At 41.7% G+C, this 288,358-nt stretch overlaps 3 protein-coding genes and 1 long non-coding RNA gene across 8 annotated transcripts; 2 read left to right on the forward strand and 2 right to left on the reverse strand.

Moving 5' to 3' along the window:
* The first annotated feature begins 19,110 nt into the window (after positions 1-19,110).
* Positions 19,111-132,807, forward strand: KIZ (kizuna centrosomal protein). 4 transcript variants are annotated; one of them, XM_030872477.2, is made up of 14 exons: positions 19,111-19,298; positions 24,856-24,918; positions 28,355-28,517; positions 37,145-37,237; positions 61,942-62,587; positions 62,964-63,279; positions 88,880-88,993; positions 96,242-96,392; positions 104,291-104,456; positions 105,317-105,382; positions 116,470-116,571; positions 119,948-120,044; positions 130,924-130,967; positions 132,659-132,807. In XM_030872477.2, the coding sequence occupies exons 1-14, from the start codon at positions 19,210-19,212 to the stop codon at positions 132,763-132,765; spliced, it is 2,217 nt and encodes a 738-aa protein (XP_030728337.1). In that variant the 5' UTR covers positions 19,111-19,209; the 3' UTR covers positions 132,766-132,807. The 4 variants fall into 4 exon arrangements, 3 of the variants coding, with proteins under 3 accessions (XP_030728337.1, XP_030728339.1, XP_060140945.1); XR_009559056.2 differs by lacking the exons at positions 119,948-120,044; positions 130,924-130,967; positions 132,659-132,807 and adding exons at positions 111,387-111,561; positions 112,455-112,860 and having other exon boundaries at positions 114,218-116,478; XM_030872479.2 differs by lacking the exon at positions 88,880-88,993.
* Positions 132,808-140,649: 7,842 nt separating this feature from the next.
* LOC115861548 (uncharacterized) lies at positions 140,650-160,561 on the reverse strand. The gene is made up of 4 exons (XR_009559058.1): positions 160,074-160,561; positions 150,804-150,906; positions 148,082-148,451; positions 140,650-143,607 (listed from the first exon to the last, which is right to left on the reverse strand). It is a non-coding gene; the product is annotated as an uncharacterized lncRNA (long non-coding RNA).
* On the forward strand, positions 160,424-240,440 carry XRN2 (5'-3' exoribonuclease 2). Of its 2 annotated transcripts, XM_030872480.2 has the most exons (30): positions 160,424-160,597; positions 178,270-178,397; positions 178,480-178,591; positions 180,482-180,593; positions 182,082-182,140; positions 182,217-182,306; positions 183,280-183,352; positions 183,492-183,542; positions 184,026-184,183; positions 185,539-185,613; positions 185,700-185,833; positions 185,933-185,990; positions 186,074-186,181; positions 190,437-190,481; positions 192,160-192,291; positions 197,838-197,956; positions 201,102-201,237; positions 202,489-202,596; positions 202,695-202,784; positions 203,935-204,007; positions 208,058-208,141; positions 209,192-209,289; positions 209,942-210,021; positions 211,274-211,330; positions 219,211-219,279; positions 219,373-219,504; positions 221,346-221,473; positions 232,287-232,350; positions 237,412-237,550; positions 239,898-240,440. In XM_030872480.2, the coding sequence occupies exons 1-30, from the start codon at positions 160,523-160,525 to the stop codon at positions 239,961-239,963; spliced, it is 2,853 nt and encodes a 950-aa protein (XP_030728340.1). In that variant the 5' UTR covers positions 160,424-160,522; the 3' UTR covers positions 239,964-240,440. The 2 variants fall into 2 exon arrangements, with proteins under 2 accessions (XP_030728340.1, XP_030728341.1); XM_030872481.2 differs by lacking the exon at positions 186,074-186,181.
* Positions 240,441-246,805: 6,365 nt separating this feature from the next.
* Positions 246,806-248,186, reverse strand: NKX2-4 (NK2 homeobox 4). Its single transcript, XM_030872645.2, has 2 exons — positions 247,736-248,186; positions 246,806-247,419 (listed from the first exon to the last, which is right to left on the reverse strand). Exons 1-2 carry the CDS (start codon positions 248,184-248,186, stop codon positions 246,806-246,808), a joined length of 1,065 nt encoding a protein of 354 aa, XP_030728505.1.
* Between the last annotated feature and the right edge of the window lie 40,172 nt (positions 248,187-288,358).

Here is a 288,358-nt window from a genome sequence, read left to right on the forward strand (position 1 = left end):
TCGGGCTGGCTTTGTAGTTATTTTTGCGAGTTCTGCCCGGTGCCCATCACATTGCCCTGAAAAGCAAAAGAGGCCGCTGCAATTTATTCCGATGGGCGTTTTTTAAGAAGCTGGCAATTTGAACCGGCTGGGTGTTATTTAGTGCAATATGAAATCAAATGATCCTATTTCTCAAATAACAGTGTCTGTGAGGAGAAGTGAATCCTCTGAAAGGGTAATTGTCTGCTGATAGTGTTTCCCATTACACCCGATCTTGGCCTAAATGGTGTTCGACAGCGGGGCTGAGAGCGAGGGGTGAAATGAACGCGCGAGCTCGCCCTCGGGAGGCAGCGAATCTGCCGCTCGGCTCCTGTCCTGGCACGTTGGGCTGGCAATGCCACCCGATGCGCCACCGACTTCGACGTCATTTTGCAGGTGGCCGACATCATTAGACACGAGTGATCTTGTGGATGAAAGAATAAAAGGAATTCTTCCTTCTCTCGCAACTTTGGGAGTCGTTAGAAATTGGAGACTGCACTCTTCTTCACAGCGTCCTGGCGTCATTTAGTCAGACAACAGATTAATGATAATCTGCGAAATAAAACCTAGCTTAGCCCCCCTCATCCTCCCGTGTTAATATTGAGAACGCGGAGTCTTTCCTTCCAAGGACACATTTGTGCCTAGGATCTTCCCAGTCCTGTTTTCAGAACTCAAACTTAATTCCCAGGGAAAATACTGGGTCCAGGAGTTGCCTGTTATTCCCACGGCATGTGGCACATTTGGGAGGAAAAAGTTGGCCCCGAGCTTTTAAATTGTCCTCCGTAGGCCCAGCCGCTGTTTTTAGTGACAGCCAGATATAGGGGTTCAGCTTATGTCTGAGAGAAGCACGGACGAGAAGCAAATTTAAGGAATGATTTTATGAACAGCGTAAAATCTTATGAAAGCGGCAGTCCGCAGCCTCCGCGTCTGGCCTCGGGGTGTGTGGGTGCCCGGGGTGGAGCGCCAGGGCGCACACTGATGATACCTGGGGCCACCTCTCTGCGGAATCACTCCCGGTGGCAGAGGCGCGCAAGCAGCAGCCTTGCCCATAAATCCTTTTTACTTATTATGCAGGCCCCACGAGGGGAGCGGCCTCCTCTGTAGAGCCTGTGAGCCTGGACACAGAGGCTTCGTCCGGACCAATCTCACCCGGGAGAAAGGCAGCCCCAGAGCCACACTCGGGCCAAGGACGAGATAAGGCTTCTGGTCGATTCCTCCGCACACACACCCCTTCAAATTTTTTTCTTACGCAGGATTTTTTGTGTTCCGAATATCCTGGAGTTGTAGGTACAGCATACACCGTACTAATTGAGGCATTTCAGGCTGAGCCTACTAGAACCAATTCGTGGCTTGTTGTTGCTCTAGCTAGGCAGTTTTATTTTAGTTTTTAATATTCTCTTGGAGTGTTTTGAGACAAAATATTTCTTTTCTTTTTTTCCCCATCCTATGACCTCTGTTTACAAGTCCATTTGGTCGTTCGTGATTTCCCCTCTTTCTTGGCGCTGCTTCCACGTAATCTAGAGAAGCCGAGGAAGGATGGTAATTCCCGCAAGTCGGAAGGAACCACGCCGAGGACGCTTCTATCCCTTTCACGGAGGCACGTTCTGCCACCGCACCTGGAGTCCAAGGCACAGGACACTAGGCGGCCGCTCCTGGAGCAATCTGGGGCCTCTCTGGCTGAAGGAAAGCGGGATAGCCTGGGTTCAGCCCGCGGCGTCCGCTCCAGGATTCGTCGCCTGCCTGAAAATCCAGCCGGCATCGGTCCTCCTGCCAGGCCCGGGGCACGGCCTGGACGCCCGGCCCTCCAGAGCCCGGTGGTGGTGCTTATTCCTCGCACGCTCCTGCTCGGCGTCCGTACCGCCCGGGATGCCGTTCCCGAGGGGCTTCTGGGGACATCTCGCCTCTCGAGGCCCTCCTCTGGCTAAACTTTAAGCCCCGCGATGCAATCAGGAAGTGAGAGACCACGCTTCCTCTGCCCTCGAGTGGCCTCTCGGGGTCTCCGCGCAGCCCCGCCGCTCTGCCCTGCAGCACAAGCAGCCGCCGGACTGGCTCGGGGCAGCCGGGGCGGCGGCAACAACGCGAGGACAGCGGACCCCTTCCCCCCGCGCAGGCCAACGCGGGGCGATCGCCTCCAAACCTGCGCTCCCACTTCTCCCGGAGGAAGGGGGCCACGCCCGAGCCTGTCCACGGGCTTTTAAGGAGAAGGAAGTGACAGTGAGGAGTCCTCCAGTAACCACGAAAGGGCCTAGATCACATTCCCTCACCTCCTCCCCAGTAAATGAAGCTGGGAACCCCGGAGATGGGCCACGCGTTTTTGTCAACCTCGCTGCGCTCTCCCGGGGCTGCAGGCTCCTGCGCGGCTTGAGAGTCCCTCTCCCCTCCTGGACTTGCCTGGACCCAGGGGGCACGGACCCCGCCCCACACGGGACGGGGCTGGGGGCCTCGGCTGGGGGAGAGAGGGGACTTGGATGGCTCAAACCTGCCGCCACCTCCCCGCCTTCAGGGAAACCCTCTCAAAGTCCAGGCCCGGGGGAGGGGGCGGGAGGAAACCCCGGATGCCAGGCCTCACTCCCCTTTTTCCCAGGGGTCCCGGGGTCCCAGGGACTTCCTAGGTCCCTGTGGCCGAGAGGCGGGGAGTTAAGATATCTCCTCTTGCCGGGGACCATCTCCCGGCCCCTCCGCGCCTTTGCCGGGGAAGAGCCGGCCGCTTGCCCGGTTCTGCGGCTCAGACCCGAGCGGTCCGGAGCGCACACTCCCTCCCCTCCGTGAGCGAGCCAACCTTCCCCCAACCCCGCCCCGCCCCGCCCCGCCCCGCCCCGCCGCTCTCCGCTCCTAGACCCACTAACCTTGCGAAGGCGCGGAGCCGCCGCTCGCCCGACCTCGCTGGGCTCTGTGCGGAGGATGAGCGCGGCTTTGCGCGTGCTGGCTCCGCGGCGTAGGCCCATACTCCCCTCCCCCACGCCTTATAATTTAATCACACGCGATATTAAATTATCAAGCCGCTCATTAATCATCGTGCGAGTTACTGGGACTCAACACGCCTCCGCGAGTTTTGACAGCCCAGACCAGTTCGCGGGGTCGGAGTGTGTCTGGGTTTGGGGGACGAGGGGGGGTGTCGAACCACTCGAGAAATACTACGAGCCCCACGCGGGCTGTCGGGGCCTCTTGCCTGGAAAAAGGTTTGAAAAAGAGCGGGCTGGGCTTCTGAGTTTGGTCTAGGCTAGGGTTTGTTAAAAGCCCAGACGCATCCCTCCTGGGCCCCTTTCCCGAAGATCTGGATTTTGATCACGACGATTAAGACAGCCAGCGGCGTATCAATCAACAGCATCTTAATTTGCAGTTTTTCCGGAGGGTGAATTTGACCTGAATTAGTGTATCTTCATTACCTACTTTGGACATGAAATTAATGCGTTTGAAATACAGATGAAATCGTATCACTGAAGTCATTTCAAAGAACAACTTTTTCCCAACTCAAAGGGAGCTCTCTTGCCTTTTGCATACTACAGATGCGAAGACAAGAAAATAAAGGATTTTTTAAATTAAATCCTTAATGTGAGGTTTTCTTTTTAAAAATAATCCATGTTTTTCACTCTAAAGTTTTTACAAACTGGTTTTATTTTCTAGTTTTCCTCCCCTTTCCCTATTTCTAGTAGATGGATGTTTTAAAAGAATAAACCAATTAAAGAGAGTTCACATGATTTGATTCCATACAATGAAGAAAAAAAGTGCTCATTAAAAGTTGTCCCAGTGGGGCTTCCCTGGTGGCGCAGTGGTTGCGAGTCCGCCTGCCGATGCAGGAGACACGGGTTCGTGCCCCGGTCCGGGAAGATCCCACATGCCGCGGAGCGGCTGGGCCCGTGAGCCATGGCCGCTGAGCCTGCGCATCCGGAGCCTGTGCTCCGCAACGGGAGAAGCCACAACAGTGAGAGGCCCGCGTACCGCAAAAAAAAAAAAAAAAAAGTTGTCCTAGTGGCACAAAAGAGGGTAATTAGTTCTTAGCGTTCAGGATCTCACACATCAGGAGAACAATAACCAAAAGAGCAATAAAACAATAAGCAAAAAAATAAACACCCCCCTCTAGAGGGGGTGATGTAGGTAAGAATCTGTCAACCAACATTCTTTAAATATCCAGTTTGAAATTAGTCTTGAAAGAAATGTAATTCCCAAATGAAGTCCTTCCCCACGTTAGCATAAGCTAAGGCAAGTGTGTATCAAGAGAAGGCCAGCTCCTGTAGGAAATGGCTGTGAATTTAGATAAGTTGGCAAAGTTTTCTAAACAAATCTTAGAGAAATGAAATTACTTCCCTTTTAAAAATATAAAAACAAATGTCAAACCCAGGGCACGGTCAAAATCCTTAGCAGGTAAATTGCGTTTCACCTTTTCCACCAGAAAGTGTAATCAATTTAATAAGCAAATAAGTATATACATCTTGACCCTGTGGTCAAGATGCTTTACCACAGAATATTATCGATATTATTAAATGTGTCCAAGACCTTTCTTGAGATACTTTCTCTCCTATTAATATGTTGTCTGCATTTTTCTACCCTACCAACACAAAGATATAGGTATCAAAAACTCAACACACACACACACACACACACACACACACACACACACACACAGCTAGGTGAAATACATAAATCCTAAAGAAGCTAGAAAGGGGAAAAAATACCATAATATGGTGTGATTTCTTTAAAATAAACCAACAGAGGAAAAAACTGTCTTGACTATCTTTATCCAGGCAGTTCATGCCTACCTATGTTCTGCAATAATAGGGACAATTGTTGTACAGACTGAGACATGGCTTTCTGTCCCAGGTGCTCTGTCTAGTTAGAGTGGGCCATTGGCAACTGCCTGCTGAAAATCAAATCTGAAGGTTTGATTTTAAAACTGGAGACTTCAGCATAACCTGAAATGATCCCAACAGCGTGGACTGGTGGACTAGCCAATTGACTACTTCCGAAATGCAGAAGGAGGATCAAGAGTACGTGGGAGGGGCTTCCCTGGTGGCTTAGTGGTTGAGAGTCCGCTTGCCGATGCAGGGGACACGGATTCGTGCCCTGGTCTGGGAGGATCCCACATGCCGCGGAGCGGCTGGGCCCATGAGCCATGGCCGCTGGGCCTGCGCGTCCGGAGCCTGTGCTCCGCGACGGGAGAGGCCGCGACAGTGAGAGGGCCGCGTACCGCAAAAAAAAAAAAAAAAAAAAGAGTACGTGGGAGCTTGCAAAAAAAAAAAATTAAAACACGAACGTTTTCTTGAATGGACCCACCAGAAATTAGAAAAATGAATTCCTTCCATTCATTTGACTATTTTTCTTCATGAAACTGCTTTTGCAGACATCATCCCATTTGACTCTTTCAGGAATGCTGGAGGTGTGATTGCCTGGATGAGACCGGTTCATGCCCAATCCCACCCATTGTCCAGCTTCTGTGCATCCCCCAATTTCTTCAATCCGAATCATGCAGGGCAGTTGAACAGTTTCCTGCTGAGCAGAGTAGTGGATTATTATAGCCTTGTAATAAGTCTTGAAATCAGACTTACTTCTCCAACTTTCTTTTTTAGAGTTATTTGGGCTATTCTAGGTCCTTTGCATTACCATATGAATTTTAGAATCAGCTTATCAATTTCTACAAAAAAAGCCTACTGGGATTGTGATTGAGATTCCACTGAATCTATAGATCAATTTGGGGAGAATTGACATCTTAACAACATTGAACCTCCTGATCCATATTTCTCTTCATTAATTTAGATCTTCTTTAATGTCTCTCAGCAATATACACAGTCTTCAGTGCATAGAACTTTCACATCTTTTGTCAGATTTTCCCTAAGTATTTCATATTTTTATTATAAAAGGTATTTTTTTAAATTTTGATTTCCTATTGTTTGTTGCTGGCATATAAAAATACAGTTGTTTTTGTATATTGATCTTTTATCCTACAACCTTAATAAAGCTCACTTATTAGTTCTCCACAAGGCAGTAGAAACCAGAGGTCAGACACAGCTTTAGCCAGATGAGAGGACATTTGTCATGTAGATAGCCATGGGTGGATCTCTATTTCTCTGTTGGCTGTAGGACCTTGAACAGGAGAGTCAACCTCTCTGAGCCTCAGGATAATAATGCTTAACTTGCCACACTATCTTAAGATTGATGGTCTCATGTGTGTTAAAGGGCACACATTCAGTGCCTGCCTCATGTTCTAGGCTCTCTATGAAAACTTCTTTCATGCCCCCAAATGCTAAGCACCCTTTAGGCCCAGAGTAAGTGCTCGGAAAGTCCTTACTTATTCACCTATCAGGAAGTACTTTCCATTAAGGAGCCAAAGGCTAGGTTCTTAGCTAATGTATATGCTGTTTCTAAACATAGCAGAGTCTGTCAGAGTCCATTTCCCCTTGATCCAGCCTGGATGATACCTTCATGGTTTCTCTCCAGCCAAAGACATCCTGCCTCTCTCTGCCTGAGGGTGTTCTCTGGTCCATGGAAGATTGGAAACACTAGGCAGCTAACATCCCAGGGGCAACTCTCCATCCCGCCATCAGGATGATTTCGTTCTATTCTATACAGTCCCTTACAGGCTCCGTTGAATTGAGCCACACTTGCCCACAGTGATAACATGCTAATTAAAGTACCTATATCTGCCTCCTTCCCTCCCCTGTGTCACATCCTCTCTTTCTCAACCACTTCCTGGGGTCAACTCCTAAATAAACTACTTGTGCCCCAAAACCTTGTCTTGAGATCTGCTTTTGGGAATGGAACCAAGACAGGTCATTTGACAAATGATGAAGCTAAGTAGAAGCAGAACTAGAGTTAGAACCCAGGTCTTCTGGCTCTAGAGTACATCCTCTAGTCCTACTGGATATGGAGTAATACACTTGAAACAATGATGACCTGATATCAAGCAGTGTATACCTGGACACCAACAAGGCAGCACTGACTCCGCCATGCCTGTCTCCTAAGGCTGGTATTACCAAGTATGGGTCTGATTGTATGTGGTTACAACAGCTAACGATTGAAGTAGGGGTTCAGGTCATATCACTGAAGCCGAGGAGGGAAATTTTCTCTAAGATAATGGAATAGTAGTGGTATGGGGTGTTAAAAAATCTAGTGAAAACTGGGGAGAGGGGGCTTAAAGAGGGGAGCACATCTGGACGTATGACTTAATGATACAAGTTTTTAAAAGCGCAGAGGTAGGTGTCAGCAGCCTCTCCTGAAGCATATGTTTCCATATGCATGGCACACGCATGCATTTTGACCCATTAGCAGTTCTATAGTGGGGTGGCGCTCTGTTGTACCAGAAAGATGCCTATCCCAATGACATTATTAAGTCAATTTTTAGAAAGTAAATAGAAGTTACTGCATTAAATGACACCACTGTCAATATCATAGTGTACAAAATAAAAACAAGTCCATCAAGAGAGGACTGATTAAACTGCTTCATGTGATATCCATAAAATGAAACACTATATTGCTGCATATAGAATGAGGCAGAGTTATAGTCCTACATATACTGATACAGAAAGATCTCTAAGATAGGTTAAGCATTACACAAGGTGTGGAAATGTGTAAGGAATATTACCATGTATATTTTAAGTGATACAATAGTTATAGATATAGAAATGTAGATGTAGAATAGTATGGAGTTTCCTTAAAAAGTAAAAGTAGAGCTACCATGACTTCCCTGGTGGCACAGTGGTTAAGAATCCACCTGCCAATGCAGGGGACACGGGTTTGAGCCCTGGTCGAGGAAGATCCCACATGCCGTGGAGCAACTAAGCCCGTGTGCCACCACTACTGAGCCCACAAGCCACAACTACTGAAGCCCACGTGCCTAGAGCCTGTGCTCCACAACAAGAGAAGCCACTGCAATGAGAAGCCCACGCACCACAACAAAGAGTAGCCAGCCCCCGCTTGCCACAACTAGAGAAAGCCCACGTGCAGCGACGAAGACCCAATGCAGCCCAAAATTAATTAATTAAGTTTAAAAAGTTAAAAAAAAAAAGTAGAGCTACCATATGATCCAGCAATCCCACTCCTGGGCATATATCTGAAAAAGACAAAAACTTTAATTCAAAAAGATACATGCATTCCAGTGTTCATAGAAGCACTATTTACAGTAGCCAAGACATGGAAGCACCCTAAATGTCCATCAACATATGAATGCATAAAGAAGATGTGATACATATACACAATGGAATATTACTTAGCCATAAAAAAGAATGAAAGAATGCCATTTACAACAGCATGGATGGACCTAGAGATTATCATACTAAGTGAAGTAAGTCTGACAGAGAAAGACAAATGTCATATGATATCACTTATATGTGGAATATGAAAAAATGATACAGATGAGTTTATTTACAAAGCAAAATAGACTCACAGACACAGAAAACACTCTTATGGTTATCAAAGGTTAATGGGGGGGAAGGGAGGGATCAATTATGAGTTTGGGATCAACAGATACACACTAATATATATAAAATAGATAAACAACAAGGACCTACTGTATAGCACAAGGAACTATATTCAATATCTTGCAATAACCTATAATAGAAAAGAATCTGATAAAGAATAGATATACATTTATATGTATAACTGAATCACTTTGCTGTACATCTGAAACTGATACAGCATTATAAATCAACTATACTTCAGTAAAAAAGAAATGTAGAGATATTCATATACATATGGACATAGACTTATATATGTGCTCAGAATCACTCAGAAAAGTTACATAAGAAAATGGTAACTGGTTGCACACCAGAAAAAGAAGCTGGAAGCTGGTGGCAGTGATTAGAGGGATATTTTTACTGTATATCTTTTCCACAGAATTTTGCATGATGTATTGCTTTATAAGTAAATAATGAAATATATGAGAGCTTTCTCAGCAGCCAGCTACTGTAGAAAGAAGCCAGACCATTGAATGATGCAGGACCATGTGGACAGAGGTCCAGCCAATTGCTTTACCAAGGCCCAGGTATAAGGGTGAAGCCCCCATGGACATTTTTCCAGCCTCAGCTGAGCTCCTGGTTGAATGCAGGCTAATATGTAATCCAGGTCACCTGGCTGAGCCCATCCAGCCCATAGGTTCATGAGAAACAGTAAATCATTTTTGTTTGAAGACACTGAAATACAAGCACAGGCACACATAGATACACACACACAGGAAAATAGAAAGGAAAGAAATATATGAGGGAAAAAAAGAGAAAGAAATATTAAATGCAGAAGGATGATTTTTCCCAAGTAGAATCCCAAGGTAAGTAGGAGACACATTTTGGGTCAGTCCTGTTGCTGCTAACTGCTAGCAAGTAGTTCACTGTGGACCCAATCCAGTCCCGGGTGAGGCTATCCTACAGTAGGGATCCAGGGATGTAGTAGAAAGCACATAGATTTAAATCCTCAGTAAGTTCCTTAACCACAAGCCTCAATGAAACTGTGATAATAATATACACTTTACAGAGCTCTTGTGAGGCTTGAAGATGACTCCCACAAATGATCCTACGGCTGAAAGACAGTGGGTATATAATAATCACTGACTTCTTTAACAAGTACCATTCTGCCTCAGCTGTATCAGTTATCTAATGCTGCATAACAAATCAGCCCAAAACTTAGTGACTTAAAATTAAAAGGACCATTTATTATCTCATGGTTCTGTGGGTCAGAATTCAAGAGTAGCTTGGCCAGCCCATTCTCTCTGGAGGTCTCTCACGAGGTTGCAGTCAGATGTTGGCTAGAGCTGCAGTCATCAGGAGTGGGGACAGGGCTGGAGGACCCATTTCCACTCCCTCACATGGTGGTAAGGTGACACTGGCAGTTCGAGGGGGGGCCCAGTTACCCTCCAGTGGCCCTTCTTCAGGACAGCTTGGGCTTCCTCACAATATAGTGGCTGGTTTACTTCACAGTGAGCCATCTTTGGATGTCACACACCATCACACACGTTAGCCCTGATTCAGTGGGAAGGGACTGCACATGAGCATGAATTCCTGATGGAAAGGAACACGGAGGGCTGTCATGGGCTGAGTTGTGTCCCCCAAAACTCATATGTTGAAGCCTTAATCCCCGGTACCTCAGAATGTGACTATATTTGGAGACAGGCCCCTTAAAGAGGTGACTGAGGTAAAATGAGGTCACTATGATGGGTGGGGCTAATCCAAAATGACGGGTGTCCTTATAAAAAGGGAGATTGGAACACAGACGTGCACAGAGGGAAAACCATGCAAAGACACAGGGAGACCATGGCGTCTCTGCAAGCCAAGGAGACAGGTTTCAGAAGAAACCAGCCCTGCCTAAACCTTGATCTCTTCTAGGCTCCAGAACTGTGAGAAAAGAAATTTCTGTTCTTTAAGCCACTGAGTCTGTGGAACTTTGTTATGAGAGCTGGAGCAGCTAATACAGGGGCCACTGTAGAAGTCAGCTTCCACACTGACCATCCTAACATACAGAGAAAATAATGTCTTCTTCAGACACAATGCTACATATCATGTAATTGTATTCATATAAGATTTCCACAGGCAAATCCACAGAGACAGAAAGTAGATTGGTGGTAGCCAGGGACCAGGGGTGCCCATAGGAAGGGAGAGTGACTGCTAACGGGTAGAGAGTTTCTTTGGAGGGTGATAAAATGTTCTAGAATTAGATAGTTGTGATGGTTGCACAACTTTGTGGATATACTAAAAAACACCAAACTGTACCATTTAAAAGGGTGAATTTTATGAACTGTGAAATATACCTCAAGTTTTTTGGTTGCTTTGGGTTTCTTTTTCTTTTTTATTACTATTTTTTTATTGAAGTATAGTTGATTTACAATGTGCCAGTCTCTGTTGTACAGCAAAGTGACTCAGTTATACACCTATATACATTCTTTTCTTATATTCTTTTTCATTATGGTTTATCACAGGATATTGAATATAGTTCCTTGTGCTAATATACCTTAATTTTTTTTAATGGCTACATTGTCCTATCAGCCAGTATCTTGGAGTGGTCCTCTGGGCTGGGTTCTAGTCCCAGAGCTGAGCTGAAGAACGCCAAAGGAATAGATGCGTCTTTCTCTCTGCGGAAGACTTACAGTTGAGTTGTGGTAACGAACCATGGCTTTAAAATACTCACGGTGCATTATTTAAAGAGCTGAAAAGATTCCAATTGAGTCCAACCCAAAAAAGTCCACCCTGGGGAGAAGTGGTGTCTGTCAGACCTCCACAGACCCATTCCAGCTTCCGCTCCAGCTGCAGTGGCCCACCCTGGACAGGACGTGGCCTCTCGTCCCTAAGTTTCCCTGCGCCAACAAACACTTGTCATGGTGAGAAGCTGGAGAAGATGGAGGGTTTGGGCTCTGTGTTGTCTGGTGGGGGTTATAACACCATGCCCACTCTTGTGAGCTGTGTGGTCTTGGCTGGATTGTTTAACCTTGATGTGCCCCAAACTCCTCATCTGGAAAATGGGGATAGTACATGTAAAGAGCTAGGAAGAGCCTCCATTAATATGAACTATTTGATGCTATTTATTGATGCATGTGCACACGCACACCCCCAATAACAAAATGAACTTGTTGCCATTCCCCTTTGGTTACACTGAAAAGTCCTAGGAAATTAGGAGCGTTCCTTGTCCTCAGGGAGGTGTGGGAACCACTTGCTCAATGAATGTTTTCTACGGCCAGGCTTGTGCTAAGAGCTTCTCAAATGTTACCTCCTTCATACCTCACAATAACTCCATAAATAAAAATTTGTTACTCTGAGTTTAGAAATGAGAAAAATGAAGCATTTAAGATGTTAAGAAATGTGCTCAGAGCCACACAGCTGGTATAAGGCAGAGTTGGGATTTGAATTCAGGTCTTCTGATTCCCAAGCATGTGGTCTTCGGACAACGTGGTGCTGGGCACTCCCTTCCGTGGCCTGGATTTCTACTCCTGAGGGGTGATGGGCTGGGATCCCTCCTATATCCAGGTTAGACACAAAAGAATGAAACTGAATTTCGGGTTGAGGTTCCCAGCTGAATGTCACCTGCTGTGTCATCAGCCATGAGTTCAGGTGACTGGACCCCTCTGAGTTGGCGTGTGAGTGCAGAGCCAGCAGGGTTGATAAAGATGGAGAGGAAGCTTGGGAAATGGCTTTGAGAGCTAGAGAGATAGAGACAAATAGTCCGAAGCAGAACGTGGGCCTTTACCTCTGATGACTCTCCCCATCTCCCAAAGGGATATTGTTCTTGCCTTCTAAGAAGTGACACCAGCTTATATTTATTGAGGGCTAACTCTACCAGACATGATTCTACGTGCATCACACAGACTACCACATTTAATCCTCTCAACAAGCCTAAGAGGAAGGTACTATTACCATCACCATTTTGCAGATGAGGCATTTGAGGCACAGCAAGGTTAAGTAATCTGCTCAAGGTCACACAGCTTGCAAGAGGAAGTGGTAGTATACCACGCAGAGGGGGACCCGAGCCTGAATCCTCAGCCTCTGTATTCTACCTCTTCTCTAGGACACATGGCAAGTGTTTATTGACTCCGGGAGGGTGTTCTGTGTGGCAGTCACCATCCAGGTACCCCAGGGATGACTGAAGCCAACATTTCTACAAAGACACATGCCGTGGATAATTGTAGACGATGTGAAAAGTAGAAGTTCTACGTCCGGTGCCCTGTCACCTGGTAAACACAAACACAGCCACCAAATTCAATGGTATTTATTATGCAAAACCCTTTGGTTTCAACGCGCCTGTGCGTTTTAAGAGCAGGTCTAGAGCATCCCTTTGTTTCCAATCCTTGTAGTTAGGAGTACTTGTTGAACCCTGATGAGAAGTGCATGCAAGTGGCAAACAATTATGAAATCCACCAAATGATTTTTGAGGAGAATCTCAGCATTCAGATTGTTCACACGTGACGTCAACACCTACAAGGATGCAGGGCTGCTGCTCCTGCACCCAGGGATCTGGGACATACCTGGCCAGGTGGAACCAAGCCACCACCCAGTCCTGCAGGGAGAAGAGTGTAGGATTTGGTGCTCTAAGTCTAATGCCTCTGAGGATTCCATTCAATAATGGGAGAATCCTGGAGACCTCACGGAAGCACAAATTCAAGGGCTACAGGAAAATCATGGGCACATGGAAGCTGTGGGGCAGAGCGAGCCCATCTCCTTTAAGAACCAAATCTCTAGCAGAGCCATTCAATGACTCTGTTATTCTATTTTTCAGCTGTTATTTAGCTTTCATATATCTCGCATATTTTAGAGATCTACACGTTAATTGTTGGTTTACATGATATGAAGTCATATGAGGAAATCTCTGTTTTCACTTTATTTATTGGAATTTGCACCCTATTCTTATTGTTTTAAATTAGCTATTACAAATGCCTTAGAGCAAAATGCTCTTAGTAACCTCTTGCCTTCCTGTATTAATTAGTCAGGCTTCTCCAGAGAAACAGAAACAGTATGATAGATAGATAGATAGATAGATAGATAGATAGATAGATAGATAGATAGATATACAGACATACCTCATTGTTCTGTGCTTCACTTTATTGCACTTCACAGATACTGAGTTTTTTGCAAATTGAAGGTTTGTGGCAACCCTGCCCTGAGCAAGTCCATCGGTGCCATTTTTCCAATAGTACTTGCTCACTTCATGTCTCTGTGTCACATTTTGGTAATTCTCTCAATATTTCAAACTTTTAAATTATTATATTTGTTATGGTGATCTGTGATCAGTGTTCTTACATGTTGCTATTTCAAAAAATTATGACTCACTGAAGGCTCAGATGAGGGTTAGCACTCTTTTTGGCAATAAGATATTTTTAATTAAGGTATGTATTTTTTTTAGACATAAGGCTATTGCACACTTAATAGACTGCAGTACAGTGTAAACATAACTTTTATATTCACTGGGAAACCAGAAAATTTGTGTGACTCATCTTACTGCAATATTTGCTTTATTGAGGTTGTCTGGAACGGAACCCATGATATCTCCAAGGTACACCTAAATCTGTATCTGGACAGAGAGAGAGAGATTGATTTATTATAAGGAATTGGCCTATGCCATTGTGGGGATCAGCAAGAGTCAAGTCCATTGGGCAGGTCTGCAGGCTGGACATTTCAGTGAGAGATGATGCTGCTGTCTGGAGTCTGAACACTGGCAGTTTGGAGGCAGAATTCCTTTTTCTTCTGGGGACTTCAGTCTTTTCTCTGAAGGCCTTCAACTGATTTGATGAGGCCCACCCACATTATGCAGAGCAATCTGCTTTACTCAAACTCTAGTGATTGAAATCTAAAAAATACCTTCACAGCAACTTCTAGACTGGTATGTGACCAAACAACTGGGCACCATGGCCTAAGCAAGTTTACACGTAAAATTAACAATCACACCTGTCCTCCTGATCACTATAACCTCCCACCAATGATGGTATCTCACCTTCTAGCTCCTGCTTTCCACTTCCTGGTGACTCATGACCTCCTTCTCTCCCTCACCATGCTTAACCATCTTTCTACTTTATCTCTAGAGCTTCACTGTTCAACACAGGAGTCAGTAGATACATGTCCTCTACAATTGTAATTTTAACAAGTTAAAATAAAATGAAATTTAAAATTCAATTCCAGGGTTGCGGTAGCTACATTAAAGTGCTCAACAGTCACATGTGGCTTGTGGCTACCATACTGGACAGCACAGAGTAGAACATTTCTATCATTGCTGAAGGTTCCAGTGGACAGAGGTGCTCTAGACGTTTCTTCACTATAGCTTTGCCTTTGCTATCTAGGCCTCTCTCCTCAGACTTTGACTCTGAATCTCAGAGCTCCAGGTTTGCAGTCTCCTTGACCATCTGGATAGTCATATATATCCTCATTGAGAATGTTGCAAAAAGATAGTTTGATGCATTTGTGTAATTCTTGCATGGAATGCTTGTGTATTGCTCAGGATAAGTAATGTTAGCTGCTGAAACGAACAACTCCAAAAGATCAGTGACTCAACACAATAAAGGTTTATTTCTTGCCCAAGTTACAGTCCCGTACTCTTTACAGCCATTCACTCTTCTTCCAGGGCCTCAGAGTTCTCCACTGGGTCCTCTGCATCCAGCTGGCCACCTAATGAAAAGTGGGGAAGACAGTACAGGATGTTCAGGGGCCAGGTCTGGAAGTGGCTGCATCACTTCTGTTCACATTTCATTGCCCAGCCTGGGTCAAACAGACCCATCTCACTGCTAAAAATGTAGTCTTTCCAAGGGCCAAGGAGGAAAATTAACAGAATGGTGAACACAAAATGTTGTATCACAGCATGTAGAAAAAAAGCATTCCTAGGTCAAGGGATACTATTTCCCCCAACAATGAACTATGTATATGTAAAAACCCTTCTGGGTCACACAGTATATATGTTTACACATCTCATACAAGGAAAATAAAAAATATCAGTAACTATCAAATGATGAGTTTCAAGGCCATATAGAATGGAGGCTAAGAAAGGATGGACTTGGGAATTGGAAAAAGTCTGTTTGAATTCCAACACTACCACTAACTGGCCAAGAACACACTGGCAGTGTGATCTTAGGCCAGTTGCTTAAACTTGCAGGGCCCTCAGAGGACTCATGGGGTTTAAATGCGGCAGTAAATGCTTACCTTAGTGTAGACGCTCAGTGGCGGGTGGGGCTACATACACACATCCATGTGATGTCACGGCCTTTCCCCCACCTTCTCCTTTTGAGTCAGATCTACCTACAAACTGTGTAGTAATTGCAAAATGAAATACTTTCCCGTGTTCATGTCTGTTATAGGTTGAATTGTGTAGCCCCCACAAACTCCCCCAATTCATATGTTGAAGTCCTAACTCCCAGTACCTCAGAATGTGACCTTCGTTGGAAGCAGGGTCATTGCAGATCTAATTAGTTAAGATGAGGTCATACTGGAGGAAGGTGGACCCCTAATCCAATATGACTGGTATCCTTATAAAAGGGGAAATCTGGAGACATACATGCACACAGGAGGAATGCCATGTGAAGATAAAGGCTGGGATTGAGTGAGGCATCTACTAAGCCTAGGAATGCAAAAGATGGCCAGCAAGCCACCAGAAGCTAGAGGAGAGGCATGCAGTAGAGTCTCCCTCACTGCTCTCAGAAGGAACCAATCCTGCCAACACATTGATCTCAGACTTTTGACCTCCAGAGCTATGAGACAATAAATTTCTGTTGTTTAAGCCACCCGGTTTGTGGTACTCTATCATGGCAGCCCTAGGAAACTAATATAATATCCAAGCAGTTATTGACTCATATACACAGAATTTAATCTTTAAATTGCAGGTGTTCACATTTTTGTAAAATGCTAATTTCAACATGTTTCCAAAATCAATTTTCCATCCATTAATTCAACTGTTCTAGAGCTACAAAAACAGCAACTTCATAGGGGTCACCCTAAGATCCATATGAGTACCGGGATGAAACATTGGCTTTTCTTGCTGTTTGCTTAGTGGGGCTGTTAGGGACCTATCTTTGGAACTAGGCTCATTAATATTACACAAATGATCGGTTGTATGACCTTAGCCAAGTCCCTTGTCTGCCCTGAACTCTTTTCCTCCTCTAAAAAATACGAGAGTGAGGCTACATTCCTTAACTAACTTCCAGCTAAGACATTCTTTGGCTTAAAAGAAACCTGGCCCATCTAGGAAGACTTGATAGCCTGTGGTCCAGGTGAGCTGAAAGCAGAACTGCTTACAGAAATCAGCTCTGCTAATATAAGGCGATTTAAGAACAATGTTAAAGGAGAGTGCACCAGCAAATTAAATATTCAAAGTGAAGAACTCTGAATTTATTAAAAGTCTGTCACCATTGAGAACGCATAATTTTAGCATAAATACTCTAGAAATATTCATTTAATTTGCTAGGTGTTACTGTTAATAAATGGATCCTGCATCTAGATTGTCATATGTCATTAATCAATCAACCAAAGAATGCAAATTATAATTATTTTGAATTATCTATTTACTGCTTAATTATATTTAATTTTAGACTCTCCTAAAATGGCCGAATAAAAATTTTGGATGCTGAATGACTGTCTTATCTGCTTACTCTGTGTATTTGCTGAATATAATTAGTTATATTAAGTGGAGATTTTTTTCCTTAAAAAACTAATATGGGTAGGGATGGTCCTAAATAAAATATCACCATACATGCATTTTTTTGGCCAGGGTTGTAGTAAAATATTGTTTGCACTAAGATCAGTAAGCAAACCTTTGCTCACTACCATGGGATCAACTTGGTATAATGTGACATAACAACTAAATAAAAGTAACATCAGTACTACCCTTAGATTCAGGCAAGAGGCCCTACCTGGGCTTCTATACATTACAGAGCCTGTTCTGGACTTTGTCTGGCCATGTCACTCCATACAAGGTGAGGAGGCCCCAGCGCCAGGGGACATGCCTGCCTGGAGGTCTCACACACACACACACACACACACACACACACACACACACACACACACACACATGTTCTTCTAGGACACACTCCAGGTGTCCATCACCCGGACATCCCCTGGTCAAAGGGGCCTAAGCTCCTTTCCAAGGCCTTTAAAGACCTCTTTCCTGGGTCCTTCTTGCTAGGATGACCGTCACTGGTGTGCTTACCCTTCAGCCTGAGAAGTGGCCAAGAGGAGGCTGAGGTGGGGATGAGGACAGAGCTAGGACTTGTGGACTGGTATGGGGAGGGGGATACTGGGGTGGGGGCTGGTAAGGCTGGGTAAGGAGTCAGAAAACTAAATTCCCCTGTATGAATTCTCCCCTTTTATGAAGGCACATTGGTCAAGGTAGGAGGGACCATATTTTATCTACAATTTGTCATCTTGATTTTTAATTGTTTAATATTTTGACAGATGGCATGAGGGTCTCCATTCATCCTCTTGCCCTGGACCTAGCAAATGTGAAGAGAAGGCTGAGTAACATCATCATTTTACACTGCAGACCTTTGAATGGCCCATCTCTCTTGCTGATGATCTATTTCCTAGTTTGTCACACCTAGCACACAAGTAAGTGAAATTAATGACAAAGAAAAAACAAAAGAAGGGAAGAATAAGAGACTAAAGAAATTCTATAGTTTCTTTTTTCCTGCCCTGTGGGTTTCAGAATACAGTTATGGTTCTTCAGAAAGCTTTTCCCCCAAGTTGGTGATGATGATGATGATAAAAACTGATGCTTCTTCCTATGTGCTGGGACCCCTTATAAACACTTACACACATTAATGAATCTCATCATTATAGAAACGACATAGGTGGGTCCTGTAGTAACAGCCTCCCAGTTTTACATACGAGGAACCCTGGGGGTAAAGAGGGTGATTTGTATGTGGTCACACAGCTGGGCAGTGGAAGAACGGATTGGAGCTCAGGCAGCGGGCTCCAGAGTCCCTGATGAAGTATTGTACAGGGCGTTTGTCCACTGAGCTCTGTCTGCACAAATGTCAGCTTTGCAAGCAACTTGCTGGCAACTTCCCCCTCTTCACCAGCCAGCAATGTGATCTGCAGCCTTAGCCACAGCCTCAGGGTCAGCACGGGCTTTCAGCTAACGGGGTCTACTGTCAGGGTTGAGCATAGCTGCTTAGGACTGAGGATTTTGTCTTTTTCGTGTTTTGTTTTGCTTTTAAGCGCTGGTAGGAAAACAAACAGCACTGTGCCCAGCACTCAGCAAATACTGGTAAGAAGGGAAGGAAGGAGAGAATTCACCTGGTAAAGTTAAAGCAGTTTGATGCCAAAGACAAAAATGATCAGGTGATTACTCCCGCCCAGCCTCCATCCTCTACCTAGGGGATGGGGATCACGGGGTCGGCTTCAGACCTGGCCTTCAGAGAAGTAACCCGCCCGAAGGAGGGCCAGGGTCTCTCCCACGAGAACTCCGAACGGTTGGGGTAGAAGAAGACACCAGCCTCGAAGCAAAGAGGCCCGGGCACTGAGTCGCAACGCCGCCTCTTCTTCGCCGGCGGGCACCCCGCCCTCTCCCACGGCGCCCCGCCCCTCCTAGCCGTCTGCCCCGCCTCCTCCCCGCTCCTCCATGGCGCCACGACCCCAGGAAGTTGCCCCACCCCTCACGGCGCCGTGCCCCCGCCCCTCCACGGCGCCCCGCCCCACCCGTGCGGCGTCGGGGGCGCAGCGTCTACCCGCGGTGCATGGTGGGGCCGTTGCTTCGGACAACTCGGGCCTCGCCCGCCCGGAGGCTGTGAGGAGTGGTTGCGGCGGCGGAATGCACCGGGCCTCCGCGCCGTCCGCGCCCCTGGCGGGCCCCGACTACTACGAAAGGCTGGGCCGCCTCCAGCACGGGCTGCGGGACAGGTACGGCCTACCCGGGGCGGGGGCGGGGAGTCGGCCGGCCCAAGGGTCCGCCGGAGCCCTGTCCCCTGTTCCTTTCTGCTGCCCCCACCCGCGGTTCCCCTGGGCCCGGGTCCAGTCCTGCGACGCCCCCCGCCCCCCCCGCCTCGAGCTCCCGGAGGGGCCTGGAGGACGGAGTTTACCAGAGACACCTCCTTATGGGCAGTATCCCGCGGGAGCGTGCGGCCGTGTCACTGAATGTGCCCAGAAGTGAGAGCGGGAGTCTCCTGCCTGTCACTCTCAATCCAGCCCGTGAATTTCTCTGGTCCCCTTCCACACGCCCCCTCCCCGGCTCTTCATATTCTCATGCCACCCTGACAGCTGCGCTGCATCAGTGATGACAGGTCCAGGAACGCAGGCGGGAGAGTGTGTGTGTTTGTCAAACGTGTGCCCTGTTTAAATGAAGGAGGCTTTTTTGTGGGGCCAGATCTCCAGCGAAGGGATGACATTTCCAGCGGGAGAAGCCCAGCTTTCAGAGGGTTCATGATACCTTGATTAAGACATGAAAGATGAGAACCACTGAAGAACAGCTTGATCACATAAAGAGAGAAAATTATAAAGCAATTTACTATAAATAACTACATAAAAGATAGGCTGTTGAAATTATTATTCAGTTGCTAAATTAATTGGAGTTGGAAATCTCATTAGTTGACAAGAAAGGAAATAGATTTTTGGATCTCTTGATAAACAAAACGTTTAATGAGTGTTAAAAGTTACAAAATCATTTTAGTGAAGAGAGCTGTGTGTGTGATGGTTCTAAAATGACAATAATTACATGGAAGGTAAAGGCAGAAGTTACTGGTTTTGAAAAGGAATTATGTTCAACCTATGCTAGAGTTAATTCTTGTTTAATATTTATAGAGCATCTACAAGAGGCCTCCTTAATCATTCTCACTGTATTTACCCCTGAATCCTTTTCTACATCCTGTTTTCTTTCTGACATACCACTACTCACGCACCCACTCACCTCACCTCCAACTTAAAAAAAAAATCACTTCCTGCAGTGCCTTCATTAAGAGACAAGATAGTGCTCTGTGCTTTGGTACACTTACAGTGCTCTGTGTTCTGTTAAAAAAGTGGCTTAGTTACCCCAGGCCTTTAGTTATTTGCATTTCTTAACCCAAGTTCTAATTTTAAAATGTTACTGGTTCAAATGGCATTTTTTAAAAAAAACTAATTGTGAGTTATCATTTTTGCTTCCTGTGCTAGGAACATCTGGCTGTTTATAGTCCTTATGGTATAATTTCTGTGTAATGATTATTACTCACTTTATGTCTAACACGTAATGCTTTCACTGTTAAGCGAGGTGAGGCTGTTGAAATTATATAAGGAATTTGAGTCAAATTTTACAGCCTATTCATGGTTCTGCCTTTGGAGGTTTGTTTCATTTTTAAGTCAGTACAAATTTGTTACTGTGTGTATTCATTTTTCATTTTAAAAGTCCATAACTAGGGCTTCCCTGGTGACGCAGTGGTTGAGAGTCCACCTGCCGATCCAGGGGACTAGGGTTCGTGCCGTGGTCTGGGAAGATCCTACGTGCCGCGGAGTGGCTGGGCCCGCAAGCCATGGCCACTGAGCCTGCGCGTCCGGAGCCTGTGCTCCGCGACGGGAGAGGCCACAACGGTGAGAGGCCCGCGTACTGCAAAAAAAAAAAAAAGTCCATAACTAACTCTAATGCATAGTTAATAAGTACAGAGGCAAATCACTTCGGATACAAAGAAAACTGCAGGACAGCTGTGGAAACCTAGGTTCTAGTCCACCAACAGTTGTGTGACCTTGAGCTGGTCATTCAGCTCCCCTGACCTGCCTTTGTCACCAGAAATGAGGGGCCTTGAATACTATGTAAAGTAAGGCCACAGCTTTTTTTTCTCTAGTAGAGCAATGAGCCTTAAAGTAAAAAAAAGTCTAAAGCTGTTAGTTTTGCAAAGCAGCAAGCAATGAATATTATCGTCTGTATCCCATCTGAGTATTTGTATGTACCTGTTTGTTTGTTTGACCAATCCCCGTGACCATAAGGACCTTTATCTCCTTAAAACTCTAGAGTCATTTCAAAGGCTGCAACCCCGGGTAGTCACAGCTGATTTGTCAGTCTGAAAATGTCCTGGGAATGGTAGAGAAAAACAACTTGCCCTTTCTTAGTCCTCTTAGAGGTGGGTTATTGCAGTGTTAGCTGGTCTAATAACTGGGCCCTCCCCTTGTAAGTGGTGTATTTCTAACCCAAATTGTCTTAGCTGTACTCACACATAGATGTAATTTTATATTCTGAATTTTTTCCTTTTTGTATACAGTGTTTTCTCTGCATCATGGCAAAAGCCAGTCACTGAATCTAAAACAGCCTGATGGAGTGACTTGTTACAGTATGTTCAGTGCCACAAGCATGGTAGCAACATGAAAGTGGAATCGACTCTTACAATTATATAAAAACATCCCTTGAAAAGGCCCATTAACCAGCCCCAGTTTTTTCAATGCCAATATTGATTCAGAGTGAGATATCATAATAGTCCAGAAATTGATGCTGAGATATTAGTTGAGTAAAGCTGAAGATGGTATTGAGACAAAAATAGAATAATAAGCAGCTTACAAGGAGAAAACTAAACCCCGTGGCTATACTTTAAGGAGCACCCAGCTGTGTAAAACTTTGAAAGGTCCAGGTCAGAGATGCAGGTGATTGAAACCGGGGCCTATGGATACACATCTCAGGGCTGGGTGTTTAAAGATTCTGAAATAGAGATTTAAGATGCAGCAGTTCGGGCTTCCCTGGTGGCGCAGTGGTTGAGAGTCCACCTGCCGATGCAGGGGACACGGGTTTGTGCCCCGGTCCAGGAAGATCCCACATGCCACGGAGTGGCTGGGCCCGTGAGCCATGGCCGCTGAGCCTGCACGTCCAGAACCTGTGTGGAGAGGCCACAACAGTGAGAGGCCCACGTACCAAAAAAAAAAAAAAAAAGATGCAGCAGTTCTAAGATGATCTTCCCAACAAGCCTTTCTCTGGCTTTTTATTGGGGTAAATATCTTATTTTAAGTCTTGAATTTAAAATAGATATGAAAGTCAGTGTCGGGGGCACTGCAGCTTGGATGTGTTTAGAAAATGGGCCTGTGAAGAAGAGTTAATGAGATCAGCATCATTTTGCCTGGAATTAGAAGGCCAAGAGGTGTTTGTGATTTTTCAGTGTTTGAAGGGTCGCAGTAGAGAAGTAAGACCAGTGGATGTCTGTATGTACTGAAGACAGAGCAGGAACACGGAAGTTTTACATTCATTATTGAAAAGAACTTTCTGCTTGGGAGGTGATGGATTCCCATAAAGCTGGTGGTCCTTTTTCGTTCGAGGTCACGGGCAAATTTTTAAAATTATTTTGAAAAAAGTTCAAGCTTACAGAAAAGTTGCAAGAATAGGACAAAGACCTCTAATATTCCCCTCACCAGATTCCTCAACTCCTTAACATTTCATTTCTTTTTACCTTTCTGTTTGTCTCTCTGCCTGTCTATGTGAAAGCATGAGACTTCTTTGAACCATTTGAGAATTGCAGATATGATGTCCCTTACATGATCACTGTATAACCCTTCTAATCAGGAAACTAACTTTGATATACCAATCCACAGGCCCCAGTCACAGTTCACCAACTGTCCTAACACTTTTTTCTTTTCTGGTCCAGGACCCACCTGTGAACCAGTGTTGCCATGTCTCTCCATTCTATCCCAGTCTGGAACCATTCCTCCATCCTACCCTGTCTTTCGTGTTCCTGACAGTTTCATAGAATAAAGCTCTCATCCCAGAGGGTGATCCTCAAGCTGGGTCCGTCTGATGGTTCCTCATGACCAGACGGTGATCATGTTTTCTTGGCAGGAATACCACAGAAGTGAATCATGACATCAGGGGCAAGGTCACAACTGCATTTAAGGGTCTTTCTGTCCCCATAATTTAATGGCAAATTGCTTACACTGTCCAGTCAATCACTCTTCATTATCATATTGATCATGAAACCTTAGAAGGGGAATAAATATTTCTAACAGGGAAGCAGTTATACCACGTTTCCTTCACTTCTCTTCCAAGTCCAGTCTTCTTAATGAGAAAGTAAAGATCTGTGTGAAGCTACTAATTTAAAAATTTGTGATTCTGTAATCTTTTTCTTGTTTAAACATAGGCACACCCCAACCAAGGAATGGATTGTGTTCCCCAAGCAAAGACTAGGTGTTTGGATTTTGGACACCATTGTCCCTTTAAAAGAATTTTGGTTAAATAGTGGTTTCCATTCTAGATTACAATAAGCAGAAAAATTTACTAAACCTGTAATATAGCTAACAGTGTAACTTTGGGGTTTTTTTTTATAGGAGAAAATCGACTGAAGAAGCTAATAATTAAGGGCTCCCAAGTGGACGTGGGCTCGACCCTTTCCCTCAGGAGGCCAGCCTGAGCGCCCATCCTCCTCTGGACTCCTTTGATTCACAGTCTTTTGTTTTGTTTTGTTTTGTTTTTTAGCATTTTTCTCTTAGACATTATGTGATTTCTCATTCAGCCTTGGTTAATTAATGTCAACTTAGATTACCAGTTTGACTTCAGTTGAAGCTTGTACTTTGGTGGTCTTTGAGCAGAGCCATCTGTGGTTAAACCTCCAAGGGCTCTTTTTGAGACTGGGATGGCTTGCTGTTCAGCAGTTTTACCCTCTAGCCCCTTGGTTTTGGCTGCTGCCACCTCTTCTGCTGTCCAGGTTCGCCTGCTTCTTGCCCAGGCTGGGTGTGCAGGTGGGCATGTCAGCTCTGTCCTCTAGCTTCCTGCCAGCACTTACCTGAACATCACAAGCTGTCTCTACTGGCGGTACCTCTGGGGACTAGCAGTCAGTGACAAATCATGGCGATGTTATCAAGTTATAAAAGAAAATGCCTTCAGTTTCAAGTAGTGGTGTCAGGGGACCTGGTCTCCCCCAAATGTGAGTAAGGCCAAGTCTGCTTCTCAGAGATCTCTTCCTAACTCAGCCACGTGGCCCTGCCCAGGCCTGTCTGGTTGAGAGCAGAGCGAGCCCCCAGCCTTCAGTCCAGGATGGATTTATGGAAGCCTTGTGTGTGGAACCCCCATTGTTCTCAGAGATGCTGGCCATGTTGTATTTTGCATATTTATCTTGTTTATTGTCTGCCCTTCCCCCTTGAATGTCACTGCCTGAGGGCAGGGACCTTGGTTGGCTCATTTACCAGGTCAGTCTTCACCTAGAGCAGAGCCTGGCTCACCACTGCACTCAATAAATAACTCTTGCTGAATGAATGAACCTGCTTCCCAGCCTTTTCTCACTACATTTCCCCATTTACTTTGAGAATCTTGTTCTTTTTGCTTCATATTGGTGTCCTTTTTGCCTTTTAGACTTCCCTAGTGACTGCTAAGTACTTTTGTGTCTTGAGTTTCAAATGCAGCTGGCGTTTTCTGCTTCTTAGAGAGACCAGAGAAGCATTCTCACAGATCGTGTTCTAAATCTGCCTGCCTGTTACCGATCAGTGTAATTTATTCATAAAATACATTCTTTCTGTATTATAGTGAAAAGAAGAGATTGGACCTGGAAGGGAAACTCTATGAATATAATCAATCTGATACATGCAGGTAAGATATGACAAAGTTTTAAAACCAATTTGCCTAAATTAATCAAAATTTAACCCTAATATCAATATATGTTACAAATACCATAGTTGTAGTCCTGTTGCCGTTCCTTATTTCTAACGTGTAATCGTTTCAAGTAAACACTGCAATTTAATACAATCACTATTAAGTGTAAGAATAAATTTGATGGAAGTATAAGATAAAAATTATTGTATTTTCATTATTTGATATTGGTGTTATTTCAGGAACCTTTTGCTTAAAAAGCTTAAGAATAAGACACATTATAGTCTTACTTATCTTTTTGGTCACAATTTAAACACATTGAATCTGTGAATGATTGAGTCATAATTATTACAGCTGACCTTTCAACAAACTGTTGTAGGCAGGGTTACGTGGTGTCTCATTTGTTCATGGGTGTATGACAATGACCGTTAAAATTATTCTGAGCAGTGGATAATATACATATTATCCTTTTTAGGTTACTTACTCTAACATTAAGAGCAAACTCTTAATATTTTAATTATATTTTAAGGAAACTGAACTTTATCCTTAAGCCAAATATATGGTGTAACCTCCAATATTATTCATAGGAAAGTTCTCTGGCTGTGATAGAGTTAAGTTTGTGACGTATCCACTTCACAGTACGAGTGAGAAATGAAGACATCTCATCCAGAAGAGAGAGAAACCAAGAATACTTTAAAACCAAAGCACCCATCAGGTGCATTTTTCCTCATCTCCAAAATTATTCTTGCACTTTGGTTAGTGTCCATACTTCCAAAGCTACCAGAGTAGACAGCCATGTGTTTCTAGCGGCTCCAAAAGAGACAGGGAGAGTCAGCAAGACAGTGGAAGGAATAGCAGTGTTGTGGGTGCTGTGGCCTGAGAAGTAGGCCCTAAGTCTGAGAGGATCGTGGCAGTTGCCATTTTTCTAGCCCCTGACTACAGGGACAGAAGACAGGGCATAGACTCTTCCTACAGCCTGTTCCCAGGTGGCTTCCCAGCATAATGGTGGTAGGCCGGGTGAGATGAGAGACCAGTGGGAATCTTCACCAAGCTTCGGCTGGCTGAATTTGTTCCCCTCTCTCAGCCTCTTGTTTCCTGGAAGACAGAGGGTATGGTTTGCTAAAAATATGCTTTCTTTGCCCATAGGATAAAATCCAAACCATCTAACATGGCTGCCTCAACCTGATTCCCCCAGAAGGCAGAGTCTGAGACAAGTGTTAGTGTGTAGGTGGTCGTTTATTTTAGGAAGTGGTCACATAAAGGGCTGGGAAGAATGGAGTAGGAGCTGGTAACTGCTGTGGGCACCTGCAGCTCCATCTCTCTGCTCCTCCCAAGTGTCCATTCAAGGGAAGGAAGAGGGGGGCTCTTTACCTTTCGGTTCCTGACCCCCGTTGGTCAGGGCCATCTCAGGAGGTGTTAACTCCTCCGCACCTCCAGGCTTTCCCTGCTGCAAATTCAGAAAAGCAGCCCCGGGAAAGCAAGATACCATGGGCGGCGGATGCAGGTGCTGCCAGGTTGCTGCAGCCGTGGCTGCAGGAAGAAAAGCTAGGCCAGGAGGAGGTGAGGTGGTGCGGTGGTATACCAGAGCTTCTATTGTCTGCCCCTGTTTAGTTTTCATCATTACTATCTCTTGCCAGCCTCTCCCTAAAATTCTTCATGGACTGAATCCTCGGTTTCTGGAACGTGACAAGGTCTTGTATAGTGAAGCAGGTAGACTTTCTTGCCAGGTGCCTCTGTTTAGTCTCAGCCTTGCCAGCACTTAGCCAGGCAACCATGGGACAGTAACTTCAGTATTCTGTGCCTCTGTTTCTTCATCTGTCAAATGGGGATGGAGATAGTTATGAGAACTTAATAGAGCCTTAAAGCAGGGTCTGACCCAGAGTAAGCGTCAATAATTTATCGTTTATGACCATTTTTTGTCAGTTTCACTGTTACTCTTATTTATTGCCTCTGAGCTTTCCAACATGCTGTTTCCTCTGCCGGAATGTTTTCCCCTCATCTCACTCTTGCTTTCCCCAGTTTTGGGTTAACTGTTAATTCATCCTTCATGTCTCAGCTGAAAATTAATTTCCACTGGGAAGGCCTCCTGGGCCCCTTTAGCTAGGTCACATTGCCCAGTCTTTAAGAGTCCCTTGCAGTTGTGCTCATAGCAGCCATCACACTATATTGTGTGTATCTAAGTTTTGTTTCCCTGTTGTCCCAAGCTGCATGGCTTTTGTATGCAGAGTGCTGACTGTATGAATGACTGCATGGAGGGCTGGATGACTTGATGTGGTCAGCTTCGAGGGTTAACGTGAGGGCGGGAGTGAAGCTAGACTTTGGGTGGAGAAGGCGTGGTTCCTATTGAACCTACTCCAGGTGGACTCTGGTCGCAGCCAGCAGCCTCCCCAAGTGCCTATGTGGGAAATTATGTCGGGTTCCACCTCTGTTACCGTCACTTGTGTTAAAAACGGCAGGCATGGACAGCAGTACACCCAGTCCTGAGTTTTTTGTTCGGAAGGAAAAATGGGGACAGCCAACCAAGATCAAAGCACAGAATTATTAGCACGATAAAGAGTTTCTTGAAAATTATTGGCTTAGAGGTGGGAGTTTAAGGTCTGTTGTTGTTTAATTTTTAACATCTCCAGCGTCCCTGCAAATCTGTTTTTGAGGGTGAACATTTTTATAGTTGGCAACTTATTTTCGCTTGATGAGAGAATGTTGAATAAGTAATTGAGCCAGCAGTGGAAAGGCTACATACCAGGTGCTCTTATGACTTAAATACTTGTGAAGAAGAAAGAGCTGAGAGGAGCAGTGTTGGTAATGAGGGGAGAGGGGCTGCACAGTTCTAGCCGCCCGCTGTGTCTTTTGATACTGCATTTTGGATGAGAGTCTCCAAAGGTTTCTTCACAATTTGAGTAGCGTGACAATCCATATATTGTTATAAAATACTTTCATAATACAGTATGTTATTGCAGTTTCTAAAAAAATTTTTAAGTACCTAAATGAGAACTTTTGGGGCATTTTAAATTTCAAAATTTCTTAATGTTTGTGGATTGTGGTGCATAGTTTGATTCTATTTCTGTATGAGCAGGTAGTTTTGAAATTGTCACATAAAAGAATGCCATTGGGCTGTTCATCTGAAAAGGGCCACCTAGGCACGGCTCTTGACACCACACTTAATTTTGAGAAAGAAATCCATATAAATCTGTATGTGTGAGTGGTGTAATGTGGTCTGGTATCCATTTCTCAGGAGAGTTATGCCTAGAGGTGATACCTCAGTGATGCTGCATTAATTTCCTCTCTAAAAATGCACATGCATCCTATCCTTTAGGCTGCAGCGTTTGGGTAAAATATCTTAGAATACATTGTCTCATTAACAATTTTGTTAAATTCTCCTCCTTAGAGTTGTTCAAGTCTAACTCCATCGTTTAAAAATCTGCTTTTATTCTTCTAGAGTTAAGCTGAAGTATTTAAAACTAAAGAAATACCTGAAGGAAATATGTGAATCAGAAAAGAAGGCTCGTACTCGAAACCAAGAATATTTAAAGCGGTTTGAGCGGGTCCAGGCTCACGTTGGACACTTTACCACAAATTCAGAGAAACTGCAAGAACTGAAGGTGACATCTCATTTTGTACTGTTTTCTTTTGTCCTTTTTAGCTAAGATTGGGACTAGTGAGTAGTAAGTTTCTGGTCCGTGGCAGTCACTGATGTTCAGTTGTTCACCCGTAGGTTAACTGTCGGTTTTCTCTGGGAATTAATTACCATGTGACCAGATTTTGATCAGAAAACTGGAGATTGCATTTTCTCAGATTTCTGCTTTAGTTGAGGAATTACTGGAACATCTATACTTTGTTACTCTACACAGGTAGTTAAACGGGCACGGCCTCTGGCCACACCTGACCTGGCGCCTGGCACATGGGATCTCTTGGCCTCAGGACTGAATTTGAGCAACATCAGGTTCCCTGTGGAGCCTGCTTCCTTCTTCAGAGGTTCTTTTTCTGTGGCCTGAGCCCCACTGTTCTGGGCAGGCCGGGTGTCAGGGGGAGACTGGGGGGAAGAACTGGCCCAAGGACTTCACCCTCACGCCCATCGACTCTGCGAGCCAGAACAGCCACGCCTTCCCTGCCCTCTCCGACCCTGGCTCCCACTCCCTTAGGCTGCCTGGCAACCTTCTGCTTTACAAACTGTGTCAAGCATGGAGGGCTAGGCCTTGTTTCTCACCATTTGTGCTGCTCAGGGCTTTTGCCCAACTTAACCCACCTGCATACTGGTTACCAGAGAAGTTGGCTTCAGCACTTCCCTTTCTTTTTTTTCCTCTCACAGTTTTCCCCTAGTACACAGGAAAAGAATTATTTAGGTACACAGGAAAAGAATTATTATAATGAACATTCATGCTGTGGTCTGAATGTTTGTGTCTCCCTGCCCAAATTCATATGTTGAAATCCTAACCTCCAAAAGTGATGTTATTAGTGGATGGGGCCTTTGAGAGGTGCTTAAATCACGAGGGTGGGGCTCTCATGAGCAGGATTAGTGCCTTGTAACAGAGGCTCCAGGGCACTCCTGGCCCCTTCCACCAGGTGAGGACACAGTGAGAAGGTGGTAGCTCTGAACCAGGAGGGGTCTGTCACCAGAAGGCAGCCGTGCTGACATCTTGTGGAGGACTTCCAGCCTCCACAACTGTGAGCAATATGTATCAGTTGTTTATAAGGCACCCAGCCAGTGCAGTTTTATTACAGCAGCCTAAATGGACTAAGACAGCTCATGATCTAACTAGATGCAACAGTTGTAAATATTTTGCTGTATTTGCTTTGCCTGTGTCTGTGTATGTATGTTTTTTCCTGAGCCATTGAAAGTATGCAGCAGAACCCATGACATTTCTCCCCTAAATACTTGCGTGTGGATCCCTTAAGAACAAGAACAGTCTCCTCCATAATCATACCATTATCACACCTAAGAAAATCACTAATGATTCCATAATATTATTTAATATTCAGCCAATACTTCAGTTTCCACAGTTCCCTTCAAAAGTCTGTTTTTCCAGACCAGGAGCCAACTAGGGTACACATTACATTTGTTATTGTGTCTTTTTTAGTCTTTTAATCTAATTTGGTTTCCTACCAGTCTTCTTTGTTTTGTTTTTTTTTTAAATGATACTGGCTTTTTGAAGAAGCCAGGCCAGTTGCTTGTAGAATGACTTACATTCTGAATTTGACTGGTTATTTTAACTTGTGTAGCATCCGCTGTGTTTCCTGTAAACTGGAAATTTGGTCTAGACTAGCACTGCCCAGTAGAACTTTGTGGTGATGGGAACCTTCTGTCTCGGTACTGATGCTGTCTAATACAGTAGCCACTAGCCGTACATGGCTACTGAGCACTTAACATGTAGCTTGTGACACTGAGGACTGAGTTTTTGTGTTAAATTTAGTTAATTAAATTTAAATAGTCACAGCTGAGGTTATACAGTCTACTGCATCCCGTCAGGAGGCTCATGAGCCATGATGTCAGGTGGTCTTGTTTGAGCCAGGCTGAGTTTGATGGCTTTGTTAACATGGTGACCTCTAGGTCTCTCTATTGTAAGGTACCTTTTTTCCCTTTGTAAATTAGTAAATAATCTGTGGAGTGGTGGCTTGACATCTTGGGAATACCTTGTTCCTCAACAGCCTTTTGCCTAGCGGTTTTAGAATCCATTAATGATGCCTGAATCAGTTATAGTGGAGGTTGTGAAATGGTGATTTTCTAATTTGATCTCATCTTTTACATTTGTTAGCTGGCATTCTTCTATGAAGAAGAGCTTTCTTTCCTTCTTTTTCTCCCTCTCTCTGTCTAAATGTCACTCTGGGCTTGTGAATCTTTATTTAGTCATTATATTATCAATTACTGTAATTATTCTTTTGTTGCTTACATTCTCCCAAATTTTGCCAGTGAGAGTCTCTTCGAGTTGGCTCCTGTGTCCTTTTGACAAGATGTTCCAGGTTTACCTTATACTTCCCTGCCTCAGACTTGGAATTAGCCTCTTATCTGAGGAGCTGTGGTTCCTTTGGGTGGGTAGGGGTATTTAGAAACCAAGATCTGGAGGCTAGATGTGCTCAAGCAATAGTGAGTCTTAGCTACAGCACTCCAGGTTTTTCCTCCTAGTGTTCAAGTAGAATGCTTAAGGCTCAAAAAGCAATTGTTATCAACATTGTAAACCTCTTTTCTTTTCAGAGAGTTCAAAGAGAAAATAAAAGTGGTGGACAAAGCAGGGAGTTTCTTCTTCCCAGTGGAATAAAGGAAATAATAGAAGTTTTCCTCTTATTTTCATATTGATGCTTTACTTAATTATTGATTTCTCATTATAACCAAATGTGAGAGGGAGGAATTTGAAAGGAAGTATCATCCTTTGTAAATATTTTAATATTGAGAGCATTTGTTGTGTATAGTATGATGTGTTAAAAAAAAAAACTTGTCTCACGAGCTACTAAAGAATATCAGCATAGGGGACCATTTTCAAGAAAAGAATGATAAACTGTATTTCTAGGACTCTGTAAAGCTTTATTCATAAATATCATTTAAAAATGACACAGATATTCCTTTTTGAATTTTGGAGAAGGAATGCCTTTTTAAAAATCTGCTGATGGCATAAAAGGGCAGGTCATGTAGCTGCAGTTGGGAAACATACGTGTTCTGTGGAAAACTGTACATTGGCTGTGAACCAGCCAGTGATGCCCGTGACACCACCAGCTCAGCAAGCTGTGCAGTGAGTGGAGTGTCCAAGCAGTGGGGGTCGTCGTGTTTCTTCCTGCCTCTTCCTTTGTGCCACGGCCAGTTGTGGCCTTAGGAATACCAGAGCCACTTGTCTCCCTTAATCCCGCCCCACTCCCGTGTCACATCTTCACCTCACGGCAGTCTTAGGAGAGAGGTATTCTGGTCAGCACCTACGTGCTGTATTTGCCACACACCCCAGAATGCCCGGGGCGTTTTCCCTTGACTAGAGTATAGTTAGTGCGAATGAACTTCTAACTGGTGGAAGTCCAGAAAGTGAAACAAGGTGAAGCATTGTGAGAGAAGTGGGGATTTTGCCCAAATTATATTAAGTGAATTTCTCCCTCTTTGTAAGACGAGGCCCACTTAATTGTAGAATGTTAAAATCTTTTAAAATGGGCTGAAAAACTTCTTGAAAAGCCATTTCAACTGATTTTATGAATTATACTACTTTATTTGGGGTCCTATAATAATTTTCAGGGCTTTATAAGGATAGTGATATATCATGTAGTTTTGTAAATACAGTTTTGTGGCCATATTGCTACTTGTCAGATGGATAAAGAGGGTGAATAAATTCAGTTCACAAATATAAATAGGAGAATCACCGGTGCTGTGAAGAGGGTGCCCCTCTCTCCCTCTTCTTGCCCCCTCACCGCCTCTCCCCACCCCGCCCACTTCACCTCTGTTTCCCCTCCCTCCTCGCACTCCCCACCTTGGCAGCTTTAGTGGAAGGGCCCAGCTGGTCCTTAGAGCAGTTTTCCTCAGGTGCCCTTTGCTCTTGTCTCAGGTTGGCTTTTCTCTGAAGCTGACCCTGAGACAAGGGTTCGGATGTAAGTGGCTTATTTGGGAAGTGCAAGGATGCCGGGAGGCAAGTGGGGAGCTGAGACAGGGAAGGACAAGTGGCCGGAATGGGGGTATTAAGTCAACTACCACAGTGGGCACCTGGAGCTTAATTCCGCAGGGGAACTCCACCAAATGGTTCAGAGCATTTGGGAGATGCATAGCCGGGCTCCTGAGCATCACTGATGAGGACTGCTGGGGGACGGGCCCAGGTGTGGGGAGCTCATTAACCGTGTGCTCCTGTAGGCAGAGCAGCCTCCCCAGGCTCTGAGGGGCCTTAAGCACAGAGACGGGTACTGGAACTTAGGAGCACTGAGAAAGGTCCCATGGCCACGTGTGGAGCATTGCCAGCATCTGCTTTGGCCTCCTGCATTCAAGTGCTGGGCTTGGGGCTGGCATGTCAGGGCTCAGGGAGGGTCCCTGGCCGGGAGCGGGTCATCATCTGGTCATGTCTCCCCTCTGCCTGAAATCCTTGAGTGCACAGCCTTCTCGGGACAAAGCCCAGGCGCTGATCTCTGCCTGCCAACTACCCACAGCTTCAGCCTTCTGACCACACACAAGTTCTGTTCTCTGTCCCTCTCACACAGCTACGGATGTGTACATTTTCTCTCCCCACCCTGTCCCCTTCCACCCTCTCCCTCCATCCCCACCCCTCGCTCCTGTCTCCCCTGCTCCCCTATCCCAGTCTTCCTCCTGCCATCTCCCCTCCCCTCCTCCACACCTCCATCTCTTCCCCTCTCTCTCCCACCGCATGTCTTCGCACCATGCCTCCACACCTTTATCTCCCACACATGCGCGTCTGCACTCTGCTACACACGTGCTGAATGGTTTGTAATTCCTTGAATGCGCCACATTCTGTCCTATGTCCTTCGACTCGGAGGACATAGAGGAGACCTCGCTCCCTCTATGCTGCCGTAGGTCTATGTCATATGATCTACATAAGCACCTCCTTCACGGTACTGTCATTGTTGCGTGTCTGTTTCCCCACCTCACCGTGAGCTCCTTTTCTTACTATTTCCGTGCTCTCAGTGGCACATAGTAAGTGCTCAGTAAGCACTGACTGAAAAGTAATTCTTCCATATTCTTGTTTTCTCTTATGGACCGTAAACAACTATGTGAGGATGAACGTGTGTGATTGGACCCATGGCAAACCACCCAGGAGCATTTGTGTTTGATAGCAGAGGCATTTTGAAGACATAATGTCATTATTTAAAGATGTGATCTTGTTGAAAATTCAGTCATCAGGTTACATGTGCCTATAGGGCATAAAATTTGAAGAGAACAAATCTTTTGAGCTCTCATACAATTCCTGCTAAGCACTGTGACAGCCACTGTGGGCAGAGCATGACCTTCTGGCTCCTGAAGACAAAGTCTGTAGCAAACCCCATTTTTTTGCCTGTTAATATGTCCTAGTTGAATAAATAAATATTCCTCCATATCTTTTGGTAAAAGTTCCACATTTAAGAGGAAGCCCATATACTGGAAAAAAAATAGGAGAGGGAAAAACAAAAAGACTATGAATCTCTCATATTTATCTGAGAGTCACATTAGTTTATTTAACTCTCTGTAGCCATCCTTCAACTGTAATGTGCAGAGGCCAGGCCAGCTGATCTTCAATGTCAATTCAGCTCTGTAACAGAATTACTGTACAATTTCAAAGACCAGTGAAAAAAGGAAGCTTATGAAAAAGGTAATAGTGGCACTTTCAGGCAAGTGGTGATGTGACGAGGGAAAACTGAAGGAATGTAAGTGAGAATACAGGAGAAAAGAAGGAAACAATGAAAACTGGGGCACATTGTGAGTATGGAGAGATCCCAGACATGCCAGGACCTCCAACTCCTCTTCCCACGACCCCAGATTACCGTCAGCAGATTTCATTAGTTGAGCTGAAATGAATCACCTGTGCAGAGTAAGGAAGTGAGTAGGAAAGGCCTCCTAAATTTAGGTGGACAGCAGCAAATCCAGTGCTGTGAAGCAGTACAGGACAGAGCAAGTTCCTGATTGGGAGATGAGAGGATTGTCCTTAGAGAGGCTCTAGGCCAGCAGATGCTACTGAGGCGTGAGTCGTTGGGCCTCTGAAGCAGCAGCTCTGACTGTGAGGAATCTAGGCCATGTGGGAAGAAGGGAACAGGGACCTGAGTCTGCACCCAAGAGAAAGGATGCAGTGCAAGCCCTCCTGTATTGTGGAGATAGAAGAGGCCCATGGGACCTGATTCAGAGAAGAAATAGGGAATAAGACGTGAAAGACTGATGGTCAGAGAAATAGATGTACATGAGGACACATGTTCTACTGCTTCATCAGGCATTTTTAGCTGGAAAGTCTTGGAGAGATTCATCTGTGCAATGTTTCCCAAACTTTAAAAAAAAAAAAAAACACCTTTTAAACATAGTATAACCCTTTGTTTAAATGCAGATAAAGGAGGAAGTAGAACTGGGGAGCCCTCTGGGTTGAGAGTCCCTGCTCTCCAGTGTTCAGGAGGTGGATTGGATGTATAATAACCGAGTACTGTATATATAAATAAAAGGCAAAGAAGGAGAGCAAAGACAGTTGTAGGTGCAAACCCACGGTCCTAGGTCATGCAGAGTTACAGTTTGTGTCGATTATCAATTTATCATAGTAACTTGTAAAATTTCAAATACATTGTATAGTGTTTATTTGCATCATTAATTTGGAAGAGTAGCTACAGTTCAGTTGTTTCATATGCATTGAGAACAATCTGCATTGGACTTCTTTTTTTTAATTTTTTTTTTGCAGCACACGGCTCTTCATTGCGGTGAGTGGGCTTCTCTCTAGCTGTGGCATGCGGGCTTCAGAGTGCGAGGGCTCAGTAGTTGTGGTGCTCAGGCTTAGTTGCCCTGCGGCATATGGGATCATAGTAGCCCACCAGGGATCAAACCAGCATCCCCTGTATTGCAAGACAGATTCTCAACCACTGGATCACCAGGGAGGTCACCCTGCATTGGACTCTTGAAGATACTTTCCCTGATGTTCTATATGAAGTTCTGAAGCAGTTAGCACTTTTTTGCTTCAGTAAAATGAATTGAATAATACTCTTATATTTCCTTGAGAAAGTGCTCTGTCTTTTGGAGTTGTGGCTCTGAAATGATCCCATAGTGAGGAAATCAGGTACAATGCCTGTTGCATGTTTATAACTGATCTCAAAGAGCATAAGAAAACATTTGTAGCCACAGGAACAAAGAATTTTTGCTTAAGGTTTATTATTTAATAAATCTCTGTTTACTTTGTCTATTTTGTAAATCACCCCTCATCTCTTTCTAAAGGTATTTTCTCTTGGAATTTGTAGAGTGTGCCTGTTTAAATCTCTTGGGGTTAAAAATTAAATATCTGTTAAGTTCAAAGGAGTAGATATAGAACAGAGAGATGTAAATTGTATTTTCTTAATTGCCTTCTTTATCTTTTCTTGGCTTGTTTTGTCATTTTTACTGGCCTTATGAAACTTTGATTTAATTAGGTCTCTATTTATGTCATTACTGCCAATCTACTGTGTTAATAGCATTCTGATAGAGAAAAAAGAAATCCCTGCTTAACATATTAAAAATGGGGCAGCATATAATACCTTTTAAGATAGTTTGAGGGAGACAAGTCAAGTTTGGTTATTATTGTCTGTTCACTTTTTGTGTGTCAAAACAAAAGTTCGGGCCTATTTTATCTTCAGACTGAGAACTAAGAAAACAGTTTTCTAATTTGGTTATCTTATAGGTGTGTTTCCAATTGCAGTACATCACTGCCTCATTTAGAAAATGTTCTGATACTTATCTGTGATGGACCACAAGCAGAGACTTTTTAAGGCTTTACTTACTAACATATGAATCAAAGTGCTTTTTATGTGTTGCTTTTAAGAAAAAGTCATTTTATGATGCAATCACTTTCATCAATTATAGTGTGGTAATGACACAGACATCTTTATGAGTTATTAGCATGAGAGCAAACTTGATGCCTGTGGTGCTGATCATTGACATCTACAGTGTATTTGTATCCGTAAAAAATGGAGTTTGCAGGGGACACGGGTTCGTGCCCCGGTCCGGGAAGATCCCACATGCCGCGGAGCAGCTAGGCCCGTGAGCCATGGCCCCTGAGCCTGCGCGTCCGGAGCCTGAGCTCCACAACGGGAGAGGCCACAACACTGAGAGGCCCGCGTACCAGGAAAAAAAAAAAAAAAAAAATGGAGTTTGTTTCCAGTTGATGATCTAGCAAGTAATATACTCAGTTGCTATGACAAGTAGGACCATGATATTATGTGGATACCATACAGATAAGAAATCAGTAGGATTGCTTTCTCTTCCTTTTTTTAGGGCAGAACTTTTCAGAAGAAGCACCGTCAAATGTGTAACTTTCATGATAAAGTAACTGGATTTTTCATGATAGCTTAATATATCAAGGTTTTATTTCCTAGATTGATGAAGGACTAAGTGAAAATCCATCAAATGTTATTTTATTTAAAACGTGTAACATTTTATAGAATCCAGCTTTTGATGTGTTATTTGTGAAATTGTCTGTTTTCTAAGATAAATTGAATTTCTCAGCAGTATCAGTTTTTACTTTCTCTTTACTGTTCCTTTTATGCTGTAAAGTCTGAAAAATATAAATAGGTGCTAGTTGTAATAATATCCTCCACAAAATCAAACTTTGTTTATATTTAGATTGAATATGAGACCCAAATTAAGAAGATACAGCTACTCTCAAAAGATAGCCTGGGAAAAAAAGGTGAACTGAAAGATGAAGACAGAGAAAAGGTAATAAATTAAAATGATAAACTTTCTGTTAACGGAGGGTTTTTGGTGTGTTCATCTTTTAGGATACTGTTGTAAATAAAATCGTCTTATTACAAAGATCTTTTTGATTAAACTTTAAGTGATTATTTAAAGACATTTGCTTATAGAGTATTGCTTTAATGTATAATTCAATTAAATTTGCTGAAAGGCAGTCACTGTGGCTGTAAGAGATAGATTCCAAAGAAAACCTCAGTGTTGTTAGTAGGTGAAATTTTGTTTTTCTAAATAATGCTTTGTAGCTGCCTTTTTCTTAGTTCCAGAAATGTTTTAAATGAGAAGTAAATGAAATGTGGCATTTTGCTTCTTTTTTTTGTATACGTAATTTTGTACATTTTAACCTTTTCATAGATAAAGTGGAAAGAAAGAATTGCATATCTCAGCAACAGACAAAATGAATGGCAAGGAATACTTAAATAAATTCTGCTATGTATCTGCCGTAATGCAGGCTTCTAATCCTCCCGTCTATCTCCATATAAATGATTCTGCTCAAGACCATAGATGTTTTCTTCACTAAAAGCAGTAAAGCTCTTTTAGATGAAATGTCTAAAAACATCTTGTAATAACTTGGAGCATGCTGGCAAGAGTAGTCACTTGTGACTATGTGTGAAACCCCCTCAGCCAGTCGATATTGTAATAAGCAAAAATGGGAGCATCACTCCATTATTCAGAGAAGCCAACAGCGTGCTTCCTCCTTAGGCTGCAGCATTCATTAAGAAAAGCTTACTGGGCTGAAAGCTGGGAACAGATGATAACGGGATATGATTTTCATATTTAATGCTTCCCTTGGAAGAGTATGTGTGCTACAGATTGATAGAAGAATCAACTGCTACTTTACTAAAAGACTTTCAGGTTTGCCCTATAGCTACCGATGGAATCATTCAGCCAAGAAATTAACTTTTTCTCCTTTTACCTGTTTTATATATCTGCTAAGCAGGCTGCCGGGCTGCCAGTAAATGTTATTATGCAGTTAACTGTTTGGTATTTAAGACTCTTATCAGAAAAGAAACAGAGGCCACACTATTTTGTTTTTATAGTAGGAGCAAGGTTTTCGTTTTTCTTTTTTCCGTGCATTAACAGGCATTAATCTGAGTTTATAGGAAGTTTTAGTTTTCCTTCCCAGAGATTAAAAAGTTAAAAAACCTAGAACTTTAGAGCATTCTTTAAACTGTAAGATACAAAACACCAAGCCCCAGCAACCCTGACCTATATAAAAAGGCCTTTAATGATAAATGATTTCTCTGCCATTAGATGTATACCAAATGTGGTATGATGTGATAGACTTCTGAGACATTCAGGCAGTTTTTCTGTTTGACATTTGGTCATGAAATAATTGACATGTTTTTTAATCTATAATCTAGTTTGTTCTTTCTGTGCTGTTCCTGATAGACACCTTGTTAGTATGACAGTGTCAATGGTACTTAAATAAAATGGGAGACTTTTTTTTATATTTGCACTACTGATTCCTTACCTTACATATAGTTATATAGTTTCCTTTTAAGTCATATTTAAAATTAGGGCAAGAGACATATAGCTGACAACTCCTTAAAATGTTACATAGAATAATTAGAAGTGTTTCCTTTTTACTGGAATGTGTCATCTCCTTAAAAACTTTGACTTTTGACTGTATGTAAGACTCAATTAGGTAACATTTTGAGACGTAGCTTGCCTTTTTCAATTTCCCATTGATGTTCTATCAATTAAAAGGTAAAAATATTTCAGCAGAACCCTGAATTAGTTAACACTTACTATACACTAAACCAGAACAATTCCTTACCGTATGGGGTATGTTTTATCTTTCAGCAGTCACGTGAGCTAGTCTCTGTGCCCAGAGCGCTGGTCTCCAGGGACTGGCCTGAGCACGGTGGTTGAATTCAGTAGATCGTTGCTGAGTGAGTGCTCTGTTTGAGAAGCTGCAGCAGGTCCCTCTAGGAATGCCACGATGTTCTTTCTGAGGCCTAGGATAGTGTGTGCTGAGTCCCAGCTACACGGAGAAAGAAAGTTTGCTTCCTCTGCAATGAGTCCTCCACGGCCTAGGGGAGAAGGTGGTGTGTGAGCTGGCGTGAAGGGTGGGGAGGGTGCCAGTCACTGGGTATTTGATAGACATTCTTGGGTCTGAAGATGTTGTGAGTGAAGGAGTGGAAGCAGGAAGCCCGGCGAGAAGCCATCAGTCTGGCTAAAGGTGAACATTCTTGCAGGGAAGTGGGAGAAAATGAGCTTGGAAAGGGGCATCGTGGAACTCAGTCCAAGGCTCGAGGATTGAAAATTTCCCCCTGGAATCAGTGTGTGTGCACGTGCATGATGGGACAGGTGAAGCAAGGACTGGGGCTCAGAGCAGTTACATCATAGGCGCAGGAAGGCAGGGCTGGCAGTGCTGTGCAGGATGCCCTGGAGGAAGGAGCTCATGGGGCGAGAAAACCAGGATTTATTCAGACGCAAGGAACGAACTGAGGGCCTGAGTTGGGGTGGCCATTGAGATGGAGAATGCCAATGAAGGGGAGAGGAGCTGTCAAATTAATGATAATTCTGAGTTATGAAAAGATAGCTTTAAGAAGTGGTTGTGCAACTTTCAACCAGAAGCAGCAGCTTGAATGCACCACTAAGAAGAATGATCAGGTAGTAGTTGTCTATTTTTTCAGTGTAGAACTTTAGCTCGGTTTTATAATAGGAGTCCAGTGTTTTCATGCATCCAGTTGCTGCTCTTCAGTCATGTGTTCTCTGAAGAGAAGTAATCATTGATCTGTTCATCCCCCAAGATTGTTTCTAATATTAGTCTACTTAGTAAACTCTTATGTTGTTGTTGTTAATAGACAGAAAAGACAAAGTTCCGGTCCCCATTTGACTCCTCACAAATTTTACTATAATATAGTAATCCTTCTCTATTATACGTTGCCATTTTTTATTTTGGGGTGAACCCTCATTCCATTGGTCTCTAGGCATGTTCTTCTTGTTGCCCAGCTTTTTTGTATCAGCAGTGACTAGAGCATACACATAAAGACACATCAAAACATATACACCCAGGAGAGGTGGATATGGCATTAGTGAATGAGAGCATAAACCTTGAGGTGGGATTTGTGAAGTTTCTTTGAACTGTTACACTGTGAAATATGTTCTACTAAAGGCAGAAGTGAGCTGGATACTTCACAGAAAGATTATACTCTGCCAGGGCTGGAGAATGTGGAGGACCAGAGAATTCCATCACAGGACTAAAGGCTGGTTGGGGAGTTCCACTTCCTCTGTTGTCAACCTCCCTGCAAGGGTCACGTGGAGAATGACTCCACGTGCAGCTTGTTACTTCCGCTTCTAATCCTAATATTAACAATGGGGAATAGTGACTGCACGCGTATTTTGTCAGGGGCAGCATTAAGCACTTCATATTCATCAACTCATTTAATCCTGTCAGCAATCCTGGAAGTAGATACTATCGTATCCTCATTTTAGAGGAAGGCTCAAAGAAGTTGGTTAACTTGCCCAAGACTACACTGCTAGGCAGATCCCAAACTCAAACCCAGACCATGTGGCTTTAGCGTCCATGTTATTAGCCATGTTGCTACACTGCCTTCCAAGGTAGTATGGGTGAAATGCTCCTCGAAAGTCGGGAGAAATTCCTGGTCAAATAAAAACAGCCTAGCCATATCATGTGAAGTATTTCAGTTATTCATTTAGATGCTGCATTTTCACCTAACCTTGGGAGAGAGTGAAATGGTCTCCCTTGGTGGTATAATAGTCCAGCTGAATCAAGTGAGATCTGATTTTGCCCTGGTTGAATTGAGTAAGAAATTAGGCATACACTTCAGATTCATTATTGGGGATTTTTTTTTTTTTGAAAAAAAGCTGTGGTTTAGTAACACAATTTGAGTTTAACTCATTCAGTTTTGAGTATTGTGGCATAAGAGATGGGCACTGGAATCCACGTATTTGGGTTTGGATCCTGTGACCGAGAGCAAATTGTCCAACCTTGTAAGTCTTGCTGGAGTGAGTATAATAACAGTGGTTGATTTGAGGGTTTAAAAAGGTAATGAATAGAAGTCTGCTTGACACCTGGTAAGTGCTTGGCACGTGTTCAGTGATCCTCTTGCCCCTGTCCCCACTGTCACTGTCGTCAGCCATCTTCCTTCTCCACTGGGGTGGCCGTATGAGGGTGTCCCTGGCTTTCTACCACTTACCTATGGGAGTGGGGACAGAGAGGCTACCTACCAATTAGGAAACGAGAAGTAAAGCCCTTGGTGGTAGCAACTCATAATAGATGATTTTAGCATGATTACAATACAGAATAACTTACAGGACATACCTTTGAAGCCTGAATTTAATGGACCCATTTAAAAATTTAGGTAGTTCTAACCTCTATTGGATTTAGTGGCCAGTAACATCTCCTCTTGGCCTCAGTTGTGAAAATTTGGTTGAGTCTCGAATCTACCCCATTGGCAAAATGAAGAGTTAAAAATCACATTGTCATGGTGTCTTAGTCGGCCTGGGCTGCCATAACAAAATAGCACATTCTGGGTAGCTTAAACAACAAATTTATCTTCTCACGCTTCGGGGGGCTGGATGTCTTAAGATCTAGGTGCCAGCTGGGGTGGTTTCTGGTGAGAGCTCTCTTTGGTTTGCAGACGACTGTCCTCTCTCTGGGTCCTCGTGTGTCCTTTTCTCTGTGCACGTGTGTGGAGAGAGGCAGATCTCGGGTCTTTTCCTCTTCTAAGAACATCAGTCTGTTGGATTAATAGACCTCACTGAACCTTAGTTACCTCCTTCCAAGCCCCATTTCCAAATATAGTCACGTTGGGGGAGGGCTTCAACATAAGAATTTGGGGGGGGGCACAATTCAATTTATAACACGCAATAAAGTAAAATAATTCCTTCAGGATTGTTATATGTAAATTTTTATTAAGGGATTTTTGGAAGTCTTCTCAATGTGACTTAAGGGCTTGTAGAAACTAAGAGCAGTAATTGTACTGTGTGAAAAGCTGGAAATTGGGTTTGACAGCTCCATTTTAACATTCTGCATTTATCTTGTTACTTACCAATTCCCTCGTCTGTGGGGGAAAAATAATAAGAAAAGATAAAATTACTGCAGTATTCTGCAAAACATGAAGTATAACATAAATATATTTTTCAAAGTACAATAATATTCAAGATCTACCTGCTTTGAAAACTGTAAGCAGTTATTATTAACTGAGACACCATTACAGTAGTTCTTAACTTGCTGCTGGATGCATCAGCATGTCCTCTCCCCTTTCTGCCAGGAAAGATGAACTCCTGATTTTAAAAATATTTTCAACTGTATTCATTTGCTTTGCTATCACTTTCCCCAGCTCCCAATATGTTTTCAATTTATTTAAACTAAAAAAAGTTTTACCCATTTCTTTCATCTCCCACCCCCAGCCTCTGGCAATCATCAGTCTGTTCTCTGTATCTATGAACCTGGTTTGTGTTTATTTGTTTTAGATTCCAAATGTAAGAGAGATCATATGGTATTTGTGTGACTTATTTCACTTAGCATAATGTCTCAAAGTCCATCCATGGTGTTGCAGATGGCAGGATTTTCTTTTTCATAGCTGAATAATATGCCATTGTATATTTTTACAACTTCTTTATCCATTCAGCCATCATTGGACACTTAGTTTGCTTCCATATCTTGGCTGTTGTAAATAGTGCTGTAGTGTACATCGGGGTGCAGATATCTTTTCAAGATAGTGTTTTCATTTTATTCAGTTAAATACCCAGAAGTGGAATTGCTGGCTCATATGGTAGTTCTATTTTTAATTTTTTGAGGAGTCTCTATACTGTTTTCATAGTGGCTTCACCTGTTTACATTCCCACCAACAGTGCACACGGGTTCCCTTTTCTCCACCTCCTCATCAACACTTGTTATTTCTTGTTTTTTGATAATAGTCATTCTAACGTGTGAGGTGATATCTAATTGTGGTTTTGAGTTGCATTTCCTTGATGATTAGTGAAGTTGAGCATGTTTTCATGTACTTTTTGGCCATCTCTGTCTTCTTTGGAAAAATGTCTATTCAGATTTTTCTGCCCATTTTGTAATCAGATAATTTTTTGCTCTTGAGTTGTATGAGTTCTTTATATATTTTGGATATTGGCCCCTTATCAGATATATCATTTGCAAATCTTTCCTGCCATTCAGTAGGTTACCTTTTTGTTGATGGTTTCCTTTTCTGTGCAGAAGCTTTTTAGTTTGATCTGGTCTCACTTGTTTATTTTTGCTTTTGTTGCTTTTGCTTCTGGTATCAGATTCAAAAATCATAGCCAAGGACTTATGTCAAGGAGTTTACCACCTATGTTTTCTTCTAGGAGTTTTATGATTTTTTAAAACATTCAAGTCTTTAATTCATTTTGAGTTAATTTTTGTATATGGTGTTAGATGGTGATCTAGTTTCATTCTTTTGCATGTGGCTGTCTAGTTTTCCCAGCGCCATTTATTGAAGAGGCTTTTTTTTTTACTGTATATTCTTGGCTCCTTTATTGTAAATTAATTGACCATATGTGTGGGTTTATTTCTGTGGTCTCTATTCTGTTCCACTGATCTATGTGTTTGTTTTTATGCCAATACCATACTGTTGTAATTACTGTAGCTTTGTAATATATTTCAGAATAAAAGAGCATGATGCCTCCAGCTTTGCTCTTCTTTCTCAAGATTGCTTTGGTTATTTGGGCCTTTTGCATTTCTATACAAATTTTAAGATTGTTTTGTTTCTGTGAAAAATTTCATTTGAATTTTAATAGGGATTACATTGAATCTGTAGATTGCTTTGAGTAGTATGGACATTTTAACAATTTAATTCTTCTAATCCATGAGCACAGAATATCTTTCCATTTATTTGTATCTTCTTCAGTTTTTTTCATTAATGTCCTATAGTTTTTAGTATATAGTCTTTCACTTCCTTGGTTATATTTATTCGTAGGTATTTCTTATGCAGTTATGAATGGGATTGTTAATTTCCCTTTCTGATATTTCATTATTCATGTATAGAAACTCAACATTTTTGCATATTGATTTTGTTTTCTGTAACTTTACTGAATTGGTTTATTAGTTCTAACAGTTTTTTGATTGAGTCTTGAAGGGTTTTCTATATATAATACATATCATATGCAAATAGTAACAATTTTACTTGTTCCTTTCCAGTGTGGATGCCTTTTATTCCTTTTTCTTGCCTAATTGCACTGGCTAAGACTTCTAATACTATATTGAATAAAAATGGAAAGAGTGGGAATCCTTGTCTTGTTCCTATCTTAGAGGAAACGCTTTCATTTTCACCGTTGAGTATGATGTTAGCTATGGGCTTGCCCTATATGGCTTTTATTATGTCGAGGTATGTTCTTTCTATACCTGCTTTATTGATACTTTTATCATGAATGGATGTTGAATTTTGTCAAATATTTTTTCCACATCTATTGAGATGATCATATATTTATCCTTCATTTTCTTAATGTGGTATATCACATTTACAGATTTGCAGATATTGAACCATCCTGTACCCCTGGAATAAATTCCACTTGACTGTGGTATATGATCCTTTTAATATATTGTCAGAAATTCCCTGTCCAGTGGTTAGGACTTGGTGCTTTCACTGCTGTGGCCTGGGTTTAAGCCCTAGGCAGGGAACTAAGATTCCACAAGCCGTGTGGCACAGCCAAAAAAAAAAAAATATTGTTGAATTCAGTTTGCTAATATTTTTTAGGAGTTTTGCATCTATGTTGATCAAGAATATTGGCCTGTAATTTTCTTTTCTTGTGGCATCTTTGTCTGGTTTTAGCATCAGGGTAATACTGGCCTCATAAAATCAGTTTGGAAGAGTTACCTCCTTTTCTGTTTTTTTGGAAAAGTTTGAGAAGGATTGGTATGTATGCTTCTTTGAATGTTTGGTAGAATTCACTAATGAAGCCTTCTGGTCCTGGACTTTTGTTTATTGAGAAGTTTTTGATTACTGATTCTACCTCATTACTAGTAACTTATCTGTTCATATTTTTTTGAATTTATCCATTTCTTGTTGGTTGTCCAGTTTGTTGGCATATAGTTGTTTATGGTAGTCTTATGATCCTTTATATTTCTGTGGTATCAGTGGTAACATCTCCTCTCCAATATATTTTAAGAGGTACAGATGGATAACTGTGGCAGGAAAAGGAAGAAATGAACTAAAACCTTGGATTACAGATTTACCTCAAACACTTAACTACAGAAAGTAATAGGAAAGTATAGAAAAGTTGATCATTATGTCAGTTCCTTAAACAGTGACACATACTCCTTCCTTTGGCAATAACAGCTGTCTCTCAAAAACTTTTCAATTCCTAATATTATACCACTGTCAGTAATAATGTGAAACACAGCATTTTTCTCTTCAGCTTCCCTGGCTCAGAAACTGCTTTGAGAAGACACATAATAATATTCAGAATTTTAAGGTTAAAGACCACCCTATTTCCTGTTGCTAAGCAAACAAAATGACAGACTATTTTTTAAAAAAAGAGACAGCTGTCTGAGCCATTTCAAACGTAGCATTGCCTTATAGCGAGCAGCAATTAGTTTTTGCAGGTTTCTTGTAGTTTTGCAGGTTTCTTTTTTGTTATGCAAGTTTAAATAATTGCTGGTGGGAATGTAAAATGGTGTAGCCACTTTGGAAAACAGTTCACAGTTCCTCACAATGTTACCATTGTGTACCAATGTACTCACAACATAGTTACCATATGACCCAAAAACTCCACACTCAAGAGAGGTGAAGACATATGCCCACACAAAATCTTGTACACAGATGTTCATGGCAGCAGTGTTCTTAACAGCTGAAAAGTGGAAACATCTCAGATGTCCATCATCTGACAAATGGATAAACAAAATATGGTATATCCATGCAATGGAATATTATTCAGCCATTAAAGAGAATGAAATACTTATATTTGATACAACATGGAGACACCCTGAAAATGTTATGCCAAGTAAAAGAAGCCACAAAAAATACTGGAAAACAAACTAATGGTTATCAGTGGGGAGAGGGAAGGGGGAGGGGCAGTATGCATTACTGTGCCAATTAAATGTGGACTGTGGAATGGAAAATACATCAATGTTAAATTTCCTGATTTGGGTCATTGAACTCTGCTCGTGAAAGAGAATGTCCCTGTGCTTAGGAAGTACACACTGAAGTGTTCAGGGGGAGGGGGCAACGTGTCTCCAAGTTAGCCTCAGATGGTTCAGGAGAAAATGGTGTGTATGTATATACACATACACATATGCATGTGTGTAGGTGGGGAGAGAATGATAAAACAAATCAGGCAAACCATAAACAATTTACTTATTGGTTTATTATAGACACTAATATGTAATGTTCTCATTAATTAGTGTATTACTAGAGCTTGTTGAGGACCAGAGTTCCGTATTCTAAAAAGTCTGGCAAAATTGCATTTAACTATTTCCCATCACAGAGAGCTGTCTGTAGCTTCTGTTTTCAGGAAGTACTCTTTGTTAACAGTGCCATCTTGAAGTGGTCACTGTTTTTGCTTTCTGCAGTTCTGTAAGCATTTAAATCGTGGGTACATGCTATTTTTGTTGATTGTGCAGGTTACCATTTAGATTTTGTTGTTTCTCTCCAGTTCTTGGCCCTGGGAATGGGCCTGGAGTCTTTTGCTTCTCTTAGTGGGTCAGAGGAGTTAGAGAGGAACTGATTGAAAGGAATAACTCAGGGGTACTTCCTTTGTCCTTCCCCAGGGGGCTTTCTCATCTCTAAGGCCTGCCTACCCTTTGACTTCATATCTTGGCCTTAAGCAGACCAACAAAGAGACAGGTACTTAGGGCTGCAGTGTACTCCCTGTTCTGAGTTAGTTCATTAATACTCCCTAAATCAGTCTTGAAAGTGAAAAATCAAAGGCCTCAAACTCATAAGTCTGATCACTGATTGGCCTCAAGTCTTCACTAAATGACCACTATTGTGTATATACTCTGAGTCCCCTTCAGCATACGGCCAGCTGAAGCTCTCCACTGTAACCCATCACTTGGAGCCATCTATTTAAATAACTTTTTGTTTGAGTACAGGAAAAATGAAAGTAGTTGTTAGATTAGGGTAGTGGTAATTGGTGATTTTTGCCTGTTTTAAGACTTCTTTGTTACTGATAATAGGTCACATATTATGTCACAAATACTGTTTATACTGATGAATCAGAATGTTGATTAATATAATTTTGCTGTTTAAACCATGTGGTATAATGAAAAATTCTTAATAATGACATAATGGCCTCTTTGGACAGTAGTATCCTATAAGTCAGTCTTGACGGAGCAACTTCTGTTCTAGGAGGCTGTCCTACTCACATGTATGCAGAGAGCCATACACTCAGGGATAATTATTGCACATGGTTTGGAAGGGTAGGTGGTGGGAAGCAAACCAAGGTCCATGAAAATAAGACTCGTTAAATAATTTATGGAACATCTATAGGAAAGGTTAATACACAGCTCTTAAAATTACAATGTAGTCAGTTTCCAGTCCAACGGGTAAGAAACTTGGAAGTCACCACTCCATCCTAACAAGTAAAAAGCTGAACAAGCCGAAAATCAACATCTCTTCTTAGATCTGACAGAGAAGTGAGGTCACAGAGCAATATGCTGTCCCTGAGGTCCCAGGGCAATATGCTATCTCTCTCTGGAGAGACCAAGAGATGACTAGAGAGAGCGACAGCTTCCCAGAGCAGAGCTGACGCCTCTGCAGGACTCAGTGCCGGACAGAGAAACAGGAACTGTGACTGACAAGGCTCAGTGTGGGCAGATCCACGAGAGAAACTCCGGGGGACCCAGCCACAGGGGCCCCCCACACTTTTGTGAGTTTTACCCCTAGTTCTACCAGGTCCTCACAGTGACTGTCAGGGAGGGGAAGGGGGAGAGGAGCCAGAACGCTCTGCTATTAACAAGGTCTGCCCTCAGGAGAAGCTGTTTAGCCAGAGCTTGACTGACCTGAGGGAAGGAAAAACCCAGCTCCAGAAGGTGCTAGCCTCCTGCGTGGAGGAACAGAAATAACAATTCCAGCCCCTTCTAGCCTTGAACCTAAAACTGCTCTAAAACTAATGTCTTTTAAAAAGTCCATTGAGTGTAGATATATGGATTTATTTCTGGACTCAGTTCTGTTCCATTGATCTGTATGTCTATTTTTATGCTAGTGCAGTCTAAATTACCCCTGGTTTTGTAGTAAGTTTTGAAATTGGGAAGTGTGCATCTTCCAGCTTTCCTCTTCTTTAGAAAATTGTTCTGGCTATTCTGGGTTCCTTTATTTCCATAAATTTTAGTATTAGCTTGCCAATTTCTGCAAAAAAGCCTGCTGGGATTTTGCTGGAGTTTGTATTAACTGTGTAAGTCAATTTGGGAGTATTGCCATCTCAACAATTTTAAGTCTCATGTTGCTTGAACACAGAATGCTGATCTTGTTTGCCTTTCATTTCTTTTTCTTGCCTTACTGCCCTGGCTAGAATCTGTAGTATGGCGTTAAATAGAAGTGTTAAGAGCAGACATTCTTGTGTTAACTCTGATCTGAGGGAAGGAAAGCTTCCAGTCTTTTACCATTGACTGTGATGTTAGCTATGGGTTTTTCATAGATGCACTTTATCAGGTTAGGGAGTTTCCTTCTAGTCCTAGTTTGCTGAGTTTTTAAAAATCATAAACACATGTTGTATTTTGTCTAATGCTTTTTCTGTGTTTGTGGAGATAATAATTTGGGTTTTTTATTTGTTCTTTATTCTATTAACATGATGTATTATATCACTTAACTTTCATATGTTAAACTAACTTTGCATTCCTGGGAAAAATCCTACTTGGTCATGGGATATAATCCCTTGTATATTATGCTGAATTTGGTTTGCTAACATTTTGTTGAGAATTTTTACAACTATATTCATAAGAAGTGTTGGTCTATAGTTTTCTTTCTTGTGATGTCTTTGTCTGGTTTTGGTATTATGGCTGGCCTCATAGAATAAGTTGTGAAATGGTTTTTCCTCGCCTGTTTTTGGAAGAATTTCTAAAGGATTGGTATTAATTGTGAAGGATTGGTATTAATCCTTCTTTAAATGTCTGGTAGAGTTCACCAGTAAAGCCTTCTTTCTAGTCCTGGGCTTTTCTTTGTGGGAAATTTTTTGATTACTAATTCAATTGCTTAACTTGTTTTAGGCCTATTCAGATTTTCTGTTTCTTCTTGGGTGAGTTTTGGTAGTTGTGTCTTTCTAAGAATTTGTCCAATTTATCTAGGTTGGCTAATTTGTTGGCAAACAGTTATTCATAATATTCCCTTAGTTTTTTATATCTGTAAGGTTGGTAACAAAGTACCAATTTCATTTCTGATTTTAGTAATTTGTCTTGTTTTTTCCTTGGTCAGTCTAGCTAAAGGTATGTCAATCTGTGAATCTTTTCAATGAATCAACATTTGGTTTTGTCGATTGTCTCCAGCTTTTCTATTTTCTAATTCATTTATTTCTGCTCTAATCTTATTATTACCTTCCTTTTGCTTGCTTTGGATTTAATTTGCTCTTCTTTTTCTACTTTCTTAGCATGGAAGTTTAGGTTATTGATTTGAGTTCTTCCTTCTTTCTAATAAGCTTTTCCAGCTCTGAATTTCCTTCTAAATATTTCTTCCCATAGGCTTTAGGATCTTGTGTTTTCCTTTTCATTTATCTCAAACTGTTTTCTAATTTCCCTGGTCTTTTTTTCTTTGATCCATTAATTATTTAGGAGTTTCTTATTTAATTTCTACATATTTGTGAATTTGCCAAATTTCCTTCTTTTATTGATTTCTAATTTCATTCCATTGTCATCAGAGAACTTTATTTTAATCCATTTAAATTTATTGAGACTTGATTTATTGCCTAACATATGGGTCTATCTTGTAGAATGTTCCATGTACATTTAAGAAGAATATATATTCTGTGTATTCTACTGTTGGTAGGTGGAGTCTTCTTTATATGTCTGTTAGGTCTAGTTGGTTTATAGTTGGTTCAAGTCCTCTGTTTCCTTATTGATCTTCTATTTAGTTATTTTAACCATTATTGAATGTAGAGTATTTAAGTCTCCAACTATTATTGTTGGGTTTTGCTTCAGATAGGACTTTGTTGTTAGATATACTTACATGTTTCTAATTGTTATATCTTTTTCACAGATTGACCCTTTTATCATTGTAAAATGTCCTGTGTCTAGTTACAGTTTTGAGTCTTAAAATCTATTGTGTCTGATTAACATAGCCACTTCGGCTTTCTTTCGGTACTGTTTGCATAGTATATTTTTTTTCCATGAGGCTCTCTTGATATATCTTTTCCCTTCCCTATGCTTTCAACCTGTTTGTGTCTTTGAATCTAAAATGAGTCTCATTAGACAGCATATAGTTGGATCATATTTTAAATCCATTCTGCCAGTTCTCTGGCTTCAATTATAGTATTTAATCCATTTAAAATTAATGTAATTACTAAAAAGGTAGGATTTGCGTCTGCCATTTTGCTCTTTGTTTTCTATATACTGTAAGTTCCATACATACGAACCTTCAAGTTTTGAACTTTCAAAGATGCAAACGTGTGTTCCATCAGCGTCAGGCATGAGTGAAATTGCAGCTTGCCCTCCGTCTCCTATTGCTGGCGATCCTTCAGCTCTACTGTCTCCCACCTCCTCTCCCTCTTCCAGTCAGTAACTCTTCTTGCCTGTTCACTCGATGCCAGCCCCTGTATGCCAGCTGTTGTACTGTACTACTGTACTTTTCAAGGTACTGCACTGTAAGATTAAAAATGTTTTCTTGTTTTCTCCTGTATGATTTAAAAGACAAGACTAGAGTTACATGAAAAATATATTTATGCTTTTATATGTACCAACATAGTTAAATACATATTTACCAGTGTAGTTACCCTAACTAGTGCTATTTATTTCTTAATGCAGACTTGAGTTACTGTGTAGTGTCCTTTCATTTCAGCCTGAAGGACTCCTTGTAGTATTCCATATAGGGAAAAGTATGGTTGTGACAAATTCTGTTTTTGTTTAGTGAGGAACGCCTTAATTTCGCCTTATTTTTTTTATTTTTTATTTTTGGCAGTGCTGCACTGCCTGTGGGATCTTAGTTGCCCAACCAGTGCCCCCTGCAGTGGAAGTGCAGAGTCTTAACCACTGGACCACCAGGGGAGTTCCTCTCGTTCATTTTTGAAATAACATTTTGGTGGCTATAGAATTCTTGACTGATAGTCTTTTTCTTTCAGTGCTTTGACTGTGTTATCTTACTGCCTACTGGCCTCCACAGTTTCTGATGATAAGTCACCTGTTACTCTTATTGAGGATCCTTTTTATGTAAGGAGTCACTTCCCTGTTTTTGCTTTCAAGATTCTCTCTTTTTGGCTTTCAGTAGTTTGATTATTATATGTCTAGGTGAGGATCTGTTTGAATTTATTACACTTGGACTTCGTTGAGCTTCTTGGATGTGTAAATGTTTTTCATTATATTTGGAGAGATTTCACTGTTATTTCTTCAAAATTATAGTGTCTTTCTTTTTCTTCTCCTTCTGAGACTTTCATTATGCATATGTTGGTATGCTTAGTGGTATCCCACAGGTCTCTGAGGTTCTGTTCATTGCTCATTATTTTTTCTTTCTTTTCCTCAATCTAGATAATCATAATTGATCTGTATTTAAGTATGTTGATTCCTTCTTCTGCCTGTTCATATCTGCTGCTGAGCCCCTCTAGTGAATTTTTCATTCTGGTGACTGTACTTTTCAACTGCAGAATTTCTGTTTGGTTCTGTCTTTTAAATAATTTCTATCTCTTTATTAATCATCTCTGTTTGGACATTTTTCCCATACTTTCCCTTAGTTCTTTTAGACATGATTTCCTTTAGTTCTTTGAACATGTTTAAAATAGCTAATTTAAAGTCTTTGTATAGTAAGTCCAACATTTGGGCTTCCTCAGGGATAATTTCTTTAATTTTTATTTTTAAAAATTTTTTTAGAATTGAAGTATAGTTGATTTACAATATTGTGTTACTTTCTGCTGTACGGCAAAGTGATTCAGTTATACATATATACATTCTTTTTTATATTCTTTTCCATTATGGTTTATTACAGGATATTGAATATAGTTCCCTGTGCTATAAGTAGGTCCTTGTTGTTTATCCATTCTATATATACTAGTTTGCATCTACTAATCCGAAACGCCCACTCCATCCCTCCCCCACCTTCCCTCCGCCTTTGCAACCACAAGTCTATTCTCTATATCTGTGAGTCTGTTCCTGTTTCATAGATAGTTTCATTTGTGTCATATTTTAGATTTCACATGTAAGTGAGACTATGTGATATTTGTCTTTGTCTGATTTACTTCACTTAGTATGATAATTTCTAGGTTCATCCATGTTGCTGCAAAGGGCATTATTTTGTTGTTTTTTATGGCTGAGTAGTATTCCACTGTATATATGTACCACATATTCTTTACCCATTCATCTGTCAGTGGACATTTAGATGGTTTCCATGTCTTGGCTATTGTGAACAGTGCTGCTATGAACACAGGGGTGCATGTGTCATTTTGAATTATAGTTTTATCTAGATATATGCCCAGGAGTGGGATTGCTGGATCATATGGTAATTCTATTTTTAATTTTCTGAGGAACCTCCATACTGTTTTCCATAGTGGCTACACCAACTTACCTTCCCACCAACAGTGTAGGAGGGTTCCCTTTTCTCCACACCCTCTCCAGCATTTGTTATTTGTAGACTTTTTAATGATGGCCATTCTGACTGGTGTGAGGTGGTACCTCATTGTAGTTTTGATTTGCATTTCTCTAATAATTAGCGATATTGAGCATCTTTTCATATGCCTATTGGCCATCGGTATTTCTTCTTTGGAAAAAAGTCTATTTAGGTCTTCTGCCCATTTTTGGATTGGGTTGTTTGGTTTTTTTGTTGAGTTGTATGAGCTGTTTGTATATTTTGGAAATTAAGTCCTTGTCAGTCGCATCATTTGCAAATATTTTCTCCCATTCCATAGGTTGTCTTTTCATTTTGTTTATGGTTTCCTTTTGGCTGTGCAAAAGCTTGTTAGTTTGATTAGGTCCCATTTGTTTATTTTTGTTTTTATTTCTATTGCCTGGGGAGAGTGACCTAAGAAAACATTGGTAGGATTTATGTCAGAGAATGTTTTGCCTGTGTTCTCTTCTAGGAGTTTTATGGTGTCATGTCTTAATGTTTAAGTCTTTAAGCCGTTTTGAGTTTATTTTTGTGTATGGTGTGAGAGTGTGTTCTAACTTCATTGATTTACATGCGGCTGTCCAACTTTTCCAACACCACTTGCTTTTTCCCATTGTATATTCTTGTCTCCTGTGTTGAAGATTAATTGACTAGGTGTGTGGGTTTATTTCTAGGCTCTGTATTCTGTTAGATTGATCCATGTGTCTGTTTTTGTGCCAATACCAGGCCATTTTGATTACCGTAGCTTTGTAGCATTGTCTGAAGCCTGGGAGGGTTATGTCTCCTGCTTTGTTCTTTTTCCTCAGGATTTCAGGGATAGTTTCTATTGACTGCTTTTTTTCCTCCTGTGTATGGATCATACCTTCTTGTTTCTTTCAACATCTCATAATTTTTTGTTAACTTTTGGACATTTTAAATAATAAAATGAACGTCAAATTTACCCCTTCCTAGAGTTTATTGTTTTGTTTGCTTGCTTAGTGATTTTCTGAATTGTGTAAAGTCTGTATTCTTTGTCATGTGTGGTCACTGAAGTTTCTGTTCAGTTAGCTTAGTAACCAGCTAATGATTAGACAGAGCTTTCTTCAAATGCCTGAAACCTGGAATTCTCACAGTCTTTACCAAGGGGCTTTGGCACTCATCCAGGCAGTTTCCAGCTCCACCTTAGCCTTCATGTCAGTGCTTGCCCAGAGCTTACCTTGAAAGGTAAGCCTGAGGTGACAGCTTAGGCCCTTCTCAGGACTTTTCTTTTTTTGTTTTTTAACATCTTTATTGGAGTATAATTGCTTTACAATGTTGTGTTAGTTTCTGCTGTATAACAAAGCGAACCAGCTATACGTACACATATATCCCATCCTTCTTGTGTCTCCCTCCCAACCTCCCTATCCCACCCCTCTGGGTGGTCACAAAGCACTGAGCTAATCTTCCTGTGCTACGCAGCTGCTTCCCACTAGCTATCTATTTTACATTTGGTAGTGTATGTATGTCCATGCCACTCTCTCACTTCGTTCCACCTTACCCTTCCCCCACCCGTGTCCTCAAGTCCATTCTCTACATCTGCGTCTTTATTCCTCTCCTGCCCCTAGGTTCATGAGAACCTTTTTGTTTTGTTTTGTTTTTAGATTCCATATATATGTGTTAGCATATGGTATTTATTTTTCTCTTTCTGACTTACTTCATTCTGTATGATAGACTCTAGGTCCATCCACCTTACTACAAATAACTCAATTTTGTTTCTTTTTATGGCTGAGTAATATTCCATTGTATATATGTGCCACATCTTCTTTATCCATTCATCTGTCGATGGACATTTAGGTTGCTTCCATGTCCTGGCTGTTGTAAATAGTGCTGCAATGAACATTGTGGTACATGACTCTTTTTGAATTATGGTTTTCTCAGGGTATATGCCCAGTAGTGGGATTGCTAGGTCATATGGTAGTTCTATTTTTAGTTTCTTAAGGAACCTCCATATTGTTCTCCATAGTGGCTGCATCAGTTTACGTTCCCACCAACACTGCAAGAGGGTTCCCTTTTCTCCACACCCTCTCCAACATTTATTGTTTGTAGATTTTTTGATGATGGCCATTCTGACCAGTGTGAGGTGATACCTCAGTGTAGTTTTGATTTGCATTTCTCTAATGATTAGTGATGTTGAGCATCCTTTCATGTGTTTGTTGGCAATCTGTATATCTTTGGAAAAAGGTCTATTTCGGTCTTTGGCCCATTTTTGGATTGGGTTGTTTGTTTTTTTGATATTGAGCTGCATGAACTCTTTATATAATTTGGAGATTAATCCTTTGTACATTGATTTGTTTGCAAATATTTTCTCCCATTCTGAGGATTGGCTTTTCGTCTTGTTTAGGGTTTCCTTTGCTGTGCAAAAGCTTTTAAGTTTCATTAGGTCCCATTTGTTTATTTTTGTTTTTATTTCCATTTCTCTAGGAGGTGGGTCAGAAAGGATCTTGCTGTGATTTATGTCATAGAGTGTTCTGCCTATGTTTTCCTCTAAGAGTTTTATAGTGTCTGGCCTTGCATTTAGGGCTTTAATCCATTTTGAGTTTATTTTTGTGTATGGTATTACAGGGTGTTGTAATTTCATTCTTTTACATGTAGCTGTCCAGTTTTCCCAGCACCACTTACTGAAGAGGCTGTCTTTTCTCCACTGTATATTCTTGCCTTCTTTATCAAAGATAAGGTGACCATATGTGCGTGCGTTTATCTCTGGGCTTTCTATCCTGTTCCATTCATCTGTATTTCTGTTTTTGTGCCAGTACCATACTGTCTTGATTACTGTAGCTTTGTAGTATAGTCTGAAGTCAGAGAACCTGAGTGCTCCAGCTCCGTTTTTCTTCCTCAGGATCGCTTTGGCTATTTGTGGTCTTTTGTGTTTCCATACAAATTGTGAAATTTTTTGTTCTACTTCTGTGAAAAATGGTAGTTTGATAGGGATTGCCTTGAATCTGTAGATTGCTTTGTGTAGTATAGTCATTTTCACAATGTTGATTCTTCCAATCCAAGAACATAGTATATCTTTCTGTTTGTATCATCTTTAATTTCTTTCATCACTGTCTTATAGTTTTGTGCATACCGGTCTTTTGTCTCCTTAGGTAGGTTTATTCCTAGGTATTTATTCTTTTTGTTGTAGTGGTAAATGGGAGTATTTCCTTAATTTCTCTTTCAGATATTTCAGATATCATTCCTTTCAGATATCATTAGTGTATAGGAATGCAAGAGATTTCTGTGCATTAATTTTGTATCCTGCTACTTTACCAAATTCATTGATTAGCTCTAGTAGTTTTCTGGTAGCATCTTAACATCTTTAGGATTCTCTATGTATAGTATCATGTCATCTGCAAACAGTGACAGTTTTACTTTTTCTTTTCCAATTTGGATTCCTTTTATTTCTTTGTCTTCTCTGATTGCTGTGGCTAAAACTTCCAAAATTATGTTGAATAATAGTGGCGAATGTGGGCAACCTTGTCTTGTTTCTGATCTTAGTGAAAATGGTTTCAGTTTTTCACCATTGAGAACGATATTGGCTGTGGGTTTGTCATATATGGCCTTTATTATATTGAGGTACGTTCCCTCTATGCCTACTTTCTCAAGAGCTTTTATCATAAATGGGTGTTGAATTTTGTTGAAAGCTTTTTGTGCATCTATTGAGATTATCATACAGTTTTTATCCTTCAGTTTGTTAATATGGTGTATATATATTGATTGATTTGCATATATTGAAGAATCCTTGCGTTCCTGGGATAAACCCCACTTGATCATGGTGTATGATCCTTTTAATGTGCTGTTGGATTCTGTTTGCTAGTGTTTTGTTGAGGATTTTTGCATCTGTGTTCATCAGTGATATTGGCCTGTAGTTTTCCTTTTTTGTGACATATTCGTCTGGTTTTGGTATCAGGGAGATGGTGGCCTCATAGAATGAGTTTGGGAGTGTTCCTACCTCTTCTATATTTTGGAAGAGTTTGAGAAGGATAGGTGTTAGCTCTTCTCTAAATGTTTGATAGAATTTGCCTGTGAAGCCATCTGGTCCTGGGGTTCTGTTTGTTGGAAGATTTTTAATCACAGTTTAAATTTCAGTGCTTGTGATTGGTCTGTTTATATTTTCTATTTCTTCCTGGTTCAGTCTCGGAAGGTTGTGCTTTTCTAAGAGTTTGTTCATTTCTTCCAGGTTGTCCATTTTATTGGCATATAGTTGCTTATAGTAATCTCCAATGATCTTTTGTATTTCTGCAGTGTCAGTTGTTACTTCTCCTTTTTCATTTCTAACTGTTGATTTGAGTCTTCTTCCTTTTTTTCTTGATGAGTCTGGCTAATGGTTTATCAATTTTGTTTATCTTCTCAGAGAACCAGCTTTTAGCTTTGTTGATCCTTGCTCTTGTTTCCTTCATTTCCTTTTATTTCTGATCTGATCTTTATGATTTCTTTCCTTCTGCTAACTTTGGGGTGTTTTTTGCTCTTCTCTCTCTAACTGCTTTAGGTGTAAGTTTAGGTTGTTTATTTGAGATGTTTCTTGTTTCTTGAGGTAGGATTGTATTGCTATAAACTTCCCTCTTAGAACTGCTTTTGCTGCATCCCATAGGTTTTGGGTCATCATGTTTTCATTGTCATTTGTTTCTAGGTATTTTTTGATTTCCTATTTGATTTCTTCAGTGATTTCTTGGTTATTTAGTAGTGTATTGTTTAGCCTCCATGTGTTTGCTTTTTTTTCACAGTTTTTTTCCTGTAATTGATATCTAGTCATAACATTGTGGTCGGAAAAGATACTTGATACAATTTCTATTTTCTTAAATTTACCAAGGCTTGATTTGTGACCCAAGATATGATGTATCCTGGAGAAGTTCCATGAGCACTTCAAAACAAAGTCTATTCTGTTGTTTTGGGATGGAATGTCCTATATCAGTTAAGTCCATCTTGTTTAATGTGTCATTTAAAACTTATGTTTCCTTATTTATTTTCATTTTGGATGATCTGTCCATTGGTGAAAGTGGAGTGTTAAAGTCCCCTACTATTATTGCGTTACTGTCGATTTCCCCTTTTATGGCTGTTAGCATTTACCTTATGTATTGAGGTGCTCCTGTGTTGGGTGCATAAATATTTGCAATTGTTATATCTTCTTCTTGGATCAATCCCTTAATCATTATGTACTGTCCTTCTTTGTCATTTGTAATAGTCTTTGTTTTAAAGTCTATTTTGTCTGATATGAGAATTGCTACTGCAGCCTTCTTTTGATTTCTATTTGCATGGAATATCTTTTTCCATCCCCTCACTTTCAGTCTGTATGTGCCCTAGGTCTGAAGCAGGTCTCTTGCAGACGGCATATATATATGGGTCTTGTTTCTGTATCCATTCAGCCAGTCTGTGTCTTTTGGTTGAAGCATTTAATCCATTTACGTTTAAGGTAACTATCGATATGTATGTTCCTATTACCATTTTCTTAATTGTTTTGGGTTTGTTATTGTAGGTCTTTTCCTTCTCTTGTGTTTCCTGCCTAGAGAAGTTCCTTTAGCATTTGTTGTAAAGCTGGTTTGGCGGTGCTGAATTCTCAACATTTGCTTGTCTTTACAGCTTTTAATTTCTCCATCAAATCTGTATGAGATCCTTGCTGTGTAATCTTGCTTGTAGGTTTTTGTCTTTCATCACTTTAAATATGTCCTGCCAGTCCCTTCTGGTTTGCAGAGTTTCTGCTGAAAAATCAGCTGTTAGCCTTATGGGGGTTCCCTTGTATGTTATTTGTTGCTTTTCTCTTGATGCTTTTAATATTTTTTCTTGGTATTTAATTTTTGATAGTTTCATTAATACGTGTCTTGGTGTGTTTCTCTTTGGATTTATCCTGTATGGGACTCTCTGTGCTTCCTGGACTTGATTGACTATTTCGTTTCCCATGTTATGGAAGTTTTCAACTATAATCTCTTCACATATTTTCTCAGACGCTTTCTTTTTCTCTTCTTCTTCTGGGACCCCTATAATTTGAATGTTGGTGCATGTAATGTTGTCCCAGAGGTCTCTGAGACTGTCCTCAATTCTTTTCATTCTTTTTTCTTTATTCTGCTCTGTGATAGTTATTTCCACTATTTTATCTTCCAGGTCACTTATCCGTTCTTCTGCCTCAGTTATTCTGTTGTTGATTCCTTATAGAGAATTTTTAGTTTCATTTATTGTGTTGTTCATCATTGTTTGCTCTTTCGTTCTTCTGTGTCCTTGTTAAACGTTTCTTGTATTTTCTCCATTGTATTTCCAAGAGTTTGGATCATCTTTACTATCTTTACTCTGAATCGTTTTTCAGGTAGACTGCCTGTTTCCTCTTCATTTGTTTGGTCTGGTGGGGTTTTTACCTTGCTCCTTCATCTGCTGTCTACTTGTCTGTCTTCTTATTTTGCTTAACTTACTGTGTTTGGGGTCTCCTTTTCTCAGGCTGCGGGTTCATAGTTCCTGTTGTGTTTGGTGTCTGCCCCCAGTGGCTAAGGTTGGTTCAGTAGGTTGTGTAGGCTTCCTGGTGGAGGAGACTTGTGCCTGTGTTCTGGTGGATGAGGCTGATTCTTATCTTTCTGGTGGGCAGGACCGCATCGGTTGTGTGTTTTGGAGGATCTGTGAACTTATGATTTTAGGCGGCCTCTCTGCTAATGGGTGGGGTTATGTTCCTGTCTTGCTAGTTCTTTGGCATGGGGTGTCTAGCACTGGAGCTTGCAGGCCGTTGGGTAGAGCTGGGTCTTAGCGTTGAGTTGGAGATCTCTGGGAGAGCGCTCACCGATTGATATTACATGGGGCTGGGAGGTCTCTGGTGTCCAGTGTCCTAAACTTGGCTCTCCCACCTCAGAGGCTCAGGCCTGACACCTGGCCTGAGCACCGAGACCCTGTCAGCCACATGGATGCTGTTCATTAAAAGTTCATTAAGTCAGTCAGACAAAGACAGATATCATATGATGTCACTTATATGTGGAATCTCAATGACCTGGATGCCGGAGGCCCATGGTTCTGGAGTCGTCCTCAGGAGTCTCGCACACGCCACGTATCAAGCAAACCTCAGTCCTCTTGTACGCCTGACCCCCACAAAACTCCGAGTGACAGTGAGGTGGGGCGTCTCCCAGTAGCATGGTCAGGTGGCGGGAAACTGGGTCCGGCACCGAAGTCATGCTGGTGTGGAACCGCCTCGGCCGGAGCCGGACAGCCTGGGCAGCAAACTGCACTGCGCATGCACAGGCCGCAAATCTCTCTCCTTCCAGAACCAGCGCCCCCTCAGGACTTTTAGTGAGCATGCCCACAGTCTAGGTTTCCAGGAATATGCTGGAGCTTTTCAAACCCCCTGTGGACAGCTCATTCACCAACTTTTCCTTTTAAGTTATTTTAGTTAGCCTATTGTTTGCCCAACTGTTATCCACTGCCTTAGGCAGCCTTGATGTTAAACATTTGCCTCTGCCTATTTTTGACAAATAACCCCCAGGGAAAGGCTGTTCACAATGTGTCAGCTCCAAGTCAGGTCAAATAAAGACAGTCTTGTGAGGGTGGTCTTCCAAGGAGCTACTAGACAGGTCAAATAATGTCAGTTCTCTGGGAATGGGGCTTTGAAAGAGTTCCAGTCCTTTTCTACTCCTTTCAGTGTCTATAAGGGTGCTGGTTTACAGGCTGTGATTACAGGCTGCTGATTTTCAAGGTTACCGCAGACTGGAGGAGGGGGAAATGGGAATAGGGCAAGCTAAAACACCGTGAAGTACTGCTGTTCCTACCAAGATTCAGTTACTTTTCTTGAATAAATGTTCCTCAGATTGCTGCAAGCCTTTGGTTAATTTCCAGAGTTCTGAAAAGTTATTCTGAAGATGTTTTCCACTGTTATTGTTTCTTTTACAGAGCAGAGAATTTTGAGAGGTCCTTATTCCACCATTTCTCTGACATCCCTTTTCATTTGTTTTTGCTTCAAAGTTGTTTGTTTTATCTTTAGAAATAGAAGAGACAGTATGTTTGAAGGGAAGTAAGACCTAGATTCTGTTTCAGCTATGTGAATGACATTTTCTCTGAAAATTTTGGCCTCAGTTTTTCCATCTGCAGAGGAGGGGTGCAGATGCATCTCCCCATCAACCTATAGTGCTCTGTGGACTAAATGCTATTATGTATGTGGAGGTGCTTTGGTCCCTTTGGAAGAAAAACACTTAACTTCTTCAAGGCTTTATGATTGCTACTTCCAGTTCTGCTTCCCATTGTGTGTCCTTGATCAAGCCGCTGAACCAGTTGCTTCTGTTTCTCTTTCCCATCCCACCCTCGTCTCCTCCTCTCTCTCTTTTTAAAGAAGAGACAGTGCTCATACTCCCCATAGACATGCCAGTGAATTTAAATTGCTTTAAATGTCTTTAAAATTACTTGAAGTTGTTCAGGAAAAAACTGCTGTTATTTTCAGTTTGACAGGAAATTAGATTATTTTGCACATATGCATTATATTTTAATGCAGTCTTGAATATGTGATTATTGGAAGTTTTTTAATATTACCCACACTACTAGAAATAGAGTTTTGAAACCCCCAATAGTCCTTTATATGCCCCCGGTTTTTTTGTTCAAGTACCTCTCTAGCTTCATCAAATGCACTTCTCTGTGGAAAGTGGTTAGAACTCAAAGTTTATTTTTTTAATTGTGGTGAAATATACGTAACAGAAAATTTACCATTTTAACCATGTTTGAGTGTACAGTTCAGTGGCATTAAATACATTCACATAGCTGTACAATGCAATGTATGTATCTCTTTTTGAAAAATATAGATTCCATAGTTCCCTGACCGTATTTGCTTTGTGAACCAATATTGTTATTACAATTAAATAGTGTGGACTGTACTGTTTTTTGGTCATTCATTTTGTAGGAAGCCATGAGTTTTATAGAACATGGTAGGTGTTGCTTTCATTGGTCCTGCTTCCTGACCTAATTTCATTTCTGAAAACAACCTAAATAACCTCATTGTTCATACACAACCCTGTTTAACTTTCATGTCTTTTGGTGGTGCAGGTTGTAATGCCGGCAGAAATTAACTCAGGGAGCGCCGCGTCAAGAGGATTGTATCAACCAGCAACAATCTTTATGGGCCGCCAAGTGTCAGCCGTCTCAGGCGTTGGAGATTTCAGTACAGAGCAGAAATCTCCCCAACCCACAAAGAACTTTTCAATTCCTGACCCACATTCACACCAACAGACAGCCCGGAGCAGTAATGTGACAGACAGCTATGTAGTACAAATTCATAGTGACACACAGTGCTTAAATAAGTCTGACAGAATAGATGGAAAGACATCTCTTCAGATGGGTGAGAAAACGCCAGTCACAGCCAGCGCGTTGTCTGAGGAGGAACAAACTCATTGCTTGGAGATAGGAAGCAACGCACGTCAGGGCAAGAGTAATTTATCTGAAGGCAGAAAGTCTGCCGAACTCCATTCCCCATTACAGGAGAGATTAAGTCCAGAGAACAGAACCACTGATTTAAAGTGTGACAGTTCCAGCAGATCAGAGGGATCAGAGGGAGAAATACTGACACGGGAGCATATTGAAGTTGAGGAAGAAAGAGCCAGACCGCCAGTCTCTCTGCCGTCAGGCTCAGAATACAGTGCATCTGAAATCGAATGTTCTCAGGAGAAGCATCCTGCCTGGGAAGCTTCCTCAGGTGGGGTGAGAGGCTGAAATGGTTTGCTGATTTTTGTTGGTATTTAGTTTTTTGGGTGGTGATGGTCTTATGTAAGAATACAAAATACTGTCTAATTGTATCTGTCAAAAAACAAAGTAGTGACTTTGCTAACAAATTCCATTCTAATGAGTTAACTATGTGCATGGAAATATTTTTGCGAGCAAATTCTCTGATTTTTAAACCCACTGTGATATTTTAAAAATATTTTTCATGGGTCTTAAAATACTGTAGTTCGCTGTGGATTGTTTATACACGTCTCTAACAGATGAGCAGCTCTGCTCTGGGAGGTAGGACGTCTCACCCCTGCTACCGCCTGAAGTCAGTGATCAGTAATCTGTTCATGTCCCCGTTACAGATCATCCTCCTCGCCGGGACCCAGAGGCACAGGAGCCCTGCAGAAAAATGTGGGAAGAGCAGGAGGAGGAGAGTGAGAGCAGCAGCGGTGACCTCACAGTTTCTGTAAGTGAAGAGGATCTGATTTTAAGGAGTCCAGAACCACAGCCAAATCCGGGTGACACGGTGGAGGAAGAAGATGGAATAGAGGCCTTAAATTTAATTCACTCCAAGCAAGAAAGAGATGCCCCATCCACTGAAAAACATAATTATATTTTGCAAACCCTGAGCTCTCCAGATTCAAAAAAGGAATCCTCCACTAACTCGCCAACAAGAGAGTAAGCCATTCAATTTTTTTCATTGTTCTGTTTTTAGTTATAGACATTTTTAGAGACCATTCCACTGGGAGTATATTATTGAACACTCAGCCATGAATGTATAAGTTCCTTAAGTCTCATAAATAGTCTTCTAGATAAGGACTAATTTCTTTTCTTCTTTTCTTTTTTTTTTATGAAATAGCTTTAAAAGCCTGAATATCATTGAAATCATGGTGATTGGCAGTTTATAATTATATCTAAAGAATCCCTGGTTAATTCATAAGTCATTCCCCCACCCCCTACCCACCATCCTTTTGGAAAATCAGTCATTTTGGAGTTGTAATAACACAGGTGACAAACACTTAAACTTCCTAGGAATTCAGCTTTTGAGACTAAGAACTTTGTATCTAATTAATTTGCTTAATCCTTCTATCCCTTGCCAGAGTGTCATTTTCGTCATACAATTAAATATGCATTAATAAGTTTTTGTAATTATATATCTAAGGCAGCTTTCATTTTCTGAATGTAAAAGTGAGGACGTTGGAGTCTTTAAGGGTAAATAGGAACATCGGTGTTATAGATTTTGAACACTTACAATATCCAAGTCATAAAAGCTCATATATGATTTTTTTACTGTTGATCGGAGATAGTGGAATTGTAGAAAACATGGAAACCGTTGAGAACCAATTCTGCAATAAAAGTAGCACAAATAGCATCAAATCTCTTAGGGATACAAGCAACTTAAGTACACAATCCGAGGTAGAGCTCGCTGTTTAAAATGAGGATACCAAGGCCAGGGGCATAGGAGTGGCACATAGGCCATGGGGGCAGACCCTCCACACAGCCTCGCCGACCCCACCCCACCCCCAGAATGTTGTTACACTATGATACCATCTGTCTCTCTCTTTCCAACAGTCCCAGCAACAGTGAAAAGCCAGGCGGGTGTTCTTGTATGCATAGGTTCATGTTCTCTTTAAAGCACCATTGAACCTTTTAATATATTGCCTCTTACCACTCATTACCTACTTACGGTGAAAAGTTTAATTTATAGTCTGATTGCCTCCAAACTGATGTTCAAGACATACTTATTAAGAGCATCCACGTACAAAGTATTTGCGCTGTGGATGGAAGAACCAACGTGGTTCTTGTCCTTGGGAGACTGGCTTTATTGCAGAGGCAAGCCAGATGGGTTTTTCCAGTAATAATACTTCTCTCTCATCGAGGAAATATGGGTATTACATACTATTAATACATCATTAGAAACTTTATTACTAAAAAGAGAATGTTTCTATTTTAGGTTTGTATTTGCAGGCTTCTTTTTATAGTTCATTGGACAAGTTCATTGGACAAGTTAGTATTTTGGTAGGCTAACTGGAGGACTAGTGTACTTACCCAGGACTCAGTCCTTTTCTGAGATGAAAAAAGTTGAGTGTGTATAGAATTAAGAACCTTCTATGTCCTATTCTCCTATGAGAATGACTGTTTCCTGTGACCCTAAATCCAAGCTCCTTGAAATGTTGGGATATAGTTTTCCAAAAGTTGTTGGAAAATAGGGGCATTTGGGGAATTTTTGAAAGTTTGTTTTAATAGAATGCCCCCGGAATGAAAGGTCAGTCAGCAGTGGTGGTTTTCTGTGTCCGTGTTACCAAATTTGAGTCTGTTGACTTTCTGTGGTGAAAGTCCTCCCCAGGCATAGATCGATGCTGGTTTTAAATGGTGCTGGCTAGCTTGCCGACTCCCCACTGCTCTTGAGGGGCCTGCATTCTCTTCTTTCCTCTCTAGCATTTGCTCTTCTTCTTTGCTCAGAGGGTTGATTATTAACCTGAGCCTGTGACTTCATACTTACAGAGTACCACTCTGACCTCAGAGGTTCTCAGTTTACTTTAGGATCTGTTGAGGGCCTGGAGAGAAATTACTAGAAGGGATTTTAGTTAACAGAGGTGAAGAGGTGGAACAAAGGAAGACACACAGAAGGATTTGAACAGGAAACTGGAACCTCTGATTTGATGAGAGTGATGATGATGACTTCAGACACACCTGGGAGATACTGCAGTCTGGTTCCAGGACACAATAAAACGAGTCTCATGAGAAGGCAAGTCACACGAATATTTTGGTTCCCCAGTGCATCCATGTTGTGGCATGTTTCAGAACTTCATTTATTTTTATGGCTGAATCATAGTCCAATGTATGGATAAACCACATTTTATTTATCCACTCATCTGTTGATGGACACTGGGGTTGCTTCCACCTTTAAAAGCCAAGTGACTTTGAGAAGCTTCATGGCCTGCTCCCATGGCTACCTCCAGATGCTGAGCATGTGATTCATGTACGTGAGCTGACCCTCCATTGCAAGCTGCAATTAACTCTTCTCAGAAGAACACTTACTACAATGAAGCTGCCCAAAAGAAATGTTGAAAAGGAGGCCCTTGAATCTTTTATTTTCTTAAGGAGTGAGTAGTTTGCTACAAATGTCGGTACAAAGCCCCATGACTTAAAACACCAGACATTTATTATTTGTCATGTGACAGGTGGTTGGCCCGGTGTCAGTTGGGGCCACAGGGATAACTTGGCCACTTGTCCCTCATCTGGGAGATTAGTCCAGCCTCAGTCACCTGGTAGAGGTAGCAGAGTTCCCAAGACAGCAAGAGGGCAAGGCCAGTGCACAGATGCTTCTTAAATGTCTGCTTGCATCATGTTTGCTAATGTCCCATTGGCTAAAAACATTCACAGGGCCCAGCACAGTGTCAGAAGGTAGATAAAGACAGCCCATCTCTTGATGAGGAGTGGCAGAGTTGCGTTGCAAAGGATGTGTATCCAGGGATGAGAAGTTTATCGTCATTTTTTGTAACCCACCACTGTACTTTAGGACAAATTCAAATAAAGATAAGCTTGATGTGAGTCCAAAGGGTCAGGAAAGGTTTTATACAGGTGTTGATGCAGCATCTTAAAGGATGTGTAGGTTTGAATAAGGAGGAGGGAAAGGGGTGGATTAGGTCTGAAGGAAGAGTGCAACTAGGAACGCAGGTACAGAGAACACAAGGGGGAAGGGGGCAGGCAGAGGGTGTGGCTGAAGGCTTATCCATGAGGGGTTGTCAGAGTGGAGGTTTGAAATGTCTCCTGGCACATGGTTGAGAAAGGCCTTGAGTATCCAGTTAATGTATTTAGAGTTATCTCTATGTTTTGCAGAATTGTTGAAGGCTATTTTGAGAGAAGGGGGTAGTATGGTGAATCACTTGATTTAAGAGAATTAATCTGATGTTAGTTTCATCAGGATGACTTACCCATGAGGTAGCCAGAATTCTGAGATGGCCCCCGAAATTCCTGCCCCTGGTGTACACCTGTATGATCCCCTCGCCTTGAGTGTGGGCAGGACAGTGAGGGTGGTGGAGCTGCCTGCCGTGATTAGGATGTCATATGACAGAGATGAAGAATTTTGCAGATAATCAAAAGGACTTATCCAGATTGGACCTGATGTAAGTGGATCAGGCTTTAAAAAGAACGGGCTCAGAGATTCAAAGCAGCTGAGATATTACCTGCCATCTTGTGGAGGCCACGTGGCAAGAAGTGGTGTGCAGCATCTGGGAGCTGAGGACCTCAGTCCTTCCGTCATAAGGAACTGAACTCTGCCAGATACCAGTGAACCTGGAAGAGGACCCTGAGTCTTAGATGAGATTGCATCCCAGCCAACACCTTGATTTCAGCCTCGTGACACTGAGTGGAGACCCCACTAACCCATACCCAGACCCCAGACCCCTGGGAACTGTGAGATAAATTTGTGTTACATGCTAAATTTGTGGTAATTTGTTATGTAGCAATAGGAAAGTAATACAGTTGAACTGGAATCAAGGATTATAACTTTGCAAGGATTGTATGGGTAGAAGTCGCTACACATAACAGGCTGAATCAGATGTGTTCAGGGTCCAGTGTGGGAGCACATGATGACAGGGGATCGGAGTGAGCAGCCCAGCAGCCAGAATAACCTGTGCTTTCCCTTCCCTGTACCCTCACCATCTGAGCAGGTGCCTTTTCACACAGGGCCCCATGCAGGTGAGCAGGGATGGAAGGGGGTAGACAGGTAGGGACCTAGAAAAGTGGGTGTGCACATCTGTATTAACCAACAAGCTGTTTCTCACGCAAACATTATTTCTCTGGTTCTTTCTCTAGTGAATGTAGCAATGTATTGAGAGTTTTTTGTTTTGCTCTGTTTTGTTTACAAATGCGTAATGTCATAGATCCACCTTTGCAATGTCATCCAAAGTAGTTTTACTGTCTAAAAATTCCCTTTGCTCCATCTACTCATCTCTCTTTCCTCCCCATCACCCAAACCTCTGGTAACCACTGATTTTTTTATTGTCTCTGTAGTTTACCTTTTCCAAATGTCATGTACTTGGAGTTAGACAGCATGCGGCCTTTTCAGATCGACTTCTTTCACTAAGCAGTATGCATTTTAGATTCCGTCCTGTCTTTTCATGGCCTGATAGCTCATTTCTTTTCAGTGCTGAATAATATTCCATTATCTGGATATACCACAGTTTATCCATTCACCTACTGAAGAACATCTCTGTGGCTGCCACGTTTGGGCAATTATGAGTAAAGCTGCTGTGGACATCCATGTGGAGGTTTTTGTATAGACATAGGGTTTCAACTCATTTGGGTAAATATACCGAGGAGCGCAATTGCTGGAGTGTATGGTAGACTATGTTTAGCTTTGTAAGAAACCCCCAAATTGTCTTCCACAGAGGCTGTACCATTTTTATTCTCACGAACAATGAAAGAGAGTTCTTGTTGCCGTACATCCTTGTCAGCATTTGGTGTTGTCGGTTTTCTCGATTTTAGCCATCCTAATAGGTATGTGATGATATATCGTTGTTTTCATTTGCAATTCCCTGATGACATATGATGTTGAGCATCTTTTCATGTACTTATTTACCATTCATATATCTTCTTTGGTGAGATGTCTGTTTGCATCTTTTGCCTATTTTTTAATTGGGTTCTTATTTTTATTATTGAGGGTTTTTTTTAAAATAAATTTATTTATTTATTTTTATTTTTGGCTGCGTTGGGTCTTTGTTGCTGCACACGGGCTTTTCTCTAGTTGCAGCGAGCAGGGGCTACTCTTTGTTGCGGTGCATGGACTTCTCATTGGGTGGCTTCCCTTGTTGCAGAGCACAGGCTCCAGGCACGTGGGCTTCAGTAGTTGTGGCACTCGGGCTCAGTAGTTGTGGCTCACGGGCTCTAGAGTGCAGGCTCAGTAGTTGTGGTACACGGGCTTAGTTGCTCCGTGGCATGTGGGATCTTCCCAGACCAAGACTCGAACCCGTGTCCCCTGCATTGGCAGGTGGATTCTTAACCCCTGCGCCACCAGGGAAGTCCTTATTGTTGAGTTTTAAGAGCTCTTTGTATATTTCAGATACAGGTCCTTTATCAGAGAGATAATGTGATTTTCAAATATTTTCTCCCAGTCTGCAGCTTGTCTTTCCATTTTCTTGACAGTGTCTTTTTCAGAACAGAAGATTTGTTTTTGCTTTATTTCTTTTTTTAAGCCACTCTAGGGGTGGCCGGCACCAGCAGCAAGTTCCACCACTGCTGCTGGTATGAGCTACTCAAGGCACCAACCAGCCATCTTGAGAGCTCCAGAAGTTTTCATTTTAATAAAGTCCAGTTTATCAGTTTTGTCCTTGCATTGTGTATTTGGTATTGTATCTAAAAATCATCACCAAATCCAAGGTCACCTAGATTTCCTCTTATGTTATCTTCTAGAAATATTATAGTTTGGCATTTTTACATTTAGATCTGTGATCATTTTGGTTAATTTTTGTGAAAGATATAAGATCAGTGTCTAGATTTATTTTTTTTCATGTGGATATCTTTTTGTTCCAGTACCATCTGTTGAAAAGACTGTCCTTCCTCCATTGAATTGTCTTTGCTCCTTCATAAAAGAACAGTTGACTATATTTGTGTGCGTCTATTTCTGGGCTCTGTATTCTGCTCCATTATCTATTTGTCTGTTTCTTCACCAATACCATACTGTCTTGATTATGGCTGCTTTATAGTAAATCTTGAAGCTGTGAAATGTCAGGTCTCTGACTTCATTTTTCTTCAGTGCTGCATTGGCTGCTCTGAGTCTTTTCACCTTCCCTATAAATTTTAGAATCTATTTGTCACTGTCGCACCAAAAAAAATAACTTGCTGGAATTTTGACTGAAGTTGTATTGAATCCATAGATCAAGTTGGGAAGTGCTGACGTCTTAACAGTGTTGAGTATTCCTATGCATGAAATTGGAATATCTCTCCATTTATTTAGATGTTGATTTCTTTCATCAGTTTTGCAGTTTTCTTCTTGCAGTTCTTGTACATATATTGTTAGACTTATTCTTAAGTACTTCTTTTTTTGGTGCTAATGTAAATGGTATTTTGTTTTTAATTTTAAATCCCAATTATTCATTGCTGCTGTATAGGAAAGGAATTGACTTTTGTATATTAACCTTATATCCTGCAACATTGCTATAATCATTGATTAGTTCCAGGGTTTTGGAGTTTTTTGGTTGATTCTCTGGCATTTTCCACATAGACAAGCATGCCATCTTTGATTAAAGACAGTTTTATTTCTCTTTTAATCGATGTCTTGTATTTCCTTTTTCTGTCTTATTGTATTAGTTAGGACTTCTAGTACAGTGTTGAGTAGTAGTGGTGAGAAGGGACATTCTTGCCTTGTTCTTGATGTTATAGGGAAAGAATCTTGTTCTTCCCCATTAAGCATAATGTTAGCTGTAGGTTTTTTGTAGATGTTCTTTATCAAGTTGAGGAAGTTCCCTTCTGTTCCAGGTCTGAGAGTTTTTTATCATGAATGAATGTTGACTTTTTCTTATGCTTTTTCTATACCTAATGATAATGATCATCTGATTTTTCTTCTTTAGCCTGTTGTGATGGATTTCATTCATTAATTTTCAAATGTTGAATCAGCCTTCCATGCCTGGGATAAAATTCATTTGGTCATGGTGTATAATTTTTTTATACATTGATGGAGTCAGCTTGCAAATATTTTGTTAAGGATTTTTGCATCTATGTTCATGAGAGATACTGATCTGTAGTTTTCCTTTCTTCTGATGTCTTTGTTTTGGGTATAAAGGTAATGCTAGCTTTATAAAATGAGTTAGGAAGTATTCCCTCTGCTTCTGTCCTCTGAAAGAGATTGTAGAGAATTGGCAGTATAATTTCTTCTGGAAATATTCAGTAGAATTCACCAGTGAACCCAACTGGACCTGGTGCTTTGTTTTGGAAGGTTATTATTGATTCAGTTTCCTTAACATACATGGTTCTACTCATATTACCTACATCTGTTTGTGTGAGATTTGATAGATTGTATCCTTCAAGAAATTGGTCCATTTCATCTAAGTTAAGAAATTTGTGAACGTAGAGTTCTTATTACTCCTTTATTATCCTTTTAATGTCCATGGGATCAATAATGATAGTCTCTTATTTCTAATATCTGTGTCTTCTCTCTTTTTTTCTTGGTTAGCCTGGTGTTATAGACTGAATTTGTTTGTGTCCCCAAAATTTATATGTTGAAGCCCCAGTTCCCAAGTGACTATATTTATAGATAAGATCTGTGAAGAGGCGATAAAAAGTTAAATGAAGTCATAAGGGTGAGGCCCTAATCCTGTAGAGGTGGTGCCCTTGTAAGAAGAGGAAGAGACACCAGAGCTCTTCCTTCTGTGCTATGTGAGGACACAGAAGGGGGCCAATCTGCAAGTCTCACCAGGGACCAAATCAGTCAGCACCTTGACCTTGGACTTCCCTGCCTCCAGAATTATGAAAAATAAATTCCTGTTGTTTAACACAGTTTGTGGTATTTTGTTATGGCAGCCTGAGCAGACAAATACATCTGACTAGAGGTTTATCCATTTTGGTTTGTTGTTTTGTTTCTTTTTTAAATAACCAGCTTTTTGCTTTGTTGATTTTCTTTTTTGTTCTCTTGTTTTCAATTTCATTGGTTTCTGCTCTAAATTTTATTACTTCTCCTGCTTGCTTTGGATTTAACTTGCTCTTTTTTCTTGTTTCCTAGGGTAGAAGCTTTGATTATTTATTTTAGATCTTCTAAAACATGCATTTAATGTTATAAATTTCCCTGTAAGCACTGTTTTCACTGCATCTCATAAATTTTGATAAATTGTATTTTCGTTCAGTTCAAAATATTTTAAAATTTCTGTTAAGACTTCTTCTTGACCAGTGTGTTATCTAGAAGTGTGTTGTTTAATCTCCAAATATTTTTAGATTTCCTGTTATCTTTCTGTTATTGATCTTATTGTGATCTGAGAGGATACTTTCTATGACTTTTGTTCTTTTAACTTTGTTGAGGTGTGTTTTATGGCCCAGAATGTGGTTTATCTTGGCAAATGTTCCATGTGAGCTTGAGAATAATGTGTATTTTGCTGTTGTTGGATGAAGTGTCCTATATATGTCAGTTAGATCAAGTTGATTAATGGTGCTCTCCAGTTCAGCTGTATCCTTGCTGACTGTTTACCTGCTAGATACATCAGTTACTGGTATAGGTGAGTTGAAGTATTCAATTGTAAGAGTGGATTTATCTTTTTCTTCTTGCAGTTCTACCAGTTTTTGCTTATGTATTTTGATGCTCTGTTGTTGCATACATACACATTAAGGATTTCTATGATATTCCTAGGTGTGCTGTTTTGGGTGTTTATCCTGCTTGGTGTTCTCTGAACTTCCCGGATCTGTGGTTTGGAAAATTCTCAGCCATTATTTCTTCAGATATTCCTTCTGCTCCTTTCTCTCTTTTTTCTTCTAGTATTCCCATTACTTTTGTAAGTTTTGTAAGAGATTTCCAAACTGTCTACCAAAGTGGCTGTAGCATTTTGCATTCTTACCAGCAATGAATGGGAGTTCTTGTCGCTCCACATCCTCACCACCATTTGGTGTTATCAGTGTTCTGGATTTGGGCCATTCTTAGCATTGTGCAGTGGTATTTCATTGTTTTATGTATGTATGTATGTATGTCTGGCTGTGCTATATGGCTTGTGGGATCTTAGTTCCCTGACCAGGGATCGAACCCATGCCTCCTGCAGTGGAAGCATGGAGTCTTAACCACCAGACCACCAGGGATTTCCCCTCATTGTTGTTTTAATTTGCATTTCCCTGATGACATAGGATGTGGAACATCGTTACATATGCTTATTGACTGTACGTACATCTTTGGTGAGATCTCTCTTAAGGTCTTTGGCCCAGTTTTAGTTGAGCTGTTATTTTTCTTATTGTTGAATTTTAAGAGTTCTTTATATATTTTGGATAACAGTCCTTTATCAAATGTGTCTTTTGCAAATATTTTCTCCCAGTATGTGGGTTGTCTTCTCATTCTCTTGGCATTATCTTCTGTAGAGTATGAGTTTTTCCTTTTAATCAAGTCCAGCTTATCAATTAATTCTTTCACGGATCCATGCCTTTCGTGTTGTATCTAAAAAGTCATCGCCATATCCAAAGTCATTTAGGTTTTCTCTTATGTTATCTTTTAGGAGTTTCATAGTTTTGTGTTTTACGTTTAGAACTGTGAACCGTTTTGAGTAAATTTTTGTGAAGGGTATAATGTCTGTGTTTGGATTCTTTTTTTTTTTTTGCATGTGGATGTCCACTTGTTACAGCATGTTGATGAAAAGTTAACTTTTGTGGGGGTGGTTATCTTTCATTTGAAGATTTTTTTTATTGAGATATAATTGACATATAACTTTATATTAGTCTCAGGTGTACAACATAATGATTTGATATTGGTATACATTGCAAAATGATCATCACAGTAAGGCTAGTAACATCCAACACCACACAGTTAAAATTTTTTTTATTGTGAAAATTTTAAGGATTTACTCTCTTAACAGCCTTCAAATATATACTACAATATTATTAACTATAGTCACCATGCTCTATGTTACATCCCCAGAACTTATTTTATAACTGGAAGTTTGTACACTGTACTGCCTTCACCCATTTGGCCTCCTCCCACCCTTTGCCCACCTCTGGCAACCACCAAACCACCAATCTGTTTTCTGTATCTATTAATTGAGTTTTTTTTTAGATTCTACATATAAGTGAGATCATACAGCATTTGTCTTTCCCTGACTGATTTATTTCACTTAGCATAATGCCCTCAAAGTCCATCCATGTTGTCACAAATTGCAGGATTTCCTTCTTTTTTATGGCTGAATAATATTCCATTGTAAATATATAGCACAATTTCTTTATCCACTCATCCATCACTGGACACTTAGGTTGCTTCCATATCTTGACTATTGCAAATGATGCTTCAGTGAACCTGGGGGTGTGTATATCTCTTCAAGTTAGTGTTTTCATTTCCTTCAGATAAATACCCAGAACTGGAATTGCTGGCTCATATGGTAGTTCTATTTTTAATTTTTTGAGGAACCTCCATACTGTTTTCCATAGTGGCTGCACCAATTTACATTCCCACCAACAGTGCACAAGCGTTCCCTTTTCTCTCCCTTTTCTCCTTGCCAACACTTGTTATTTCTTTTCTTTTCTTTCTTTTTTTTTTTTTTTGTGTTATGCGGGCCTCTCACTGTTGTGGCCTCTCCCGTTGCGGAGCACAGGCTCCAGACGTGCAGGCTCAGTGGCCATGGGTCACAGGCCCAGCCACTCCGCGGCATGTGGAATCTTCCCAGACCGGGGCACGAACCCGTGTCCCCTGCATCAGCAGGTGGACTCTCAACCACTGCACCACCAGGGAAGCCCTTCTTTTCTTTTTGATGATAGCAGTTTTAACGTGTAAGATGATATCTCATTGTGGTTTTTATTGCATTTCCCTGATGATCAGTGATGTTGAGAACTTTTTCTTGTACTTGTTGGCTATCTGTATATCTTCTTTGGAAGGATGTCTATTCAGATCCTCTGCCCATTTTTAATCAGATTGTTTGGGTTTTTTGCTGTTAAGTTGTATGAGTTCTTTATATATTTTGGATATTGACCCCTTATCAGACATGATATGCACATATTTTCTCCCATTCAGTAGGTTGCCTTTGTATTTTGTTGCTGACTTCCTTTGCTGTGTAGGATTTTTTTAGTTTGATATCGTCCCACTTGTCTATTTTTGCTTTTGTTGCCTGTGCTTTTGGTGTCATATCCAAGATATCTTTGCTAAGACCAGTATCAGGTAGCTTTTCTCCTGTGTTTTCTTCTAGGAGTTCTGTAGCTTCAGGTCTTACATTTAAATCTTTAATCCATTTTGAGTTGATTTTTGTATGGTGTAATATAAGGGTCCAACTTTGTTCTTTTGCATGTAGCTATCCAGTTTTCCAACACCATTTGTGGAAGAGGTTGTCTTTTCCCCACAGTGTATTTTCTCCATCGTGACACTCTTGTCGAAGATCATTTGGCTGTATGTGCATGGCTTTATTCTGTTCCATTTGTCTATGTCTGTATTTATGCCAGTACCATGCTGTTTTGATTACTGTAGCTTTGTAATATGTTATAAAACAAGAAAATGAGTCCTCCTGCTTTGTTCTTTTTTCTCAATATTATTTTGGCTATTCAGAGTCCTTTGTGATTCCAAATGAATTTTAGGATTGTTTGCTATTTTTCTGTAAAAAATGCCACTGGGAGGTTGAGGGATTGCATTGAATCTGTAGATCATGTTGGGAAGTATATACATTTTAACAGCATTAAGTCTTCAAACCCATGAACGCAAGTTGTCTTTCCATTTATTTGTGTTTAATTTCTTTCAACAGTGTTTTGTAGTTTTCAATGTGCAACTTGCCTCCTTGGTTAAGTTTATTTTTAAGTATTTTGTTCTTGTTTTTTTTTTTTTTTAACAACGTAACAGGAGTAACAGTTTTTAAAAAAATATTTATTTATTTATTTGACTGCGTTGGGTCTTAGTTGTGACATGCGGGATCTTTAGTTGCGACATGCAGGATCTAGTTCTCTGACCAGGGATCGAACCCGGGGCCCCCTGCATTGGGAGCACGGAGTCTTAACTGCTGGACCACAAGGGAAGTCCCTATTTTGTTCTTTTATGCTATTATAAATGGGATTATTTTCTTAATTTCCCCTTTAGATTGTTCATTGTATAGAAATGCAACTGATTTTTTGTGTGTTGACTTTGTATCCTGCAACTCTACTGAATCATCATACTATAAATGTGTTTTAAAGCCATGGGCCCTGAGAGGACCGTTAGGAAGTAAGCATACATAGGAAAGCAGCCCAAGGCCTGACTCCACAGTCAAGGTCAGGAAGATCAGAAGGAACCAGAAAAGGAGTCTGGGAGGAGTCTGCGGTGAAGAGTGAGGAGAACTGAGGGCCAGGCTTGTGCTATAGATGCCAAGTAGAGTGTTTTAAGTGGGGTTTAGAGAGATTAAATAACCTTCCTAGGGCACACAGCTGGCTGGAGGTGCAGGTGACGTCCAGCCTGGAGGGCACATGCCAGAATTCATGCTCCTAATTTCTGCGCTCTGCCATGCAAATCACAACCATGACGGTGGTGGTGTTCCCTTCAGTAGCACCAACTCTGTGCCAGATACTGTTGTGAGAGCTTTATTTATAATAACCCATTTATTCCTATCACCATCGTCATTTTATAGAGGCGGAAACTGAGAAACAGAGAGGTTGTTCAGAGTCACAAAGTGGCTCAGTGTGCTTTGAACTCAGCCGTCTGGGTCCAGAGTCTGCATTCTTAACTGTCTGCCAGTTATTCTCTCCACTGCCTACGTAACTGGAGTGTCATCAAGGGTAATATTTCATAAGGTTGAATAAGGAAGCTCAAGAAACAAATAGATTCTTTAATTAGAAAAAGAAAAGAAAACCAAGCAGCGGCAGTTTGACCTTTGGCTCTGTGCATATTGATTTTTGTGCCTTCCAGCCTCAAATAAGCTGATGAAGTGCTATGTACCTTTCTTCCAGCTTGAACAAAGTACTTGCCGAGTTGCTTTGTTCTTTCTCCCCCTGGAGCATGCCTGAAAGCTAAATCTAATACTGCCTTTTAAGTTAAGTCAAATGAAAGCCTTGGTTTCTCAAGGTCCTAAAAATGCGATCACATAGATTGAATCTCATCCAGTGATTTTAATTTAGCCCCTCTCAGAAATTAAATATAGGAAGGAAATTCTTGCATCTGAGAAAGACTTGCTGGTGGAAATCATGTTGCCTGGAGTAATAGGTTACAACCAAATTCTTTGGAATTTACCCAGCGTTCACTTTTAGAGGAGCTGGAAGCACACTGATAAATGCAGTGTTCCTTCTGATGTGATGGCACCTTCAGATAGCTGTTCTCAGTTGTTTTTTTCTTCACTGTCACTTGTTTTTCCTGGACATGACCTCTGCCCCTCAGTACAGGTGCTCCCCTGAGCTTTTTCTTGCCACTCCACATATTCTGCCTTTTGTTCTCAAAGTAAGGCTGTGCAATACACTTCTGGAAAAAATAACCCCGTGCCGGGGTGGGGGTGGGGTGCACAGTGCATCCCCTTCACGTTCAACCTGGCACTTCATTCTCCAGTCTTGCCTGTGCCTCTCCTGTTAGCTCATCTGTTTTGATCTGAAAAATCTGAGACTTTTCTTATGTTTGTTTTGGTTTAAATTTTTAAAGTCCATAACCAGGTTTTCAAGAGGGCAGTAATCCTGAGACGTGATTGTCAGCAGAGTAGGCAGTAATTACAGCCATTATCACCTGGTGTGTATACAGATGTTAAAAGAACTCTCCATTGGCCAGCCTCAGCCTGGTGTCCCACCTTTGCCAGCCATCTCATCACAGGCTGCTGGCCTCAGTCAGAAGAGGTGACCTGGAGCGAAGGCAGTGTGGGGAATGCTGAGAAGCACTTGCAAAGGTTACAAAAGAGCTGCTTTCACCAGCAAGACAGGTCTGCTGATGAAAATTTCCTCCATTTTTGTTTGCTTACTTATTCCAGTTCTTAAATGCTTATATGTATATTCAGGTTTTCATGTATTTTGAGTCAGTTTTGAAAATCTATAGTGTACTAGAAAGAGATCCATTTTCTAAGTTTTCAAATTTGTGGGCATATTTTATATTTTAGAATTTCTACTGTGTCAATAATTATGTCCCCTTTTTTCTTTGCTCTTTTTTGGAATGACTTATATATATATAAAATATATGAGTTTCAGGAAGAAACCTAAAGAGGATTTACATTTGCTCCCGGCAGCATCTCGGGCAGAAGCAGTCCTGGGTTACTTTCATCCAGGTCTGAGGATTGAGATGGGTTGAAGCCAGGCTTTGGTCCCTCTGAGGGCCAGACTGTATCTGTTTCACCCTTATCTGTAGGAAGTAGCCCTATGAGTTTCCAATTCCAAGTGTGGATGATTTATTAGGGTTCCCCTTCCTTGGTGGACCTGGACTTGAGTTTTTATTCTCTTGCTTTCTGAGGTCATCCAAAGCTCCACTCAGCTTCTCACACTTATTAGCTACCTTTTCAGAAATTGGCACATGCCCTTCAAAGAAAAGGTGCCCCCAAATGTTAGGCTCATCTCTCTGAATTTCCTTTTTCTCTAGATTTTGATCCTGTAGTTTTTTCCTACTTTATCTCTCTAATGTTATCAAAGACATATTTATATATATATATTTGGTCTTAATGCAAGGATTAGCTTGCATTACCAACAAGAAGCTGAACTCCTTAACTTAGGTACTTTTTAAGATAAGTGTTATTACTGAAAGATAACATGCATGCAGAAAAATGAACAAATCTTGAATATGCTGCTCGACTATGACAGGTGAATACGTGGTCACCCCGCCCAGGCAAGAAACAACATGAGCACCCAAGCCTCCCCCTCCCTTCCCCACCATGTCCCCTGCTCCCGTCTCCCTCACAGTTACTTCTGCTCGGCCGCTGCTTCCTTTCTGAAGACCTAGGAAACCAGATCTCATTTGGCCGCTTTCACTTTTAATTATGAAACGCATAGTTTTGGCCGCGTCATTTCTAATTTGGTTTGCCCTTTACCTTTTAAATCTGTTCCTGGAACGGCTTTCTCCCCTTGCATGTCATCTTTCTTCCCTTGTGACGAGCCCTCTCGAGTCTGTTAACAATTTGTCCCTTCAGATTGTACACAATACTTTCTTGTTTTCCTGTGTGTGATTTCTAGAAAGCCTTCCAAACTGATGACCATGTGCTGACACGTAGAATATGCTATTTCAGGATGTGGTTGTGTTTTATACACATTTATGAACAATTATCCAGAATATGAACCTGTTGCCTTATTTTATTTCTCGTATCAGGCTAGCCCTGCCCCTGATTTCCTTTCTTGATCTAGAAACGATCACAAGAAACAAATCAGGAATTGTTTGGTTTGGAATGTTCTCTTGATCTCTGCTTGCTCTAGACATATTGTGAAATTGCAGGAACAATGGCAGAGCCATGACCTATTGTGACTGATCTTGGATCTCCTTTTGGCCGGTATCACCATTGACTAATCGAACTTGACTTCTCAGTTCTCATTTATCACCTTCATCAGATTCACTTTTTCGGCACAAGCACCGGGTACAGTGGCTGGCATATGTTGGCATCTGATAATTAATTAGTTCATGGTGATCTGATGTGATGGTTCCGGAAGTCAGGATTCAGGGATGTCCATGAGGTGAGACAGGAATGGCCAACCTTTTTTTTAAGTTAGAAATGAACTTGGCTTCTGTCTCTCCCACTTCTGACTCTTTTGGCAGTTTGGTAGATTTAATTTCTAGCATCGAAAAATCAGAATCCTGACAAAATGGGTGTTTTATTTTAGTTGGTCCTTTTCATTGAGAAATGGTGGGTATCATGCCGTGTAAGCATAGCTTGTGCTTCACATCAGCATGTAAGGTCCCCAGTGAGGCCCCAGAACTCAGAGTTCACCCAGGAAATAATCATCCAAATGGGTGTGATAAGTTTTCCTTAAAAATGGGATACCTTCCAGAAACAAGGTAATCAGAGCTGAAAATGTATCATAAAGGAAAACCCTAGTCTGAGCAGCTGTGGGGGACTCTCTGAAGCCAGGATGTGTGAGCAGGGGGAACGAGGTCTGCCTGCAGCAGGAAGGGAATGCCAGAGGCAGAACTGGGTAGTTGTGTGTTCATCACCGCTCTGGGGAGAGAAGCGCTGAGTCCAGGGCTGGACAGCTCTGAAGATGTCTGGGGTGGGACAGTGGTGTTTTCCACACTCCACCTTGACCTACCTGAAATCTTTAATATCTCTTTAGGGATAGGCTTGGGTTGTTCTATAACCTTAATATGGTAATATTTGTAACAGTGCTAAGAACCTCTGTCATCTTTGAGTGGGGAGGGGGGCAGCTGCCTGTTTCATGGCCCCAGAGCTCCCTCTCCTGTTGCTCTCCCAGCATGTCGACAAGGTGGCCTCTTACTCCCCTCCTCACTCCAAGTGGAAAGATGCTTTTTGCTGCCCTGATAGTCCCCGTTCAGCTCCATTCAGAGCTCACTTCCAGAGTTTGTCCTCAGGGCAGACAGGTCCGCACCCACTGCAGTCCCCTCTGCTCACCCTGAAGTGGACCTGGGGACCCCCTTCCAGGTGGGCTGCCCAACTTGGAGGTTCGCGTGCTTGGGCCCAGCAGTGGGGCCTCTACCTCCACGGCTCTGACCGCACCATGTGGCCATGCCCTGCACAGTCCCTGGGGCCAGGGCAGCACCCACTGGCTCTACCCAGGCCCACACTTCACTGTGAGCCCTGTCCAAGTTGGGTGGATGACGATGGGGAGGGGTCCTCAGAGCAAAACTGGGATCTGTTTTCGGTCATCGGATGGCAAACATCAACACTTCCCTCCTCTCTGTTTTGTTGCCGTTTTATTCCTCCTCTTTGGTTCCTCATGGCTCAGCTTCCCTGTTCTTAATCACCTTAACTGATATTTCCCACCTTTGAAGAACAGTCTTTGAGCCATTGATGATAGGCTTCTGGAAAAACCAAATTCATTTTAAGGTGGGATTAGAGAAGGCACATTGGAGCTTGAGACCTGAGTGGGAGGCTTCCCTTCAGGGGAGCTTTGCAGGGAGGGGGTGCAGGTAGGCCAAGCAGATAAGACAACCGAAAACCCAAAGGGAAGCAAAAAGTGAGCCCTTGATATGTTTTCTTGTACTTTTACAGTTGATCTCACCATTTTCAGTCTCTGCTGGGCCACTTACCTTAACCTCCAGGAGAGCCGTGAGGAGGAGTCCTGAACCCCCATCTTCTACGGCTTCCAACTAATTCTAATTTTTTTCTCACTGCTCTCCCTCGTCAGGGTAATTTGTTTTAATTTGCTTGTCATTTTGATGGACTGAATGTGTGTCTAAATCTGCTGCTTAAAGCAATGCTAGACTAGTTTTCTCCACGGCAGTGATGCTCAGACATATTCCACTGGCATTACCCTGCAGTGAGTAAAGTGGTCTTTTCCAAGTTTGTAGAAAATGAATCTTTGTAATTTTGAGAACTTTCTCAAAATCATTTCCCTAAAACTTTGGTACCTGCTATAGCTTGCCTACTGGGAGATAACAAAATGAGCGAGAGTGCCAAATGAATAAGGACGAAAAATATTGAAGCAGCTGATTTTGTTAGCTTTGACAGATTGGCTTTTTATCATGGATATATGTTTGATTTTTATATTGTATATATATATTCATCATCCGCTTGTAAAAGTTTTTCAGATTTGTGTGATGAAACAAAGTACATTAGTACACTCTGGTGTTTTGCAGAAACTTCTGTTAACTCCAGGTGTTCTGCCACCTTAAACACTGAAAAGCACTACTTTCCAGCACCATCGAATCCCTAAACGAATTTTTTATGGTATTGAATCATGGCACTGATGGTCCTTACTGATCAGCTGAAATACAGATTACAAGGACATATGCTGTCCATGGTTGTTCGGAGCATTATTACATCTGTAATCACGAGCACACTTGGAATTGCTTTCCACTGTTTTGAAAAGTGCACTTACCTGGAATTAGGGATGTGCTTGTCTGACATCCCCTGAACCCCGACACTGACTAGAGAAGCCTTTTCACCTGGTTCCCAGAGTCTACCCAGGAGGGCCAGTTAACTTGGATTGTTTCCCTGCTTGCATCCTGCCTGCCTCTCCTCCACAGTTAATCCATTTGTTCATTCACAATGATGATTTGGTATTGTCCACTTTCTTGTTTCTTCTTTTTGTCTTTGGCATCGCTTAAGCAGCTTCTTGGGTGAGTGAGCATTGAATAATAAAGTGATTCAGCTTCTTCATGGTAATACAGTATTGCCTCTCTGAAGGGCCCGGCAGCAAGTGGGCACAGTCTTTTCCTGTAGTCCTGTGTTTGATTTCTACTGACTCCTACAGCAGAGGGCAAGCGTTAATAGCCAAGTGTTCAGTCTCTTTCCTGCAGGTCCCTCCCTGGGTGCTGCTGCTGCCATTTCAGTGGCATCATTGAAGTGGACGCAGAACACTGAGTCAGTGACTGCCCTGGACCCCACTCCCATTCATCAGACTTAATTGGCCTTGAAGGAGTCTCATATGTCCCTTCTAGGTGAGAAGCGACGTAAACGCTAACTTATTTCAGGGTCTGAATGGTTCCTGAGCCTCAGCGACCCATCCACCACCCATCATGCCTTCTGGTCTCCCTCCAGCGGTGAAGCCACGCTGGCCCAGCCTGAGCCTCCTGGTCTCTTCTCCTACAGATGCACCCCTGCACACACGCACACACACACACACAGACACACGCGCGCGCACGCGCACGTACACATTTGGAGACAGACATGTACCAGCACGGCGAAAGTCTGATGTTTGGTTTTAGGGTCCTCCATCAGTCATTAAGCCCCAGCAAAGATGGTTCTACCCTGACGGTAAAAGATACCCCTTTACCAAAAGCACCTTCTCGCGTTTAATTATAGAACCAATGATGACGTCTAATAAAAAAAATTTTTTTTACTATGTTCATAGTATTTTTTAAACTTTTCCAAAATACATGGCCTGATTGTATTAAATTTTTGAAAGGCATCAGGTTGTCTGATAATGAGTCATTTACCCTGCATGTTCATTTTGGCAGCAGAGATTTAAAGCCCGGTCACTTTAGGTAACTGGCTCCATAAATCTGTTGTATGCACCTCAGATTGGAGAGCGCAGCCAGCACCCTAATGACGACACCCCTCTGGTGACATGTCAGGGACTTAACAGAAACCCAAGGAGCAAATGTTTCCAGCCTTCATCCTCCCAGCAGGGTGGATTTTTATCAACCTGGATGTTACGTTTGGGGCACACAGAGATTCTTGGCTACTAAGAACTCGTTCTGGGTTCAGGCGGGTTCTTTCTTTTGAAGGCTGGAGGGGAGCACCAGTCAGAAAGGGGGCCTTCCAGTGCCTCATTAAGGAACTTAAAATCAGGTGGTCAGGGAGAGGGAGTAGTTCTGAGAATTGAAGTGGGGCAGAATAAGGAGATCTGTTTGGAGGCCAGCGAGGGGGAAAAGGCAGGGGTTTTGCTTGTGCAGCCTCTGCTGCTTTAAATAAAGAGCATGCTCGCAGGCCCGGGTGCCCCGCACGGCAAGCCCTCGATCCCAGCTGTCATCGCCCTCACACGGCCTCCAGGTGAAGAGAAGGAGCCCTTGTTTCCCGGGTGAAGAGAGGAGTCTTGTTCGTGACCCCTGGCCCGCGGCCGCCGCAGACCCCCGCCCCCACCGCTGGCCTTTGTGCTGCCGCCCCCTCCTCCCCTCCCTCCGGCTTTGTGCTCCCTTCGAGTGCCCCCCCCCGGAAGGGACCACCCAGGGGGTTGCACAATGGGGGCCGAGGTAGCCACCAAAACATAGGTTTCCTAAGACAGCCCATGAAAAGAAAAATACTGTTTAACTATGTACATGTTTGTCCTTTCTACAACCGTTTTGTGTGGCCAACAAAACCCCACGTCCAGACCCTGCCTCGGCCGCACCTACAGCTGTTCTGGCCACTGGGCGTCAGGCTTGGGATCCTTGCTCCCAGTTCCTGTTCCCAGGGTGCTAATTCTTCATGCCGGTTACGTTGACGCGTTTGGATTGATGGTCAGGAAGTTTGATAGCAAAGCAAACAAATTACGCTGGCCTGATGAAACTGTTTATCAGTCGTCCTCAGAGTTGGTGGCTTGGCGTGGCTCCTGGGTGAAATGTGTCTGTAAGACTACCCAACAAAAGCTGGCAGCCCAGAATTCAGTTCTCAATAGCCATTTACACCTCGGTAAAAGGATTAGCGCTGGCCGATTGCTACCCTGTTTAAATCTTAATTTGCATCTTTATGGAGGTAGGGCTTTCTTCGGGCCTCTCTGCTTCTGGGTTGTGTTTGTGTACCTGTGGGTGGGGTGTCACTAGAGGTTTTCTCTTATTGGCAAAGGTGCTAAATTGCTTCAGGAGGACCAGTAAGCTACACAAATTGAATTAGCGGCTCGGGTTTTGACTGACAACAGTCGGCTTTGGTTCATTAGTTATATTTTGCAGCAGTTGTGGGCTTTGAGCATTAGGTACGTGAATGCATTCTGTTACTTCTGTTTAAGAACCTCATGGATCTTAGGAGAATTTTTAAATGTTCATTGTAATCAACAAGTTTCCGTGGGAATTAAATGCAGAAAACAAGGCCTGGGATCTGATAAAATGATAGTTTTTAAATCATCTTTTCTATCCAGACCATGTGTTCTTAGTGAAAAGATCAAAGCCACTTATGTTTCAAAAGGAAGGTAGGACTGAAGCCGTGAGTTTCCAGGCGGGGTTTCTGCGACCTCCGGAATCGGGTGCAGACAGTCCATCTGGGTCGTCCCCTTCCCACCCTCACGTGTGGGTTATTCCTCAGTGACAGGCTCACCATCCACAGCCACCTCTGCGAGTGATGCCTGTTTGTTGTTGCTTGTTCTGAAATACAGTTTCCTCCCTAAAACTTCGTTCTGGATGTAACCAACTCCTTTCTGATTCTTCAGTTTCGTTAAAAAGACAGTAAACGTAATTCATAAAACTTTTAACAAGTAACACTATAATATGTAAATTAGGTAAGCAAACTTGTCACTACCTGGAGTCGGGGAACACACCATGCTGACTACTGTCTCCTGGAGAAAAGGAAGCCCAGAAGTCAAGCTCGCATCACTGCAGCTGAAGCGCATCTGTGCCGAGTCCCCCAAAAACAGCACCCACGGGCATGTGTGAAAGTCATATGCTACAGTTAAGGAAAAGTTTATTTTCTGTTTGCTAAGAAGTCATTTTCAGCTTGTGATACTGAAAGAAAAAGCATAACACCTTTTCTCGCTTACTTTACACAAAAAATTCTACCTTAATTTGAGTGCTCACATTAGCCTGACATGGAATTGCTTTCTTGTAAATTATGTCCTAAATTCTGTGTGACTGAAAAATGAAGCTTTCTTAGAAAGTAATTACTTTAAATTTAGCCAAAACCTTAGAAAGTAATTACTTTATGGACTTCCCTGGTGGCGCATTGGTTAAGAATCCGCCTGCCAATGCGGGGAACACAGGTTCGAGCCCTGGTCCAGGAAGATCCCACATACCGCAGAGCAACTAAGCCCGTGTGCCACAACTACTGAGCCTGCGCTCTAGAGCCCGCGAGCCACAACTACTGAGCCCGTGTGCCACAACTACTGAAGCCTGTGCACCCTAGAGCCCATGCTCCACAACAAGAGAAGCCACCGCAGTGAGAAACCCACGCACCACAACAAAGAGTAGCCCCCACTCCCCGCAACTAGAGAAAGCCTGCGTGCAGCAATGAAGACCCAACGCAGCCAAAAATAAATAAATATTTTTTTTAAAAAAAGTAATTACTTTAAATTTAGCCAAAAACTAATTTTATTTATTGTATACTTAACTATTATTGGATAAAATAAAATATTTTAAAGTGCTGTTTGTGTTTCTAGCAATTGCTTGTCATCCAGCAGGTTTGTCCACTTGCCGGACTTCACAGAAAACGACCGGATGGTAGGGCCCAGTGCCTTGGTGCCAGGCCACATATTCCCCCGGGGAGACTGGACATGGACTGTCAGGCCATTGCCCTCCCAGCTGAAGTATTTTGGTAGGAATGCAAATAGAAGACATGAAACAAATTGGGGTCTTGAATTCTGAAATAGTAATCTTTAGCTCAGTACACTGTGTGAATTATTTAAGAGTTATTTTCAGCAAAGGATTGATGGATATTTTGCAAACTAAAGTCTATCCCATGGGGAGATAACTGCTAGAAATCTCAACACAGACCAACTCATCAAGGTTCGGAGTTAATCTGGCATCGGCCGTAGCTCCATGGGGACAGTGCTTGCGGCCGTCTAATTGATCACTGTCTTGTTGATCACTCCTTGCGGAGCCCTGGAAGCCCCAGACTGGTGTGACACCAACATGTAAAAACAGGCTGTGACAACAGGCGTGTCATGAATTCCCTAATCTGTTTTTAAATCTTGGCCTGTCATTCAACACACAGTGTCTTTAAGTGTGTCTTCAGCATCCTGTGAAATCACAAGTCCAGTTGCTGTTCTCAACAGGCTTCTGGTCATGTTGAGAAGACTTGGCAGACAGGGCATAACTGGAGAGCAGTACAGAGTAGGATGCTGTCTGCGTTGTGCTAGAGGAATTCAGGGATGAGAAAGATCCCTGCGAAGAAGGCAGTCGGAGAAGCTCCCAGACAGATGTGGGGAGAGCTGGTCTAAGCAGACCTGATGTTTGGACCAATCAGACTAGGAAAGAACGAAGGCGTTTGGCGTGTGATGGAGCACTGGCCCCACCGTGGTGGTATCGGGTTGCGGGGGTGGGCGCGGATGCTGGCATCAGGGAGCATTGTCTGTAGGGGGTTTATAACAATAATCAAACCGCTGATCAGCTTTCTCTTCTCATCTTTCCTGAGAATGGCAGAGATAAAATGCTCATCCCTGGAGGGAGGCTGCCCCCACCCCTCCTTAGCACAGTAGCATTAACCAGTGTCTGCGAGTTCCCTGCTGTACTTGGGTTTGGGAGGAGGTGCGGAAGCCACAGCCCTTGCTAGGGGTTTACCACCTGGTCGGGAAGTGTGTCTAGAAGCATCGTAAGCTGGAGACCCCAAGCCTGCAGAGGGCCCCTGTTTGTCAAGCACAGTATTTAACTTTCTTTTGAATAGTTGCCCCATTTTAAAATTTGGGAGATGGCATATAAAAATAAAACTAGTAATTGTGAATTTCCAGCTTCTCGAAAACTGGAAAGATGGAGCCTCACTGAGACACACATTCCTCAGTGGAAGCCTAGGGTGACTGGCCGTTTGAGGTTGGCATGTGCCCCAGCTTTTAGCATCTTCAGCCCACCAGCCATGGGTGCTTGGGTCCTCCCACACTGCGCTCACACCTGCATGCTCCTCCCCGGCCACCCAGAGCACAGGGTCAGTCCCCTGGCCAGTCTGTCCCTCACCAACCCCATAGAGGCACAGCTGCCAGGAAACCAGCCATGGCTCCAGAATCCACAAGGTTTATCTCTGTTGCCTCACCAGAGTTTTATACCGAATTTTATTTCCCTTTACTATTCCGTCACCACCAACTGCAGCCGCCACCTGGCCAGACTCATCTCCTTGCTGGTCCCCACACCTCTCTCATCCTGGCATTTCCCGTCGCCTTTGCCTTGTGGCTCCTTGGCTTCAGCTGTCATCTCTCCTTCATCTGCATCCTGCCCAGCAGAAGGTCCTCCTCCCACTTCCTGATTGTCTTCCCCTTGTGCGCTCCTTTACTGCTCTGAAATTGGCTTATCTTCCTCATCTTAAGGGCAGGTCTTGATCTCCGGTGGCCTCAGCCTGCAGCGGCTTGAACAGGGTTTTGGTTCCCAGCCAGAGATTGAGGTCGGGTCACAGCAGTGAGAGTGCTGAATCCTAGCTACTAGACCAGTGGTCAGTGACAAGGCCCTGGCCCTTCAGCTTTGCAGAAAAGAATTCCCACAAAGACAGAAGGTAGTGAAACAAGTAAAGTGTTTATTAGGAGGAAAAAGGGTACAGTACGTGTGGACTTTCAGAGAGAGAGTTGTGCCCTTGTGGTAGTTTGAATCACTTATAGGGGGCATTTCTTCCGGGTTTCTTTTGGCCAGTCATTTTGATTTGCCTGATTCTGAGTCCATATTTGGTATATCTCAGGGTCCCGCCATGTGCATGCGCATCTCTCAGCCAAGATGGATGCCAGCGAAGAGACCTATGGGTAGGTTGGCATCACTCCCCTTTTGACCTCCAGGGAGCTTTCTAGTTGGGCAGATCTCTTTGACTTCGAGAATGAGAAGTAAGTGGTCTTTTATCTGGGCAGGGCCCAGCCTCTTCTCTCGATTGTCCTGCTATTTTCATCTTGGAGTATCATCCACAGGGAACAAACTCCAGCTGTTTACCCTGTGGGGGGGCCCATCTGTCTCCTGCCTCAGTCTCATTCTGTGAATTGGTTGGCGACAAGATAAAGCCTTCCAGGGAGAATCAGGACCCAGATTTTGCCTTAGGAAAAGCAGGTATCCATAGGTGCTGTAAGTCCCACTGGCCAGGAGTCCAGGAGGTGTGGGGCAGCAGAGCTCAGGATTGAAGGACTCAACAGGGTCTGGCCCATAGGGATGAAGACTCCAGGCTTAGCGTTTAGACAGGAGCTCGGGACTTGGCAAGGAGCTGTAGTGCCGACAGGGTGGTCCGGAGTCGAGAACAGGGCTTGAATCTGGGGGCCCATTTCTATTTCCTGCCCAGGGTGGAAACCTGCTCCAGAGTGGGGGTGGGCCCGTACCTCCAGTGTACAGGAGGAGCAGGTCTTTTTCATCCTTGCATCATCGGGCGCATGGCCATTGCATAGATCTAGTAACTTAACCAACCTTTGCACTAATTACAAATTAGTAGTACTTTGCTAATGAACATTGGTTTATAAGTTGCTTCATTTTCCTTTTGGGGTATGTATTGAATCTTCCCAACTACACATGTGATCAGTTCCTTTAAAGGAGAAATACTGTTTTGTTTTTGATATCTTCTCCCATAGCTTTTTAGAATCATGCAAACAGACATTTTTTTTTTAAAGGAAGTTACTACCCAATCTCTTTGGAGGCTGTTGTGGCCCTATGACAGACCTAACCTAAAACAGTGGCCAAATTGTTAACACTCCACCAGTCCCCCCGTGGACTGCAAATAGATGATGAGGGCTAAATCCCTCTTTCCACTCCTTCCTGTTCTTACTAAGAATAAAGAAAATGTTGCAGTGGGGTCTGAATGGAGAAATAATAGTCATTTTTCTACATTCAGAAATAGAGGATGTAACCTGTACTTCAGCCAGCAGTTTTCAGTTTCTTAGCAGTGACAATTTAAGTAAATTTCATGTGAGTTGAGGAGCTCTAACTTTGTTATGATTGACAATGTAAAATTAGCCTTTTCTGCTGTTAAGATTATCTGGCATTCCTATCAGTCAGGTGGCATGTGGAATGAGATTGCACAGCTGTGGATTTGAACATCATTAAAGTCTTCAAAGGGTTAAAAGCTACTTCCTCTGATGGATTTAAAACTGCCACATACACACAAACAAGTTTTTCAAACCACCCCATTTTACATCTTTGTCGAGAGACAGTCTGGTTGCTGCATTTTTACGTCTAGATTGTATTACAGATATATTTCAATAAACCATGAGGAACCACCATAGATTCTAGAAGCTGGCCGTCTGTGCTTAAATAAACATCTCCTGCAGTACCTGTTTTATTTTATAGGCTGTGTAATCGCAGTGACATTCTGAGAAAAGACCTTGACGCCTGTGAAGCAGCTGTCCTTCACCAGATCCCCAGACTCTCCCCTGGGGGTGGCAGCAATGAAAAGCAAGTCAGGTATGACTGTCGTCAAGTTGCTGCTGTGGTGGGTCGGCCTTTGTTCCCAGATAAGGGTCTCGAAACGCTGGTCCACATGATCAGCACTGTGCTGGGCACTTGCAGCATCAATTTAACTGTGGCTTCACCATCTCCTTCTTTGTGAATGTATCTGTTTTTCATTGTTAATTGGATATATCTACTCAACCCCTGCCCATAGCAACATTTTTAGGCTTACTTGGGGGGAGGGAAGATGGGTAGGCTTTGTCTGACATGTTAGCGTACCTTGGTGAACGCCCAGGTTATCCAGCAAAGCCACCATCTAGAGGGATGTCCTTAGCAGGTCCAAACCCCAGATAGGTTCCTAAATTTCCAAGGTCATGCTAGTGATACAGACCCCTAAGTACGTTCCTGCACCAACAGCATCGACAAGCCCTGGGAGCTTGTTAGAAATGCACGTTCTCGGGTCCCACCCCAGATCCACTGAATCAGGAGTCTGGAGGTGGGGCCCAGCCATGCAGGGTTTGAATGAGTGTTAAACTCTGCTTCCTCAAGTTCGAGAGCAGCGCTCGGAGGATGTGCCTTAAATGGCTAGAAAGCTGGGGTGAGAGAGTGGGGGTTAATCATTTGCAGGGTGGTTGGTGCATACGAACCATGATTCTTGTACGTCCTTCCTAAATCAGATAGAAATCGATCCTTCCACCCACCTTCTCGGCACTCTAGGTGTCTTCTCGTGCATGGCCTCAGAAGCTTCGTGGCATCTGGGCTTCTTAATTGAATTCGCAAAATTACAGTTGTGTAGTATGTGTAATAGTTTGTCCAGTGCTGGCCCCTGGTAGGTGCTTGATTCATGGTACGTGAATGTTACCAGTGTCCTAACCCCGATTTTTATTCGGGGGACTGACTACGTTTCCTCTTTATGAAGTAGGTCCCCACCATTTTGCAGCAGAGAACAAATGACAGCTCAGGTGTGGTCAGCCATCTGAAAGGGCCTTGACTGGCCAGGAGAGCCAGAGGGGCTTCGGGTCTGGTTGTCTAACATCCGGCCTTGTCTTCTCTCCCTTCCACATGCCACACAGGCACTTTTATGTAATGATATAAACAGGAAGGATAACACGATTTTCAGAGTAGAATTCAGCATAAATCCAGTGTGTATTGGGTCCCATCAGGGCATGAGGAGAAGTCAGGGTAATGGCCTCTAAAAGGACCTTGTTACAAGAAAACTTGGCTAATCTCAGGGCTCCATTCCACAGACCACAAGGTGAGGTTCACAAGTCCTGAATGTGTTTACATTCCCTTCTGCATCATGCTGTGATCTCCAGACTACAGAGAATGCTAGACATGACCTTCCTGGATCAGTAGCTTTTCAACTTAACAGCAGTAAAGGGCAGTGCACGAAAATCCTCTTCCATGTTTTTTATCATGTGAAGTGACAAAAGGCAGTCTTTAAAATACCCTTTACAGGGGTGTGGAAGAAGCTGGCTGGGGAGGAGTCTGTGGTCATTTGGTGATTGTGTACTGTAAGGCTCTTCAGCTGGACCCCGGCTTCTTTCTCACTGCCTTGTGTGTCTGTTGATATACTACTTGGCATAAACCACAGTTGTGGTATGTCGCATAAAAAGCATATTATGCACTTATAATTCTCTTTGCAAACTGAGTTGTTAGACTAAATGATTCATCGTGTGACTCTCTTAACCTGGGCTGCCAAACTGTAACTGTGGGTGATAAGATATGATATCTCCATCAACTACACCAATGTTTGTTTTAGTTTCTCAACATGCATAAATAGAGCATTGGTTTCCATTATGAGAAGTTGCATTTTTACATGACTGTTGATCTACAGTTATGTATAAATCAGCCTTCCAGAAGAAATGATCCTTCTTTATGACCAACACAAATTTTAAAATTAATATCTGGAGCCTTCGGAACTGTTTCTTTGCCACAATCATTTTTTAAAGCCAGATAAAGAAGTCAGGAATGGTTCCATTATAATGTCACTGTTGTGTTCTGTTACAATTAGAATTACCCCGTGTCGTGAATGAGGATGCTGTTCACAGTGCACACTGATTGTCACTGGTTCCCTCTCTAGCCTCGGAAAAAGGCCCAGGTGTCTACCTGACCTTTGAGAGACAAGCAGTCAGGTCTTAGCTGCCAGTCCTTTCTCACAGGCTTTATTTCTTTATTTTTTTAATGCTCCTTATATTTTATTTTATTATTTTTAATTGGGGTATAGTTGTTTTACAAGGTTGTATTAGTTTCTACTGCACAGCAAAGTGAAGTAACATTCCCTGTGCCATACAGCAGGCCCTCATTAGCTATCCATTCCTTACACATTAGTGTATATATGTTAATCCCAACCTCCCAGTTCATCCCACCTCCCCTTAACCCCTTGGTGTCCATACGTTTGTTCCCTACATCTCTTTCTGTTTCTGCCTTGCATACTGGTTCATCTGTACCATTTTTCTAGATTCCACATATATGCGTTAATATGCGATATTTGTTTTTCTCCTTCTGACTTACTGTACTCTGTGTGACAGTCTCTAGGTCCATCCACATCTCTACAAATGACCCCATTTCATTCCTTTTTATGGCTGAGTAATATTCCATTGTATATATGTACCACATCTTCTTTATCCATCAAAATGGAGTAAATGTAAGATGGGGCACTGTAAAATTCTTAGAGGAAAACATAGGGAGAACACTCTTTGACGTAAATCACAGCAAGATCTTTTTTGACCCACCTTCTAGACTAATGGAAATAAAAACAAAAATAAACAAATGGGACCTAATGAAACTTCAAACCTTTTGCACAGTAAAGGAAACCATAAACAAGACGAAAGACAACCCTCAGAATGGTGGGAGGAGATATTTGCAAATGAATCAACAGACAAAGGATTAATCTCCAAAATATACAAACAGCTCATGCAACTCAGTATCAAAAAAACAACCCAGTCAGAAAATGGGCAGAAGACTTAAACAGACGTTTCTCCAAAGAAGACATACAGATGGCCAAGAGGCATATGAAAAGATGCTCAACATCTTTATTAATTATTAGAGAAATGCAAATCAAAACTACAATGAGGTATCACCTCACACTGGTCAGAATAACCATCATCAAAAAATCTACAAATAATAAATGCTGGAGAGGGTGTGGAGAAAAGGGAACCCTCTTGTACTGTTGGTGGGAATGTAAATTGATACAGCCACTATGGAGAACAGTATGGAGGTTCCTTAAAAAACTAAAAATAGAAGTACCGTATGACCCAGAAATCCCACTCCTGGGCATATACCCAGGGAAAACCATAATTCAAAAAGACACATGCACCCCAGTGTTCATTGCGGCACTATTTACAATAGTCTCACAGACTTTAATCCCGGCGTCACGCTCCCCCTGCCCTCTGTGTGCTCCCACCTCCTGTGCCCCTTAGCACCCAGGAGCTGTTGCTAGGTATTCCCCAAAGTGAAGTATTCCCTTCTGCCTTGTGATATCCCTTGGACTGAAACAGTCAGCTTGGTCATTCCAGAAACACAGACTTGGAGAGAATGATACTTTTGTTCCTTAATTGTTAATGACATTGATGTCACAGAATTCTAAGCCAGGCAGAATGGGAAGGCTCTGACAGCTTATGGACTCCTGCAGGCCTGTGAATAGAGCCATGTTTGGTGTGGTCGTGGCCCTGCTTGAGCCCCTGACCAAACCTCGGCAGATGACGTCTGTCTCTTTGCTTTAATCCCATCTGGAAAATGGGACACCTGCCCCATAGCATACTCTGAAAGATAGTGTGAAGATTTCTGAATTCTCTATCACAAGATGAAGCATCTTAAAAAAGAACAAAACCATTCCTATCATCATTATTATTAATTTTTGTTATATCAAAGATTAAATGTTGAAAGTCCTTCATACGAAAGGTTTACTATTATTAGGTGGAGGACCAAGTCATTATTTTAGACAATTATGAGTTTTTAAAATATGATTCATGTCACTTGGGGCAGTTGATTTTAAAACTTTGTTCATATTGCCTCCTGGAAAATATATTTTAACACAAAAGTGATTACTTAATCATTTTATCTTATATGAAAACCGTAATGAGACCACCCATGAGTTTATGTTTGTCCAGGTGCAATTAATTGTCTCTGTCAGTGGCTACTTTCAGATGGAGTCACCCAATTGTACTCTCAAGCTAATGCTGAACAATTGAGTCAGCTTTATAGTGTTTGGAGTATAGTATGTAGAAATCTCTTTATTTTATTCTGCTTCTGCTCAGAATAAAATTCAAGGTACTTATTACTTTGTCTGCATTTAAAACTTTTGTCAAATTACCAATCTGTTGTAAATCATTTGTAGTTAGGAAATGCTGGTACATTTGCTTAAATTGCAGTTTTCTCATTGGAAACCATTCCAAGTATATGAAATTAATTATAGACTATTTAGAGTCTATTGCTTTACTTATTTTTAATTAGAGGAGTATATAATTTAGCTGACATCACACTTTTTTTTTTCCGTGTGACATTGATACTGTAAAGTTTCTGAAGTGAAGTGGACAAAAGAGGAAAAAACTTCTTTAAGTCCTTTGTACCACTATGTAGATGTTCTGATTCTGTATGTTTGTGTAGAACCAGGGACGGGACTCCACACAAGGCCAGCCATGGCCCAAGCCCTCCTTGTTGCCAGGTGTTGGTTTAGCTGTTCAGAAGTCACAGGTTCTAGTGCTCGACCTCCTCCAGAAGCTTATTTGCTTTTTGACCCCATAGGTTTGACCCCAAAGGTTTCATCCTTTTGTGAAGCAGGTATAATAATTATAGGAAACCGTAGCTACTTCTTTCACTCCAGGACCCAAAGGATGGTTACAGTTGGCAGAGGTGTTAGTAACCCAAGTCTTGCCTTGGCTTTGCTTCTGCAGAAATCATGTGTATCAGTCACCAGAGAGACTGGTCTCTGATAATTCATTCCATCCCAACTAACTTAACTAGTTTAACTCATCCTCATTAAACTTGTTTTCAAATTTAATTCATCCTAACTAAACACTCTTTCAGGCTAAAAACACAATTGATTTACTCATTATGAGAAATATACCTGCTGACTGGACTAGGGTTTGCCGATGGCCTGTGAGTACATTTTCCTAGGAGGGAAATAAATCTATTGCAAACCCAAGTACAGATTCAAAGGTTGCTTCATTCACATAGAACAGAACAGAAAAGAGGAACTGGGGGCTTTATGACGTCACTGGGATCTAGACATCACCAGGAGAGGCAAGTTGCTGAAGGGGCTTTCTACCAAACCAGCCTGGAACCTTGGAATCATTTGGGGAAGTGTTTAAACAAGTTCCAGGATTCCAATGATGCATCATCCCACTTTATTCAAGTCTTGGGAAAAACTAGGGTTAGGTCAGGCAAAGATTATAACAATTAAGATTTATTTTAAAAGGTTCTGGATTGTACCTAGACTAACTTTTTTCACATTTTATTATGAAAATTTCCAAACATACAGAAAAGTAAAAAGAACTGTACACCCACATACCCACCACCCAGATTCTACCATTGACATTTTATTACACTCCCAAATCTGTCTCTCTCCATTTCCCATCCATCCATCCATCCATCCATCAGTTCCAATCTGTTATTTGTCTGCATTTCCAAGTAGGTTGCAGATATTAGTACACTGTTTTTTAGCTTATATGTTGAAATTTTTAAACATCCACAAAAGCAGATATGAGTATAATGAAATCCCATGTACCCTCACCCAGATCCACAGTTGTCAACATTTTGTCAGTCTTATTTTATCTCCTTCCCTCACCCACACTTTTTTCTTGAGTAGTTTAAAACAGACAGCATTTTTCTCTCACAAATACTTATATCTCTAACGTACAAGGATTAAATACATTACCATTTAAGAAGATTCTTTATTACCTAGTCCTTGTCAGTTTGCTTTGGCTTTCTCTAAAAAACTCTGTCTGTATTTGCTGTGTTTGAATCAGGATCCAAATGATTTCCCTGTAAACTGGTGGTTGGACCCGAGTCCAGGATTACATTCCAGGCGGGTTATTCTGGCAGAATGACATCCAAGGCAGTGCTGGTCCTTCTTACTCCACCTCCTAAGGCAGCAGGTGTCTACTTGTCCCACCGTTTGTGCTGCCGAGGCTGGGCCGTGGGCTCGAGCGTTGGCAGACGGATGCCTCTGATATAAAGCTTCCACTACGCAATTTTCTCAAAGTTAGGATCCTTTCCTAGGTGCATTTCATTCACTTGGACTTAGAAAATGGCGACTTTTCTAACTCAGTTCTTTCTTCTGCATTTATTAGTTGGAAAAACTTTTCCCATCAACTACTTGGTAACTCTGAAATTTTTTTTTCAACCACAGAGGCAGGGTAAATGCTTGATTCTATCCCTTTACTTAACCAGTTTCCAGAATAATGAGTTGTTGCCCTAGCAGCATCCAAAGATTGGTTTGTTTATATTTTTGTGGTAAAAACACACATAAACATAAAGTTTACCATCTTAACCATTTTAAGTGTACAGTTCAGTAGTGTTAAGTACATTCACATTGGTGTGCAGCAGATCTCTAGAACTTCGTCATCTCACAAAACTGGAGCTCTGTGCCCGCTAAACTAGCCCCTATTCCTCCCTCCCCCAGTCCTTGGCAGTCACCACACTACTCTCTGTCTCTGTGAATTTGACTACCCTCAGCATCTTATGTAAGTGGGATCGTACTGTATCTGCCTTTCTGTGACTGGCTTATATCATTTAGCAGAATGTCTGTAGATTCATCTGTGTTGTGGCCTGTGAATCCAAAGGTTTTTATTATTTTTAAAATTTTATTTACTTATTTATTTTTCAAACGAACTCATGTATTTTTATATATTTGCTGTGTATCAGTCTGCGGTAGTCATTATCCTTTTGGTTCTCAAACTGTCCTGTCCTTGGCCAGTGGAAGCCCCTTCAAGAGAACCCTCAAGGCCTTTGCACACAGCTCAGAAGTCTGAGAACTTCCTTACTTCCTGGAACGACAAGGTGCTCCGGGCTCATCTGGTGCATTTCCTGCCCCAGACCTGGAATATAACGCATTTTTCTAAGTGGGCCTGGTTCCTTTTAGTACAGCATCTAAGTACTGGACTCTGGAAATTCCCTTAGCCCAGAATATATTAGGTTCCAGACTTTTCTGGATAAACTGTCTAATACTAGCTTGATTATGGGGGCCTTTAACAATGTGGGAGGTTCGTAAGTCACCCAGCGCGGCACACGTCTAATGGGTCTCCTGTTTCTGTTTCATAGGTTTGAACAAGCACCAGCCTCAGGTTTGTGGAGGACACCATCGGGTCAGTGTGTTACCACCTTGAAAAGACATGATAATTCTGTCCAAGAAGAGGTGGTCGCGAAGCTGTCTGAAGTTTTCCCAGTCAAAAATGTGGACCAGAGGACAAGGGTTAGTAATTTTTATTTTTTTAAATAAGTTTCAACATGTACAAGTTAGTCATTTGAGGAAATAGTTACGTTCTTAACAATGATTAACATATTTGAAAAAAATGATAAGTTGTAAGTGAGGTTTTGTGGTTGGTTGGTTGGTTGGTTGGTTGGTTGGTTGAACTGTCTGATCTCAGGCCTTTTGCATAGTGTTGTATGTAGGCATCTCAAGTCCTTACATAAAGTTAACCCAGGTCCTGGAGGTAACCTAGTTAAACATAGCTACCACAACATTTGCCCAGGGAATTTAGGAGCATCTTGTAGAATTCTGGTTTTCTTTCTCCGCTCCATCCTTTAAAAATACTGTATGGTCATTTATGTCAACTCCGCAAATGTGTATTAATCCACTTCTGTGGATTAGGCAGCAGCCCAGATCCACTGGAGGGAAAGAGAGAAATCCCACGTGGTCCCTCCTTCAGGGGAATGGCATAATGGGATGCCTGCAGTAAGAACACGGCAGAGGGTATAGACCCTCAGGAAAGGGAGCCAGGCCATCTGGAGAAACAAGGAGGGAGCTGAGGGGTGTGCGAGGTGACCCTTAAAAGACAGGCAGGATTTTGACAGGCTCAGAGGACGGGGCGATGGGCAAGGGCTGTTAGGAGCCCAAGAACAGACCAAGAAAGCCCACACTTTTCCAGGAAACGGAGCTGTTCTCTGTGGCTGGGGAGTGGACTGCATCTGGGGACGGGGATGAGAAGCTCTAGGGATCACCACCCACCGTGCAGGGTCTGGCCCAGCTCGGGAGCCAGTGTTCACGGGTTCAGCAGAGTTTGGAAAGCCGCGGAGCCCCTTGAGCCAGGCTGCAGGAGGGTCTGCAGGGCCTCAGGGAATTTAGCCTGCGTGGATAGGAGGGGGACGGCCAAGGACGAACCCTGCCGTGGCTCAGCCAGGACAGTTGGGGGCGGACTGATGACCTGTTACTAGGGAGAGCATGAGGTGCTGGACACGAGCTGATGGAGCCCTTTCCTGGGGAAACACGGGGACTGCGGGGTGGGGGGTGGAAGACCAGGTCCAGAGCGGCCGCCCCATACACATGGCCTTTCTTCTCCTGAGCTTAATGTCTTGTTTGTCTTGTTTCCAAGTATGTTTTTTCTTTCTTTTTTTTTTTTTCTTGGCCGTGCTGCGTGGCTTGTGGGATTTAGTTCCCCAACCAGGGATTGTACCCAGGCCCTCGGCAGTGAGAGTGCAGAGTCCCAACCACTGGACTGCCAGGGAATTCCCTCCAAGTATGTTTTTTTATCCTTATACATAATGTAGTCTTCTCAGGCTTTTTGATCATTTTACAGTTTTTATTTTTATTATGCACAATGTTCAGGATTCCTCATCTGCCCCCTCTGGAGGCAAACCTTTCCCCTCTGTCCCAAAGCCACAGCCTGTGCTGCCATGCAGTCCAGAGCCTCTGCATCACCCTCCAGCCTTCCCAAACCCCCCTTTCCTGCCCCCTTAATTAAAAGAGAGTAAAAGGACTTTTTTTTTAAGCATTTCAAACATACGTACATGGAGTGATACAGTGACGCCATTGACCCACACTTGCACATGTGTTACCCCTGCACCATGTTGTTTCGGACTCCCTCGCCCTCCTCTTCCTTCCCTCCCCCTGCCCTTTCTCTGCTCTCCCTCCTCACCTCCTTCCTCCCCACTTCCCTCCTGGAGTAAATTATTGCAGGTATAGATACAGCCCCTGGGCACCCCTCACAGTTCCTGCCCTTTTCAAAGGTAACCTTGTGTGCATCCTTCCTGCACACATTTTCATTTTACTGTGTTGCGTGTGACTCAGTAAGTAACCCTTAGTTTTGTTTTGTTTTGTTTGAGGTATGGTACCATTTGTGTGAATGTTCTTAAAGAAAGAAAAGTATTCTTTAGGAGGAACAGAACCTGTGCTTTTTAGATCCGTTCCATACCTATTGATAAATGTAGATCCTAAAAAGGATTTTGTTTTCAGGTTTTATTATCCATCGTATTTAGTACTGTTTTGTAACGACACCGTTTTCCATTCTTGTTCACTGCAGCTACCCCAAATCTCAGCCATGTCAAGGGTGAAATAAGTATTGGCCTCCTGCCATTTGCCATCTCATCATCTTTTTTTTTTTTCTAAAGGTGTTGTTTATATCACGAAAACATATTCCAAGTTCCAGACGACCAGTTCACTCATAATTTTTCAAATAATAGCTCCATCATTAATGGGAAGGGGGCTTCCCAATTAACAGTTTATGAGTCAAATGATATTCTTCCTCCCCTAGTACGTTTCTTGTTCCTTTTTAAATCATCTTAGTGACAGCCATAAAAATTACTAATAAATGAATGACAAAATCCATCCTTAAGGGACTTCCCTGGCAGTCCAGTGGTTAAGACTCTATGCTTCCAACTGCAGGGGGCACGGGTTCAATCCCTGGTTGGGGAACTAAGATCCCACATGCTGTGGCACGGCCAAAAAAAAAAAAATCCTTCCTTAACAATAGAAGCAAGCAGTCAGTTTCTCAAATAGGTTGCGACTGAAAAAAGGTGCGGCCCTAAAGACTAACGTTCCCAGGATGATGTGGGCAGGGGCAGGCCTTACAGACGTGAGAACAAAATGCTTTTCTGGGCTCTAGGACTGTTAGATTCACAAATCGTTTGATGATTAGCATAGTCAAGTGTCTTTGAGTTGTTTTCCTGTATCCAAACAATATATACATTTAGTAAATAGTATGGGTTCAATGTTTCTCTGTAGATAAAATCTTAAAAGTAGGAGATTTTCAAAATTTAAGGAAGCACTACTAGAAATCACTTGGTTAAGAGTCTAATGAAGCTCAGAAATACTTACTTTGATCTCTTGGGTAAATGGCTAATTAAACAGCCACATGTAAATGATGTTTACCTGTGGGTCCCTTGCTGTCAGCTGGAGTCAACCCGTCTCCTGAGTAAATACATCATTAAAGCTGCTGAAATTTGGATTATGTCCCCCTGAGACCAGATAAGATCCACAGCACCTGCATAACCTATTAGGCAATTACATAATTGAGCTGCATGCTTTTAAATCAGGAAAATTTGTAATTATGTGAAAAAAAAAATGGGTGCTTCATTAAAATACAAAGTACCTTAATACTGCTTTTCTCCCAAGTGAAGCCTGCTTCCACCCAGGGGGACCTCTGCAGGCAAAGCAGCCCAGCCTGCCGGAGTCACTTGCAGAGCAGGTGGGAACGGCCACAGAAACCCCTGCCCCTCTCCTGAAATGAGGGACTGGTGTTCTGTTCTTCTCTCTTGAATACTCGTTCACTGGCTCATATGAATACTTTCCCCTTGCTACATCGATGAAATCCCCTTCCTCTCCTATAACTCAGATAAAACTTAAGTAATGATACTCGCGTTTCTCTTTAAACACTGAAAAATTACTTCCGGTGTGCAGGAGGAAGGTTCTTGAGGAAGGGTCAGTTAATCTGTGTATGAGGGGAAACATCCATGCTGTCAACATCTGTGGTGTTTCATTCTCTTGTTCTTCTGTGTCTGCATTAACAGCACTGGTTTACATATGGAAGGTAATTTTATTTTATTAAGTGCTTTCACGTTCATTTTCTCTTTGTAGCACCCGTTGCAGAAACCGTATTCTTCTAGAGCTAGCATATGTTTTCTTTAAAAAAGTAACAGGGAAAAAAACAAACTTGGAATATTAAGGTAAACAAAAAGAAGAAAATTGCCTGTTATCCAACTGTCCACATAGAACCCTGTTGACACTGCAATGTATGGTCTTTAACATTTAACATATTGGCAAACGTGGGTTATACTGTTTGTGTGCACGGGCTCCATGTTCCCCACTTGTCACAGGTGAACTTCCTTTCATGCCGTCACGTGTTCTACATCCTTTCTAACGGCTGCACAGAGACCCCTGTGTGGCTCTTCCACTGTCTCTTTAACCAGGCTCCTGGTGTTAAACATTTTAAGTTGTTTTTAATTTTTCCTCTAGTAAAAAGGTTTCAAAGAATATCTGAGCAGTTCAGTTTTTACAGATTCCCATGCGGTTTCCTGAGAATGATTTCCTAAATGTAGGTCTGTTAGGTCAAAGGGTATGTGCGTCTCTCAGGCTTCTGCTCTGCACTGTCAGATCTCACCCTGGAAGGGTCATCAATTACCAGGAATGGATGAAAATATCATTTCTCTGAGCTCTTTATGAAACTGGATACTATCAATTTTTTTTTTTGAGCACCAAATTGAGAAGTGCCAAGGAGGTCAAATTGCGGTCACACATTTCTCCCACCTATTTGTTAGCCATCTGTATTTCTTCTTTTATATTGGTAATTTGCCAGTTCACGTTCTTTGCTCATTTTTCTATTAGATTAGTAATATTTTTCCTTACTGACTTTTAAGAACTCATATATGAATTTGTATTATTTGCTACAATATTTTGAGCAGTTTGATTTTCACCTTTCATTTTTCTTAATGGTGTTTGGATACAAAGCCTTTTCCATTAATATCTTCATTTATCTATTTATGCATGTGAATTTCACAATTGATAAGTTTCTAGATGTAAATTGAGTCAACCTAGATGACTCTTAGGGTTCTAGGCCTAGCAAGATCCATATTTAGACAGAACTTTGAGAAAATGAGCCAATTAATCCTAGGTGTCCTGCTGAGCGTAACTCAGGACAGTTTTTCTTTCATAAGATCTGAAATATGGAGGTGTCACTCTCAGTCATCCTGTAAGTAGTGTGTGCCTTGGCGCTCAATTTCTAAGCGCTTTCTCCTGGCTCCTGGGAAGGTTAGAAAAGTGAGGGACTAGTTCGTTGGTGTCAACTTAGGCTGCAGACTGCTGAGAACGATGAGGCAGTCTCCAGCACCACCACCACTACCACCACCACTGGGCTTCAAATGTATGAGATGAGAGCGAGCCTTTACTACCTAACAAATAAGTTGGAACCCAAGCACGGGCCATTCATAAGCACCATCAGAAGGTCCATCTTTGGTGGCATTTTTCAGATAGAGAGCCCCACTTTGCAGAGCCCTTCAGTCACAGGTGGGACGTGCAGGGCAGCTTGCTCACTCTATGCGCTTTAGTTATTTCGCGGGTCACACTGCAAACTCCTTCCGTTTGGGGCCTTCCTTAGAAATGCGCCTTTTCAAAGATCTGCAAACAGTACATCTTGAGAATGTATCACAGATGTTTTTCCTGACTCTGCATAAGTTGTTTTTGGTGGGTCCTTTGAATGGACCTTCCTACCGTTCCTTGTCTCAGACTGACTTTTGTTTCTGTCCCATATTGTCATTATTTCCTGCTTGTTAGGGACTTAACTTGTGAATTCCTCTGCGGATGACCCGCTGGGCAGATCTACCGCCATCTCTGTTGGCTTCATGGTCCAGCAGAGTCAAACCAACCATTCTCATGCTGTAATTTGACCATCCATCAAAAACCCTTATAGATATAAAATACTCATCTCTGAGAAGTTATCTGTAGAATTAGTAAGAGAAATCCTAGAGATATGAGTATTAAGTAGTGAAGATAAATGGGATAAAATATGCGAAATAAATGAAAACCTGCAGTGTGCCCCGCACTTACTCAGCATGGTAAAAAAAGAGGGCTCAGTATAGAGCTGGTGACACTGGTGGTATTCTTAGCAAGCTTACAAGGGCTTGTTAGAAGGATGTTTGCAGTATCATTATAGCACTTTAGTCTGTGTTCTTTTGAAGCCCAGGTGGAACCCAGCTAAAGCAAAAGAAGTTCTTACATGAAAGGGACGTGCAAAACAGTGATGTTGATTGTGTGTCATCATGGAGGGACTAGTGAGAAGTACTCCGAGTTATTGAAAATCTAGGACAATCTCCATTGTCTGCAAATTCTACAGTATAAAGTGTAGAAAGCCTCAACAGTCCTTTAACAACTTTATTCTTAAACTGTGGGTTAAGACAGTGGCTATTGTGAAGTCATGCCAAGAAATTATTAGTTACAGCTATTGCATAAGATAATATGAGGAAGAAATACATACTTGAGGCACTCTCAGAAAGTTTGGATTATTTTAAATATCAGAAAAAGAAAATTATAGTTTTAACTACAGAGATTAAGCCAGTTCTTTTTGTTCAGCATCTAAAATGCTTTCCATATATCCAGAATTATTGGGTGCACAGAATAGGAGCTTACTCTCTGTGGGAACAGACAGACTAGATCAGGATGGGCAGAGATCTTGAAATGAGACATGCTAGGATGGTCCAGAGAGCATCCTGATGGTTGCGAGATGGCAGCTCCTGTCCTTCTGGACAGATTCTAGAAGCAAGTGCAGTGCCATGGTTTACATGGGCAGCTGGGACTGGGCACTATGGCAGACAGTGATGGGAACCAGCCCTGGCCCGAGCTTCAAGGGAGGATGGTACACCTGAATGCCAGTCGGCAGAAACAGGGATCCTGTTCAGTTCATTCCAGAGTTATCCCAGTTGGAGTAAAATCCAAGGCCCACTTTATACAAATGTAGGAAAAGCTCCTGGTTACAAGAACTGGACAGACAGGTCTCGGCTGCAAGGCTAACATGACACCAGATCTTTTGGCCAAGGAGACTAGAACTCCTTAAGTCCCCTTCAGTCCACCTCTGGCCCCTAGGATAAGCCATGGGTCCTGGAGGCCAGCTGGTCCTAAGGCGGGCCGAAGGCAAGAGCCTTGCAGGGATGTCAAGGCTGATGACAGTGGCCTCGGCCAAACTCATAAGGCTCAATCTTCAAGGTTTGGCCTCGGCGATTCTTCACATCCTTTCATGTTGATGACAAGGAAAGAGTATGATATTCCCCTTTGTTCACTAGATGTTTGCATTGTTACCGTATCACTCTTGCACAGAAGATGACCAGGGAGCCTCTGCCCAGCTCCCCCTTCCCTTTCACTTGAGGGTCTCAGGTCCATTCCCCACACAGTGGGTCGGACCCTGCCCCGTGTTTACTACTGTCATCAGGTACCAGGGAGAGGTCGGTGCCACCACCTAGTGTTCCTCTCCCACCGCCGGGGCAGGCTTCCACTTCCGAGTAGGGGGAGAGAGAGGGTTGTGCTCTGGCAGCGGGACAGCGGCACCAATGGTTGTTCAGCTCTGGTCACCAGTATATTTTTATTTCTTGGGGGAGGAGTGCTGACCTGGAAATGCACTGGCACGAGTATTAACCTATCCTATTAAGTGCCACTTTTTCTCTGCCTCTCACGTTAGCTGTGGTAAAATCCCTGCCCACCTCCCTGCCCAGGACACTTCTGGCAATGTCGACAGTTCAGTGCCCTGTGAAAGCAGATAGGCCGTGTGGCAGCTGAGTTTCCCCGAGCTCCCCGCAGGCTTAGTGGCAAAGTACAGAGTGTCTTTATCCTTCATTGAAGGTTATGATTTCCAATAAGGTCGGCTCTATTTTTGCTTTAGTGTATCCTCCTCCGCCCCCAAGTTTTTCCACAATCTTCCCATTGAGGGGAAGTTCAGGGGTCATTTCTTGAAGAATGGGGATACCATAAGGTCACATTTTTCCAGATCTCCTTCTCAGTCCAAACCAACTCTGTCCTCACGTGCCTGAAAAACAGGATTCATGCAGTGAAAGAGTAGATCTTGGGTAAACCACCCAGGTTAACAGAGGTGGTCACGTCTCATATACATACTTCCCAAGTAGAAAAACATGGCATTACATAAGATTCAGTCCTCAAAAAATGTCTTCTTGTGAGTGTAAGTTGTTGTAAAGAATTAAATTACGCTGGAAAATAATCAGGTGTTATTTTATCTTGAAGACATTTTAATTTCAGTTAAATGTCAGGAGACAAATTAAATCCTAAGTAAAGCTTAACCTAAAATAACATTTGAAGGCTGGGTCTTTGAGACCAAGGGGAATGTGACTCACCACGGCTTGTTTTCGTTTCTTTGTGCTTTCTTTTATGCACCGTAGGCAACAGCATTATTGAAAAAAGGCCTCACAGGAGAGCATAAGGATAGGTCGGCTGTTCACAGCAGTGAATCATCTTGCAGCTTGCCATCCACTCTGAATGACAACAGTGGAATGAAGAACGGAAAGCCTGCTCTGTGGCTCAGCAGTGTTCCTACAAGGGAACGAGGTAGCTATTGTTAAGGGTCTGTCCACAGCAAAACTGCGTTCAGAATCAATGTGACACCCTCTTTCTCAAGGTGTGCCCATAAAATAAAGCTTCTAAGGAATACCTGTGATTCAGTATACATGACATGTTACTTGTTTTATACCACCTTCCAGAAATAGGTGTTTCAAGACTGGGAAACCTAATCGTAGGTCTGCAGTTCTGCCAAATTTCCAATAAAATATGTTTTTGTAAGTTATGAAATCTTAACAAAATTAACAATTGACAATATATACTTTTTGATCATCCCACAAAGATGAAGATGATTCCATTAAAATGATACCGTAAAGAACTGAAGTTTTTGATATCACCTAATAGAATTTACTCAAAATTATTAAACATTCTTCTTAATTATAATAGAACCTTATAAAAGTCTAAACAGATGATTAAGAATCAATGAATTTATAACCCCAAAATTTAATAAGCAATTTTTAGTATCTAGAAATTGTGATTATTTTAGTGTTACTGTTAAGATGTGCCAGTAAACCGCTATAATGGCATTTCCAAGACAGCTGTGAGTTGCTCAGGATATTGTCAGAAGTTGATAATGTGCACAGGACCTGAGGCCCACTTATGTTAAGCCCCACACAAGTCTGATAGATGTAAGGTTAAATTATTTTGCATGAAAGCAGCATAGAGATACCTTAGCTTTCGAATAGGTTTTCTTTTAGTAACAGTGTATTTCAGATGAGATAAACTAACCAAGAAAAGAAGATGGGGAGGCAATGCAAATAAAAGGAATGGCAGTTAAAAAAGCAAACAAAGGCCTATTCCATCCATATAACCTTGAAATACATTTTTATTGTCATATGTTTGATTTTTAGAAGTTTCCAGTGGCTGCGGAGACGAGAGCGCAGAAGAAAGCGTGGCAGCGAGGATGCCAGTCACAGGTAAGGTTGTGGCTGCCTGAGGGCCTCAGATTCAACTTCCTTATGTAACCAGAACATTTCAGGTTGGTGGTTGTGGACTCTGAAGAGCAAGTGCATTCCACTACCACGTGCTGTAGCAAGGGATCAATCCTGAGAGCATGAGGTGTGAGCTTAGGTTAACATAAAGGAAGGTAGAAAATAACCCTGTCTGCTGAGTCCTTCAAAATTGTTACATGTTTACACGTGTGAGTGTCCCACCCCCCCATGAGCCTTTCAGCACCTGCGTCTGTGTGAAAAGGTCAGCCCCCAGGGGGAACACCAGTCATTATATGGCCAACTACAGATGTTTCTGATTTCCCTCTTTTCTTTCCTGTAATAATTGAATGTATCATTATACTGTAATAAGAGCAGGAAAAAAAACAGTGCTGGACAAGAAGCTTGCTTGTGCCTCAGTTACAAAGCCCATCTGATCATTTAAAAATTTTAGCAGTAAAGTTTCATTAAGATCTGTTAAGATTTCTGCACATATGTTAGGTTTGTTTAGGTGAAATCTAAATGTCATTACTTATTTTAGTTTTAGAATATCAATAGCAGCAATTAGTATTCTGAACAGAGTTCTTATTTGTCGTACATCTAAATTTACTAGTACCTTATTTTGTAAAGTGGTGTGCTACTTCATTATAAATTCAAAGGTCTGACTTTAAATATTTATGCAAGTAAATACACCATTGCACCGAGGTACTGAGGCATGCATCTGCATATGTGTTAGTTTTGTTGTTTATAAGCAGAAGAGAATGGTTTCCTTTATGGCAATATGATTCATGGCCTGATGATTAATTTTAAACCCATGTATCTAGAATGAACTCTGATTTTGAAAAAGGAGTTTATAGTAGAGAAATTACTGTATATATTCTGCATCAGATAATATTTCACTCCAAAATACAGAGGTTTTCTTTTCTTTTAAACATTTTCCCTGGTGATACGTTTATTGCATTTTTATTCTTCATTTTGAGAAAACTCTGATAGAATTCCCTGTTTATTTTTTTATTAGCAGAGTTAATAGAAGTGTAGATGATCCCAAACTGCAGATATCCAAGAAGTCATTTGAATGCTTTCCTTTTGCATCTACCTTTGAGTGCAGGATCTCTAATGACCTCTGAATTTGTTTCAGTTAGAATCCTAAGGGCTTGTTGGGGAGGAACCAGGAAGTGACCTCATTGCCTATTCTTCCTCATCTGTTCAGTATCAGTCAGTGACTGTCCCCAAATTAATACAGATGTAGTCTTCCCATGGGACTTTTTAACTGAGGTACTGTTGACATGTAACGTTACATCCGTGTCAGGTGCACGAGGTAATGGTTCACGGTTTGTAGACGTTACAAGATGATCAGCGCAGTCAGCCTCGTTAATCTCCGTCACCACATGTAGTTACAGTTGTTTTTCTTGTAATGAGAACTTTTAAGGTTTACCCTCTCAGCAACATTCAGATATGCGGTACCACAGTGTTAACTGTAGTCACAGTGCTGTACATTCCATCCCCAGGACTTACTGATTTTATAACCGGAAGTTTGTACCCTTTGACCCCCGTCACCTGTATCACTCACCCCCTACCCCCCCACCAGTAATCTCCAGTCTGTTCTCTGTATATCTCAGAATTTCTTCTTAAGAGAGGGGATAGTCAAGTACCAGGGTTTCAAGTCTTTCTTCTCTTCACGTTGGAAGAGGTGTGATGTACCTAGAAGTAATACGGACTATTTGCCATGAAGGTTTTTTTAAAGAAATTGTCATTGATCCATCAGTAGTTCGCAGTTTAAAAAATGCTTTGTGCCTGTTATAGGCCAAAGCAGTAGGCATATAAAATAACCTGGGGGATATGAAAAAAGCTTTCCGAAGCGTTTTCTTAGTGGGAGCCTTGCCGTTCTGCGCCCTGCCACCACAGCCCTCCTTTTCGGCACGTCCTGCCAAGTTCCTGCCGGAGGCCTTGTGCACCTCTGCTTTGCATATTCCATGGTCTCTGCGTATTCCTCGGTTGCGTCTGTCGTTGCAGCTCCTTTGATCTCCAGGTTCTTGACCTAAATCTCTTTACTAAATGTTTGTGTCTTTTGCCATGATTATTTGGAGATTTGGCCTTTGGTGAAGTAAGGCAGGTGTATCGTTTGATTTAAGATAATGGAGGCCACCTCCTCCTTTGTAATAGTTCTGTTGAGGCTCTCCTGTCTATGTGGGCCACAGTCCTTCTGGAATATTCCAAAGAAAAGGAACATTTGCGAGGCTGCCTACTGGGAGTTGAGGAGATGTGGTGGTGGATCCTGGGCTTTGGCGTCAGCCGTTGTTGTCAGCTCTTTACTTCCTGCTCTGTTTTTTCACCCATCTGAGCCCCTGACCTGGGCTACTTTAGTGTAACTAAACCCAGGTGATGTCAGGATTGAAAGTGACTTGTTAAAGCTGCTTCCTGCATCAACAACCAGCAGGTTACAGTAGTAACTTTGGACCGTTCGGAAGTGCTCATCCTCAGGGTGGGTGCTTCTGTGTGATTCGGCCTTATAGCCATCTCCCAAGGGATATGGTAGAGCGAGGTCACGGGGAAATCAGTGTCCGGCACAGGAAATTGGGCAGAAGTTCTGAAGTTACACCGTTTTCAGAATGATGAGGGTCCTGGGAAAGTTTAACCTGAGAAGGGCACAAAAGCTATTCTTAAAGATTTGTGGGGCTGCCAGATTTACCGAATATAGTCATAGAGTGTAGCTCGGGGGCCCTGTTAGTGTTGCAGCGAAGGAATCCACACCCAGTAATGGCAGAACTCTCTAGCCTTTTTAGTCAGGTGTCTTCCAGGCATGAGGTTCTGTGCCAGGGCTTGAACCGTGGCAGGAACCTGCTCTCTAGAGGGGCTCCGTGGAAGGGTTCTTGCTTCTGGGAGCAATGACATTGCTTCTAATGCTAAGCCTGTGATTCTCATTCCGTAGTGAAGGGATCAAATGAGCCGACGTTCTCATTCATTTCCCTTCTTATTGCGTATCCCCACCACTTAAAGAGTTTGCTGTTGCTCTGAAGGCATCGGCCTTGTTAGTCACTGTCATGGGGAATGTGAGTTTCACACTAGTTCCTGTCATCTGTGCGGAGACTTACGTACACACCCTCGTGCACACACACCCACACACACAACCACAGCCTGTGATCTGCTTGTTGACACAGGCTACCCCTTCCTTTAGTCTGGTTGTTCACACTAAAGAATCCAGGTCAAAATCACAGATTAATGTGATTATCTATGAGTGTGTGGTTTTCTTTATTTAAGAATAATATATAATTTGCATATATGTTACACCTTTACTTGGGCTGAATCCAGGGAATACCAGGGACAGCCAAAGACTAGGTCCCTGCCCTCCTAAGCCTCCATCGTCTCTAACCTTCACAGGAGCCCTGCAGGTAAGCAAATCGTTCTACAGATGGTCCGGCATACTTGGAAAGATTGAGAGCCCTGTTCAGGGCCATATAGCCAATGTGTCAGATCTTTAATCACACTCAAATTTCAGGAATTAAGCCCTGAAGTCCTTCCATCCCACCACGCAGCCTCTTTTGTTTTATGAGAGGCGCCTGCATCATGGCGTCTGGACCAGTTAAACATTGGTTTGTATCTTAACGAGAGATGAGCCCTGCAAGGACAACTTTGAGAGTGATGATGAGCAAAGCCTGGAGAGGTGGGCAGCTCTTGAGGATTTCTGAGTGTGGACTGTCCTGGGGTGGCCCTTGTAAAGCGGAGTGAATCTGTACCCCTAGGCGAGCCTGAGACCACGAAGTGGGTACAGGACGGTCAGGTCAGTGTTTCCCTGGAGCACTTAGGCCAGAATTGAAGCCATACTTGTCTAGATTATGAGAGAAAGTCTCCCTCTGAACTACTCATACCCCCAAAGTAAAATTTCCCACATTGGTAATTTTATTGGTATTTATACTAAATTTACCTTTGAGGAGGATTTGGTGAGTTTTAATTTTAGTAAATGATGCAGCTTATGCTAAATGTCATAAAAACCCAGCCCCGACACAGTATCTGGCACACAATGGGCACTCATTTCATCAAACGAATGAATAAAAATGAAAGTACTAAGGAGTTTCCTTAAGCGCTTGTTGATTTAGGCCAGAACACCGTCTCTTTCCATCAGTCACTCCACCGGTACTTTCCCACCCACGTGCCCATCCTGGCAAAACTCATCTCCTTAAGCTCCATGTGAAAAGGGCTCTCAGCTTTTATCTCAAGAGGATTAAGCCTCTAAGAATGTCCATTCAGCCTCTCATTCTTTTGACACCAATTCTCTTGGTCAAGCTGTGTTGAAAGTGGTTGCCTGACTATGCCATTTCTCACTGATATTCTTTGGCAAGCTGAAATATTCCAGGTCAGACTGAGGTACGTCCATTTAGAAGCTCTGTGGGAGGTCAGCCTAGATTTGCAGGGTGCTCCTGGGGCTGTGGGCAGGGCTTCCCCAAACATCATGGCTTGAGTTTTGCATCAGATTGGGAAAAGGCTGGAAATACACGATGGCCGCATTGTCACTGGTGGCTAGATTTATCCTGGGAGAGAAAACTGCAGTGACAACTGAGGACTGCGGAGTCCAGTGGCAAAGCACTTCTACTCCTCAGGCTTTCCTGAGACTGCGCCTCACCATTTCTGTCCCGGAAATGCACAGTCAGGTCAGGATGCCTTACCTGCTGTGCCTGGGGAAGGGAGCCCAGGGGAGCACTGTGTGCCGCTGGGTTGGCCCTGGCCCCGTCTCTGTGGCAGGGGTCCAGCTGCTCATGACAGCAGACAACTCCTCACTCAGGACGTTGCAGGCTGGTGGGGCCTGTTTAACGTGGTCATAGAAGAATGGAAGGCGCCTTTCTGAAGAGCTCTTGATTGGGTGCTTTCAAGGAAATGAACTCAGAAGTGCCTGAGAAATTCTCTTCAGTGGTTACACAGCAGAATCCCGTGTGGAGCTTTAAAACAGACCCACACCCCAGCCACACCCTGGACCGGGTGCCCCAGAACCTCCAGGCCTGAGCCCCAGGCATCAGTCTTGTGTAACACACCAGGTGACTCCCCGGGTTTGAGAACCATGGAGCAGGGGATCTCAAAGCCGAAAGAGCCCTTGTAGGTCATAGTGTGAAACACCCTTATTTTATGCAAGAGACTTGAGTGGAGAGAGGGGAGAGGTTGGACTTTAGATATTTCAGTACAGTTGGGTCAGGGAGGGTATGATTTCCCTAGGGCTGCTGTGCCACGAGCTTAGAACCACAGAAATGTTTTCTCTCACAGTTGTGGGTACTAGAAGTCCAAAATCAAAGTGGCAGCAGGGCCCTCTGAAGGCTCCCAGGAGCATCCTTCCTGGCCTGTGGCAGCCTCTGGTGGCTCCTGGTTTGTGGCAGCATGACTCCAGTCTCTGCCTTCGTCCTCACATCGCCGCCGCCTGTGTCTCTGTGTCCTCTTCCCAGCAGGACAGCAGTCATTGGATTTAGAGCCCAGTGTAAATCCAGGATGAGTTCATCTTGAGATCCTTAGCTAATTACATCTGCAAAGATCCTGTTTACAGATAGGGTCACATGCTGAGGTTCTGGATGGTCGTGAATTTGGGGGAAACTCTAGTCAACCCGGTACAGGGGGTGGGGAGGGATTTCTTCATATTTCACACTGCCGGCTTCTGGTTCATTATGTACAGTGATTGTTCCTGGCCCTACTATAAATGATGATGATGATGATGATGATGAGAATATTACTGTCTTTATTTCCGAATCTTCTCATTTTATAAATCATTGAGTACAAATTGCTAGAAAGTTGCTTTTAAAGACTATTTAATTATGCCATTAAGATACAGCTTCCTGATCAAAATTACTCAAAAGTTAAAGATTCCATGACCTTGAGAGTTGAAATTTCACCTCCCATGGCTGAGCAGTGTTACATGGTTATGAATTTTCATGTGAAGTAGTATCAGCAAAACTGTTTCAGTTCAGTTTTTGAACGTTCATTAAAGGTCAGTTACAAGCCTGGCACTTACTTTCAGGTGTAATTGTTGAATCGCCCCATAGAAATTCAGAATGTGATGGAAACATCTATTTCCTGAAGCATCTCCAGGCAGCTCATCTGAACGGGGAGCATTTCCCTTCTCCGTGCATCTGCCCTCCCTGTGTGAGGACGGAGGAAACCTGGACAAGAGGCTCCCAGGCCCAGGATTGCTGGTAGAGTCATGGTTACCGCGGAAAGTCTAGATATGAAAGTAATTCCGGTTATAGAGCCAGCCTGTGTGCCTCTCACGTTCACCTAGACGTGTGGCTCTTTTTTTTTTTTAATTTATTTATTTTTGGCTGCGTTGGGTCTTCGTTGCTGCGCGCAGGCTTTCTCTAGTTGCGGTGCGCAGGCTTCTCATTGCAGTGGCTTCTCGTGTTGTGGAGCACGGGCTCTAGGCGCATGGGCTTCAGTAGTTGTGGCACACAGGCTCAGTAGTTGTGGCTCACGGGCTCAGTAGCTGTGGCGCACGGGCTTAGTTGCTCTGCAGCGTGTGGGATCTTCCCAGACCAGGGATCAAACCCGTGTCCCCTATATTGGCAGGTGGATTCTCAACCACTGCGCCACCAGGGAAGTCCCGTGTGGTTTTTTTTTTTTTTTTAATTCCTAAACATAGATGAGTTTTCTGTATTTTCAGAATTGTGAAAGCACCCTTAGCCTAATAGTTTCTTGTTTTAATTTGAGTAGATTGCTAGACAAGTGATTTCTGGGTTTTAAGTAATAGTATTTACCTTTAGAATTAATTTTAGAGTTACATCCCACAATTTTTGTTTTATTTTGCAAAGACAACTGGGTTTGCTCCATCAGCAACACATCTAGTGCAGTGTGAATGAAAAATTGGCATGGGTGCAGAAATACATGAAAAGCGTTAGCCCTGGGAAACTCGTGGGCAGAAACTATTTTTCGAATTTAAGTTTAGAATTTCTGCATGCTTCCTACAGGAATCAGTTATCCTTCCTGACTCAGGGATGCCCAGTTCTTTGTCGGTTCAGGGTTGCTTTTCTAGCGGTAGTATGGCATTGTTTGCATCTCCTTTTGTTATTCCCTCTCTTCTTTTCTTCACCAGGGATTTCTGCGAAAGCCAGGCCAGCCAGGCCGAGCCTCTGCCTTGGAGACGGAGACACCCCTCAGAGGCTGGGGAAACACGTGTTTATCTGGCTCTTGTAATGGGTTGTTAAAAGCACTTGTTCGCCAGATATTTTCTTTTTCTTTTTATTTGGTAGATTTAGAAGTATTTTAGCAGGTGTACATTTGCATATAAAAGAGAATGAAAGATAAGAAGTTGAGGCTTTTTCTTTCTCTCCTCAGCATCATCGCTCTCCTGCCTCCCTTTATTCAGCACATTTTCATTTTCTTTCTCTGTTCCCATTTTCTAGACAAAATGCGTATCAAAAAGAAAAAAAAAGTCTCGGTGATCCATCACCACTTGGCAGGAAGATAGGCGATGGGGTTCAGCCAGCTTGTGTAACAGAGTAAGGAAAAATATATTTCTCTTGTTGTGTCGTCAGTCTGGAATTGATAGCTAAGGGTAGATTTTCACCCCTGGACCCCTTGCCTTATTTTGTATTTTCAGCCGCAGTAGTTTCTACTTTTGAAACTCAGTCTTGACGCAGCTTTGAATGTGTAATGGAAGCCTGACTGAGCAGCCCAGAGCTGGAAACTTGCGCCTGCGTGTACACTACTTCTGTGTGCGCCAGAGCATCTAGTTGAAAATCATTGTATTCTTAGAAATGCTTGTTTTATCTAATTGTTTGCACTACTCAGTTTTTTTCTCAGGGTTTGACATTACTAACGGGAGGAAGTATTTCTCTGGAGTTCTGAGTCACAGGCTACAAAGTGAAGCCTTAAGGGGCCACCCAGTCCTCAAATTTGCAGACTTATGGTGTCCCTGCAGTTAAGACTCAGGTCTTTTCACCTTGGAAATATTGAGATATTACCCTCCTCCCGACCTTGTTTACAGCAGGCCAACTGGAACCTCCAGCTTTGTTTCTTTCGCTACCCTGTCTATTCACTCATTCATTTAACAACTGAATTTGCAGGGCTACGCCATGCGGCTTTCAGCCACTTGATTCCTCACTGCCCTTCTTCCTTCCAGAAAAGCCTGGGCCTGAAGTGCCACAGACTTCAACTCTGTGGCTTTGCTTTATGCCGTTGGTGTCCTGGCCAAGTCTTCTAGGCTGTTCCAGGAGAATGTCTGAATTGTTTGAGCAAAAAGTATACTCTTGCTTCCAAAAATTCTGGAATCTGGTCCGTTTGATACAGACAGCACCCTAGCAATCTCCAGACAGCTGTAGCAGCCTCCTTGATCCTGTGTCCCGGGCTATGTCAGCTCTTTTAGCGGAGAAAGCAATCCTTAACATCTAGCTTGTATCCCTTGGCTGAAGTTTTTCTCTTGAGTGTTCTTGTGCCACATTCAGTGAACACAGAAAAAATTGCTTACCGCTCTCTAGTTTCAAGGTTGCAAGTATGTTCTGTGTGGCCTGTGCAGTGTTTTAATTTTTTTTTAAGCCAGAAATCTGGCAAGACTAGGCCCACTTTCCCGGCTGGCAGCAGTCGGCCGTGGCCACAGAACAGCTGTCCCCTCCGGACAGGGCATGAGCTCTCCCACCCCTCCTACCGCTCCCATCTGGCCAGAGTCACGTGTGTGGTCCTGTTGGGCCCCAGAGAGTGTCTGCACTGACAGTCCTGCCCTGTCCTCTCTGCTACAGAATCTGTGTACTTGAACCCCTCTTCCCTTGTTTCTACACAGGCTGTGTAGCCTGTAACCTCTCCTGATCATTTTTTTAACCAAACCTTGATTTTGTTTTTCCTTTCTGGGTCATCTCTCAGTTCTTCGTCTGCTGTTTTGTGCAGCTCTTCTGACTAAAGTAACAGTGAATAAGGGTATCCAGTGCCGTGGGAGAATGACTCCAGTCCTGAGCGTCTGCTCCAACCCCTCCGGCTGCTTTGGGGTCGCTGGTCCTGCCTCAGTGTTTGTTCCTCCAAGGGAGTGCACGTAATCCTTTCACCTTTTAAACCTCACTCTGCGCTGAAGCCATTAGAGGAAGCATGCATTGGAGGTGGGGGAAGGCGATGTGCCCGGCGGTCCTCAGCTGGATCGTGCCAACCCTTGATTACTCGGGTCAGAGCGGCCACAGCCCACATAAAAACTGTCCGGACGGCCGCCAGTGACTCTGCTTGGAGAAGGACCACAGGAGGTTTAAGGATCAAGTGCCCGTGAGGAGCCGGGCGTGGGAAGTGGGTGGGCTCTGGCTGCATGGGCGGGAGAGATGAGCTTTCTCCCTCCAAACTGTTGTACTGTTGAAAGCAGACTGAGGCAGCCTGGACGGGCAGCCCAGTGAGAGAGTCCGAGTCCTTCGAGAAGGACAGGCAGGCCCCAGTGTGGGACACATGTGGAGCTGATTTCCGAGCGCTAGGATGGCCCCTGGGCTGGGGTGACTCACTGCCCGGTCCTCCCTTCCAGGCTCACACCAGAGATGAGATACATTCCTTCTTGTATTTGGACAGAATACTTAATCCCCCACCCCCAATCTGAAATCACCTCACAGCTACTAACCTGATATTTTGCACAAAAATCCTCTCCTGAAAATAAATAGCACATGTTTTCTTGGTTTCTGAGAAGCCTGAGAGCTGGCTTACTGGAGTCAAATGATTTCCCTTCAGATGGTAGACAGCAGAGCCCAGCTCCAGCTTCCAGCCACCAGGAGCCTTTGTTCATCAAGAAGCAGCTCTCCTTTCTCTCTTTCTCTCCCCTCTTTCCCTGCTTCCTTCCTTCATTTCTCTTTTAAAAAATTTCTTTCTATCTTTTGCTATCTTTTCCTTGACCAAATAAGTTTCACTGAATGCAGAAATAGCACATGGTCATTAAAATCTGGACTTGTATCCTAAAAGCTGAAAGTCTTTTTGGCTGATCTTTCTAAAATAAAAACAAAACAGCATTTTCATCTGTCTTACAGTGATTCTTTACTTTTTTAGAATTCAGACACTCCACCTTTGATTTTATTAATACCTTACCCCCTCAACAGATTACCTGACAGTGAATCTGAGGTGATAAGGTTGTTAGGATTAATCGGAGAGTGTTATGATGCACTCCTATCGAGCCACCCTGGGACACTGGGATTAACCTACAGCAAGAAACACTTTCTATCCCAGGCCACTTCCCCACACACACACAGATGTTACACAAAATAATACTTTCCCTTTGTGCGTGTACTGCATCTGGTGTTTTCTTTATTAAAGTTTTCAAACTATCAATGCTAGTTCCAGTGGACATTGATTTCACAATCCAGCAATGTTAAAAAATGTTGCTTTAGGATTTATTATTTTCAGAGTTAAGAGTCCCTGATCTGTGCATATTTTAATTACATAGCATTTACTACTCAAAAATATGATGCTCATTTTAAATACTTATTTTTTATCTTGACTGATTCTCAGTAGGGCAAGGTAAGTTATATTTTTCTCCTTCAGCATGATGGTAGTTTTAACCAGTAATAACGGGCCTTGTAGTTTAGTTCTTAAACTGAACCAGCAAGCACAGGAATGCAGCCGATGGCCAGCCCCTGGAGCTGACAGGGGAATCCTTTAGTTAGTGGCCATGTTGAGAGTGTGGCCATGGATGCTGTTTTGCTGTGTCTCTGCTAAAACTCTAACTCTGCATCCTCCGCTTCATCCAGGAGTCCTTGAGACCTGAGGCAATGGGGAAGCTAGTGTCACTCAGGTCCTTCACGGGACCCTTATTTAGTATTCTTCCCAACAGTCTTCCCCACTTTAACTTAGAGCAGGGCTAAGTGCTCTGTCAATTGTTTCCTTTGACACATAAAAGTTTTTAAGTTTGCTGTAGTCCTGTTTGTCTTTATTTTGTTAAGTGTGCTTTTGGCGTTGTATCCAAGAAATCACTGCCAAATCTGATATCCTAAAGCTTTTCTCCTGCGTTTTCTGCTAGGAACTTAATAGTTTTAGGTCTTATATTTAAGTCTTTAATCCTTTCTGAGTTGATTTTTGTGTATGATGTAAGGTAAGGGCCCAACTTCATTCTTTTGCCTGTGGGTATCTTGTTACCTGGGACTTTTTCTCGTATATAGAAACGAAAGCCTACCAGATGCTGAAACAGTCTACCCTTCAGGACAGTGCACACCAAGCTGAAGACGGATTCCAGAAGGCCGAGGCCTCTGCATCACTGTCAGGTAAGCAGGGCGGATAAGCCAGCATCTGGGAGACCCAGGGCTACGGCCAGGGCTGTGTACAGGGAAGTGTTATGATGCGTTCCTGTCGGAGGTTTCTGGAGTTTGCTTTGTAACAAGTTGTCACCATCTCAGAAAGAGCCAGTACTTTTCGAGTCCTTAATGAACAGGAGTTTGGAAGAAGCTTCCCTCCAGGGTGTGTGCTGGCGATGGCCTTACAGGCCCTTGGGTTCTGCCTGACGTGTCACAATGGTACCTTGTCGCTAAGCACCACAGACACCCCAAATTCTTTCCCTTCCCACCTTTTCCCAGTTTGTTAATCAGTAGTGGGGAGTGTCATCTGGGCTACCTCCCTTGCCTGAATGATGGGGGATTTGGGGTTCTTCAAATGAAAAGACTGTAAATCCCAGTAAGAGCTCAATTTTAAGCTTAAATGTAGTTCCTTCAATTTAGGATTTTTGTTTCAATTGTAATCTTCTTAGTTTTCTTATACATTATTATCGTATTTTTATTATTTTTCAGTTGTTTTTACTTTATCACACTTTTTTCCTTTTTTTTTTTTTTTTGGTGTAAGTCACCTCAACTCCCTTTGTGAAAGTAAACGGATTAATAACAGAAGGAAGTATACTTTAACGACTTGCTTTTTTTTTTTCTTTTTTTGGGGGGGGGCTGTCCTGCATAGCTTGTGGGATCTTAGTTCCCCAAACAGGGATCAAACCCAGGCCCACAGCAGTGAAAGCACCGAGTCCTAACCACTGGACTGTCAGGGAAATCCCTCTAATTTTTTTTTAAATTATTATTGATTAATTTATTTTTGGCTGTGTTGGGTCTTTGTTGCTGCACGCGGACTTTCTCTGGTTGCGGCGAGCAGGGGCTACTCTTCATTGCAGTGTGCGGGCTTCTCATCGCAGTGGCTTCTCTTTGTTGCGGAGCATGGTCTCTAGGAGCGTGGGCTTCAGTAGTTTTGGCTCGCAGGCTCAGTAGTTGTGGCGCACGTGCTTAGTTGCTCTGCGGCATGTAGGATCTTCCCGGACCAGGGCTCGAACCCATGTCCCCTGCGTTGGCAGGAGGATTCTTAACCACTGTGCCACCAGGGAAGTCCCCGCTCTAATTTTTATATAAATCACCATGCTGGGATTTTACCTATCAGAATGAATTTCTCCTATTAGAATGAATTTCACCTATCAGAATGATTTCTTAATATCACATAATTCCCAGTCCGTATTCAGATTTCTCAATTGTCTCAAAGATGTCTTCATCAGACAGACATTTTTTTGAGGGAGATATTTATGGTACATCAGACTTAGCTGTCTGTCTTTGGAAAGCTATTTCCTAGATAATATTAGTGTTAGAATTAGTTACTGCAAAATTCAGTTATTTGGGTTGTTGTGAGGATTCAGTGAGCCAGTGCAGGTTAAATGCCCAACACAGTGCCTTGTAGAGAAAAGCCCCCGGGGAGGGCTGGCCATGTTGTTGGTGGTGGTGATTTGAACTCCGCAAACATGAGACATTGTAGTTTGTTGAGGTATAAACAGGCTTCTGCCCCGATGGAGGTCTGCATCACTGTAGAAAGATACAGCCCTATTCACTGTTTGCTTTTCATCACTTTCTTCACATTTGAATCACAGAACCAGAATCCAGAGGGATCTCAGAAACTATTTATCCAACCCCCTCATTTTACAAATTACCCAAGAGAGTAATGCCTCTTTTGGAGCATTACAACCCATTAGCAAGCATACATGGTTTGGAAGGTGACTCTACAGATGTGATTTTGGTAAGTATATTTTGAATGGCTAATAGGACAGGCTCAAACAATGAATAAATTTGACATAAGTTGTAGTCCCTTGGATGAGCATCAAAAATTATAGTACTATTAATATGCTAATGATTGGGCTTCCCTGGTGGCACAGTGGTTGAGAGTCCGCCTGCTGATGCAGGGGACACAGGTTCGTGCCCCAGTCTGGGAAGATCCCACATGCCGCGGAGCGGCTGGGCCCGTGAGCCAAGGCCGCTGAGCCTGCGCGTCTGGAGCCTGTGCTCCGCAACGGGAGAGGCCACAACAGTGAGAGGCCCACGTACCACAAAAAATAAAAAAATATGCTAATGATTAACATACAAGTTTGTTCATATGACGTGATCCACACAACACAGGTTGTACAGCCAAGCACCCCTCGATTTGGTTCCCATCGTCCACACTCAAAATCATACCATGTGCTTTGTAAGACATTGGGATCCTCGAAGTGCTCCTGGTAGTGTTGGCTGGCATTGGAGTTAGATGCTGGCTCTGGAGTTTATTGTGCATTCAGTCACGCATCACGTTTCCATTCTCGCCCTCACCCTGACCCTAGGGACTTCTCTGAGCTCCCAAGAGAAGCAGGCGGTGGGTGGGAGGGCCACATGCCCGGTGTGGAACGTCACACGCTGTCACACAGTGAACGCAGAGCCACCCCAGATATAACTATGGATGAGGAGGCACATGGCTCATCTCCTGTGTCAGGTGCCAGATCTCTTGTCTCCACACCTGTCTCTAAGGAAGCCACTTTGTTTTCATGTCTGAAAAGACCTGGTCCCCTTAAGCGGGTACAGACCCTCTAGGGGCCGAACATGGACATATTGTTCAGAGAACCACTTTGCTTCAGAGGTTATGAGCAGGCACGCAGGTTACAGGTTAGGAATGCAGTAGATGCCTTTCGAGGCGATGCTTATGCACCCTCTATCCGCGATCTAGTTTGACTGCCAGTTAAGAATCAGACTTGTAGCAGAAACGTCCAAGGTGAGGACGCCCAGGAGGCAGAGGTCAGGGATCGCCCTGCAAGCTGGGAGCACTGTGGGGTGGTCTGGTTCCCCAGGCTCCAGGGAAAGGGGGTGGACTGTGCATCTTCCCCATCAGCCCTTTCAGGCTGGTTAAGGAGTAGCCTCGATGGTTTTCAGTGGACGTTCATTCTTCTCCGTGAGAGGGAAAAAGAGAGGATTTGGCAGAGGGGCTTAAAGGCGGGTGGGCGGTAATGTCATCCAGAGGTGTCAGTTGCTTCTGAGACTGGTTCCCAGTTCCTGTTAGCTCGGTGAGCCAGCGCTGCCCCCGTGTTACAACAACTCGAATTATCCAGAGCTTAGTGCCACGGTGGAGACCCATGTGCTCACACACACATCATGGCCATTTAAAATGGTGCTCTTTGAATGATTTTACTTTTTACGTACTCTGTGTAACTATCACGGGAAGCCGCCCCCTTCCTTTCTGTGTCATTCCCTGCCTCAGAAGCCCCTCGCTTTCTGTGAACAGCTCTTCCTCTGTTGATGTTTGTTTTACAAGTTATCGTGAGGCCGCTTCTGCATTCACTGCGATGGCCACGCTCACTCTCCATGCTTGTGCTTGTCACAGGTTTGAATATTGGCAGCGGTACATTCGAGACAAAGACAACTCACAAGATCTCTTCAGAAGCGAGTTTTTCGTCTAGCGAAGGCAGTCCTTTGTCAAGGTAAAGTCGTGCAAGCCTTTCTGAATAGCGGCAGCAAGACGGGAAATGTCACTCCTCAGGGAATTAAACGCTGGCTGCAGATGATTTTGCTCTGTGACTCGATGGAAGGTTATGGTTTAGGTTTTTGTTTATCTGAAATGACAGTGGAAACTTTAGTCTACCTTTGAAAATATTTGCACCAGAGCCAAGTATTGTTTTGCAGCTGTTGTTTCCTTGGTTTAAGACTCAATTGACACCTCAGTGAACCACAAATTAGCGTCTACAGCTGCTCGCAGTAGGGCTGCTTAGAAACCACACAATGGAGGGTGTCGGAGAGGGCAGAGAGAAAGAGCCAGGCCTTAAAAGAAATAAAGTGGCCTGTTTCTTCTTTCTGAGACCACAGAGATATATACAAGCAATTGCTGGATATTTGTTTTTGTATTCCTCTTTTTTACCAAGTATTTGGGCTGGACTATTCTTTCCCTTTCTGATACCTTCTTGCTTATTTTCCAATGTGAAAATTTATCTTTTCACATTTGTTAAACTGTAGCACTCCTTGTAAGTTTTTGGAGCAGTGATAAGTGAGTCGTGTGCTAGATTTGTCATCAACATAAAATACTAATCGTGCAATGGCACTGAGTCACTTCGGAAGAATTTGTGGATGGGAGTAGAAGCAATTGTCTGATACATACCTACCTTTCCGCTTTGGGCTAAATAGCATTTAAAACAACACAAGTTTGCCTTTTGTAATAACATTTCCCCTCAAAAGATGTCCTGTAGATGATTGTGTTACATTCGAATTAACTGCTCGCCCTGATGAAATTTTAAAACAGGAACTTTACGTTTGTAATGTCCTGTAAGATAAAATTATTTGTTCAGAAATGTGGTATTTTTACAGTGAAAAAAAATCTCATTTTCATTTCTATTTTGAAAAACACTACAGTATTTTTAGGACCTGGATATATTTAAATGAGATTGGTTTTCTGATATTAAGTTCTTTTAGAAACCTGGTGTGTTCAATTTTAGGGAATCCACTCATTTAATTTTTAGAAATTATTATCTTTAATATCTTTCATCTCTGTTTTTGAAGGAAGTGAGAGATAATGAATTATGGGACAGGAAGAATATTAAAGTATTATATTTTTATGATTATATTATAAATTCAAGTTCTAGGTCTCCTGAAAGAAATTTTAAAAGATAATAAATTCTACAGGTAGTTTTTAGGGTTTAATGTCACCATTTGGCTTAATAATACATCCCTTTAGGTTTTCAAGATTGTTAGAAGTGTTTATTTTCTTTATATTTTAGAGGCAGTAAAAAAGCCAATTCTTCTTAACCTTTTATGTGTGTGTGTGTGTGTGTGTGTGTATTCTTGGAGTAATGTTTAAACACATTTAGAAAGCAGTTGGATTCTGTAGAACATTTTCTCAGTCTGATCATTTGACGTTTCACATCTTGCATCTATATTTCATTATAAAATCAAACTCCTTTCCCTTTCAGTTTTAGGCAGGAGCCTTTTGTTATTACTGTTGTTTCTGCATGAAATTAATTTCCTAAATTATAAGTAATCACATCATCCCCTTTCCGGAAAAAAAAAAGAGGCCTTCAGGGGACCCTTGGGTTCTTGACAGTTGATAATAATCCAGAGATGAAAGTTCTGGGCATGGAGTGTGTGGGTTTGGCGCGCTGTTCGCCATGGTTGGTTCTTGTGCTGGGTTTGGTGTTCATACGCCGCCTTAGGCTTTTGAGAGCCCCGGGCTCGCTGTTTGTGCCTGGATTCACTGAAATTTCTTAGAGGCTTACATTTAAGGATCCCACTTACTGCAGTCACTCCTCGTGCTTTATTGCTTTTACAAGTGGTCTCGAAACCCAGTACTTGAGAATAAACGTAACGGTGCAGTGCTGCTGTAGCACTTTTAAAAATTCTTCTTTGCTCTATTTTGTCAGTGAGCTGATGAGCAACCTCAAAAAAAAAAAAAAAAAAAGACCCTGCTGGACCTTAAAAAAAAAAAAAATGGCTTCCTCTGATGTCCTAGAGACAATAATTATGATGTGCTAGTTAAGCCCAAACTACAGCTGAGGGATTTTACTTTAAAGCAGCGGCTTGGGCGCAAAAATGCATTTATAGCTCTTTGTCTGCACCTCATTATGTGTGGGCCTGATTCATTAAGTAATTGGTTTGCAGTTGTTTACATGAGTATTAAGGCCTTCCTTTCAGCCGCCTTTGAGAGATACATTGTGCAAATGTTGCCTGTGATGAATGCAGAATGAGGACCAGAGGGTCCGTCCTATTGGCTAAACAGTGCACTCTGTTGAAAAGCCAGAGAAAGGGATTGGGTGCTGCTTTGCATAGCAATGACTTTCTTAATAAGCGTTACAGATTAATACACACAAGCTATAAAAGATGCAAAGAGATACTCTTAGCACATTTATCCATGCTCATTTCATTGTGATGGTGGTGGGGTCCCCGTGCTTTCATATTCCGTTTTCCAGAGTAGCGGCTTCAGTGCATGAGCCGTAATAGAATCCGATGTTTATTGTATTATAAACCACGGGCAAGTAGGCAGATCGGCAACAGTTTATTATTAAAGATTCTTTCAGTGTAAATCTTTTTCTACCATTGTATTTGCCTCAGCAAAATCATTTTGTGGTTGAGTGGGGATGAAAGGCATAATGTACGAAGGAGTGAGTCCTAATAGGAAGCTGTTCTCTGAGTAAAGACCACTTGTTCCCTTTTGTTGAGAGGTGCATGCCAGAGCTTCCTCTCCTCCGCAAACACTGTCTCGCCCCACCTTCCCCAGGAAGCTGTTTTCACTCTCCCGGATCCATTTAGTCAACAGAGAGCGTATTTTAACCGCCTGCCATGTAACTGCGGTTTACTGCTTGGATTGAGATAACGTTTTACCGAAAGAAAAAGATGTGTGTTTGCAACATAATTGCCTGGGGAAAAGGTAGCAGAAGTCACCCAGCTACCGCACCCTGGCAGGGCCGCTGGTGGCATTTGGTGCCAGCCCTGCAGCCATGGAAGTGGCCAGCGGAGGGCACCAGGCGGCAGCTGCTGCTCTGGTGCCGCCGTCCTGTCTCTTCTTGCCTGATCCTGTGCCGCTTCCCCTGGGATGATAAGGTGATCACAAGGAACGAGTAGTCCAGAGAAATAAAAGTGAGGTTTTTCTGGAAGTCCTTTATGTTCTGGTATAAAAGCCCCGGTCTCTGCCTCTGGTTTAGCAAAGCTACATTCTCCATAAATTCTACCAAAGTAGCAGCTTCCTAAACATTCCACGTTTCTTGTTATAAGCCCGCCTACTTTATTTTTTTCGACACAGCACGAAAGAACAGTCTTTGCTTGATTGGCTGAAGGGAAGGAGTAAAGAAGTTGACCCCTAAAAAATGGCATCTGCTGCAGGGCCCCTGGTTGACCATCAGAGGGCACTCACACTTTGTCAAATTAAAGCTGTCTCAGACCGGTCTGCCTCTTAACACTTAAAATTGAGGATTTACAGGGATTTGTTGGCACACTGATTGGGATTTTTTATTTTCTTTACGAATTTTTTTTTTTTTTTTTTGCCTTGTGCTTTTCAGAAACACCTCTTTTTTGAGGAAAATTCTAGCTGAAGATGCTGTGTGAGACATTTTAATACTGATTTTAGCTTAGTCAAAATCATTAAACTTACAGAATTCAGAGTGTAGAGACCACATCTTCTCATAAGTTAGTTATTCTTTTCAGGCTTATGATAAGACTCTAGAACTGCAAGGGCTCTTCCCTCTGGGGCCCTTCCTCATCGCCCCCGACACCATAGGTCATGTTCTTCGTAGGACCCTCAAAAGCTCATTGCCAAACTTGATGGACGTGGCCTCAGAGCCACAAAAGTTGGGTATGTTTGTTAATGGGCTGTAGATATTTTTTTCTTTCAAAAATATGTTACTGACCATGAGGTTGAGAGTCTGTATTACTAACCTTAGAACATCCCGCGGCTCTGAGGAGCTCCTGTGGCCCACCTCCCTGGGTCCCTGTGCTCACCCGACAGCCTCCGTCACCCCTCACAGAGCGCGCTGCCTCCTGAGCCCTGGTGTGACTTAATGATGAGTCTCCCAGGAACCATAGGTTTTCCATGCCTCACTTTTGTCTCTACTTGCTGGCCCCACAAAGCAAACCTGAATCCTGGCAGACATCCTTGCCACCTAATTTTGTACTTATGTTGACTGTGTAGCCTATTTCTAGCAATATTATTAGCCTTTTGTTCATATAAAATGAATAGTTGAGGGACTTCCCTGGTGGTCCAGTGGTAAAGAATCTGCCTTCCAATGCGGGGGACGCGGGTTCGATCCCTGGTTGGGGAACGAAGATCCCACATGCCGCAGGGCAGCTAAGCCCACATGCCACGACTACTGAGCTCGCACACTGCAACGGAAAATCCCGCATGTTGCAACTAAGACCTGACACAGCCAAAACTAAAAACAAAATAAAAATTAAAAAATTTTAAAAATTTAATGAATAGTCGACACTTAATTTTGACTCTTTCTCTAGTACCCATGTCAGCAGGATCACATCCTAGGTGTTCACTAGGTGCTGTGCTTAGAATAAAACCTGCTGTTAAGACCCCAGCTGACCATAACTTCTTATGTGTAGCAAGGATGAGAGCAAAAGTGATTTTGATGAGAGTTGCCCTTACCTGTCTGTCCTAATCCCTTATCAATAGCAAGGGAATTTATAAACAGCATCGAAAACTGAGATAGTTTGATGGACAGACAGAGAAGACATGTGACGGAGCCAGTGTGGCAAAATGTTGACAGGGAGCATCTCACTGGTGGGCACATGGTGGTCACTGTGCAGAGGGGGAGGTGCCACACCTCCCAGGACACTGCGCAGAGACGGTGCCCCGTGAATGAGACCAGCAGAGCATGCTCACGCCTTAATTTAATCAGTTATCTGTGGTGTCTTACCTGAAAGTGGTTTGTTTGGAAATAGGACCTCCAGACTAATTGTAAAGTTCTAGGGAAAAAACTAAAACTCTGCTCTCGTGGATTCCAGGAGTCTCCCACGAGCAGGCTGGGGAGGGTGGACTCCCTGGCTTGCTGCCGGGCTTCAGGTGGTGGCAGCGCTTCATGAAGGCCTCGGCAGCCCTGGCCCTGGGCCTCTTCCTGGTTCTGTAAAGCCTGCAGGCTGAGAGAGGTTTTATGTTTTTTAATGGTTGGGAAAAATCCAAAGAAGAATAATGCTGCACGATACCTGAAAGTTATATGAAATTCAAGTTGCAGTGTCTCTGAGTGACGTTTGCTTGTAACAAAGCCACATCCGCTAGTTCACATATTGTCCGTGGCTGTTTTCGTGCAGCAGAGTAGAGTAGTTATGACAGAGACCACAACACCTGAACCACTTACTCACTGGCTCTCTACAGCTCACCTTCGCTGCCTCTGCCTTACACAATGGAGGTGTGACGTCCACGCTGTCTGGGAAGGTCAGGCAGTCGGAGTCCAAGCACATCTAATAGAGCACAGGGACCATGCCCCGTGGCTTATAACCTGAACTCTCGCATCCTTATGCTTTCAGAAGTGCATTTGGTTTGGGTTCTCTCTCATTTATGATAATAGCTAAACAAGTTGGCTCTGTCTACTCCGAGATCGCACACCATCCCCTTTGGCCTTGACTTAGCTTCAGACGTTAGGTGTGACCTGGAGAAAGAAATATTGACCCTACAAGTCACGTGTAATAAAAATCAGCCTCGCACTGCAGTGTCACATCGACTAGCAGAGATGATTTCCCAAAGGGAAAAATACTTCCCCTAAGGGGTGAGGATGGCATCGGAAACACCTGGAAGCATTTTCCACCTTCCTCAGAGTTGAACACATGCGTTTAGTTCTGAAACATGTTTCTGGGAAGACACTTGAACAACCTGATCTGAACTCAGATAGAAGTAAAACCATGCAAATTAAATAATCTAACATCAAATGTTGATCACGTGCCTTTAGGCAAGGTCCTATGCTTAGTGAGGCTCATCTATTCCTTCCACACATATCACTGAGCACCTACTAAGTGCAGAGCACCGGGTACCCCGGGGACTGAAACTCGTACAGTGGCAGCTCTTGTAGAGCTGACAGCCTAAGGGCAGTCACATGTCAGTTAGTGACAGAAATGGCTGTGAAGTAGCAAATTCAGTGAGGACTCGGGGGTTGAGGGTGGGGTGTGGGGGAGGCTACAGCAGGAGGCCCAACGAAGTCTGGGCATCAACCTTGGAGGCGCTGTTCAGGGTTTAGTTCTTTTGCCAAAAGCAATAGGAAGGCATTGAAGAGTTTTCAGCAAGGAGGCAGAGGGATCAGATTTGTGTTTCGAAAGCTCACCCTTGCTGCCGAGTGGAGGGGACAAGGTGGATGTGGTGTCACCAGTTAGGAGGCTGTTAGAAGGTCCAGGCAAGAGATGCTGGTTTGGTCAACAGGCGGTGGCAGTGCATAGGGGACGGGTGAGGACACTTGGAAGTGCTGGGAGGTAAACTTGGCAGGACCTAGGGGCTGATTGGGTATGGGAGGGCAGAGGAATGGTGAGGGGTTGGGAGGGACTCGAGGCTTGGGGTGCCGTTAGCTGAGACAGGAGAAGGGCCCAGGTTTGGTGGAGGAGCTTGAGTTTGGCTGTGGATGGATGTGTTGGCCGTGAGACTCTTTGGAGGCAGCCAAGTTGGAGCCAGCAGGTGAGCCCGGGACATGCATATGGAGCTCAGAGCAGGGGCCAGGCTGTAAGGACCTGGCATGTGCTCGCCTGCCTCTGTGCCCTTGCCTTGGGCCTGGCCTGGAAATCCTTTCCAGCTCTCACAGTAGAGTCCAGGGAGTGCATTGCTTCCTCTGGGATCCTGCAGCCACACCACCACCCGCCCCATCATCCACCTGTTCTCTCAGTCCTCCTGCCTGCCTTCTGCTTGTGGTGATCCTGCCATCTCCCCACAATCCCACGTGGCTCTTACTGTTTAAACGTCAGCTGGCAAACTAGTCTCCCTGCATCTTTACAGCATTGTTATGTCTGCCTACCCACCCTGCACTGAGCCTGGTGTCCTCATGAAGTGGGAGCTGGATAGAGAGTAGACACAACCCACAGTTGTGTTTTGTGTGTGTGTGTGTGTGTGTGTGTGTGTGTGCATGCACTCTTACAGAAGGTGGACTCAGGTTTACACTGTCAGCAGCCACCTGACTGGCGGCCTCCATGACAGTCAGCACTGGCTGTGGGGCCATCCACTCTTCATGGAGAAATGGCATAGGCCACTAGTTGGTCACATCAGATAAACAGGCACTCACCAAGGAAAGCTGAAAGCGCTTCCTCTAAGATCAGGAACAAGACAAGGATGCCCACTCTTGCCACTTTTATTTAACATAGTATTGGAAATCCCAGCCACAGCAATCAGACAAGAAAAAGAAATAAAAGGAATCCAAATTGGAAAGGAAGAAGTAAAACTGTCACTCTTTGCAGATGACATAGTACTATACATAGAAAACCCTAAAGATGCCACCAGAAAACTACTAGAACGCATCAATGAATTCAGTAAAGTTGAAGGATACAAAATTAATATACTGAAATTTGTTGCATTTCTATACAATAACAATGAAGTATCAGAAAGAAATTAAGAAAACAATCCCATTTACCATTACATCAAAAATTATAAAATGCCTAGGAATAAACCTACCTAAAGAGATAAAAGACCTGTACTCGGAAAACTGTAAGATACTGATGAAAGAAATTGAAGACAATACAAGCATATGGAAAGATATACTGTGTTCATGAATTGGAAGAATTAATATTGTTAAAATGACCATAGTACCCAAGGCAATCTACAGGTTCAGTGCAATCCCTATCAAAATACCAAGGGCATTTTTCACAGAAATAGAACAAATAATTTTGAAATTCATATGGGAACACAGAAGACCCCGAATAACCAAAACAATCTTGAGAAAGAAGAACAGAGCTGGAGGAATCACACTCCCTAACTACAAAGCTACAGTCATCAAAACAGTACATTACTGGCGTAAAAACAGACACATAGATCAATGGAACCGAATAGAGAGCCCAGAAATAAACCCACACATTTATGGTCAGTTAATCTATAGCAAAGGAGGCAAGAATATACAATGGAGAAAAGACCAGTCTTTTCAACAAGTGGTTCTGGAAAAGCTGGACAACCACATGTAAAACAATGAAATTAGAACATTCTCTAAAATATACAAAAATAAACTCAAAATGGATTAAAGACCTCAATGTTAAGACCGGATACTATAAAACTGCAGCGGAAAACAGGCAGAACACACTTTGACATAAATCGTAGCAATATTTTTTTGGATCTGTCTCCTAAAGCAAAGGAAATAAAAGCAAAAGTAAACAAATGGAACCTAATTAAACTTAAAGCTTTTGTACAGCAAAGGAAACCATTGACAACATGAAAAGACAGCCTACAGACTGGAAGAAAATATTTGCTAATGATATGACTGATAAGCAGTTAATATCCAAAATATATAAACAGCTCATACAACTCAGTATCAATAAAACAAGCTGATTAAAAAATGGGCAGAAGACCTGAATAGACATTTTTCAAATTTATTGAAGAAGACATAGAGATGGCCAACAAGCTCATGGAAAGATGCTCCACATTGCTAATTATTAGAGAAATGCAAATCAAAACCACAATGAGGTATCACCTCACACCGGTTAGAATGGCCATCATTAAAAAGACGATGAATAACAAGTATTGGCGAGGAGAAAAGGGAACCCTCCGTACACAGTTGGTGGGAATGTAAATTGGTGAAGCCACTGTAGAAAACAGTATGGAGGTCTCTCAAAAAACTAAAAATAGAATTACCATATGACCCAGCAGTTCCACTTCTGGGGTATGTATCTGAAAGAAACGAAAACACTATTTGAAAAGACACATGCACCCCAGTGTTCATAGCAGCACTGTTTACAACAGCTAAGGTATGGGAGCAACCTAAGTGCCCATTAACAGATGAATGGATAAAGAAGATGTGGTACATATATACACAATAGAATACTCCTCAGCCATAAAAAGGAATGAAATTTTGTCATTTGCAACAACATGGGTGGGCTTAGAGGGTATTACACTAAGTGAAATAAGTCGGAGAAAGACAAATGCTGTATGATATCACTTGTATGTGGAACCTAAAAAATACAACAAACTAGTGAGTGTAATAGAAAAAGAAACAGACTCACAGATATAGAGAACACTAATAAGGACCTACTGTATAGCACAGGGAACCCTACTCAATACTCTGTAATGTAATGACTATATGGGAAAAGAATCTAAAAAAGAATGGGTATATGTGTATGTATAAGTGATTGACCTTGCTGTACAGCAGAAACTAACACAACGTTATAAATCAACTATACTCCAATAGAAATTAAAAAAAAAAAAAAAACAACAAACTAGTGGTTACCAGTGCAGGGGGCTGGGGGGTAGGCGAGACAGGGGGAAGGGATTAAGAGGTACGGATACATTGTTCAACACAGGGAGTGCAGCCAGTATTTTACAGTAACTATAAACGGAGTATAGCCTTTGAAAATTGTGAATCATCATGTTGTACACCTGTAACTTATATAATATTGTACATCAACTATATTTCAGTCAAAACAAAGAAACAGCCACCAAGTTTAAAGGGAGCACTGACAGAGCACAGACTGCCTAGAAAATTATGCCTTCATGGAGCTTGTTTTACTGAAAAAAAAAAATGTAAATTATGGCAGCTATGGCAAAAGGCAGATTTTCAAACCATAGGTTAGCCAGACTTGAGCCAAAGTGACAGAGATGTGTTCCCAGGGTTTCTTGCATCTGCCGAGAGAGCAGCAGTGCTTCTGCACGATGCGTCCTCGTCTTTTCTCAGCGCTCTTCCCACCTAAAGGCTGGAATCTGCCTTCACGGAGTAATCTGCAAATGTAAATGGAAGGGAAAACTTCAACAGGAGTATGAGAAAAATGTCAAGCCATACACAAGTGACTGTTTCTTTTTTAACATCTCGTTGACCATTTAGGATGAACTTTAAAGAATTTAAGTGTAATAAGAAACTGGAATGGTACTCCGAGAGGGGACTTCCATGCGCATGACAATTGCGAAAGCTCTGGAGAAGGTGACGCAGATGGACACAGTCTCCCGCAGAGCCAGTTTCTCGGTCCAGTGGGTTTAGTAAGCGAGTCACCCGGTGTTAGATGCATCCCTGGACACTTGCACTTTCGTGTGTGTGACACTCAGAAACCTAAACACAGGTGACAAGATTCTTGCGTTTTTCTCTACCACGAGTTAATACCCTTAATTAAGCAAACAGTTATTTTGAACTCCTTGTTAAGCAGTTGAGAATCGTATCGCTGGCTTGACAAAGGTAAGTGTTGTAACCTCCTGGCCGACTTCTCCCTGTTCCTCAGACCCTCTGCTTTCAGCTTAGCTGGCAGTGCTGCGCTTTGCCTGCTCGGTGCGTGCCAGGGCCTGCCTCCTGCCCTGGCGGCCTCCCCAGTGAGCGCCCAGCGTGCGGCCCGATGCGCCCGGGACCCTCCCACCAGAGCATCCGCAGGGCTTTTTGCTTTTAAAACTGCATGGCACAGGGAGATCAGCTCCGTGCTTTGTGACCACCTAGAGGGGTGGGATAGGGAGGGTGGGAGGGAGGGAGATGCAAGAGGGAAGAGATATGGGAACATATGTATATGTATAACTGATTCACTTTGTTATAAAGCAGAAACTAACACACCGTTGTAAAGCAATTATACTCCAATAAAGATGTTAAAAAAAAAATTTTGGGGAGTAAATGTAAACCTTCTGGCCTCCCAGTGAGTAATGTGTGCTTCTTCCCTAATGCGCTCCTTGTAAAACTATTAGTCTGATTGTCTTTATTTTTTCAGGACTTAGGTTCTTTCTTTATTTTCCAGGCATGAAAACAAAAAGAAACTAGCTACCAATTTAAAGTCTAAAGGTAAGAGAAATAACCAGAGACCAGACTCTCATTTTGTGTTTTAGCTAAAAGGGTGGTTTGTGACGTGTGGTGTCAGGCACGCTTGGGGGCGGGCGGAGGCGCCTGCCTGTGCTCACGGGCCCTGCAGCTCTCCTGGGGGAGGACTGGGGGCTTCTGAGAGCACGGGTGCCAGGGTCCGTGGTGCCCAGCGCTTTAATCTGCAGGTATGACTTTGCAGGGGATCCTGGCCTCCCCCCCCCGCGCCCCCCCACTGCCATGTCTTCCACATGAAACGTCCTCACCTCTGTCCCCTCACTGCCACTGCCCGCAGGTACCTGCTGCTCTGACCTGAGGGCTCCTGCGGTAGCCCTCCCCCGCCCCTCCCCCAGCCCTGGCTTCTGAATCCTCATCCAGACGTCTGCCTGCTGGGGAAGCAGGGCCAGCGCCCCCGCCACCTGCAGGGTAGAGTCTGGAACGTCCCCTTGTGGTCTGGCCCGGCCCCTGCTCCCAGCCCTGTTCCTCCGAGGTCGCGTCCTCTCCTCGGTGGATCCAGCCGCAGCCAGCCTTCCCTGTGCTCCGCCCTCGTACCTCTGTGCCTTCGCTCACACCCTTCCTTCTCTGTGACATTCCTGTCCCTTTTCCTCTGCCTAGGGAGCTCCTATGTATCCCTCAACACCCTCCTTCCACACTGGCAGTGGCGTATCCCCTGCCGAGCTTGGGCCACCCCTACTCCTGCCTCTGAAACCCTGTTCCCAGCCGGTCCAGTGGGACTTGGGGCTTGAGCACCCTCTGCCGCCGTGATCGGGCCATGTACTTACCCTCTCTCAGCCTTGGTAAAACAGAAGTGTTTGTACTCACCTCGCCAGGTTGGTGCGAGGATTAGATGGGGTCACATCTCAGGAGTCATCGCGGCGGTGGCAGGCTGTGCCTTGTAGATACGGGGGTCGCAGGGGCGGTCAGTGTCACGGGCGGTGGGCCCACCACACCCTGGCACTCCAGGCCGAGCCTGCAGCCTCCCTGTCGGGCAGCTTGTGGCTCCCCCCGGGGGATTTTCTCTGGCCACAGGAGCCAGGAGCTCCAGGGAGTCGACGCCTGGTTGAGAACAACCCCCAGCCACTGAAGGGTGGGAGTTGGTGGATAAATAACCCCACTTCCTTGCTGGCTTTTGGGGCCATCTGAGGAGCGTTCTGCGGTCTCTCTGAGGCCCCGGCAGGACTGACCACAGCGGTCCACTGCCAGCCCTGCTCCTGGTTAACACCCGCTCCGCCCCCCATCCTGCCCAGGGTCACCTCCCAAATGAACTGCGTGTACCCACGCCCTCGTCTCAGCACAGACCTCACTGCTGTTCCTCCACCGTGTCCCTGTGCTGAGGAACAGAGGGAGCTCACGGCGAGGAGCAGTCAGGCAAGCTGTTAGCGGGCCTGGTAGAGCACCCAGCCGCCCTGCCCCCATGTTCACCCTGGTTACAGATTCCCATCCTACAGTGGAGAGTTGGGCAGAAGGGAGGAGCAAGTGTTCTGCCATGAGTTCCCATCGCAGCACGTGGAGCACGCAGAAGCGAGTCGTTGCTGCAACACTGGCCTGCGCCCCGGGCCTGTCCGCTCAGGTGCACCACGCAGGGCCCCCAGGAGGCTCTTTGCGGGCCACGGCTGATTAAGCCGAGCTAATCAGACTGCAGAGATGCTGAGCGGCTGTCTGGTTTTCTCTTCCAGCCTTCTGGGGCGAGTCTGACGACAGTAACTCAGAGATCGAAGCTGCCTTACGTCCTAGAAACCATGACACGTCCACCGATGATTTTGATGATTTTTATGACTCATAAGCTGTAACATCTGTTAGAAATAAAGTCTTTAAACAAACTAAACCCCTGTGTTCAGATGTGACGTTCAAAATAAACGTGGCCCTTTTAAGTTTTCTAATTGTTTAATATGACAAGTTGGGACCATATTGTTATTCCAGTGAAATGTCATGACATAACTATGAACTGGCATATTTGCTTTTACGTGTTATCAAAAAGCACAGTGATGAATACAATGCCCATCAAAATCCAGGTGGTTTCTTTGTAGAAATTGGCAAGCTAATTCTAAAATTCATATGGAAATTCAGGGGACCCAGAATAGCCAAAACAGTCTTGGAAAAAGTTGGAGGACTCGCACTTCGCAGTTTTGCAACTTACTAAAATGCTGCAGTAATTAAGACGGTGTGGTACTGCATGAAATATTGATTTATATGTAATCTAGAATTGATGATCCAGAAATAAACTCTCACATTCATGGTCAGTTAATTTTCAGTAATGGTGCCAAGACCATTCAGTGGGGAAAGAATGGTATTTTCAACAGATGATGCTGGGATGACTGGACAGCCTCACGCAAAAGAATGCAGTTGGATCCCTACCTCACACTGTGTACAAACAGTAACCCAAAATGGGTCAAGGACCTCAGTGTAAGAGCTGAACAATCAAACTCTGAGAAGGAAACACGGGTAAAAACCCTTGTGACCTCGAATTAGGCAGTGGTTTCTTAGATAAGACACCCAAAGCACTAACAACAGAGAAAAACACTTGTCAAGGTCATAAAAATACAGAACAGTCACAGATCAGAGGAGACAAAGGGGATGTGACAACTCAGTGAAATGGTGGGACCCTGGGTTGGATCCTTGAACCAGAAAAAAGGAAAATTTGGTGAAATCCAAATAAAGTCTAGAGTTTAGTTGATAGTAATGGCCAGTGTTGGTTTCTAAGTTCTGACAAATGCACCACAGAAATGTGAGATAAGAGGAATGTACCATTAGGGGAAACAAACTGGGTGAAAGGTACATAAGAACTCTCTGCATTATCTTTGCAGGTTCTCTGTAAATCTAAAATTATTCCACACACACACACACACAAGTCCAGCAGTCAACATTAGTGACATTGGGCGATACCCTTCCAAGCTTTTTCTGTGTATATAAACCTTGTAAAAATTCTTGTAAACATTTCTAATTTTAATTCTAAATCTTACCAGGTTTAAATGATTTATACCCACTAAAAAAACAAAAGAAGCGCTTCAGTCAGGACGCTCACTAGATATTGCCGGTGATGCTGATGGAGTATACAGAGTCCTGCCTCTGATCAGCTTCTGGAGACCACATGCTGTGACCACTGACGGTGGTCAGAAGGAAGCCTGGTGCTGGCCTTCAGCACTAACGTGTCTTACACTGAATCGTGGTAGGTAGGGCAGGCCTGGGCCCCAGCGCTGTTAGCAGGCAGAACTTTCCAGCTAAACTTTAATGCATTTTTTTTCTTTTCAGTTACTTTCTGTTTATCTCCGGTGACCCTGGTTTAAAATGTAAAGAAGTGATATAAATTTTCCTTTTCAAATACATTTTAGGGGAAAGGAGATAATTGACTTTTAAAAAATGCACAAAGAGGGGATTTCCTGGTGGCGCAGTGGTTAAGAATCCGCCTGCCAAGGCAGGAGACATGGGTTCGAGCCCTGGTCCTGGAAGATCCCACGTGCCGTAGAGCAAATAAGCCAGTGCGCTACCACTACTGAACCCATGCTCTAGAGCCCGCGAGCCATAACTACTGCACCCTGTGCGCCTAGAGCCTGTGCTCTGCAACGAGAGAAGCCACCGCAATGAGAAGCCCGTGCACCACACTAGAGAAATCCCACATGCAGCAACGAAGACCCAACACAGCCAAAAATAAATAAAATTTACATTAAAAAAATAAGTATATACAAAGAAAATGATAGTACAAGTGATAGGAGGGCAAGGCTGGCCGGCTGGAGCTAGGAGCTCTGCTCTGCTCACCTATGACTCCCTCATCTATTTTGGGGTCTCTGGTGGGGTTGAGCTCTTGGGGAGGCTGTGCGCTGGGCCCATGGCTTGTCTTGTTTCCCAGGTAAGAGCAAAGTCACAGCCTAAGTTGATAAACTGTGTTTTCCTTTACTCTCAGACAACTACCATGCTCACAAGACCTCTGACACCGGATGTGGGGGTTTTTCCCCATCTCAACCCATGCTCTGACACCAGCTGCTTGTCCTGTGATTCAGTTCTGTTCGGACAGTAACTGGAGTTAGTGCGGTCCCCACAGGTTCACAGCTCAGTCCCATAAGGCTAACTCCCACTTCAGACGCCAATCACAGGTCCCAGATTCCCTAAACCTTCGTCTGACTGGTCTGTAAGGTGGGGTCCTCACATCCCCTCCTTGGGTTTGATAATTTGCTAGAATGGCTCATAGGACCTCCTGAAACCCTTCCTTACATTTACCGGTTTATGATGAAAGAATATGATGAAGGCTAGGGCACATCCAGATGGAAAGATGCATAGAGTGGGGTCTGGGGAAAGGGCACGGAGCTCCCTTGTCCCCGCCGGTGCACCCCCCTCCTGGCACCGCCATGTGTTTGTTGAGCAACCCGGAAGCTCTGCGAATCCCTGGTGCTTTTATGGTGGCTTCATCAGGTAGGCATGATGAGGTAGGATTATTAACTCCACCTCCAGCCTCTCTCTGCTCTCCACACAAGGGGAGCAGGGGGCTGAAAGTCCCAAGCTTCTAATCATGGCTTGGTTTTTCGAGTGACCAGTCCCACTCCTGAAGCTCTTCAGGACTACCCCCTCCCCACCCGCCACCCGAGTCATCTCATTAAAAAAAAAAAAAAAAGATTCATTTACCCATGAAATTCCAAGGGTTCTAGGAGCTCTATGTCAGGAACCGGGGGCAGAGATCAATATATATTTCACAATCCATTTTTCTCACACTAGTCTTCCAACTTATAAATCAAACTGTGAGGTTGGTTAATGTGATGAAATCAATCCCTGGAACCCACAGTGTTAAGGATACAACTCTAGATCTGGGGTAACCACCATCCCAGCTCTACTAACTGAAGTTTAGATACAGCTTGATCAAGCCTTTCCTGACGCTTCCTGTGTGCCAGGCTCTAGGGGGCCAGTCATTGGGAGTACAGAGCTGGATCTGACATAGTCACCGAACTCGGGCGCCCTCACTCCAACAAGGGTGACAAAGCCTGAAGCACAGCACGTCGTGCATGGTCCCTAACGGGAGATGCCTTTGTCCCCGAAGTTCTGAGGAATGAAGAAACCATTCCTCCTGCGGCTGAGTTAGGGACCTTTCACGTGGGAGGTGACATTTGCATGAAACCTGGTGGAGCTAGGGGAACAAGGAGACTCCAGGGAGAGAAATGACCCCCACAAGGCCCAGAGACACAACAGAACTTGTGCAAATGAAACAGTCCTCACGGGAGGCTAATGCAAGACACACGTGCAGCAAGGATGAGGGCTGGAGGGGCGCCCGAGAGAAAGTGGGGCTGCAGATTGGGAGTGAGGGGGAAGCTACAGGTGTGTGTGGTTGACGGGCTATACGGTTGTCCCCAAAGAAGATCCAGACGCTGGAGCAGAGTGTTCTAACCAGTGAGAGTTTTGATATAAGAGCAACTTATGAGCAACTTCAAAAATCAGTAGTATGGTGACACACCAGGAAAGCCAGTTTGAAAAAAAAAATTTTTTTTTTTGGCTATGTCACACGGCATGTGGAATCTTAGCTCCCCGACCAGGGATCGAATCCGCGTCCCCTGCAATGGAAGCGCGGAGTCCTAACTACTGAACCACCAAGGAAGTCCTGAAAATAAATTTTTTAAAGATGCCATTTACAGTAATAAAAATTACATGTCAAAAATCTTTTAAATTTTAAGAAATTAGTGAAGGACAAAATTTTAAACATCCATTGACAGCAGAGAACTACATGTTCATGGATGGGAAGATTTCATCTTAAAAGCACGAGTTCTGTCCAGATTCATCCAAAAAGTCAATGCTATTTCAATCAAAATCCCGACGGGTCATTTCCGGAAGTTGACCAGCTGCTCCTTAAACTCGGAAGGAATTTAAAGGTCCAAAATGGCCAAGACAGTTCTGAAGAATAAAGAAGAGAAGGTCTTCCCATAGCAAATGTCAAGATTTTATTATAAAAATCGTACTTAGGCCTGTGGTCCCGGATCAAAGCTAGAAACTTGGAGCAGAATAGATAGAGGCCGCAAAAAAATCCCAGGCGTGAGAGCTGGGTACAGACAGATGTTTGAGAAATCAATGAGGCGATAACAGACTTTTCAGTGCGTGATGCTGGACCAGTTGGCAATCCACATGGCAAAACACAAAATTAAATGTGTTATATGGCAATCATAAAGTATGTATTTTGCTTCGATTTACCTCTCAGTGGATAGTGGCATCTGTAGTGACTCTTTGTCAGTTCCCGAGGGGAGCACGCCCCACACCCGCACCTCGAGCCTCGCCCTCCCCTGGTCGGGAGACGGCTTCGCCCCTGCTGAGACTGAGGTCGAAGCTCCCAGTCCTCCTTCCATTGTCATCTCTTAATATCTGGCATCTTCTCTCTAGGTTAAAGTCCCTTCTCCTTCCCTCGCTGCCTATTCTCTCCCACCATTCATTCATTCATTCATTAATGGTACATTTGAAGCCCTCCCACTTTCCCCAGTACATTTTTCTTTTCCTTTCTTTTTCTTTTCTCTGGCCACAGTGTGCGCTTGTGGGATTTTAGTGCCCCAACCAGGGATCGAACCCGGGCCCTCGGCAGTGAGAGCACAGAGTCCTAACCACTGGACCACCAGGGAATTCCCCTTTCTATTTTTTTATTGTGGTGAAATATACATAAGATTTACCATCTTAACCTTTTTTTTTTTTTTTTTTTGAGGTACGCGGGCCTCTCACTGCTGTGGCCTCTCGCGTTGCGGAGCAGAGGCTCCGGACGCGCAGGCTCAGCGGCCATGGCTCACGGGCCCAGCCGCTCCGCGGCATGTGGGATCTTCCCGGACCGGGGCACGAACCCGCGTCCCCTGCATCGGCAGGCGGATTCTCAACCACTGCGCCACCAGGGAAGCCCCATCTTAACCATTTTTTAAACGTACAGTTCATTGGCATTTAATACATTCATAATTGTGTGCAACTGTCACCACCATTTATCTCCATAACTCATTTCATCTTGTAAAACTGAAACTCCGTTCCCATGACACAATAAGCCCCTATCCTCCCCTCCCCCCAGCCCTGGCACCCACCGTTCTACTTTCTGTCTCTGTGATTTTGACTAGTCTAAGTACCTCATATAAGTGGAATCATGCAGTATGCCTTTTTGTGACGGGCTTAGTTCATTCAGTATAATGTCCTTGGGGTTCATTCACACTGTAGCGTGTGCCAGAACTCCCTCTTTTTAAAGGCTGAATAATATTCCATTGTATGTATGTGCCATACTTTGTGAATAAGGCTGCTGTGAACATGAGCATAAAAAATATCTCTTGGAGGGCTTCCCTGGTGGCACAGTGGTTGAGAGTCCACCTGCCGATGCAGGGGACACGGGTTCGTGCCCCGGTCCGGGAAGATCCCACATGCCGCGGAGCGGCTGGGCCCGTGAGCCATGGCCGCTGAGCCTGCGCGTCCGGAGTCTGTGCTCCGCAACGGGAGAGGCCACAGCAGTAAGAGGCCCGCGTACCACAAAAAAAAAAAAAAAAAAGCTCTTGGAGACCCTGCTTTCCATTCTTTTGGGTATGTACCCAGAAGTGGAATTGCTAGATCATATGGTAATTCTATTTTAAAATTTTTGAGGAACTGCCATACTGTTTTCCACAGTGGCTGCACCATTTTACACTCCCACCAACTGTGCACAAGTGTTCGAATTTCTCCACATCCTCATCAACACTTGTTATTTTCTGGTGTTTTTTGATAGCAGCCATCCTACTGGGTGTGAGGTGGTAAATCTTCTACATCAAGCTTAACACAAAGAAAATTCCAGCTAGAATAAAGAACTAAATGTGAAAAGGAAAACTTTAAAACTCTTAAAGAAAAAAATAATAGGCAAGTGTCTTTATGACTTCCAAGCAAGGAAGAATTGCTTAACCGACACGGAAAATGCACAAACCCATAAAGGAAAATATTGATAAATATTACATTGAAATTAAAATTTTCTGTATGACAAAATGCAAAGACAAATCATGGGCTAGAAAGTGACGTTTGTAAGATACATGTCCATCAAAGCTCTGTAGCTAGAATATATAAAGAACCACGTATCAACAAGAAAAATGTAACTCAGAAAAATGAACAAAGGATCAGAATGAGAAATTCATAGAAAAAAGTAACCCAAGTGATCAGTAAACATGAAAAAGTACTCAAACTTACCAGGAAAGCAAACAAAGAAAAGTACAATTAGGTGCCTTTTCATACCCAGCAGACGAGCCAAGATTGGCAGGCAGATCACACTTGAGTGTCGGGAAGGACACCAGGGAAGGGTGACTTTTGCACACTTTGAAGAGCACGTTAATAATATCTAGCAAGGTTGCAGATGGCGTGTCATATCCTGTGACCCTATGTTTCCATCTCTAAATACATACTTCACAGTCACGCTGTCCTATACAGTAATCACCAGCATCGTGTGACTCTTGAAATGTGGCTCATCCAAACTGAGAAATTTGTTTCAGATTTGAAGACTTTATGAAAGAAATACTGGACGTCCCTGGTGGCACAGTGGTTAAGAATCCGCCTGCCAATGCAGGGTACACGGATTCGATCCCTGATCCGGGAAGATCCCACATGCCGCGGAGCAACTAAGCCTGTGCACCACAACTACTGAGCCTGCGCTCTACAGCCCACGAGCTACAACTACTGAGCCCGCGTGCTGCAACTACTGAGGCCAGCGCGCCCAGAGCCTGTGCTCCGCAACAGGAGAAGCCACCACAATAAGCCCGTGCACTGCAACGAATAGCCCCCGCTCGCCGCAACTAGAAAACGCCCGCGCACAGCAACGAAGACCCAACGCAGCCAAAAATAAATAAATAATTTTTTTTTTAAAGAAATACTGTAAGGTGTTTCATTAATGTATTGGATATATGTTGAGATGGATATATTGGCTATGTTGGGTTAAAATATGTTATTAAAATTAATTTCATCAGTTTCTTTTTATATTTTTTAATGTGGCTACTAGAACATTTTATGTTACATATATAACTCTCATTTGGGGCTTTATGATATTTCTACTAACAACGCTGCTGTGGAGAAACTCTCACTATCATACAAAAGAGACGTGCTCAAAATGTTAACTGCCCTATTGTTAGAAATGGTAAAAATGGGGAAACATTAGTGCCCACCAACAGGAAAATGATGAGAAACACACATTGCTGAAGGATTTAGACAGTTAATAAAATATACGTAAAAGTGAAAAACACAAAACAATCCAGTGTGTTATTACAGGGAGGGAGGAAAGGGTTCAGCTAAAGTGAAAGTGTAAAACATGGATGGAAGGGATGTGTCACATCTTCCAGAGAGCGATTGGCCCTGGGAAGAAGAGGACAATAGGACGAGCAGTGCACACAGAGAACATCAATGCACCGGGAACAGCTTATTCCTTTAGATTAAAAACCAAATATTCTAGGCAAACATGGCAAAGTGCAAACATTTGTCATATTTTCCAATCTGGTTGCTTGCACCACATTATTTATGTTATGTTGTTCTCTACATGTTTGTGTGCTTAAAATAATTAATAATTTTTTAAAATTAATTAATTAATTTATGGCTGTGTTGGGTCTTCGTTTCTGTGCAAGGGCTTTCTCTAGTTGTGGCAAGCGGGGGCCACTCTTCTTTGCACGCACAGGCTCAGTAATTGTGGCTCACGGGCCCAGTTGCTCCGCGGCATGTGGGATCTTCCCAGACCAGGGCTCGAACCTGTGTCCCCTGCATTGGCAGGCAGGTTCTCAACCACTGCGCCACCAGGGAAGCCCTAATTAATAATTTTTTAAAGAAACAGGTCGTGAAGAGTTTTGTATCCCATGCAGAGGGGTTTGGACTTTGTTCTTTTGGTCAATGTTCAAAGCCATTGAAGGGTTTTAAACAGGGGACGAGATTTCCATTTAGAGGGAGCGTTTTGGTAGCCTCGTTTTAGGCTCATCCAGGCCAGCTAATAAAAGTGAAGAAGAGTATTTCATTGCTTCTGGCACACACTGTTTCCCCATGTTTTAACAGCTCTGAGATTGGGCTATGCCATGTTGGCCAGTCAGCAGTCAGGGCGTGGGTGTTGCTGATGCATCAGGACTTGCAGAATGGGCGTCAGGAACCTGGATGAACATCCTGGATACGGTGGAGCGGCCTTAAATGCTGCCTCACCCTCACTGCGCTGCTCGTGGTACTGAGACCGGTGATGCTGGTAAACCTGGGCATCAGTGACTCTGAATCAAAAAGTGATTTAGAAGGAGTAAGTTCTACACATGCGTGAGTTTTAGAAAAGCATTAACTTATTGATTCGGCCTATATTTTCCTTTTTATATATGCACAAGAGTGGAATGATTTTTCTTTTTATTAAAAAAACAATTTTTTTTAAGTTCCCTGGTGGTCCAGTTGTTGGGACTCCACACTTTCACTGCCGGGGGCCCAGGTTCAATCTCTGGTCAGGGAACTAAGATCCCACAAGCCTCAAGGCCCAAAAAAAATTTTTTAAAAAACAACTTTTAATCGTGGTAAAATACACATAACATGAAATTTACCACCTTACCCATTTTTAAGTGTACAGTTCAGTGGCATTAAGGACATTCACCTTGCTGTGCAGCCGTCATCACCGTCCGTCTCCGGAACTCTTTTTGTCTTGTACAGCTGGGACTCTGTCCCCATTATGCAATAACTCCCGTTCCTGGCCACCAGAACGAAACCAGTCTCCAAGTCTCACACAGGTCCGTCCGATTGGTAGGACCTCCCTAAATCACAGCCGAACTCTAGTCGAGGCTGGAGGGTAGCGTTTTCAGCTCTGCAGGCTCTGCCACACAGTGAGGCGCCCCGAAGGGGGCAAATGGAGGTGGGGACCACCCTGCCATCCGTGCTGTAAATGTCCACTGGTCCTGGTCCAGAGATACACTGGGGAAGGATTGTTCCAAACAGGGAAACCCGATCAGAGGCGAATTCTGTGAGTTTGAACCACCAAAGTCGGCCTCACTGAACTCTGACCCTAGGGACCCAACCCTGTAATTCCCAAGGGCAGCCACTGCAGGGTCTCCCATCACAGTGGAACCTCGCACATCCTCCAGGACTAAACCTTACCAGGGCCAGTCCAGGCTGAAGACCTTATGCAGATAAGGCCCATCAAATCTCCCACATTTGCTGCCCCTGGGACTTGGCTAGCCTTGAACTTTTCATCTCAATGAATTGCTCTTCTAATGCATTTCCTTTTCCAATGGCCAGAGCGCCTCTCTGCCCTCCCAGACGTTCCCGTCAACACGTGGTCTGCGGCACTCAGCTGGTGGTTGTGCTATTGACCCATGAGGTGTTGTTTACGCCCAATTCTCTATCGTGTCAGCTTGTGAGTTCCCTCCTCCTTTTCCTCAACAAAAAAACGAGGAAACCAAACAACCACAAATCCCTACAGCTTTTCTCCAATTCTCAAGATTTCATCCACTTTCAGTGTTCCTGTCACCAGCGGTTGTGTCATCAGCAGAGTGCTTCGGGGACGATCGGATTTTGATATATCAAACTGGCAAAAACACATTAAAGGAGATCACAGTAATCCCAGCCCCAAATCCAAGCAGATAAAGATTATATTACTCAAGAACGTACCCCGAGTGACAGAAACTGAACTTATCCAGTGGGAAGACTCATTAGCATTCAGCAGCCAGGATTTCAAGTCTCACCGCTTTGGGTAGTGGTTTTATATATTTATTTCCAAATCGTCTGGAAATCTCCAGCTCCTGGAGGTGGCTCCCTGTAAATCTTTTGGAAAAGACACAGTGTTGTCATTTGCTCTCCTCTGCTGATGTTTCCATTTCCTCAGGCCAGTCCAGCCTTTGACACAAAGACTATTTGACGACAGATGGCTCTGTGAGCTCCTGGTGAGGCCATATCTCACTTTTGGAATGCAAGTGATAACCGGGTTCCTCTAGAGCCTTATTTATTATACTGTTATTCCACACAAACTCATTCGATGTAAAACGTTCTGCCCGTCAACTTGAACCCGCTCTTCCCCAGCTGTCGTGCTGGCAGCTCAAAGATGGTGACAGATGACGCTGATGGACAGGACGCCTGCCATCTCCTGCTTTCCCAAATTAAAAGCCGGATGCTTCCCAGCTGAGGGGACGTGCTAGAGAAAAGAGCTAAGAAGGCACTCTGCAGCATCCTGCAGTTTAATCACCGTAGTAGCTTACTAAGTGGCGTTCGCAGGGTCCCGTTGCCAGGCCTTCCTAGCACTTGTGAGTGTACTTAGGCCAACGGTATGAAATCAACCGAAAGCAGACCACATCACTCCCTCCAGAGCCATGGGAATGCTGTCAGTCTTGCATCCTTGTCCCAATGTTTGCCAAGGACTAGTTCTTTCTCCCTTTTCAGAGGTGCCTGCATCCGGTCTCCAGCTCAAACATTTCTCATAGATGTTTTGGCAATAATATAAGAAGTAACGATTTATTCAATCACTCACTTAACAAAGGCACGCAGAAAATATCTAATGGTATTATTTGCTGTTCTGTGGAAACACACCTAAAGGATTGGATAGACTGTCTGTGCATGGATTCAATCAGGACATTACCTTTGGGGTGAGTCTCAGAGAACCAATAGGAGTTTGGCAAGCGGACGCTGGGAGCTCAGTAGTTCCAGGCATGCGTGTGCCAAGGGAGGTTCATGACCAGGTGATCATTTTTACCTGTGAGAAATTAGAATGTTCTTATAACAAGAGAGCTCATGTTAGGCTCTCATGTCTCACATTCTGAGCCAAGGTGACCTTGAACCTCAGCAAATCCCCTTGGGAGGATGTGGGAGAAGGAAGGCTATTAATGTACATCATAAGAATCAGGGGACAGGTGCCATGTTGGCACTGAGGACAGGCAGCAGAAAAGCCAAGATTATGATCCAATGAGAAACTCATCCTCCACGCCTGGAGGACAAGAGTCCAAACAGGAGGAGAGAGGTTGCTGGGAAGGTGGTGGGGTAGGAAGCCCCAGGACTCTGTCTCCTCGCCCAGATTACAACTGCACTGGCAGGATGTGGCTGTTGTAACTGCCTTTGAATTCTGGAGCCTATCCAAAGGCTTGCAACTTCCAGGGGAGGGTTTGGATGGTAAACTGCAGTTAAGTCCAGCCAATTTCAGCTCCCAGCATAGTGGCTGATACCCACCCCCGACCCTTAGCCACATGGCAGGCAGCTGTGCAAGAGCTCCTGGAGCAGCTTATGGGCAGCTTTGGGGAGCCAGCGTGGGCAATAGGGACCTTGACCTCCAAAAACTGGGGCTCTGTGTTCTGATTGCTGCTTCTGATCTTGGAGGTGCAGAAACATAGGTAGGTGGCCCATGTGGAACCCCTCCTCGGTGTTGCAAGCCCCTCCCGCTCCAGCTGAAGCAACGTCCAAGGGAATTAAAGGGCCAGCACCCCTTTTTTCCACTTCCATTCATTTTTCTGCTTTTCCCTTTTGGGAGCCAGACATTTAAAGTCTAGGATTTTGAAAAGAAACCACAAATACAGGGGAATTTATAAAGTCAACACATAAGACCAGAGAAAGGTACATGCCCAAGGAAATATGCAGGTTTAAAAAAAGACCTGAGAAGATCGATGTTTATACCTCAGGCTTATCCCCACCAGAGACACAGCTTACAACAAGCAACAAAACAAAACCAAAATGCAGCAAATCCTGAGGAAGGGGGAGAATCTGATTTCCAGAGTTACTACATTACTAGATTCAAATGTCCAGTTTTCAACAAAAATTCACAAGGTGTACAGGAAAGAACAGCCTGTTCAAAGGAAGAAAGAACCTGACGGAAACCATCACTGAGAAAGACCAGATGGCAGAATTGCTAGATGACAAAGACAACTGTCTTAAAGATGCTCAAAGAACTAATGGAAGACATGGAGAAAGTCAAGAAAACAATGTATGAGCAAAATGGAAATATCAAAAAAGAAACTAAAAAGAAATTCTGGGGCTTCCCTGGTGGCACAGTGGTTGAGAGTCCGTCTGCCGATGCAGGGGACACGGGTTCGTGCCCCAGTCCGGGAAGATCCCACATGCCGCGGAGAGGTTGGGCCCATGAGCCATGGCCGCTGAGCCTGCGCATCTGGAGCCTGTGCTCCGCAACGGGAGAGGCCACAGCAGTGAGAGCCCCGTGTACCGCAAAAAAAAAAAAAAAAAAAGAAAAAGAAATTCTGGAGCTGAAAAGTGCAATAACTGAAATTAAAAATTCACTAGAGGGATTCAAAGGCATATTTGAGCAACCAGAAGAAAAAAAAATCAGTGAACTCAAAAATAGGACAATTTGAAATTATTGAGACTGAAGAACAGAAAAAAAAATTGAAGAAAAGTGAACAGAGCCTAAGGGACCTGTGGGACACCATAAACTGGACCAACATTGTGGGCATCCCAGAAAGAGGAGAGAGAGAGAGAGAGAGAGAAAGGGACAGAGAGATTATTTGAAGAAATAGTGGCCGAAATTTTCCCAAATTTGATGAATGACATGATTATAAACATTTAAGAAGCTCAGCAAACTCCAATAGGATGAACTCAAAGAGACCCACACCAAGACCCATTATAATCAAGCTATAGAACAGCCAAGACAAAAGGAGAATCTTAAAAGCGGCAAGAGAAGAGTAATGCATCACATACAAGGGATCCTCAGTAAGATTATCAGCAGATTTCTCACCAGAAACTTTTGCCCAGAAGGCAGTGGGGCTGTTATATTCAAAGTACTGAAAGAAAAACTGTCAACCGAGGATCTTATACCCAGCAAAACTGTCCCTCAAAAGTGATGGAGAAATGAAGACATTCCCAGATAAACAAAAGCTGAGAAAGTTGGTTGCCGCTAGACCTTTCCTGCAAGGAATGCTAAAAGGAATCCTGCAGATTGAAATGAAAGGACATTAGACAGTAACTTGAAGCCATTTGAAGAAATCAAGATCTCAGTAAAGATAAAGATGTGGGCAATTGTAAACACTAGTATTATTTTAACCTTGGTTTATAACTCAATTTTTTATATTCTACTTGATTGAAGAGACTAATACATTTTTAAAAATATTAGCTTAAAAGCTATTATTATAACTTTTGTTTATAATTTTGTCTTATATACAATGTAAGAAATTAATGCATAAAAAATTATTACTAGTTTATGTTTTGGACACACAACGTGTAAAGACATTTTTGTAACATCAGTAACTGAAAGGGGTGGGGACAGAATTGTTTAGGAGCAGAGTTTTTTTTTTTTATATTATTGAAGTTAAGTTGGCATAAATTCCAACTGGTGCTATAATGTTAGGATGTTAAATGTAATCCCTGTGGTAACCACAAAGAAAATAGCTACAGAATATACACAAAAGGAAATGAGAAGGGAATTAAAACATTTCACTGCAAAAAATCAACTCAACACAAAAGAAACCAGTAATGCAAGAAATGAGGCACCAAAAAAGCTATAAGGCATCTAGAAAAAAAAAGTTAAAATGATACAAGTAAGTCTCTCCTTATCAGTAATTATTTTAAATGTAAACAAATTTAACTCTACAATCAAAAGACAGAGATCAGCAGGATGGATTTTAAGAAACATGATCCAACTATATGCTGTGTACAAGAGACTCAATTTAGATTTAAAGACACAAATGGGTTGAAAGTGATAGGATGGAAAAAGATACTCCACGCAGAGAGCAATCAAAAGAGAGCAGGGGCAGCTATACATAAGCTGGTCACAAAAAGACAGATGCTGTATGATTTCACTCATATGAGTTCCCTAGAGTAGTCAACTTCATAGAGATGGAAAGTAGAATGGTGGCTCCTGGGAGGTTGGGAGGAGAGGGAAAAGGGAAGTTAGTGTTTAATGTTTTAGTTTTGCAAGATGAAGAGTTCTGGAGATGGGACAGTGGTGATGGTTACACTGCAATATGAATGTACTTAACACCCCTAAAAATGGTGAAGATGGTACATTTTCTGTTATGTGTATTTTACCACAATTTTTTAAAGTGTTATTAAATTAAAAGAAAAAAACAACTAAATTGGAGTCATTACAGTCCTAATGTACCAAATGATAGTCTTTTTTTTTTTTAAGTGTGCACCATGGTCAGATAGGTTCAGGGAACACTTTATGTTAAACCTCCCACGCATATGAGCTTCTGAAATTCTTGGGGAGGTGCTGCATGAGGAAACCCTTGTTTACCCTTTTTTTCATGGAGCAGTTTGATCTCTGCGCTTCAACAGCCCTGGTGTAATCAAGGAGCCGAAGGTGTTTGAAACACAGCCATCTCTCACGTGCCCTGTTCCTGTGGTTGCTGGCTGGCCTGTAGGAAATTGCCGCTGGCCACAGGCCCACATCCCTGTGTGTGGTGAACTGTCCATCTAGTGGCCCCCAGTGACCCTCTCCCCCTGGTAGTTAAGTCTTTTGAATCTGGCCTGGCCCTGTGACCTGAGGCGGAATCCACATGGTGCCAGTTCCAGGCCCCAAGCCTAGGAAGGTCTGGCAGCTTCCACTTTGGCACTTTGAGGGAAGCCAGGGCCCGTGTCAGAAGTCTGGCTGCTCTGAGCCCACACTGAGCTGTGAGGGAGCCCACGCTGGCCTTGTGGGCAGGACACGTGGACGAGAACTGAGGAACCCAGCCAACAGCAAGTTGTTCTGTTCAGCCTCCAGCCTTGTGAGCACCAGAGCTGGTGAGTCTGAGTGAAGCCAAGATGAGCTGCCTGCCCAAAGTCCACGTTGGGAGCAAATAAGCAATTGTTTTAAGCCTCTATGTTTGGGGCTGGTGGATTTGTGCAGCGATAGATACTCCAAACCGCATGTTTCCTGTCTGGCTGAGTGAGGTCGTGAGCAGCCCAGCTGGGGCTTCTCATTACCTCCATTCTCCCTTCCCCTGTGGTCCCCTCTTCTTCCCTGATGATCTAATCCTCCAGCCTGCATCTCTGAACAATAAGGCCATATCCTACCTAATCACAGTACTATTATCATATTTAAGACAACTAGCATTAATTCTGTAATGCCCTCCAATATATAGTCCCTATTCTAATTTCACCATTTGTGCCCCCAAAATTTCTCCTATAATGGTTTTTTTAACTCCAGGAGCCACCAAGGCTCCTGGTTTTCATAGACATGAAGAATTCTCAAAAGGCATTTCACTGGAGAAGAAGATGGTGACTAGAAGTCCTGCTGTGGTTATTACCTGGGCCACTCTTTGCTCCTCTCCTGGTCCACCTCCTTCACACGTTGTAGGTTTCAATGAGAGCCGTTGCTAATTTGTGGTGACCACTATTCTAAACTAGTCCAGGTGAGTAAGAGCTTCCACATATAACATTTTCATTTCTGCTCGCACATAAACACCCAGCGTGCTCACTACTTGGTATATTGGCTTCTTCGTGGGTCTTCTCTCAGTTCTTACTTTATTTCTTGGTGGCTCATTGATTTCTCTGGATAGTAATTCCAAGCTGTGCATTTCCCTTGTGGGAACCTCTGCCTCCATCATGCTGTCTTCACTGCATCTTTTTTGGGTAGAGATGAATCATTCTGGAGGGGGTGCTTAGAAAGAGTGAGACCTGGGCATGGGAAGAGAGAGGAAGATAACATTTTTTTGCAGCAATGGTGTTAAGAGGGTGAAAGTAAGCAAACCCAGGGCTTTCCTGCCTCTGTTGGCGGACAAGGCAGTAGGACATCTCCAGAGACAGAGGGGAGTCCAGGATATAGGGGAGCTACCAACCCTAGTCCTGGCATTAAGCAAGATTTTTTGTGTAAAGAAACAGGTATATCCATAGTGATAATTCTCGGTTTGCACATTATCTTGCCGAAAGCCAAATAAATTCACAAGTTTCTTCTTGATATTGTGAGGAAGGATTCTGAAGTTTCCTGGGGCACTTACACTGCCCTCACACCACGTGGGGGAGTCAATATTTCATTCTAATAAATGTTTAAACATTTAAAAAATGTTTTACAAGGACTTTCAAAGGTTTATTGTGATCTCAGTCCTTTAAGGTGGAGTCCCTTCCTGCCCAGAGGGAAAGGGACCATGACCCTGTTTTAGCCAGTTCCTGCCTGCGACCCTCTTTCCCCAGGAAACCTCCAGAAAAAAGAATGCTGCAGGACCCCCACAGGCTATACCAGGACCTGGGAAGTCAGATGTCTTCCTGTTTCTTCCTACGGAAGCAGCTCTGCAAGAACTGGGAAAGGAGAGATTGCTTCCCATCTTCTGCGTGGCCTCAGGGGAAGAACAACTGATTAAAAACGGAAGGTCAGGGCTTCCCTGGTGGCGCAGTGGTTGAGAGTCCGCCTGCCGATGCAGGGGACACGGGTTCGTGCCCCGGTCTGGGAAGATCCCACATGCCGCGGAGCGGCTGGGCCCGTGAGCCATGGCCGCTGAGCCTGCGCGTCTGGAGCCTGCGCTCCGCAACGGGAGAGGCCACAACAGTGAGAGGCCCGCGTACCGCAAAAAAAAAAAAACCAAAAAAAACAAACCGGAAGGTCAATATCACCCCTACTGGGCAAACTTGAGATCTTTGAAGAGCCTCTCAGCCCAGCGGACACTCGAGCCCTGCTCAGAGTGAGCAGAAAGAGGCTCAGCTTTCCCCTTGGAGGCCCATCCTGGCCCGAGCTCATCATCAAATGCGGAGCGGTTTTTTTTTTTTTTTTTTTTAGATTTATTTATTTTATTATTTTTGGCTGCGTTGGGTCTTCGTTGCTGCACGCGCGCAGCATGTGGGATCTTCCCGGACCAGGACTCGAACACGTGTCCCCTGCAGTGGCAGGCAGATTCTGAACCACTGCACCACCAGGGAAGCCCGCGGAGCGTTTTAATCTTTATGCTGCCCCTACTGCCCTGGCCAGAAAAGCATTCATCACAGCGCCTTGCTCAATCATTTCCTTCAGAAGCCTAAAGTTCATGTCACTCCAAGCCTCTCTTGTCGGAAAGCGGGAGATGACGACATGACGTTGGCCCCCCGTGAGTACAGAATAGCACACTGGGTCCCCATTCGCATGGCTTAGTTGCAAAGCTGGTCCGTGACCTTTCCTGACCCCTCCATCCTAACTCTGCATCCATTTGCCGAACACAACCGGCTCCTTTTTTAGGGCAGCAGACAGCTTTATTCTGAGATTTTTAATAATGTCAAGTATTATAATAGCTGCAGTTTGGGGTCATGGCCATCTTTCCCCACCCTGGTAGTTACAAACAGGGGCTCTGGGGTGGCCATATTCCCATCATGGGGGTGGGGGGAGGGGAGGCTCCCCGGCCCGAGAGAGGCAGACCACAGGTCGGGGAGAAGCCCCCGTACCTTTGTCCCCAGCCACCAGCTCTCTGCCCCTGGCCTCTGCCGACCCTTCCCTCATGAGGCTGTCTGCCTGGGGTTCCCTGAGCTCTGTGCTCAGATTCCCCACCTCCTCACCCGTCAGGTGTGATAAGAAGAAAACCAATATCCCCTGGCGGGGACCTCAGCCGGGGCCGTCGGCCAGAACGGCTACGCCTGGCCTGTCCATGTGGCTGCTTGGCTTCCTCACAGCCTGGTGGATGGGTTGAGAGAGAGGCGGGGGGAGACAGGGCTCCAGGTTGAAGCTGTATTGCCTCAGAAGTCACATCCTGTCCCTTCTGCCACATTCCATGCCTTGGAATCAAGTCACTAAGGCCAGTCCAAATTCAAAGGAAGGAAGTGATGAGAAGAGTGCTCTGGAATGTTCAGACACGTTTTAACTTTACCACACATCTGCACAATTGCCGAAACTCACTGGCTGAACATTTGAGAACCGTTCATCTTATGGTAGGTTGTGGTATTATGACTTACTGTAAGAAACATATATTTGGTCTTCATCCCAGTTCCTGGCACAGAGCTCCTGAAACCCCGGGAATTTCCCAGAGCTGATAGAGGTGTCTTTTGTGATGTTAATGAGGATGGAGAACCAACCTTGATTAGAGGATTGGAACTTTCAGTCCCACCCTCTGATTTCAGGGGAGGAGATAAGGTCTGGAAATGCAGTCAGTGATCCGTCATGCCCACTAGATGAAGCCTGCAGAAGACCCAAAAGTACAAGTTCAGAGAACATCCGAGTTGATGAATATGTTGAAATCGGGGAGGGTGGTAGCACCCAGAGCTCCACGCCCTTTCCCCACCCTGTGCATCTCTTCCATCTGGCCGTTTCCTGAGTTGTGTTCTTTTACGACAAACCAGTAAGCTAGCAAGTAAAATGCTTCTCTGTGTTCTATGAGCCACCCTAGCAAATTAGTCTAACCTGAGGAGGTCATGGGAACCCCTGACCTCCAGCCAGTGGGTCAGAAGCACAGGTGATGATCAGACTTGCGAGGGGCATCTGAAGTGGGGGGAGGGGCAGTCTTGGGGGACTAAGCCCTGAGCCTGTGGGATCTGACACCATCTCCGGGTAGACAGTGTCAGAATTGAGTTGAATTGTGGGACACCCAGCTGGTGTCAGAGCATTGCTTGATGGAGAACTGCAATTACACTTTGAAATTGGTGTCAGAAGCGTATATGTCAATTATACTCCAATTTAAAAAATGGAAAGTTGGCTTTCCTTGACCCTAAAATAGAGGCCCCACCCCACTGTCACTCCCCACCCCTGCACCCTGTTGTATTTTACTCCAGAGCACTTATCACAACCCAACACAGTATGATACGTTGTTTCTTCACTATTTGCCGTCTCTCTCCCACCCCACTCCCCATGCTAAGCAAGACGGTAGAATCTAGGAGGACAGGCAATTTTTGATGAACACCTCGCACCTGCAACAGAGGCTGGCACACAGATGCACAGTCAAGATTTGTCACATTTACTGAAAGCATTCAAATGACTCCAGGGAGGGAAGCCCCACACAGCTGAAAACAAGTGGCAACAAGCTGTGTATGTCAACGTATTAAATACTGACCACAGATGACACAGGCATTCAGACAAGGAAAGTGGCGTCTAATGCTGACGGACAGAGCCGGAAGAATCCTCAGAGGTGACTGGTTTAGCAACTCGCTTTACAGCTGAGGGCAGTGAGGTCCAAAGAAGGCCAGAGGATCGTTCAAGGCCACATAACAGTAGGTCTAGAGCCAGGTCTGTGACTTGGGTCACTAGGTAAAGTTAAAGCTCCAGGTGTCTATCCCTCTCTCCAATGCAGCATCTTTTAGGATCGTAGCATCCCTAGCCTGACAGTGCTGGCTGGCTGGGCAAAAATGAATGAGATTTTAGAAGGAGATTATGAATTGGACAGTAAAAGTCAGGCTCACATGCTGCGGGATCTCTGGGTACTAGACCGAGGGAAATGCATTCTTTGGAGTTTTATTTCATTCACCTTGGGTCGTGGGATCAGCTGCATGAAAAATACTACTGGTCTTTCGTATCATAAAAGCCTCTGTTTTTCCCGGCCATTGGCTAAAGTGCTCTCTGTAAAAGATAGAAGTTTCTAAGCCAGTTCTCCTTAAGCAAGTGATCCCATGATAGAAAGATAGAAACACGTGACTGCCATTCACGCACAGAAAAGCTTTTGGATTCTTACCTCTGTCATCTTTCTGAGAGCACTAATTTAAGGCGCTCTCCCATGGTGCTGGACTAACTCCCACATCGTGCAGCCAGAAGTCAAATCACGCCTCATCTCTGCACCACACAGCACCCAATTCTATGTCTTAGTTCTTATTCAGGTTTCTTGAGTGACTCTATTTGAGTAACGTGTTAGGACAAAGAAACGCACTAGTCCAGGTGGAAGATTCATTTCAGAAAAGAACATGAGGATTTGCAGAACAGTGGGAATCCGGTTTAAAAAAACAGAAGAAAAAATGGCACGTGCACACTTGCTATACCAATGTATTTTCTCCTTCAAATTGACATTGTCTTAACAAGCACAACGGGCCGCTGGAGATTTTGTAAATGCACGATTCTTCTCCCCTCCATCCCGTTTACCTGGCTTTACCTGGAAGAGACTGCATCTGAGCCCAGAAGACATTATAAATCCTTTTCATGATGATGCTTCTTTTTTAAAATAATTAATTAATTAATTTTGGCCGTGTTGGGTCTTTGTTGCTGCACGCAGGCTTTCTCTAGTTGCAGCGAGTGGGGGCTACTCTTCGTGTGGTGCGCGGGCTGCTCATTGTGGTGGCTTCTCTTGTTGTGGAGCATGGGCTCTAGGTGCGTGGGCTTCAGCAGTTGTGGATGCAGGCTCTAGAGCACAGGCTCAGCAGTTGTGGTGCCTGGGCTTAGTTGCTCCGCGGCATGTGGGATCTTCCCAGACCAGGGATCGAACCTATGTCTGCTGCATTGGCAGGCGGATTCTTAACCACTGCGCCACCAGGGAAGTCCCCATGAGGATGTTTCTAATAGCGACAGACATCATTGCAATTCAGCAGCACCAAATGGACACTTGAGGTTTATTTGCTTAAACAATGAATGAGGAATGAGACAGGGTGAGCTGCTCGTGTTTTCTTCCTCTTCGTAATTGTCATGAACTGTACATTCCAGTTTTCCCATTTGTGCTTCAGGTAAAATTGCATCAGCCCATGTGGTTACTTCAGGCTCCCTTAGAGCCGTCTGCTACTTCCCCCTTTTAGACTGCTGCAGTGACTCACATCCATCCTATAGAGACTCTACAAATGGTAGCTCCCACTATGCTTTGCTCCTAGTAGATGCTCACTAAATGTCTGCAGACTGAATCTGTCAAGAGAATGCTCTCTGTACTCCCTTCCCTTCAAAAAGAGGATTTCTGAAATCCTAGAAACATGTTCGGAACGTTTAGAGACAGACAAAATTTCGAGATTAATGATGTCTGTGAAATTTGCCTTAAGAATGTGATGTCACGCATATAGGTTGGTGCCTTACCCTGACCATTTGGCTGGTAGGTATGTGGGTCACATAGACAACGAGGCAAAAAGGGGAGCTGGACTAGTGCAAATCCATGTGCTGGAAGTACTGTCACTTATGTTTTGCTCAGTTGTGGACGAGCAAGTAGTTCAATGGTGTGTGAGTGAGTGAAGTAAGCATATGCTAGGGTGGTGGAGAAGCAAAATAAGGGCAGATGGCAGAGGGCCAAAGATGCTAGTCTAAGGAGTATCAATTCCATTCTATAGCAATCAGAGATCCTCCCAAGGTTTTTGACAATGACAAGAATGCTCATGGAGGCCATTCTTATAATCATCAAATGTATGTTTAGGTAAGATGGTACAACTATTTGTAAAACAGTTCGGCAGTGTCTTACAACATTAAACATATACCTACCAGCAGCCCTTATTCCCGGTATTTGCTTGCTCCAAAGAAATGAAAGTGTATTTGCAAACACACACAAAAAAACTTGTACATGGATGTTCACAGAAGCTTTATCCCCAAACACTGGAGACAACCCAAATGTCCATCAACAGGGGAATGGACCAACAAATTGTGGTACATCTACATAGTGATAAACAAAGGACTGATTCACACAACATGGATGAATTTCAAAAACATTATACTGAGGAAAAGAAGTCAGACAAAAGACTATAAACAGTAGATTTCATTTATAGGAAACTCTCGAAAAAACTAATCTAATCTGTAGGGGCAAAGTGCAGATTAAGAGTTGCCTGAGGCCAGGGGTGAGGAGGGAGTTGCCACCGCACGCACAGGAGCACAGGGAACTTTTGGGGGTGATGGAATTGTTCTATATCCTTGTTGTAGTGTTGGTTTCCCAAGTACGTCCATTTGTCAAAATTCATTGAACTTAAATGGAAGTATTTTAATGTATGTAAATTATATCTACACGAAGCTGGTTTAAAAAAAAAAGAACTGTATTTGGGCAAAATGCCATACAAGGCAGAGGAAACAAGACAGACCTTCCTAAGGTGCTTGTCCTCTTGACTGAAGGTGAGTTGCAGCCTGTGACATAGAGGCCCCACACTGCAGCACCATGGACAGCAGCGTGGGTGCCATGGCCCGGGAAGCATGTGGACAGAACAGAGAGGAGAGTGCGTGTGTGTGCGTTCGTGTGTGCGTGCGGGGGGGATGGGATCCCTGTGGCCTGGAGTTAATTAATGCACGTCATTCTAGTGAAAATCTTACCTATCTGGCTCTTCCTTCAAGACTTGTTCCCAGTTCCACTTTCTCCATGAAGTCTTGCTTGACTCCCTGCCCATAACAGCCTTTTCTTCTTTCTCTCCTCTGAACTCTTAGAGTAAGTTCTGTTTAACTTGTTTGGAAGTAACCATGGCCTTTGTTTTCCTTTTCTTGTACTGCTATTGAAATTGCTTATTGCTACTTAATTTTCAATGTGATTACACCTTATATCGTCTGCTACTGCGAGTCCCTGAAGAGAGAACCACAGCCTGGATCCCCTTAGTTCCTACAGAGAAGTCGGGCAGTTTCTGTGGATGTTCTTGATTCATGTTGATTTTCAGTTCCTAAAACTGGACTCTGTTAACAATTTGGCATAAGGAAGAGACAGCTACAACTCTATCATAACTGAACTTAAGGACTATGTAGGGAGATAATGAGGTTTGTGAACCCCCCAGTAATTCATCTCCATTTCTACTTTATTAATTTATTTTTATTAATTTTTATTGGAGTATGGTTGCTTTACAACGTTGTGTTAGCCTCCACTGCACAACAAAATGAATCAGCCATGCACGTACAGATATCCCCTCCCTGTTGGACCCATTTCTACTTTAACTGACAGACCATAATTTCTACCACAAAGCCAATACCCTCTTCAGGTGATGTCCTCTCTGTGGCAAACTGAAATCTAGTTGATATATTTCCCCGATGATTTCATATCTCCATGATTTTTTTTCAGTCATGAATTTCAGCCAGGGCAGTCACATTTGTATTCGAAGCCTGCCAACTCTGACCAGAAATCAGGTGTCCGCTTAAGACACACCTTGACAAGCGGATTAGATGTTCTAGTGAAAGGCAGATAAATGTCACTCATGTCACTATAAATAAAAGTCTGGGCCTGCTTATCAGCTTGTAGGGTTGAGGTCATACCTTCTACACTTCTTAGTGCTTCACACTTTATTATCCTTTAAAGGAGGCCTTTTCCATCCAGTTTCTCCATTTATACCCCCAAAGGGAATTATGACTGTTCAACTCCTTGAAACATATGCCTTCTGTCAACTTCCTGTCTTTTGCTTCAGGAGACAATACAACCTGTGGCCTTAAACAGAAATCTGCCAGAATCTTCTCAAATGTCATGTTATGGAATGAAATGGAGCAGGACGCTTTCATAGTGCTAACCTAGGACGTCTTATACCCGCTTTACAAGCGAATCACATTCTGGTGGGCTTTGACTGTTCGGGGTTACATTTCAGAGCATGGGATCTGTCATTGAAATCCATGTAATAACAAGTATGGATTTGGACTTGTGGCTTTGGTCAAATCCTGTTCTTTGAAACCGAACTACATACAGCCAAAGTTTGCAAAAACATCAGTCGCAGCCTGTATACACTGTACACACTCCAAAAGTATCTGAGGGATACAAGGCCTTGCAAAAAAAAAAAAAAAAAAAAGGATTTTTGTGGTTAGAGAAATTGCGAGATGGGGCATGCCAAAAGGCTCTAACGTGGCCACAGAAATGTAGTCTGCTTAACTCAGTTCAACCCAGAGCCCCTAAAGTCATGTGACTACAGATCCCCTTTCTCACATGCTTTGGGGGTACGATGCTCATTGTTTTATGTCTTTGGTCAACTTAAGGTGTGAGGACAGACTGAGAAAGTTTACAGGGAAATAAGCTTTCTGAATACATTTAGCAGTGTGTACAGACCGAGGCCTTAACAAATGCATCTTTCAGTTATTTCCAGTTCTGCATTACCTTTCTGTACCTACATTTCTGAGCTGCATTCTTTTTTTTTTTTTTTTTTTCTGAGCTGCATTCTTAAGTTCAGTGAGGACAGGACTGCACAGGAACAAACATGTTTTCACCAACGTCATGTTCATTTGTACCTGTGAATTACACCTGGTGATAATGATTGCACATTGTTTTGTGCTACAAAGAGCATTTAAGACAAGATCTGAATATATCAAAATCCTAGAAATTTGAAAAAGTAGCTTTGGATGGGTTCTAAGAGCAGAAACTTGGCGATTCCATTTCTGTTTCTGTGTCCTAAGACAGAGGTTCTCAAAGTTTCTGGCCTTGGGACTCCTTTATACTCTTCAAACTTATTGAGCACCCCAAAGAGCTTTTGTTCAGGTAATAATATCTGTCAATATTTACCATGTTAGAAATCAAACCTGAGAAAATTTAAAAATGCTTAGAATACTAAAATAAATAATTATTAATTGGGACTTCCCTGGTGGTCAGTGGTAGAGTCCGCCTTCCAACGCAGAGGACGCTGGTTCGATCCCTGGTCAGGGAACTAAGATCCCATATGCTGCGGGGCAACTAAGCCCAGGTGCCGCAGCTACTGAGCTTGCAGCCTCAAGGAGAGAGCCCACGTGCCACAAACTACAGAGTCCACGTGCCACAACTAGAGAGAGAAAACCCACATGCCATAACTAGAAAGAAGCCTGTGCGCTGCAAGGAAAGATCCCATATGCCGCAACTAAGACCCGATGCAGGCAAAAAAGAAAGAAAATTATTAATTCACTTTAACAAAAAACCCATAACATGCTAACATAAGTAACATATTTTAATAAAACAACTATTTTTCCCAAAATTAGTGAGAAGATTGGCATTGTTTTATATTTTTTGAAATTCTTCAGTGTCTGGCTTAATAGAAGACAACTGGGTTGCCACAGCTGCTTCTGATATTCAATCTGTTGAGCTATCACATCACATAGCCTCTGAACAATACACTCAGAGAATGAGAGTGAAGAGGGAAAATCACATGTTTTTTTTGGCCTTGCTGCTCGGCATGCAGGATCTTAGTTCCCGGACCAGGGATCGAACCCATGGCCCCTGCAGTGGAAGCACGGAGTCCTAACCACTGGACCACCAGGGAAGTCCCCAAAATCACATCTTAATATTACTATGAAAATAGTTTTAACCTCATGGACCCCCTGAACAGGTCTCTGGGATCTTAGGGGTCCCTGGATCACATTTTGAGAACTACTGCTCTAAGAATTCAATTCAATAAAAATATTGACAATCTACTGGATGCCCACAACAAGATTAATAAAGACATGTCCCTACTTCCAGGGAACTCACAGTGTCTCCTTCCACACACACCTCCTTTTTTTCCTATTGAATCTCACTGAGATTTCAAGACTCATTGTCATTCAACTTCCTACTTATCATCTCTGATTTCCCCATTAGATGACTAGATCTCTATCTTTTTAAAATGTCTGTAGCAGTTATTGTCTGTGCAATTCATCTGGGATTTTTAATCATACACTGTGGTATGAGACTTGTTTACCGTAGGTCAAAACGCGGCTTTATTATGCTGTGGTTGTATCTTGTCCTTGCTACTGATGGTAGGCTCTTTGAAAGCAATGATTTATTTTGTTAATCGTGCCCAACACAGGCAGGCAGCAGGGACTGTGGACCTTAAATACATATTTAATAATTTGATTTGCAGCTTAATTAAAAAGTGTGGCAGAGATAAGGCGTGTTCACCAATCCAGTTTCCTGTTCCTATTCTTGAGCACTCCAAAAGACTGTATTTCCCAATCTTGTCTTCAGTTGGGTTGGGACCATGTGACTGGGATTTGGTCAAACGGATGCAAGTAAAAATTATGTAAGCCCCCATCAAGCCTGGCCCTTCAGAACATCCAGGGCAGCCCTCCTGCCCTGTCTTCCTTTGGTAGTGGCTGTGGTGGTCATGTGTTGAGCTGGCAGAACCACAGGATGAAAGCAGCTGGATCCCTGAGTCACCCCGTGGAGGACAGCCCTGTAGCGTAGCTCAACTGCACATATGGTCAGCTGATGAGATTTCAGGCATTACTTATTACCACAGCAAAGCCTAGCTTATCCGGATATGTTAGAGGAAAGAGGATGTTCACAGACGAGATAGGAAACAATGTAAGACACAACACCATGTGTTATAAGTCAAGGAGTGCTATGGAAGGTGAGGGCAGGCAGGAGCCAGTCTGGGCTCATGTGCTGGGAGAGATTTCTGGAGAAGAGGGGGAAGAGGGAATACATAGGATATGAATTGGCAGAAGACTCTTTCCTTTGCGAAGGATAGGAACTTAGCCCAAAACATCTTAGGGCAAAAGGATCATTTGTTGGTTCATGGAATTAAAGGACAGGTTTACCAACCAAACTGTAGGAAGAGGGATTTAGCTGTACTCAAAACCCACTGAAACCAGGGACTAAATCTGCTCCTCTCATTGCAGACTGGCAGTAAGTCCCATTCTTATCTTTTGGCTTTCAACCATCTGGGAGGGATTGCCTCACCATCCTTATGGCTTGAAGTTCAAAAATGCTGGGCAAGGGCTCTCAATGGCCAAGCTTGCCCAGCTACCCATCCCCGTACCAAAATGCTTGCGGCGTGTGTTCCTATAAGATACTTCTGCAGGGAAGCCAGGTATTGAGGAGGGGCTGTTTCTAGGAGAAATGAAGGACTTCACCACAGATAGAATTCCCGGTAATAGTTTTGGCTGTCCTTAGGTAAAATATGGGTTCATCATCTCTCTAATTTCCACACCAGCAGTTTAAACAAAGACCACAGAGGAGGGGGCATGGATACTGCATGCCAGGTCGTAGGGGGAAATGCTTTCACAGAGGCCTCCTGAGGTGAGCCTTTAGGATTCAGTGTGATTTATCAAGCCAAGAGGGGATTCCAGGGAGACAGACTTCCAGGCTTGAGCAAACGGACATAAATAACTCCCCTTCCACACCTTCCTTTTTATATGTTGAAAAAAAATGTATTTGAAGCCATCAGAAAACAAAGGACAAAAGTATTCTGTTAGTGCAAGGACAGAGGATTAAATGATCTTTACCTGGACTGAAACACAAGCTGTGTGAATAAGCAAATGACTTAACCCCTCTACAACCTGGCCTTCTCATCTGTTACGTGAAGATGATAAAAGCACCCTCAGAACGCCCAAGTGACGATCAAATTTGAGAATCCCTTAGCCAATGCTTTAGCACATTGTAAACGCTCAATTAAATGCTGGAGAGTGATACCAGTAATTATTTTATACGCATAAATGTAGCTGGATGCTTGAATTAGATGCTGAACGGTACATTCCATTTTACAACTATTTAAAGTGAGTTACTTATGCAAACCAGCCATCATTAGTGCAAAATACTTTTTAAAAATACGGTTGCTAGTCCAGATACGTACTGTGGCATAAAACCGGGAGAAAGCAGGAAGCAGAAATAACGAGTGCGTGTAGATGCTTAGATTCTACGTGAATCAAGATAGGTGGGAAAGAGGAGGAGACCAGACCGGCCAAGGCTCCCTGGCGGCCTGCGAGGCGCAGGGATCCCGCCCGAGGGGCGCCCGCTGCAGAAGAGGCTCCGGGACACGTACCGCCGAGAACGCGCGCCGAGCCGCGCCGGCTGCTGCCCTCGCCACCCGCTCCACTGGCCAGCCCCGCCCCCGACCAGGCCCGCTCTGCCCAGCCGGGCCGGAGCTTCCTTCCCGGCTTCCCAGGCGGCAGCGCCATCACCTCACTTCCTGTCGCCGGGTGCACGTGGGAGGAAGTGCCAGTGCCTGTGGCCCGCTGCTGCCTGTCTCTCTGGTTACGTCCGTCCGCGGGCCGGGCAGCCGCCTACAGCTGCGCCGCCGCTATGGGAGTCCCGGCTTTCTTTCGCTGGCTCAGCCGCAAGTACCCGTCCATCATTGTCAACTGCGTGGAAGAGAAGGTGAGGAGGCGCCCGGAGGCCGCCACGCCAGCGCCAGGAGCCCCGGCGCGTCCAGGCCGCGGTCCTTGGGGCCCGCCGCTCGCCCGGGGGGCGTCGTGCGGGGGCCCGCGCTGCGTTCGCCCCCGGCAGCCGCGGCCCGCCGGGCGCCGGGCCCGGGCGCTCGGACTCGGGCTCCGGGGGTGGCATGGGCGGGGCGAGGGTCGAGCGGCGGAGCTCGCGGAGGGATGCTCCTCCCCGGTCCGCAGATTCCCCGGCGGAAGGCCCCGCCCACGGCTTTGTTTCTTCCCTGCTCGCCCGGTTTGGGTTTCGAAAGCGGCTCCCCGGCCGTCGGGCAGCGCGCGGCTGGTCAGCTGAGTTAGCTGGTTAGGGATGCGCGGGTGCTCCTGCCAGCCTCTAACCACTTTGTGAAGTAATGCTGGGGGGGAGGGGAGGCAGCTTTTTGTCGTTTCCTGTCCTAGCCTGAAAGGTTTTCTGCTAGGGGAGAGGCCATTTGTTGCTGTTGTCAGGTCCTACGGAGAGAGCAGCACCTCGGAAATGTCTAGGATAGGACAGAAGTCCCTTAAGTGCCCCCTTGTCTAGGTGCCCGACTGCTGGGCATGCCTTTGACATTTTCAGAATTCCTGGATGCACTTGGACAATACACTTTTTGCTGTTGGTTTGTTAGTGTTACGTAGACTGTTGGTCGTTCTTGAGTTTTGTATTTGTCGTTTCCTTGTTTCCGTCCCAGTTCGATTTTGTACTCTTAATGAGAATTTCCGGATTGGGAAGTTCAGGGGCACATTATGCTCCCCACCCCTTCGTTTTTGAAGGAAGTGCCCAGTCGACACTGGGAACTTTTTGCTTAGGCTAGTGAGATTTGTTTGTTCGTTTGTTTGTTTTTTGGACAGGTAGATGGATCTCCAGGGTTCATTCGATGTGAGATCTTGATTTTGCTTAGTTTCTATCCTAGGAGGAACCGAAACTCTTGTTCTGATGAATTTCCAGTACTCTGTGTGCTTTTCTCAAAGAGAAACTGTTAAACTGAATGCTCATGTCCTTTGCTTTTAAAACTTTTATCAAACTTTATTTAAAGTTTACTTACATCTTATCCCATTTCTACTCTCCAGTGATAACTGCTTTAAACTATGTTTGGTTCTATCTCTAAATGTCTTGCTGACATCTGATTTATTGATTTTGAGTGTATCTGTTGAATTTTAGCTATGATAGAAGAGGATGTAGTCACTTATACAGTGCCCTTCCCCACATGCCCCCCCCATCCTCCTAATCATTATTTTTATTTCTTCTATTGGTAAACTTGATAAATTTAAGTAATATTCCTTTATTGTTTTATTCCATCTCCTTTACAAAGTATCCCGTGATTCTTCACATTCTGAGGTTAGGTATTAGCTTTTCTACTGCTGTTTCCTTACTCTTCATCCCAAGCTTCTCAGCTGTGCTCTTGCTTCGTTGGCATCCAGAATTAAATTGTCAGGGCTTTGGCTATACAGGTTTGTTTCAAAACATGAAAAATCAAATAGTATTGGTGATGATTGCCACTGTGTAGATTCAGATTATGTACTGTGACTGTTTCTTCTCTTGTGCTACTTTTGTCTTTTTCTGTGTGTTGCCTGTTTTCCATTATACATCGTTCCCCATCTAGACTCTCCTGCATCAGTTATTCTGTCGAGTCCTCTTTCTAGTTGGAGACTGCTTGAAGTCTTTATTTCTGTTGCTGTCACACCTGGTTATTTAGACTTGCTAGAAAGCCGCTTCCTGAGATTTTTAAAAATTTCTTCAGTTGGAGGTACTGTTTTTTAACCATTATCTCTCTTGGCTTAAACCCTTCCTTGGTTTTTGTTCTTACTTGAGTTCTTAAGAAGTGGTGTGTGGTATGTGAGTTTTCTAAGTCCATTCTACCCTTGTATACGTGCATAATCATTAGCTAAGCAGAGTTTGAAAATTACTTTCCCTCAAAACTTTGAAGGCATTGTTCTTTTGACTTCTGTCATCCAGAATTGTTGATGAGAAGTTGAATGTTAATGTGATTTATTTATTTAGCTAACACTTATTTAGTGTTTAACATGTACTAGGCACTTCACAGATGAATTTATTAAATCCTCATAACAGCTACATAACTATTTCTCCTTCTCCTCCCCCCCTTCTCCTTCTTATTACAGATGAGAAAATGAAGCACACAGGGGTTAAGTAAGGTACTCAAGGTCTTGTGGCTAATAACATGTCAGAGCCAGTGTCAAAACCAGGAAGCCCATGCTCTTGGTTTCTGTGTTCTTTTGCTTTCATTCTTTTGTAGTTGATCCGTTTTTCTTTCTGAATTTTTAAAAGATCTTTATCCTTGGTGGTATAAGCTTTTGTAATTATGTACTTAGGTACAGATTTTTTTTTAAATTTCAATTCATTTTGATCAGTGCTTGGCTGACTCTGAGTCTGGAGGCTTGTGTTCTTTAGTTCTAGGGAATGCTCTTTGATTTTTTTCTTGTTTTCCTTTTACTCTGCCTTCTCTGAGCTCTGAATACTGGTCCTCCTAGATTGATTTATTTTTCTTTTCTCTGTTCTCTCCTCCCTCCTCCACTGAGGTATAATTGACCTAGAACAAACTGCACGCATTTAAAGTGTACAATTTAATACATTTTGACATATGTGTATGTTCATGAACCCATCACCACAATCAAGATAATGAACATCATCTCTGAAACATTCCTTCTGCCCCTTTGTGGTTCCTCCCCATAACCCCTCCCCACTGCCCATCTTTAGTCAACCACTGATTTATTTCTGACTCTATAGATAAGTTTTCATATCCTACAATTTTATATAAATAGAATTATACAATATGTACTCTTTTTTTTTTTAACCTGACTTGGTTACTTTCATTCAGAACAATTATTTTGAACGTCATCCATGTTGGTACTTACATCAGTAGTTTATTTCTTATTATTTTTGAATAGTATTCAGTGTTGTGCATATATCACGTTTATTCATTCACCTGATTGGTGAACGTTTGGATTGTTTCCAGTATTCGACTATTAAAAAAAGTCTATGAACATTGGTATACAAATCTTTGTGTGAATGTATGCTTTCATTTCTTTAGAGAAAATACCTAGGAGTGAATTGGTTGCATTGTATGGTAGGTGTTTGATTATTTAAAAAGAAAAACTTGCCAGACTGTTTTCCAAAGAGGTTGTACCATTTCATTGCCACCAGCGGTGTATGAGAGGTCTGGTTGTTTGCTTCCTTGTCAACACTTAGTATGGTTAGTTTTCCTAGTTTTAGCCATTCTAGTGTAGTGTTATCTCAGTGTGGTTTTAATTTGCATTTCCCTGATGAGAAATGATGTTGAGCATCTTTGGGTGCTTATTTGCTTTCCATATGTCTTCTTGAGTGAGGTGTCTATTCATATCTTTTGCCCATTTTTAAGTTAAGTTGTTTGTCTTACTGAATTGTAGAGTTTCTTACATATTGATTTTTTTTTGCAAATATTTTCCCTTAATCTGTGGCTTGTCTTCTTACTTAGTGCAAAGAAGAGCAAAAGTTTTTAATTTTAGTAGTCTGCTTTCTTTCTTTTTCCTCAGTATTCCTGCTTTTTGTGTTATATTTAAGAAATCTTTGCCAAGGTCACCAAGATTTTTTCTTGTGTTTTCTTAGAGATGTCTTATTATGCTTTTAGTTCATACTATGCTTTCTGTTTTTTAGGGGTTTTTTCATGGTGAATTACATTGATTTTTAAATGTTAAACACACCTTGCATTTCAGGTGGATAAATCCCACCTGGTCATGGTGTATTATTTTTATATACTGTTGGAGTCAGTCTGCTAACATTTTCTTGAGAATTTTTACATTTATGTTCAAAAACGATGTTTGTCTATAGTGTTTTTATAATTTTTTTTTTTTTTTGCATTACGCAGGCCTCTCACTGTTGTGGCCTCTCCCGTTGCGGAGCACAGGCTCCGGACGCGCAGGCTTAGCGGCCATGGCTCACGGGCCCAGCCGCTCCGCGGAATGTGGGATCTTCCCGGACCGAGGCACGAACCCGTGTCCCCTGCATCGGCAGGCGGACTCTCAACCACTGCACCACCAGGGAAGCCCCTATAATGTTTTTGTCCAGTTTTGGTATCAGAGTAATCTTGGCCTCATATTGAGTTGCGAGGTACATACCCTCTTTAGTTTTGTGGAAGCGTCTGTGTAGAATTGGTATTATTTCTTCCTTCAGTATTTGGTAGAATTCATCATTGAAGCCATCCGGACCTGAAGTTTTTTGGGAAGGTTTAAGCTAAAAATATAATTTTTTTAGTAGACATAGGGGTATTCAGATTATCTTTTTTTTTTTTTTTTTTTTTTTTTTTGCGGTACACAGGCCTCTCACTGTTGTGGCCTCTCCTGTTGCGGAGCACAGGCTCCGGACACGCAGGCTCAGCGGCCATGGCTCACGGGCCCAGCTGCTCCACGGCATGTGGGATCTTCCCGGACCGCGGCACGAACCCGTGTCCCCTGCATCAGCAGGCGGATTCTCAACCACTGCGCCACCAGGGAAGCCCTATCTGTTTTTTTAATGAGCTTTTGTAGTTTGTATCTTACACAGATTTTGTTCGTCTAAGTTGTCCAATTTGTTGCTATAAGGTTGTTCATAGGATTGCTTATTATCTTTTTAATATCAATAGAAAATGTAGTGATGTCACTTCTCTCATTCCTGCTACTAATTTTGTCCTTTCTCTTTTATTCCATTATCAGTCTGGCTAGACTGATCTCAGAGAACTAGCTTTTGGTTTCATTGATTTTTCTATATTATTTTTTCTCTTTTCTACTTCATCGACTTCTGTTCTTTTTTATTATTTCTTATGCTCATTTTGAGTTTAGCTTGTGTTTCTTGTCCTCTTAAGGTAGAAGCTGAGGTCATTGTATTGATGCTGCTTCTTTGAGTTGCTTCTGTTGAGTGCCATAAGCTGCCTGCTAGGTGCTGTTCCAGTGGCACATCACAAACATTGACATGTTGTCTTTTCATTTTCATTCAGTAAAAAATACTTTCTCATATCCCCTTGACTTCTATGGCCCATTGGTTATTCAGAAGAGTGTTCCTTAATTTTCAGATATTTGGGGGATTTTCCAGGCATTCTTTTTCTGTTATTGACTTCTAATTTAGTTCCCTTGTCAGAGAACATAACTTTCCATAATTTGAATTACGTATTTTAAAGCTTAACTGATTTGTTTTATGACCCAGAATATGGTCTTGGTAAATGTTTCATTTTGACTTGAAAAACACACAAGTTCTGCTGTTGTTGGGTAGAGTGTTCTGTAAATATTATCATGCTGGTTGATAGGATATGGAAGACTTGAACAGCACATTGATTTTCTGTCTCCTGTTCTATCAGTATATATGGAAATCTTCTATAATTTTTTTGGATTTGTCTGTTTCTTCTTTCAGCTTTGTTGGTTTTTGCTCCTTGCATTTTAAAACTCTTTTATTAGTGCATAAATGCTTAAGATTGTTAGGTCATCTTGATGAATGTGTTTCTTATTTTTTGAAGATTTGATACTTTTCTTTTTTAAAAAATTTATTTATTTTTGGCTGCATTGGGTCTTCGTTGCTGTGCACGGGCTTTCTTCAGTTGCGGCGAGCGGGGGCTACTCTTCATTGCAGTGTGCAGGCTTCTCATCGTGGTGGCTTCTCGTTGTGGAGCACGTGCTCTAGGCGCGTGGGCTTCAGTAGTTGTGACATGCGGGCTGAACAGCTGTGGCATGCAGGCTCAGTAGTTGTGGCTCGTGGGCTTAGTTGATCTGCAGCATGTGGGATCCTCCCAGACGAGTGGTCGAACCCGTGTCCCCTGCATTGGCAGGCGGATTCCTAACCATTGCGCCACCAGGGAAATACCTGAATGTGCTCCTTTATCATTATAAAATGACCTTTATCCTTGGTAATATTCTTTGCTCTGAAATCTGTTTTGTCCAGTATTAATATAACCAGATCTTTTGACTAGTGTTAACATGGTCTATTCCCCTACTTTCTATCGTATGAATTTGTCTATTCTAGGAGCTAATATAAGTGGAATTATATAATATTTGTCATTTTTTGTCTGGTTTATTTCACTTTTTCATTTCGCATAGTGTTTTCAAGATTCATCCATGTTTAGCATGTATCGATTTCTTTCTTTCTCTTTTTTTTCGGATTTTGGAAACCTTTTAATTGAAGTATATATACACAAATACATATATGCATGTATAGTCACTTAAATGTTTAAACTCTTCATATATTGAAGTTATATAACTGTGTATAGCTTGTTAATTTTCACAAAATAAAAATGTATGACTTGCATCCAGATTATGAAACAGAATATTATCATAGTATTCATACCCCAGAAGTTCCCCTTTGCTCCCTTCTAGACAGTGGCCACCCCACAATCCTGTCTTCTGATAGCAAAGAGTAGTTTTGGTAATGCTTATCTTGTTAAAAATGGTACCGTAACCTCTACTTTCTCTTGTATCTGTGTTTATGAGATTTCATGTTTCTTTGATTTATCTAAGTTTGTTTTGTTACTATGTAGTATTTCACTGTGGAGCCCATTGTATGAAAATGCAATTAATTTTATTGGAAAACAGTTTGGGAGCATCTGTAAAACCTGAAGATACATATATTCTATAACTGTTAATTTTTAAGTCTGTATAATGATATCCCGACACGAGTTATTTTTACCTTTTGACTATTGTGAATAATGCTGCTGTGAACATTGGTGCACAGGTATTTGTACAATAGATCAATACTTTGGGTATATACCTATGAGTGGTCCCTGCTTTTGATTCTTTTGGGTATATATACCTATGAGTGGAATTGCTGGGTCTTATGGTAATTCCATGTTTACCTTTTTGAGGAATTGCCAAACTGTTTTCCCAATCTCTGCCTTGTAAATTGGGCATTTAGAACACTTACATTTAATATGATTATTGATATGGTTAGATTTAAATTTGTAATCTTACTATCTGTTTGCTGTCTGTCTCATCTGTGCTTTGTTTCCATTTTACAATTGTTCTCCTTCTTTTTTATGATTCCATTTTATTTCTTCTTGGCTTTTTAACTACTCTTAATTCATTCAACCATCAGTTTCTTTACTTGTGTTCTTGGCTTATACAGTCCTCCACTCATTAGCTTTCTGGTCTTGGGAAAATGACTTAAACTCTCCTAAACGATGAAGAACTGGAGTTTCTTGCATTTCACCACCCTGTTCCTACAGTCTCTATGCTCTGGTCATCTCTGTATGAGAGCTGAAATAGGGCAGAATGTTGCCTTGTTTAACATCAGTTGGGAATGTGTGTGTCAGTGGACTCAAATTTTTCATACTTCTTGTGTCTGTGAATGACCTTGAGAGTGCAAAAATTGATTTGGGGGGTTACAAAAAATTTTAGTGAGCGGGTGAATTAGCAAATATGGAATTTGTGAATAAAGAAGATCAGCTGTATATGTGCCACATAAGGTGGTTGTGTGGATTAAGTCGGTTAATCCAAGTTAAGTGCATGAAACAGTGCCTTGCACTGATATTTCAGAATTTTATTTGGTAAGTTAATTTTTGGTAGTTTATATGTCCAAGTAAAAGTGGGGATATTTTCATGTCTAACTCTTGGTAACGTTGCGTAATACAGAATTGTGCTGTTTGCATGTAGTGAAATCTAGGTTTCCCACCTTGCTTTTTTTCTTTCTTGGTCAGACTTGCCAGAGGTTTGTCAATTTTGTTGATCTTCTTTGGTTTCATGGATTTTAAAAAATCGTTCTTTTTATTCTCTGTCATTAAATTTTTCTCTAATACTTGTTGTTTTCTTCTTTCTGCTTGCTTTGGGTTTAGTTTGCTCTTCTAGTGTCTTAAAGTGGAAGGTTAGGTTTTTTTTTCTTTTTTTTTAAATCTTAAACGGTATGTGAAAAGATTTACGGGTATATAGGGCTCTTAATTTCATAAAATAATAATTCAAGTCATATCAATACATGTTAAAAAGAAGCTTCTAATTTTCCAAATATTTTGATACAAAAAAATTTTAAACAAATGTTTTATAGACCTTTTGTGAGAAGAATATAAGGATAGTTACAAGAAACATGCTGTTCAAGTGATCTTATTCAGTTCACTTGGCCTTCTTCAAATCAGTTATAATCAACATGATTCCAGTGAAGGTTAGGTTGTTGATTTGAGATCTTTCTTATTATAGACACTTACAGCTATAAATTTCCCTCTGAACACTGCTTTTGGGTTCTACACTGTAGGTTTTCATATGTTGTGTCTTCATTTTTATTCGACTCAAATTATTTTCTGATTCGCTTTTGATATCTTCTTCAATTTATTGGTTATTCATTAGTGTGTTGTTAAATTTCCACATGTTTATGAATTTGCCAACTTTTCTCCCATTATTGAGTTCATTACTTTGTTGTGGTTGAAGAACATACTTGGCATCACTTTTATGCTTTTATTGAGGTTTGTTTTATGGCCCAGCGATTGGTCTTTCCCAGAGAATGTTCCATATGCAGTTGAGAATGTATATTCTGTTGAGTGGAGTGTTCTGTAAAAGTCTGTTAGGTCTGGTTGGTTTATAGTGTTGTTGCAGTTATCTGTTTCCTTGTTGATCTTCTGTTCAATTCTGTCCATTTTTGAAAGTGGAGTATTGAAGTCTCCCAACTATTATTGTTCAATTGTCTGTTTCTTTCATTTTTGTCATTTATTAAAAGTTGCATGTATTTTGATGCTGTTACTAAGTGCATGTGTTTCTAGTTGTTATGTCTTCTTGATGGATTGACCTTTTTTATCATTATCAAATGTCATTATTTCCAGTAAGTCTTTTTTAATGTCTAGGTATTTTGTCTGATACTAGTACAGCCACTCCAGTTTTCTTGTGGTTGTTGTTTGAGTCTCTTTCCCCATCCATTTACTTTCACTCTGTATCTTTGAATCTCAAGTGTATCTCCTGTAGACAGCGTATAATTGGATATTTTTTTAAATCCAGTCTGACAACTTTTGTCTTTTGATTGGATTGTTTAATCCATTCACATTTAATGTTATTGATATCACTGAATTTACATTTGCCCTTTTACTTTCTGTTTTCTATATGTATTTTTAATGTAGCGTTTAGATTTCATTAGTGATCTTTTTAAAAAATATATCTTAAGGGCTTACTATACACATCTTAATCAGCTTTAGATTTTTTTTTTTTTGTCTTTTGGCTGCACCACGCTTACAGATCTTAGTTCCCTGACCAGGGATTGAACCCAGGCCCCTGGCAGAGAAAGCCCAGAGTTAGCTTTAGATTTATACTAGCTGAATTCCAGTAATATATAGAACCTTTACTGCTGTATGGCTTGATTACCATTTTCCTTTTGTTTTTAATTTTATTTTTGGCTGCGTTGGGTCTTTAGTTACAGCATGCAGGATCTTTTGTTGCGGCGTGCGGGCTTCTCTCTAGTTGTGGCACATGGGCTCTGTAGTTTGTGGCACACGGGGCTCTCTAGTTGAAGCACGAGGGCTCAGTAGTCGTGGCATGCGGTCTTAGTTGCCCCGCAGCATGTGGGATCTTAGGTCTCCAACCAGGGTTTTGAACCCACGTCCCCTGCATTGCAGGATGGATTCTTTACCACTGGACCACCAGGGAAGTCCCCCCATTTTCCTTTTTTTACATGGTATTGTCATTATATGTATTATATCTGTTAATGTTACAAACCCTACAGTGCATTGCTATAATTATTACTTTACCATCTGTGGTTACTTCCATAGCATATTGCTATTTTGCTTCTACCCACCTCTTTTTGGGCTGTTACTAGGAAATATATTACATTTATATTAAGGTGTGTGTTGTAAGCCATAGTATTTTACAAAATATCATTTCATCCAACTGTTTTTTTGCAATAGCAGTTAAGAAAAGAAAGGATTAAAAAAATGTATTATATTATCTTTAGTGGGGTCACTTAACTTTCAGCCTGAAGAACTTCCTTTAGTATTTCTTGTAAGTCCAGTCAGCTAGCAACAAATGCAATTTTTGTTTATCTGGCAAAGTCTTTATTTCACCTTCTTTTTATTTTTTTGCGGTACGTGGGCCTCTCACTGTTGTGGCCTCTCCCATTGCGGAGCACAGGCTCCGGACGCGCAGGCTCAGCGGCCATGGCTCACGGGCCCAGCCGCTCTGCGGCATGTGGGATCTTCCCAGACCGGGGCACGAACCTGTGTCCCCTGCATCGGCAGGCGGACTCTCAACCACTGCACCGCCAGGGAAGCCATCACCTTCATTTTTGAACAGTGGCCTTCCCGGATATATGATTCTTGGTTAACATTTTTTTTTTTTTTCTGTTTCGGCCCTTTATATATGTAATCCCACTGCTTTCTGGCCTCCATTATTTCTTCTTTTTTTTTTTTTAATTTCCTGTGGAGATTTTATTGAAATCATATCAAATTTATAGATTACTTGAGGGAAGGCTGACAATTTTGCAATACAGTTTAAGGGGCTACTCTTTGTTGTGGTGCACGGGCTTCTTATTGTGGTGGCTTCTCTTGTTGCAGAGCATGGGCTCTAGGTGCGTGGGCTTCAGTAGTTGCAGTACGTGGGCTCAGTAGTTGTGCACAGGCTCTAGAGCGCAGGCTCAGCAGATGTGGCACACGGGCTTAGTTGCTCCGTAGCATGTGGGAATCTTCCCGGACCAAGGCTTGAACACGTGTCCCCTGCGTTGGAAGGCGGATTTTTTTTTTTTTTTTTTTGTGGTACACGGGCCCCTCTCACTGCTGTGGTCTCTTCCGTTGCAGAGCACACGCTCCGTTCACGCAGGCTCAGTGGCCATGGCTCACAGGCCCAGCCGTTCCGCGGCATGTGGGATCCTCCCCGACCGGGGCACGAACCCACGTCCCCTGCATCGGCAGGCGGACCCTCAACCACTGTGCCACCAGGGAAGCCCTGGCAGGCGGATTCTTAACTGCTGCACCACCAGGGAAGTCCCTGGCCTCCATTATTTCTGCTAGAAGCCAGCTGTTAAATTTATTGGGGTTCCCTTGTAAGTGACTCGTCATTTTTCCTATTGGTTCTTTGAAGGTTTTCTCCTTGTCTTATACCTTCGTCATTTTAACTCTGATGTATCTGTCTGTGGGTCTCATTGTGCTTATCTTACTTGGAGTTGTTAGAGCTGCCTGCACGTGTAGGTTATTGTTTTTCAATACATTTGGGAACTTTTTTGTTATTATTTCCTTGAATATTTTTTCTGCTCCTTGCTCCCCTTTCCTTCCAGTACTCCAGTTGTATGTTCATGTATTTATTTCTGTCACATATTTCTCTCAGGCTCTGTTCGTTTTTCTTCATCCTTTTTTCTCTCTACTCCTCAGCTTGCATAATCTATTAATCTAAGTTTAAGAATTCTTTTTTTTTTTTTTTTTTTTTTGCTGCACGCAGGCTTTCTCTAGTTGTGGTGAGTGGGGGCTACTCTTCGTTCCGCTGCACAGGCTTTTCGTTGTGGTGGCTTCTCTTGCTGCGGAGCACAGGCTCTAGGAGCAAGGGCTTCAGTAGTTGCAGCACGCAGGCTCAGTGGTTGTGGCACGTGGGCTTAGTTGCTCCACAGCATGTGGAATCTTCCCAGACCAGGGATCAAACCCATGTCCCCTGCATTGGCAGGCAGATTCTTAACCATTCAGCCATCAGGGAAGTTCCAAGGATTCTTTTTTTATTTTTTGGTGTTTTTTTTTTTGGCTGTGTTGAGTCTTTGTTGCTGCACGCGGGCTTTATCTAGTTGTGGCGAGCGGGGGCTACTCTTCTCTGCTGTGTGCAGGCTTCTCACTGAGGTGGCTTCTCACGTTGTGGAGCACGGGCTCTAGGTGCATGGGCTTCAGTAGTTGTGGCACACGGGCTCAGTAGTTGTGGCTCGCGGGCTTTAGAGTGTAGGCTTCAGTAGTTGTGGTGCACGGGCTTAGTTGCTCCACAGCATGTGGGATCTTCTGGGACCAGGGCTCGAACCCGTGTCTCCTGCATTGGCAGGCAGATCTTAAGCACTGCGCCACCTGGGAAGTCCCAAGACTTCTTTCTTTTGCCAGTTCAAATCTGTTGTTGAGCCCCTGTAGTGAATTTTTGATCTCAGTTATTGTATTTTTCAACTCCAGAGTATCCATTTGTTTGTTTTTTATAATTCTTGTTTTTGTTACTATCTCTATTTGATAAAAGTTGTCATCATACCTTTCTTTAATTCTTTAACCATATGTCTCTTGAATTCTATGAACATATTTATAATAGCTGCTTTAAACTCTATTCTGTTAAATCTGACATCTGGACACTATCACAGGTAGTTTCTTTTGCCTGACTTTTTTCCAGCATGTGGGTCATACTTCTCTGTTTTTCTGCATGCCTGGAATTTTTTTTTTTTCCTGCGCACAGGATATTTTAGGTGCTGGTCCCCCCAAGCCCTTCCCAGATGTGTTATTGTTATTTATGTTGCTACTGGCTGGATTATTTTAAGGAGGTGAGTTTCTTTCTCAATGTGTTGTTGTGCCTCTAATATTGATCCTCAGGGAGGTGCAGTTTTGATGTGCCCACAGTCACCCTGCGATGACAGTGGCACACATAGGGCTGTCTCCTACTCTCACCCACTTAACTGCTGCGTGTGATCACCCAGCAGTTAAATTCCATGGATTTTTGTCCATTGCGCCATTGTTTTCAACAGCGCTCAGGGAATAAATTCCTCTACAGACTAATGCAGTGAAATTGTGGCACCTTCCAAGGATTAGCTTCTGAGATTAATGTTTGGTATCTGTTCTAACCCCAGAAGGGTTCCTCCCAGCTGTCTTATTCCCCAGTTCTCTCCTGCAGACCACCTGGTCTGTGGTCTAGGCTGTATCTTCATTAGATCCCTGATTCTCTACTCAGTTCTTTTCACCACACCTTATGCCGTTCTTGAGAATGAATGCCCTTGGGTGTAAACTTCTCCATGCTCTGTTGCAAATGAAGTCATTTCTGAATTTTCAAAGCTTTTCTTGACTAGATTGCTGTTTGCTCCTTGGACTGTTTCCAAAGGCTTTAAATGTTTTGGTTTTTTAAAAGGTTTTCTCTAGTTCAGCTGGGGAGCAGGTAGGCAGAAGTCCTCATGCAGTCATGCTGGTAGCCGAGCTCTCCAATATGATCTCTGTCTTGGAGAGTGAAGATCAGATTCACACATCTTGCATATTATGTGTCCCCCATAGTTCTGGCTGTAGTCCTTGACACACATTATAGGTATTCAATAAGTTTATGCTGAATCTAGTGAAATTGCAATTAATCAGTCTGACATACCGCTTAAGATACCAGCTCTGAATTCAGATGACTGGGTTCAATCCTGGTCTCTGAACTTGGCAGAAGTGTGACTTTGGAAAGCCACTAAGCATTTGTGTTCTCATCTGTAAGTGGGATACTCTGTACCTCACAGGGCTGTTGTGAGGAGAGAGGGAAATAATCCATGAGTAAAAGCGCTTAGAACAGTATCTGTCCCATTTTAAGTGTTCTGTAAACGTTAGTGATCATTAGTAGTCCTTGTTGACTAACACTGCATAAAAATGGAGAGCTGATATACATGCAACTTGAAAAAACACTAATCACTAAAAATACTAAGTTTTTTTTGTTTGACAGCTACATCAAAATTTATGGCCCGAATTTTTAATGCAAATACTGTAATCTAAAATTTTCAGTAGCCTTTTGACCCTTTCTCCCCAAAATGTCACCTGTGTTTTGCAGTTCATTTTTGGAGTTCTGAGCTGCTTTAAGGGAAGTCGAAAACCAAGTTCTACAGTATGTTATCTACTATCCAACAGTGGGAGCTCTCGTTACAGTGGAACCTCAGGCATGAGTCCTGATATTCCTAGTGCTGCTGTTAAATATTGTGCAGACTTACACAGAAATGCATTTAGTTAGGTATTACTGATAGTAGTGGTTTCCGCCTTACATTTGAAGAGCCAGAAAGCCGTATAAGGTTGACTGGAACAGTAGGTTGATGTGAAGCTCATTCTGGGGGTTTACTTCAAAACCTGTGGAGTGTATTTTTATACAGATTCACTGTTTGTGTATGTGTACCATCTTTACTTCTTCAAATACCTTCTTTATTTTGATTCCTTGGCATATTTGTGCACAACCAGGGTAATTTCTCAACTGCTTGTTTGGGATACATATATCCCTTCCTCTTTCCATGCAGTGGGCTTCCTGCAGGGCAGAACTGCCTTGACGGCCAGCCTTTGGGTGGGTGTGCTCCCTGCCCCTGCGGGGAACTGCTGCTCAGCCAGGGTACTGACTGCCCTTCCTTCGCAAGCACTCGTGTTTTATGGGAATAACTGTCTCAAGTTGACTGGTCCACATGGGGCCTGAGAGGGCCAGGGGAGAGGAGAGTGCAGGGCTTGACCCACTGGGCTGTTCCTGCTGCTGCTGCGGGATCATCCAGATGCTGTCCTGTGAGCCCCCTCTGGGCCCAGAGCCCTCTTGTGTTCTCCCACTTCTGCATGTTTGAGGCTGTGTGTTCCATCTGATCAGATCTACTAGTTTTCCACATTTTGGGCATCCCCTGTGATTTATCAGTCACAGACGGATCTCCTTTTGGTTTTTCAGCACAGTTATGCAATTGTGGTTATTTGTTTGTTTTTAGTCTTTTTTTAAAAAAAATTATTTATTTATTTGGTTGTGCTGGGTCTCAGTTGCAGCACGTGGGGTCTTTGTTGCCGCGTGCGGGATCTTTAGTTGCGGCAAACGGGCTCTTAGTTGCAGGATGCAGTTAGTTCCCTGACCAGGGATCGAACCCAGGCCCCCTGCATTGGGAGCGTGGAGTCTTAATCACTGGACCACCAGGGAAGTCCCTGTTTTTAGTCTTTTATGTGGTCTGGGGATAGAAAGGGAAGGCTGCAATGTGTGCTCAGTTTATCATCTGGAAAACCCGAAAGATAATGAAAAGCTATTTGAAATGAATTGGTTTTAGGGTTCAGAGTAGCTCTCCTTTTAGCTACTCTTTGATTGATTAAGAATCTCTCTTGAACCTAGCAGGAGATAACTGGCATTGTATTTAATGGCAAGGCTCTTGAAGAGTGAATACCTTTGTTGAGTATCAGAATCTTCCCTTGAAGAAAGAAACTCTAAATTTATATAATTAATGTGTTGAAGATATCCTCAGAACTCTGGAGAGAAAAATATGTTCCATTTTCTTATTGGGAATGCTTGTAGCTCTTTTCTCAAAATTAGGACCCACCTATACCTCCTTCCCCAGGCTATACTTTCTAGGTAGTGGAAGTGGAAATTCTCATGCAGCTGCATTCAGCATTCATTGAAGAGCTGCTATATAGCAAACCAGTGGTTTCCTGTTTTTGTAAAGTTTTATTGGAATGCAACCATACTCATTCATGTCCATCTTGTTTAGGGCTGCTTTTACTTTATAAAGGCAGATATGAGTCATTGCAACTGAGATCATTCAGTCAGCAAGTCTAAAATACTTACCGTCTGGCTTCTTGGAGAGCATAAAGAAAGTGGGTTTGGATTCTCCTGAGTGTGGTGTCTGCTTGGCTCAGGAGAAAGGAAAATGTGGACTTTGAATGTAGAGGTGAGGTGGAGAGGCACAGAGCCTCCTGCCTTCATTGAGCTTGTTTTTGTTTTGGACTCATCAGATTATCTTGTTTGATAGACCTCCTAAATTGACCTCCTGCTTTCCTCCCCACTTATCCCATTCACTGCTTCTGATCAAGCCCCTCTTTCCTGATTTACAGGGTGTCTGCACAGATCACTGATAGCTTCTTCCCTGTTTTGATATCCGTTTCTCCCCATTATACATACAAACTGAAGCCCAGTCTCATTCCTTCCCTCTCTCGAAGATCACCACTTGTCCTGAAATTGGTGTTCATCATTCCCCTGCTCTTTCCTGTGCTTTCATTGCATCCGTATTCATCCCTGAACAATGCCTAATACTGTTTTGTGTATTTTATAACTTCCTGTAAGTGGTATACTGTGTTTTTTCTTCTTCACCTTGCTTTTTTGACTTAAGATATTTATGACCTTCCAGCCCTATTTCTTTGAATCTTACTTTTGTCTGGCGTTCCGGTGTATGGATGTACTACAGTTCATCAGTCCTTTCTACAGGCTCTTTTTTTTCCTAGTTAAGTTGACCTTTTGTTTTTATTTCTTTTTTAAATAGCTTTATTGAGATATACCATAAAAATCACCTGTTAAAACTATACAGTTCAGTGGTTTTTAGTATATATGCAGTGGTACAGCAATCACTGTTATCTAATTTAGAACATTTTCGTCATTCCCCAAAGAAATGTTGTAACCATTTTTAGTCACTTCCTATTTCCCTCACCCTTTCCCCAACCGCAGATTGAAGGTAGTCTGTTTCTGTCTAAAGATTTGTCTGCTCTGGATCTTGTAAATGGGATCTTTTGTGGTCTTTTGTAACTGGCTTTTACTTAGCAGAATGTTTTTTTTTTTTTTTTTTTTGCGGTACGCGGGCCTCTCCCGTTGTGGAGCACAGGCTCCGGACGCGCAGGCCCAGCGGCCATGGCTCACGGGCCCAGCCGCTCCGTGGCATGTGGGATCCTCCCGGACCGGGGCACAAACCTGTGTCCCCTGCATCGGCAGGCGGACTCTCAACCACTGCCCCACCAGGGAAGCCCTAGCAGAATGTTTTTGAGGTTCATCCATGACGTAGCATGTGCCTGATGGGCTTTTAAGTTGTTCACAATTTTTTATTATTACAAATGATACTTTTTATGTTATTTTTTAAGTGACTTTGCTATTAGTAAGAGTAAAAACCAGTCTTATTGTTATCATTTGCTGAAGCTCTGGTAGAAAAAGAGAAAGATAATGCTTACCACAGAAATACAACTGAGTGCCTCCAGGAGTGAGTATGGCGTGGTCCTTGCCTTTGGAAGAACTCACAGTGTAGCTGGGGGTTAGAATGACAAACTAATTATAAGACCATAAAAGTGCTACAAGTGAATAAGCAAAATTGGGAGGAAATGCAAGCGGAGCAGTTAATTTTTTGAGAGATGTGTACAAAGTGTTATAAAGTGAATGGCATTTGATGTGAGTCTAGACCTTGAAAAATTAATAAGGTTTCCGGAAGTGGGTGTTGGTTGGGCGGAAGAAGGAGGAGCAGAGGTGTTGAGAGATGGAAGGGCGTCTTCCAGGAACTGGGGAGATCTGGCGGCCTGAGCAGTGTTTGGCAGGACAGGGTGGGTAAGGGCTGGACTCATTGGTCTGCACCTGCTGTGGTATCATTGGAAAAATTAGGGAAGATGAAGACACAGCCACATTTGTATTTAAGAAAGAAAACTGACAGCATAGAGTGTGGGCTGGAGACAGTAGAGTCTGGAGGTGGGGCAACCCATATGAAGCCTATTCCAATCTCTTGGTGAGAGGTGATGCCTGATGTTGGTAGTGGGAATGAGAGGAGATGGTGTGGAGAGGCGTTTTTCAGGTTAAATTGACAGGACTTACTGGTAACGGGCGATAAGGGAGAGAATTCTAAGATGACTCCCATGATTTGGGAATTTGGTAACTATCCCCCACGTAGTCAAGAGTAACTTGTTGCGATGGAATCTTTAAGGACTAAAATAGCCTATCTTATAATTTAAAGATTACTAAAAGTATTTTATTTCCAATTCAGAAATGAAGCAGGTTCATACTGAGCCTATGATGTGTCAGTTTCAGACTTGAAAGTTCAAACTACTATTAATTATCACTTCCTTATAGCCAAAAGAATGCAGTGGTGTAAAGATCCCTGTGGATGCCAGTAAACCTAATCCAAATGATGTGGAGTTTGATAATCTGTATTTGGATATGAATGGAATCATCCATCCCTGTACTCATCCTGAAGACAAGTACGTAACCCATTTTTGTTACTGATGTCACAAATTACAGAGGAGTACTATTTGATATTACATCGTTTGCTTGTCATTGTAGACCAGCACCGAAAAACGAGGATGAAATGATGGTTGCAATCTTTGAGTACATTGACAGGCTTTTCAATATTGTAAGACCAAGACGGCTTCTGTACATGGCAATAGACGGAGTGGTAAGTGCTAAATCCCCCATTTTTGTTTTTGCTGTGTTCCCAGTGTCTAGAATGAAAGTAAGCTAAATCGTGAAAAATGTTGACTATAGTGAATTTGAGAAAGAAAGCCTCATCTTTCAGTTATTCATTCAAATGTATTTTGTGTATGTGCCTGTTTTGTGCCGCATCCCGTGAGGGGCTGGGGATGTCAGTGACTGCCCTTGCTTTGAAGGGCTCGCCACTTAAGGGACAGAGGCAGAGGTAGACGTGCAAGGTTAGTTACCCAGGGCCTTCCTCGGGCCTTAGACGGCACTTGCGGGGCCTTGAAGGAGGGGGAGTCAGTGCTACAAGGGAGTGAGGAAATAGGAGGGGGCGTTTGTCCCATTTTTTGAAGAGTTAAGAATAATTGGAGATTGGGAGGGCAGGGGCAGAGGAGGGAGGTGGATGTGACAGATGTGGGGAAGGAGGACCTTCCAGATGTCTCAGATGTGCCAGGTCACACACTTTCTGTGTCTCTGGCCACACTGACATGCTGGGGCAACTGCAGGTGTTTAGATTGGAAAGAGAAGTAGAGAGAGGGGCTTAAGAAGGCCTTTCTTGTGACACTCAGTTTGGCTTTTATCCTATAGGCAGTGAGTAGTCATCACAATAACTTCAGAGGGGACTAGCTTATAATAATACCAAGTGGTTTCAGTTATAAATGACCAGCAAACTGTATATCAGGGTTCAAGGAAAATTAGGGTAAATCATAACCCTAAATTTATTTAGCCATATGCACATCGATTCCCTTTCTTTTAGATTTAATAATTTTGGTGGCTAATGAAATAATTTTGAAAATCTGGAAAACTTGGGTCCAAGAAGCTTAACTTTTCTGTGAGATACTATTTACTCAAAGAAAAATCTTAGCTACCTGAAAACTTAGGTTGCAGTTAAAGTGTAGTGAGGAATAAAGGGAACAGGAATATGTCCTATTTGGAGCAGATTGCAGTTCACATTAGCTAAGTTTCTTGAAGAAGCTCTTTCACTGTACTCCGTTGTGCGCTTCTGCTGAATCAGGTCTAAGTTATATGCACATTCGTATGTGTATGTACACACTCTTCTCTATAACTCATGTTTTGTTAAAATATAAATGTAGATCATAGAACCTAAAAGAGTTAGATTAGGTGGTCTCCTTTTACAGGAAAGGGAACTGTTTAAAGAGGATATGAAATAACTTATTTCATGTAGGCAGGATACTTGAGGGTCCCTTCCAGCCCCAAACCCAGTTCAGTAACTGCAAAACCTTGCAGTTCACTTCACTTCATTCAGGCTTACCCAGTGATTGTAAGTTACATTTGGTTCGAGTGATTTAAGAGTACTTTTGATTAAAACCTTGCTCCTTTTCTACCTGCTGTGCCTTATTATAGACACAGAGTGATAATTATGAACCTTATTGTGGGAAATACAAAAAGGCTTTTAAGGTCTTGTGAATCCCATTTGGAGACCATCCTTCCTTTTAGTCGTGGACAAAAGGAAGGTCTTCCTGATCCTGGTTCTGTAGAAACCACTCACTTGCTGTGTGCTGAGTCTTTTGAGTAAAGTGAGTTTTCCGTCTGGGGTGCCTGAAAGCGTCGTAACCCAGTGGAACTGGCCTTGGGGCATGGACCCTGCAGTATTAAGTGCTGTGGCCTCATAGGATGTTTGTCTTTTTGACATGTCCCTCACTCACCTAAGTTCAGCGTTCAAGGTTCTTGGTCCAAATATAAGCTCCCAGGATCTACTGTCTGTCATGAAAGGATTGTTTGGACATATTGCCTAACTTTTCCATTTTAGCATACTATTTTTGTAAGACTAACTGATTCAAAATAATGTACAGATTTACTTACGAATGTTTGGAACAGTATTATGTCACTATGAAATACCTGTTTTCAGGCGCCACGCGCTAAAATGAACCAGCAGCGTTCAAGGAGGTTCCGAGCATCCAAAGAAGGAATGGAAGCAGCAGTAGAGAAGCAGCGAGTCAAGGAAGAAATACTGGCAAAAGGTAAAGAACATGCACCTTGAGGTTGGACTTATCAGATGTATGCAGACGGGGGTGTAGGGGTGGAGACTTCTCCTTACAAATAGGTACGGTTTTAATTTAATCAGGACCCCAGGATAGCCAAGGGAAATTGACGTTCACTGTTGAGGAAAAGTAGTTAATAGAATCATTTATTCCATTAATAAGCTTGTTCATTTCCAAACTCTATAGTAAACGGGAAACTTGGGAATAAAAGGAGGGAATTCTGGTAGGGAGAGCAAATTGTCCACTTTAGTCAGGGCGAGTGTAGCCCTTCAGCTCACTTTATAGATCTGTAAACTAGAAACACATGAAGAGTGCTTCTTCCTTCCTTTTTCTCTGGGGGCTGCTAGGAAGCTACAGTTGTGTAAGCATTTTCCTCAAGTCAGTCTTGGTGGCATGCTTGCTGCTTCTCCCTAGAACTCAGGTCTGGATGAGGAGGCCTGGGATGATGGGACCATGCACACTCTCACTTTGGGTTGAGGCAGCAGGCACCGAGGTAGTGAGGTGCCCAGGCCTCCCTCAGTTCAGGGAGGGGGTTGTGGGGTGGAATGTGGTCATCTTGGCAGTTCCTCAAAGCCCTGATGGGTCCAGAGGTGGGAGTTGGCTGAGTGTCATAGAGGAGGACGACCAGGGCCCTGACGCCCCGGGACCGCTTCTTCCAAGATGCCTGTGGGTGTGGTGCAGTGCAGGGCGGTGCTGGCAGGGTGGCTTGTTTGGTGTTTTGTTCCATGAGGCAAAATGATAGACCAGGAAAGCCACGATTATTGGTTCAGGATGTTGCATTTGGCAAGTGGAAAAAGAGACATAGTGTAGTTGGCTGAGGCTTATAATTATACTGCCTTTAATGTTATTTTAATTTGCTGGAAGTGTGCAAGTATGTGAGTGTTTTAGCTGCAGCTTGTAATTAATACTCTAAAACCTGTTTATATTTATAACAGGCTGTCTTTGCTTTTAGAGATGTCTTCTTTCTTGAAGATGTTATAAAATATATTTGTGTCTTGAGAAAAAGCTAATCAGTGATATAGAGGAAAAAATAGGATTTCTAAATCCCTCTAGGTGATATAAAGCTGTGATAAATTCAGTATTTTAACTTTGTTTTTCTAAGGCCCCTTCAACTTAAGAACTGTTAGTAGGATCAGAGCCCCTAACCTCTGTGTGTGTGTGTGTGTGTGTGTGTGTGTGTGTGTGTTCTGCCAGGGGCATTAGGAAGAATGTCATAATTTTTGTATTTTTATGTAACAATATAGTATCTTTTGTGTACCATGTATTGTTTGACAGTCATGTTAAAGCTTACTTTAAATTTGAGGAGAGGAATCTTATTTTCTTCGGAAAGGTGGATCATTGCTCCTCAGGTGACAATACTTCTCCTTCTTTTGTATTTCAACTTATTGTTTTTGTTGTTCTGGCCTAATATCGAATAGTTACCTCACTGTTTATGGGGAGAACAAAGCATTGCCCCTTTTTCTCTAGGTGGCTTTCTTCCTCCAGAAGAAATAAAGGAAAGATTTGACAGCAACTGCATTACACCAGTAAGTAGTCTCATACTTTGCTAGTTATTGCTAACTCTTAAATGATAGGTTAATTTATTTCCTTCTATCATTTTAGGGAACTGAGTTCATGGACAATCTTGCTAAATGCCTTCGCTATTACATAGCTGATCGTTTAAATAATGACCCAGGGTGGAAAAATTTGACAGTAAGTTTCATATTTTCGTACTTCAAAAAGATTAGGGTGGGGCTTCCCTGGTGGCGCAGTGGTTGAGAGTCCGCCTGCGATGCAGGGGACACGGGTTTGTGTCCTGGTCCGGGAAGATCCCACATGCCGCGGAGCGGCTGGGCCCGTGAGCCATGACCGCTGAGCCTGCGGCGTCCAGAGCCTGTGCTCCGCAACGGGAGAGGCCACAACAGTGAGAGGCCCGTGTACTGCAAAAAAAAAAAAAAAGATTAGGGTGACGATTTGAGGCTGTGCTTTGATACGACTGATATTATTTGTCCTTTTCCCCCCATAAAATACTGGTTGGCTGTTAGAGGAAGGAGAAGCTTCCAGGGTTATTAGAAATGGGGTGCCTTGTATGGTCCAGTTAGAGACAGCTGATTTTCTCTTAGTGCCAATTTTGTACTCTTACCATCACTGCGAAGCCATAAGGTGGGACTCATGATTTAAAATACATATATATGAAAGTCATTTCTGTTATTAGAAATCAAAATACAGCAAGATTAAAGTCATGGGACTGCCTCTAAAGAAAATTCTCCTGAAAATTTAAGCAAAACTTTTATATAATAGAAATTATAATAAGCTTGTTTCCCTATTAATTAGATATGGTACATTATATTTAATGGATATCTCTTACTGATTACTCTCAGGGCTTATATCGTTCGATGCTGTATACTTGAGTAGCAGTGAGAAGAGTAGAAACTTGTGAACTGAATCTGTTTTTCTAATGGCTAAGTTTGACACAAACATTTCATTTTTTTCTATTCCAAGTAGTAAGTTAACCAATGAAATAATTTTGATGTTTAACACATGCACACCTAATTAAGAAAAATTTCTAATTAATAACACTGTCTTAATAGAATTATCCCAGTTTATTTTAAGACATTCAGTTCTGTTGATTTTTGTGCTAGAAAACTGGGGGTGAGCTACAAATGTTAAAAACTGTTTTTTATAGGTTATTTTATCTGATGCTAGTGCTCCTGGTGAAGGGGAACATAAAATCATGGATTACATTAGAAGACAAAGAGGTAAAATTCACCTATAAATATTTGATTATATGTTCCATTTTAAAAAAGACAAGCCATTGTATAGAAAATATTTGGCAAAATGTGATATTCCTATAGTATAAAATATATTTACTTTAATATATATTTCCCTTCTCTCTAGCCCAGCCTAACCACGACCCAAACACTCATCATTGCTTATGTGGAGCAGATGGTAAGTTTCTTCTTTGGGATCTGAGTCTCTTGGATTAAACCATAGCAAGTCGATGGGTTGGTGTGTAGTAATGGATTATTTGTGGTTGCCTGGAAATTCTAAAATGCCTTGCTTATTTTATGTGTGAGGGGGAACTAGTATAGAGTTGTTGTTCAATCTGTGATTAACATTCACCTATCTAGAATTTTTTTTGTTGTTGTTACATTTTTTCAACTTTTTAATATGGCCGCACATATCTTTAAAATGGAATGTTTCCAAGTGTTGACTCCTGAGTGGTAGTTAGATTCTAGGCCCACATTTCTGTAGGAGATCTTGTTGGCCTCTAGGAAGTTTTAGGCTTTTTGGCTTTGCTGCCTCTGTGTGCTCATTTGGGCTTTTCTTTGCGTTGGTGTCTTGTGTCATGATAATGTCTTGCCTTTGGTTACGGGGTAAGGGTCTTCTAGGGTGCTCACTGTTTGCTGTTTCGTTGTTGTTGATTGATAGCTGATCTCATTATGCTCGGCCTTGCTACACATGAGCCCAACTTTACCATTATCAGAGAAGAATTCAAACCAAACAAACCCAAACCCTGTGGTCTTTGTAATCAGTTCGGACATGAGGTCAAAGACTGTGAAGGTTTGCCGAGAGAAAAGAAGGGAAAGGTAAGAACTTCGAGGTGGTAGTAGCCTCATTTAAAATTTCTTAATTTTATTTTTTATTGTGATAAAATATTGATATATATCAATACAACAGAGAATACACCTTTTTAACCACGTTTAAATGTACAGTGCGATGGCATTAAGTATATTTAGGTTGCCTCATTTTAAAAATGGATAAAGAGAAGACAGTGGTTGATTAGATTTTTACCTACTTGCTCCGTTACCCCTCATAGAGATGTATCTTCCAAAGCTCTTTAAAGTAAACACAAATTAACAACCACGCATGAACTCATCCTTTCTACTCCCCACTTTCCTAACACAGCTTATAATCTACATGAGGCTGAGGTCATATAGGTAATAATGCCCATTGCACTTGATTTGTTTGTAGAAGTTATTTGTCTCAAATGGTTATTCTTCTTAAAAGGAACTATAAATCAGGTATGTTAAACTTCTTGGTATTTTTTAACGGCATATGTATTTTATTTTATTTAGTTAAAAAAATTATTTTATTTATTTATTTTTTGGCTGTGTCGGGTCTTAGTTGCGGCACACGGGATTTTTCTGTTGCGGCGCGGGCTCTTCGTTGCAGCACTTGGGCTTCTCTGTAGTTGTGGCATGTGGGCTCTGTGGTTTGCAGCATGCAGGCTCTCTAGTTGAGGCGCGCAGGCTCAGTTTCTCTGCGGCACGTGGGATCTTAGTTTCCCGCCCAGGGATTGAACCCGCGTCCCCCGCATTGGGAGGCAGATTCTTTACCACTGGACCACCAGGGAAGTCCCCTTGGTACTTTTAAGTTACTCCTAGTTTCTACATATTCTGCGTTCCCTTGATTATATCCGTTCTCCTTTAAAGGGGTTTCTGTTTTAAGAATATGGTACCTCTTTAAAAGACATGTTGAGTGAAAAAAGCAGGTAAGAAGTATACGTATTCACAGAGAAGGATGAGGCATATACATTAAAATGTTAATATTGGTTGGGTGAAGGTCAGGGTTTGGCAAACTGCAGCTCTCCAGATTTGGCGTGTGAACTAAGAGGGTTTTTTTTCGTTTTTTCAAGACTTGTAAAAACAAAACAAAACAAAACATGAAAGAATATGCAGCAGAGACCATATACGTCCCGCTCCCTAGGCTAAAATATTTAGTGTCTGGCCCTTCACAAAAAACGTTGGCCAATCCCTGGTCTAGGTCTGATTGAGGTTATGGGTAATTTTTATTTTTAAAATGGTTTGGTGAGTTCTTTTTTATTTAATACTTGTAATATTAAAGTGAGTCTTGCTTTAGAAAAAGCCATAATGTTTGTGTGGGTGGAGAAAATTCCAGGGTTCAGAGTAGATGTGTTGAGTCTTCATCCCCTTTCTTGCAGCACGATGAACTGGCAGACAGTCTTCCTTGTGCAGAAGGAGAGTTTATCTTCCTTCGTCTCAGTGTCCTTCGTGAGGTATGTAGCAGTGACTCTTGGCATCGGGCCACTAAACGAGGGTGCCTTTTCATGGCTTTAATGGCAACGTTCCTTCTTGGTTGCAGTATTTGGAAAGAGAGCTCACCATGGCCAGCCTGCCATTCACATTTGATGTTGAGAGGAGCATTGATGACTGGGTCTTCATGTGCTTCTTTGTGGGAAATGACTTCCTTCCTCACCTGCCGTCCTTAGAGATTAGGTATGTATGTTTGTGTCGGTCTTCAAACTGTTGTTTTAGCCTTCTTGCCTTTACAGTGCACGCTGGTCCTAATACATAATGTTTGTTTCCTGGTGGCAGGGAAGGTGCAATTGACCGTTTGGTTAACATATACAAAAATGTGGTACACAAAACTGGGGTAAGTTCACTCTTGAATAATTTCAAAACAGAAGTATTTGCTTTTATAAGAAGATCATTTTACATGTATTTTATCACTTACAGGGTTACCTTACAGAAAGTGGTTATGTCAATCTGCAGAGAGTACAGATGATCATGTTAGCAGTTGGTGAAGTTGAGGATAGCATTTTTAAAAAGAGAAAGGATGATGAGGTAAAGTGTTTCTATTGCAGTAGCTAAATTGCTCCTGTCTCTAATAGGCTGTGATGATCCTGTGATTGTCCTTTTAACCTCTTTGAGTGCGCTGTTAAATCACTGTAGTGTATCAAACACCAATGTAATCACGAGTGGTCAGTGCTTTGATGATTTTATAAAGGCTGTGATGCTTGCTGTGTGGAACTATGTACTGCACCCTGTGTGAGTTGCATTGTAATTTCTTCTCTCAATCTTAATTAAGGTATAAATCCAAACACCTGTCTAATCAATAGGACATGAAATGAGGGTTCCAAAGCTAGAAGAATGCTGGAATTGGACTAGTGTGTTTTATAGGCACTGTTTATGCTCTGAACCTAGGAACTCTGTACTCTGGTGGCAGAGTATAGGGGGTCTGGGTGGGATTACATCAGTCAAGGCAGGTGGTTTCAGCTCTGTGTAAGAAATGTAGACATAAAAAAAGGAAATAAAGTCACAAAGCACCCGGGAATTAGTTACCTGTGATAGGGTGAGTGCTTAGGTGAGAAGTCCAGGTTTCTGGCTGGGGTAGTTGGGAGTTTGCTGGTGCCATTCACCAAGGTAGCAAGCCCCAGGGATAGAGCAGGATGGGGTGGGGATAAGGTAGAAGTGAGTTTCGTTTTGGAGGTACTGAGTTTGAGGGGTCACAGGACACCTGAGAGGAGAAAAGTCCATGAACCAATTAGATGGATATATGTAGAGCGCAGGTCATAAGTCTTTTGAAAGGAGATTTGAGAACCATTGGCATGTGGGAGATGCCTCCCATCATGAGTGTGAACTTGATGTCCCTGGAAGCTCACATAGCGTGAAAGTGCCTCCGTGAGGAGCCTTGAGGAGTGTGGACGTTTAAGGAGAAGGCGGGGCCGGGGGAGGACGTCCCTAGAGAGAGGAGAAGCCTTCCGTGCTGCCTGAGGTGTCAGAGCAGGACGGACAGGCCCCTAGTCTTCAGCCAGGGCTCGAGATGCCCTCGGGAGCTGAGGGCTGGAGGGGCAGCAGCCTGGAGGCAGAGTGGGCTGGAGGATGACCATGGGGAGTCGCCAGGGAGACCAGCAGTGGGTAAAATGAGCAGAGAGCAAGTGGAGGAGAGCGCTTAGAAACTGATTTTCTACAAGTCACATGGCTCTTGTGAGCAAATAGCAACATAATATCACTACCTTGTGTCACGATTTCCTAACAGATTAAAACATGTCATTGTCTCTGACAAGATTTTATGTTCTCTTCAGTTTTGTGTACTGTAGTTAGGGGCCTCTTCTTTAGAACTTTGGGTACCATTTTGTGTAACAGTGAGTGGACTGTAGGCATTCTTTCAAAGCCTTTGGTATTTGATAATCTTCACATGTAAAATTCAAATAACTAACTTTGGGATATCAAATGTCTACCAGAACAGCCGTTTTTAACTAAGTCTTCAACAATTACAGTGGCTCCACTCGAACTGCTGCCATTTTGCTTAAGGAATAAACTATATATACTGTGTACTACTTGGTGTAAAAATCTCATGTTAGACAAGTCCTTTGAGGTGGCTTTAGCAGATTCTGTACTATTAAATATTGATGGTATTTGGCATTAGAATTGGATGTATAGGATTTGATAGACTCCAAAGTGCTTCAGATTTAAGTATGTCATGTGGTTTCCAGCTGGCCTGGCAGAGAGGGCGTTTTACAGCTTTGGATCTTTTTTGGTGTCCTTGACATCATATGATGTCTGTTAGCATGGTTGGGCATTGGGGAAATTAATGAACCCTCGGAAATTCAATATAAAAGTATCTGGCTCACTTGGTGGGGAAGTGTCTGGGGAATTCAATATAAAAGTATCTAGGGAAGTGTGTCCACGGCTTTTGACAGATTTCGAGAGGAATTCATAGCACACAAAAAGATTAAAGATCAGTAAGGTCCGTCCAGGTGGACTTGTTCTGCTTACGCAGCCACCTCCCTTAAAAATAGCAAAGTAGATAGTAGAATAGGAATACATCAATATTTGTTATTAAAATTGAACAGTTAGGTCAGAAATGTATAGTTTTTATTTAATGAGTTTTGATGTTTGCCTTTCATCTTGCAAATGTTCATTTACTCAGCAAATATTTCTTGTTTACCGTGTGTCAGGTAGTATTCTGAGCGTTACTGATACAACAAAAAATGAAGCAAAAAAGCAGACGAAATTTCTGACCTCATGGAGCTAACATTCTTCCGGGGGAAATGGACAATCAACACAAAAACGAAGTGTAGTGTGCAGGGTGTTAGAGAGTGCTGAGTGCCATGAAGGAAACTAAAGCAGGGCAGGAAGTGTCTGGGGAGGTTGCAACCCTAGAAAAGGTGGCTGGAGAAGGCCTCACTGACGGATGGCTTTGAGAAAAGACCTGAAGGATGTGAGGGAGTGAGCCAGGCAGATGTGTGCGGAAAGAGCATTTCAGACAGGGAACAGTCCGTGCAAAGGCTCTAGGGCAGGAGCATACGCAGGATGTTGAGAACAGCGAGGAGCCGGGAGCCACTGTGGTGGGAGCAGAGGAAGCAAAGGGAAGCGAGTAGGAGAAGAGGTCAGAAAGACGATGGGTCTGGTAGAGCCCTCTAGGTCACTGACAGGACTTCAGCTTTCAGTCTGCATCATTGAAGCATAAAAGTGACAGATCTGACACGTACTGTAAAGCCATCACTGTGGCTGCTGTATGGAGGTAAAGGCAGAAGCAGTGAGCCCAGTTAAGAGGCTCCTTTGCAATAATCCAGGGGAGCCAGCACGGTGGCAGTGAAGGTGAGAATAGGTGGCTGGATTCTGAACGTGTTGAAGCAGGAACCAATGGGGGATGAAATCCTAGGTGTGAGAGAAGGAAAGGTGTCAAGAATGACTCTAAGGCATTTTTCCTGAGCAGATGAAAGACGGTCTGGTCTGAGCAGCTGTGATGAGAAGACTGGGAGGTGCAGGGCTGGGGGTGGGGTTCTGTTTTGGACACGTCAAGCTTGAGACGTGAGGGTGGGGGTGTTGAGTTGGGAGAGGCTCTGGCTGGAGAGTCATGAGACGAGAGGATTCCTTCTGTGAGCGCAGGGAAGTGGGGAGGTCCAAGTATCGGGCCCGGAGGGGCGCCAGCGTTACAGGGACAGCATGGGGGCTGGGAGGCTGTTGAGTGAAGGCAGCAGCAGGAGTGAAAGAACCAGGTGAGTGTGGTGTCCTGGCAGCCCAGTGCAGAGGGCACCATTCCAGAAGGAGTCGTCGTGGTCAGATAAGAGACATTTCCTTAACAACAGGGGCAAAGCTTCATCAGAGAAGTGGGTGGTGTTCACGTCTTAGGAGGTTTTCAGGAGTAGGTCGCCATGTATCCAGCATTCAGCCCCTCCTGCAGAAAGCACAAAGCTCACATCTCGTTAGGTGTCCTGTTGTGGGTGGAAGTGCTGCGAGTAGGGTGACAGTCAGTATAGTACCTGCCGTGGTCACCTTAGCTGTCGTTTCAGTGCCTGGACACTCAACAGAAATGCAGGCGTGGGAGGAGTGCTTTCTGGGGAAAGGGGGCCTTTGAGTGGCTCACCTGGGGGAGAGCAAGGTCAACCCTAAATCCTGTCTAGTTGAAACTATGGCTACATTTTGAAAATGAGTGGAGGGAAGAATCAAGGCAGACTGGACGCTTTCCTGTGAATTTAACTGGCCCAGAATAAACAGTATAGACATCTGAATTTTCTTCCTTCTTTCATTAGGTTGACTTGTTGCAATCTTGGTGGGTAGTGTTTGCATAGAGCCCCACTGCTCTCTTTACCCACTTGTGCCACACATGTGACAGCGCTAGAAACTGTCCAGCCCTTTTTAGGTAATAGAGGCCCATTATTAAATTGTCGTGTTGATTTTTAAAAATTGTCATCTTCATTATTAACTATCTTCAGCTACAACTTAAAGAATTGTTTTCTTACTTATGTGTATCTTCTCCATTATTGGCAGCCTGTTCACTCCAGGGAAGAACCAAGGGTCCTTGTCATGACTCTTGCATTCTTTCCTGAAATGATGTTAAAAACTACCTGAAAAAAAATTTGAGGAACATTTTAAATTGTATCTAAACTCAATTTAGAATGCTCTCTGTCCATCTGCAGTTCTGATAAGCAGCACTTTGAACATACAGTCCATTGCCTGGTTTAATTATGTACCTAGGTTTCTGGGGTCTTCCTTTAAAACTTTAATTGTCTCCCGAATCATTCCTGGTAATGTTTAACTCTTACATTTTTGTGTAATTATTTGACAGAATATGTGGATTTTATACTTTTAGGACAGTTTTAGAAGACGACAGAAAGAAAAAAGAAAGAGAATGAAGGTGAGTTTTAGCTAATATCATAAGACTGGCAATGGTATCAGTTTACGATTTGGGAGGAAGATGTTCATTACAATAGCTCTTTATTCCTTACGGGCTGGGAGTTGGTTAGGGACCTGGCGCCCACCCAGCTGCCTTCCTGCCTGGTATTGATTTTAAAGAAGTCCTTTCTAAGCTCTCTGGAGTCTGAAGGGAAACACTTGATGGGCAGGAGGGGGCAGGTTGCATTTAGCTGTTGAAGAGGTTTTTTTTACGATAATCAGATACTGTTTTTGTAATAAAAGCAGTCAACCCTTTGTTTCCCCTTACAAGTCACTATACTCTGTCTATATCTTTGTCAGGTTAATCTTCCTAGAACAAGATACCCATAGCTTTGTTGTTTCTCTGCTCGGAAATCACCAGTGACTCCTTAGTCCCCTCAGAATCCAGTTCTCTCTCAGTCTGCCTTGCAGAGTGCACCGTGGCCTGGTTGAATTCTGGCCTCCAGCCCTTCCCCTGCTGTCCTCTAAATACACCATGTTGCTCCTGACCTAGAGCCTTGCCCCCCTTTGGCTGCTCCAGAAGATTCCTACTCCAAGCCCCGCACACCTGTCTTCTCCACGGCCTCCCTTGCTGCCTCTGCTTGTGGTCCAGGTTGAGCAGTCCTTTCCTTTATCTCTGGTGAATGTTGTCTTCCTTCCTGGATTTTAAATTCATGGAGTTGAGGGACTGCCTCTTATTATCATATTTTATTGGATTTGAGCAATTTCAGGAACCTAGAAGGGAGAAGAGTAATTTATTGTTGCAGGTAGTTGCAAACCACTTAGATTGGGAGGAGCATATTTGGTTTCTACTTTATTTTTTTTCCTTTTTTTAATTAATTTTAAAAAATTGAGGTATATTTGATGTATAATATTATATAATCAGGTGATTAGAGTATATTATGTACAGTATAGTATATATAATAGTGATTCACACTTTTTAAAGGTTATATTCTATTTACAGTTATTATAAAATATTGGCCATATTCCCTGTGTTGTACATTATATCCTTGTAGCTTATTTATTTTATATATAATAGTTTGTACCATATATTATTATTTCCTTTCAGTCAATGTCTGTTTTTAAAACATCTGTTTATCAGTCAGCCACAACCGTCACCTAGTATAGCTATAGCTATAGTATAGCTGTAATTAATTGGCAATAAAGAGTTAAATTCTAGCAAGGTGAAGGGTAAATAAAAGCTGTATTTCCTGAGTAGAAGTTAAACTCTTGACTTATTTTTTTTTACCATTAAGGTAAATGTTATAGTTATTTATTATTTGTTATTTTTATTTGCCTAAAATTATGTCTTGAATGTGTTCAGAAATTGTAAGTAAACGTAGTAGAACAGCCTAATGAGACTTGAACAGTTCCACAGGGTGGAACTGCAAGTGACGGGCATTCTCAAACTCCACGTGTATATACCAGAACAGTGAATTATATGTACTTTTAGAGCAGAGTTACTATTACAAACGGTTGTTTACAGGGTAAGTTACCATTATATCAAAGTGTAGACAACCCTGTCATGTTAACAGAAATCCATTTCGTCTTTTAAGTGCTTACAGTGGGGACTCTTTCTATTGCCCTCTTTTCTTCCTGTCATCTAACTGTGTTGTGATGTAATTTTAATTTCTACATTCATTTATTTCCATGTATGTTAGAGAGATCAACCATCTTTCTCTCCTGGTGGAATATTAACCCCTCATGCCCTTGGTTCAAGAAACTCACCAGGATCTCAAGTAGCCCATAATCCGAGACAAGCAGCCTATGAAATGAGGATGCAGAATAACTCTGTAAGTGACTCACTTTTATGTAGCTTTGAAGGGTGGTGACTTATCAGATGCCCCTGTAGTTGTGTGTGAATTTGATCATTTAGCCTGGGGTTGTTTTGTTTTATAGTTTTTCTCAATTTCTTTTGCCTTGAGAGATATTTTTAATTCTATTAAATTCTTTATCAATATGAAAATATCTAAATGATGTGAAAAGAAAGAAAATGCATGTAAATACAGTTGGCTAAGTGGCTGCAGTGTCTCTGTAATGCACATGGGCCACAGTGCTTCCCTCTTCCCCCAAAGGTACAGTGGTGATGGTGCTAGAAGCATGAGGGGACATCCAAATGTCTCACGTCTCTGGCGTGAGAGACAAGGGAGGGTTTTGCTGCCTAATTTCCCCTTTCCTTCCAGGGATCAGTTATGGGCATTTTGCAGAATGGTATTCCTCAGTCTGTTAAATACAGATACTCCTTACTGCCTAAGCTTCCCTCTCCAACTCAGTCATAGGATAGATCCGAGCATGTGTTTTAAGGTAGTTCTCACTACCGAACTCAGAATGGATTTGCCTCATGGTATCCCTCCTTATTTGAACTTTGTAATCCAAGCTGCGTGAGCAGATCATTTCAGCCAGCAAGGCTTTACTCTGTCCATTAGCTTCCTGTTGTATTGACAGAAGACCAAGAGCTCAGAGCACACGGCAAGACAGCAAGCAGGGGTGAGGGAATAGACCATGAACTAACACACACATACAGCAGATAAAGCTATTGCTTATTTCAGGCTAGTAGGCATGAGAGAGAGAGAGTTTTGTAAAGGGAGAAAAGATACTATGTAAACTTTTACTATGATAGATGCAAGGAAATTGCATAAGTTTGGATATTTAAGTTTTATTTTTCTATTAGTTATCCTATTGATGATAAAATCCCTTTTTATAGGGCAATCCTGTATGTGGAATTTTTGCCATATCAAGAGACTGATTGAATTTATATTCCCATAAATTCACAATTAGAAGTTTTAGGACCTTAGATTTGGAATTTGAGAAATGAGGTTTTGCATCTCCCAAGAGAAGAAGCCTGCCTTTTTGTTGTGTTTTTTTTGTTCTGTTTGAGTTTTGTTTTCTTTTTTTAATTTTTATTTTATACTGGAGTATAGTTGATTAACAGTGTTCTGGGACTTCCCTGGTGGCGCAGTGGTTAAGAATCCACCTACCAATGCAGGGGACACGGGTTCGAGCCCTGGTCCGGGAAGATCCCATATGCCGCGGAGCAACTAAGCCCGTGCGCCACAATGGCTGAGCCTGTGCTCTAGAGCCCCTGAGCCACAACTATGGAGCCCATGTGCTACAACTACTGAAGCCCATGTACCTAGAGCCCGTGCTCCACAACAAGAGAAGCCACCGCAATGAGAAGCCCGCTCACTGCAACAAAGAGTGGCCCCTGCTCGACGCAACCAGAGAAAACCCGCATGCAGCAATGAATACCCAATGCAGCCAAAATAAATTAGTTAAAAAACAAAACAAAACAAAAAAAACAATGTTCTGTTAGTTTCAGGTGTACAGCAAAATGATTCACTTATATATAGTTGGCCAAAAAGTTCCTTTGGTTTTTAAGTAAAAATAAAAGCACATTTTTAATTTCCACCATGAACTTTATTGAGCAACGTATTCACGGTTTTGTTCCACTACCTTCTGCCATTTTTCAGGCAACTTTATAATTCCATCTTCCCAAAACTTTTTATCTTTTTGAGCAAAGAACTGTTCCAGGTGCCTTTTACAGCCTTCCAGGGAATTGAAATTTTTTCCATTAAGAGAATTTTGTAAAGACCAAAATAAATGGAAATCCACAGGTGCAATGTCTGAAGAGAGCAGATGACTCAGAACTTCCCAGCCAAGTTGTAATAGTTTTTGCCTGGTCATCAAAGAAACATGCGGTCTTGCGTTATCCTGATGGAAGATTATGCGTTTCCTGTCTTTTCCGGATGCTTTTCGTCGAGTGCTGCTTTCATTTGATCTAATTGGGAGCAGTATATGTTGGAATTAATCGTTTGATTTTCCGGAAGGAGCTCATAATAGAGGACTCCCTTCCAATCCCACCACATACACAACATCACCTTCTTTGGAGGAAGACTGGCCTTTGGTGTGGTTGGTGGTGGTTCATTTCACTTGTGCCACAATCTCTTCCGTTCCACATTATTGTACAGTGTCCACTTTTCATCACCCATCACGGTTTGTTTTAAAAACGGAACGTTTTCCTCACGTTTCAGTAGAGAATCACATGTGGAAATACAGTCAAGAAGGTTTTTTTCACTTAATTTATGTGGAACCCAAACATCAAAGCGATTCACATAACCAAGCTGGTGCAAATGATTTTCAACGCTTGATTTGGATATTTTGAGTATGTCAGCTATCTCCCGTGTGGTATAACATTGACTGTTCTCAGTTAATGTCTCGATTTGATCTCTGTCAACTTCAACTGGTCTACCCGACTGTGGAGCATCGTCCAGCGAGAAATCTCCAGCATGAAACTTCGCAAACCACTTTTGACACATTCGATCAGTCACGGCACCTTCTCCATACGCTGCACTAATCTTTTTTTGCGTTTCAGTTGTGTTTTTACCTTTCTTGAAATAATAAAGCATAATATGCCAAAAATGTTGCTTTTTTCTTCCATCTTCAATATTAAAATGGCTACACAAAAATTCACCAATCTTGATGTTTTTTTTTAAAATGCACACTGATGTGACAGCTGTCACAATACAATCTAAGAAAATTGTTTTGGACTTCCCTGGTGGTCCAGTGGTTAAGAATCTGCTTGCCAGTGCAGGGGACACGGGTTCGATCCCTGGTCCAGGAAGATCCCACATGCTGCGGGGCAGCTAAGCCTGTGCGCCACAACTACTGATCCCATGCTCTAGAGCCCACAAGGTGCAACTACTGAGCTCATGTGCCACAACCGTTGAAGACCACACGCTCTGGGGCCCGCATGCTGCAACTACTGAAGCCCGCGCGCCTGGAGCCTGTGCTCCGCAACAAGAGAAGCCACTGCAATGAGAAGCCCACGCACCGCAAAGAAGAGTAGCCCCCCGCCTCCCCCGCTCACCTCAACTAGAGAAAGCTGCGTGCAGCAACAAAGACCCAACGTAGCCATAAAAAAGAAAAGAAAATTGTTTCAAATGAAGTTAAAGACAACTGAGCGCTACTAGAGCCATCTTAATGGAAAAAGACCAACAAACGTTTTGGCCAGACGTATACATGTACATGTATCTATTTTTGATTTTTTTTTCTTATACAGAGTGAGATGTGGAAGGTCAGTGAAAGGGATTGCAGTGAGACACTTGAGTAGAACAGAAAAAGCTGATGTCCATCATTTAAGATCATAGTGACTACAGTCCCCACAGAGTGGAACTGAAAGTGACTGGCATTCTCAAACACCATATTGATGATATGATAGAATGCTTTTTTCTTAATGTCAGGGAGGCAGTAGGTTTAAACTTTGTCACCTGTGATTGCCCTGAGAAGGATTGCAGTATTACAGTCCGGCTCCACAGAACCAGATCCACTGTTGATTAGTAACGTCTCCCAGGGGAGTGAGAGTGGGGAGGTTGGTGTTTACGTTGCTTATTTGATCCTGTATTAATTCCTCTTGACAGTGTATTTCTTTTGGAGTCTTTGCAAAGAGGGATTTTCATCTAGAATGTTCTGAATTTAAAGTAATCATGAAGGCATATTACCAGTTCAGTTAAAGAGGGCCTTTAAAGTTATGGAGTTTTGCTCTTTTGGTGTGTTTTTGTTTATTTTTGTTTATTGATTTTTTTGAGCTGTTTGGGCGTGTTAGTCTGCAGTACTTGACCAATCTCTGCTGACGGTGAACACTGACAGTGTTTTATCAGATGGCTTCTGTTTCTTCATAAATATGTGTTTTTAATTTTTGCATTCTGAAGTATGGTTTCATTATATCTGCAGCCATTCTCAATTAACAGAATATGATTACAAAACAGCATTTTAAAAAAATTTTTATGACTTGTTATGAATCTGGTATGTTTAGGAAGGAATCCTTTTGTTGGTAGAGGGAGAGGAGAAAAGAGCAGTGGGGGGGGGTTAGCATTAAAGAGCAGACACCCGCCTTTCGTGTTTTCCTTGAAGGTATATTATTTTTGTTATCTAAAGATGGAATTTATATTTTGTCAATTTGGGAAAGTTTGCTTTTTACCCAACTTCCCTTCATAATTTAATCCAAATGGATCAGTGTGGGGTTTAAAAATAAAAGTGATGACTTAGTGAGTCAGGTGTGCTATTGATCTTCCACATGTGGTGTTTCGTTTAATCCCTGCAGTAATCTGTTAAGATAGAGAACAGTAGCATCTCCATTTCAAGTTGAGGCTGACAGGTTAAATAAATTGCCCAAGGCCATACACGGAGAAAGGCTGGTTTGGTATTTCAAACCCAGGTCTGTCTGACTGAAAATACCCATCTCATTTTCCCAGTGCAACAGTGCCTTCCTGGATTTATTTTTTTACTGGGTTTTGTGAGGGGTTTTGGACAGTATTGGCCATACGATATCATGAGTAAAATTGATACTATACGTTTTTAAAAGGAAAGTGTTATAAGCTCTATGTGAAATATAATTTTGCTTTGTTGTAACAAACTTTCTTAGCCTGTGGTATGAACTGCCTTTATGCTAATTATAGTATCAACAAAATAGCCTCCTGAGCTCTCAATTTAAAAAATTCAATTTACTCAAACTATCTAATATATTGTGAATAATAGAACAAAACCTTTACTATGAAAACCTTTTTTGCCACTTGTGTTTTTGGTCATTTAACATAAAACTAAAGTTGCAGAAGACTTTAATTTTTTAGTTAAAATTAAAATACTGTAGGGTGTGCCTATCTTCGTTGAGTTAAGTACAAAGGGAAGAGATAATACTGAATTTAAAGTGGTATCCAAGTCTTTGAAATACTAATAAGATGTGCATTTTTCTAAGATGACCAATAGATTTTTATTTGTACATTGAATTTTAAAATAGTGTATGTAAAATAATTTAACAGTTATCTGGCAGAGCCTTATTACTAAACTGTTGCTTTCCAGAGTGGTTATACTAGGTTGAACACATACCATTTAACTTTATTTTCACCCGCTTGACTATTTTATGTATTACTAATTTATTTATTTATCTTTTTCCCCCTTTACCGTTTTGCTGTTTGATTGGTGGAAAGTGATCGTGAATTCATAAGATCAGCGAATCACCAAAGAAAATAAATATTTAAGTATTAATTTTTTAAATTTATAAAATTAAATTTTTCTTTTTTCTTCTGAAGCAGTTTTTACCCTAAGAATGTTCAGATTCTTTTGAGTTTAAGCATAGGAAGCTTGGTACCATATTACTCTTTTTTGGGGAAGTGCAATAGGCCAAGATCAGTCTTTGTGCTTTCTAAATACGTTTACTAATATCTATTTAACAGCCTTAAAAAATGTATTACCGTGAAGCATGGTGGTAGTAGCAGTTGGATGTAACTTCTTATGTGAAATGAATAATTAAGTCCTTCCTCTCTAATGTCATAATTGCCTGCAGAGTCCTTCAGTGTCTCCTAATGCGAGTTTCACTTCTGATGGCTCCCCATCTCCGAGAGGAGGAATTAAGCGAAAAGTGGAAGACAGTGACAGTGAACCTGAGCCAGAGGATAACGTCAGGTGAAGCCATTTTTTGGTAGCACTTTGTTAGCAAATTGCTGAAATAGAGGCGGTCTAATTAATGCTATTAGCTCAGAGCAGCAGTGCCTTCAGATGCTTGCCTGTGATCTTTTTATCCACAAGTAATTAATGTGGAGGGTTAGAATAGTCAGTAAATTCCAGTGAGATGTGTAAGCTATAGCTGTTAAACCTAAGTATCTAGATTAGTATGCAGGTTTTCGTCCTCCAAGCCACTTTTCCCTCTGAGAGCGGGCGCTAGATGGACTGGGCATGAGGTGTTTAGCTCTGACTGTGTGATCTGAAGGTCACTGCGTGGAGATTGCATTTTCAAGCTGCTTAACCCAGAAAGTTCAGTTACACTTGGATACTTGATATGGTTTGCTTTAATCTTCTTAGTTGAAAAGTTTCTTCCTCAAGATGAAATATGTAGAACTTATTTGGTTAAGAAATAAATATGTATATTTTTAAAAAAACACAGACTTGTATATGCATAGTTATATTTCATGACAGAGAAGTTTCCCTGTAGCTGTATACTTAACATTTATTTTATTTTTTAAAAAATTTATTTATTTTTGGCTGCGTTGGGTCTTCGTTGCTGCACGTGGGCTTTCTCTAGTTGTGGTGAGTGGGGACTACTCTTCGTTGCGGTGTGCAGGCTTCTCACTGAGGTGGCTTCTCTTTGTTGCAGAGCACGGGCTCTAGGCCCATGGGCTTCAGTAGTTGTGGCACACAGGCTTCAGTAGTTTTGGCTCGTGGGCTCTAGAGCTCAGGCTCAGCAGTTGGGGCACATGGGCTTAGTTGCTCCATGGCATGTGGGATCTTCCCGGACCAGGGCTCGAACCCGAGTCCCCTGCATTGGCAGGCGGATTCTTAACCACTGTGCCACCAGGGAAGTCCCATACTTAACATTTGTAATGGGAAACTTTGATTCTTTAATTTGTCCAGAAGTTGGAGATCATCATATAATAAGATTAACAGCCTCTCCTGTAATTAAATCTAGGTTTCAATCCTGGGCTCCAAGTGCAAAAGGCCAACAGTCTTAATAAATGTAACTCATTAAGAATTTAGCAAAAATGATATAGTTCAGAGTTAAGTAAACAATGGTGGTCCATATCTCGTGCTTCTTATATAGGATGTGGGTGGTGTGTTTATAATTAGAAATGTTCTTTGATGTTAGATTCTAATATCTGTGATGACTGGTCATCGAACATTTACCTGACCTGAGTTTTTATCCTCTGCTTCTATAACAGTGGATTTCCTCTTAGAGTATCTTTTGTTTTACTCTGAGGTCATCATGATCAATACTAGCTTAATAGTAAACTTGATTTATTTAGTACTTTATTATTTAATTCAGGTGCTGGGGATAATCAAGGTAGAAATGCTTCTCAAGAAATGCTTGGGATTCTTAGCATTTATTTTGTTCATATTTTCTGTAAAATGGTGATAATCCACATCATGGATAGAGGATAGTTCTCCTGATTGATGTTCTGTGAATCCTTTGTGTATGCGGGAAATTAAAATTGGTAATATGTGCGGGTTTCCCCCAGTATCCGAAAGTGGATGGGGCCTATGAAATCTTTCAGAGCCGAAACGGCGTAAAGAAGGAGTTACCTTAGGTCACGTCTTGCTGCACAAAATAAATGGAGATAAAGCCCAGATGCTCACAGACACAGCTCACAGCTCTGGCGGCAGATGCTAAGACGCTGAGTGTGATTCCTGGGGAAGGGGCTGGCGGGGCCACTCCTTCTGGGGTGCACGCTGAAAACAAATGTGCTAAACGAGATTCCCATTTTCTGCCTTTTTTTTTTTTTTAAGCGAAATCTCTGCATTTCTTTCTATTAGAGAAAACAGGTATTAATGAGAGTCTTTTGTAAAAGCAAAGTGGTGTAAAGTGAACTTTTGAAAAGCAGGGCATACCTGTATTCTGAAACATGACTGCAGTTAATTTGTAAGCTCTGGCACATGGTAGAAAATGGCCTTACTGTAGAATCATCTTGGTGTTCTTGATCTGTGCTAATTAAAAAAATTTTTTTTTGGCTTCTTTGTGTTCCTTTAAGAAGATGTTTTCATCTCTTGGAGAATGAGAAATGAGTACTTTGTGGTTCTTCACGTTGTATTTTCCAGTGATTAATGATAACTTAGTGAATTAATTGACCTGCTTCTAAGTTTTACCGGAATATACATACATACATACATACGTGTGTACATGTGCATGCGTGTCCTTCCCTTCAACTCTTAGCTCAAAGAGGCCCAAGCATAGGGAGAGTAGGTTAGTTATACATATAATTTCTGCCTGGTTTCTAGATTATTCTTTTATAAATCACTTTTTACCTTTAAAAGAATTACCCATGCAAGTCTTTTTTTTTTAAGTAATTTAATTGACTTTCTCTGTATAGTTTAAATATATTTTAACAAACTGAGGAACTTGAACTATATAAAAATATCTTCAGCAAATTTTAAAGTGTAGCTTTAGGGACTTCCCTGGTGGCGCAGTGGTTAAGAATCCGCCTGCCAGTGCAGGGGACATGGGTTCGATCCCTGGCTTGGGAAGATCCCATATGCCGCGGAGCAGCTAAGTCTGTGCACAACTACTGAGCCTGCGCTCTAGAGCCCAAGAGCCACAACAACTGAGCCCACATGCCGCAACTACTGAAGCCTGCGAGCTCTAGAGCCTGTGCTCCGCAACAAGAGAAGCCACCGCAATGAGAAGCTCACGCGTCGCAACTAGAGAAAGTTCGCGCGCAGCACCGAAGACCCAATGCAGCCAAAAAGTTAATTTAAAAAAAAAAATGTAGTTTTAGAATTATTCCACAGTCAAAAAGCATGTAAAACAGTATGAAAATTCGAGCAAACAAGTGTTCTGTATCTACTTTAGCATAAGTGATTATTCTTTTTTTAAATGTAGTTTTATAATGCTCTTACTGGAATCAGTGTTTGAGTTTTTGATGTTTAACTCTCTTTAAGTTGGTAATAAATCCTGTGAAAGCGGACTTTTTAGAAATAGTTAAATGAAACCGTGTTTGTTAGCATTACTGTTTAACTCATTTACATTTCACCTGGACATTAAATATAAATTGATTTGGTGATAAACAGGTAGACAGTTACCATATTAATTCAGCATACACTGGCTTTGCCTGGTTTGTAGGTTATGGGAAGCTGGTTGGAAACAGCGGTACTACAAAAACAAATTTGATGTTGATGCAGCTGATGAGAAATTCCGACGTAAAGTTGTGCAGTCTTACGTTGAAGGACTCTGCTGGGTTCTTCGATATTATTACCAGGTACAAAGAGAATATTTTCCTCTAAACCTCTAGTTAGTCATTTTAGGAACATAATTTCTATAATAATGTGTATTATTGAGCTGTATTCTGAGATTAAACCTAGACTTCTTTTTAAGCTTCCTATTTAGAAATTCATTACTTTGAATAATATTTGTTTCTAAAGCTCCTTAGGTGTTAATATATAAACAAAGCTATTTTTTTGCTGTGTCAAAAGATTTCAACACCAGGGAGTATGGTTGAGTATACTTTGTCTTTCAAATGACTAAAGTGTAGTGTTTTTTTAATTGGAATAAAAAAATAAGTGAGGAACTAATAGATAGTCACTAAATGACTGAACAAAGGACAAAGCCTGGAAAATACTATTAAGAATTAGAAAGGAATTTGAATGATACCGTTTCCTCTGTATAAGGTAGTGATGTTACTTGAAGTGCTTTCTAATTGGAGTCATCTGTATCTGACTTAAAGCCTTTGATAATTGGGATGTCAGATTGATGAGAGGTTAGGTAGACATGGGGATTGTAACACAGATAGTTAATATCTGGTTTTGTGCTCGGAGGTGAAGCAAGTTCAGTTTGGTGTGATCTGAAATTAGTAAGTAGAAAGTAATTTAATGTGCTGAGTATCAACTATAAAATATTTTAATTTCATGTTTTACTCCTACCAGGATTTTAATTCACCAGGCACAGAGTGAAAACATATATCAGGGAGACTTCTTTTTTCTATGAGTATAACTTGTTTCCGTTTTGATGGGCTTACTTAAATATTTTTATAATGAAGATAAAGTTTTCCCTGAAAATATAGGGAATAGTAAGATGAAGCTTTTGCCTGTTTTACTCTCAATCACAGTGATGTCCCTTCTTCACCTGTAGGCTCAGTAAGTGTCAGCTGCAGCTGCTCTTCATTTTATTTGATGATGGCAGCTCTAGAGTTGAAAGAAATGCCACCAAACACATTATAAGGATAAAAATCTTCACCAAATTGTGTTTGTGAATATAAAGTTTGGTATTAACTACTGATTATTAAAGGTGTTTTGCAGTATTTTTTAAATCAAGGGGCCATTGATACGAAGTAAAAAGTTCAGATTTAATCAAAATAACTTAGGACTCATGGAAAAACTTAATGCATGGAATATATACTAGAAGTCGTGCTTTATAAATAGAATATATAGGTTAACAGTCTAATTTTTATTTGTTTTTTTCTGTGTATATCATTAACATAGATTTTTGGGTTTGCTGTTTTTAATGATTGCAGGGTTGTGCGTCCTGGAAGTGGTATTATCCATTCCATTATGCACCATTCGCTTCAGACTTTGAAGGTATTGCAGATATGGCTTCTGATTTTGAGAAGGGTACCAAACCGGTAAGCTTAACTATTTAGAGCCATAAAATTTATAGAATTTTGGCTTAGATAAAAATTGTGTGTTGTATGCTAAAGTTTTTTTTTTTTCTTTTTTACAGTTTAAACCACTGGAACAACTTATGGGGGTTTTTCCAGCTGCAAGTGGTAACTTTCTACCTCCATCATGGCGGAAGCTCATGAGTGATCCCGTGAGTCTTTTAGTATTTTGAGTGTGTTGGTAACTGGATTTTTGTCGTACATTTTACCAACATTAGCCACAATTCGTCTTGCATCTCATAGTTAAGAGAGCGAAGTGCAGGAAAAAAAGTAATAGTATTTGAGTTCCGTATATTTTTCACCACTTTATTCTTTTTCTGCTTTCCTTGGCCATCAGGACCCAACTTAGTAAAAAAAAAAATCATTTGTGTTTGGGAGAAATTCTTAGAACAGTTTTTTTATTCTCAGCCTACCTGTAAGCTATTATTTTTGGTTGTTCCAGCCTGTGTGGTGGCTGCTAGAGCTAAGGCTGGCCCGCTTGAAATCCCCTCCCAGCTGGTTTTGTGGGCGAGTAGTGAGACCCAGCTGGGAGGTGGGGTAAGTAAGCTCTTCACTCTACACTGGGTCCACAGCTGTCTGCTTTAAAATTCCTCTATAATTATGCCTTTTTTCCCCTCTTTTAAAATATAATTGTTGGGGCTTCCCTGCTGGCGCAGTGGTTAAGAATCTGCCTGCCAATGCAGGGTACATGGGTTCGAGCCCTGGTCCAGGAAGATCCCACATGCCATGGAGCAACAAAGCCCGTGTGCCACAACTACCGAGCCTGTGCTCTAGAGCCCGTGCTCCGCAACAAGAGGAGCCACCGCAGTGAGAAGCCCGTACACTGCAAAGAAGAGTAGCCTCTGCTCGCCGCAACTAGAGAAAGCCCGTGTGCAGCAACGAAGACCCAACACAGCCAAAAATAAATAAATTTATTAGTTAATTCTGTTTCACTAGACCTGCAATTTAAAGAATACTTTTTTTTTTTTTTTTGTGGTACGCGGGCCTCTCACTGTTGTGGCCTCTCCCGTTGCGGAGCACAGGCTCCGGACGCGCAGGCTCAGCAGCCATGGCTCACGGGCCCAGCCGCTCCGCAGCATGTGGGATCTTCCCGGACCAGGGCACGAACCCGTGTCCCCTGCATCGGCAGGCGGACTCTCAACCACTGCGCCACCAGGAAAGCCCAAGGCATACCATTTTTAAAAGGAAAGGATGCTCATTTCCTTATCAGGCATGATAACGTGATCAAATGTTATGTCCAATTCTTTGTAACAGAAATATGTGACTTCACTTTTTGAATCTTTACTTGTCTTCCTGGTATAGGATTCTAGTATAATTGACTTCTACCCAGAAGATTTTGCTGTTGATTTGAATGGGAAGAAGTATGCATGGCAAGGTAAAATTTAGACATTATTCCTTTTCGTTAAAATAATTTTCTCTTGGTAAAGCTGTGCACAAACGTGATTTATGGGATGAAAGAATTTCTATATTTTGCCATCCAAACTGGGATTAGCAATGATTGATATTTTAATAGTCACACTGTGGTAAACAATAAATGGGTTGAAATACATTAATCATATTTTTTATCTCCTTTGTGATTAATTAACGGGACTTGGGACTTGCTCCTTTCAGTCACTGACGCCTTGTGAGGTTGCTGAGCAATGTAGAAACATGAGAGTGTCCATGTGGAGATTTACTTACACTCTGTGGAAACTTTTGAAAAATGTATTAGAAATTTAGTTTACATACTTAACATTAATCATACTTAGTTTATTTCTTATTTATGTGTATATTATTTTCTCATTCCATTCTTTTCACAGACTTTGTAGAAAGGATGGCAGTAAAAATTAGTACTAAATGTAAGGTGATATTTCCCACTCAAAAAATGTGTGATGACAGTAAAACACAAGAATGCCTCTCACACAGTAAGCCAATTGTTGTTTCACACCAAAGTCCCTTTCAGCAAATCATTTTAACCTCTTCTTCCACCATATATTTTTCTAGAATGAGAAGCATGTTTGGTAATACCATGCTTTCATTCTTTTTCCCTGATTATTCTCTGGGGGTACAGAGACCAGTAAAATAACTCAAAGAGAACTGTGGAGGAAAAGGGGAATAAATAATAATTTACCAATTGAAATAATTATGAGATTTTAGGGTTGACTTTTGATTTATGTAGTAACAGGAATTTCATATTACTTTAACAGAATGATAGTGGGAAATGCAACCCGTTGATTGGGGCTGTGCAAGTGTTGTACTCTGTGGGCATATTGTGTTATAGGTAAAAAGATTGGGGACTTAGGTTGTTTTTGAAGATGCTTTGTAGAGGAGTCACATAGAGGGAGAGGAGGCATAGGAGAACAGGAAGTAGTAAAGTAAAAATAAGTAAAGTTATTTATGTAAGTGTTCGTTAAATGAATAAGTAAGTATATAAACATGCAGATGACTTGCTGACTATCATTGTAGTATAAATTGTCTAGAGGAAAAGTAAGGCAGTGCACATCAGTTAGTTTCTCCACACCCTTGCCAATATTTATTTGGTTTTTTGATAGTAGCCATCTGGATGGGTGTGAAGTGGTATCTCACTGTGGTTTTGATTTTTCATTTCCCTAATGATTAATTATGTTGATCATTTCTTTTTGCATGTGCTTATTAGCTATTTATGTATCTTGTTTTGGAAAATTGTCTTTTCAGGTCCTTTGCCCGTTTTTGAATTGGGTTTTTGTTGTTTTATTATAGGTGTACTTTATATATTATTGATTTTGATGAAGTCCAATTTTTGTTGGACTATTTTGTTGTTGTTGCCTTTGCTTTTGGTGTCTAAGAAATCACTGCCAAATCCAGTGTCACGAAGCTTGCTCCCTACATTTTCTTCTAAGAGTTTTATAGTTCTGGCTCTTACATTTAGGACATTCAGCCATTTTGAGTTAATTTTTGTATGTGGTGTAATGTAAGGGTCCAACTTCATTGTTTTGCATGTGGATATCCATTTTCCCACCACCGGTTGTTGGAGAGACTGCCCTTTCCCCTCTGAGTGGTCTTGGCACCCTTGTTGAAAATCATTTGAGTGCATATGCTGGTTTATTTCTGGGCTGTTTATTCCATTGGTCAGAATGTCTGTCTTATGCCAGCACCATACTGTTTTAATTACTGTAGCTTTGTAGTCAGTTTTGAAATCAGGAGATGTGAGTCCTCCAACTTTATTTTTCTTTTTAAAGATTCTTTTGGCTGTCTGGGGTCCCTTAAGATTCCAGATGAATTTTAGCATGGGTTTAAACTCAGACCTTTAATATTTTTATATTTTATATAAATATTTTCATTTATTAGACTCTGTAGCAAGAACATACCTTTCTTGAGGTAAAATTTACTACTGTTAGGAGATGTAGTTTTTTCTCCATACATATCTTTAAATCGTATGGAAAGTAATGATAATACTTAGTTAAGTTCTTGCCTAAGTTGAGTACATCTTAAAGTGATAGATGATAAAATGTATCTGGGTATTTTTCCAACATTTATTGACCATGTGTACTTACAATTATTATATATAATAATATAGCGTAGGGCTTCCCTGATTCCGCAGCGGTTGAGAATCTGCCTGCTAATGCAGGGGACATGGGTTTGAGCCCTGGTCTGGGAGGATCCCACATGCTGCGGAGCAACTAGGCCCGTGAGCCACAACTACTGAGCCTGCGCGTCTGGAGCCTGTGCTCCGCAGCAAGAGAGGCCGCGATAGTGAGAGGCCCGCGCACCGCGATGAAGAGTGGCCCCTGCTTGCCACAACTAGAGAAAGCCCTCGCACAGAAACGAAGACCCAACACAGCAAAAATAAATTAATTAATTAATAAATTCCTACCCCCAACATCTTTTTTTAAAAAAATAATAATATAGCATAGATATTTCGAATGCTGTGTATTTTATATATGAACAGAGAATTTAAGTAATTTGATCAGAGTCACACAGTGTCAGAACTAAGATCTGAACCCAGAGAGTGACCACTGTGTTTAACTAAATATTACCACTATTTGGGCTGCCTCTGGGCTGTTGAGAGGTTTAAATGAACCAAAGCATGTAACATAGGAAATAGGTGCTCAGAAAAAAATAGCTGCTGCTACTCTCATTTTTACTATCAACTCATTCTCAAGCACTACCACTGTCACACCTGGGTGTAAGGCGTTCCTTCCTCCCTTGGCCAGTAGGGCTCATTTGTTACTTGTTAACCATATGGCTGTCATTAGCACTGCAAGTTGCTTACTGTTTGGAATTAGCTTCTGGAGTTGATATTGTAGGAAAGTCTTTCTGATAATTTGTTTAGATCCTAAATCTAGTAGGTAGAAAATGAAAGCTAGATAATGTTGTAGTTTTTCATGTTATAACTTTTGTTAAGTGAATGACTAATTACCACTTGAACAACTTTCTAGGTTTTTTCCATCTAAGTGTTTACCAGTTTTTTAGGCCCCATAAAATTCACACTAGAAGTTAGTATTCTCAACTAGGTATTCTCCTTACTTGTAGTACAATTGAAGACGTTTCCTAACTTTGAAAATATGGTAGCTAAATAATTAATGACAACTTTGGAAACCTTTCATTTCTCATCATTTTAAAGGGAAAATATCACAAATACAGCAGTTTTGAGTGGGAGTAGTTTCAAAATTATTTAGCTTTATTTAACATTTCTCTTTGCTATTTATCTTAAAATTTTTATTTGGCCAAAATACTATTTTTACTGTATACAGCAGCACTTATTATGCTTCAATAACTTCGTATATTTTTCTAGTAATAGATATCGTATTACTGGTGTGCTTCTTTGAAGATTATGCACATGGGTCCAGATAAAGCAATGATTTCAATTCTAGCACACTCCAGGGGACAATTTTCAACCTGAAAATAATCATCTGTTCTACCCGCCCCTAAAATTTAAGCAAACAAGTGTCTAAAATTTTTGTGTGTGTAAGTTAATTATTAGGTCTTAAAATATAACAGAATATTATGCAATTTTAGAGCTGCAGGAGTCATTTCAAGTATTCTAGTTAAACAGAACTTCTGAGTATTTTTGTTGAATGATCTCTGTACAAAAGAAGAAACCAAGGTCCTAAAAAGATGAAAGGATGAACCCAAGCCTTTGGGAGATTGACTGGTTTGCCCGAGGGCATCTAGTAAGGAGGGCGAGAACAGAGAGAGGCTGGTGTCTAGGTGGCCACTTGTTCATTTAATTAAAAAATTTTATTATCACAGAGTTAAGATCAAACATGGTTTTCCATATGAGCCACTTTAAGGGTGGGGAATTTGGAATTTTTTCTTCTACATTTGAATTTTGGCTAAAGATTAGAGTTCAGTTCCCAAATGTTTTTATATTAGCAGGGATATTCTACTAGAAATGTTCATTTGGACCAGTTGGAATTTAGGTGACCCTAATAGCTGGGCGGTTGGTGTGCCTTTATGTCCCCAGGTGTGGCTCTGTTGCCGTTCGTGGATGAGCGAAGACTGCGAGCTGCCCTGGAAGAGGTGTACCCGGACCTCACCCCCGAAGAGAGTAAGGCCGACGCCCCACTCAGTCAGCAGTGAGTCTGTGGGACACAGACTTCACGTTTCCTTATAAAATTAGACCTTTTGGGCTTCCCTGGTGGCGCAGTTGTTGAGAGTCCGCCTGCCGATGCAGGGGACACGGGTTCGTGCCCAGTCTGGGAAGATCCCACATGCAGCGGAGTGGCTGGGCCGGTGAGCCATGGCTGCTGAGCCTGCGCGTCCGGAGCCTGTGCTCCGCAGCAGGAGAGGCCACGGCAGTGAGAGGCCCGTGTACCGCAAAAAAAAAAGAAAATATTAGACCTTTTTTTTTCATTTGTGAATTTTTCACAAAGGGGGCAAAATCACTGATTTTACTTCTTTGTAACAAAAGTTAAATTTGTTTCTTAAAATTTATTACCTGTAAATTGAATAGTAATTAAATGAAACTTTTAAGTTATAAGTATTAGATTTCCTCCATCTCCCTTCTTCCCTTCCTCCTCCCCTACCCCCCAAATAACAATAACTTTGCTTGAAGGTTGAGTCAAAAGCATTTGCTCTCAGAGTGTTAACTTGAAATGTTATTTTTCACAAAAAGTAGGATTTTGTCATTAATACTGACAGTTAAAATATTGGGAAAATTGCAAGGCTGGGCTCAATTGGAAAATTTATTTAATACCAGTGTAACAAACCTATAGAAATAATATCTCCATTAACCATCCTTAGGATAATTTTTGTTCTCAGATGATAAAATTAGTGTTTTCTCAGGGAATGTTTGTTTCTTATAATAAGAAATTGAGTTCTGTATAAATAAGAAAACTTTGACCCTTATCTTGCAATCCCATAATGATTCAGGTATATTTTAGTAATTTTTTTGATAGTCATTGATTTTTGAAACCTTATCATCAAAGTTTTTTTTTCTTCTGCAGAGACATATCACCTATTTAGACCTATTGTTAAATTATTTTTCACAGACTTTAAGTTTTTAAAATTTAGATGCATCTTTTAATTTTGTTGTCATAAAAATTGCTCTTGCAGATACAATGGTTTGATCTTTATTCTTTTCCTACTTTCCCCCCAGCTAGAAGAAACAGTCTTGGAGGTGATGTCTTATTTGTGGGGAAGCATCACCCACTGCACGACTTCCTTTTAGAGCTGTACAAGACAGGTTCCACAGAGGTACAGTCTCCCTTCCAACATGAAGTGTTTTTAAACAGTATATTTATTTGGTTAATTAATCAGGAATACCTAGTTAATTAATCAGGAATACCCTTTTTAAATTTGGTAAAATATAAACATGATTTACCATTTCAAGCATTTTTAAGTGTATAATTCTGTGGCATTAAGACCATGTACAAAGTTGTGCAACTACCACCAACTGTCCGTTTCCAGAACTTCATCTTCCCCATCAGAAGCTCTGTACCCATTAAACAACATTAAACACTGCCTCTCCATCCTCCCCTCCTCCCAGCCTCTGGTAACCTCTCTTCTTCTTTCTGACTCTATGAATTTGTCTAATCTTGATACCTCACGCAAGTCGCATCATACAGTAGTATTTGTCCTCTTGTGTCTGGCTCACTTGGCTTAGCATAATTTTTCAAGGTTCAGCCATCTTGTGTTAGAATTTCCTTCCTTTTATGGTTGAATAATATTCCATTGTGTGTATACGCTACATTTTGTTTATCCACTCATCTGTTGATGGGAACTTCAGTGGTTTCCACCTTTTAGCTGTTAGGAATGTTACTCCTGTGAACGTTGACGAACAAGCATATGTTTTAGTCCCTGCTTTCCAGTCTTTTGGGTGTATAATCAGGGCTGTGTTTTTCCACAGTCAGTGGATGTACCACCTGAACTATGCCATGGGATTCAAGGAAAGTTTTCTTTGGATGAAGAAGCCATTCTTCCAGATCAGTAAGTATTCATTGTATATAATTGAAGCGATTGGGAGGATGTATAGTTAGCATTTTTACTTTGTTGCCTAAATGTTTCATTTTCTAGTAATAATGAGAAAGTAGTGAGAAAACAAAACAACAACAGAATACCCCTGGACTAAAAAAAGACTTGGGGTCAAAGCCCAGCTCTTGGGGCAATCCGCAAGGTCAAAACTATTTTCATAATAATACTAAGATGTTATGATGCTGTTTGCCTTTCTCTTTTCCTCCCTTGAGTGTATGGTGGAGTTTTCCAGAGGCTAAATGTAGTGTGATACCTCAAGAGATTGAATCAGAAGTGGATAACAGAATCCAGCTATTAAGATAGATACTAAGCCATGTATTAAAGAAAGTTAAAACAGTAACATTCTTCTCATTTGTTTTTGTTTTGCTTTGTAAAATATAGTGTTTTTTTCATAAAAATGTTATATAAATTAATGGTAGGTTTATTACTAAATTGTCTTATTAGGTTTTCAATAGTAGGTTTATTAGTATTATCTTTAAATTAGTGTTTAAAAAATGTCTTAGTTTTAATTTTTAATAGGTAAATATTGACAGATATAACCAACATGAACAGAAGTTCTTTGGGGTCCTCAATTGATAAGAGTGTAAAGGGGCTCTGAGATCAGAGTTTGAGAACTGCTGCTCAAGGGTATATAGATCCAGGAATAGAATTGCGGGTCATAAAATATGTGTATCTTCATCTTTTCTAGATAATATCGGGGGGGTTTCCAAAGTGATTACACTGTTTTATAATCTGTGTCAGTTTGTGAGAGATCCTGTTGCTCTGTTCTCGTAAACTCTTGGGATTGTCACGACCTTACGTTTTGTCAATTTGGTGGATGCTTGTTGGGATCTTGGGGTTGACAGTTGTATTTCTCTGATGACTAATGAAATTGAATGCTGTATGGTATATCTCTTAACTATTTGGTTTTCCTCATTTATGAAATACCTGTTCTGTTTTCCTGTTAAGTTATCTGTCCCCCCACCTCCCCCTTTTTGGTTTGTAGGTATTCTTTACAAATTCTGATAAAAGCCCTTTGCCCATAATTGTTTTCTGTTAGTGAGATTACAAGCAAGGAAGACAAGGCCCTTTTTTAAAGATATATACGATTATATTGTTTTGCTGGTGCATTTTAATGATTTCCTCAGAAACATAGCAACATCTTGCTTCCACTTATCCAAAAGGTTACGATTCACAAATAGATGGTTCTTCTCTTGTTTCTTTTTAGAATAGTATGTTCTCCTGTTCCCATGTTAAGGGATCTGACACAGAACGCTGCGATCAGGTAAGTTTCCCCAAACTGCTGACATTTGCCCAGAATGCAGCTCTGAACTTGCAGATAAGTTTAAGAAGACTGGTTCACCGGGAAATGGTAGCTGTTATTCCAGCAGTGCTTTGAGATTGGAGAGTCCCTGTGTTGCAGACCTCCTAGTAGAGCCTCTTGACTTTAAATTATGTATATTGTTAAGGTTACTGATTTAACAAGCTTGCTTCTCTGCTTTCTGGTTTCCCCTAACAACCTCTAATTCTTCCTGGATTAGAAAAGTGGGAGGCAGAAAGTAGGAGTTTCCAGGAGTAGTTTGCTGTGTATGTGCAAACAGACCTCTTCACCCCAGAGGCCCACACAGCTTCACCGTATTGTAAGACTATTTATTACATTTATGGTCGTGGCCCTGCTGAGTTTAAAAACAAAACTGTTAATATACTTTATTTTGGTTAAGATGAGATAGACGAATTTGTGGAATTTTTTTATCAACAATTTTAAACTTAAGGGGCTAATTTCTGCTATCTGGAAAACTTATACTTCATTTCTTCAATGGTGACAGCATTTTCTACTGAGTATGTAAAATATAATATGGCTATTTAGATAAAAATCAAACTTACTACTCATTTATGTAACTGTTGTATGTAAGTACTAATCTTGATGGCAGGGTTTATGTTTTTGTTTTCTTCAGTCTTTAGATGAGAGTAGGGCAAATATTCTAGTAATTCAAGGATTTTGTAAAAGCTGTTCCTGAATACTCCTTTATTTCTCTCATTCTCAGGGAATATTTTGGATTTTACTTAGATTTCTCATTGTGACGTATAAGCATGTTTATTTTCCTGTCTTTCATGGCTTTAGAGAGCAACTGCCATTCTAGAAAGGCTTTTACGTAAAGAAAACCATTGTGAATTTGGAAAATCTTCCTAAACCAGTTGCCTTTATTTATCTCTACCCACAATTTTAGTTTATCTTTGCACATAATTCGTCCTGGCTCTTTGTCTGTGGGCTCTTTTGTTAAGGGTGGGATTCAGAACCGTAAGCCAAGCTGCTGTGCCCACCACAAAACAGTCTGGCTGCGGCAGAGCCAGTGTGGACTCTGTGTATTAACCCCTGGGGTCTTTGGCTCCCAGCCGAGCTTCAGGCCAGTTAACTCCCACCTGTCCTCTCTGTTTGCTGTGCTCCTCAATTTCTCAGCATGTTCTCAAGGGTCTTCCTTCACAGCCCTCTAGAAATAGTTAATTCATCTTAACTATCTAATTAGGATAGAGGCTTGCGCAAGGGAAGAGTTACAAACTTGACAGATCCTGGAGTTTTTGTTTGTATGATGATATGGTGGTGGTGATTTCTGAGCCTGAAATGGCCTTTGGTGTTGTTTGGTATCCACTGTTTTTACAAGATTTATTAATTTATAAAAGAAATCTGAGATTCAGCTGTATATTCAAGTATATATTGAATATAACTTCATAATAAAATTGACTTAATTGAGTTGATTTCCTAGAGATTTCGTGAAAGACCAAAGTGTTAACTCTTACCGTATGAGGTGATTTTCAGTGTTTTCTCTGAGGGGTCATGTTGAGGCTGAGATGCAGTTTACTGTAGTTTTGCGTGTGTTTGTTTCAGGGTTTCTTGTGTAGCCCAGTGTTTTTTTTTTTTTGCTTTATAAACAAAAAATCTGAAAAGGTAGCTTCCATAGTCAGCTGCCAGTTCTGTTTTGACTCTTGATATTTTCCCCCTTCTCTGTTTGCATGCATCTGGTATTGCATTCCATGTTTGAGAAGTTGTTTCCTCACATTGACTTTAGGTAGATTCTTCCCATCGTGTTAGGTCTTATCTATAGTATTGAGAAAGTATATTTTAGAAGTTATTGAAGTGTCTTAAATTCATAGAAGGATTCTTAAAGAATACAATCAGCAGTTACCTAGGATTTTTTTTTCCAATTCTGATTCCATAAGTCGTTCAACATAGTAGTAGTTTAACTTTGAACAGAGCTGAGCTATCTCCCTGAATTTTCCTCAGTCTGCTCTTCCTCCACCATTGTAATTTGCTTAGCATAGTATTTTAGAATAATTCTTTGTCAAATTTAAACATATAAAACCTGTATATGATTTTTAAATTACAAAAAAGTTATCTTCCTGGTGTAGCAGCACAATTTTCTATCCATCTGGGGGAGTAGATGCACACACACCCCCTTGGTCTCACCTCGGACTCTGTGTCCACACTGGCTGCTTTGTTCTGCGCCCCTCACACGCCTCCTTGCCCATCTCTCCGTTCTGTCCCTCGACCTCCTGTTCCCCCAGATGCCCAGACTTAGGAGCTTTGGCTTCTCACTTTACAGGACTCCATGTACCTACACTACTGCTCTGGAATATTTTTTTCTTCCCAATTATTTTTCATATCTGGCTTTTCCCAGTGAGCCTGTTCTGTACTCGCTCCTCCTGGATTACCGTAGTGCTCTCCCAGCTGATTTTTTTTTTTAATGCCACCTTCCTTCCCACTGAATCTGTTGTCTCATCTTTCTTAAACACTGCCACCCCTCGGCGATCTTTGGTTCCTGCCCTAATTTGGTGGAGCCGTGCTCTGTGCCTGAGTGCCCACAGCTCCTCAGGGACACCTCCTCCTTGCTCTCTAGGCTGGTCCCTTCCGTGTCCCACTCATCTCTGTGCCTTCCTCCCAGTGCTTGGAATGCTCTTCCCTTTGCCTACCCTTCATTGCTTTTCTTCTCTTCTCAAAGGTAATCTGGGTTTATGTAATCTTTAGAGATGTTTTCATTAGTAGCATTGTCAGATTTCTCTTTTTCTCTCATGGCACCTGGCATCCTTCTAAACCCATGTAAAAGCTTGGCTTTCATAGTGTTGGAACCTGTGTTTGCCAGATTCTTCTAAGAGCCCAGACTTACTTCTTCAGAGGACTGCTTCTCAAACGTTCTGTGTTCACTTTTGGATGGATCAGGCAAGGGATAGAATGTTTTCTGTCTTCAAGGAGATGTTTTTAAAATGTGGATGTACGTGAAGATAGATTTTTAATGTAATGACCATTACTGCCATGTTTGTAAGACTCATGGTTGGCAAGCAGGTAACTTGAGATCCAAAACCTGAAGAAGTGGAGGACACACGGAATCAGTAACAGAGTTGATGGTTGGGAACACTTGGGAGGGTTTAACTTTCACTGCCTGTAATACTTCATAGGACACAGCTGGTTAACCTCCTCTGATAGGATGTCAGAAAAGACATTGTTAAGTCCTATAAACTCTTTAAGTGCTTTAAAATGTCAAGTATATGAATCGTGAACAGTTTGCAGTGGTTTGCTGATTGAGCATTAATTATGGAATGTATCAGGGAAAGGTAAAAATGAAAAGATTTCTGGAGTTTTCTGCTTTCTTTGTGATGTGTCCTAGCACTCTCAAACAATAGTAGTACTTAAATAGCGTTTATAAGGATAATTCTTAAAGTGAATGGAATTGGAAAAGGTGTTGTGCATTCTGGTTTTTTTCTATTGAGACTTTGCTGCAAAGTGTCTAAAGTGCTACTTGTGATAAAAATAAAAGCACTGTTCAGTTTCCTTACTTTACAACTATGCTTAGGTTTAAAATTTTTAATTTATATTGTCCTTAGTGTGTTTATGAAGACAATTAAGTGATTAAAATAATAGGGAGGTTACCTAACCAAGGAGGGGATCTACTGTACAAGCCCTCGTCGGAGCTGGTCTGGAGGGTAGAAGCTTATGCTGGCTGACTCGGCGCTGTTCCACCTCGAGGGAGTGGTTAAACCCCCTCCGCTGTTCACCAGTTAGATGAAACAATATGAATCTACGCACCGTTCTCTGACCTTAGCCGGGCAGCCTGTTGGGTCCAGAGGTTCTTCTGTTAACTCGTCTCCTCCCTGAGGGTGCTTCTGACTTTATCTCCATATTACTGCTTTCCCTCCCCAGTAAACTCTCCACAATTAATGCCTCTTGTTTCTAATGGTGGGAATTTCTCAGAGGAATCTATATTTTTTCCCCGTTATTTTTATTTATATATTTTAGTATAATGGAATTATTTCCATTATTTTTAATGCTCTACCTATAAAAATTTGAATTACGTTAACCTGAAAAAAACCAAAAGCACTTTGAAAGTTTGGATCCAAATAAAAAGTTACCCTTTGGACCTTTGCCTAATGGGTTCCTGCCTAAGTCTGTTTTACTTTTAGGAAGTTTAAGTTGTGGCTGATGTTATCACATTGGAAAAAAGTACAGTAGAGTTGTGCTTTAGCTTCTGTTGTTACTTTAGTTTCTAGAAACATAATAGTTCTTAGTATATATTTTGGGGAACAAATTAAAATACAAAAAATATCACAACCAGTCAAAGCTTAACTCTTTCTAGGAGAGAATAAGTCTTCAAATTGTTCTCAAAGATCCAAGGGGAATGAATGCTTTAATCTTTCAGATCATAAGTTGTGTCCCTTGTCCCTTCAGTGGGGGACCTCCAAACTTATTTTTAAATACTCCTTTTCTGTCTCCCAATGGCTTGAACCATATTAAGTATAAGATCACACTGTTAAGTGTAGTTCTGAGGGGAAGTGGGAGAGATATTGGAGATTGTTTTCTTATTAGCTTGGAAATGTTTTCCCTTTCAGAGCATGAACATGAATAGTGGAATTTTAAAAACAGTTTTATTGAGGAATAATTGACGTATAATAAACTGCACATATTTGATGAATAAATGGATTTGTTTTCTCAAACATTACCTTCAGCTCTCATTAAACCTCTTGTAACCGTTGTCTTTCGAGAGAGATTATCCCTATGACCTGGGATTCTCTCTTCTCCCTGGGAGCTTGTTACTTGGCTGTTTCTTTCACTTCTTAGTTTCAGCTCTTTCTATGCGCGCCTTGCAGGTGTTCCCCTAGAGCCCTCACCTAAGCATGATCTTCCTTCCAGCTCCAGCCCTGCCATTTCTTTAGCTCGCCCAGCATTCCCTAGGCTAGGACTGTGACCTCCTTTTGGTTCTCGCCCCATCTTTCTAATGCAGTGTGGCCGGGTGGTTCTTTCTGAATTGCATCTTGGATTGCTTTTACTCTCTGACAACTTGAAGTGGCCTTACGTTGTGGTCAGAACAAGCCCTTCATGACAACATTCCAGTTCAACCAGGCCGTCTTACTGCCCACTTCTGTTCACATACTTTTTCATTCCAGTTCAGCCCTTCTCAACCGGGGTCCCACCTGAGAATTAAGTCTTGAGAACTTAAAGCATCTACTGCATGTAATGAACCAGTTTGTATCCTGTGCCTTTAGAATGGCACTGGTTATGTATCTTCCTTGGGAGAACTGAGAATGTATGTAGTCACTCAAATCATTTTTTGTAGGGCTTGTTACTTCTCTCCCAGATCCCCATTGAGAAGGCTGCTCCAATTAAACGGAGCTACCCCTTTCCATGTCTGTTCCATCCTGCAGCCAGTCCTGTCCCACCTTCAACCATAGCCTGTTAGGTGCTGTCTTCCTTGGTCCCAGGTGAAAGACCCCCCTCCCCCATACATACATGCATTTAGCCCACACTCACAAGGGCGTGTGTGTGGAAGGCATGTGCACTCACATGCTTTGATTCAGCATCTTTCCTGTGCCTGTTGTTGCCTTTTCCACTTTCTCCCTTATTAAACTGTTATTAAACCTTTTCTGTCTATTTCCCCTATTAGAAGGGGAGGCAGGCTCCGTGCTTGGTCAGCGTTTGTGCCCCTGATCCCACCGTGAGACCGTGTATGCAGTGGGCACTCTGAAAATTTGTTTGGTAAACTGCCGAAAAGGCCTGCTGACACTAAGAGAAGTATTTTGAGATACTTTAGTTGCAAGTCTTGCTTTATCACCAGATTTCTCTCTCTCTCTCTCTCTCTTTTTTTTTGGCCACTCCACGTGGCTTGTGAGATCTTAGTTCCCCGACCAGGGATCGAACCTGTGTCCCCTGCAGTAGAAGCTCGGAGTCCTAACCACTGGACTGCCAGTGAAGTCCCCAGTTTTCTCTCTTTACTATGTATCTGCAAAGCCCTAACAGACCCAGATACCTATCTCTTTCTCTTTCACCCTCTTAAACCTTTCATACTGCCTGTCGTGCCTGGCCCTGCCCTAAGCCATCTGGAATAGAGAACATCTGAGATAAAGACAGTTGCGGTGAAGAGTGAGTTTGTAAGAGGAACAGATTGAATAAATGAAGTGTTGTTCAGCTGTTCTTGAGCTTATAGCATCTTTATTATAAATGAAACTATTTTTGTGTACTTAAAATATACAGTTAAATCCTACTGCAACGAAAATTTCTCTATAGCAGATGGGCCCTAATTATTTTAAGTGGCAGTATTTGAAGAGGAAAAAAAAGTTAGCTATCTAAAATGTCAACCAGTTCAATAAAACCTTTTTTCACTGATTGCAACTGTAATCTGTAATCTTTGGAGGATCTTTGGAGAATATAAAAAAGCAAAAAGAAGGAAAGGAAATGGTTGAATGTGCAAGTAACCTTTTGGTGAATGTGTGTCTAGTCTGTTGCATGTGTACTTTTCCCACGTCATTAAGTATTTTGTTACATTTTAAAAAATATCAATTGAGCATACCGTTTTTAGAAAGAACCATAGTTTCTTTAACCAGTCCACTATTGTCCATACACTTAGGTTTTACAGTTTTTCAACATTATGAATACTGATGTTATGAGCATCCTTAAGTATAAACCAGGCGCGTATCCAGAGTCCTAGAAGAGACGTTGCTGTGTCAGAAGGAAGACTTGTGTGCTTTGGGAGGCGCCTGCACACACACACACACCCCTCACCAGAAAGGAGTTTGGCCCAGCTTGTTAGTCTGAATGTACAGCCTTTGTGTAGTGTTCAAATGGTGACTGTTACATTATCACAGAAACACACATTAGTAGAGCAGGATACAGGCTTCCAACTGGGATGTTTTGTGTTTTTTCCCCTGTGGATTATTTGTGTTCTTTTTTGATTTTGCAAATGTTTCTGTTGTTGTTTGCATCTTTCTTGTAACAAGAGCTGATCTTCTCTAAGATGCCAGAGGGAGGGTCTTTGCCATGGCCTGAACAAAATGAAAGGTGTTTTTTGTTTTTTGTTGTTGGAAACCTCTTGGACCTGTCTCTGATATTATACTGGAATTTCTCAAGAGTTGGGCAGGCAGTGTCTGTTATTTCTCTGTGATCACTCACAATTAGCTTGAACATGACTGTTGCACAGAAAGTTACACGAGGGCCATCCTGGAAATTAGTGGCGGTTTGGTGAGGAAGATGTTTAGCCATTTGGCAATTTGGCAAAATCCAGTGACTAAGATCATTTTTTTTTCTTTTCTTTTCTTTCTTTCTTTTTTTTTTTATGAAAGCTTATTTATTTATTTATTTATTTATTTATGTTTGCTGTGTTGGGTCTTCGTTTCTGTGCGTGGCTTTCTCTAGTTGCAGCGAGCGGGGTCCGCTCTTCATTACGGTGCGCGGGCCTCTCACTATCGCGGCCTCTCTTGTTGCAGAGCACAAGCTCCAGATGCGCAGGCTCAGTAATTGTGGCTCACGAGCCTAGTTGCTCCTCGGCATGTGGGATTTTCTCAGACCAGGGCTCGAACCCATGTCCCCTGCATTGGCAGGCGGATTCTCAACCACTGCGTCACCAGGGAAGCCCCTAAGATCATTTTTGGAGAACATTTGAATTTTAGTTATTCTGTGTAAAGGTCAAAAGTGCCTAGTTCCTTGGTGGCCTAGTGGTTATGATTCCAGGCTTCCACTGCCGGGGCCCAGAGTCAGTCCCTGGTGGGGGAACTGAGATCCTGCAAGCCACGCAGTGAGGCCAAAAAAAAATAAATAAAATAACGGTGAAAAGTACCTGAGTTTACATGATAGTTAAGTGAGGCTAATCCAGTGTAATCACTAAAATGTGTATTGTTCTCTTCTAGTATTAATTTTAAAGACCCACAGTTTGCTGAAGATTACGTTTTTAAAGCCATAATGCTTCCGGGAGCAAGGTAAACAACAGTGCATCTATAAAACTCTCCAGGTTTATTTTGTGTAAACGAAGTTCATCCCTATAACTAAATTTTGTATTTTCAAATGGTTAGAAAACCTGCACCGGTACTGAAACCTGGCGACTGGGAGAAATCCAGCAATGGGCGGCAGTGGAAGCCCCAGCTCGGCTTTAACCGGGACCGGCGGCCCGTCCACCTGGATCCAGCGGCCTTCAGGGCTTTGGGGTGAGTGGTAGGTTTCTCTGTGTGTGTATTTTGCTTTTTCTGGGTCTTCCACAAAGCATTAAGTCAGCATTTATGCCACAAATATTTAATATTTAATTAAATACAACTATTTTGCAGATATTTTAATGACTTTGATACTTTTCTGCTTTTCTTCATTTTTTAAAATTCACTTCCGTTTCTTTGGTCTGTATGTTGCTTTATGTGTTGCTTGAGAATTCCGTTATTTTCTCTTAAGAGATTTTGCTGTCTAGAAGACTGTTATTTCAAAAGAATAAAACATGCTCTTTACCCTCAAGAAAGTTCTGGCCGAGTTCATGTCCGGGTGTCCCCAGTACCTCTGAGCAGAGCCATCACCTCCGGGGCTTGTACCTAAGCACTGATGTCTCCGTGCTGCCTTAATGTGTTTTCTGGCCTGTTAGTCAGGTTGAGTCTCTTTTAAGATGTCTGCTGGCCATTTGTATCTCCTCTGCTGTGAATTTCTGATTTTTATCCTTTGCCCTTATTAGCTATCAAATTGTCTTTTTCCTAGTTATGGAGACAACCGTATATAAAAGAGGGAGCTTTGAAACGGTAACACATAAAGCTGGGATAAAAAGAGCAATGTGCTGGGGTAAATATTAATGAGTTATCATCTATGAATTAATGATGATAACTCAAAAATAGATATTTCCAATTCATAGGAAAACCTTAAGATTCAAAATGGGATTTAGGCAGTAGGTTACCATCAGCAGCGTGTACTTTATACAGTGGCTAGTAAGGGACAGTGGGGTCATGGGTTTTGGATCCTAAACGTCTGGATCAGATGCCTTGTCTACCACTTGATATGTTTGTTCACGTTACTGAACCGCCCTGTGCCTCCATTTCCTGTGTGTAAAATGGGAATCATAATCACACCTACTTAACTCATGAAGTTGTTGTGGGGATTAACTGCTTAGGATAGTTTCTATTGTGGTTGGTTGGTCGTCTTCATTCTTAATAGTAAAAGAAATGCAAATCTAAAATATTCTTAAAAGATTTCTTTTTTGCATTATTTCAGCCATTTTGGAAAGCAACATAGAAATACCTCTAAATAGAGTTTTAAGTTCTGAAGGTACTCTGAACTTTTGATCCAGATTCCTGCTTATTGGAATTTATCCTGAGAAGATATTTTAGAGGAGCCTGGTTATATGCCCAGATCTCTCTAGGCATTGTTGTCTATACTACTGGTACTAAATGGTGGACTAGTTTAGTAAAATATGAGATATCAACATGTAAATATTCTATAGGTATAGATGTTAACACCTAGGAAGACTATGAAAGATATAGGGAAATGTTTGATATATCAGTAGTAAACTGAAAATAGTAAGATATAGAGTAGTAGTATATACAGTTGACCCTTGAACATCTCTGGGGTTAGGGGCACTGACCCTCTGAGCAGTCGAAAATCCTCAACCGTGGATTGTATAGGACTCTAGTATTTACTATTGAAAACAATCCACCTATAAGTCGACCTGCGCAGTTCAAACGCACGTTGTTCAAGGGTCAACTGCGTAGCGATAGCAACAGCATGGGTCTTTGAGGACAAAACAAAATATAATGCAAAAAAAGAGAAATAGACTCAGATTATTTTTTGCATAAAGTAATTAATATTTACATGATTATTAAAAATCTTTGGTGTGATAAGTGAATATTTGCTGTCACCATTATCGGGTACTGTTTTGAACTTTGTCCATTATAAATCTTTTAAATTTGCATTGTCTTAATCAGATCTAATAGTACAAAGACGGCTGCCAACATTTATTTATTACGTGTTGGATATATGTCTATATAATTGTTTTGCTGGCTGGGGGGTCCTTTTATAGCCATGTTATGCCCAGAGGCTCTGGAACTGGAGTTTACAGCAATGCTGCACCACCACCTGCGACTTACCAGGGAAACTTGTACCGGCCACTGTTGAGAGGACAAGCCCAGATTCCAAAGCTTATGTCAAGTAAGTTTTCAGTAATGGATTATTTTACCTGCTAAATTAAGTACTGCAACAAAGGGTGGCTTCTGATCTTCATTGCTAAAAAGATTTATTATGTCAGTGCAGACATAGTGGACTTAAAAACGTAATGTTTAGAAGAATTATAAGAGAATACTTCATACAGACTTTCAGATATTTTTATCTTATCTGTATATAGTTAATTGAATAATATGAATTGGATTTCTTATTTTCATTTCTAAATCTGCTTCTGGGTGAACATATGCAGAAAAAGGTATGCCAAACAAGCTCCTGTTTATCCATTAATACAGGTAATGGGGCAGTAGACATGGAATTGGAATTACTTGAAAGGCAACAGTATCTGTTTCTTAATTCAAATCGTATCTTAGTAACTGCCTAACATAAAGACAGGCGTTGCCTTAGGTAGAAATATGCCTTTAACCTTGTGGTTCTGTGAAGACTGTGGCCTTTCCTTGACCGCTTATAACTTGTTTTGTGGGCAGAAGTGAATCAGAAATGTTAACTGTGAAAGTGATTATATGGCATTTGGATTGCAGTGGAAATGGGAGAAAATAGTTGAGTGTTGGGCTTCGGACTTTGTATTAATTTTAAACTGTATCCCCATTAACTGTTGTGTCTGAGCTCTGTGGCCGGGCTCATTTTCAGGGAAGTGTAGGTCACGTGCCAAGTTCTCAGAGCCCTTCCTTTGTGAAGCCTGTGCTTCTGCGTTCCGGGTTGTCTGGTTGCTGCCCCACCAGTCAGCCCCTGCGTGGGGAGGAGGGAGACAATGTGGCAAGATGCTAACATTTGTTAAATCCAATTGTTGTAGCATTTAAGTTTTTTTCTGAATGTTTCAAATAGTTGATAAAAATTAAATTTAGAAAAAACAGGAAGGACTACTCTATTGCAGAGAACCCTTAGAACTCCTTTTAAACCAGTTACACCTGTCAAAGAAAGAACCAGATTAAAGTGAGGATTGTTGGGAAATACTTATGCTTTGTACTTAGTATTGTTTGCATGCTGATTTAGTTACAAAACCATTTTTAACCTGAAGCCCTGTAAGAAAGGAGTTCTGATGGTCTCCTTCTCTCAGGGTCCTGTTTTCACCGTGTTCTGTCTGTCTGTCTGTCTGTGTGTCTCTCTGTGTGGCTTAATGACACTGAATGGCGCATTGTTAGACTCCACCATGAAATCTGTGGACTTCAGCGGTTTTATTCTATTTAGTGAAGGAAGCACAGAAGGGGCACAGGGTTTAATGGGCTTCTTGGAGATCTGCTTGGTTACAGTAGTTCCCTCAGCTGCTTTCCCCCGAAAATTTAGCAAATAGCATTTCTGAGTATTTCCATTTGTAATGCATGCGGAATATGTATCAACATGTACCACATACAACAGAAAAGTCTAATCACTTTGTAGGAGTTATCTGTGCCCTGAGATCTCACCAGTGAGCGGTGAGAGCATCTCCAGCTAATTGTTAAAGCCAGCTGTTTACTCAGACGTTCTTTATCAGTTCCTTTTTCCTTGTGGCTCTTTGCCATTTACTTCTATCTCTACTGGTATCACAGCTTCCAAATACGGGGACAAAATGAGATGCAAGTGCTAGAACCAGGTATAATCTCTGTGGATTAGTTTAGCCAGTACTCCGCAAGCCCATGGTTGTGGGGAATTTCTGAGGTTGTTGCATTGAGTAGACTTTCCGAGGTGTGGCAAGAGGTTTGAGTAGCAGAGGTGAAAGCACACGTGCTCTGTGTTAAGTGGCTTCCTTCCACCTCCTGTTTCCTAAGGCCCAGTTGCTGGCCTGCTGCCAGCAGGATAAACCATAGTTTATCCAGATGGCACCTGGACATCTTACTTAAAACTTTGAAGTCTTTTTTTTCCCACTAACTTAAATTGACTTATTTTTAATTTGTAAAGTGTATCAATACATTATGGTTTTGATGTGCTTGCTGTATGTTTTCAAATATACATCAAAATGAATACAACCACGAAGAGAACAAGCTTGTTCATGGACCCCCAGAAAATCATCTTCTCTACCACCTGTGACATGTATCACACTTGGGGAAATATTGCCTAGATCAGTGGTGCTTAATCAGGGAATCATAGGCCATATGAGAATCTGTAAAAGTCATGGAGTCCCTTCCCAGAAAATCACTCAGTGTGGGATTCATATAAATCCAAGTACTGCATCCGAGGTCCCCTTCCACCCTGCAGGATCCTGTCCCAACAGTAAGAGAAAGAAGTCAGAAAGTTCTTTTATTTATCAAGGTCATACCAGAGGTAAAGAATTTCATACCTTTCAGGGCCTGCAATTCTAGAGTTCTTAGTTTGCCTTTTGTGGAAACAGACAACTCTTGTCAGCATCTGGGCATTTTATTTAAAATAGTGGGGTCCCCTCTTCCCTTTTATTACTTTGACTAACTCGTCATTTGCTGTTTTATAGCACTTAATTAGATAAAATTTGTTTATACTTACAAAGAAGCTTTGATTAGAAACTTTGATTAGAATCTGTTCCACTTAGAATCTCTTTAATTACATCATTAAAAAATAGGAAATATGCTTTGTGAAGTAGGGATTCACTTTGAGCAAGAAACAAGTGGCCCTCTCTGCCTGGTGACTTGTAAACATTGAGTCACCTGAGGATCAGTGCTGGGACTCTCATTGTATTTAACATATCTTTTCAAAGGGGGTGGGGATGGGAGGAGTGAAAAAGTTTATGGAAAAAAATCAGCCAGGATGCGATATTTAAATTGAGCCAACAAGGGGGAATTTGGAATACTCCAGGCTGAGAGAAAATAATGAGCTTGAAGTACACTGCAAGTAGTCAGGTGGTATTAAGCTTAGAATATAAAATTAGTCACAGAGTATGCATTGGAACTGATTATGAAGGTAGGGAGGCTGATTTTTTTTTTTAACTGATGTTTTAAATGTATGTTAACTGTAATACACATTAGTTAAATAAAATATGGTGTATAATAGTAAAACATTTTAAAAACCAATAGATCCATGATCGTGAAATAAGCAGTTTCTCTGTTAATTCTTCATATATGCAATTTTTGAAAATTAGGTTATTATACATGTTTTCACATATACTTTTTATTAAAATGTAACATACATAAAGTGCCAAATCATAAATGTACAGTTTAATTTTTTTTTTTTTTTTTTTTTTTGCGGTACGCGGGCCTCTCACTGTTGTGGCCTCTCCCGTTGCGGAGCGCAGGCTCAGCAGCCATGGCTCACGGGCCCAGCCGCTCCGCGGCATGTGGGATCTTCCCGGACCGGGGCACGAACCCGTGTCCCCCTCATCGGCAGGCGGACTCTCAACCACTGCGCCACCAGGGAAGCCCTACAGTTTAATTTTTATGAAATGATTACAGTCATGTAACCACCACTCAGATCAAGAAACAGAAAGTTGGGACTTCCCTGGTGGTGCAATGCTTAAGACTCCGTGCTCCCAATGCAGGGGGCCTGGGTTCGATCCGTGGTCCGGGAACTAGATCCCACATGCGTGCCTCAACTAAGAGTTTGCATGCCACAACCGGGGAGCGGGCGAACCGCAACTAAGGAGCCCGCTTTGCCTCAACTAGGGAGCCTGCCTGCCGCAACTAAGACCCAACGCAACCAAATAAATTAATTAATTAAAAAGTTACTGGTGCCCAAGAAGCCCCCCATTGTGTCCTCCCCCAGCCACTGCCCCTGCCCATTAAAGGCAACCTGACTTCCATAGATTAGTTTTGTCTTTTTTTTTTTTAACGTAGTATCTAACAGTCTCTTAACACCGTTACCCTTTTTAAATTTGTCCTAAAAAGTTGTATGTTTTGCTTCTGAGATTTATCTGCCTGTCGCTGTAGCGCGAGTTCATTTGTTCTCATTGCTTCCTGTGTCCCATTATGTGACTGACCGTCATTTATCTGTCCAGTTGGGATAGTGTGGAGTTGGTCCCCAGCTTGGGGGTGCTTGGAATGGACCGCTGTGAAGCTCTCACATCCTGGTGCGTGTTGTAAACGCTTCTGGTCGGTCCATTCCCAGAACTGCAGGGTCAGGGCTATGTGCACGGTCACCTTTCGTGAGAAGTGCCAGACACGGCCCGGTTTACATCCCCGCAGCAGTCGGGGGGAGGTCCAGCTGCTCCCTGCTCTAACCAGCCCCTGGTGTTGTCAGCCTGTTCGCTTTTAGCCACTCTGTTGGACGGGTAGTGGAAGCTCACTCACGTTGAATTAGCCTCTTCTTGGTGACTTGGAGCAATTTTTCATGTTTATTGACTGCTTGGATTATCTTTTTTGGTGATGTGCTTGTTTGGGTCTTTTGTCCATTTTTCTACAGGGTTGTCTACCTTTTTCTTTTTACTTTGTAGGAGTTCTTTTATAGTCTGGTTATGAGTTTGTGTGTGGGTTTTTTGTATTGGAAGTATCTTTTTCCACTTGAAAACTTGCCTTTTCCTTTTAGTGTCATCTGATGAGCCAGCATTTGGGGAAAGTGGGTGAGGCGTATGTGGGAACTCCTTGTGCCCTTGTAGCTTTTCTCTGGGTCTTGAATCATCACAATAAAAAACCGAGGACGAAAAAAATTAGTAGATATTTCATGTATTTTGATGTTTTTGTAAGTAATATCTTTTAAATGTCATTTTCCTGTTGCTTGTATATATAAAGAGTTGATTTTTAAATATTGACTTTATCCGACAACTTCACTAAAATTCGTGTATTCCAAAAGTTTGTGTGTTCTTTTGGATTTTTTCCCTACTCAGTCATGTCCTCTGTGAGTTGTGACAGTTCTATATATTCATTTTCTAATCTCGATGTCTTTTGGTCTTTTTGTTTTATTGCACTGCCTGGGACCTCCAGTGTGAGTCAGTGTAAGTGGTGATGGTGGGCATACTTGTTTCATTCCCAGTCTTAAGGGGAAAACTTGTAATATTTCACCATTAAATATGATATTTGCTATAGTTTTTTCATTTATAGAAGGAGTTTCCTTCTATTCCTTGTTTCTAGTGGGTATTGAATTTTATCAAATGCTTTTCCTCCATTTCTTGAGATGGTAATGTTTGTTTGTTCTTTTCCTTCTGTTACATGGTGAATGTACACAGATTGATTTTTGACTGTTAAGCTAACCTGGCATTACTGGAATAAGCCTAATTGTTTGTGATATATCAATTTTGTGTGCGTGTGTCAGTATAGTGTGGGTTATTTTTTCATCTCTATGTTATGAAAGATTAGTTTATAGCTTTCTTCACATGTCTGGCCTCATAAAACAAGTTAGAAAGTGTTTCCTACATTTTTGTTCTCTAATAAGGGTTACTGTGAGCTTGTTGTCATGTCTTAATCCTTAGACTCACACAAACCACTGAATTCTTCTATCTCTTTTTTGGCAAGAGTTTTTAAAAACTTTTTAAAGCAAAAAAATGTGCAGTTACATCTCGTTTCTAGAACCACAACTTGCTTGTGGAAAGACTTGGTGGTGGTTCTGTTTAGGGAGAGATGGTGAAAGTCTGGACTGATCTGTGGCGAAGTGGATTCCAAGTGGAGAAGGTGGGAATGGAGGCACTAAAGGACTGCATAGTTGAACGTGCGAAGTGCAGGAGAGAGAAGATTCCAGATGAGGCTCCTTGTGCACTGAGGGCACCTGGGGGACTAGAGAGTTTGGAAGCACAGGAGGATGGAGGAAGATGGAAGAACATGATAGTTCTGATTTGTGTGGAAGTTGAAATGCCTGAAGACATTGATGCCATCTGCCTGGAGGTAGCGATAAGGATCTGATACCTGCTCAGGAGAGAGGAAATTGGGAATCATATCCGTATAAGCCAGAAGTGTAAAAGTTTAAGCAGGATTGCGATAGGTTAAAGATTTCTAATTGCCCTTGGTTATACGAGAACGTAGAAAAGCCTGGGGTTGTGAGATTGGATTTCCTAGAAGGCAGCCATGTCATTTGACACAGTATTCCCTGATACCTTTGTAAGAGATGTGTTGGAGAAATAATCGGCCTAATCTGGAATAGTTGTTGCATGGTAGTAAACTGGTCACAGTTGTATGATAAGCACAGACAAATGCTGCCAACTGTCAAGAAAGGAAATTCCATGTTCTGGGATGTTTTCCCCAATACTCTTTACATGTGACTCAACAGAAGATTTGGTTTTTCTTTTCATTTCTTTCTTTTTTTTTTTAGTTTACTGTCATTAATATTTTTCTGGCATATTTATTTCATGGTCTCTTGTGACCTCTAGATTTCATATTTATGCAGACAGACCTAATCCTTACATATATGCCAACCAGTCCATCCATCCATCCGTTGATCCATCTATCCATTCATCTCTCTCTGTGTATTTTCTCTTCTAATTTGTATCTGATCCCTTACGTTTACATTTATATTTACATATCTTTTTTGAATACAAAGTGTTTTAAGGTAGTATTACCCTTTTAAGAAGAGCAGTGATTCCGGGGCGGGGGGTTGTGGTGGGATGAATTGGGAGATTGGGATTGACATATATACACTAATATGTATAAAATAGATAACTAATAAGAACCTGTTGTATTAAAAAAAATAAAATGAAATTCAAAAAAATTTAAAAAATAAAAATGGATACAAATGAACTAACAAAACAGAAAAAAAGTAATTATGGATTTTCAAAAAAAAATGTCAGATGTCAAAAAGCATTATTTTCTAATGTTTAACTGTTTCCACATTAAATTACTAATAAAGTGAATGTAAAAATTGTATTAAAAAAAAGCAGTGATTCCAGATGTTTTACCCAAGATCTTTTATTTTCTCCCCATGAATCTGTGTTTGTCAAGATGCTTACTCCTGAAGTGCATGTGTTAATAAAGTATGTTTATTTTTCCTTCCTGTCTTAATTGGGTGGGTGTAGTCATGTGAATTCTAAACTTTGGAAATATTGAAAGTAGTTTGCAGAGATACCCAGTCTTGCCTTCTTGAGACCCTGAGCTTCTGAGCCTCCTGGTTGAGGAGGCAGCTCTCCTGGTCCTTCTGACATAAAATAACATGAAGAGTCACCTCAGCTGACAGCACAAGTGCACGTGAACCATGGAGCAGCATAGTGTGTTGGGGGGGGTGGTCCTGGCTTTCCCTCCACCCTTATTAGCCTTGTGACCTCAGGCAGGCTTTTGTCAATACTCCCTTTCCTCATGTCTAAAATGATACAGAGAACACCCATCTCACAAAATATTCACAGTAAGTGAGTTTAAGTTATTAAGTACTTGAAACAGTACCTGGCACATAGTAGATACTGTGAAAGTATTCAATGATAAAAGATCAGCATTCCTCTTTATAGAATTTTGAACTTCAAAATTTGTTTAGAGGGCTTCCCTAGTGGCGCAGTGGTTGGGAGTCCGCCTGCCGATGCAGGGGACACGGGTTCGTGCCCCGGTCCGGGAAGATCCCACATGCCGCGGAGCGGCTGGGCCCGGGAGCCATGGCCGCTGAGCTTGCGCGTCCGGAGCCTGTGCTCCGCAACGGGAGAGGCCCGCGTACCGCAAAAAAAAAAAAAAATTTGTTTGGAAATAGTTTTAGTAAAATTGAGATCTAAACTGTTTAGTCAGTCTTTTAAAATATTTGTAGTATCAATATCATAGCTGGTTTTTCATGTGGGGCAGAGTTAAATCAAGGAGAGCCATTGGTCATACTTCCAGCTCTGTTGAGTGTCTGCTGCAGGCATTTCTCACTGTCAGTCTTTGATGTGTCAGTTTTTGGCTGACGGGTGATTGTCCGGGTACTGGGAACTTGTCAGAGTCAAGTGCAGCCCCAAGTGCTCAGCATGAATAAAGCGTTCGCTTCTGCAACCTGGAGAACGTGACATGTCACTTCTCTTCATTTCAGTCGGTAAACTTGTCAATTAGCTGCATTTGAAAAGTGATTTTTGATTAGTGCAATCAGTAAACATGGAATCTTTTCCATGATTGCTACGCTGATTAGGTAAATTGTCACTTGAGGAGCTATTGGTGAAGCCTTGGTTTCTGTGGCTGTAGAGCTCTAGAAAAGGGATATGTTTTTAAAGACCACAGGAAAAAAATAGCTGTCATTTTTTTTCTCTCTCTCTTGCTTGTACCTTTGTGAAGTGCAATTCACTATCTCAGATTTTTTTTTTCTCCCTCTCAAATGGATCTTCTTTTAGAGCCATACAAATGAATGGTAATAAGTTTGTTTTACATTCTACTTCTCAGCCAGGAAATAATTTCTGCTTTATGAACACTTAAGGGCCATATATATTGCTCAGAGCCACATGAAGAGATTTGTTTAAAGGTAGCCTTGAAATTTGTCTTCAGTCCTTTTTATTTTTCTTCTTGGGTTGAAAGCAAGAGATATTTTAAAGTCTTAACACAATTTGTTTAGGTTTTTAACAAAAAACTATAGTTTTTGCATGTGCTGAGTTTGTTGTATGGGAAAAAAAAAGTTGTCCTGGAGGTGAGAAATAGTGAAAGCAAAACAGAGTGGGCAGCACCTGGCATACCAGAATTGGTGGGATAGGAGCTCTGGCTGTTTTTCTAGACATTTACAGGTATACAATTAGACTACTGAGAAGGGCTCCCCCTCTCCAAAAAAAGCATTTACACCTAGTGGACATTACATTCCAATTCTACTTAGAAATACTGGTGTGCTTAATCTAACACGCAGCGTGTTTGGATCTAGTGAACATGTATTTCCTGATGGTGAGGACTTTCCCTCCACTTAATACTGTTCCTGGGAGGAAATATACCAGCTTTTTCCCTGACTTTATTTTTCATAAAACATTAGGATAAACATTTCTGAAGGCTTTTCTTAATGTAAATGTGTTTTTTTATTATCTTCATTCAATTTGATATTTATTAGGAATCCTGTGTGGAAGCTTTTATTAGTACCATGGAGAGTGTGTTCTGTGATGACATCATATATAAAGAGACACCATGCAACCAGAATCATGGAATTAAGTTTTTATGTTAAAAAGAGGCATGTTTCCAGGGTGACCACAGTGATTCTGGGACATGTGAAGTACAGAGCTAGACAGGCGTCCAAATGAAATTTACTGTATTTCTTTTGACCTTTGCTATATTAGCTAGTTTTTTATAATAAGACACTAAAATATAATACTTCTGGGAACATTTTAACCAATTTTCACTGACCTAAGTTTTGTGCAGTATCTGAATAGTTACGGACTACAAGTTTAACAAAGTAATCATCAGGAAAAGTGGCCAAAATGTTGGTTTTACTTTCGGTAGATTGCTTTCTCGTAACTCATTGAAAATCGTATAGTAAACTATAGAAGTAAACTGCACAGGGGGTTTGCTGTCTTGTAAGAATTTCTGGTTTTCCCTCCTCCGATTTAGATTTTCTGGTGGTGTACAGTCTGCATAGTGATTCAGAAGTTATTCTGCGCCCAGACTAGGGATCCTGGCCCTGTTTCCTGTGGATTGTGTGGCAATGAGCTTCCTGAGTTTCCATTCAGGTTCTGAATATCTAATGACCAACGGGAAACCTCCTCAGCATTGTTCTCAGTTTGACCGCTACTAATTTGGTTTTTAAGAGATAAAAGGGGGACTTAATGCAGATTGACTAGGGATGCCACCTTTCTTTCAGTTCAGAATGGAATTCTGCTTGGAAGTGATGGTGGTGAAGGCCTCGCGCGTGCACTGATCTCTAGGCCAGGGGCTGGGGTGGCTCCCCTGGGGTGGTTTGTCCATCTAGGAGGCTTTCTTGGGGCCAGTACCTCGACTGTGTTGCTTCCAGAGCAGCAACAGCTGGGTGTTTCATGCTGGAACCTTTGTGAGCAGCCAGGTGCTTTACTTGTTCCAGATTCTCCTTTGCAGGGGGTTTTAAAGCACAATTCTACTTTTCTTTCTTCTTTTCTCCGCCCCCCCCCCGCCCCCAAGTAAACCCAGATTGCATTTTTTTGGTTGGTAACCAGAGATAAGCTTTCATTTCTTCTTTCCTTTAAGGAAGTAATTTCGAAAAGCATGTTTCTAGCTTGTGTTTCCATTAAAATGTGAGCCTGAATACATTATGGTAAGCCTTGTTGTCCTTGGGCCTTGGGAGTCTGGAGGAGGTTACTGTCCTCATGCGGAGACCTCATTAGACAACTCCTGGAACAGCTGTTTTAATTAGGTCACACTCAGACCCTGCCGGAAGGTGGCTGAGATGACTGAGACTGGGGACTGGAATGGTGGTTGGTTGATACCAACCTGCCGACTGTGCTGGGGGTGCCCTTCATCCCATTTACACAGAGGACCAGCAGCCACTTAACTATTCCTTGTAATTCGTTCGATGTTCCCAGCTTAGCTTCTGTTAGGGGAAGAGGTTTGACTCTCAGAAAACAATAGGGAAGTGGGCAGTCCCTTTATGAACATGTCTTCTGACCTGTGTTCGAGAGATTGTGTACTGTCTGCTTCATGTTAGCACAGCTAGGTAAGTCAGCGTTCTTTCCAGTTTACACATTTCGGGGGCAAATTTTAGGATTTCTATTAAAGTTACTATTCGTTCAGTTTGTATTTACGGATGAAACCAAAATACCATCGTTTTGCACAGCGTTTAAAATAGAAATGTAAAACACATGTATAGCTTTATATACACAGATAGTGAGGGAGAGAGAAACGTGAGTTTAATGACCAATAACAAAACTATGTTTTGTTATCAAAGGAGAAATAATTTAACAGATTTACTGACCCTGTTGGTTTCATATCTTTTTACATTTCCAGGGTGTGTAATTATGCTAGTTATTTAATTTATATTCAGTCTCAACTTTTTTCAAGAATTTTTAATTATAATATATGTGGGTAGCTGAATAGTGACTACTTTTCAAAAAATAAAAAATCTCCTGTTCAACCCTTTCCTGTTTATCTTCCAGATATGAGGCCCCAGGATTCCTGGCGAGGTCCTCCTCCCCTTTTCCAGCAGCAAAGATTTGACAGGTAATATTAAAGCAAATATGACTTTTCAGTAACTTTTCACATCAGCATTTGAAGTTTGGGCTTTCTCTGTGGTATGAAATATACTTTCTTCCCTCTAAATAGTTTCTCTTGTGCCCTTTCTTTAGGAAAATAGATGGTTAACATGTTGAAGTAAAAGATTCATGCCTGTATACTTTCCTGCTTTTCTTGGTTCTTGGCCTTTATTTTATTGATGCTTTTGAGGTGCCCTGAAAAATGCAACACAGAGAGCTTAAAGTTGTATTAGGTTTTGGTCAGGCTAAACAAATTTCTTTTTAGAAGTGTTGTGCAGCTTAATGAGGCATAACTAATGGAGTTCCACTTTTATCATTTCTGTGCCGGCAGCGCAGCATCAGTACAGACCAACCATTGATTCTTGCTGCAAACCTCTTGAAGTCCTAATCAGCTTCTTTGGTACAACTTTTTCAGGGCTGACAGGCCTATTGTAGTGCAGTGTCACTGTAGGTCAGTAGTTATTAGTTGCCACTGAAAACAGTTTCTTTAACTACTTAAGACTGAACTGAATTAAATGCAGAAGGGACTCAGAAGAGGATTATGGGATCTGCAGTCTAATAAGTACCACGGACGAGGAGGAATGTGACATGGTTTAATAACAAGGGATGTTTGACATGTGTTCTTTCATTGATAAGTTGTGCTCTCCGAAGTCAGGTGGTCTCTGCACGACAAGGCAGCCGGGCGTGTTATGAATAATTATATTAACATCTGAAGAATAATTTTTTAAGGGCAGCTTTAAAGTCTGTCGTCTCATGCTGGTCTTGCCAGCACCAGTAAATGCTAAGACGAGTTTAAGCCCCCACATAGTACGGCTTCCTTCTTTGCCTTCCCAGTTCTGATCTGTTTTGTTTGCCTCTCTTCTGCCGTTTTAGCAGTCTGAGCTGTTCACATCTGAAATGAATGAAGTGTTGTTATTTGAACAGGGTTATAACCTCTACCCCCTTTAAGAAAGGTCTTTCTTTAGAGACTCCAAAACCTCATTTCATTATTTTCTTCAAGAAGATAAAAGAAATTATGTTATTCAATTGTTTATTAATAGTATCAGCTACTTAGTGCAAGCTGCATTTTAATTTAAAATAACTGCTACTGCCTGTGTTTATGTTTTGTTTTCAGTATAAGTGCTCAAGGCACATGGTATGTACCACTTCAGCATCCTCAGAGTAGCACCATTGTCAAACAGATTAAATGAGTGAGGGGTAAATTTTTTCTAAATTACATATTACCACATTCACACCGATCTCATTTCAATAACTGTCTTTCTCCATTACGTTCGTCAAGTTTGATCCTAAGATTTGGTTTCTCCACTTTGTTGCTTGCCTTTTTCCCATATTATTAATAATCACCGGTATTATCATGTGCTTGGGAAGTGCCAGCACTGTGCTAACATGCTTTTAGAAACGCAAATTCGCTTATTCCTCTTAGCGACCCTTTGAAGTGGATGTTATTTTTACAGATGAGGAAACTGAGGCACACAATTCAGTAGCTTATCTGAGGTCTCTCTTCCTCACCATCCTTTACTAAGAAACTTTTCACTCAAGCGAAACTCATCAGAAAACTGACTCTAAGCATCATATTCCATAATGCCACAGGGACTTCACAGAAGAAAAGGAGCCCCTTCCACTTTGAAGGCACCCTTTCTTCAGTCCTAAAGCTTTCCTTCCCTCTACACATTGTTTCCCTAAGATTATCACCTTGTGTCCTGACATCCATCCATTTTTTTTTGTTCTGCCCTAGCCAAGTTGGTATCTTCTGGACTGACTCTGTGAACCCAACAGATCTGGGACATATTTTGTGGATGTTTTTGGTTTAGTTTTAGTCAGAAACTAAAATCATGCTGTAGAGCAGAAGTTACGTGTGAGCGCAATATAATTCTTTCTTATGTCTTAAATCATGGTCATTTAAGACACACACCATTTATTCATAAAGAAAACAAAGTTTGAATTCAGCCTCCTAAACTTCACTATTAGCCAGCCTCTTAGCAAATACAGTACATCACTCGTTTCTATAGCACGTGTCAGTCTAACCTTTCTGACCTTACAAGACATAGAGGAGAAAATACAAACTCATAGTCACTTTGACTTTGCTGAGATGTCACAACTGGTAAGTAGAATTTTTCCTAGAACCAGGTTTTACTGATGATTAGTTTAGTACTTTTCCATTGCACAGTTTTGAGTGTTTGGTTGAAAACCCTATTAGAGAAGAAAATTTTGAGTGTACTTTTTTTTTTAATAAACTACACTGTTTCTTGAATTAATTCCTACTTTGAAATAGTATATATAATTCATATATTCATTTCACTTAAAAATACACTGGGCGCATCCCTGCCCCCACCTTCTTCTCCCCACACAGAGACAACCTAGCGATCATTGTGTTGATGGTGAGTGAGGTCCAGCATGTGCCTCCTCCTCACCTGAGTTTCTGCCCTGTTGTCTGTGTCTTTGCCAGTGGAGCATTCTCTTTTCTGGCCGTATGCAAGGTTTTTTTATCCATTTAGTTTTTAACTTAAATGCGTGCTAAGCTCAAAGCTGATTTGCCACATACACACACACAGACACACACAAACACACACACACACACACACACAGACACACACACACACAGAGACACATACACATAAAGATACCCCAGTGGTAGTATGTAGTTATGTCACATTACCAGCTACTTTCCAGAGCAGTAATTTAGAAACTTAAGAATATTGTTGCTATTCATGATGCCAAATGCCTCAGTTAAGTTGCCTCAATCGATGGCTACTGATTTTAAAAAGTTAAAATGTGTCAGCCTCAGTGCTTCCATACCAGATTTAAAATGTATTTTCCAGGGTAAATTTCAGTTTGTAAGTATTTGCAAACTAATATAATTAGTACAGTGTAGAAAAATGATAAACTTGTGTAAAATAAAGGCCTTTCTGCCACTAACAAGCAAAAGAGAGTAGTACATGTCCCTCTTACTTGCTCTTTCCATTTAATTTTAATTAAATTATTTTTATAAATATTATTTTTGTCAAAAACATTTCAAGTAATCATTTCAAATAAAAAGGAGAACTTTGTGCTTTTAAATTATGGCTTTGTTCCTAACCTATTTTTAAATCATAAAATAATGTAAAATTGCATTTATAATGTATTTTATCCATACCAGCAGATTTTCCTGAAACTCAGTTGAGTGAGTTTTAGCATTATAAAACTGTAAAGAAAAAATGATCACAGTTAATACAATGTGTGAGTTGCACTTAATGCAAGTGGGTTTTGCATGCTCAGTTTTGATGAGCCTCCTTGGTCACAGCACAAACCTCAACCCCTCAGTCCTGCAGAGAGTGGAAGAGACCATATGTTCTCTACATATGGAGCTGTTCTTCCTAAATAGATGAGGCCTTCTCACTAAAATATAGTTGTATTAATGAATCCAAAAAATAATTAAAAGCCCTGAATATATGCATATTCTTTCTGAGGTACAGATTTTTCATTTTATTTTGACTCACAGAAAATTATATTATTAGAGTCCTGATTTCACCACGAACTGTGAAGAATAGCATTGGCCTTTCTAGAGTTCTTAAAAGAGCTGTTCTTAGAGCCATCACACAAAAATAATTATCTTTGGTGTTTGAAAAACAAAACAAAACAAAACAGGCAAGCTCCAAGTGAAGGGAGGAGAGTGGGGGGTAGAGAGGATGGATTCAAGCTTGAATAGCTGTGAGAAGAATGCATTACACAGTGAGCCCAGCTTTGGGCTTTTCCCCCTAAGACCTAGGAAGTGCAATTCATAAGCTGATCAGTTATAGCTAATACCAGCTAGTCAGTGCTTTAGCAAATTTAAAGTTCGCTTATAATTCCTCCCAACATCTGTAATGGCCCCAAAGCTTCTAATGCTAAAATATACTGGAGAATTTTGCTACTGTTTATTCTTTGTAGTGACTGTTCTATAAAGTGGAAGTTGAGGAAAATGCCTCAAGAAAGTTATGTCATACATGGTGATTGCTTTTAGAGGGTAATCTTTGCTGCATTGTTTATGTGACAGTTTTAAATTGTTATGATTTAATACATCATACCTGTTGCTTTGTATCTGCAAAGTTAAAATAGGCACTTGAAGACAATTAAAACATTTCTTTTGACCATAATCTGGGCCAGCAAACTGGGTTATAATAGCTGTTGAATCTGTGTTCCCATGTAAACTGTACACCAAATGCCAGTCAGCCCATGCCAATTAGTGCTCATGTTGCTAGGTCACCGTGGTCAATTGAAAGCTGCATCAATAGAACTTGAAAAGGTTTCCTCCTGATCAGACCTTCTGACATATTGAGCAGAATAATGGATGGGAAAAAACAGCCAAGTCCCCTACCCTAGATTCAAAATACTCAGCAGTAAGAATTCATTTGCAGTGTGCAATTAACTAGAAAGAATGGACTCCAAGAACCAGCCTGGACATTTTTTAAAATAAAGCCTCATTCTCCTGTCTTGTACATGTTTACTCTTTGGATAGCATCTTATTATTATTATTTTTTTTTTTTTTGCGGTACGCGGGCCTCTCACTGTTGTGGCCTCTCCCGTTGCGGAGCACAGGCTCCAGACGCGCAGGCTCAGCGGCTATGGCTCACGGGCCCAGCCGCTCCGCGGCATGTGGGATCTTCCCGGACCGGGGCATGAACCCGTGTCCCCTGCATCGGCAGGCGGACTCTCAACCACTGCGCCACCAGGGAAGCCCTGGATAGCATCTTAAAATGTAGCCAACTTGGTGATCTTGGGTCCAAAACTTTAAGTGACTAAAAAGAAAACTTGACAGTTGAAGGTGAACAAAATTTTTTTTAAGTCAGACCTTTCTGATTCAACTGAGTTTAAACATCCTTTTAAATAAATGCTGATACTTCCTGAAACATGTTAAACAACACTCACTGCGAGGGACATAAAGGCCACTCTGATACTACATATCTCCTACGACAAATCCAGGCAGATTGGATTGTCCTCAGATTTGGAGATGATGATACCTGCCAGATTTTAGGCTTCTGACTTTTAATGCAAACATGATGCTTTTCCACAGAGGCGTTGGGGCCGAACCTCTGCTGCCATGGAACCGGATGCTCCAAACCCCAAACGCAGCCTTCCAGCCAAACCAGTACCAGATGCTCGCCGGGCCGGGCGGGTATGCACCCAGACGTGATGATCGCGGCGGGAGACAGGTGATGCAGCGGGGACTGTGGCATGGAAAGCTTACTGCTCACTTTGAATGGAACCGTGCCTCTTGGGACTCCATGGTTTGGTTTGGTTTTGGTTTTGGTTTCCTTAAACATCTGTGGATAAGTTACTGATAGAGTAGCTCAGTCGAACTTGGATCCCTCATTAAAAATGTATACGGGGTGAGTATCTGCCTCACTAAATAGGTTATCCTTTGATGATGCTGAAGAATTTTCAGACCAAAAGCCCCTTTAATCACAGCAATCTGATATTTAGCACAAATATGGTCTGTCACCAAAACATGTTTATCCTTAGGGTATTGCTTTTTAGTTTCATAGAAACTAGATCTCTCAAAATAAATGGTAATGTTCTAGAAGCTGAAAGTAATATTTCACCTTTTCAGCTGTTATCTTTATTCCTCTTGGGAGTTTTCTGTCTTGATTCATCTGTTCTCTATCTTCATGGAAAGAAATCTTTCCTATCTAATTTCCCACTTTTTTTTTAAACTAAATTTAAACAGCTATACATTGAGTGAGTATAATAATTCCTAGACAAATTCAGTAAATGTAAGCTTTATTTCCTTCTCTTTATAGCATCTACTTTTAGCAGCATTTAAGCCTGAGGTCTGTTTGCCTCAGTCTGTTTGTCCCCCAGCCATTTGACACCCTGGCCAGTATTTACATGCTCTTTAATCGAACGCTTGCCAGAGAACAGGATCTGAATGCCGTGATTCAGAATGTGTGCTATTCCTGGAGTTGGCACCTGTGGTGATGTGAAGTGGTTTTTAAATTGCTTACCTGGTGTCGCCTACAGCCTTTTGCAGTGCTTCGAATATTAATTTTCTAGCTCAGGTTCTTGCCATGTGTCCCTTTGTTCTGCCAGCTGAGAAAAATCTTCTGCCAGCTAAGAAAAATCTTTTTTTTCCACGCTTTTTTGGTGTATTCTTACAAGTCTCAGTTCACTTTACAAGAAAGTAATCATCTTGTCTTTTGAGAGAATTTTGTTACAGTTCTTTAGAATCAATTTGTAGAATATGACTTTGCATACTCTCAGCCCGAGATCTCTACAGATGCTATTGGTAGGTTCAGTAGATTGAGACTATTTATGCTGCTAGTGTGAAGGGGACACTGGGCCAACTAAATGATGAATATTTTTGAAAGGAAGGCACACTTGCAACTAGAAGAAGTTCTGGAGGAAGTTCAGTCCAGTCACCTCATTTTTCCAAGTCAGGAGTCGAAAGCTTAACCCTCCTGCCTCTGGGTTGGGCAGCAGAGCTGGGGACGCCTGTGACTTCGGACCCTAGTTCAGCGCCTCCCCTGCCTCCTTTAGGGGAGCACGTCCCTTTAAAGGAGCCTTCTGCTGTTACACGAGGTAAAATTCTTACTCACTTAGGAGATGCAAACTGGTTGTACATTATAATTCTTTTAGGACCTTTTGGAAATACATTTCTTTCTTAAGTCTCTTTTCTGTGGAGATTTTTTTAAAAAATTAAATCAGAATTTTGAAGCGCTGTTAAATTGTAGAAGTTTATTGTTAAAAGCAGTAAAATTATGACTTCATTATATATTTAGTGGAGTTTATATGACTAAACAAGTCCTTAGCCTACATTATGACCTTGAAGGACTACACATATTCATGTTATAATTTAAACTAGTGAAGCGCTCTGAGTGGCAACATGGGGAAGGGGGTCCATTTCAGAATCCTCCGTAGAAAGGGAATTGTGATGGGAGACACATCACATTTACCTTCAGGTTGTACAGAAATGTTATTTGCAAGCATATTAGGAACTGTTATGAATATTGCCAGTAATTGATTATGTAATAACCTAATGTGGTACACTATTACTTATAGCTAAACAAACAAAAAACCCTAAAATTAATAGTTCATTAGGCCTCAACTGATGCAGCAAGCTCCTGCCTTTGTTAAGCAAAACGACTTTCCTGGTATATAATATGTGTGTGTGAAGATGATGTGGGCACCTTACCACAGTGTGGCTTGAATTACTAGCTGGGGAGGGGGTGGTAGGGAGAATTGAGAATGACAAGTGTTTTACACAGGACACTTAACGATCCTTCATTTGTGTGCATTTTAAGGAATTTCTCAAGCACTTGTTAAGGCTTGTTTGGTTAGTTATCAGTGATAGCATTTATGCTGATGTCCCACTTTGCATGCAGCTTTCTATGAAGCTGCAGACCAAACCAAAAGCACCCGTTCAAGGAGACCTTCCATGTGATATACCTGTGAGACATATTCACCTTCTTTATAGTGTGTTTTTCCACAGAGAAGTAAGATTAGTTTCTTTGCAGGAGTGTTAATCCAGAAGATAAACTCTCTCTTTTGCTCTTTTTTCAGGGATATCCCAGAGAAGGAAGGAAATACCCTTTGCCACCACCTTCAGGAAGATACAGTTGGAATTAGGCTTTTGTAAAGCTTTCCCAAATCCTTTCATCATTCTACAGTTTTATGCTATTTGTGGAAAGATTTCTTTCTCAAGTAGTAGTTTTTAATAAAACTACAGTACTTTGTGTATTTCTTTTAACTGTGTATATTTCTACTGATCCGATCTCACTGTTTTATGTTGCTTTCCAAAGATGTGTGTTGCATAATACAGTGGATCTGAATTTATTATTGCTTGTAAAACACATTTGATGGAACAGGAATACTGGTTTTTCATTATGTTCAAAAATCAAACCAGCTGTGGATTTCAAAACACAGTGGTATTCTAGATCATCTAAGATCCATGCTGATTTTTAATGCACAATTGGGTATGAACTATTGAGCTGGAACTCTCAGCTAACTAGAGTGTATATTGTTCAGTATTTCTTTGGGAACATTTCATTAATGTACTTGTCATATGGAAATTTCTGGACTTTAGTAAAAAAAACAAACTTAAAACCCTGGCCTCTTGTTTTTCTTTTACAGTATTTAAACTTTGAAAATCTTGGCCAAGCATGTGGGTTTTTTTTTTTTTTTAATTTTTTATTTTTTTTTTGCGGTACACGGGCCTCTCACTGTTGTGGCCTCTCCCGTTGTGGAGCACAGGCTCTGGACGCGCAGGCTCAGCGGCCACGGCTCACGGGCCCAGTTGCTCCGCGGCATGTGGGATCTTCCCGGACCGGGGTACGAACCCTGCATCGGCAGGCGGACTCTCAACCACTGCGCCACCAGGGAAGCCCTTTTTGTTGTTTTTTAATCAGTATATCAGAAAACAATTTATTTCTACAATTAGATGTCAAAAGAAAATCAGTGAAGAAGTAGATTTGAAGAGGATATGGTCAGCAAGACAACCCAACCGACCCATGTATGTGTCTGCTACTGATTTGGCAAATTATAAAATCTTCATGAGAATAAATTATTTACATTTTACAAATTTCATTTAGATTTATACTGCAGTTTTAAGGACTGGTTTTAAATCTCTAAGAAAAGTTGAAAAATTCCGGGGAGTGGTTATGAGTGAAATAGGTGAGAGGGATTGAGGTACAAACTTCCAGTTACAAAATAAATGAGTCATGGGATGGAATGTACAACATGGGGAATATATTCAATAATATTATTTTTGTGTGGTGACAGATGGTAACGACTTATTGTGGTGATCATTTCGTACTGTATAGAAATATCGAATCATTATATGCACCTGGAAGTAACACAGTGGTGTAGGTCAGTTGTACTTAAGTTGAAAAAACACTACACAGAACCCAATGGGAGGGCAGAAAGAAAGAAAGAAGAAAGAAAACTTAAAAAGTTTAATTCCTAGCTAAATTGCCGATGTTCCTTGGCAGGTTTTTGCATTATTTCACAATAGATTCCAATTTGTACTTATCTTTTTCTTGCTACTAAGCACACTATAATTCCTTACATTTACGCTTGCAGTTCACGTGCAGCACTTCCATATGCATTTTCCTTGCCACAACCAACCCAGACACACGTATGAAGACTTGCTGCCTTGTTTCCACCTTTCCATTGTAGCCTCAGATTGTAAAGTAAGGTTTCTCTCTGACTTTCTGACCTCGGACATTTTTGCTTTAGTATTCTACAAAGGCACACTTGTTAATCTTAAATCTATTCAGAAAAAGTCCCACCTTAAACCTTGGATAGGAAGGTATTTTGAAGCTATTGAGTTCATTGCTGATGATGGGTGAATAGAGCAGGGTCCTTTATTGTTGAGGTAAAGAGTCTCTCTGCTGGGAATTAACACACCATTATATATTACTTCACAATACATTAAAGTGGGAATAATACCTTCTGTTAGATTTCTCTATCTTCCAAATACTGAAAATGTATAGCGCCTAAATCAGTATTGCATACTCCAAAGGAGCCCACATACATGTCTTACTTAGTGTACAGAGCTTCCTAAGTACACCATACCCACACTTCTGCAGAACCTATATTTTCTCAGATCTTTAATTTTGGTCTAGTTTTTGTTTTAAGCTATCATGAGTGTGTCTAAAATAACTTTCTGATTTGGCTCTTTCACCATTACATGTAACGGATCAAAACAAGTTTGAAAATTAATGTTTAAAGTGTTCTGAAGACACCTAAGCAAAAAGCCTGATGGAAAAATTAAGCCGGCTAGAGTCCCACTAGCCGGTGGTGAGACCTCGCTTCCTTCCCTCTCCGTACTCTGCATCTCTTTCTAACTTGTCCCCACGTTTGAATCTCCCAGAAAAATGCCCTGTTATTTCAACAAGTACACGCTTTTTAGAACTTTAAATGGCATGTTTAAAGCTATAACTATCCCCTCCATGTTCGGGTGTAAAGTCAACGGGTCAATTTTATGTAATTAACTCCACTGTAGTATGTTTACGTAGGGCCAAGTTTTTTCAGGGTCTCATTAAAGATTTGTAAGAATCTTAGAACCTGGAAACAGCCCGACTTCATCGCGGCGCTAAGAGCCCATGGTGAGCAGCTGTCTTCCCCGTAGGGTCCAGTGAGGCAAAGCCTTAGAGCCCACGGCCATCCATCGGAAGCTCTGTCCGGCCGCCGTGCAGCGTCGGGGAGGCAGGCGGGGAGATGACCGGCAGGCAGAGCCCGAGCCAGGGCCGGGCGGGCGGGCTCGGGGGGCGCCCGGCGGGGGCGGGGACGCCCGGCGGGGGCGGGGACGCCCGCGGCCCCGAGGCTCGGGGAACCCGGCATCCTAGCCCGGATCCCCGGCCGGACCCCGCGCCGCAGCTTCTCCGCCAGCCCAGCGTCGTCTCAGCTCCGCACGCGTTCGAATACCGGGACCTGGACGGAAAGAGCGGAAAGGGTCCTCTCCCGAGGCTGCTGATTTAAGTTCCAAGCCTGAACGTAAGCGAATTTCGCTTTGCTTCGAAATTAGAATGTAGACGTTCTCCGAAGTCACCTGGACGCCCGGTTCACAGGCGGCTTGCGGCCCCGGCTGCATCCCGCTCGTCGGCGCCGCTTCCCGCCCCCAGGGCGGCCTGGAGCCGACCCACCGGACGCGTGCCCGCGAGCGACGGCTCTGCTACTTCTAACCGGGAAAAAAGTAAAACTAATGAAGTAGCAAACGCCCCACTCGGGGTGAAGTGAATGCCTGCGTTGCTTGTTGTCTGACACCGTATACATGCACGAGGGCCAAAGAGGAACATGCTTTAATTTGTGTGTGTGAAATGGGAATGGAGCTATTCACTACTCCAAAATAGCTTGCACAACTTAGACTTGGGCAAATTTGTGGTTAAACTTTTATTAGAAATCATTTAAGCAACTACTGAAATAAGAGGTTACATGGAATTTAGAAACTGAAATAAAAGGCATTTCATTCAACTGCAGGTAAACATTCTAAAGCAAAGACAAATGAAACCAAAACACCTCTTTCAGAAGCTTCCATTTAAGCTTACCTCCAGGCTTAAAAATAATGACATAAAAGTGATCTTAAAATCACAAAGTTATCTTAATACTTACTGGAGAGAGTGAATTCCTGACTTCAAGTCTTCTTTGAATCTTGTCCAGATGCTCACCAATTCTCACTAGCAAAAGTCTATTTATTTAATTCAGTTTTAATAAAATGTATCCTACTGCCCTGTCTCATTGTATTTGGGCATGGCAAGTAGCAGTTATTTTTAAAAACTGGACTAGTAATTAATATACAGGGTTTTATCCACACGTTAGTGTTATATTAAACAGTTGGGCAGTATCATTCATGCTTTGAACTACATCTGAAATTTATACTGCCACTACACAGTGCACTATCTGATGCACAAATTCATAGCTAAAAATCCAATCAATGGGTCTTTATGTGACTATGGTTCACCAATTTATTCTAAAAGTTTATAAATCATCAGTATTCAATGCAGCTAACAAAGCAAGTCTTTGGAAGTTGCTCGCATTTAGTGAACAGGATTGAGTCTCTGATTTGCTTTAAATTGAAAGTAAACAGTCGATAGCAGAATGGAGTTTGAACACAACATCTGTGTTGATAGAAGTCTGATTGACTTACTTGTTCTGACCATTAGGTTTTAGTTCTAAGCAAAGCCTTAAATAGAAGACAACTGGGTTTCACACACCATCCCCCCTTCCATATACAAAACACCCTTCCTGTATCCTTCAACATTGCGCTCACACACACATACACACACACACCCCGCTTTAATTTACATCCCAACACAGATTTCAGAAAAGTACCTGCAATCCCTGCCGTTCCTCTCTGCAACTTTGATTCTGGATCTTGGTTTCTGTGCCTCAATTGGAAAAGATACGTTAGAATGCTGTAAAACTCCAAAACATTTAGGAAAGTGTCACATCTGCAGTTAGCATTTCTGAAACCGCATTTTACTGTGGCCTCTGCGAAACTTTGGAGGGGCTTTGTCCCACTTAGACCCTGCGTCAGCCCTCCCTCTTGGTCGTGAAGACACTTATCCTCCTCTTCAGTTAATGAGTTTCACCTAGTCTGGCCGTTTGTGTTTTTATAAAAGATCTGCAAAGCATTAATTGCAAAAGAAGAAAAAAGCTCTTGTTTTGCATTAATCAGAATGTGGAATTCTATAATAAAAACATTTGCTATTTTAATGTTTCAAAATCAAACCTTGTCCTAATTTCAGGATGTGCACACATAAACTCAGTAAGTTTCTGGGTATAGAATGTTAAGCCCTCTGCAGCAATTACTTCTGGCTTGGGTCCTTTACTATTTAAAGGAACATTGAAAGGAAAAAGATATGCCTGTACCAAATACACTTTCAGAAAATATTGTATAAAGAAGGCTGTTTCTTCTTAATGGTCTTTTTGATAGAGAGTTCCCTTAGTCTAAGGGATTTTTTGTTCCAGAAATTAGCAAGGAAAAAACTGTCCACGAAGATTTATTTTCTTTAAATATGTTACTTGGACCCCTTAGTCCCATAAGCTATTCTTGCTTTTGTTGAGTATTGGGCTGTAAAAAAAAAAAAAAAAAAAAAAATTACAAACCATGTGAACTTTTAGAACATGTTTTCTAGAAGTAAAATTTCAGAATTTGAAGGAATCCGATCAATATAAACAAGCATTTTGAAATGTGGCACATCAGTAATAGTTATGCTAGCTTGGCTAATATTTTGAAAGTCAATTTTATTAGTATGCAAAAACCCAAACTGGGAAAATTTCCTTCAGGTGTATTGCACCATTGTCATACTATTTTTTCTGCTTATTTTTTTTATGTAAAATGTTTTAAAAATCAGTTATCATTTTACAAAAATGCATTCACAGCCCCTTGATAAAGGCTGATCCACTTGCTTCTTTAGTGTTTCGGGGTTTTTTTTTCTTTTTGTGGAAGGAACTGGAGTTTTTAATTACTATTATTATTATTTACTATATAAAATACATTTAGAGAAAGTGCAACTTTTAAAACACCTTCTTAAAGAATGCACTTTGCACATTAAGAAAAACACCCAAACAGTGAAGTTAAATAAAATGTTTTGCTTCAAACTATAATTCTAAAATTTCAAATGTAGAAGAGCTTTAAGGTCTCTGGTAGATGTTTTGGTCATTTATAAATCACGTTTTATCCATGTTAACGTCTTTAATTTTTCTTCATTTCATAAGCTCACGTTCTTCAGCTTTTTAGTATTTTTACTCCGCTACCAGTTCTTTAAATCATGAGTCAACTGAGCTGTGTTGTCACATCATGCCAAGTAGTGTTAAAAAAAAAAAAAAAACCTATACAACTTAGTGTAAAATAAATGACCATTTGACTCTTACCAAAAAAAAAGTACTTAAGGTTCTTTTAAGTTATATTTAAATATCCTTTTGAAACACAGGAAATATAAATCATCATATTAAAGAGTAAATACATTATTTGTACAAGAAAACACCAACAAAATCGGTGTGTAACCCCTATTAAGTTCTAAATATGAAAAAATTATAAATATTTTAGTTACTTATTCTTTACATACTGATTACAATTCAGTAAATCACCTTATTCTCTTCTTGACATGCTTTCAAACAGGTTAATTAATTGATGTCTATCTTAGCAATTTTGCTTACTTGTTCTAATGTTTTATCACGGTATTCAAATCAAGATAAGCAAATACCTTAGAAAGAGTAAATAACATGTCTACAGAAAGACAGGGTGTCATTTATTTTATCCATTCATTGGGGAGACCAGTTTCCATATAAAAAGTAGCTTACAACCCTTCTTTCTTTTGATGAACTGCATATTAGGGGGAAAATCCTCTTTTAGGGTAATATACAAACACTCATTGCCAAATAATGATCAAAACATTTAAAAAACAGCATTATATTTAAAAAGCTATAATAAGCGATATTTTGATTAAGTTTATTCCATTTCTGTAAATGGCAATAACTCCTCTGCAATAATGTTGCTATGTGCATGATCCACCTTGAGCTACAATTAAATTCACTTTCCATCAAACATTAATGAAATTGCACTTAAGGGGAGGGGGATTCGAAAACTAATCTCCCAAGGTAAGTTCCACTCCAAGAAGAATTCATTGCTAAAGCTGGGTTGGTTTTTAGAGCAACAAACACCAACGAAGTCTCCAACGTTTAAAACTCTGAGAGCTTTGGTTAGGAACGTGGTGGATCTGGATTCGGCCGGCTTTTCACATAATTTAGGAACCTCTGGAAGGAGGAAATAACCACCTCAACCACCTCAAAGCCCCCTGGCGCGATGCTCGTGATTCGATCCTGGGGCTGTCGCGTCCCCACACCCAGTAGTAAGGTTCCGCGCCCGCCCGCCTCCACGACCCGTCCGTCCGTTTGCGAGCTCCGCGTCCGCCGTCGGTCCAAGCCGACCCTCAGGCGTCACGAGGGACCCCGCCCGGCCCGCGCCGTCACCACGTCCTGCCATAGAGCAGGTTGGCGCCCAGCGCGCCGCCGCCGTAGTCCCCAGCCGCCGCGTCCAGGGCCGCCAGGCCTCCCCCCGGGCCGTGCAGCGCGGGCGGGCTGGGCGACAGCTCCTCCAGCTCGGGCGCGGGCGTCGGCGCGGGCGGTTGCGGGCCGGCCTGGCCGGGCGTCGGCGTGGCCGCGCCGTTCTGGCAGGGCTTGCCGTCCTTGACCAGCACGGGCACGGCCACGCGGCGCGGGGACGGCGGCGGCGGGGGGCCCAGGCCGACCTCCTGCTGCAGCTGCTGCGCCGCCTTGTCCTTGGCCTGCCGCTTCATCTTGTACCGGTGGTTCTGGAACCAGATCTTGACCTGCGTAGGCGTCAAGTGGATCATGCTGGCCAGGTGCTCGCGCTCGGGAGCCGATAAGTACTTCTGCTGCTTGAAGCGCCGCTCCAGCTCGTAGACCTGCGCCTGCGAGAACAGCACGCGGCGCTTCCTCCGCGGCGGCGGCGCCGCCGCCGTATGCAGGGGCGCCAGCGACTTGGCGGCGTCCGCGATGCCCGGTAGCGACCCCATGCCGGTCACGTTCACTCCCGCTGACGGCCCCATGAACCTGGAGACTGGGGAGGGGCCCAAAGGGAATGCCAGTCAGCTGCCACCCAGCTCGCTTCACACCGCTGCAGCCGCGACGCCGGCGTGGCCCCGGCGGGTCCCAGGACGCCCCGCGCGCCCAGGGGCCCAGCACCCCCCGCGCGCGCAGCGGCCCAGGACGCCCCGCGCGACCCCGGCCGGGTCCCAGCGCCCCCCGCGCGCTCAGGGTCCCAGGACACCCTGCGCGCTCCGAGCCCGGTCCCAGCGCCCCCCGCGCCTCGGACTGTGGCGGGAAAAGCCCGCGCGGTCCGCTGCCCTCCGTCCCGCGTTCCCGGCCCCGCTCACTTGACGAGAAGCGCGGGTCCGGGTTGGCGCCATACCAGCCGGTGGCCGCGGCGGCCGCGCCGCTCCGCATGCCGTCCGTGTAGGCGGGCAGCTCGCCCATGTTGCCCAGGCCGCCGTTGCAGTAGCCACCCATGGCGCCGTGCGGGAACTGCGGGACGCCGGGCGGCATGTGGTAGGTGGCGGCCGCCGCCGCCGCCGCCGCCGCCGCTGCCGCCGCCGCCGCGTTGTGGCCCGCCATGGCGTGCGGGGGCTGCATGCCCGCCACGGCCGCCGCTTGCGAGGAGGGCCCGGTCGGCGGCGCGCGGTAGGCGGCGGCCGCGGCCCCCAGAGGCGCCCCCAGGCCGTGCGGCGCACCGTCCATGGCGCCGCCGAACTTCTTGTAGGTCTCCTCGATGGGGCTCAGGATGTCGGACACGGAGAAGGGCGTCGTGTGCTTGGGGCTCAACGACATGGCTCGGCGGACGGCCAGGTAGGGGGGGGCCGGGGCGGGCGGGACGCGGCGGCCGTGGGTCGCCGCCACCTGGGCCGGGGCGGCAGCGCCTGTGACCAGGAGTCGGCGGCGCGGCGAGCCCCCGGAGCTGCGGGATCTGGGGTTTATTTTAGTCCCGCGCCAGGTTTACGACAGACTCGGGGGGCGGAGCAACATCGCACACGAGCAAACAATGGTCATTGACATCTTTTTCTCTCGGCCCCCCACCTCCCCATAGTGGAGACAAAAAAGGTAAAGGGGGCAGTTGGGTGTTTCTTGAAAAGATCACTCCCCTTTGCTTTCTCCATGCTTCCCGCCTCCATCCCGGCCGTTATCCCAACCCTGGAGCACCAGAAATAGAAACTCCGAGGCCGGCGTCCAGGCTTGAAGTGAAGGATTCCGCGCCTCTGCCGATCCAGACTCCAGTTTTCCTAAAACTACTGACTTCGTAGCAAAGTCCAGTGTAATTGGGGAGGGGGTATGTGGTGTTAAGTTGAGGGGGGGATGGTGCAGGGCTCGCCTATTCGTCTCTAGCTACCAGCCTCTCACTCGCTCCATCATCTAAAGTGTTAAAAAAAAAAAAGAGAGAGAAAGAAAGAGAAAAGGAAAGGCTCTTGGGTCCCACCATAAGAGCGCATAAAGAGTGAGGTACAGTGATCGTTCTGTGCCTTTGTAGGGCTTCTAATTTATGCATCCTTAGATTCTCAAGCATCATTTTGTGGACAACCAAACGGGCACTTCCAAATTAGCTCAAAGTATCCAAATCCAAAGAAGAGAGAAAACACATAGAGATACAAATACACAGATGCTAACTTGTAAGTATTCTGTTTCTTCTCTGTGGGGATGGAGGTCGGGTAAGGGAAAGAGGGTACATTTTTATCTTTCGAATGTTTCCTGTTCAGCTTGCACCTGCAAAGTTCTTTACAGGTTTCTTCCCCCCCCCCCACTTTTTTTTTCCCCGCATCCGCCCGAGTACAAATATCCAACTTAGGGATTACTGGCCTATCACTACAATGATCAAAAAGAAGAGAAAGGAAACACCGCGAAAATCCAAATATTTCTAGCTATTCGAAATGGGTCTTTTTATTGTTTTATGAAAAATATAACCTGCTCAAGGATTATGAAATGGATGCACAGATCAGGTGAAAATGGTAGTTTCTCTTGAAAAATACTGTAGATAAACTGATTCTAAAAAAAACTTTGTCATCCTTTGATTTGCATATTTACCTGCATAGCAAAGAACTTAGACATTGTGAACTTTCCTCTGAATGCTGAACACCACAAAGAATAAGACGAAGTGTGAGAAGCATACTGACTAAATTTTTAAAACAGCCCTGCAGTTAAAAAAGTGAAACAACCAGGGAAATGAAGATGCAGTTTTTAAGTTTTCCTGGAGACTGGGGCAGGAGAAAGAAAAACAAGGAGAGTGCTTTCTTAAGCAAGATTTTATTGTTTAGAAAAAGAAGAACAGGATGTATGAAAACAATTCCAGTTTAACCTGATAGAACATAAAACCTAATAGTACACAGTCTTGAAGGGAAGAACAGTTACCATTTCCTTGTTTGGTTTCAGTGCTTTGGTTGAAATGTCTTCCATGGTTTTGCTCTTATTATTTTAATCATTGTTTTGTTTATTTTAGTGAGTTTTGCAAAGAATCTGGGGGTGGGTGTTGGGGGGGAGGGACCAGTATTCACCTATGGGAAGAAAGTGTCAACCAGGCAAGTGTGTAGAGTATTAGTATTTTAAAATACTGAAAGATCCAAAAGACAAGGTATCATGATTGTTTCCAGATGTCAGTTGCTGACTTAGTAAGATTAGTATTGCTACAGTTTTTGCACCACACTACTTCTACAGGTCTTTCCTCAGCTTGAAACACTTGGGCTAGGTCTTCATCCTCACCTGCACTGGAATTGCCTACTTAATTTTTTTACATTAGTGATTTAATACAATGAAGTATTCATGTATCGTATGTATTTAAGTAGTTGCTAGAATCTTAAAAACTGCAGTTTGGTTTTTAAGTTCTGGTTTCATTCAAATTGTATTGTTTACTTGATTCTCTTAAAAATAATAAGAAGTCTTTCCTTTCAAACTTTCCTCAGAGACAAGAGAGTAAGTAAAAGTAGTTTTTATAACGTCTATGGATATAAAAGTCATTTGTGAACCGTTATATTTTAGTTTTCAAGTCGAAACATGTTTTAGAAGTGAAACCTATTATCACAGTCTTCATTCGTGTTGTTGAGTTACCCAAAGTGCAAAAGTGTTTACAATTATAGTTTTTTTTAGACAATTATTATTTATTCTGTTTTCAGGCTATACATTTCATCTTGTGTAATATTTTTATAGAACTTTAGGGTAGCAGTTCACATTGAGTGGTTAAACTACAATTTGTTGCTTATTTTGTTTTTCAGCTGTAGTGGGTCCTGCTACAAGTTCATTTACATCTGGAAAGTTCCCACCTTTAAATAAAAAAGCACTTTATCATATCTCGGGGCTCTCTGCAGATAGTCACTTTGTGGCTGCTTGGGAACTTGATACCCTAATTAGTTCTCCTTTACTGGAGGTGAACAGTTCTGGAAAAAAAATCCACAATCTTCAACATTTTTCCCTATCATTTGTTTGTGTTTCATTCCAGAAATTACATAACTTCATGCTGGTAACACTGTTTGGATGAGTGCAGATGATTCTGGAAATAGGTGTAGTCTGGAGGATGTGTATCTACATTTATATACAGATACAAATTAGAATAATCCAATTGATGCTCCATTAAAGCTCTTTATCAAATTCATTTCATCATATTGTTGTCTGCCTAAATTATGTATGGAAATTTATACTCAGTAGATTCTTGAATACTATTGACTTGTGAAATTGGATTTCATAGGAAATACGTTTCTGAGAAATGTTTTCTTGTTGGTTTTTTTCTTTCCTTAAAAACAATGCCGGCACTCAGGAAAAAAACCCCAAAACCAAATACTACCAAAGAGAACAAAGTGAAAAGAGATGTTCCTCCCCTTCCCATCCTCCCACTTTCCCTCAAGCCTCCCATTTTCCCTCCTCAGAGGCACTATTACCTGTTTCTTCTGGCATAGTCTGTACATCTTGAAGCATACTACCATTTTACACACAGGGGGTAGCATATAGTTTGATACCTTGCTCTTTTCACAGTTTAGGTTTTTGTAATTTTATATATCACACCACTGAAAACTTAATAAATGGGCTGTGGCAGACATATAGAAACATTTCCTAGATAAAAAGATTCAGTAGAATCTCAGCTTTCTGACAAAAATGTGGTAGTTAATGAAAATTTCTCATGTGTTTGTTAACCTTAGGGCCAAAATTATTTGGCAAAAACAACTCTGAAGTAGGAGCCTTCCCCAGATAGAGGATTTGCTGTTGTCAGACAGGAGCTCAGAGAAAGGGGCCGGAGAGACTTTGAGAAACCAGTCAGTTACTTAAAGGGAAATGTTGTTTTTCTAAGGTGGCAAGTAGATTTCTAATGTATCCTGAATTTCCTTATAAAGAAAAACGGTGTTTGAAAATATAACTTTCTGCTTGACACTCAAGAAGATAAGTGCCTTTTAGAAATGAGACACTTGCTACATTTGTGATTAGTTTAAAATAGTTGTGAAATAATTTGATTAGTAAAATTCTCACTTTTGGGAAGTAGCTTTAAAATATTGTCTTTGCAGTTGGGAAGGAATAAAATGAAGCAGGTCAGGATACTAGTATTTTGTAGCAAAATTTATGATTATAAAGAGGAAGCAAAACTGTTACAAAGATGAAACACAAAGTTTTAAAAAAATTATTTTTAAAATGTTTGCCAATTTCTGAAATTTGGTTTCTTTTTAGTCCTTCTAAAAGACTCTGTGTTTTTGAATGTTCATTTCAATTATTATGAGTCTCTTATGATAATTTTACACTTGTATTTATATGACTTTTTATTTCTCCCTCCTCCTCCTGCAACGGGGGATGGCAGAGAGGAGGGTTTCCACAATACCCACATGCCTCCCCGCCAAGCCTCCGTCTCTTAACCCTCAGCTCTTTCCCTGGTGTGCTGAAATGCAGCTAGGGCCGAGGGGAGTGGGACTCTCTCTCCTTGGGAGGACAGGAGGAAGAGACTAGAGAACTGGACAACCCCCCACCTCATCCTTTCATAATTTCTTCACAAATGCAAATTCCTTGCAGTTTAACTCCTATTAAAAAAATCTTGAGTCACTCTTTCCTGATACTCAGATTTTTAGATTGAAAATAGTTTTCTGACCAATGAATACATTTTAAATTTAAATGATTTTTAGTACAATGTGAGAATGAGTAGAGGGTGTTAAGACATGATTGTTGTTGGAATCATCATAATAATAAGGGCCAATTAAATGGTTCTTAAAAAACAAAAAGAAAAACTAGAAACCTCCCCTTCTAGGGGATAATAACGTTAGGCTACACCAAAGGGGTAAAAATATGAAAATTGACCAGTATGGCACAACTCTCTCACCCTAGGATTATGAACTTAAGCTAGAAATTTAAATTTTTCTATGTTTTAAAAATTATTTTTATGTATTTATTTTTTAAATTAATTAATTATTTATTTTTTGGTTGTGTTGGGTCTTCATTGCTGCTGGCAGGCTTTCTCTGGTTGCGGCAAGCAGGGGCTACTCTTTGTTGCGGTGTGCCGGTTTCTCATTGCGGTGGCTTCTCTTGTTGCGGAGCCCGAGCTCTAGGTGCGCGGGCTTCAGTAGTTGTGGTTCACGGGCTCAGTAGTTGTGGCTCGCAGGCTCTAGAGTGCAGGCGCAGTAGTTGTGGCACGTGGGCTTAGTTGCTCCGTGGCATGTGGGATCTTCCCAGACCAGGGCTCGAACCCGTGTCCCCTGCATTGGCAGGCAGATTCTTAACCACTGTGCCACCAGGGAAGTCCATAAAAATTATTTTTAGAGTAAATATTAAAATAAATACATGATATGGGAAACAAGGGCAATATTAAAATATATTCTTTATTGTGATAACAAGTTTACTTGTATATCTTGCTTACACAGAAAGTTTAAACTTTTTAGAATATAATAGCATTTCCATTGAACAATATCTGACATTTTTTACATGTCTTGGAATGTAATTAAATGGTTCTTTTATAGGAAAAAAAGAATGCTTTGAATTTTAAGCAAAATGGTATTTCTATTTATTATTTTGTGTGAGGAGCTTGTCATTCTAAAGGTTGTACCATATCTCTACACATACCTGCGTGAATACATATAGCTTTTTAAAATATATACTTTTATAACTTTTTTTCTCAAGTGCACTCAATTTTTCCAAATCTAAGTTTCATTGAATTTAAAGTCTCTTTCTCTCCTACACGTCACATTAAAGATGTATCACCTTACGTTTACAAATTAATTTGTGATTATCAAGTATCAGTCTTTACACCTGCTATCATTTACTTGAAGGAGAAACTTCAGTTTGGGGCATTTTTGATAAATTATTTGTTGCATTTATTAATAAAGTTTTACTATACACATTTTAGAAGAAAGAACTATGAAATTAACATAATTAGAGAATGTTGCTCAATGTTTCCCTTTTTGTTCTGTGTACTATGAATGTTGTGGAGCTATTTGTTATGTCTCTATCTGCATTCTTCATTGAGAATTGTGCTTGATGCAGTAGGCTAGTGTTCACCTCATAAATCAATGTCAGTTTTGGTAGATTTTAAATAATTTAATTTTTGGTTCAATAATTCGCTTTACAAAGCTTGATATGAAATCATTTTATTAATCTACTTTATACAGACACTGAGTGCAGTGAGGAGAACTGATTGATGAAAGTTTCCTCATAAGGTTTCCTTTAAAAAAACAAAAAATAAAAACCTAGTAAAATGAGTCTTAAATCACAACATATCTGTCAGATGGACTTGAAGTTTACTGAATATTGCCTCAAAATACCCAGTTAAGTGAACTAACAATGAGATGACTCTTCAGTAAACCTAGTGTTTATTAAGTATTTGAAAATTAGGTACTAAATTTGATCTTGTAACTCTGTAGGGAATTACATGAGGTAATACTGAAAAGATGATTCAAACTTTTTTTTTTTTTTTTTTTGCGGTATGCGGGCCTCTCACTGTCGTGGCCTCTCCTGTTGCGGAGCACAGGCTCCGGACACGCAGGCTCAGTGGCCATAGCTCACGGGCCCAGCTGTTACGTGGCATGTGGGATCTTCCCGGGCCGGGGCACGAACCTGTGTCCCCTGCATCGGCGGGCGGACTCTCAACCACTGTGCCACCAAGGAAGCCCTCAAACGGTTTTTTGCTTTTAGAATTAGTGGAAATTTCACAAGTGTCACAAGCTACTAGCTATTGGAATTTGGCCAAAAATGCCAAGTAAGAATTACTTGAGAAAATCAGTACCAGCTTGAATGAAAGCAGTTTATCATTGGTATACAGCATGTCTTTAGAAATAAATATTATCTCACAGAAGAAATAGGTAAATTTGGAATAGGTCATCTATTCTAAAATAAAAAGCATATATGTATATGCAAAATAGTTTAAAAAGCTAACAAAACTAACTTAACTGTAAGAATAAATGGCAAACTTCAGTGGGTGAGAGATTTTTAAAAAATTACACAGTATAAAAGAAATTTAAAATAGAGTTTATAATTGTTTAAAGTTCACTTTTTAATAGGATAAATAAATCTTGAACTGTGAAGGGTGTATTACGGTTGGATGTTGTGCATAAGTTGTTCTAGGAGTTAGATGATGGAATACAAAGTCATTGTTTTGATTTGTGTTTTGTATGCTTACTGTTATAAACATATAAAATACTCTGAAAGATCTGAAAGAAAACTATTTCACGTGCGAAGTTTTAGTTTTCTATAAATAGTCTGGTATGTGTGATGATTTCTTCTAGAGTTAATTCTTTTAAATGCAGTGTTTCTTTAGAATAATCAGTGGTAGTGCATATATGATTGAACCGTCATTATGAACATAATTGATGACAGACTGCCTTGCTGCAGCTCTTATGAACAATTTGCAGAGATTAAAAGGGTGATGGAAATGGTGGTTTAGGAATTGCTTTCTAAAGACACGAGAGGATCGAAAAGAAACCTGGGGTTTCCAGTGCCCTCTGAAATCATTTTCACATAAAACCCAGGTTTAGTAGGTACAAGTGTTGTTTAAGTGCTCTGCTCTTGAAAAAAAAAAATTATGTGGCATAAAGAGATGATTTGGTCATGGATCTTAAATGATCAAATCAGAGTGTCTATTCTATACCCGTTTCAAAAGGAGAAATGCAGAATGTTCTGTCTATTCAGTATTCCATATGTGCCTGCATTTAACTACGTAGGCAATAAATGAATATAGGTAAATACTCATGAAAATCAAACACTTTTCATACCGCAGAAAGGCTAACCACAATTGTCCTTAGCTATCTATATACATAGATTGCCACATTTCCATATATTCAAGCAGAAAGTTGTATCTCTCATGTAAATGTTTTGACATAGACTCGGAGAATTAGTTATATGATGCAAAAAAGAAAAGCTTAATTATATACTTCTTCTACCTTGATTCATAAAGGATATGAGGCAGCTTTTAAATAAGTAGGTTTGTGTACTTCAAACATTTAGTAAGAATCATGACCTCTGGGCTTCCCTGGTGGCGCAGTGGTTGAGAGTCCGCCTGCCGATGCAGGGGACACAGGTTTGTGCCCCGGTCCGGGAAGGTCCCACATGCCGCGGAGCGGCTGGGCCCATGAGCCATGGCCGCTGAGCCTGCGCATCCGGAGCCTGTGGTCCGCGACGGGAGAGGCCCCAATAGAGAGAGGCCCGTGTACTGCAAAAAAAAAAAAAAAAAAGAATCATGACCTCGTAGATAAGGATCTTGTAATAGTAAGAAGTTAACATATGTCTGAAAAAAACATCAAATCTATGGGCCATAAAGCCTACCAAGTTCCTGTAGTTGAACCCCAACCTTGGCTGTAAGCGTCCTAGTGGTCATCTGGAAAAGCCAGTTACACTTTCCTTATTTTTAGGGGAAAAAACAAAACAAAACCAAAAACAAACACCACCCCCACCCCTGCCTCGATTCTTCAGGAAAAGAAGCACTCTAAAAGAAATTCCTCACAGGGGGCTTCATATAGGAAACACTGAATACTGTAACATTCTTAATAGTTTTCTTGCAGAGTTATTTCATAAAGTTAGCTTGTTTTAGCGGCCATTCCTCAAAAATTTGAGACCTCAACACCAAATCAGCTCAATTAAGGTAACTGAGGGGTGGGAGCAAAGTAAGTGATATGGTCCAGATGGGTAGCCTTCTGATGTTCCAGGACTGAACTCCACACTTTTCAAAGAAGATGTCATAAAAACCACAACATTGTTACGCTTTGGTTATTAGAAAGTTCTTATACTGAGGCTAACTATGTCCCTCTCATTTGCAGATGTCAGTCCCAATTCAACCTTTTGATGCCAAATTATAAGTCTGGTCTCCCATAAAGCCCTCTAAATATAAGAAGATACTATATTAATCATATTATGTTTTCTCCTTTTCATATAAAAAGTGCCCCAAAACAAAAAAAAGTCTGTAGTGAACATACACAATTATTAACCAAGAATTTATCAAGTGATTACTATTTATCAGGTGATTATCAGGAGTGTCCTGAGTGCTTTAGAAAATTGGGAAGGGAGCCCTTCTGGTACGAGAAAGAGGAAACTTATTCTTGGCATCCATATTCTGATCTTGAAATGGTACTTTTAAATTGTATGTACCTATGTGTGTATTACTTTATTATTTTAAATTATATGTACATATGAATGTATGCTTGTGTGTACATATATATGTGTGTGTATGTATATATATATATACATGCCAGGTTCTAAGCAATTGACTTACTAATGAACTTTTTAGAACATATCCCATTTATAAGGTGGAGATAAGGCTAAAATCCTGAAACCCACTAACAGTAATCTTTACTAATGTGCTAGGTACGTTCATGAACTTTAGGTGTTTATCTCATTTGATAGTTACAATAGAAGAGAACTTAAAGTGTGACTGACATTGACAGTGATTCAAGTGAAAAAATATTCTTTTTTTTCTTCCAGGTGTATTGAGATATAGTTGGCATACAGCACTGTATAAGTTTGAGGTATACAGCATAATAATTTTATTTACATACATCATGAAGTGATTCTAAGTTTAGTGAATTTCCATTATCTCATATAGGTACAAAATATGAGAAATAAAGAAATAGAAATAACTGTTTTTCTTGTGATGGGAACTCTTAGGATTTACTATCTTAACAACTTTCATATATAACATATATCAGTGTTAATTGTATTTATCATGTTGTACATTACATCCCTAGTGTTAATTTATCTTATAACTGGAAGTTTGTACCTTTTGACCACCTTCATCCAATTCTCCCTCCCCTCACCCCCCACCTCTGGTAACCAAAAATCTGATCTCTTTTTCTAGGACTTTGGTTGGTTGGTTGGTTGGTTTTGAAGTATAATTGACCTACAACACTATGTTAGTTCCTGTTACACAAAATAGTGATTTGATATTTCTGTGCATTTCAAACTGATCACCGCGATAAGTCTAGTTTTGATATGTTACCATACAAAGACATTACATAGTTATTGACTATATTCTCTACACTGTACATTTCATACCCATGACTCATTTATTTTGCAACTGGAAGTTTGTACCTCTTAATCTTCCTCACCTATTTATTTTTGTCCCATTACTCCCCTTCACCCTGGCAAACACCTGTTTGTTCTTTGTATCTATAATTCTGTTTATGTTTTGTTATGTTGGTTCATTTTTTTTAGATTCCACATGTAAATGAACTCATACAGCATTTGTCTTTCTTTGTATGACTTGTTTCACTTAGCATAATAGGTCCATCCATGTTATCACAAATGCTGAGATTTCATTCTTTTTTATGGCTGAGTAATATTCCACTGTATAAATACATCACATCTTCTTTATCCATTCATCTATCGATGAACATCTAGGTTGCTTTCGTATCTTGGCTATTGTAAGTAATGCTGCAGTGAACATAGGATGTATATATCTTTTCTAATGAAAAATATTCTGGAAAGGAGTGGGAAAGAGATCTCAAAGATACTTCTTTCCTGCATCTCTACAAGGGTGATAGATTAGGATTTATGTGATATTTGAGTAGCTATTGTTAATGAAACTATTCTTACATTGTCAGACTATTCTGATGGCTATCTAGATAAAATTTAAAAACTTACTATTCAACTGGATATTTGTTTTCTGTACATTTTCTTTATAAGGACAGCAGAGAGTTTGGAAGTTTCTAGTGACTATAAGCAGAGTTAATAGAGCAGTGATAAAAAGAGTTTTTTCTGTAGTTACTGCAGTAATAAAACAATCTCCTTAAAAATATTTACAACATAATTTCTCAAAATTATGTAAATATTTGATTTGTAGATTATAGGCATTATTGATATCTGCTCAATATTATTACAGTTACTGAAGTAATAGAATCTTGTTGAAAAACAATTCAAAATACTGTTGAAGTATATTATTGTAGAACAGTTGTGTCCAGTACAAATACAATGTGAATCACATACGTAATTTAAAAATTTCTGGTAGCTACATTAAACAAAGTAAAAAGAAACAGGTGAGATTAAATAAAAATGTATTTTATTTAACCCAATATATTAAAATTTTATCTGTAGCTCCAAAACTATAGCCCCCAGGCCAAATTCAACCAGGCACCTGTTCTTCTACAGCCCAGGAGCTAAGAATGGTTTCTACATTGAAATGGTTGAAAAATGAATAATAATATTTTGTGACATGTAAAAGTTATATGCAATTTAAAGTTCAGTGCTCATAAATAACATTTTATTGAATATACCCACACACCTTTATCAGTGGCAAAGTTGAGTAGTTGTAACAGAGACCATATATGGCCCACAAGCCTAAAATATTTGCTTGCTGGTGCTTTTACAGAAAATGTTGGTCAAACTCAGCCAAGGTAAAAGTGAAAGTGAAAGTCACCTTTACAAATACCCAATCCCACGCCAATCTCTGGAAGTAATCACTATGAAGATATGAAGGGTTTTCTGTGTGAGTTTTTCTAGATCTGTATGACTACACATATTCTGTAGTTCTGTTTCTTTATGTATCTAGAACTTATATTCACACTTAAAAAATATAATGGCATCATTTCATATATATTCTGATTTCTTCACTTAATGATATTTTATATCAGTTTCAAAATGAGTACTTTTTTTTTTTGGCCACGTTGTGTGGCATATGGGATCTGAGTTCATCCACCAGGGATCGAACCTGTGCCCCCTGCATTGGGAGCATGGAATCTTAACCACTGGACCGCCGGGGAAGTCCCTCCAAATTAGTACTTATACATATGTTCCTTGTTAGTACAAATATGTGCTTTCATGGCAGTGCACGTAGATGTTCTCATTCTAGAATCTACTTATTTATATCCCATGATTCAGGTTTACTATATGTTATTTTTTCAGTCCCATGTTAATGAGTTTAGGCTCTTTCCTCTCCTTCTTCCCCTCCTGTCTTTCTCTCTCTCTCTCCCTTTCCCTCTCTCTTTCTATTACAAACAGTACTGCAGTGAACATTCATGCAGATCTTTGTGTACTGGTACAAATATTTCTGCAGGATAGATTTCTAGAAGTAAAATTGGATCAAAGGGTAAGTTTATTATACATTTTGGTAGGAGTTGCCAAATTAGCCTCCAAAAAAACCAGCATCAGTTTATGTGTCAGTGGTGTGTGATGTAACCTTTTCTCCCTACATCTCTCACCAACACTGGATAATCATTAAAAAAAAATTGTTTTTACCAGTCTAGTTCAGCTTTACATACATAACTTAGTATTTCCTTAATAGTCTTCTATTTGCTAAAGTACTGTTGCTCATTTAAAAAAATCAAGAAAGAAAAGAAAATTAACCAAGAATTATATAAAGTGCGAGGGGCAAGTCCTCTGAAATAACATTCAGAAATAACCACTCTTAAATAAGAATTCAAGCTAGAAGATTTAGCTTAGGACTCTGATATATTTGTATTTTCATCCTGATTAGTTTTCTTTGAGAGGAATATGGCATAGTAAAAAGCAATCATGCTTTAGAATTAGACTTCAGTTGACTCCTACTCTATCAAACTGTAAAATTTGATGGCAAATTTTACTTTATCTTTCTGAACTCAGTTTTCCCATCTGTAAAAATGTGAAGGTTAGATTAAATAGGTTTAAATAATAGATGAAGTCACCGATCATAGCTGTTGCATAGTGTTTGCTTTATTTATTGCTTCCTTTCTTTTTCTCTCACTGCTTTCTTTCTGAGAACAACAAAAATACACGTTTCCTAAAATACCATGTTTTATTGCAGAGGTTGGCAACCCATGATACGTCAAAGGAGATAGCTGAGAAGTAACGTTAGTATAGTAATGGATATGGACTTGTGGAGAGAAAGATTTATTCCTTTGAGGACTGAGTCTTCTCACCATCTCCTGACATCGCCCCTTCAGGTCATCCCCTCTTGTCCCATGACATTCTACAGCCAAAATTTTTGTTTGTTTGTTTTTAAACCTCAATATTGAGTAGTGATTCCTTCCACTTTAAAAAATTTTTTTTTAATTTATTTATTTTTGGCTGCGTTGGGTCTTCATGACTGCACGTGGGCTTTCTCTAGTTGCTGCGAGGGGTGGCTACTCTTTGTTGTGGTGCATGGGCTTCTCATTGAGGTGGCTTCTCTCTTGTGGAGCATGGGCTGTAAGCGCACGGACTTCAGTAGTTGCGGCAGGCAGGCTCAGTAGTTTTGGTACGCGGGCTTAGTTGCTCCGCAGCACGTGGGATCTTCCTGGACTAGGCTCAAACCTGTCTCCTGCATTGGCAGGCGGATTCTTAACCACTGCGCCACCAGGTAGGCCCCTCTACAGCCAAAATGTTGAATAACATTATCCTCCCTTTGGGGAAAGCATGACTCTTCAGGCATAAAGGAAGTACCTTAACATTTTTTTTTATTGAAGTATACTTGATTTATAATGTCGTGTTAGTTTCAGGAGTACAGCAAAGTGATTCAGTTATACATACATAAATATCTTTTTTTTCAGATTCTTTTCCCTTATAGGTTATTACAGAATATTGAGTACAGTTCCCTGTGCTATACAGTAGGTCATTGTTGGTTATCTGTGTTAAATATAGTAGTGTGTATGTTAATCCCGAACTCCCCCACCTTTCCCCTTTGGTAACCATAAATTTGTTTTCTATGCTGGTGGGTCTATTTCTGTTTTGTATATAAATTCATTTGTATCATTTTTTTTTAAGATTCTGCATATAAGTGATATCATATGATGTTTGTCTTTCTCTGTCTGGCTTACTTCACTTAGCATGGTAATCTCTAGGTCTATCCATGTTGCTGCTAATGGCATTATTTCATTCATTTTTATGGCTGAGTAATATTCAATTGTATAAATATACCACATCCTCTTTATCCATTCATCTGTCAATGGAAATTTAGGTTGCTTCCATGTCTTGGCTCTTGTCAGTACTGCTGCAATGAACATTGGGGTGCACATATCTATTTGAATTATGTTTATTCCAGATACATGCCCAGGAGTGGGATTGCAGGATCATATGGCAGCTCTGTTTTCTAAGAGCTCCATACTGTTTTCTAAGGAACCTCCATACTGTTTCCCATACCCATAGTGGCTGTACCAATTTACATTCCCATCAGCAGTGTAGGAGGGTTCCTTTTGCTCCACACCCTCTCCAGCATTTATTATTTGTAGAATTTTTGGTGATGGCCATTCTGACCAGTGTGAGGTGATACCTTATTGTAGTTTTGATTTGCATTTCTCTAATAATTAGCAATGTTGAGCATCTTTTCATGTGCCTACTGGCCATCTGTATGTCTTCTGTATGTCTTCTTTGGAGAAATGTCTGTTAAGGTCTTCTGCCCATTTTTGATTCGGTGGTTTGTTTTATTGATATTGAGCTGTATGAGCTGTTTGTATATTTTGGAGATTAACCCTTTGTCAGTTGCAGCATTTGCAAATACTTTCTCCCGTTCTCTATGTTGTCTTTTCGTTTTGTTCATGGTTTCCTTTGCTGTGCAAAAGCTTTTAAGTTTAATTAGGTCCCATTTGTTTATTTTTGTTTTATTTCCATTATTCTAGCAGATGGATCCATAAAGATATTGCTGCAATTTATGTCAAAGAGTGTTCTGCCTATGTTTTCCTCTAGAAGTTGTATAGTATCTGGTCTTATGTTTAGGTCTTTAATCCATTTTGAGTTTATTTTTGTGTGTGGTGTGAGAAAATGTTCTAATTTCATTCTTTTACATGTAGCTGTCCAATTTTCCCAGCACCACTTATTGAAGAGACTTTCTTTTCTCCATTGTATTTTCTTGCTTCCTCTGTCATAGATGAATTGACCATAAGTGTGTGGGTTTACTTATGGGCTCTCTATTCTGTTCCATTGACCTATGTGTCTATTTTTGTGCCAGTACCATCCTGTTTTGATTACTGTAGCTTTGTAGCATAGTCTGAAGTCAGGGAGCGTGATACCTCAGCTCTGTTATTCTTTCTCAAGGTGGTTTTGCCTACTTGGTGTCTTTTGTGTTTCCATACAAATTCTTAAATTATTTGTTCTAGTTCTGTGAAAAATACCATTGGTATTTTGATAGGGATTGCATTGAATCTGTAGATTGCTTCAGGTAGTAAGGACATTTTAACAATATTAATTCTTCCAGTCTATGGACATGGTGTATATCTTTCTATCTGTTTGTGTTGTCTTCAGTTTCTTTCATCAGTGTCTTATAGTTTTCCAAGTACAGGGTTTTTTTTTTTACCTCCTTAGGTAAGTTTATTCCTAGGTATATTATTTTTATGTGATTGTAAATGGGATTGTTTCCTTAATTTCTTTTTCTGATAGTTCATTTTTAGTGTATAGAAATGAAACAGATTTCTGTATATTAATTTTGTATCCTGCAACTTTACTGAATTCATTGATGAGCTCTAGTAGTTGTTTTTTTTTTGGTAGGATTTTCTATGTATAGTATTATGTTGTCTACAAACAGTGACAGTTTTACTTCTTTCTTTCCAATATGGATTCCTCTTCTTTTTCTTGTCTGATTGCTGTGGCTGGGACTTCCAATACTATGTTGAATAAAGATGAGAGTGTGCATCCTTTCTCATTCCTGATCATAGAGGAAATGCTTTCAGCTTTTCACTGTTGAGTATGATGTTAGATGTGGGCTTGTTATATATCACCTTTATTATGTTTAGGTATGTTCCCTCTGTACCCAGTTTCTGGAGAGCTTTTAATCATAAACCAATGTTGAATTTTGTCAAAAGCTTTTTCAGCATCTATTGAGGGGATTATATGGTTTTTAGTCTTCAAATTGTTAAGGTGATGTATCACATTGATTGAATTGCATATATTGAACCATCCTGGCATCCCTGGGACAAATTCCACTTAATCATAGTTTATTATCTTTTTAATATATTGTTGGATTCAGTTTGTTAAATTTTGTTGAAGATTTCTGCAGCTGTGTTCATCAGTGGTATTGGCCTGTAAATTTCTTTTTTTGTTATATCTTTGTCTGGTTTTGGTGTCAGGGTCATGCTGGTCTCACAGGATTAGTTCAGAAGCATTCTTTCCTCTGCAATTTTTGGGAATAGTTTGAGAAGGATAGGTGCTAACTCTTCTCTAAATGTTTGGTAGAATTCAACTGTGAAGCCATCATATCCTGGACTTTTGTTTGTTGGGAGGTTTTTGTTTTGTTTTGCTTTTTTTTTTTTATTACTGATTCAATTTCATTACTGGTAATTAGTCTGTTCTTATTTTCTGTTTCTCCCTGGTTCAGTCTTGGGAGATTGTACATTTCTAGGAATTTGTCTACTTCTTCTAGGTTGTCCATTTGATTGGCATATGTTGTTTTTAGTAATCTCTGATGATCCTTTGTATTTCTGTGGTGTCGGTTGTAACTTCTTTTTCATTTCTTTTTTTATTGATCTGAGCCCCCTTTCTTTTCTCTTGATGCATCTGGCTAAAGATTTATCAATTTTGTTTATCTTTTCAAAGACCCAGCTTTGTTTTACTGATCTTTTCTATTTTTTTTGGTCTCTATTTCATTTATTCCTGCTTTGATCTTTATGAGTTCTTTCCTTCTACTAACTTTGGATTTTGTTTGTTCTTCTTTTTCTAGTTCCTTTAGGTGAAAAGTTTGGTTGTTTATTTGAGATTTTTCTTATTTCCTGAGGGAGGCTTATGTCACTATAAACTTATTTCTTAGAACCTCTTTTGGTTGTACCATAGATTTTTTTTTTTTTTAAATATTTATTGGGACTTCCCTGGTGGTCCAGCGGTTAAGAATCCGACCTCCAATGCAGGGGACGTGGGTTCGATCCCTGGTCGAGGAACTAAGATCCCACATGACATGGGGCAACTAAGCCCACATGCTGCAACTACTGAGCCCATGTGCTCTAGTGCCCACACACCACAACTAGAGAGCCCACGCTCTGCAACTACTGAGCCTGCACGCTCTGGAGCCCGTGCACCACAACTAGAGAGCCTGCGCTTCGCAACTACTGAGCCCACATGCTCTGGAACCCAGGCGCCACAATTAGAGAGAAGCCCGTGTGCTGCAACGAAGAGCCCACATGCTGCAATGAAAGATCCCATGTGCTGCAACTAAGACCCAGTGCAGCCAAGAATAAATAAATAAATAAATATTTATATATATATATATTTTTTTTTTTGCGGTACGCGGGCCTCTCACTGTTGTGGCCTCTCCCATTGCGGAGCACAGGCTCCGGACGCGCAGGCTCAGCGGCCATGGCTCACGGACCCAGCCGCTCCGCGGCACATGGGATCTTCCCAGACCGGGGCACAAACCCGTGTCCCCTGCATCGGCAGGCAGACTCTCAACCACTGCGCCACCAGGGAAGCCCAATATTTATAATTTAAAAAAATTCTTATTTCTTTTTTATTTATTTGGCTACGTTGGGTCTTAGTTGTGGCATGTGGGGGCTTCATTGCGATGCACAGGATCTTCGCTGTGGCATGCAGGTTTCTCTCTAGTTGTGGTGTGTGGGCTTTCTAGTTGTGGCTTGTGGCTCCAGAGCACATGGGCTCTGTAGTTGTGGCACCTGGGCTCCAGAGCGTATGGGCTCTGTAGTTGTGGCATGTGAGCTCTCTAGTTGTGGCACATGGGCTCAGTAGTTGTGTCATGTGGACTTAGTTGCCCCATGGCATATGGGATTTCAGTTCCCCAACCTGGGATCGAACCTGTGTCCCCTGCATTGGAAGGTGGATTTTTAACTGCTGGACCACCAGGGAAGTTCTCTGTACCATAGATTTTGGATCATTGTGTTTTCATTTTCATTTGTCTCAGGTATTTTTTTTAATTTCATCTTTGATTTTTTTTGGTGATCCATTGGTTGTTTAATAGCCTATTGTTTAGCCTCCACGTGTTTGTGTTTTTTACATTTTTTTTCTTGTATTTGATTTCTGGTCTCATAGTGTTGTGGTTCAGAAAATATTCTTCATATGATTTCAGTTTTCTTAAATTTACCAAGGCTTGTTTCATGGTTTAGCATGTGATCTATCCTAGAGAATGTTCCATGTGCACTTGAAAAGAATTCGTATTCTGCTGCTTTTGGATGGAATTTTCTGTATATATCTATTAAGTCCATGTGGTCTAATGTGTCATTTAAGGCCAGTGTTTCCTTATTGATTTTCTGTTTGGTTGATCTGTCCATTGATGTAAGTGGGATGTTAAAGCCCTGTACTAATATTGTGTTACTGTCAGTTTCTTCCTTTATGTCTGTTAATATTTGCTTTATGTATTTAGGTGCTCCTATGTTGGGTGCATATATATTGACAATTGTTATATCTTCTTCTTAGATTGATCCCTTGATCATTAGGTAATGTCTTTGTCTCTTGAATGGTCTTTGTCTTAAAGTCTATTTTTTCTGATACAAGTATTGCTACCCCAGCTTTTTTTTGGATTTCCATTTTAATATTAATCTGCTTAGGAGTTGTGCTGTGTTTAATGTTTTCTGTAGTTGTAGGTGCCAGAGGCCTTCACATTTTTCTAGTGAAGTCCTTGCTTTTGTCTCTCTTGTTGTTTTAGGGCTGCACTAAGGACTTCCTTAAATACAGTCTGTATCTCAAAGCTCTTTCAGCTGCAATCCCACTGTTACTATACTGTAATACTAATGATATAGGGGTAAAACATAGGGGAGGGGAAGTGTTCTATAATCTTATGATTAAATCTCAGTCTTTTAGTGGGCCTGTGTCCCTGGATGTGACTTTCACAAGTGTATTTTAGCTCTCGCCAGCCTTCAGTGAGGCAGAAAAACTAGAGAGGGCTGGGGTTAGAGAAATGCCCTTCCCCCAGATCAGATACATCTTCAGCAAAGTCCTTGCCCTTGAAGAATGGGCATTTGCAGGGCAATGCTCTGGGTATATTTCACAGTGATTACTTTTCCCCTCCCCCTGCCACAGCCCTGAGGGGATCTTTCTTGGCTTTTTATCACAAGAACCTGGTGGGGTTCTTGGAGGTAAAACCCACAGAAGTGTGGACCCCCCTAAGGCTGAACCCCCCAAGAGATTCTCACTCTTGTGTTAGTTTACCCTCAGCCTCCAGCGATTCATCACATTTACCATTTATGTGCCCCTACCAGTTTATGGCTCTAGCACTTCTGCTCCAGTTAAGCACATCTCAGCTGTGAGTCTGAGAGTTCTCCCATCTTGCCAGATTTCAAGGTGGCAGATAGCCTTGCATCCTCAGTTCTCTAACGGGTCCAAGAAAAGCCACTGATATTTCAGTTTGTTCAGGTTTTTGCTCGCTGTAAAGAAGAGAATGATGACTTCTAAGCTCTTTACTTTTGGAAGTGAAATATGCTAATAAGCACTTAGTAGCCACTAAATAAGCAGTTTATTAGACAGTGGAATTTTATGTATTTGTTTAAGAACTTTATTTTTTTTGCTGTTCTGGGAATTGCCAGCTTACATTAAACATTTTTTAATGCAAAATTAAAGCTGTCTCAAAATACTTAGAGTTATAAAAGGGAGATTCGATTTGTTATCAGTAGCATCAAAAGATCTGTTGGTTAACACAATATTGTAAATCAACTATACTTCAGTTAAAATTTTTTTGAAAGATCTATCGGTGGAAATTTTGTATATGTAGGCTGATCTTAATTCAACATAAGAAGCTTCTGGGAAAATTATTCAACAATGTTGGGCATATAGGTGGTAGTTTATGTATTTGAAAATCCTTTCCTAATTGTGAATTGATTTGGGAATGCCACTAAGTTTTTCCTATTCCCCTAGGTAAGTATGTAAAAGCAGAAGCTAAGTGACAACTCTTCGGGTACTTACAATAAAGAGTAACTATCTTGGATGAGAGGGGGCACTATATAACTTCCAACGTAGAGATTCTTTGATTCTCTGACACTGTGCCCTTTCAACCTCCCAAAGTGGAAAAGTCCACTTCTCTTCCAAATTTTTCTAAGTAGAGTTTAAATCCATTTATACACTTTTAATGGGATGGCCTAGAGGAAACTGATGTTCAGTGTCCTAAATCCCATTCCAGCTTTGGAGCTAAGCGTTAGGCATGGAGCTTCTGTGCAGCAGGAGATTGTTATGAGTACCAGCCCAGCCTGGAGCCATGCATCTAAATGAGACCCCAGTGGGCAAGCTTGCATATGTGTGTAGTGCTGGGCTGTGGTGACATTGCTTACAATATGCCTGTGAGGCAGAGGACAGAGGATATGCGTTGTGCCCAAGCTCCTGTGAAGTGAATTTCTCCTTTTGCAGGAGGTTATGTGCAGGGAAGAGACAGGCTCAAATGTCTTAAAATTTATCTCCATTGCTGGGAAACTGCTGTGTGTAAGCAACCTTGCTGAAAATACAAAGCTTATGGTCAATATAGCTACTTTGTATTGCTTTTGACTAAAAGCTTTGTTAGTGACAAAAGAAAGAAAGACCTTGGTTGGTTGTTTTACATCTTACTGTTTTATTTTGAAGAAACAAACATGTTCCCAAATGTTAAAAAATAAACCAAATCTTTTAAATGTTGTTTTCAAGGGCTGGGAAATATTTTGAAGTAATGATGTTTCTGAATTTTATATAATTCATAGTCTCTAAATTCTGTACAATTCATGTTCTTTTCTCCTCTAGTCAACCCCAGATATATTTATAAACATATTTATGTGTTTCAGGAACCACTTACGTTGACTTCAATATACTTACTAAAGAGTTGAGCCCAGAAAGTTTAGGGTTTTGCCGGTCACTTTTGATGGTTAGTGGCAGAGTTGATAGGTTTTATGTAAAGTGATCCTTTCTTAACACTCATAATTTAAAAAAATTTTAAATTAAGGTATAATTTACGTACATTAAAATTCACACTTTTTAGTGTTCAATTCTGTGAGTTTTGACAAATGCATACAGTCATGTAATCACCACTACAATTAAAATATTTCCACTAACAAAAAATCAACTCTGCCCTTTTAAAGGTTTAGATTTTACTTTAAGGTCTGTGATACATTTTGTGTCAACTTTTTTGAGACTGTGAGGAAGTGTGGATCTAGTTATTTCCTTCCTTCCTTCCATCCCTCCTTCCTTCCTCTCTTTCTTCTGTCCCCCTCCCTCCCTCCTTCCTTTCTCTCTTCCTTTCTTTCACAAATGGATATCCAGTCATTCAAGGACCATTTGTTGAATAGCCTTTCTATTTTTGTTGAAAATTAATTCACCATATATGGGTATATCTAAAGTTTCTGAGCTCTCACTTCTGTTTCACTGATCTCTATGAGTATAAATCTCAAAAATTTTAAATTCATTAGTGTGGTTAAGTTATAAATGTCTTTGGTCCCATAATTTCTAGTTTCTAGAAAATCTGTTTTGATATTAAAAGTATTCAAGAGTAAAACATTACAAAGAAAGTAGAAATATTTTTTTTTCTCTTAACTCCTAGTAAGGGTCTCTTTGTTTTTGTCTAACTTCATCTTTTCTGGCCTGAGTTTGAATGGCAGAGTGTGCATCAAGATGGAGGATGGAGCTTCTCCCCCGCCTACATTCAAAGCAAGACATCTCTGGTTTCTTTGACAAGAGCTGTATTTCATCAGAGATTTTGTTTCTAAAGTACTGTCTCTCTGAGTCCATATTTAGCTGTAGGTGGATTTTGTCTCTATTTGGGGGGTGGTGGGGGTGAAGGGAGCAAGGGCACCAACCACTAAAAAACTATGCTCCATACACCTCCAGGGTCTGAGCTTCTAAATTAGTCACTCGCTCCTGGGGATCCCATGGCTATGGAAGAGACAGGAATGAGAGGGGAAGTTTTTTGCTTTAACCAGAGAACCCTGATCTACTATATTCTCTTCCTCAGTGACTCTTGTTCTCTAACTGCCATTGGGTGGGCTTTGTGTAGTCTTGGAAACGTTCACCTCTGCCTTGACACTGGATGAGCACGGTCACTCACAGACTGTGGGGACCTCCCACTCTGTTCCATGCACATGGCTGAGCACCAGATTCCAGAATGTTGCAGCTAGGCTTACAGATAGGGACATTCACTGCACCTGCTAAGGGTGGCACTAGGTTGCCTCCACTATACCGTGGTGTTTCCTGCTTGACAAATTGCTTGTCTCTCTCTCTTCCCATCGACAGCTTGCAGAGTATGCCTCTGAAGGGACTGTGCCTCAGTGTGCTCCAACAGTTCCCAGAAGGCAAGCCATTGCCCTTTTCTTGATGTCATTTCCCTCCCTCCCTGATATAGTGAGTAGTCGTCCTTACCGTCCCCTCTGCTTAGGTCAGAGCCAACTCACGAAGTCAGCCTTGGGCTGTTTACAGAGTTCCTCAGAACTTTGTAGCACCCCCAGCCCCCATCCCCATCCCACAGTGTTACAACAGGCGCTTTCGTCTCCCTTCTCTTGAGGGCAGTATACCCAGGAATAACTGGCTGGGTGGTGTTAAATGAAAATGCATCTCAGCTACCTGATTCAGCCACCCATCCTTATTGAGCTCACGGTTCCTTATTTGTAGGGCTGCTGTCAGTGGAAGACATCTCCCTCTACCCTAATGGCCCAGTACTTGGAGCAGCAGCCATCTGGGGCCAGAGAAGAAGCTGATTTTACCTGCAGTCTTCATCAGTCCATTTCGCTTTCCAAATTTCAGTCTTCTAGGAAGGCACCTGTGTGCAAATGATCCCAGGGCCTTCAGTCATGCTGCCTCTTGCCCTTTTCCAAGACATGACTTCAGAGTCAGCCATTTAAAAATTTAGTATGTAGTCTTCTAGATTCTTTTATGCATTAAGAAAAACATACATGGGGTGATACTACACAGACTGTAGTCTTCTTTATGCACTCCTGTATTGATGGCATTTTTCATGTTATAAGCTGTGTGAAATTCCATTGTGTAGTTAGTTATAGCATGGGTTACTTCACCAGTGCCTCACTGACTGATGTTCACGTTGCTCCGGTTTTCAGATATTGTGAACAATACTCCCACAAACATCCCTGTAGGTACATCTTAGTGCACCTGAACAATGATTGACTGAAGATGTATCCTTAGAGGCGGAACAGATAAAATTTATATTTTGATACACACTACCCTTTAGAAAGACAGCACCATTTATGCTCTCACTAGCAGTACATAAGGTTCACTTTTTCCCTATGCTGTGGTCAGCACTGAGCTTTATCATTCTTTTTCATCTATCTCAGACTATACCCATACTAGGGCAAACAGAGTATTTTATTGTTTCAGTTTGTATCTCTTTGATTATTAATAGGGTTGAGCATCATTTCATATACTTAATGGTCAATTGTCTGTTCATATATTTTTTCTACTGTAATATTCATCTTTTCTGTTTTTTTAAATTATTTTTTTAAACTTTTAATTTTATATTGGAGTATAGTTGATGAACAATGTTGTGATAGTTTCAGGTATACAGCAAAGTGATTCAGTTATACATATATCTATTCTTTTTCAAATTCTTTTCCCATTTAGGTTGTTACATAATATTGAGCAGAGTTCCTTGTGCTATGCAGTAGGTCCTTGTTGGTTATCCATTTAAAATATAACGTTGTGTAAATGTCAATCCCAAACTGGGTAACATTTTTTCTGTTTTGATTTGTAAGAGTTTTTATGTGGTAAAGATGTTAACTCTTTGTCTTGTGTATACATTGCAGATATTTCCCCCAGTTTGTTGTTTGTCTTTTAATTTTGATTCTAGTGTCTTTTGCCAAAAGGACTTTAAATTTTTATACAGTCAAATGTGTTATTTTCCTTTGTGGCTTCTAGTTTTTCACTCTTTTCCCACGCAAAGATTATAAAATATTTAAGTGTATTTATTGCTACTGATGATTTTTAAAAAATCTTCTTCCAGGCTCAATGGAGGAGGGTAGTATGAAGTTACTCCTTGACAGGTCGGGTGAAATAGACTCTCATGAGCACCACAGAAGTTGAGTATAACCAAGAGCCCAGTTTGATGACATTGGTTGTGTCTACAGAGTTGTTAATACAATTGTCCCAGATGTTTTATAAGTAAATGAAAGGTAGAACATATGATTCTCTTGTTATTAAGTTGAACAAATCTTTTGTTTCCAGCTTTGACCAAATATATACTAGCTTTATAATTTTTAAGCTACTAACCAGTTGGCCTAGAGTTTTCTGTATAAGGGGAAAGAAACCTCACTAAGCAATATGTTATTAATTACTGTTGCAGCCACTCTGAGAAACAGAATGGACACCCTCTCAAAATTTGTTTCAGTTGTAGCACTGATGGTGCCACACACACACCAAGAGGGTATGAAAAGTGTAATTATGTCCATAATAGGAAGTCTCTAGGGAGAGCAGGGCAGGCAGCCAAGGAGGTCCAGAATGGGTGAGAGAGTAAGGAAAGGAGATACGCCTGTTTCCTGTGGTTGAGGTGGGGCTGGGAACAGGGTTCCTGCATGTGGGCAGGGCCTTGCCTGGTTTGAATCTTCCTCTGACGTCAGCAGAGGGAGCACTAAGGTTTTCCCATCCACTTGCCCAAATGTGGGGCAGAGGGGCAGAGGGAAGGGTGTGGCTTAAAAGCTGATAGCAGTCAGATTTCTTATTGTAACCACCAATCCCTGAACAGTTACATTTACATATCCTTAGGTTCCCAGAAGAGCTGAAAGGTAGGAGCACCTTTGCATATTGAAGAGTCCATCCCCCACAAAATGCTAGTTCATGCTCAAAGGTGTTTCTGTAGTTGCTAATAGCTGGAGACAACCAACAAACCAAACACCTTTATTTATTATGTTTTTAATTTTTTAAATTTTTATTGATTTTATTTATTTATTGGCTGCATTGGGTCTTTGTCACTGCATGCGGGCTTTCTCTAGTTGCAGTGAGTGGGGGGCTACTCTTCGTTGCGGTGCACAGGCTTCTCAGTGCGGTGGCTTCTCTTCTTGGGGAGCACGGGCTCTAGGCCTGTGGGCTTCAGTAGTTGCAGCACACAGGCTTAGTAGTTGCGGCACATGGGCCCTAGAGCGCGCGGGCTTCAGTTGCGGCGCGTAGGCTTCAGTTGTGGCATGCAGGCTCTGGGGTGTGCAGGCTTCAGTAGTTGTGGTGCGCAGCCTCAGTAGTTGTGGCTCGCGGGCTCTAGAGTGCAGGCTCAGTAGCTGTGGCGCACAGGCTTAGTTGCCCCGCGGCATGTGGGATCTTCCCAGACCAGGGATCCAACCCGTGTCCCCTGCATTGGCAGATGGATTCTTAACCACTGCACCACCAGGGAAGTCCCCAAACACCTTTAAAAAGCTAAAAATATATGTGTCAGGAACTCCAGATACTAATGTTGTAGGTATTCATCACACCTAACCTCAGGTTCCTTGATAGCCTAGACATTTATGTTGAAACAGATTTTAAATGACTTCCTCAGCCACACTGATGTACATGACCTTATACTCCTCTAACGATAATGCCTCAGTCCTGAGTTTTTCCATTACTTGGTGATTTAGTTACTAATGTCATATGAATCAGATGTCAGCAATGCATTTATTTCCAGAATGCTGAGTATCAAGGCTTGGATAAACTATTTTTTTTGTAAAAATTCTATTTGTTGATATGTGATTTTCTCATTTCCTCCTGAAATCACTTCATCATTGTCAGTAATTTCATTCTCTCTCTTTAGACAGCAGTTACTGCCCTTGACTGCTTGCTTTTTAGATTTTCTGCTTTCTCAGTAAGCACTTTCAACAATACAAACTGACGTAATGGAGTATTTATTTCTTAGATATTTTTGCTTTTGTTGAGAGTGTAAATGCCCATTTGATTTCAGGGGGTTCTTTGACTTAGATTAGTTACATATATCTTTGTGAACATATGTAGTTCTGAGATATATTGGGCTTCATGTCCAATACTAATTTTCAATGCCTGAATGATTAGTTGGGAAAACTGAAGAATCAAATATTACTCATTTTTTCACCACTTAATGCTATGTTATGTAATTAATTTTTGCCTTTTGTAAAAGCTTGTCATATACCAGGTTCTTGAGTCAAAATTCCATTTGCGGGGCTTCCCTGGTGGCGCAGTGGTTGTGAGTCCGCCTGCCGATGCAGGGGACGCGGGTTCATGCCCTGGTCCGGGAAGATCCCACATGCCGTGGAGCGGCTACGCCAGTGAGCCATGGCCGCTGAGCCTGTGCGTCCGGAGCCTGTGCTCCGCAGCGGGAGAGGCCACAGCAGTGAGAGGCCCGCTTACTGCAAAGAAAAAAAAAAAATCCATTTGCAGTTATTTGTTTTTAAAGAGTTAGTATCCTCTCTTTTTGTTTGTATACTACTACATCTTCTTTAATCCTTTGATCCATGCCCCCAACATAGGTTTTTATTGTACATACAAATAGTTTGCTTTCTTTTTTGAGGTATTACTCAAGTGCCTTTCACTGCATAAATCCTTTTTATTCCTTGTTTCTGCTTGGAATTCTGGAGATTTCTGAGAGATCGACAGGAATTTCACAGATCAAGTTCATCGAGGTGAGAGATTTTTTTACTAGACATATTTGGCAAATATAGAAAGCGTTAATATAGAAACCTCAAAAATTAAAAATAGGAAAGTAATGGCTCTTGGTCCAGTTTTCCTGGAAAATGTTGAGTAAATTTTCACTTAAAATGGGACAGTAGTGCTTCCCTGGTGGCGCAGTGGTTGAGAGTCCGCCTGCCAATGCAGGGGACACGGGTACGTGCCCCGATCTGGGAAGATCCCACATGCCATGGAGTGGCTGGGCCCGTGAGCCATGGCCACTGAGCCTGTGCGTCCGGAGCCTGTGCTCTGCAATGGGAGAGACCACAACAGTGAGAGGCCTGCGTACCGCAAAAAAAAAAAAAAAAAAGGGACAATCATCTTCCAGTCAAAAGAGTAACGTTGGCCGCCTGTAAACCAGAAACTTGATAGTAAAATACAAAGGGATTGTGCTATCAGCATTAACATGGATTAGATTTATTTCTTTAGTCAAACGGAATTAAATCACTAAGCTCTGAACTCAGAAAAATTTCAGCAAGTACAATACAATCCTGACAGAATCTATACTACACCATGACCAATGTAATCATTATGGTCTTCCATGAAAATTATATTCAACATACCTACACATCAATTATTGAAAGGCAACTGTATCTTGTTCCCTATGAAAATAAACATACCACTAATATGATGATGAAAGGTGTAATCAGAAATAGCTTCCAAGAAAAGGTGTCTAAAGTGTTAAACTTTAATACAATATGATGATCCTCCAATATTACTATTTAATGTTCTAGTTTATGCCTAAACTCATAAGGTGCTATGGCAACATCAGATATTATCTCGTTCACCATTAGAATGTTTCTATTGCCTTTTAAGATGTCTTAATAAATCACGGAGCCTTGTTTTAGAGACTGCTATATTAGTAAATAATTAAATATTTTTCTTGGTCAGTGAATCAGATTCCAATTTGTGATTGAATGGCATGTTAAAGCATTTGGAGAGGCTGGAATTAGGAGTACCATGATGTTTGTATGTTTCTAGTATGTAGAATCCATACTAATTCTATTTTCTTCTATTCTAAATTTCTAAAACTCCACTGGTGTGATGGTTAATTTTATGTGTCAACTTGCCTAGGCCATGGTGCTCAATTGTTTGGTCAAACCCCCGTCAAATATCTTCAGAGAAGGTATTATTTTAGATGTGATTAGCATTTAAATCAGTAGACTTTTAATTAAGCGTTTTACTATCCGTAATGTGGATGAGACTCTTTCAATCAATTGAAGGCCTTAGGAGAAAAGACTGAGGTCCCCAGGAGAAGAAAAATTCTGCCTCCATTTTGCATTCAGGCTCAAGGCTGCAACATCAACTCTTCCCTGGGTCTCTAGCCTGCCGCCTGCTCTACAGATTTCAGACTTGCCAGCCCCCACAGTCTTGTGAGCCATTACTTAGAATAAACCTCTCTCTCTCTCCCTCTCTCTCTCCCTCTCTCTCTCTCTCTCTCTCTCTCTCTCTATATATATATATATATATATACATGATATATATGATATATATATCATAATGGTTCTCTTCCTCTGGAGAACCCTAACTGATACAACTGGTAAATTAAAAATGAATAATCTGAAATATAAAAGACCCCTAGAAGAAAACATAGGCGGTAAGCTCCTTGACATTGGTCTTGGTGATAATATTTTGGATCTGACTCCAAAAGCAAAGGCAACAACATGAAAAATAAACAAATGGAACTATATCAAAATAAAACACTTTTGCACAGCAAAGGATATCATCAACAAAAAGAAAAGACAAACCTATTAAGTGCAGAGAAAACTTCACTTATTTATGATGTTAAGTTTTCCAATTCATAAACATGGTATGTCTCTCCATTTGTTTAGGTTTCTCAATGTTTTATAGTTTACTTTGTAAAGATATTGCACATATTTTGTTAGGTTTATTTCCAGGAAAGTGATTTTTTAAGTGTATTGTTTAAGGAGTATTCAAAAATTCTTATTTTCTAGTGATTGTTCATTATAGAAATACAGTTGTATAGAAATACTTTAAATCCAGCAAATTTGCTAAATACATTAATTCTAATAATTTATTTGTAGATTATTTTGAACTTTTACATACCCAATCACACACTTTGTGAATAAGGACAGTTTTAATTTTTCCTTTTCAATCCTTATTGAAGGATAGTACCTCATTTACAAAGCAGTCCAGTTCAGTATTAAAAAATCAGTCAGTGTAATTAACTCATCATATCAACATATAAGAGAAGAAAAAGAGTGTGATCACTTCAATATATGCAGAAAGACCATTTGACAAAATTCAATATCCATTCATGATAGAAACTCTCCCAAAATTGGTAATAATAGGGAACTCCCACAACCTGATAAAGGGTATATTCAAAAAACCTACAGCTAACATCAAACTTGGTAAGATCTTGTGCTTTCCCCTCTAATACTGGGAACGAGGCAAGGAAGTCCACTCTCACTAGTCCTATTCAACTTTCTACTGGAGATCCTAGCCAGTGCATTAAGGCAAGAAAAAGAAATATGCATATGTCTCACAAAGGGATATAGGAAACTGCCTTTATTTGAACGTGACATAATTGTCTATGTAGGAAATCTCAAAGTGTCTTTTAGAAAAAGCTCCCAGAAACCTATGGAAGGGGAAAAATAATATATATGATGAGGGATTAATATCCAAAATATATAAAGAACTCACACAACTTAATACCAAAAAAAAGTCTGATTAAAAAATGGGAAGAGGATTGGAATAGGTATTTTTCCAAAGAAGACATACAAATGATTAACAGGTACATGGAAAAGTGCTCAGCATCACTAATCATCGGGGAAATGGAAATCAAAACCATGAGATATCACCTCACACATGTTAGGACAGCTGTTACCAAAAAGACAAGCAATAAATGTTGGCAAGGATGTGCAGGAAAGGGAACCCTTTTGCACTGTTGGTGGGAATGTAACTTGGTGCAGTCACTATGGGAGACAATGTGGAGAGTCCTTTAAAAATCTAAAAGGCATATGACGCAACATTTCCACTTCTGGGTACTTAACCAAAGGAAATAAAATCGCTATCTTAAAAAGACATCTGGACACCCATGTTCATTGCAGTATTATTTACAGTAGCCAAGATATGGAAGCAACCCCTAATTGTCCATCGATGGATGAATGGATAAAGAAAATTATTAATATTCAACTATAAAAAAGAAGGAAATCTTGCCCATTTGTGACAGTATGAATGGACCTTGAGGGCATTATTCTGTTAATGTGGTTGAATTACACTGATTATTTTTAAAAAATATTATGCCAACCTTGCCTTACTGGGATAAACCTCACTTAATTATAATATAGTATCCTTTTTATAAAATGATGGATTTCATAAATTTTTGTGGATTTTGCATGTGTGTTCCAATTCTCTACTTTTGAGCTCTGAGTTTTTTCCCCCATCTCTTGGTTGACTGAAGTATTCCTTTTAATGCTTCTTTTTTAAGATCTATTTTAAAAAATAACCATAATACTATTATCAGACATAAAAGTAAGCAATACTTCCATAATATAAAAATATCCAGCCAGTGTTCATATATGAAGGTATATATATATTCTATATATAAATGGGAGTATACTATACACATTTATTTTTACTTCACTTTTTTCACCTAATAGTGTATCCTGGAGGTCACTCTATAGAGATATAGATGTATTTCCCATTCTTTTTTACAACTGCATGATACTCCATGGTATGGATGTACCATAATTTATTCACCTAGTCCCCTACTGAAGGAAATTTAGGTTGTTTCTAGTCTTTTGCTATTACAAATGGTGCTTCAGTGAATAGCATGTATCATTTTGTGGTTTTGCCAGTATATCTTTGGGGTAGATTCCTAGAAGTGTGATTGCTGGGTCAAACGGTAACTGCTTATGTAATTTGCTACATGTTACCAAATTCCCCTCCAAAGGGGTTGTGCCACTTTGTATTTCCACTAGTAATGTATGAAAGTACCTGTTTGTTGACAGACTTGCCAACAGAGTGTGCCAAACAGTTGGTAATATTGCCAGTCTGATGTGTGAAATGGTATTTCAGTATTGTTTTAATTTGTATTTCTCTTGTGAGTGAGGTTGAGCATCTTTTCATATCGTTAAGAATCATTTGAATTTCTTTTTGTGGAATTGTCTGTACATATTCCTGGTCTATTTTTCTATAAGGGTTTTGGGTTTTTCTTTTCTATGTCCAGAAGTGCTACATATGAAGGATGTGAACCCTGTGCCTGTGATGGTAATAGCAAATGTGTCTTCCCAGTTTGTCATTTGTCTTTTTACTTTGCTAATAGAAATTTTGACATGCAAAACTTCTTAATTTTTATTTTTTGGTAATTAATACCTTTCCCTTTTTCTTTGTGGATTTTTAAGTCATAACCTTACTCCCAGGTTACAGAGAAATTCATCTTGGGACTTCCCTGGTGGCGCAGTGGATGACTCTGCACTCCCAATGCAGGGGGCCTGGGTTCGATCCCTGGTCAGGGAACTAGGTCCCACATGCATGCTGCAACTAAGAGTTCACATGCCACAACTAAGGAACCCGTGTGCTGCAACTAAGGAGCCTGCAAGCCGCAACTAAGACCCAGCACAACTAACTAACTAAATAAGTAAGAAATTCATCTTGTTTTTTCTAGTATTTGCATGTTTAATATTTTTACGTTGAAATCTTTGATCCATTTATTATTTTTAAAAGAAATTTATTTATTTATTTTTGGCTGTGTTGGGTCTTCGTTGCTGTACGTGGGCTTCCTCCAGCTGCGGTGAGCAGGGGCCACTCTTCACTGTGGTGTGCAGCCTTCTCATTGTGGTGGCTTCGTGTTGCAGAGCACAGGCTCTAGGCGCGCGGGCCTCAGTAGTTGCAGCACGCGGGCTCAATAGTTGTGATGCATGGGCTTAGTTGCTCCGCAGCATGTGGGATCCTCCTGGACCAGGGCTTGAACCCATGTCCCCTGCATTGGCAGGTGGACTCTTAACCTCTGCGCCATGAGGGAACTCCCCTTTGATCCATATAGAATTTATTCTGATGCATGATGTGAGGAATAGATCCAATTTTAACTTTTTCCATATGATTATCTAGTTGTCCTACCATCTAACACCTTCTCTTTTCTACTGAAGCAGCTAAGATGCTGTCTTTATCATATACTAAATTTCAGTGTGCATTTGGCTCTATATTTGTGTTTTTATTTATGTCCTTTTGCAGAAGGGTATGTGAATGGTACATTTTGGGCCTCTATATGATAACTGTGTTGCCTTCATACATCTTCACTTGCTACAAAGTTCTTGGTTCACAGCCTTTTGCCCTTAGTGTCTATGGATATCTAGACTCTGGTATTAGCAGTGCAGAGAAATCTGAGGCCAGGCTGATTTTTGGTACTTTGTAGATAACCATTTTTTAGGAATGAAATCTAGGATATTTTTTTGTCTTTATATTTACAGTTTAAAATTGCTCTTAGAAATTTTTTGTCTAATTGTGGTTTTCTTTTCATTGATTATTTTTTATCTATATTGCCTTGATCTTTTTTCAGCTTTAGGAATTTGTTTTTCAGTATCTTTGGCCTTTTTAGTTTAATATGGTCTCATCTCTCAGAGGCACCAGTTTCCCACATGCTGACTTCCAGTCTCTTGCTTCCGTTTGTGTTACCTTTTTCTCCTTCATTTCACTCTTTCTTATCCTTTCACTTTGTGTAACAGGAGAGTTTCTTCAATTTGTCTATCTATCCAGTTTTATTTTCCACATCATCAGTTCAACGTCTGTACTCTATGCTTGTGAATTTTAACGATTGCCTTTTTAGTTTCCTTATAATTATCCTTTGGTTAACCTGTATATCGTGGCATTAGAGTCAGACAGGCAAATCTGGATTCAGATCACTACTCTGACATTTACAGCTGCTTGACCTTGAACAAGTTATTTCACTCTTCGAACTCTCATCTGTCTATTTTATAATAGAGATGATTTTTAGGAGTAAACAAATAATATATACACTGTGCCTGGCATATAGTAAATACTCAATAAATGATAGCTATTAATAAAACTTTATTCCACTGTCTTTTTATCTCTTTCTGTTGCCTTTTTATTTCAGCCTGTTATTTCCTTACAGACTTCTGCTACCATAACTACAGGTAATATCTTCTTGCAGAGTAACAAAATATTACTAAAAACTTTTTAACCTGTATACTGAATTATGTCATTTCCAGAGAAAGAATCTTCCTCTGGGTCATATTGAAATAGTTTTCTTTCCCTTTCTTAATGATATTTCTTCATAAGCTCTATGTGGGTTTGTATATCTTTTACTTATGTTTGGACAAGGTAAACTATGTTCCAATTTGATGTTCTGAAGCAGACAGTGTGTGAAGCTTGCCTTAGCTTGGCCTCTGTTCTCCTCCTGAGACCCAGTGCAGGAAAAGTGGCTGATGGGCATGCACAGCTCTCAAACTGTGTCTGAGCTGCAGCAGCTTCCTCCAGTGCTCCAGTGACGTAGCATCGCCTTCATCCTGCAGTTCTTGGTCCTCTGTGACTCCGAACGGATGTATATGTACAAGAAAAGAAACCCCTGACTCCTGGAAGTCCTGTTATTGAGACTCTACCTGCATTCCCACCTGACACGTTAGGGGAGTTCACCCTCTGGTTGCCACCCACCACTGCCAGCCTCCCCCATTACCCCTTTCCTCCAGCCACACTTTTTGAAGATGTTTTCTAAAAATTGCCTTCTATGTGGAAAGATAGTAAAGGTTAAAAAGTGAAGAAAGAAATAATATTCTGGGAGCTCCACACTTCAGCATCTTCAGAAAATTCATCAACTTTCTGACTGGTATAGGTTTTTAAAAAAACAGCTGTATTGAGATATAATTCACACACCATGACTCACCCAAAGTTTATAATTCAGTAGTTTTTGGTATTGGCATAGGCTTTTATTTATTTTTATTTTTTTTAACAAATTACCTGCAGATACTATTTTTAAAATTTATTTATTTATTTTTGGCTACGTTGGGTCCCCATTGTTGTACGCGGGCTCTCTCTAGTTGTGGCGAGCTGGGGCTACTCTTCGTTGCGGTGCGCAGACTTCTCATTGCGGTGGCTTCTCTTGTTGTGGAGCACGGGCTCTAGGTGCGCGGGCTTCAGTAGTTGTGACGAATGGGCGTAGTTGCTTCACAGCATGTGAGATCTTCCCAGACCTGGGCTCTAACCCATGTCCCCTTCATTGGCAGGAGACTCCTAACCACTGCGCCACCAGGCATAGGCTTTTAAAAGGTACCTTCCTATTCCTTTTTAGATATTATCTTTCTTAGGTGGAGCTTGGGTGGATTTTTTCTAAGGTTTACTCCATCTGCCTCATAATAAATGAAGATTCTGATATAAAGCATCTGTTAAATAGGAATTCGTAAGTCCTTGCTGATAAAAGATGAGTTAATAAATGGAGGAGATTGCAGCTCTCTTGCTTGGAGAAGGCTGACTGGGAAATGGGGAGGGAGTGCTAGAGTTGGAAAAGCATCATTTTTCAACTGTTACAGTAAAGATGGGGTCAGGAAAGAATCACCACAGGTTGCTAACTCTAGGGAGAATTTTGATGAGGAGGAGTATGTTTGTATGATCTTAATCATACAAACATACTCACCGATTGTTTATTAATTAGAAGAAAAATAAACCCCAGTTTATTTCAGTGGAGAAAAATGGAGAAATCGGGCAGTGCCTTAGCCAGGTGACCAAAATTAACAGCCCCAATGAGGGGCAGATAGACATTGTTTGCCTTCAGTGTGATACCCTGAGAAGGACGTGACCTCATCCATGCAGCATTCCAGCTGAGTAGTCTCATTCTAATCACACACAAACATCAGACAAACACAAAAATGAGAGTTCTATTTAAAGGTGGGGGCACTGTGTTCTTCAAAAATGCCGGCATCATAGAGCACAAAGAAGGGGTGTGGAAATGATCAGGTAGAAGGAGGTTAAGAGACATGATGACTAAATGCAATACCAAACCCTAGATTGCATTCTCTACTGGAAGTGGAAAAAGTCTATAAAGGACATGATTAGATTAATTTCCAAGCCTAGAATATAGATGATGGGGTAGATAAAAGTATTATGCTAGTGTAAATTTACAAAGTGGGCAACAGTTCTGTGGTAATGTAAAAGAATATTCCTCTTGGGCTTCCCTGGTGGCGCAGTGGTTGAGAGTCCGCCTGCCGATGCAGGGGACACGGGTTCGTGCCCCGGTCCAGGAAGATCCCACATGCCGCAGAGCGGCTGGGCCCATGAGCGATGGCCGCTGAGCCTGTGCATCCGGAGCCTGTGCTCCGCAACGGGAGAGGCCACAACAGTGAGAGGCCCGCGTACCGCAAAAAAAAAAAACAAAAAACCCAAAGAATATTCCTATTAACCAACAAGGACCTACTGTATAGAACAGGGAACTCTGCTAAATGTTATGTGGCAGCCTGGATGAGAGGGGAGTTTGGGGGAGAATTGGATACATGTATATGTATGGCTGAGTCACTTTGCTGTGCACCTGAAACTATCACAACATAGTTAATCGGCTATACTCCAATATAAAATAAAAAGTTAAAGAAAAAGAGGATTCGTATTCATAGGAAATACATACTGTAGTATTTAGGGATAAAGGGCCATGATGTATGTTACCCTCATGGTTCAGCAAAAAGTATGCAGGGAAAAGAGAGAGAGAGGGAAGACAATCTGGGTACAGGGTTGCCTTGTGCTATTTTTATTTTTGCTGCTTTTTGTAAGTTTTAAATGATTCCCAAATAAAAGGGTTGTATCTTATTTTACAGAATTTTCCTTATAAGCTTGTGGTATTTAGAAGTCACCAGTTTGGAATAAGGATGGAGGGGGTGGGAGGGGGGTCTAAGAGGGAGGGGATATATGTATGCATAGAGCTGATTTACATACAGCAGAAACTAATATAACATTGTAAAGCAACTGTACCCCAATAAAAAAATGCACGTGTGCGGTTGAGAGAGATCATGCACATGTTCTTTCACCTGTTCGTATTCAGCGCTATTTGGCATGGCTGAACTTGGAACAGGAGGGGGCAGGGTTCCATAGGATGTAGAACATGTACGTTTTGATGAGGAGGAATTAGGGCTGACTAGGACATGGGAGTAGTATTTATGGTGGGAAAGAGATTGATATTGAGTCTGTGTGTGAAGGCAGATGCCTTGGTCAGGATGAGGGTATGGGAATTAGGAATAGAAGGGAAGAAATGTACAAACTGAGGAGTGATATCTTAGAGTAATATCTCAACTCAAATTGAAGAGTTTTGCCTGGGCAGGTCTTAATCCCCCTCCTCAGGATCCCCTTCCATTACAGATGCATTAGTTCCAAGAGCTGATTTAAATCCTTTCAGGCTCTGCTGGTCACGATGACAACCTCACCTCTCTCTAAATACAGTCTTGCCCATTTTTCCTGATCATCTGAAAAGTGAACTTTTTGCCCTTCCTTATGCTGTTTGCATTTCTTACCTCCACAAAGGCTTTTGGGAGGCTGCAAATGTACAGTAGAAAATATTGATACATAAAATAGAATAGAGGGACACATTAAGAACCAGCTTATCCATCAATGATTCAGTTTCATTGTGATACTTAGATTGGTTATGGATCTAGAAGGGCAATTCCTCCCTTCCTTCCTTCCTTCCTTCCTCCCTCCCTCCCTCCCTCCCTTCCTTCCTTCCACATTGAGCATCTACCACATGGCACACTCTCTGCTGTGTGATGCAGTGATGATCAAAAATGGGCAATAAAGATTTACTATATAGCACAGGGAATTATACCCAGTATCTTGTAATAACCTATAATGGAATATAATCAGCAAAACAAAACCAAAAGCGAATCACTATGCTATACACCTAAAACTAACACAAAATTGTAAATCAACTATACTTCAATAAAAACAAATGGTTAAGAAGGTAAAAAAGTTTAACCATGTGTGTGTTACCTATTCAATAATAAACACATACATTATTTTTTAAAATGGGCATAAACTTTTTTTTTGGCTGCGTTTGGTCTTTGTTGCTGCGCGCGGGCTTTCTCTAGTTGTGGCGAGTGGGGGCTACTCTCCATTGCAGTGCGTGGGCTTCTCACTGTGGTGGCTTCTCTTGTTGCGGAGCATGGGCTCTAGGCATGCGGGCTTCAGTAGTTGCAGCACGCAGGCTCAGTAGTTGTGGGTGCGGGCTCTAGAACGCAGGCTCAGTAGTTGTGGTGCATGGGCTTAGTTCTGTGGCATGTGGGATCTTCCTGGACCAGGGATCGAACCCATGTCCCCTGCATCGGCAGGCAAATTCTTAACCACTGTGCCACCAGGGAAGTCCCTAAATAGGCATAAACTATTATAGCACAACTGTGGGTGCCCTGCCCAGATGTCCTTTGCACTCATCATTCCTGTATATGTTGACACTACGGCTTCCAACCATCAGCACCTTGACTTCTTTGCTGAAGGTTTTATTTAGCCTCAGGCCAAAAAAACCTGCAAAATTAATGCCTCCCCACCCCAGCTGCCCTTACACTATGCCAGATGGGGGTGGGTCGGTATTCCCAAGGGGGGAACAAGTCTGAGGCACGTTCCACATAGCATCCCAGAGGTCTCCAGCAGCATTGAGCCCAATGGCCCATAGTGGTGACCTGCTCAGTAATACACCCTCTTTTTACTTCCTTCTTTTCTGTCTCACTTCCTCACTCCCAGAGGTGCTTCTAGCGTTCACCTCCCAATAAACCACTTGCACTAAAATCCTCAGCTCAGGACCTGTTTATGGAGGAACCCAAACCAAAACATTTGTTAATACTTACAGCACTTACTGTAGAGTGAGGGAGACAAATCATCACACGAACGGTTGTGTAATTAAATTCATACTGGGCATCATTAAACTCCTGTTTGTAACTGAATGTAGTTTAAGTGCTAGGGAAGACATTTTATTTTGGAAATGGCTCATGCATTGTTTAGAAGAATTTTTTTTTTTTTTTGGTAAAAGCACTTAACACATGACAAATATAAGAAGTAGAAAAGGCATTTACATAAGCTACAGGAAGGGTAGTATTAAGTAAAAGTGAATCAAAATAAATAGTTTCTGCTTTCTTTGATTTTTGAATTCTAAAGAAGACAAAAATACACAAGGAGGTTTGAATATAACATGTTTTGTGGATTTCTTCTTAATCACTGCTTTCTGTTTGCTGTATTTTTATGCTCAGAAAACACCTGAAAATTGTAGTTGCTTATACAATCAGACGCTTGATAATAATCCCAGGAAAATTATCCTTATCTTTCTTTTATAATGAATTCCAGGAACAGTCAGGTCAATGGAGAATCTTAGGTGCTGCTGAGAACTACCAATTTTGTGACAGTCATTGAAATTATGCTGCATTACAGCTTTTTTGAGGACACACAAACAGAGCAGGATGTAAATAACCCTCTTTATTTTTCTCATTTCAGCTTTGTTTTTTTTTCCATGTTAATCAGATCCAATGTTATTGAAGACAGTATGGCATAGAAAACTATATCTGATTTTTTCCCCAGGTGGTTATTATTTTACAATTATCTGGCAAAATAAGGACCAATATTTAGTCAGTTCCCATCTGTGAGACATTGTCCGTCTGCGTTATTTACAATACATGAAAACCTACTTAGCAAACATAGAGAAATATAATATATTCAGCTATCAAATATTGGAACATGACTGTCTGGTACTAAATAAGATAAGGGGAGTCTGTTTCATAATCATGAGTGATATGTAAACCTCTCTTCATAGAGGCAAAGTGGAAAAAGTGCACTCAAAAGACTACTGCCAACTGCCAGATGACCTTAGACGAGTCTGTTTATCTCTCTGAGTCTCAATTCCCTTATCTGTGTGTTGAAGGGTTTCCACCAGATGCTCCATGAGGTCTCACTAGGAGCTTAAAGTCAATGTCTGTTTAACCCAGAGTGACCCGAGGTAGAGCACAGCTCACCTGACGGGGGCTGGGTTATGGGGACAAAAGAATAGAATGGAAGTCTTTGAAGAGAATTGAATGGTTACTTCTACCCATCCTTCCAAGTCAAGGTATAACCCCACCTCTTCCAGAAGCTCAGGTTCCAGAGAAGAGGGCAGGAAAGAGGAAAATGGGACATCAGGACAGTGCAGGACGTCAGCCTGACTGATATTCAGGGCAGAGGTAGGAGCCAAAGTGGAAGCCAAGGCTTATGCATGGAGCCAAGACTGAGCAGCAGAGAAAGGAATAAGGAATGGTAATTGGCCAATGGGCTCCCAGCAAAGGCACTTCAAAATAAGAGCCAAAGATGTTGTTAGAACTGTCTCAGGGCAACTACCATCATCGCAGCAAGCAGACATGAAAGTCCATGTAAACACTTGCTGGGAGCCTACCATGTGCTTGGGAGTTGCTGGAAATCAAAAGTGAATCACATGTAGCCCTGCCTCCTAGGAGTTTAAAATTTGGAGAGACAGGTGTGTACACCACTAACTGGCTATACTTTACTTTGCAGACGGCTCTAAAACAAGAGTCTAAATCAAGTGCTGTGGGAGTTCAGAAAATTAAATCTGGTTCAACTAAACTGGGAAGGATAAGGGAAGGCTTTGTAATAAACTGGACCTTCCTTGGGAGGTGGGTAGGATCAGCAGGTGGAGGATTAGGGAAGAGTAGATAAAACAGCAGGTGAAGAGGGGTGAAGGAATGAGATGACGTGATGTACCTGGTTCCAGTGAGAGGCCAAGTGTAGCTGGAGCAGGAGGAGGGCCGCAGACGGGGGAGCAGGTGGAGCCAGAAGAGAGGCTGCCCCAGGACTGGGAGGTGCTTTGACTCTCATGCTAAGCAGTCTGGGCCACAACCCAGTGAGAGGCTGGATGGCGTCATTCAACCAGCCACTCCCACAGGTGTCTAGGCAGCCAAGCCCAGACGCTGTAAGTGTCCAAGAGGAGAGGAGAGAAGGAGGGGCAGAGAGAGGAAGGGAAAGAGGAGTTAACAGCAGCCTTGCGGTTCCAAGCTAGACTGAGTGGTTAGGAACTTTACTGATTGAGACATGGGCTACAGAAGAAAGTTTGAAGGGAGAGATGATAAATTTAATTTGGTAAAATTGGCAACATCCATGAGAAGCTCATCATTAGGCCATTGATTATGTAGTTCTGGAATTTGGGAGAGAGCCAGGGCTGGATTAACTGCTCAGGAGAAAGCAGTGGGAGTGGATGAGATGCCTCAGGAGAGAATGGTGAACAGAAAGAAAAGAAAGTGAAGATGTCTTGGGGGAAAAACCACCTGATGAGTCAGTGAACATACCAGGAAAGATGAGGAAAGTAGGGTAAAGACAAGAGGGAGTTGTACTGTGGAACCCAAAGGAGGTTAAGATTTTACAGAAGAGTCGGGAATTTTTTAAAAAGCTCAATGGAGGTCAAGGTGGATGAGAAAAAGAGGTAATGGAATTGGAACTTAAGTCAACACAAAATGAGGAAGTGAAGTCAGTGAGTATAAGAAGAATGAGACCATAAGAGAGGAGACAAAAAAGTTGTTGGCTTTAGGTGAAGCTAGATTCTAAGGAATGTTTGGTTCATTTGTTATTTCAAACTTGCAGAAAAGTTGCAAAAATAGTACAAAGAGCTCCCATGTGCCCAAATTCACCATTCACCATTTGTTAACATTTTGCCTCATTGTTTTATCATTCTGTCTCTTACTCTCTTTTCTTGAATTATGTCAGTTGCAGACGTCATGCCCCTTTTACATGCAGATATTTCAGTGCAGATTTCCAATGAATAAGGACATTACCTTCCATTACAACAGTACAGTTACCAGAATAAGACTTTCACATGGATATAATGCCATTATCTAATCTACATTCAGTAATCGTGTCTAAGAAGTCCTTTATAGCTATTTTTTCTCCATTCTGGATGCAAGCCAGGATTGTGTATTTCATTTAGTTGTCATGTCTCTTTGGTTTCCTTGAAATGGAACAGTTCTTAAGTCCTTCTTTATCTTTCATGACATTAACATTTTTTGAGGAGTACAGACTAGTTATTTTATAGAATGTCCTTCACTGTGGATTTGATGATGCTTTCTCCAAATTTGATTAAGGTTTCTAATTTTCCAGGACTGCCCCAGAAGTGATTGTTTTTCTCAAGGCATTGTATCAGGAGGCATATGATGTTGTTT

Source organism: Globicephala melas, chromosome 15 (assembly GCF_963455315.2).
Source record: "Globicephala melas chromosome 15, mGloMel1.2, whole genome shotgun sequence".
In the NCBI taxonomy this organism is placed as follows: domain Eukaryota; kingdom Metazoa; phylum Chordata; class Mammalia; order Artiodactyla; family Delphinidae; genus Globicephala; species Globicephala melas.

What these genes read in the sequence shown, in the direction of transcription:
- KIZ (XM_030872477.2), top strand. Translation starts at nt 19,210, where the DNA reads ATGCACCGGGCCTCCGCGCCGTCCGCGCCCCTGGCGGGCCCCGACTAC. An exon ending in AGCGAGGATGCCAGTCACAG is followed by an intron (nt 105,383 to 116,469) that starts GTAAGGTTGTGG and finishes TCTCGTATATAG; the next exon opens with AAACGAAAGCCTACCAGATG. An exon ending in GGCCTCTGCATCACTGTCAG is followed by an intron (nt 116,572 to 119,947) that starts GTAAGCAGGGCG and finishes TGCTTGTCACAG; the next exon opens with GTTTGAATATTGGCAGCGGT.
- XRN2 (XM_030872480.2), top strand. Translation starts at nt 160,523, where the DNA reads ATGGGAGTCCCGGCTTTCTTTCGCTGGCTCAGCCGCAAGTACCCGTCC. An exon ending in GAAGAAGTATGCATGGCAAG is followed by an intron (nt 204,008 to 208,057) that starts GTAAAATTTAGA and finishes TTATGTCCCCAG; the next exon opens with GTGTGGCTCTGTTGCCGTTC. An exon ending in ATGATCGCGGCGGGAGACAG is followed by an intron (nt 237,551 to 239,897) that starts GTGATGCAGCGG and finishes CTCTTTTTTCAG; the next exon opens with GGATATCCCAGAGAAGGAAG.
- NKX2-4 (XM_030872645.2), bottom strand. Translation starts at nt 248,186, where the DNA reads ATGTCGTTGAGCCCCAAGCACACGACGCCCTTCTCCGTGTCCGACATC. An exon ending in GGACCCGCGCTTCTCGTCAA is followed by an intron (nt 247,420 to 247,735) that starts GTGAGCGGGGCC and finishes GCCCCTCCCCAG; the next exon opens with TCTCCAGGTTCATGGGGCCG.